This window comes from Macaca thibetana, chromosome 1, assembly GCF_024542745.1.
Source record: "Macaca thibetana thibetana isolate TM-01 chromosome 1, ASM2454274v1, whole genome shotgun sequence".
In the NCBI taxonomy this organism is placed as follows: domain Eukaryota; kingdom Metazoa; phylum Chordata; class Mammalia; order Primates; family Cercopithecidae; genus Macaca; species Macaca thibetana.
In genome coordinates, this window is record NC_065578.1 from 180,129,443 (window position 1) to 180,384,255 (window position 254,813).

Genomic DNA, 254,813 nt, shown 5'->3' on the forward strand with positions numbered 1-254,813 from the left:
ATGAATAACACAGACCCTGATCTTTGGGGGTGGAAGCAAAGAGGGAGGGAAAGATTAGTGGCACCTGAACTATAAAGATGTGTCCAAGGGCCATTCTAGAAGACAGAGCAAAGGTGGGAGAAGTGATGGACACAAGAAGGACTGGCCAATTCCAACACAGGAGGTGATACCTTGACCTTAGGCTTTACTGTACTGGGCAGAGGAGAGGACATTCAAGGCAGAGAGAGAAGTTAAGGCAAGGACATGAAGGTGTTGTAACTTTTGAAATGCTGATGTTTCTAATACTTGAATTCCTAGTCAGGGCTTTTTGGCTTTTCATTGGATTTAAAGAAAAATAATTCTCTTTATGCATTTGATTTCTATTATTTAGAATTCATTCACTAATGTAGAACAAATATAGTCATTCTAGGAGACTCGATACAAATATAAGGCACTATAGTTGATCATAGTTCCCCAGTGGAGCCTTGGACAGATAACTTCCTAAAACGCTTCGTATTTTTTACTCTACTTATTATTAATTTAAACCTGCTTAGCGTGAACAGACAAAATTATCTGCCATTTACAATTCTCGTTTCTGTTTTCATAATCTACGTGCCTGGAGAGATCTGATCTTTCCTCGGGCCTGTCCTTCCTTACATTATGAATGTATCCACCTGCTTTCCCACCTCCTCACCTTCCTGGGTACCTGGGGTCTTCTTCAGACATTCCATTTTGAGCTTAATGCAGGTGGAGCTGATGAGTTCAGGTGTATTAAGGGGCTAGGACATTTACTTATTTATGGAGTAAACCTCTGGGGATATTCTGAATCAGATTATGCTAGTAGCAACTTTCGAGAAACTGCTGTCCTGAAAATGATGGAATAGGAGCAAAATTTTAAAATCTCACTCATCACTCTGACAGTAATGATAAAGGACATACAGCTGCATCTGAATTAGTCCTACAAATGAGGGAAAACGGTCCTCAATAAAGGTTAGAAACAGGGCATGTAAGAAAGCTATAATAGTACTAGTAATTAGTGCCCTCTAAAGCTTTCTCCGAGGAAGTCTAATGAGAGGAGTCCAGGTTCTTCTTTACAGGTATCACAGTTATAACAATTCCTAAGATTGGGAAGGTGGCATGGAATCCACGGGGACCCAGGGCAATAAACGGGACATCAAAGAGTAAAGGGAAGGCGTTTGCAGACCCAAAGCCTTCCTGCTGTCTCTGTAACTCCCAAAGTCCTCACCTGGTCTCAGGTCCCTTCAGATGGGTCCACCCTCCAGAAAGAGTGAGGTGAAATTACCCGATTCTAGTAAAATTACCTGATTCTAGCCTGTTAGTTTAGCACATTACTTTTTATTACATCATAGGTTTTTCTCATCATCTAAAGAAACTACCTTAAGCTAGACACGTGTGTATTGAGAGACAGAAAGACAACTTTTAACATACATCTGCTAATTTAGGAAGTCCAACAAATTTAAAAAGTTTTTTGGGTTTTTTTTTTTTTTTTTTTTTTTTTTTGAGACAGAGTCTTGCTTTGCTGCCTTAGTTGAAGTGCAGTGGCACAATCTCAGCTCACTGCACTCCCCCTTCTGGGTTCAAGCTATTCTCCTGCCTCAGCCTCCTGAGTAGCTGAGATTACAGGTATGCACCACCATGCTCAGTTAATTTTTGTATTTTTAGTAGAGACTGGGTTTTACCATGTTGGTCAGGCTGGTCTTGAGCTCCTAACCTTAAGTGATCCACCCACCTCAGCCTCCTAAAGTGTTGGGATTACAGGTGTGAGCCACTGTGCCAGGCTGTCAGTTGTTATTGAGTATTGAGGCTACACCAGGGTTCCAGTAAACTACAGCCCACAGGTGCATGGCCTGCAAAGCCTAAAACATTTACTACCTAGCTCTTTACAGAAAAAGTTCAACTCCCAGACTACACTGCAGCATCCCAACTTGAGAGAGGCATATATATATGTGTGTGTGTGTATATATATACACACACGTACATACATACATATACTATATGTATACTGAATTGTTACCAAGAAAATAAGTCACCCAAAGAAGATATTATGTATGGCTTTTCATTCATTGTATCTTTTAAAACATCTTATGTCCCCAGTACCACACTCAGGCCACACCAAATATAAAGGGTTACAAATATTCAGATTTTATTATAAATAAAATACTGTTTTTCTTAAAACATAAAAAATGCCAAGTGTTGCATTTTATTAACCACCCTGGAGAGCAAGGCTGTAGAGATTAAGGCAAACAGCTAAAGTGAAGGCACATATAAAAGGTCCACAGTTGGAATTCAAAGGAAAAAATTCAGGGAAAAACAGCAGTATAACAATCCCTGTGTCACCCAGCATTCTGCAGCAGCCATCCTGTCAATTACATTACATAAACTACAGATAACTGGAGCTAGACAATAAAATAATGGCTGTGTTGCAGGAGTGTAATTAAGGTATCATCTTGTAAAGAACCTTTTATTTTAAAAATAAAATTCTGTTTAAAAAATATACCACACAGGTGGAGAAGAAAATAACAAAAAGTAAGTTAAAAGGAAACCAAACCAAACCAAACCACTCCATTGTTGCCTGAGACTTGCTGGAGTGAACTTCACCCAAACTAGCTTGGCAGTCAATCTTCAGTCCTTTTCTGCAAACTTGACCAAATGTATATGTTAGGATGTACCCACTTAATGACATGAACTAGCCAGGAAATGATGTGAAAACTTGGCAAGAGCATGCCACATCTCCTGCCATTGTAAAAGAGGCCTGGGAGAAGCAGCAGAGTGAAAGCTCAGGAATGTATCAGGTCAAAACACTTGTGGTAAACTCTGGTATATCCCACGCAGATGGAAACAGGAAGTGGGATCATCAAGAACTAAGTTACACCACCTCTCCCAGTCTACCCATCAGTAGCATTGTTCCTGATGCCCTAAAAGTGCTCAAAATGCGCTCTCTTATAAAATTGACCCATCCAGCTCCAATAATTGCCAGAAAGGGCATTTCTCCCTCATTCCTGGCTAGTCCCACTATGGCGTCAAAGATCCTCTTCAGCAAACTTTCCTAATCCTACCATAGCTTGTCAACCTGGCATTCCTGCTCTGGAACATTGTAAAACCATCGTGCTGCAGGTTAGGATCATCAGGACTGCAATGGAAGAGGACCCAAGTTACCTCTTTACAGTGGTTGGGTGTGGAGGAAAGCAATGATATTAATTTTAGAGAATGGAGATGCTGCAAACACAAGGCAGAGAGCAAAGTAGTGGGAACAAGTACAATCCAAAGAATTCTAGATGGAAGGGAAGGAGGTATTCAGATACACTGTGCCAGTGAAGAGGAAAAATTGAGCAAAGTGAACAGAGAGTGCCATTCTAGAAATAGGACCAAGTATATTTACATAAATTCCTTATTCTATAATCATGATAAACAAAACACAAAACATTCACACAAAAATATAAATTTGAAATAATTAATAGCACCAGTGTGTCAGATAATAGTTTCTTTCCCCCCACCCCGCCCCTGCTACGCAAAGTACAAAGTTGCATAGTGTTAAAGGCTATATATGAATCTCAAAGGCGGGTTGGTAGGAGGAAGGGGGTGTGTGGCAGGGAATTGTCACACTGTGGTCTTAAAACCACAGAGTTGAGGATCAAAAGTTGAGAAGCCCACTAGGAAACTCCACGTAAGGGTCTTCCCTCTACCTTAGAGGGAAGGTTTAGAGTGGATTTAAATCACAAAGTGCAGGAACTCAATAGCATTGGCAGCTGTGTGAAATACTGAGTGCAAGTATTTGCCACCAGGATTTGGCAAACAATGTTTTTTGAGGGATTCTGGAAGATGGAAACATCAGAAGAAAACTGGAGCTAAGGGTCAAATGTCTCATCTCTCTCCAACAGAAGAACAAATGGATACACGGGATTCTGACAGTACAAGCTGCCATCTAAGTTTTATCCCTTTGCCAGAAAAGACTAGGACGAGGAGGCTTGCTTTTCTTCTGCTTTGTCAAGACCTTAGGGATTAACTGTTCTCTGCCAGATACTTAACACTAGTTCCAAGACTATCTATAAAAAAGCTGTAAGAATTAGTTTGATTTTGAAAACAAAACTTTAGTGGTTATCATATCCCTATTTCTTCTGTGTAAGTTCCGTTTATAAGAATATTAAAAGGTGTCTTTTGGTCTATTGGTGAGTGCAAGCTGCCCATCCAGATTTAAATTATCAGCTGCCCAAAGATCTGAAAAAAGTTCATCTTCCTAGTCAATTATTAATATACTAGAAAAATCTTCTTCAGCCATGTTCACCTGGAGACTTTTATAAATAATTGCATCCTGACCCATGGATGGCTCAGTGTCCTACACTCAAAATAGCTAAAAGCACTGATGGATGGCTACCGACATTCTAAATGACCAATACCTTTGGCACAGGATGTTTATTTCCTTTTGCTTAGAAGGAAGAGGGGCAGGAGATGCAGATGCATTTTCTTTATCCATGGACTGGATATACTGGCCATCACAATGCTACTGTTAGTAGCCAAACTTTTCCTTCATAGAAACGAGTACTGAGACTGAGGAGGTTCTGCTGGTATCGATGAGACAGGGGAGGGCTACTTGCTCTGCCCCAGCATACACGGGCTCACACGATGTGCTTATGCCACTGTACAGTAATGTAGGATGCCACGTCCTCACGCAAATCAGAAGGGAAAGTGTGGGTAAGGTAGCAACGTGAGTGGAAGAGAGACTCTATTAGATAAAACCCTTTGTTCCCGATTCAGGATGTTTAATTTGCTTCTCTTTAAACTTTGTGACTTTTCCTGGTTCAAAAGGACAGTGATGGACAGCAGCAGAGGAGTGGGGTCTGAAAAATGTAATCTTTGTGTTAAGGCACTCTGTGGCCTCACAACTGCCCCCCTGTCAGAGGGATGCTGCCTTCCAGCCCTAATGACGCTAGGGCTTTTCAATGGACGGGGTGTTGAAGCAGCCAGATGGTAAGGTCTTCCTGATGTCTTCCAGATTGCGAATGTCCTTCATGATCTCCTCGATATCCCGATTATAGTCCATGATGGCAGCCTCCTGCTTCTTGGCTTCATTCTCCAGGTCAGACACTTTCCTATCAAGATCGCTGACCTTCATTTCATCTTTGGCTTTGTTTAGGGTGCCTTCAATCTCGTTTAGCTTATTCAGGTCCACTGTGTCAAGCTGCCCTGGAGGTCAGAAAGTACACAGAAGAGAACAGACACCTTCAGGAAGAATGATCCCTTCACAAGTACCTCCACTAGTCTCTAGGCCCAGCAGCTGCCACTCTGCACAGGCAGCCCTGCAAATGTAACTTGCAGATTGCTGATGTCACACAATGGTATAAAATATGCAAACCAAGTACAAACGCTGACCTAACCCAGCAGGGATAGGTCTGAGCATATAATTAATATCAAGCTGGGTGTTTTTTTCTGAGACAATGTCTTTTGCAGAATGTTTCCTAAATGCACAGCTACCATGTTCTAGACCTTAAGCTTCACTTGTGGTTTTGAGGGTCATCTGATAACATTTAATACCTTTTCCAGGTGTATACATGTAAGCTATGTGTCATTTTAGTGCCAGCAAAGATATACAAATCTCTAAGACCACTAATCCCTCAGCTCTTAGAGATTCCAGGGAAGATGGGTTAGTTTTAGAAGCTCACTTTCTGCTTTCAGGAGTTAGACACTATTAGGAGCCTTCCTATGGAAAATGGCCAGGAGTAAAACGCTGAAATAATTTCAGTCGGTCTTCACTTTAAGCTTAGCAAGAAAAAGAGGTTCTTTGGAAAGAAATGAAACGTTTCCATAACAAACAAAAGCAGACACAATGGACAGCATTTCATGCATACTTGATTAAAGTCTCACAAAACCATTTTACATCAGTGATTCTCAGATGTTAAATAATTTGCCCAAGTTTGCACAGCTTATAGGCAACAAAGCAAATATACTAACCTGAGTCAGACTAATGTTAAAAGTCTACCTGTTCCGCAAAAAGCTTTCTCTTCTAGCTTACTTTCATTTTATATCCATCTGTTGGTACATAACTTATTCTTGACATTTGAGACCAATAAAAAATACCCCCGTAGCCCCCCACCAAAACAAAATGCACCAGGCTTTAAATGCTAGCAAATTAAAATATAATGCCTTGCTACAAAGAGTCCTGGCTGGAGTGCTGACACTTTATAACGGAGTCCGGTGACAAAAGTGCATCTGTCCCAAAATGAAGCCTGCTCCCTATCACCCTACCAAACGGGATTAAAAGAAGGTTTCCGTAGGCATAGATTTCCTTGAAAAATCAAGGTTTTTCTCTCTTTTGGCATGAAAGCTTTCCCCTCATCAGACTGTCCTTACTTAGCAAATGAAGAGAATTCCAGGCAGTAAAGTCATGACCAGTTTTAAGTGTTCTTTTTCATTTTTTAAATTGAGACAGGGTTTCGCTCTGTTGTCCAGGGGGGAGCGCAACAGCTCACTATCACCTCAAACTCAAGTGACGCACCTGCTTCAGTCTCCTGAGTATCTAGGACTACAGGCGCATAGCACCACACCCAGCTAATTTTTAAAATATTTTGAAGAGACGAGGTGAGATCTCCACCGCTATATTGCCTAGGCTGGTCTCAAACTCCTGGCCTCAAGCTATCCTCTTTCCATGGCTTCTTAAAGTACTGGGATTACCAGTGTGAGCCATCACACCCAGCCTGTGTTCTTTTATTCTACTATTGAAATTCTTTACTTTAAATCCCTTAAAGATACTGCCAGCAAGATGAGTTAAGAAAAATCACTCTTTAGTTATACAATGATACTGGACCATAAATACCACCCTAGCTGGCAATATATCTTCAAAATACAAAAAGAAACTCCTCAGACCACAATGTTCTATTTAGGGCAAGGTCCACAGAAGGCACCTAGTAAGTGCTTGTCACATTAACACGGCCTAAAGTCATGATTCAGGTCACAATGTAAAGCTGACAAATCGTCAGTATGGTAAAGCAGCAAGTTGCTCTTAAAGACCCTACTGTGTAAGACAAACACTGATTTTATAAGGCTTTCAAAAATAAGCAAGAGCAAAAGGAAATATTAATAATTAACGACTTAAAAGGGATTCATGTAAACCTGTATCATCTGCTTTTGAGTCAACTGTACTGTATCACATCCCAAGAACAGTACAAAAGATTCAGAGACTGACAAAAATGACTCTATAGCTACGTACCCAGCTGTTCCAAGAGGTCATTAATAATGCTGAGGAGGCTAGTAACAGAGTTCTTGGCTTTTCTGGCATTGATCTCGGCTTCTTGAGCAGCCTGTGAAGCCTGTAAGGGAAAAATGAGGCAAAAAGTCCTGACTGTATGTTTTCATCTTCTTTAAATCTTTTTTCCCAATGACCCAACAAATTTAAATTTGCGGATTTTCTTCCCTTTTCTAACTTAGGAAATTGAAATCTCTCACTGCCTTTTTTCTTTTTTTTCCCGGTGGGGCTGCTGCATATCTTCATATTGAGGATGTTATTATTTCTACTTCATCAAAGTTATGAGTAGGCAGTCAGGATGCCTACACTCACTAACTCACTATATTTGTATTTCAAAAATTATCTCCTTTTCTCACGTTCTCACTCAATAATATACGGAGGTATATTCATAGTAAAACCTATTAAGCAGAAAGAAGTTATTTTTTAAGGATGATTACAGAAACTATGTTTCAGAACCAAAACATGTCCTTTGGGACACTCTTAGGGACTTATTAGAAATGTCCTATTCTTTGAAAATTTTCACAGTTAAGTAAAGCTCTTCTGTAAACTCCCCTTCCACATGCAATGACCCAGCCACAATACCCCTGACACACATACTTGTTTATTGGGGCAATATAATTTACATTTTAAAAACCAAACAAAGGTAAATACACTTGGGAAATTCCATGAAACCTGAACAAATAACTGTGCATGAGTCACAGGAAACAGCAATGGAAGAGGAAGTATCTAAGTATCGGAAAACAGATGTTCTCACAAATAAATCTAGTTGAGATTTAAGTGAGTGGCTTTGAGCCTCTTACCAAATAATTGCTTTTCCTAGTTTTGGGTCAGGACAACGCAAACATTTTGGGATCAAAACAATGTGAAGATTTAAAAAAGAACAAGAAAACAAGACAAAAAAACCTTCAAAAATAAATGATTAATCTCTGTCCAAATGGCAGCTGTCCTTATTGAGCATCCACAAACTTGTCTGCGAGTATAAAACGAGGGAGAAAGGACCCTGCCAGGGCCGGCCAAGAGCGATGTCCCTGCATTTAACCTGTGGTCTCCAGCCTCCTCTTTCAAAAGAATGAAGCTATACACCTTCATTCTTCTGGTTAAAAAATACATTACAGACTCAAATAATACTGGCCAAATGTTGGCCTTTCAGAATTGACAGAAATACAAATGAGATAGTACATGTGAGGGTGGTTTGTTTCCTTAGAAGTTATTTACCAAAAATAATAAAAAATCTTCTTTCACCCTTTGACCTAAACCAAAATCCTTTTTTGAAGCTCCTAAAGAATATACTGTTTTCTTTTTTCAATGTTTTAAATCTAATGTTTCTATAACCATATTAAAAATGAAATCCATATATGCTCAACATATGTGAGAAATATCTATTTTTTTAACTTTATATTAATTTTTTTTTTTTTTTTTTTTTTGAGATGGAGTCTTCCTCTGTGGCCCAGGCTGGAGTGCAGTGGAGTGATCTTGGCTCATCACAACCTCCACCTCCCAAGTTCAAACGATTCTCCTGCCTCAGCCTCCTACGTAGCTGGGATTACAGGCGCCTACCACCATGCCCACCATGTTGGCCAGGCTGGTCTCGAACTCCTGACCACAGGAGATCTGCCCACCTCGGCCTCCCAAAGTGCTGGGATTACAGGAGTGAGCCACTGCACCCAGACACCTTTATGGGAATTTTTACTTGAGCCACACCATGACAGAGAAAATAAGGATAATCCAAACCAACACCCACCCCCCACCCCCACCTACAAAAAGCATAATAAAATCAGGTGTTTGCACAGGGAGAGTTTCTTTTATCACTTCCCTAGAGTCTTCACTGAGATTAACAGGCTTTGTACTTCTTTTTTCCATCCCAAGGTGAAAATGACCCACACTGAGGGACTCTGTTTTTTGGCAGCAGTGAACAAAGGCCTCTTCCTTGCCACTGAAAGCGAGCAAGTAAACAAGTTCATGTATGTCATTACCATGATTGCTACACCCAACTGGAAAAAGAATATTCCTACTGTAACTCCATTAAAGTCGTTTCAAATCAAAATATAGCATAGAACAGAAAAATGGACCTTAGTTCTTCCTTGGGCCATCCATTAACAAGTCAATTTTGTTATAAACGGTACCTTGCATACACATTACCACAAAAGGTGAAAAATTAAACTAGATGTAAGTTTCATATGTTTTGGTTGGGTGGTGGACAATGCCATCTTCAAAAATTTCTTATATACAAGAAACCTGTCTTTGTCTCTAAGGAGCAAGGTGCTGGGAGAACAAGAATAGGAGAAAAATTAACTTTTCGCTGCATTCCTTTTTTATTAACATTTATGAATTACCCATTGAAAAATATAAATACATACTTTTTAATGTCCTAAAACGTCAAACGTGTAAAACGATGTTTTACTTTTAACTGAGTAACTTTGGGACATGACAATTGTGCAACAAAAATACCTGGCAGAAGATCCAAATTCTTTGTCTTCTATGTAAGCTACTAACCCAATTCTTGACGAGACAACGTGATGAAAAACAGAAGTCAATATAAAAAAGATCCTTCTTAACAAGTGGGGGATCTTTATTATTAAACACTGTTCACTTTCTGCCAAGGAACAAATATACCAAAACCTCTTACCATCCCTGCCATCATCATGTCCTGGTCAGCGTCATCTTGTTTTCGCTTTAGCTCTTTTTCTGCTTCCTGTAGTTGCTTCAACATATTGTTCACCTCATTATCCAGATCTGTAACTTCTGCAAAAGTTCTTTCAGCTTCTGCCTTAGTGCTGGTGGCATTCTAGGCACAAAAGCAAATTGCAATTTTTTTGAAAAAGCTTTCCTTTTTCTCAAGTATGCTCCCATTCCTTTTATAATTTGTAAAATGACTCAAAAATATAATCCGGAAACAATAATATATTGATTTATACTATCTCATGACTTACATTATCAATTTGGGTTATAAATAATAGTAAAAAAAAAAATTACTACCCACATGATAACATTTTGTATTTTATCTAGCACTTTCATTTGTATCCTCTTCTTTAATCCTGGAAACTTCTTTTCTATTATTGCCATTTTTAGCTGGGGTCACACAGATAGCAAATAATAAACATTTAATGGCATACACTTTCTACAACATTATATTGATTAGATGCTTTCACTGAGATAAAATTTAAATTCAAAGCTAGCTTGGTTTCTTCTTGGCAGTTCATCATAATGTACAAAAAGACCACAATCCTAAAATATGAGTATTTTATAAAAGCCAACTGTTCTAAGGAAACTAAGAGGTTTCTGAGATTCTTAAGTACCTAATTCTAAAATTGCTCCAATCTCTCTTTTAAACAAAACAGACTGACCTTGAAATAAGAGAAAGCCAGACTAAAAAACATTATTCTTTAAGATGAATCCTAGCAGTGGCAGGTATGGGAAGTCTCTCCTAGGAGTAGCTTACATATGGCGATATGCTTGAAAGGGGGACTTGAAAGTTGTATTGATAAGGCACACTACATAGTATTGAAATAAATACCTGTCTGAGTCAAAGAAGAATGTTTATTTAGAAAAAGTCTGATTCTTTGTGGGAATGGTCTCTACAGACATCTGAAGCCAGACCTCACACTGAGACACAGCAGAAATTTTAGAGTAAAGCACCCTTTTACTGATTCCCCCTCCTCAATCAATGTGGATACCTACTCTCACACCTAGTCAAAAGAAAAAAAAAAAAAAAGACAAATATGGTTTAAGACAATTTTACTGAAGTTCAGGGAAAATGTCTGCAAGGGCTCTGAGGGTCTGGAAAGAAACTGGAAGGTGACTAGAGAAAGGTATGGGCAGGGACTCTTGGAGAAGAGGAAACGCACACCTTTTGGACAGCGCTCGCGATCCTCTCCGCCTCATGGGCCTTGTTCTTGGCCTCTGTGGCGTCCGCCGCAGCGTTGCCCAGGGCCTGCTGGGCTTCCCTGGTCTTTTCATTGGCTTCAATGATGGTCTGGTTGATGGCAGGAATCTTCCTTAGCGCCTCCTCTGCGGCCGTCTTGTTATCGTTCACGCGCCTATCAAAATCTGAAACGAGTTCAAGGACACATTTGAGCTAAACTCCCAACAAGTAAAAAGGGGGCCTTTCAGGGAGTTCCAACTGAATTTTGTTTTTGAACAATGGAAGTCAGGGTACAAAATGGAAGACAGCATGGGCTGAAGTTTTAGAAATTACACATCTCTACAGAAAAGGTCCCCCAGGTAGTGTTACAGAAATGTTCCCCATTTCTGGAACTACAATTCTTACTTGAACAATGTGCTTTAAAATGCAGAGTGCTGAACATCCCATTACCACTACCTCAACCATTATTAAAAGCAGTGGCAATTTATTTAGTGTTTACTGTGTGTCAGGTACTGAGTTAAGAGTTTTGTGTCTTTGACATAAAATAGGCTGTATGATTTTTATAAGAAAATTGAGGATTAAAGAAGTTAGATGACCTGTGGTGCAGGGTGCAAGGTTTTGAACCAAGACCCCCTGACACCAGAGCCCATACTTTGAAATACTATTTTTTTTTTTTTTTTTGGAGAGACAAGGTTTCACTCTGTCACCCTGGCTGGAGTGCAGGGGCACAATCACTGCTTACTGCAGCCTTGACCTCCTGGGCTCAAGGGATCCTCCCACCTCAGCCTCCCAAGTAGCTAGGACTACGGGTGTGTGTCAGCATGCCTGGCTAATTTAAAAAAAAAAAACATTGTAGAGATAGGGTCTCACTATATTCCCCAGTGAGAAACTGGTCTTGAACTCCTGGCCTCCAGGGATCCTCCCTCCCAAAGTGTTGGGATTACAGGCCACCGTGCCTGGCCCATACATTCAACTAGTATCCTGTAAAGCATCCTGTAAAGCTTCTCTATTTATAGAACCTATGACTATTTTATCAGACATGAATTCACAGTTGCTCAGTGAATTGGTCACATTTCTCTTCTGTCTGGGGTGAAGAAAAAAAAAACCAACAAAGCATCAGATGCCACTGGCAGAGAAAATGAAAGATAATCTCCATTTACCTATGTAAGTTCTCTTTTTTTATTTTTTTTGAGATGGAGTCTCACTCTGTCACCCAGGCCGGAGTGCAGTGGCTGGATCTCAGTTCACTGCAAGCTCCGCCTCCCGGGTTTACGCCATTCTCCTGTCTCAGCCTCCCGAGTAGCTGGGACTACAGGCGCCCGCCACCTTGCCCGGCTGGTTTTTTGTATTTTTAGTAGAGACGGGGTTTCACCGTGTTAGCCAGGATGGTCTCGATCTCCTGACCTCATGATCCGCCCATCTCGGCCTCCCAAAGTGCTGGGATTACAGGCTTGAGCCACCATGCCTGGCCTGTAAGTTCTCTAAATAGGCATCTTGATTATGTGAGTTTGCCTAATAAGAAAATATCTTAAAAAAAAAAAAAATCCATACTGAAGTATGCAGGGATAAAATGACATGAGTTCTGGGATTTCTCTTTGAAATGCTTTAGCATAAAAAAAGTAGGGAGCTGGGGATGAAGTAATAAATATGGTAAAAGTCGTAATTAAAAAAAAAAAATCACTCTAGTGGTAGAAGCATTTGCCCCTGTTATCTCAGCCTTTTCTACCTTTCAGATTGTTGAGAATGTCATTAGCTTCTTGTAAGGTATCACGTCCCTTCTTTGCAGCCTCTTCGGCGAGGGCCTTGGCAGCATCAGCTCGGGCTAGGAGTTGGTCTGCGGTCTGCAAACACATGGCAGATGAGAGGATGAACCCTCAAAGCAAATCCCTTCTGTCTCCTGGACAGACAAGGCTCTCCAGAGGTGCCACCCTGAGACTTGCCAGCATACAACATGTTAGGGTGCTCTCTCAGCACTATGGTCTGCTGTCTGCATCAGAGAGACAAGATCACCACACACCCATTTGGACTGTTCAAATGTTGCCTCAAGAAATGAAGCGACCTGCAAATCAAACCAACCTGCTGTTCAGTCTTTCCTTTCTCCAGAAGGTTCTTGACTTCAAGTTCCTTCCCTCTCATGTCTTCTCTGAGGTCCTCATAATCTTTCAACTTCTGGTCAATCAGACGTTCCAGATTCTCAGCTTCCATCTTTATGTTATTTGCTTCATTCTGTGAAAATCAAGTAAGATCACTACACTTTGGATAAAACATTTAAACTAATGAAAAGGTAGGCTTAGGAACTCTGTAACTCCTAATACTCAATTGATATGTTTAAAAGAACTGCACAGATCAAGATTTTATGGGCTTTCTTTTTTTAAAATGAGATATATTTCAGACTCACTGAAATTCACAGCATCCACATACAGTTTGATGAGTTTTGACAAACGTATTTCTGCATAACCAACACCCCAATCAAGATACAGATTTCCATCACCCAAGAAGCTCCCTTTTCTCCCTTTCCACCTGATCTCTACTCCATCTTTCCAACACTGTGCCTGCCATTGTTCTGATTTTTATCATCATAGACTAATTCTGCCTCTTTTCTAATTCTAAATATACGGAATCAGACAATCTGTACATGTCTGAAGAGACCTAAACCTTTATGATAAAAATCAAGTCAACACCTCAGATATAAGAAGTGAAACTTAGTAAATCTCAAGCTTAATGCAAAAAATACACCATTTATACAGAGCTTGGAGTGAGGATCCATGATTAGAGTACAGATATTAAATAAAATCCTACCAATTCCAAAATATTTTACCTGCCCCACAACGTCCTGCTACAGTCCTTTAATTAAACCATTCTCTCTTATTTCTCTCTAGGTCTCTACTAGACAGAGCCTGGGAGTAAATGTCTACATGTACTCTGTTTTAACCAATTCAAATGTATTATAATTTGGATTTGTACTAAAGACTTAGGAGTGATTGTTCATATCATTAAAGTAGTCTTTGCTATTTAATGTTTACAATCACAGGATTCTTTACCTTGACAAGTTTTTGTTTTTGTTTTTTTAAGAGATGGGGTCTCACTATGTTGACCAGGCTGGTCTTGAACTCCTGGCCTCAAGCGATCCTCTCACCCCACCTCAGCCTCCCAGGGTTGGCATTACAGGCGTGAGCCACCATATCTGGCTACCTTGGTAAGTTCTATTAGCGTATGTGAAATAGACTCAACTTTAGCAGCGAGTCAGTGGGAGGACAGAGGGAGGTGCAGAGCAGTCGGCCTTCACATAGACTTGGGGGAGAGACAGGGTGGGGCTGTGCGTACAGGCTGCCCCCATACCTCCAGTGTCTCAGAGTCCAAAGGGCTCAGCTGAGCCACGCTGGCATAGATCTCAACAGCTTTGTCACCGGCCCTTTTGGCCTCCTCATGTACTCGGGCAGCTTGTTTTTCCAGATCTTGTGAGATGTTCTTCGCTTGTTCATACCTAAGACACAAATAATGTGATTTAATGACAACTTAGCTGCTTTTAGCATCTTAATGTTAACCAGATTAACATGATCATGTGATAATATGCCCAAAACCTCAAAGGAAATGCTACATTAAAATGCTTGCATTTTAATAACATTTTGCATATTTACATTTTCTCTTATCATTTCTATTTATAATGTATGGCTTGGCGGGTGCGGTGGCTCACACCTGTAATCCCAGCATTTTCAGAGGCCAAGGTGGGCGGATCACCTGAGGTCAGGAGTTTGAGACCAGCCTGGCCAACATGGTGAAACCCTGTCTCTACTAAAAATACAAAAATTAGCCTGGCGTGGTGGCAGGTGCCTATAATTCCAGCTACCCGGGAGGCCGAGGCAGGAGAATCACTTGAACCCGCGAGGCAGAGGTTGTAGTGAGCCGAGATCACGCCACTGCACTCCAGCCTGGGGGACAAGGGCGAGACTTGGTCTCAAAAACAAAACAAAACAAAACAAAACAAAAAAAACAAAACAAAAGAAAAAGAAAAATTTTTCTATAATGTATGGCTTACCATATATTTTCTTATTTCAGACACCCTTTAAAGATTTGTAGTTCAATTATGTTTCCTCTACTTACTCTATTATATTTTTTTCTCTTCTTCATTTGTGCAGAATTTTAAGTATCATGGCTCATCTTGTTACTATTCTCTGTAGTTATAACAGTAATTGAATTAAACCAAATCTCTGTGGCTCCACATGCCCTTCTCTACTTACTGTGCCATTTCAAAAGCATGATTAACAAAGGAAATCTTACTGCATGAATGCATGCCCTGAATCCACCAGCATTTAATTTTTCATTGAATTAGTGTTACTTACCAGAACATCTGAAGGGGTGTAAACCACTTTTAAATTATACTCACTTCCTATTAAGCTCTTCAATCTCAAATGCTGTTTGATTTTCTCCTGCCAATGTCCTCAAAAGCAGGTTGTATGCCTCAGTTGATGTATCATTGGCTGTCTTTGCCACTCGAACAATGTCATCAGCTTCCTGTTTATGACTATACAGATAAAACAAAAAATAAGCCATGAAACAACCATCTGATAGGGAAATAAGTAAAATTTAGGTAATGCTTACTTTATTATTACTATTTTTTGAAATGGAGTCTCACTCTGTCACTCAGGCTGGAGTGCAGTGGCGCAATCTTGGCTTATTGCAACCTCCGCCTCCCAGTTCAAGCAATTCTCCTGCCTCAGCCTCTTGAGTAGCTGGTATTACATGCGTACGCCACCATGCCCAGCTAATGTGTCTTTAGTAGAAATGGGATTCGCCATGTTGGCCGGGCTGGTCTCGAACTCCTGACTTTAGGTGATTCACCTGCCTCGGCCTCCCAAAGTGCTGGGATTACAGGCATGAGCCACTGCGCCCAGACTACTTTATTATATGTACATATACTAACATGGGCAAGAATTCTACAAATATTGGAAAACCTCATTCATTTGGAATTTTGCGATCATTTCAGTGGGGCTGAATTTATGAATAGCCTTCTAAAACTGAGATGAGAATATTTTCCAAAAAATTATTGGTATAAATTTATGAGAGAAAATGTTTATAATTATAATTCTTCAGAAAAACTATTTTTAAATTTAATTGAGAGTAATGTATATATAAAACTGCGTATGCCAGCAAGACATCATTTATCTAATCATAAACAAATCCCACGCCTAATCTTTATTAACAATCTGCTAGTTTCACTCAGTTACTACAGTCTTAAATAAGTTAAAAATCTAAAAATGTTATGGTTTTGAGATATATAAATATGAACTGTCTTCAAGCCACTGTATTCTAATATTCAAAGTGTGAATATTCTAATGTAAAACTAAAAGGAAGAAAAGAGTATACACAGCCGATAACATCTTAGAAAAGAGAGCAAACCTTGCAGAAGTGGGTTATGTGGAAAGCGTTTATGGGTTATGGAATAAGACAACACACACACACACACCATAATGGAAGCCACAACTTAACCATTAAACAGAGGTCCAGAAGTTACCGTTCAGCAAGCTTTCGAGCCTCTTCCGCCAAAAGAGTCATGTTGTTTGGGTCCCCTGTAGATTCTGGCTGAGTGACTGACTGCACAGGAAATAAAGCACTTATTCTCAAAAGACTGAATTATTTCAATTTAATAAAGCAAGAATCAAAACTAAATTTTTGTTAGAGGGCAAAAAGAACGCCTCTTCCTTTTTTTTTTTTTTTTTGAGATGGAGTTTTACTCTCGTTGCCGAGGCAGAAGTGCAACGGTACAATCTCAGTTCACCGCAACCTCTGCCTCCTGGGTTCAAGTGGTTCTCCTGCCTCAGCCTTCCAAGTAGCTGGGATTACAGGCATGCGCCACCATGACCAGCTAATTTTGTACTTTTAGTAGAGATGGGGTTTCTCCATGTTGGTCAAGCTGGTCTCGAACTCTCGACCTCAGGTGATCTACCCGCCTCGGCCTCCCAAAGTGTTGGGATTACAGGCGTGAGCCACCGCGCCTGGCCCCAAGAATGCCTCTTCTTATTTTCAGGGATCTTTATTTAATATCACCACCCTCGATTGCAGATTCTTTCTATTTTCAGTAAAGGATAAAGGAAGATTAAACTGCCTAGTACCATAGAAGGAACAAAGCTAGAGAAATAACCCAGATGTCCCTTGGTTTTTATCCAGTTTGTAATAACTGTTTCATGCCAACTATGAGCAATGTGGCTTTCTTGCTCTATAATTAGGGACAAAGAGAAAGATGCATGGAGTCAATTTAGTTGAAGAAGCACTCCACTGCCAGTAACAGACTTGCTACAAATCCCAAGGGCCTCCCCCATCCCCACCTCAGACGTTTGCAATCACTTACCACATTGGCAGCAGCTACTTTTGCTTTTTCAAGTTCTCTGGACGCGATTTCAATCAACCTCTCTGTGTTCTCTACATGGGCACGTGCTTGTTCAGCCAAGTTTCCAGTCTCTTCAATGGTATTCCGGATATTTTGTAAACGGCTAATTTGGCTGGACAGACTGTTATTCACTCTCTGTAGGCGATCCATCAAATTCTGGTCAACATCTAAAATGGTTTGCAGAAGAAAGTCTGTAAATTATCTGAAGAGGATCGTATCATCTCACATGAAATCTGAGGCCCTATGTATCTTTACTCTTCAAACATAGCAGCTTTCTGCCAGGTTTCTGCAAAGCCCCTGGCATAGCTGGACAGCCTTTACCATGCCCAGTAGGTCCTTCTCTGTATACTCATCACACTTCTCCAACCGTGTGCCCATCTGCCCACTTGACTATGAACTCTTTCTTACTCATCACTATATCGCTGGTCTTATGCAGTGGATGGCAAAGAGAAGACACCCAAGGAATGTTTGATGAAGGCAAGAATGACTGACTTTAATACCAGCACGTGCAATTTAGTCATAAATATACAACGTTGTTAAAAATGCTGCCAGCCCTAAAAGCCAAACATTTTTCAAAACCCAGAAAAAAACTAGGTTTAAAACATATGTTGAAGTATGACAAATTAAACTCATTTTGCATTTTAAACTAAATAGACTCTTCTGCCACCCCCATGCCCCAGCATATCAGTGTAATTTCTTTCAAACTGATCTCTGTTTTTGAATAGTTCTTAAAATTATTCTTTATTAATATGCTCATTCAACTTAAATCTCATACGCAGGTCCTAACAAATCAAAAGATAAAATATAACCCTGTTATTATTAAAACTTTCATGTATCATGAGGTTTTATTAATATATAAAAACCATTAAGTAAATTGACCAATTCATATTTCAGCATCATGCTCAGTGTTGGGGTCTAAATTTTCTAAGGAATGTAAAAAATAAAATAAAAAAAGATGAGAAGTCAAAGGTAAGACCAACAAAGATGAATACAGGTTTGGAAAAAACTAAACTGAAGCAGGGCTACCAAATGCATGTACAGAGGTGATATTCTATAAACTCTTGCCTAACTGTGTATGGTGGTCCTGCTTGGAGGGTTACTCAATTATTTGATAATGTAAAAATTTTTTGGCTGGGCGCAGCGGCTCATGCCTGTAATCCCAGCACTTTGGGAGGCCGAGGTGGGCAAATCACGAGGTCAGGAGATCAAGACCATCCTGGCGGCCGGGCGCGGTGGCTCACACCTGTAATCCCAGCGCTTTGGGAGGCCGAGGCGGGCGGATCACAAGGTCAGGAGATCGAGACCACGGTGAAACCCCGTCTCTACTAAAAATACAAAAAATTAGCCGGGCGCGGTTGTGGGCGCCTGTAGTCCCAGCTACTCGGGAGGCTGAGGCAGGAGAATGGCGTGAACCCGGGAGGCGGAGCTTGCAGTGAGCCGAGATCGCGCCACTGCACTCCAGCCTGGGCGACAGAGCGAGATTCCGTCTCAAAAAAAAAAAAAAAAAAAAAAAAAAAAAAGACCATCCTGGCTAACACGGCGAACCGCCATCTCTACTCAAAATACAAAAAATTACCCAGGCACGGTGGGCATGTGCCTGTAGTCCCAGGTACTTGGGAGGCTGAGGCAGGAGAACCACTTGAACCCAGGAGGTGGAGGTTGCAATGAGCCAAGATCAGGCCACTGCACTCCAGCCTCGGTGACAGTGACTCTGGCTCAAAAAAAAAAAAAAAAAAAGCAGCTTATGAAAACGCATGCCTTTCATGATTTTTAAAACTATTTTAAGACACCCTGTAATAGAACAGATTCAAAAAATGCTTGAAATTTCAATATCAAATAGTTTTTTATCTGTTGGAAAATCACCCTAGTTACTATATCTTAAAGCAGTAAGTTTGTCAGGTTGTTTTTGAATTAGTGTTTAAAAAATGAAATAATTTATAATCTACAAGTAGTTTAAATATTGAGAAAGAATTTTATAAAACCATACTAATTAACCTTGCTTTAGGAGCCACATCTAAAGATTGGTCCACCTCACTGAAGTCACGCACTGTTCAATCATGCATACCTTTGACATCCTGGGCCTCACGAAGGAGGTCCATAACTTCCCTCTCTGCTTCCTTTAGTCTATCCTCGAAGGCTTGATCCGTCACCATCTCATCCCCAGTTCCAAGGTTTGCTATGAGACTCTCTAATTCCTGGAGCTTCACTCGATGATCAGCAACCTAAACACACAGAAGAAAGAAAAGGGAAAGGTAGGACACACAAGTATTCCTGAAGAACTCAATCACACTTCCTGCAAGAATCATGGGCACTCCATGAATATGTAGTTCTATCCACTCCATGGATGTCTACTTCTGAAGAGAAGACATGGCTAGTTTTTCTTTATTTTTCTAGCTTCAAAAGAAAACCTTCAGAGTCATTCCTTTGACTTTAAAGACTGCATGCTGATGATTCTTCAGCTCTGACCTCTCCCTTAAGTGTCAGATTACCTTCGTGACATCTCCACTCAGCTCTCTGATAGGTATCTCAAACTTAACATCCAAAATTATACCTCTTACCTCTATTCTCCCTGATGAATTCTCCACCTCAGTAAATAAGGCCTCCAGCTACCTTAAGCAAAAAACTCAAGACACATCCTTATTCTTCTCTTTCCCTATCCTGTCCCCAAACACGCATATTTATCCAATCCAATTGAGGCTTCCCATTAAGCCCCATTCCTAACCATCATTGTTCACACAGCAGTCAAAAGCGCTCCTCTTAAAATATAATCTGGATTTCCTAGATTTTAAGAGTTTCTTCAATGCATCCTTATTGGATTTGGGATCAAATCTAAACTCCTTACTATGGTCATCACAGTCCCATATAATCTGTCCCGACCAACCTCTCCAGTCTTATCACAGACCACACTCTCCGCACTTAGCAGGCTCCAGCCACTCTCCAGCTCCCAGGCCTCTGAATACCAGGTTCCTTCTGCCTGGAACAAACCTACCATTACTTTTCACTTGGCTCATTCCTTCGTATCCATAAGATCTCACCTTAGATGAATTCTGTAGAGAGGCCTTATATAAAGTAGCTTCCCCCAGTTATTCTCCTTTTGTATTCTTCCTGGCACTTATCTCAGTGTTTGTTTTGTTTATTTATTTATTTTTTATTATTTGCCTCCCAACTGGAACATAAGTCTTTAAGAATAGGGACCACATCTATCTTGTTCACCACTTTTTCTATAAAGATTAGTGCACAGTAAGTTTCCACTCAATGTCTGCTGGAAGAATAAATGAATGCACTATTGACAGCTTACCTTATCCTTTACCAAACGGTAACAAGCTGGACATTCCTGGCAGCCAGGCCAAGACCGATTGTAGAAATAGTTTTCTTCACACTGGTCACAGCGATTTCCCACAAAGCCTTCTCTGCATTCACAGCGACCATCGTCTTTGCACTGAAGTGAAAGAGACCCCTCGGGATGACAGTCACAGGCTGCAGAATAAGGAGAAAATAATACATAATTAGCAAAAGAAGGAAGTGTATATCTCTTATTTCAGACTGGCAACAATAAGCTGACTATACTACTGTTATAATTTTCTGAAAAACAGGACTATTTATGAGATATTAAATGGCTAAGTCTGTTTAGCAGAGAAAACGGACAGTTTTTAAAGTCAAAATGAGCTTTAAAGGAAAACGTGCAACCTTTGGGACACACTTCAGGTTACTTAGTAATTAGAGAAGTTATGAAAGTCCCAGTGCTCTTTTCATGCACTTCAAGAATTCATCTTTACCTTCAATTCTCCACTGTTTAATATTTCTCTAAGGAACTAGAAAACCCAAATGCTAATGCTTCTTTTGCATTATCTTATAGTTTGTTTATTCACTGTGTTCTCTGAACTGAGTCAATTACTTATGCTACATTCCACAGGAGAAATGAAGGAATTCAGAAAGCAAAAGCCAATCTGTTCTGAGGCCCAATTCCAGGCAAGTGTTTACGCCAAAGAGAAGCAGATGTTTATACGTAATCATACCAAAAGGGCCCCAAGGGTGGGAAGCAACTAAAGCCAGTAAGTCAACAAACACATCGTGAACACAATCCTCCACTATTTCATTATCTGCACTAAGAATGCAATCAATAAAGAAGTTTCGTTAACCACAGTGGGAAAGCTCAGTAATCAAAGGAAGACTTCCTTGGAAAAAATAAAAGATTGGAAAAAGGAAGAATCAGAAATGTTATAAAAGAAAACATACAAAGAAACCAGAGAAGGCTTTGATCTGCAGAGTTTTAGAAATGGATAATATTCATCAAATAAAGCATCTACGATGACTTAGGTACAGCCCTGACTATGAGCCAAGTGGCTAGACGGAGGGTGTCAAAGTCTTTTCTGGCCTTAAGACACTAACTGGAATTAGGGGAGGCTTAGAGTTGTATGCCACCAACACCCCTTACGTTTGCAGCCTTCAGGTCCAAACCCAAAGTGGTTGACCTCACAGCGCTCACAGTGCTGACCGGTGATGCCAGGCTGGCACTCACACTGGCCGGTGCGGATGTCACACTGCCCATTGGTGGAGCCCAAGGCATGGCAGTCACACCTGAAAATGAACACAGGACATTTCTCAGGCAAAAAAAAAAAAAGACTTTAAGCAAAACCTTTTTTTTTTTTTTTTTAGTATAGCACTGATCTTGTATCAGAAAACTGAATGGTAAGCGTTACTAAGATGGAATGTTAAGGGTTATTAAGCCCCTAAGGTTCAAGTAATTTTCATGAGTGGTATTCAGAACTTCTTTTCCTAACTTAACTGCTACCAGTGTTCTCCAACCTGGGACTGTATGGACACTAAGTAACAACTCTGAAAACAGAAGCTCCCAGGCTGCAACCCTGGAGAGTCTGATTCTAAGTGCCTCAGAAACGACCTGGCAATTTGTACTTTTAAAAGGTTGTTCAGGTGATTCTGGCACAGCTGGGGCCACTGTGCTCCACTCCTTTCTTTCAATAGCTTTATTACAATTCTCCAGCATTGCCCCTGAAGGATGCGTTGCCTACATTAGGCACTCCAGGAATTTCTGAACAGTCAACTATTAAACGTAACTTATAAAAATTCATTTTTTATAACAGAAAAAGCAAAGATTACTTCCACCAAAGGCACCTATGTCTCACCTCTCACAGCCTTGCCCACTCTGCAGGTTGTAGAATCCAGGGTCGCAAGCACCACAGTCCCGGCCAGTCACATGAGGCAAACATTCACATTGCCCCGTCACGGGGTTACAGTTGCTCTGCTGCTTCACTGTCCCATACGGATTGCAACTGCAGGCTAAGGCAGGAAGACAGAGACAGCAAAAGACACAAATCACCTGAGAGAAATACTAAAATATAAATAATCCAAAGAGGTTCTTTAGACTTGTGTTGCCAGGTTGGTAGCTGCTGGTCACATGTGGCTACTGAGCACTTGAAATGTGGCTGGCTGGTCTGAATTGAGATGTGCTATAAATGTGAGATACGCAATGGATTTTCAAGGTTTAGCCTGAGAAAGAATATATATTTCATTAATAATTTTTATTGATTACAATAAGAAATAATATGTTAGATATATTAAATAAAATACATTAGTATTCATTTCACCTGTTTCTTTTTACGGGACCACAGGTGTCAGACGCCATGACTGTCCTTTTTATACTTTTTTAATGTGGTGACTAGAAAATTCTAAATGACAAAAGCAGTTCACAATGTACTTCTATTGGACTAAACAACTATACGTATTTTAAGAGACACATAAGAATTGTCACAATAAAGGGACATTTAACTGTGACAGAATCTGGTTAAAGGCTGATTACCTTTGCATTTGTCTGCTGGATTGGGAGCCAGGGGATTTCCAAAAAATCCGTCTTTGCACCGGTCACAATAGAAGCCAGCAGTATTATAGATGCACTTCAGGCATTCTCCTGTCAAGCGATTGCAATTTCCAACTGCGTTGGGATCAATGTTGTCATTGCACTGGCACAGGCGGCAAAGTCTCACAGGGCCGTTTCTACCTAGGGGGTCTCCAAAGTAGCCATCATCACATAGCTCACATCTCTTACCTGGGGATGAGACAATCTGATGTTATGAGAAAGAAAAGCCTTAGACGTTTTTGGTGCTAGATTACCACTGGCTACAGGTAGTCCAGAGTAATCATCACATGAGAGAAGACATGGTGCAACAAAGGGCAAAGGACCTGGGCTGCAGCCCTGGCATGGGGCCAGATCATCAGAGTGACCTTGAGCACATCTCTATTTCCTCACTAGAAAGGAAGCACCTGGTCTGCCTACTTCACTTCAACTGTTGTGACAATCAACCCAAACCATCTATTAAAAGTGCTCTGTAAATGAGTTAAGCCCAAGGTTTATAAACCTCTCCAGTCTCAAAGGATAGTACATTCGTATATGTTGTTTTGGCAGATGATATTAAAAGAGGTGAAGTGCCACTCTTGACACCATAGGTTTCCCACACAACAGGGTGAGCAGAACCATTCTCTTAAAATGTAACAGGCATGTGCTAATCCTTGTTAATCAGTATCAATTGGTACAAAATCAGGGTATGTTAGAAGAGAACTTAGAAATCATCAGTTGCTGCCTGCTTGTGTTAAATATTATAGATCAAGGAAGAGACAGGATAAGTACTTTGCCTGCAACCAAAGAACTGACAGGTAGAGAGGGAGAGCTAGAATCCAGGGCTCTTTCCACTGTCCTAAATTCACCACTCCTCATCCTTCCTTTTCCACTTACCTACCATGATTAGTTCAAGTTGGGCTCATGATATCTTTGTAATCAGTAGGGCCTGAATTAGCCTAAAATTTCTGGTGAATCCGAGGTTTATTAATTCATTCAACAAGTATTTTCTGAGCTCTACTACATAACAGCCAGCACTGTTCTAGGTCATTAGGATGATGTGAACAAGGTGGATAAGGTCTCTGCTCTCATGAAGCTTATGCAGCGGTTGGTGAAGACCAATACATAGACACACAGATAAACAAGATTATTTCAGATAGGGATACGCATAAAAAATTTAAACAAAATAGAGCAACATGATGGGGTGAAGGTGAGGGCTACTTTATACTGGTGGGTGGGGAAAAATTCTGTAAGAAGAAGACGTTGGGATAGCAATGGAAAGACAGAGAAGAGACCAGCCAGGATATTATCCAAGGGAAGAAAGTTTCAGACAAAACAAGATAAGCCATGGAAGCAGTTCAAACCCATGTAGGAGCATGGAGGTCAGAGTAAGTAAGGGATTTGGTTTTAGTGTATTAAGAAGCTACTGGAGGGTTTAAAAGTGGTATAATGTGAGGTACATTTTTAAAGGACCATTTTGGCTTCCATGTGGAGATTGGATCCACTGTAGGGGAGCAGGTGAAGCAGGGAGAACAATTAGGCAATCCCAGGTGAGAGATAATAGGTTTGAACCAGGGTAGTGACAGTGGAAGTGGTGAAAAGTGGTCAGATCTGAGATAAAATCAGTAAGATTTGCTGACTGTTTCTAGGACTTGAAAGGAAGATGAATCAAGTATAAGCCCTGAGGTTTCAGCTTGAGCAACTAGGCTAATGGCAGCATATTTACTAAGATGAACAAGATTGGAGGAGAAACAAAGGGTTGAAGAAAAGGGAGGAAATCAAATATTTAACTTGGATTTGTTTAAATTTGAATTCCTTAGGCTATGTGAATCAAGATCACAGCAGAAAATGGCTGATACAATCAAATCAGCACGGAGTGTAGGGAAACTGCGAGGAGAGTGTAGCACTTGAGATAGGCTCCATACCCTGGGCCCTCAGGTGGTAGGTGGAACAGCTAGCAGAACCTAAAGGTGAAAAGAGCTGTTTGGACAAGGTCTGCCAGGAGCTGAGAACTTTGATTTGAGGTCATCAATCCAGAGAACCCCATAGAGAAGGAGCCATGGGATAAATACTCTGTCCTCACCCTCTTCCTTCTCTGTGAGCTCCCGTATGTGCTTCCTGCTGTCTGAATGCAGATGGAGCCTGGCATTTGATGCAGTGCATGCAGTTCTCAGTCAGGGTGGAGAAAGGTGAACAGGGATGTGGAAAGGCAAGCGGAAGGCTTCTAGCCCACCACCCAAGTGGAAATGGCAAGTAGGTAGCTCAGGAGAGGTGTCAGGGCTGGAAATACAAACTTAGCTATCATATAGAAAGGCTTTTGAAGCCTAAAGACGAGATTTGATCACCTAAAGGGGAGATGGTAGATCAAGGTGACATGAAAGCCCTTGGTTGAGAGACGGAGACAATGAGGGGATACCCAAAAGAGAGATGGAAGGAAACAAGGAGAGTGAGCCTCAGTTTCCTATTAGGAAAACCATAACCACTGAAACTGAACCAAACACAAAGATCCAAAACAACCCCGAAGCCCCTTTCCCCGAGGTCTTTTTATAGAATGGAACACTGAAAGCAGACAGAGCGAGCAGACTTACCAGTGGTGCCAGTAGGACAGTTGGTGCACACCACCTCTCTTGTCTTGGGGACAACAGCACAACTTGAGCCTCCGGGACACGGACAGGGCTGGCAATCAGAGGAGGTTCCTGCAGTTGAATCTCCATAGTACCCATCACTGCACTTCTCACAGTGCGGGCCAGCCGTATTGTCTCTGCAGTTACAAACACCTATTCGGAGGGCAGGTGTGAGAAAACAGGCAAGTGAGTACAAGTATGTAAGACAATGAGCACTTTCTACCCAACTGCTAAAGAGAAGTTAGGTCTAAGAGCTGCCAAAGATCATCTCACCTGTCTCAGGATCACAGGTCTCGCTGTGTCCATTGCAGGTGCAAAGCACACATGGACTGTATGGTCCAAGACTAGGAGTTTCTCTTCTGTAACCTGAAAGGCACATCTCACAAAACTGCCCTCCATATCCCACAGGACAGGTGCAGGACTCCACCCAAGTTGCAGGGACTCCAGGCCCAGGACGAGCACTTGCCAGGGTGACATCATCCAAATATCCAGCACCTGTGTATGGTGAGGAAAAGAAAATCACCAAACTGGCTTGTTTTCCACACCTTGTGTAACCTCAGTAACACTAAAAAGTAACTAGACCCCAACTTCCAGAGAAAATCAGCCATTAGCTTAACTGGGCTCTGATACACTAAACAAGATATCCACATCTATCCCCTGGAGAAGAGAATTAGAAAACAGCATTTAGAAAAATCATGTGGTACGGAGTGCTAAGTATCTGGAGTAGTGGTATAGCAAACTTTTATTTTATTTATTAATTTGTTCATTTATTTATTTATTTATTGAGATGGAGTTTCACTCCGTCTCCCAGGCTGGAGTGCAGTGGTGTGATCTTGGCTCACTGCAACCTCCGTCTCCTGGGTTCAAGCAATTCTCCTGTCTCAGCCTCTTGAGTAGCTGGGATTACAGGCGCGTGCCACCATGCCCGGCTAATTTTTGTATTTTTTTTTTTTTTTTTTTTAAGTAGAGATGGGGTTTCACCATGTTGGCCAGGCTGGTCTCGAACTCCTGACCTTAGGTGATCAGCCTACTTCGGCCTCCCAAAGTGCTGGGATTACAGGCGTGAGCCACTATGCCCGGCCCAAACTTTTACATTTTTTAAAACACACACACGTACCCTTAGATTTGCTGAATTTTATAGTCCCCACCTATGTGAAAAATGAAAAGCATTAGACAATCATTTGAAGTGAGAAGAGATATGAGCAAGAGTGTGGGGGAAAAAAGAGTTTACATCTATAGCCATTAAGCAGTGTTTTCATTCTTTTGCTACAAAAGCAGGCACTAACTACAGAATTCAAGGATAAGACAGACGGGAAAGCACCTGTCAACAGGTAATACTCAGGTTATATAATTCCTGTCCTCTGTAAAACAGCCAAAAAACCCCCAAAAAACAAAAAACAAAAACTCTCAAGTAAAGTTCTAATACTCAGGGTTACTTCTTACAAGTATACAACAAAGCCCAATGCTTTTCCATTTCTATAAGAAACCAGAGGAAACCTTATATTGCATTAGACCAATGGTTCATCCAATCCAGTGGTGCCCCTGTTACAAGCATCAGCAGGAACATTTTATCAGAGAGGTAGAGGCCTCAGTAACATCATCATATTTCCCTGTAATCTCCATTCTACTCTTGGGTTTTGCAGTCTTACGCTTAAAGCGTATTTTTCATGTTATGAAATAGCACTTGCTGTTTATAAAATTCATTTGAAAATTGACCACCTAAGGCTGAAGGACACCTCCATTACTACCCTAAACGTACTACTTTAGTATGTTTACAGGTTTCTCTTGCCTAGTTAGGTCATGAGATATGACTTTATGGTTTACTGTGCTTCCAATTCTAAACATTGTTAAATCTCCCCATTCTAAAAATACTCTTTCATCGATCTTGTCCCTACTCCCAAATTATAGCCCATGTCTTTTCCTCATAGCCAAACTTCTTAACAGAACATTCTGTATTTTACTTCAACTTCGAATTACTTTTTAAAGCACTGTGATCTTTCAGTTTCATACCCTCCCCCCACTGATTGATTGATTGATTGATTGAGACAGATTCACTCTGTAAACTCAGGCTGGTATGCAATGACATGATCACAGCTCACTGAGGGCTCAACCTTTTGGGCTCACGCATCCCCCTGCCCTCAGCCTCCGAAGTAGCTAGGACCACAGGTGTGTGCCACCATGCCCAGCTAAGTTTTTTGATTTATAGAGACAGAATCTTGCTATGTTGCCCAAGCTGGTCTTGAACACCTAGCCTCAAGCAATCTTCCTGCCTCAGCCTCCCAAAGTGCTGGAATGACAGGCGTGAGCCACCACACCTGGACAGTTTTAATACTTCCTAAAAACAAAAACTCAGCAATGATTAAGGGATCACCCAATCCAAAACCCAATGATGCTAGCTTCCTAAACTTGTTAATTGTTTCTCTTTCTTAAAATTCTTTTTCTCCCTTGGGTCTTATTTATTTAATTTTTTTGAGACAGGGTCACACTCCATTGGCCAGGCTACAGTGCAGTGGCACAATTACTGCTCACTGCAGCCTTGACCTCCTGAGCGCACATGATCCTCTCACCTCAGCCTCCTGAGAAGCTGGTACTACAGGCGTGCACCACCATACTCTGCTAATTTTTTGTATTTTTTAGTAGAGATGGGGTTTCGCCATGTTGCCCCTGGGTCTTGGAGCATGGACCTTAACTGTTTCCAGGATTCCATCCTTCTTTCCCATCTATATTTTCTGTCATATTTCCAAGTTTAAAAATTATTGCCCATATGTTGACAACCTTCTAAATCTGGATCTCTAGTCCTAATCTCTAAGCCCCAGATTCATATTTCTAACTACTTATAAGCCATTTTTATCTGGATATTCACGCAGGCTTCTCAAAAATCAACACATCTAAGCTGCAGATGCCTCTCCCAATACCACATCATCACTAACTCCACCTCCCCAAATAGCTGCACCTTGCCAGAGAAAAAGGTCCTTGTTTAAAACATTTTTTTAGGAAAAAAATTTTGGCCAGGTGCGGGGGCTCATGCCTGTAATCCCAGCACTTTTGGAGGTCGAGGTGGGGGAATTACCTGAGGTCAGGAGTTTGAGACCAGCCTGGCTAACATGGTGAAACCCCATCTCTACTAAAAATACAAAAAATTAGCTGGGTGTGGTGGGGCATGCCTGTAATCCCAGCTACTTGGGAGGCTGAGCAGGAGAATCGCTTGAACCGGGAGGCGGAGGTTGCAGTGAGCCAAGATCATGCTATTGCACCCCAGCCTGGGTGACAGAGCAAGACTCTGTCTCAAAAAAAAAAAAAATTTTAAGTCTTAAATTCTTTTTCACCTAAAATTATAACAAAATCATTCAATAATTTATGACTTTTAATAATTTAACCAATGGCTCAAATTATAAATTATAATTACACAACAGTAAATAAAAAGAAATGAAGATGAGGCAACTTGAGCCAGTAGAATTATAATTAGAATTTTTTTTTTTTTTTCTGAGAGATTCTCATTTTGTCGCCCAGGCTGGAATGCAGTGGCATGAGCTCAGCTCACTGCAACACTGCCTCCCGGGTTTCAGCAATTCCCATCCCTCAGTCACCCAAGTAGCTGGGATTACAGGCTTTCGCCACCTCACCCGGCTAATTTTTGCATTTTTAATAGAGATAGGGTTTCACCATGTTGCCCAGGCTGGTCTCAAACTCCTGGCCTCAAGTTATCTGCTCGTCTCAGCCTCCCAAAGTGCTGGGATTACAGGTGTAAGTAACTGTGTCTGGCCTATAATTAGGTTTTCTAGAAAATCTATTCATATACAATGTAACCTCAATTGACCTACTGATCAATTGAGTAATCAATTAGTGAATAATACTATTTACTAATTTTACCAAATTTTTTCCAGGTCCTTGAAAGCAGTTAAAAAACGCATTGTTCTTATATATAATTCATGTATAATGTGGTTGTTATACACTTCTCAGCGTTATATATTAGGAAAGAGAAACTTTTGCATTATCACGAATCTTTCTACCCGATCATCTTTTTAAACAACTCTCCTAAATTATATCATAACTTACTTCTCTCACTGTATGTCCCACGGATCTTGATAGAGGTCAAGTTGTTTAGGAGCTTCTGAAATTCAAAAGGGGTAAGAGCAGGCCTCCAAGGGTAATCTGTTGCTTCATGGAGCCTGGAGAGAAAGAAAGGGCCACATTAACCTCTGTAAGGATAATTCTGGATGTTGGGGAAACATTTCTTATTCATTTATGCCAACAACAACGCAATGCTCTGGCAATCAAATCAAATAAAAAATGAGACTATTGATTTGTTAGTACAATTGGAAAAGATAAAGGTAAACAAAGGAAGGCTCCCTTTTACAAAATCACCACAATAACCCAGAAGGTTTTCTTTAAAATATATCTAGAGGCCAGTTAAACTTAAATAAAGACACCACTTTCACAATGCTAGTCAAGTCTCATTTTACAAAGAAGGCTATCTTACCTGAAGACATACTTCACAGTGGTCTCACTTGGATAGGAATTGCCCTGAGCGATCAAGGGCACAGATACTCTTAAGCCAGCTCCCTCAAGCACAAGGTCTTCTGCAGAGAGGCGAGTATCTCGCCTGTCCACTCGAAAGGAGAAGGAGAGGTTCTGACCATAACTCAACACCTGCTTGCCCAAGAACTTTGCTGGAATGCAGACACAATGGTGGGCAAGAATGTGAGACTGAGATTAAACAGAGGCACACAGCAAGTCAGACTGCTTTCTAGCCTTACTTACCAGGAGCAATGAAGTACCTAGGAAAGTAGCTGTCTGAGATCACGGCAATATCTTGCCTCTCAGAGGACCATTCCAGAGATGCTTCAGAGCCATCTCTCTGTTCCACACGCCACCCATCCTCATCTGCAGGTAGAGAAGGAAAACACAAGCACTTTACACTGTAAACATCCTGAATTCAGGTCTTCTATGTACCATAAAAATGTGTAAGACCACACCTTGTATACAGAAAGGCATCAATAAACCTTTTTAAATAAATGGATCCTACAACAGTACCTATATATGCTATACCACTCAAACTATATTTTACTTTATTACTATTTACATAACATTTGCAATCACTATTCATTGAGATAAATTCTAAAGCCAAAAGTACATTTTCATTAAATTAAAAGGCCAAACTATAAAAACTATGCATGCTAAATAATACAAAGTGTTGCCAACCATCAAAAAGCCCTCAAAGAGTTACTGATTTTATGTTTAAAAATATTTTAAGTGTAGTCTCACAGCTCTAACAGGTTGGGGGATGAGGTCTAAATTACCAATCTGAAAGGAAGAGGAGATAGAATAAACACTGTAGCCAACAGCATTTGTACAGACAGAAGAATGCCCAAAGCAGAAGCAGGGTGTGCAACCCCTAGGATTAGATGATTCCAGATTAAAAAATCCAGGTTTGCATCTGAAAAAGATTAAGACACACTCGGTTACTTTTTTTTACTTGAACTATGGTAACAGAGAAAACACAATGCAGCCAGAGAAAGAATGCACTACCTTTCACAATTGAAGCCTTCGACATTGTCTTTGCAAACACATCTTCCTGTTTCAACATTACATTCATCTATGCTGCCAGAGGGATCACAAGAGCATGGCCTATTCAATGAAAAATGGATAAAACAATCAGAGAAGAGAGAAAAATTCTATTCTTAAAGCCAACCCTTTCTTTCTCTGAGACAGTTTTTTTTTTTTTTGAGACAGAGTCTCACACTGTCGCCCAGGCTGGAGTGCAGTGGCGCCATCTCAGCTCACTGCAACCTCCACCTCCAGGATTCAAGCGAATCTCCTACCTCAGCCTCCTGAGTAGCTGGGACTACAGGTGCACGCCACCACACCCAGCTAATTTTTGTATTTTAAGTAGAGACAGGGTTTCACAATGTTGGCCAGGATGGTCTCGATCTCTTGACCTCGTGATCCGCCCACCTCGGCTTCCCAAAGTGCTGGGATTACAGGCGTGAGCCACTGGCGCCCAGCCAACAGATTTTTTTTTTTAAAAGAAATACACATAGAACAAAATGGATCCTAAAGCCTTTTTTTTTTTTTTTTTGAGACAGAATCTCGCCCTGTCACCCAGACTGGAATGCAGTGGCGAGATCTCAGTTCACTGCAAGCTCAGCCTCCCAGGTTCATGCCATTCTCCTGCCTCAGCCTCCTGAGTAGCTGGGACTATAGGCACCTGCCACTATGCCCAGCTAATTTTTTTTGTATTTTTAGTAGAGACGGGGTTTCACCATGATCTCGATCTCCTGTCCTTGTGATCCGCCCGCCTCGGCCTCCCAAAGTGCTGGGATTACAGGAGTGAGCCTAAAGTCATTTTTATATTGATTTCAGTCTAAGATAGTCATCCCATTAAAACTCTGCTTACTCTCTGTACAAGCCAAACCCCTGTGGCTCACCATTACAGCTAGTCCTCAGTCTTGCTGACAATTATTATGGGAAAAATATTTACCATGCTGCCAATAAGCCACAAGATCTATTAATATGTGTTGACTACATATAGATTCTGCCCTCTTCTTCTGGCTTTGAAAATATTTTACCTGCATCCTGCCTCAGTGAGAGAATGGAATCCAGGCTGGCAACGGTCACATTTGTCCCCCATTACTCCTGGCTTACAGCTGCATCTGCCGTAACTATCACACTGTGTGCTTAGAGAGCCTAAAATGTAAAGTGCCTATTGTCAAACAAAAATTCGGCCAGATACGTAAGTAAAATCAATGTGTTAAAGAAAGATAACTGGTAATTAAAAGCAATGCCTGAGAACCAGTATGCAATCTCCTGATGGTCACAAAGAGAATAAAAACCAAATTTTAAATCAGAACTTTCTCAAAATCATGCCCCTTTAAGCCACGGGATTTTAAGTTTCTAGACACATGCTAAAATGAATTCACTCATCAATGTTGAAAATCACTTTGTACCCAATGAAACACTACACACAAGACCAGTTACTTCTCTGTGGGCGATCAAAGTCCCTTAAGGCCCATGTCTAGAATTTAAGTATTTATAGGGCTAAATTACAAAAATAAAGGTCAAACTCTTGAAGAAATGGGCTAGACTAAGAAAGCTGTGCATCTCTGTACACACACCAACATGCTAAGAATAGTTTAGCACTCTAAGGAGATTAGACTAAACAAAATCATTAACAAGGAAGAACTCACAAAGCAGTTAACCTTTTACAGTCAAAGTTCAAATTGTCTCTACGATCCTGTTGGTAATTATTTACAGAACCATTACTCAGACCACCACCCCCCTCTTACACACCAGAAACTCATCTGAAAGTTCAACTTGGTTAAAAAAGGTGGAGGTGTGGGGTACAGACAGATCTTGACTCATTTCTGTGTTACAATATTGTACACACTTCCACACTTAGTTGTGCAAATGCCTTGGAAACAAAGCTTTCCTTTCTGGGGGTCCACGGAACTATCATTTTGTCTTTCAAACCATCTTCCTGTCACTTACCCACAGGACTACAGTGGCATGGAGAGCAGGCTTCATTGTTTCCAAGGCGGAAGAAGTTCTCCCGGCACCTCTCACAGTGGGCGCCATCTGTGTTATCCTGGCAGTTGGTACAGTGACCCCCATGGCCAGTAGAACGATAGAGTTCAGGGTCGAAGTAGCATTCCTGGGATCGACCATTGCAGTCACAGGCTGTCAGTCAAAACACATGAGTTACATCAGATCTGGGTACCTTTAAGAACAGCATTTTAAGACTTAAAACCAAACATAATTTCCCACATCTCTGAGACAGACAGACGGTGGTAGACTAAGAATGACTACCAGATGCACTGTTTATCAACAACAAGAAGGCCAGGTGCAGTGGCTCATGCCTATAATCCCAGCACTTTGGAAGGCTGACGCAGGCAGATCACCTGAGGTAAGGAGTTCAAGACCAGCCTGACCAACATGGTGAAACCCTGTCTCTACTAAAAATACAAAAAATTAACCAGGTGTGGTAGCAGGTGCCTGTAATCCCAGCTACTCGGGAGGCTGAGGCAAGATAATCGCTTGAGCCCGAGAGGCGGAGGTTGCAGTGAGCTGAGATCACGCCACTGGGCAGCAGGCTGGGCGACAAGAGCTAAAACTCTGTCTCAAAAACAAACAAAAAACCACCACCAACAAAACCCAACAGTATGTCAATAAAGGGTATACATAGCCAGAAGATAAAGAAATGTTCCTCCCTCTAAAAAATAGCACCATCATAAATTACAAGGAATTCCCATACTTAGAAAAGAAACTGCCTCCAGGTAATTGTTCATATACAAGTAAAAGTCAAATCAAATTACAATTCTCCTGAATCTTTAGCCTTTATTCTAGAATCAGCTCCAAAAACAAGGTGGCATTTTATATGCAGGCTTCAATTTACCTTAACTTTTTAGGCCTCAGATGAGTCAAATACATTAAAACACTAACTTCCAAAGTGCCAGATTATTTATATATCTAGACTGGGGTAACTTGAGACACATGGGTTAAAATTAGTGCCACGACAGATGAAAGCAGAATTAAAAAGAAATCTAGATCCTCCAGAAACATCCATGTACAGGGAAGCCTCAACTCCAAATGGGTGATCTGTTAAGTAGCTATATTCCCTGCAGGGCACAACCATATTTTAAGACCAAGTATCTGTAGTCACAGAAATTCCTTACTATATTTACAATAAAAAGATTTTTTTCTGAGTTATTGATTCTTCCCTAAATGTAGACAGTATCTTGAAATTATAAAATAAGTAACTTAAATAAAATATAAAATAACAGAAATAAAAAGAAGTTTTATTTGGTTTCAAATCGAACAGGATATTGTTGTTTTAAAAAAATATTTGAATATATCTTTTTTTGTATACATTTTTCTTTTCTTAATGTAGACTTCTTCCAACCAAAATCATGAACACATTTTGATTTGTTTTTTGGAGACAGGGTCTCACTCTGGAGTGCAGTGGTGTCACCATAACTCATTGCAGCCTCAAATTCCTGAGCTCAAGTGATCCTCCTCCTGCCTTAGCCTCCCAAGTAGCTGGGACTGCAGATGTGTGCCACTATACTCAGCTAATTTTTAAAAAATTTTTTGTAGAGACAAGGTCTTGCTATGTTGCTCAGGCTGGTCCCAAACTCCCAGGCTCAACTGATCCTCCTGCCTCATCCTGCCGTGTAGCTGGGAGTACAGGCACATGCCACCATGCCTAGCTAATTATTTTATTTTATTTTTTATTTTTGCAGAGACAGGGTTTCACTGTATTGCCTAGGTTGGTCCCGAATGAGTCTCCCACCTTGGTCTCCCAAAGTGCTGGGACTGCAAGTGTGAGTCACCATACCCAGCCCCTTTTGTTCTTTTTCTCTCTTCCTTATGATCAGTTATTTATAGCACAGTAATATAATTGTAAACTTCTTTAGAAACTTGAGTTATTGCCACCAAAAAATCTGAGTTTTGTTAAGTTAGTTTTAAAGGGCCCTTTTCCTTCTTCATTAGCTATTTCTCTTCCCTCAAGACGCCCTAGTTTATCCCTCAATCCACCAAGCCCAGCCCACCTAAAGATCTGATGTTGTGAGACGGTGAAGCGGAATAACACCCCTGTCCACGCCGTCCCAACCCACAGCTAAAGCAAATGCCATGGCTCCCTCCTTGAGAGAAGGTAGTTCTCTTCCCTAACCCTAGCATCCTGACAATAATGCAGTATTGTCACGACATCCAGAAATGTCACTCTTTGAAGTGTCACAGTGCTGAGGGGACTAACGAGAAAAGCAAATTGACTTAGTTCGTCATCAAAGTCCTTTAGCTACAGTACTCAGTTCATTTGCTAGAGGTGAAATGGCAATGTTTGCTTTTTTAAGTAACTTCCTGGATAGACTCAAAATACAACATTATTAAGCAGAATGCTTTTCAAGCACACATCCATTTATTTAAATGCCACATCTTAGGAGTATTTCATTCTTGTACCAGCCTTTATTGTATAGCTTCCAACACTGAATATTACAGTTCAGTAATAGAATTAAAGAAGCTCAAGCAAGTGCTTACAAATGTTAGAGGAGGCTGTAAATTTTACTTGCAAATCTTAGGATTTGTTGAAAAGACTCGGCAGCTCATTGGAAATAGTCATGAGTTAAGATAGTGGTCCCTTCTCGGGGTTTCTGCAAATAATTTTTTTGTTTGTTTTTGTTTTTTGAAATGGAGTCTCGCTCTGTTGCCCAGGCTGGAGTGCAGTGGTGCAATCTTGGCTCACTGCAACCTCCGCCTCCCGAGTTCAAGCAATTCTCCTGCCTCAGCTTCCCAAGTGAGTAGCTGTGATTACAGGCATGTGCCACCACACCTGGCTAATTTTTGTATTTTTAGTAGAGGCAGGGTTTCACCATGTTAGCCAGGCTGGTCTCGAACTCCTGACCTCAGGTGATCCAACCCCATCGGCCTCCCAAAGTGCAAAGATTACAGGCGTGAGCCACCATTCCCAGTCTCTGCCAATAATTTCTGCAAGTTAAGAGTATCTTCTTTCTTATTCTCTTTATTCTTAAAAGAACATGATAAAGAATATTTGTAAGGACATAAGAAAATTATCGCAGCTTTAAAATCATGATTAAAAGGTTCCCTTCTCCTGAGATTTCTTTCTCTATCTGTTCAGAATAAACCACAATATTGTGAAGGGATAAACAATGTTTTAAGTTTTTTCATTTTACCTTTTTCTAGGAATACTAGGACCTATTCTTCTTCCCAAAGTTACCCACCTCTCCATCGGAGGAGTGGGAAAATTCTCCCTGTTGTACTCTTTAGTGAGATAAAGAAAAAAATAGTTTTGAGAAATAATCTTGTACAGCCAGGCGCAGTGGCTCCCACCTGTAATCCCAGCACTTTAGGAGGCTGAGGCAGGTGGATCACCTGAGTGAGGTCAGGAGTTCGAGACCAGCCTGGCCAACATGGTGAAACCCTGTCTTACTAAAAACACAAAAATTAACTGGGCATGGTGGCACGCACCTGTAATCCCAGCTACTTGGGATGCTGTGGCAGGACAATCGCTTGAACCTGGGAGGCGGAGGTTGTAGTGAGTTGAGATCACTCACTCCAGCCTAGGTGACAGAGTGAGACTCAGTATCAAAAAAATAATAATAATAAAATAATCTTGGAATGGCCATCTTAGCCTAGAATTCATTGTATTTGATACATGTTAATTACCTTGGCTGCCTGAGCATTCATAAAAATAATACTATTTTAAAGGGGAACAAAGAAGACTAGAGAAACCATATTCTGGAGTAGAGTACATTGGCCCAGTATTTGCATCTAAATAAACTTCTAAACCTTGCAGATGCTCCTCCAACTCTGGGACGTGTGTTCATGAAGGAAACACAAAACCCTCAGTTTGCCTTTACAGTGAATTGCCCTCATCTATGACTTTCCTCTGACTTGAATACTACTCAAATTACAGAAAAAGCATGGCCTTTCAGAGCTTTCCTTTGAAGGAGGAATAAAAGGAAGTCACCCATTCCTCCTTCCACCCTTGGAAGTCCTCAAGACAATCGACAGACTGACGCCATGGGGCACTCACGCAGGCATTCACTGGCACTTTCTGCAGTTGCCCTCCTCCATGGCCGGTCATTGAAGAAAGGAAGACACTTTTCACAGTCTACTCCATATGTGTTATGTTTGCAGTTACACACCAGCTTATCAAATTCGTTCTTCATACACTCGCTTGCGTGTCCATTACATTTACATCTGGGGAGAGAAGAGACGCTCCAAAAAATTGAATGGCTGCAAAGTCCCAGACATGCACACAGAAAAACTATGTACCCAAAGAAGTAAGTTTTACCATTCAAAAGCGTAAACTGAGGAACTGAGCAGGATTAACTAATGGCTGTCTGAATTTTCAAGGATGAAAAAAAATTAAACAAGGTAGCTTTACTTAACAGGGGTAGGGATTAACCAGACATGAAAAGAAAGTCCCTAACAATTTCTGAGGATATCTGAGGATCAATTCCTGAAGTCAAACCTGTGTATCAAGAGGCAGCAGAATGTAGTGGTTCAGAAAAGCATGGACTCTGAGGCCAGGCTGCCTGGGTTTGAAACCCTTCCCCATCACTTACCAGTGTAACTTAGCCTCTGTGCCTCGCCTGTAAAACAGGGATGATGATAATGCCTATTTCATAAGGTTAATGGGAAGATCAAGGAGTGCTTTATTTATGTGCTAAGGATTGCACAACCACAAAATAAGTCGATGAACATCAGCAATTATTCGCCATAATGATTTTAAAGTATTCCAACCTAAAGGTGGTGAGACACATTAGATACCTCATCCCCATATGGATGTCTGGTAGTCAGACTAATATCCCCTGAGGTTGTTTGGAGCAAGAATCCCTGAAGATCCCCTAGATGCAAGTATGATAACAAACTAAGGACTCATGGAAATTCCCATCAATACTAATGTGCACCGTGGAGTAGTAATGTTTCCCTCACTTGCTTCCTTAATGACAGCAATCGGTCTCATAGCTTCAACTACCATTCACTGATACACTAAAACATTTCAGGATCATTGACAGTGTGGCAGGACGAGTCCCAAACTTAGATCTCCAGCTTTCATCTTCTCTCAAGCTCTTATCCTTCACTGCTGCACAAACTTTGATGTCCCCCATGACCTGAAATTTTACATATGTATAACCAAACTCATCAGTGTAGCTCATCTTTATTTTGTTAATAGTACCAACCATTCTCCTGATCACTAAACCTTAAAATTAAAAAAGCACCTTTGACTGAAGTCCTGGTTCAAATAAAATGCATCTATATGTTCCTTTCCATTCTGTTGCCACCAGCTTAATGTCATGTATTTGTTGCCTAACCCAGCATCATAACATGAATATAAATTCCCTCAATTGTACACTACTTTTACCCTGTTTGCACATTAATCCTCCTGGCCCACTGTTTTCTTATCAGAGTCTTACTCCAAATATTCTGCCTGATTTCTCATTGGGTACAGTTCCCATCAACTTACACTAAGCACCAATCCCATACAGGAAACAATGTAAGCAAAAGTAAGTTTTCTGCTCTTGGGATCTCACGGTCTAACACAGGGGAGGTAAGTCCAAGATTCTTCATCTGCTATTTAAGGTCTCTGGCCACCAAACTATCTTTCTGGTTTACAACTCTACAGATTCATAAGAGATTTTCCTTCAGTTAAATGGGTTTATACTCTCCCATCTCTAAACTTCTGCTTATGACATGTCCATTCTCTTGCATCCAACCAAGGCATCCTCCCCTTCCTTATCCAAAGCTTTCAAGACCCAGCTCAAATGCCATCTGCTTCTCTAGCCCGGCAGTTTTGAATCATTCTTGATATGTGGCATCTATTCTACTGCTGCTTTATCTATTTTTAAAAAACAGGTGACCACCAGTATTTCAGTTTTCACATATTCATACATCTCCTACCCTGTTCATTTGTAAGATCCAAGAAGGTCAGGACTTCTCAGTAGGATAAGGTGAGTCTTACCCTTCCTCAAGTGCTTCACAGTGCCTTTGTACTTAAATTATCAATAAGAATTCACTAAGTGTGTGGACTTGACAAGGTTTTGGAAAACCTACATGCTTAGTTTCCAGAACGAGATCTGACAGTGAAAATATCCTAGGCTGCTGTCTGTCTTTCTAGCTAAGCATTATCACACAGGAAGGACTGTCGCTCCTATTCTTGGTAGAGAAAACATCTAACAACAGTATTAACACGGTTGTAAACAAGTTGCTAGATTCACCTCTACGAAAAGCTCCAAACACTTTCAAGACTAATTTAATAGTTTACTTACCTGCCACCCACAGCAAAATCAGAGATCGCATAATAATAGGACTTGAGAACTTTGGGATCGTTAAACACTTCATCTCCAAAAGTGTTCAGGCGATTAAGAGTTACTCTGATGTCAGTGGCAGTTACCCATTCCTGTCAGGAAGCAAAAATAGAAACACAAAAGAGAAGTGGAGGGACTGAAAATGATATAAACATGACAAAATGTTCTCAATCACTAACTTATCATTTAGCTTACGCCCTCTTCCAGCACTCAATCTATTATAATACTCAACGACTTCTTTAATTTTCTAATATTTTTCTCCTTCTTGACTCTTCCCTTCTTTGATTTGTTACTGTACTACTCAGAGTCTCAAAACACAAGGATAATAACAAATTTCTTTGCAAGGCTGCTGAGAGGCTTAAAATATAATGTGCAGCATACATTAGGGACTCAATACACATGCCCCTTCCCTCCATCCTGCATCCGCACCCCAAATACAGTCAGGGATACCAACTCAGAGCTCATGGAGCACCACACCTGGATCAGAGATGCTGGTCATTGCCTGCCCCTGCCCATGTTATAGCATCTATTCCTCCCTGCCAACCCAAACCACTACTGACAGATCTGAGGGAGATGCCCAAGTACCTGCTAATAAATCATTACATAGGCTTGAACCAATAGGATGTTGTCTGTGTTTGTCTTGACCCTCCCCACAATATCACCTTCTCTCTGAGGCCTTCCCTGGCCACCTTATCTAACATTGCTACCCCTCCCCAACTTCCTATTTCCCACTCTTACTTTATTTACATTGTCTTTTTTCACAAACACCCTACCCTTCCCACCACACTGTAAGTAGTACCATGAGGGCAGGAAACTTCTGTTTTGTCCACTGCAATTTCCCTAGCATGCAGGAGGTATGCAAACTATTATTTGCTACGTGAATGAATGAATTTGAAGAAACCACAACTTATCAAGTTGGTAGGTATACCATAATGGCAGAGGACAAGAATGGGGGCTGTAGAGTTTTTCCCTAGGTTTTATGAGATCTAAGCCCTTACACTGAGCTAATTTTAGGCAGATATTTACATGTGTGGTAGAAGGCTATGCTAATGATCCCAGTGAATAATGTCTGCTAGGGTCCACACCCAGTGCAGTCTCTTTCTATGCTGACTCTAGGCTTGGGTGTGTGACTGGTTTCAGCCGCGGGTACATCAACAAATGTGACATAAGCAGAGGCTTGATAAGTACTTGTGCACAGGGACTCACCCTCCCAGATCACTTCCACTGTGGTATAAATCCTGGTCTAGCCTCCTGATAATAGAAGACCACAGGGAGACAGAGACCTAGGCCCCAGCTGACCTGTCAGGCGAAGTGACCCAGGCTAACACAGAATCATGAGAAATGATAAATCACAGTTATCTAAAACCATTAGGTTTTGGGGTGGTGTATTACATATAACCACGCAAAGATAGCATTTCCATTTTAAGTCCTTCCTAGGGACTGCACAACAAAATCACCTTTGGAGACGTAACAAGCAAGTGCAGAGGTGCAGACATCTATGTTTTCAGAAAGCTCCAGGTGAGTCTGGGAGGCACAGCCTTGATTTGGAACCACTGCCTTAAGCCACACCAAATACCTGGCATACAGAACAACATGGAGAGCTCATAAAAGCTAATCTCCACAAAGCCTTCAAGTATAATTAGAAAGGAGAAGAGACGATGATTTCACCATATCCAAACTTGGAACTCCAATAACAACTCCTACTCACAGCCACAACGGTAGGAATATTTTAGTCGTCTGTAATGTAAATAGCTAAACATATCTCTGTGTTTAGTGCTTATTATATCTTCTACAGGCTTCAACCTTATCACAGCTCTCTTTGAATAACAGCTTCTCAAAAAGCTAAGCCATTTTTCTTCCTAATGGGCATCTTTAAAGAACAGACCCTGGAGCTAGACCCTGCAGGTTCTGAATCCCAGTTCTGCCACTTAAACTGTGTGATTTGAGGCAAGTTACGTCCTTTCTGGGCCTCTGATTCCTCACCCGTAAAATGGAGACAATAAAAGTATCTACCTTACAGAGTTACTGTGAGGGTTAACTGAGGTAGAAAATCAAAAGGTTTAGAACAGTGCTTGTCACATTATAGTACGCTACAGTAAGTGCTTCAATAAACGTAAATTATTATCATAAATCGATACATGCTTAGTAATACTTATAATAGGGTGAAACCAAGAAGGGTCTCCTTCCCCATCTGGGAGATTACAGCTTCTGCAGGGAGGTTCAGGGAACAATGAAGAGAGGGAGAGAGGTGGGAGTTCCCTCTCATTGTCAGATCAGCTAAAAGTCAAATTAGCTCAACTTCTTTGGCAACTGGATATCAGAGACAGAGCTCTTACATCCAGAGACACATGTTACTCCATAATGAAACAGACTGACCACGTCTATGCAGATGCCCATAGCAATTTTTTTTTAATGCCAGGTCATAACCCATAGCATTTTTACCACACATAGTCTCATCACCTCTTATAGTTTCACGAGTTTCTATGGCATAAAGAGCAACAAACATCACAATTCCTACAGTTGGGGAAATGGCTCAAGACAGGCAGAGCAGGTGTACAGTTAGCAAAGGTGCCAGAAAACCACAGTTACAACTTTGTATTACTGCATTTTCCTATTGACTACACTGTTCTTTCTATTGTTGCCTCATCAGGACAGGAAAATGCAATAATTTGCTGTAGGAAAGAAAGAAGTCTGGCAAATGCTTGCTAACTGATCAACTTAAAGAGTATTTGTAAGGTCACCTCTCCACTGGGCATTCAGTCTTCTGCTTTTTCTTTTCTTTCTTCTTTTTTTTTTTTTTTGAGATGGAGTCTCACTCTGTTGCCCAGGCTGGAGTGCAGTGGCATGATCTCTGCTCACTGCAACCTCTACCTCCCGGGTTCAAGTGATTCTCCTACCTCAGCCTCCAGGGTAGCTGGGATTACAGGAACCTACCACCATGCCTGGCTAACTTTTTTTTTGTATTTTTAGTAGAGAGAGGGTTTCACCATGTTGGTCAGGTAGGTTTTGAACGCCTGACCTCAAGTGATCCACCTGCCTCGGCCTCCCAAAGTGCTGGGATTACAGGCATGAGCCACTGTGCCTGGCCCTGCTTTTTCATCTGTCAAAATCAGCTATCCTCTCCGCCATTTATTTTGAACACAACTTATCTTCATCGCAAGAAACACTTTTTTGCAAGGCCTTGGCAAGAACACTCATTGCTCACTATAACCTCAGAGTTTACCAACAGCTTTCACATTCATGCTCTCCCAGCAACTTACAGAAACACAATGGAAGGGGGGAAACTAGACCTACAGAAAAATACATTCTTATCTTTTGTCACTGTCCAAAACCATACAATTAGAAAGAGAGTCCCTGAACATAATAATGGAGAGAAAGAATAAGAAGATCCAAATTAGAAACCCTAGAAAAATGGGGTATTTCCCACTGAGAAATCACAACAGCTTTTCACATAATGTACACAGCATTTGAAAACCCATGATCAGACTATCTTGTTGCAGTCAACTGATATAGGCTATCCCCATGTGGCTGTTGACTTCAGCCATATGCAGCAGCATCTCCAATTCTGTGTTCAAGTACTGAATACAGCATGAGGCTCATCAGCTTTTCCATCATCAAATAGCCGGGACATATGAAAAGTTCGCAGAAATCTGAGCAACACAGAAGAATTCCATATTATGGTGTATGAGGAATATGCATGTAGAATTCATGAGGACAAATAAATCCTTCTCAAACAGAGAAATGTTTCTATCACAGTGTTTAAGTACAATGCTATGGGTACCTAAATTAATATCCTGTTACTAACATCCATCCTTTTAGGTGATGAGGAGTTTCTTTAATGATAGGCAGTGGTGCCAGACAAACCTAATCAAGATTTTCCTGTGTAAAAATGTGTAAATATCTTGCTTCAACTGTTTCCCTTTGCTAATTTTAAAAAATACTTTTTATTTTGTCAAATCAAAAAATAGGTAAGAAAAAATTCAAGAAATCTGGGTAATTAGGTCAAATGTTCTCTTCAAAAGGTCAGAAGGAAAATGTTTCCACCTCAGATAGAGACTACCGTTAAAATTGTTTGACTTTTTAAAAAATGTGTAAAGTTTACATCCTAGAATAGACCTGCAAGTGCATACGAACAAACATCAACCAGGCAGCAGGAACAAAACTACTTTCCTTTACTTATTAATAGTACACAGAGAGCAGAATCAAGCTCTCTGTCTGTGTTGCTCAAGTATTCTACTCTGACCTGGTACCTCAGAAGTGGGACCACAGGCCCCGCTACAATAATCTTCCCGCACCTCACGTTATAGAACTAGCTGGCTTCAGGCCAACCTGTGAGAACTTACCTGCAGCACAGGGCTATTGTCAAAGTTATAGGCACTTGGCCTTCCTTCCAGGGTAGAAAAGGCCACGTTGCCCCCAGTGAGGGGAGAAATGTCACTGAATTCATCAGTACACAAGGCCTGCTGCTCGTCCCCTCCTGTCCTGATGAAGCCGCGGTTTGCCTTGGAGTAGGTGTTCTCGCAGGAACCACTGTAGTACTGGTAAGGAATCCAGGGCCCATCTTCCCGCGTGCGTTTGTAAATGGCAAAGCTCTCTGGGCGGCTGGTGTGGAACTTGAGACGCACATAGGTGATGTCAAAAGCTTTTCCTGTGGGACAAACACATCGAAGGTCGTCAGTCATATGTATGAAGCAAAGAAATGCCCTATATTCCCAGCTTAGTTTGGAACTTGACAAAGGATACAAATCACCTTGTACACATTAAACCAAGAAGACAGGCTATTCTAAAACAGAAAACTACATATTTTCCCACAAAATGACAAATGGCAGTTGGGTCCATAAATTGGCTCATAAAAGGCCTGTCGTGAGGTGCGTTGTGGAAATTTTGTGTGCAATGAAAACTGGTGGCATATGTTAGTACTGTACTTATACTATTAATTAAAACTAAAATTGAATTAAAAGCACATTTATTCTTAATGCTGGTACTTCAGTAATAGCTTAATTAAAAGATACAAAAGCAAATATATGCTGACTTTCTAAATGGGTCTCCAGACCCTTTAAGACTTTAAAAAAACCTTATTCTCTATTAACTGTAATGTTACTCTTGATGCAGGAAGAATATCATCAGCACTATTCTTCTACTTATCTACCAGGTTAAGATACAGACATTTGAAGAAGGGAGGACAGTGTTTGAGAGACATAGCAGGGAGTAGAATAAGAAAGAAGAATAAAAAATTCCTTCAGTAGATGAACAATGAAATGGGGGAAAAAAAGAGAAAGGTAGAAAGGAGGTCTAAAGAGGTTGTTTGAATATGTTCAAAAGAGAATATATGAGAAATGAGCTCTGAGCAGTGAGGAAAAGACAGCAGTCACTGGGGCAGACAGTTCACTGCAAAAGCCAGAGTGTGGTCTTATGGTCAGGATGGCTTGGTTGCCAGCCAGTGTGTCTTCACATGGGTAAAAGAAACAAACACCATTCATTCACACATTGGGTCCTGCTATCTCTAACAATATCTATACTTTGCTACTTCTATGTTATAGTGAAGATCCCAGTTTGGTCAACAAGAACTTGTTAGGCACAAATCTATGCTCAGCTCTATGCTATATACATCAGGGAACGGAATGTGTTAGACACAGGGATCCTTGTACTCGAGGAGCTTACAGTTTTTTCCTCCCTAAGCCAATTCAAGAACCATCCTAACCCTCTCCTACAAAACCCACAGAACAGCAGCTTCTGTGCTCTCAGAAGTGTTGAGGAGAGACTTCTGCCACTTTCAGTTCCTCATACCCACTAGTCCCTGAGAGACAAGGAGCGATTCCTCACGTGTGGCCTGGACCCCGCTATGTCTCTCTCTGGCTGCTGACTGGAGTCCCCCTCTCTCCTCTCCTGCACTCAGTGCAATACAGTGCGGCTCTGCCTCTGTGTGGGGTGGGGCCTGCTGCTATCCTGTGGCTGGATCTGGGACTAAGTGGGTGTGGTCAATTCAGGGAGGAAAAGAGCAGAAAGCCTATGCAAGCTATGTGCCCAGGCCACATTCTTCAACTGAGCGTTCTCTATAATAATACTGACAGGAAGAGCCATATCTGACTATTTCTCAACTGGCCCAGATCTTAGAGGAGGCTGGATTAACTGTCCCCCACATACATGAAACATACTTGCGCACACCTTAGCTTCAACACAAAGCCATGTGGCATGACAGAAAGAACACAGGACTGGGCATTTTGAGACCTGAGTTCAGATCCTGCCTCCCTCCTTCACTAACCATATGATTTCTGCTCTGCCATTTTCTCTTTGTAAAAATGACGACAATCCCTGTCCCCACCTACTTCAAGAGTTGCTGGAAGGTCAAACTAAGATCTACACATACTTGACTAATTGTAAAATTCGATACAAATATAAGGCATTATCACAATAGGGTTTATAAAGAACATTCCTGAACTGGGATTCTGAATATGTTCACAAAAAAGGACCTGACTATTCCTGATACAATTACCAAAGGATATTATACAAACATGAATATTCTATCTAGGATGCAGTGCATTTTGCCTAGACAGAGGTCACACAAAATACAGTTTACACACTTCCTGTTAAAAGAATGCAAGTTTTACCTGTATCTCTTTATTCCGTCAAAAATGTCAAGACATCACCTTTGAATGAGGGCGAGGTTATAGTACAGTATCTGTGGCATTCCAGAGACTCACTATCTAAGACATTCCAGAATGGTTAAAGTAATTTTACTCATGAGTAAGTGGCCTGGATTGTTCAAAGGCTCACTCACTAGTCTATAGATCACAGATTATCCTTGCTTCTCTATTTTCTCTCTTTCTGATATCTCATTGTTCTTTAGCAACCCAATGGCAACTGACTGGGCCAAAGGAGAGAAGGTAAAATCAATCAAGTCATCCTGTGTTCCAATCAACATCTATACTACAAAGCCACACTCTGAAAGAACCAGGCATATGTCTCTTGCTGCAGGCATAGACGCACAGCCACAAGTAGCAAAATGTCCAGAAAGCAATTATGCTAGCATTAAACTCTGATGCAGTCTACTTTGCAGGTGCTGGCCTGGCCTTGCTGGCAATTAGCTTCATTTGCAGGGCTACCTTTCTCATGACAACCTACAGCCACATCTGGAAATGAGGGAGCTCTGTGGCAGTCTGTATGGAGGCTCACACACCTCCAGGACAAGAGAGCCATGTGCACTGTCCTCAGAGTTGCATCAACCCAACAGCGCATACAGACAGCTGCAATTTACACATCATCATGAGATGATTCCATGACAGGGGAAGTGCATCATGTTTGGAAAGCATGGAGAAGATCATCTAACCCAGATTTACAAGTTCAAGAAATGCTTCCTAGAGGAAGAGGCATCTAAATCCAAGACGTGAGGAATGCTTAGAATGAGCTAAGCAAACAGGGACCCATCGTCCAGGCACATGAAATGGCATGTATGAAAGCCCAGAAAACACAGAGGAGTGATCACTGGAGGAATTAGAGTTGTCTAGGGTAGCTAGAACTAGAAAGTGGCTGGAGATGAGGCAAACAAGAAGCAGAGCACGCCAGGCTACGGTCATGTTTAAGGAGCAACTTTACCTTAAAGGTAATGGCCAGCCACTGAAGGCATTAAACCAGAAAATACATGATCAGGTTTGATTTTTAGAAAGATTAGTGTGGAGATTAGGTTGGAAGGGACAGGAACGAAGATGGGGAGGTCAAGATGTGGCAGTAATCCAGGGAAGATGACAGAGGCTGAAAAATGGGAACAGAGGAATGGAGAGAAATGAATGGACCTGAGTGAGGTGTAGGAAGCCGTTTTCAACGGTAACTTAGTAACTGATGCACTACAAGGCGATAGGGAGCTGCTTTTGAAGGCCTCCTCACTTGTCACTGTCAGTACCCTGTTTCACTGTCAAAGTTGCTTTTTCCCATTCCATGAGGTGGAAGCATTAAGAATAACATTCAGTTTTCTAGTTTAAAATGAATCAAGTGGAGGGTAGTACTATTCACTGAATAGAGAACAGAGAAGAGTGGGCAGGACTGGAGGCAGGCGCAGGGGCAGGTTGGGAAGATGAATTCAGTTTCAGATACACTAGTTTGGGGATGCCTACAGGCCATGTAGATGAGGAAATGTCTGTAGGGAGCTGGATGTGAGCAGTTTGACAGGTCAAGAGAGATATCTGAGTTAGAAACAGAGACTTGGGACTCACTAGTATGTAGATGGACACCGGAGACTTGAGTACAGTTGAAGCCCATGGAGTAAGTGTGTTGCGTGAAAGCTGACTTCTGAGACCAACCTAAGGTGCACAAACGTTCACAGCACACACAGAGGAAGATGACAGAGGAGGCTATGAAGGGCCAGCCAGAGGGAAGAAGGCAAGTAAAAGAATAAAAATGTCACAGAAGCCAAGGAAAGACAGTTTCAAGGAGGGAGAAATCAACGGGGTTCAAATATGCTAGTAGTGTCAAGTAAGATACTAAGAAGTATCTATCAGCTTCAAGCCACAGAGGTCACAGTTGCACCAAAAGCAGTTCCAGGGACAGGATTGTAGTGGTTGGAATTGAGAATGGGCCGGGCGTGGTGGCTAACGCCTGTAATCCCAGCACTTTGCAAGGTCGAGGCAGGCGGATCACTTGAAGTCAGGAGTTCAAGACTAGCCTGGCCAAGATGGTGAAACCCCATCTCTACTAAAAATTCAAAAAATTAGCCGGGCATGGTGGTGTGCACCTATAATCCCAGCTACTCAGGAGGATGAGGTGGGAGAATCGCTGGAACCCAGGAGGCGGAGGTTGCAGTGAGCCGAGATCATGACACTGCACTCCAGCCTAGGGAGGCAGAGGTTGCAGTGAGCTGAGATCACGACATTGCACTCCAGCCTAGGCAACAGAGCGAGACTCCTTTTCAAAAAAAAAAAAAGGAATTATTCAGAATGGACAGCAGGCAGACACAGTGAGTGTAGTTAATCTACCATGTGGTCCGGCTAAAGAAGAGGAGAAGGAGGGGAAGATGATATTTGGAAGGGTTACAGGGCCAAGGAAAGACTTATCTTTTTTTCTTTCTTGTTTTCTGATAGTAGAGATGAACGTGTATTAAACACTGTTGTACTTGAGTCAGCAGAGAGGGAAAGGTGAAAAACAAGCTGGAAAACAAGAACGGGATTCCATGTTTGTTGGGAGACTGGTTCTCTACAGAAAGAAACCTGCCTCTTTGCTCTCTGTCTGGGTACATATGCAAAGTGACTTTGCAGGTTTTAAGGGACAGAAGTTGAAATTCGAGTTCTACCAATGACTTTTTTCTGTGTAGCGAAAATTCAAGGATACCTGCTAATGACTGGCGGCAAAGTCAGGGAGTAACGTTGGGTGGGGAATATTTGAACGGAGTGTAGCCTGTAAAGTCATATCCCCTCCATAAACAAAAAACTCAAGGGCAGATGTTTAGAATGAAGCACACAAAATTAACCAATACTTCCTGCTCTGGGTCCTACAGTTCATGCTGGCTGAGGGAATGAGAGGAGGGGAACAGGCCGCATCAACAATGAGAATCCAGCCTTTGTTCATGTAGGACCAAGCCAAGAAATTCTGCTTAATAGCCACTGTGAAGTCCAGCAAATATAGCTGACTAGAAAAAAGAAGGCTTACTGGGCAGAGACCAGGTGGCTAAAAAGACAGCAGAAGGCCATGCCTTTGTAGAACATCTCTGTGGAAGTGTGATCTCCACTGCAGCATTCAGCATCCCCACTGCCAATATAACAGAAAAACAACAAGACAAGGGGACTAAAGTTGCTTCAAGGAATTTGGAATCCAGTCTGGATAAATAAGAAGGCAAATACAGAAAATGGAATAGAGGGGTCAAAGTGCGAGGTATGTGTGTTATCTGGAATTAACTACAACCAGAACTGGAACACTAAGGAGCTTCTTATTCTGTTAAATAACTCCACTGGAGGGTTACCATGTCGTCTCTCTCACCATACTTTCCTACTCTGTCCATCCTACTCATTTCACAATTGACAAAGTAAGAAGATTCAGTTAACAGGTAGATGAATAGAAAACAGGACCAGATCTTCTAATTTCCAGTCCGATGACACTACTAAATTATCATCACACTGTGGGAGCAAGTCAAAGTAGACAGTATGGCTTTAAGGTAAAGTAGCCAAGCCAAACAATTAAGGAAAACAGTAAGTGCATTTCTGGATGTATTCCAGCAACTATTCAACCAGAACATCTTCCACCCCTCACCCCATGTTCACGCACATGAAGACTAACCATGGATGTACACACCACCAAGAAAATGTTTAGCTTCTGAGTGTTCTACTGCCCCTCTTCCTCCCCCTGCCATATCCCTTCCATAAACAAAAAACTCAAGGGCAGATGTTTAGAATGAAGCACACAAAATTAACCAGTACTTCCTGCTCTGGGTCCTACAGTTCATGCTGGCTGAGGGAATGAGAGGAGGGGAACAGGCCGCATCAACAATGAGAATCCAGCCTTTGTTCATGTAGGACCAAGCCAAGGAATTCTGCTTAAGCCTCCTACGTGGTGAAGTATTTCTAATCTCTCAGAATAGGGGAGAAACTCTTCTTGTCTTAGAATTGGATTGAAGCACTGACTGCTGGGGAACATAAATGCTTCTCTGTTATGTGCTACTCAGAAAAATTCCATAAGGATCTTGTGAAATAACCTCCTTTAGAGTTTAGTAATGAATGACAATGGCCATATAGAATTTCACAAAATTGCAAAATGCCCTTCCACAGCTTGAATTAGAAAAAGAAAACTAGTTCATTCTAAAGTATCAAATTAGGAGTCACTGGTTCACCACTGGCTCTTATGTGCTAACTCTCTGGAAGTCAGAAAAGGAATGCTCTCCTTGAAGCCAGACTTGATTTTAGGAATATAAAACTAATAAAGTTGTAGCACAAAGTCAATTAGAGATGGGGTGTGTTTAGGCTACTAAATGGGATTCTCCAAACAGTTAACACAAACAGTAGTCACAGAAAGCAACTATTTGAAAATGTTTTCAATTTTGTTAGCATAACTGCTGGCTGAAACAAGAGTTCCCAGGCAACACATCCAGCTGCACACCAGCTGTTATTGTTCCACCTCAGCGGATGGATTGCACAAACAGAGTCTCACCGATTAAGACGACCCAAGGCCAAGTTAATACTGACTGTGGGATCCTCAAGCAGACACAGGCAGGCGATCGGAAAGCCCTACAGAACAACTAAGCACAGAAGGAATCTACTGAGATGATCTGGTACAGTGCGGTCACTCTAGTTGCTGTAACACTCACTCCTCATTATTGCCTGTTGAAGGGCTAGTTTCTATTGGCTAAAACTTATCTTTAAAATGGTTTGTTTTTAAAAACTTATTATCCTGTTCCTTTCCCCTAAATTTCTGTACTCCCTTTTCATTGCCTCCCCCTTGCCAATCAGTCAAATGCCAACAGTGCAAGAGGACAATCCCTTAGAAAGTATATTTAGATCAGCACAACTTAAAAATGCAGACAAGTAAACTTTACAGCTTTGTATAAAATAGTAATTCCTAACTAAATTTATGACAACAAATGCAATGGAACTTACAATTTGAGAAAGCATCCCTTTCAAATGAATGAACAAAGGGCTTCAATAATCATGTTTTCTGAGTACAGGCAATAAGCACTTCCTATCACACTTCGGTCATTGTTAAGAACCGAAAGACACACTAAGACGAGCAGAGATAGAATATGGAAAGTCTCAATTCTATGTTGCCACAGTGAAATATAACAAAGCAGGTGGGTAAAAGAGAGATATTTTAGAATTTCTCAAAGCTAACAGAATTCTGTATCAAAAGCTATTTATAAAAATAATGGAATGATTATCACCATGGAGCTAAGAGGAAAACAAAAGTTTTGAAATAGACGGTATGATTTTGGAGAAGATAAACCCATAATCTCTATGGAAATTAGATTTTTCCATGAAGTATCAAAATTAAAGTTTAAGCCAAAAAAGACACTTCTCTTTCCCTATCACCCTCAAAATACTACTTGGTGCTATGGTTAAATAAGATCACAGCACTAATCTAATGTAGAAGTTCTCAAAAATAAAAGCTTTCTGCTTGCATTACCTAATTGCAATGTCCCAAAATGCCATATACACTTCAGTAAACTGAAGGGCCAAAATTGACTAATCATGGTAATTAAAATGTGATCATAAAACAGCCATTACATGCATACAGAGAGAATTCTTAACTGAACACTAGAATGTCAAACACCCTTGGAGAGTAATTTCAAATAAGTGCAAATCACTGTTAGAGGGTACAAACACTTTCCACTATCAAAACATATGATAAATTCATCCTGATCTGCATATCTTTGGCATTTTATTTGACATACTCACCAAAAAAGATAAGATTCCCAAGTGAAATTTTAAGCCAAGAACTGGGGAATATGCCTTATTAACCCAAACCCCATGCTTCCAAGACTCAATACCAGACCTAATTCATGGTGGTAGACCACAGGCATGAATAAGTCCTGCAGCTGGGCTAAAGGAACAAGGCCAGCATTCACCCCCACTCATGCAAGCTGAGGCAAAAAATCCATTCACTCTGCTGAACAAAGTTCCCACTACAGGGATTTGACTGACATAAGATTTAATAGAGTCACAAAGAAGGCAACTAAGTTAATTATAACACTAAATAAATAAAAAGACAATTAAATATAAGCTACATAAGCCATATTTTAGAAATGTATAATTGTTAAGATATGAAAAAGACACCATAATTTTATGGGAAGCTATTTCTTGTTCTGTGATATTCATATACTATTGAAAGCTGGCTATAGTTTGGCTTTTATCTATAACAGAAGGGTGAAAAATATTTTTTTTTTAAAAAAAGAGAAAACCATCTAATTAAAAAAACAAGATTCTAATACCTAGAATCTAGGTATTAGATTCTAGGTATAGTAATAGACTAAGGTCAACTCCAATAATCCCACAAAGTCACAAAAAGTTGACCAAAGTTTACTTTTTTTATTCAACAACTATCTGCTAAGTGAAGTTAATAAGTCCACTGTGATGTGCTATTTAAAATACTTCAATCTGGCCAGGCGCGGTGGCTCACGCCTGTAGTCCCAGCACTTTGGAAGGCCAAGGTGGAAGATCACCTTAGTTCAGGAGTTCGAGACCAGCCTCATCAACATGGTGAAACCCCATCTCTACTAAAAATATATAAATTAGCTGAGTGTGGTGGCGGATGCCTGTACTCCCAGCTACTCAGGAGGCTGAGGCAGGAGAATCACTTGAACCCAGGAGGCAGAGGTTGCAGTGAGCTGAAATCACACCACTGCACTCCAGCTTGGGTGACAGAGCAAGGCTCTGTCTCAAAAAACAAACAAACAAACAAAAAACTCTAATCCTTCATTTTGCTAGAGTGCCTTTTATTCTTTAGTTTCATTCCTAATAAACTCGGTCCCTAATTCCCCTAGATCATGTACTATTTGCATCTGTCCTCAAAAGAGGAAATAATTACAAATTACAAATACCATAAGATATCTTACATACTAAAATGGCTTTCTCAGTTTTCACAACTGCTTATTAATTTCTTACCACAACCAGCCATTAGATCAAGGTTAATAGCTATGACTGGTCTTGATAATTACTCAAGTTCAAATTCTTCCATTCATTCAACAAACATTTACTGAAAACCTACTACGTGCCAGTCCCTGTTCTAGGCACTGGGGCTTAGCAGAGAATAAGACAAGGTCTCAACGTTGTAGAACTTATAGTGAAGTAGGGAGCATGCCTGGGAAAGGGATAGATTTTAAAATAAAAATGAAAATTCTGTGTGTCAGACGACGGTGAAAAACGAAGCGGGAATAGAAAGTTTGTGGAGAGCCTATTTAATTCAGCATTATCAGAGATGGTCTCATGACATGGATAAGGTGATACCTGAGCAGAGCCCTGAAGAAGTGAAACAGTGCAACATCTCGGGGAAGAGCATTCCAGGAACAGCAAGTGCAATACCCTGAGGCAGGCACATGCTGGCAAGTTCCAGGGAGTGCTGAGGAGGCCAGTGCGGCTGAAGCAGCAGTGAGTAGGGTGGAAAGGTATTAGGAGATGAGGTGAGAGAAGCTGAGAGGGGGAGGGGATGCCAACATGGAGGGCTTTGTAGGTCACTGTAAGACTTGGTTTCTACTCTGAATGAGATGAAAACCCACTGGAGAATTTTATACAAAGGAGTAACAGGCTCTAACTAGTATTTCAAAAGGATGACTCTGGTTGCTGTACTTACCAAAGACTACAGAGGGGATGACAGAGAAACAAGAAGATGAGTTAGAGGAGTTTTGCAACAATCCAGCTAACAAATAATGGTATTTTGGACATATTTTGAGGGTGGAACAAACCAGTTTTAGTGATGGACTGGATGTGGCATGAAAGCTTTGCCTTATACAATTGGAATGATGAAGCAGTCATGGAGGGATGGAGAGTAAGAAACTGGGAGTTCAATTTCAGATATAGTAAGTTGAAGATGCCCATGAAACCTCTAAGTGAAAATATCAATTCAGCAGTTAGGATATACAAGTCTGGAGTTCAGGAAGAGGCCGCAGCAGGAGAGAGAAATCTGGAAGTCATCAGCATACAGTTAGTATTCAAAGCCATGGGATTAGAGGAAAACAACTAGGGAAGGGATATAGATAGATAAGAGGTACACAGACTGGGTCTCGGGACATACCAACTTTTAGCAATGGGGGAAATGGGCAGCAAAGGAGACCGGAGAGAAATAGCCACTGAAGTAGAAAGAATACCAAAAGAGTAGAATTCCAGAAGCCAAATTTTAAAAAGCTTCTTTTAAAAAGAAGAAGAGAGTGATCAACTGAACTTTGTCATACACTCCTGAAATGCTAAGAAAGATGACAACTGAGCACTGGCTACTGGATTTGGCAACCTGGAGGTCTGACCTTGAGTGTTTTGTTAGAATTGACAGGAATGAAAGCCGAGAGAATACTGGGTACAAGGGAAGGGGGCACTGGAAACAGGTAATAAAAACAATTTTCCAAGTAATTTTTCTTATTTATTTTCTGTTAGAGACAGAGGAGAGCCCTAAATTGCCCAGGCTGGACTGCAATGGTACTATCATAGCTCACTGCAACCTTGAACTCCTGGCCTCAAGCAATCCTCCCACCTGGGCCTCCCAAGGTGCTAGGATTATAGGCGTGAACCACTGCACCCAGCCCACTAAGTAATTTTTCTATAAAGAAATGAGGTGGTAGCTGGAGAGGGAAAGGGGTGATCAAGAACAAATTGCTTTTTAAGATGGGAAGACATCATGTATTGTGTTGATGGGAAGGATCCAGTGGGGCAGCTGGGTTTCTACTCAACAGTGAGGACTTTCTCTGGTGGCATCACTGGACTGGAGTGGGTCCAAGAGAGTCCCTTTCATCCACAAAGACGTTCTCTAAAAAAGCCTTCCCAAAGATTTCCTAAACAGAAAAGGCATAATATATATTTTCAGGATCACTATAAGTATCCGGACTAAAAAGAGTTACCTGTACCCAAACAGTTCAAAACCCACAGGCGCTCTAGAAGGTCCCTTTCCATTAGAGCCAGCTCACGTCTATGTCTTCCTGTTACCTGGCCCACAGTAAGGTCCCAGACTGGCTACCAGAATCACCCACAGAGCTTTTGAAAATGCATATTGTTGAGCCTCATCTCCACAAGTTCCATTTTGGAAGGTTTTGGGTGAGGTCCCAAGGTTTTGGGTGAGGTCCCAAACTCTTGTGTGTTTTTTTCTCTTTTTAAACTTTATGGTCTGTGACACAGCCCTTAGGAGATCCCCAGAACATGTGCCCCCAGACTCGGTATTGTTATAAAGACAATTTTTATGTATAATTACAGTTGAGAAATACTTCCCTACTATAAACTCTTCTCCATCCTGGTTCTCATTCTTTAAAGAATCGGGTAACAAAAGGCTTCTGTGGAATGAACTTAAGTTCTTCTGATTTTCATGTCAGACATTTCAAGGTGCAATTTATTCCATGCATCAACTGTAGGCATGCATAGGCAGTAAACCGGAAAAGCAGCAGTCTTCTTTAAGACACACACAGATGTTAAAGTCAACAGGGATACTCACTCCACATCCAAGTCTGGGGGTGACTGCACAAACTGAGCCCAAACTCCCCAACATTTTCCTCCATGCCAATTTCCTCTATCATTCAACATGCATTCACAAGGCCCTAAATCCTAGGCAAGTAGAAATACACACTTGATTTTTAGAAAACCTATCTACTGCTGGGGATTTCACAGTGGTATCCTTTACAGGCAGGCATTGGTCAAGATTCCTTGTAAACCAAATCCCCCACCCTCTCTGGTGTCCACCCTTCCTTCCTATAATAAAATGATACAGGACCACCAGGATTCTCAATGGTAAGGGACACAGCTGAAAGCAAAGAGTTAACTTCTGCTTCAGTACACTCAAAAAGATAAGAAAACACTTTTTCTTCTTTGTCTAGAAGCCTAGACTTGTTTAATCCCAGTCTGTGTCGGGTAATGTCGGCGTTTTCAGGGAGGGTGTTACATTCTGTTGGCTACAGACTAGCATAGAAATATTTATTTTTCAGAGAAGAAATTTTAGGTATTTAAAAAATATATATTAAAAGGGGGGCTTAAGTACAAAGCGCCAGATGTTCATATAGTAATTAGAGAGGGAAGGGAAGAAGAAAGAGGAAGGAGTGGGGGGGGGAGGGAAAAGAAGAAGGAGAGAATGGGGAAAGAGTAAGATTGAAGAATTATAAAAACACTGTAAAAGTCCAGACTTGATATTCTGGATTTTAAATGATCTCACGACATGCACAACTATCTATAGGGCGTGCTTTCTTTTCACTTTAGAAACTCCTTGGGTCACTGATCCAACCTCCTTCCAGACTCAAGCCTTAGGACACACTTTAAGTAGCTTAGAATCCAAGACAGAGGCTGGCAAACCACAGCTGGCAGATTAAATCTAGCCCACCACCTATTTTTGTAAACAACGCTTTACACTGTTTATCGCTGCTTTTCTGGCTACAAGGGCAGGGGTGGGCAATTGTGGAGACCCTGCATGGTCAGCAAAGCCTAAAATATTTACTAAGTGGCCTTTTACAGAAAAAGTTTGGTGATTCCTGATCTAAGAAATGAAAGAATACAAAAACGAAGATTTCTACTAAAACCTCTTCTTCTGCAGGGCATACTGTTTTAAAATTTGGTCCAAGGAAGTTTAAATTTTTCCTCTACTCTCACGAAAAAAAAGCAGAAGGAAGTCCATTCAGAAATGTTATAAGATTTAATTCAATTACATTTGATACCCCTAGAATTACCTATGATTTCACAGAAAGAAGCACTTTCTTTTCTTAATAAGCAAAAAGATTAGCAGGTAGGGGAGGGGATGGAGATTTGATGCATTTCAAAAAATAAAATCTGTAATAATATCCTTTAGCTCTTATACAGCTCACAAAAATGAACCAGTGAAGCAGAAAGACAAGGAAAACAACACTCTTGGAACAAGTGACACCATTTTTCCAGCGGTGCCCCCTCCCATACCCACCCTCCCCCCACCAGGCAGAGGCTTAATAAGCAGCAGTTGCAGTGAAGGGGGGGAAACTGATTACTCAAGTCAAACAGTAAACGTAACTGGGACAGCAGGAAAAATGACATGTTGAAAACCGCAAATAAAGTGGAAAATGTAAGTAGATCTCATTTAGATATCTACAAGAATCTCCATCCCTTGTCCTCTGGGTAGGAATTCAGTCCTTCGCACAAGGCCTCCTTGTACTTCTGCTCTTCTGAGCGGATGGACAATTTACATCACGAAAGTACCCTGCCAGCTGGCACTCTCTCTACAAGTGACTGATTGTGAGCAGATGCCTTCGTAAGTATAAACGAATACACCCCCTTCTTCATTTTTCATTCATCTACCCTCTTTGCAAAGGAATAAGAATGTACACTCTACACACTCTCCCGTAGAAACCAAAGTTAGTATTCTTCATATCCCTTTCTCTCTCATGGGCTGTGCTTGAACATGCTATTGTGTTCCTGATTAAATTATATCTTCTACAAAGTAGCTAAAATGTATGTAATTCCCCTGGACTACATGTAAATAATCTTGTACTCCTAGATGCATCTGCTTATTTTTTCTAATGACTGTTAAGAAACAAAATTACAACAAATTTAAAGGTCTTAATTGGCTTTTGTGATTCCAGAATTGAGCAACATCTTACTCTATAAAATAGAATGAGTATTCCAATGAGCTGAGCAGAGGAATTGGTTTTATAGACAAAAAACGTCTGAGAAAAGCAGAAACAGAACAAAAAGCAGGTTGACTGTTTCAAAAGTTACTTTCCTTTTAGGGTTAAACAGAGGAGACGTCTTATTATGACCAGGTAAACTGGGCCCCTTCTAACTGGTTTTCGTGAATCTGAAACAATTGGTTGTTTCAGAATTCAGGTTAATTATGTGGTACCTGAATTCTGTACCAGCATGAGCAACTCCATTCTAGTTTAGTCTGGTCTGCTGGGGCCTAGTGCAAGAGGCTAGTCTAAAACAATGGGCCCCCATAAACTTTATTTAATATGACTTAGATTAAAAACTATGTCCTAGAATAGTCTCAATTTAGAACATTTGATAATCTGCCACAACAAAGAATCATAACTTTCAATCAGAAGTCAGTCTAAATTATTGGTGTATTTAGTGTTATACATTAAATAGTCTTTTTTTAAAAAGCTTCTTTCTAGTTAAATCACCTTCCCCTTAAAGCACATTTTCATTCCAGAAACTTCTTTAAATTTATCTTTAATTGGAAAGTAGTAAAGAATTTGGCAGATAAATATCAGAATGTCCCTTTCCAATGAGGAAAAACTTATTGCAATCACGCTTGAAACTGTTTTATAAATTATGTAGATAGCATATTCAGTGAAGGTGTCTTGAGGGTAAGGAGATCACACGACAAATTATTTACATAGCATATTTCAGGTAGGTCAGTCAGGTTCCCAGCACTTCAAAAACATGGGCCCTTTAATCTGCTTTTCCCTTTACATTGAGAGCAAACATTAAACAGTGATATCAGAAGAAATGTTCTTCAATCCAGTCTTTGCCATATTTCAAACAGACAGCACTGCAGTTCTCCTCCATGGGAGTATTTCACATGCACCCACAATGGGACTTGTTCTACCTTTCTATTTACATTCTGGAGAACAGCCAAAGTCCTTTCTGGCTCTCTTTGATCTGATGCCAGAGACTTAGTATCCAACACCTACCTAGAAGAAATTCCCTTAGGAGTTCCATGACTAAAGAGGAGTTAGGAAGAAGATAGAAAGTATTCTATAAACCCACCCTGTATCATTATCACTCCCCAGCTTAAGAATCTGTGCAGCTCACCTGATCTAATGCACACTCCTCAGGCATGTTATCACAAGGCACCCATAAGTCTGGACAATTGTGCTTCATTTTCTATCTCCAAACCATATCCTACAGTTCTCTAGTGTAAACTAAAACCTCTGTTCCAGTCTTGCCAACTTTATTATCCATATGCCACATCTCACCCCTAAGCCATTCTCTAGTCTTGACTCCTTCCAAGCCCTATCCATCTTTCCAGGTTTGGTTCAAGTTCCACCATATCCATCCATGCCACTATCAACTTGTATTATCATCTTACTTTTCTGAACACATAGCACTTACTGTAATTCACTACTTGAGTATTTATTCTTTCATATCTCTTTGCCACAACAAGTTTAACTTATTCAAAAGCAAGGAATATATACTTTTGGGTATATTCTATAATAGTGCTTTTCAAGCTTTTCTAACCATGACACAAATAAAAAAGACACTTTACATTGCAATCTTGAACTCACACATACATATACAATTGAAACTCAAGTTTGATAAAATAATGCAATACTATACATGATGCAATCTGATATTCTAGTTTTCATTCCATTTGATCGAATATGCTGGTTATAGTTCACTAAATTGATTTTATGACATTAGGGAGCTGTGACCCACAATTTGAAAAACACTGCAATTCCTAGGGCACTGTGCTTGTCAAAAAACAAGTGCTCAACAAATATTTATTTACAGTAGACTGACTCATCTACCAAACAAAACAGGCTAGAATTCTAAAACAAGACAATATTTTCTGGATATTGACGTAGAGCTTATGACGATGCCTTTCAAGGCCTTCTTCCATATTTTAAAAACAGACCAACATTAAAAGAAAATCTTTGTACATGGCAGCCTTTAACAAGATCAAAGAAAACAGGTCGGGCATGGTGGCTCATGCCTGTAATCCCAACACTTTAGGAGGCGGATCACCTGAGGTCAGGAGTTCGAGACCAGCCTGACCAACATAGAGAAACCACATCTCTACTAAAAGTACAAAATTAGCTGGGCATGGTGAGGCATGCCTGTAATCCCAGATACTTGGGAGTCTGAGACAGGAAAATTGTTTGAACCCGGGAGGTGGAGGTTGTGGTGAGCCAAGATCACACCATTGCACTCCAGGCTGGGCAACAAGAGCAAAATTCCGTCTCAGAAAAAAAAAAGAAAGAAAGAAAAGAAAAGAAATGCCCTTTTCCTAAAGCTAAGTAGCAAAAATTTCATTAATCAACATGGCATCCCCAAGAGGGAAAGAAGCCTCTAGCCCTCTAAGGGATCTTAGAGGAACTTAGGAACGGATCCCCTAAGTTCCTTTTAGCAGCTCTGGCTTTCCAGAAGAACTCCTTCAGCCATGAGCATGTGATAAGCTTTCATGGTAGTAGCAAGATTTCCTCTCTGTGAGATAGACGGACTGAGGCCCAGTGCGTGGGGATAGATTTCTACTAAAAAGAAGACATTTGGATAATTACTGTTTGATGCTCATGACACTTTTTTCATGGTATTATCAGTACCTGGAATTATCCTCTTTATTTTCTGCATGTTTTATTCATGTCACACACATACACACACAAGAACGCAAGATTTTGAGGGCCAGGACTCATCCCCTGCTATCTTTTTATTTTGAGGTATGTTTTTGTTGTTGCCTTTTATAGGGAGAGAATTGTCTGACTTTTAAAATAAGCAGCAACCCAGTAGAAGAAAGAGAGTGAACCTAGGTGAGTCTGACTTGTTGTTTGGTTAATACAGTCAATGATTCACTCAATTTACAAACATACCCTGAAACTTACTGTGTGCCAGGCAACAGGCTGAGTACTGAAGATACATAGATAAAATAAGGGTGAGTCCCTGACTTAAAGGAATTCCATATGACAGATGAGATAAGATACAAATAATTAAGATACACAGTGAGATAAGTACTGTACTAGGGAGTAAGGGACAACCATACCTCAATTTTCTAAGTGTAAAATAAAGAGTTTATACAAGATGAACTTTAATGTACACATCTAGCTCCAAAGAGCTTGACTCTACAATCTTATCTGTTAGATTTCTGAAAATATCTCTATTACTAGATCTTTTCAATACTTTCCTTTCTCATAGTAATGTTCTACAGAAATGTTAAAATGCCACAGCAACTGATTTTACAACGATGAAGGACATCAGAGACATGAAATATCAGCTGATTTCCAATCAAGTTCAGACTTAAGCAATTTTCTGACCCTGTACGATGCTTTTGCCAATATTCTGTACTAAGTCGAGTCCTATAAGCCCAGCTGCAGGTAAGTTTATGTTAAAATAATTTGCAATGAGTAACAGAAGGTAAGGTTCTATTTTAAAGGCTAAAAATTTTCTAATGATGGGGTTCTCAAATAATTGTCTCCATCTTTGGATGAAAAAAGATAACTCTTGATTTCTATGTCTACAAAAGATGAAGCAGTGCAATCTGCGGGCTCCAAACAAATAATCCAACATCTCTATCCACATCTAGCCACAAGGGACAAGTGACATGTAATGTTTTAGAATAAATTCTTCAGTAGCAAGAAAGGATGAATTCTCTCCTCTTGCTTCTATCACTTGAAAAGGTAAACGTCTGAATCCCTTTGAAAATTAGCCCAATTTACAAAACAGTGGAACTAAACTGAACTCCCACCACTACTTGGCTCGTTCATTCTCCCACAAGTTTGGAGCAAAGACCCCATTGACTTATGCATGTAGGCGGATTAGAATCGCAATGCAGCCATATAGCACACTGCTGCACAGTGATTCTGCACTGTTAAGTCAAGGCAGCCTTCACTAGATTTGTCTCCTGACTTTCCTTCTTTCCAAAAAATATAATTTCAAGTCTACTATACAGTATAATTGTGTAATGTAGGAGAAATAAGGCCTGTATATACATTTATTTATTTATTTATTAATGGATATAGGCATTCCTGTTTTTATTGTCTGCTTATACTTAGTGCCCTTCAAGGGCTCCCCTAAAAGACCTAAGTGGACACAAATGTATCCTAAGGATCAAGCACTCCAAGTTCTTAAATGTCCAGTGATAAGTGAAAAAGAAAAATATTAGTGTGAAAAATAAAAGGCATATAAGAAGGAGAAAAATAGCTAAGTGGTAGAAAACAAGAGTAAAAGAATGGTATGAGGCTAAAGCAATTATCACCGATTTTCCACACCTTTAGAATTTATAAAGCATATTTATAAACTTTCCAAGTGGCACTTACTTTCTAATTTAATTTTCAAGCAGTACTAAATGCCTACAGCAATGGAGCCTATAAGGACAAATGCATTCCCCCTGCCCTCAAAAAGAATACAGCCGGGCATGCTGGCTCATGCCTGCAATCCTAGCATTTTGGGAGGCCAAGGTGGGCAGATCGCCTGACCCCAAGTGTTCGAGACAAGCCTGGGCAACTATGGTAAAATCCCATCTCTACAGAAAAAAAAAAAAAAAAACACAAAAATTAGCCAAGCATGGTGGTGTGCACCTGTGGTCCTAGCTACTCAGGTGGCTAAGGTGGGAGGATCCCTTGAGCCTGGGAGGTCAAGGCTGCAGTAAGTCATGTTCATACTAATGCACTCCAGTCTAGGTGATACAGCAAGACCCTGATGCAAAAAACAAAACAAAACAAAAACAAACAAACAAAAAAACAGGGACAATTCAGTGAAACCACCAATCAGAGAGCAACACAGAGCAGGGTGTGCTAAGCCTTAGGAAAGGCACAAACAGTAAAATCTAAGCCCAAATAGATGATTTCATAAACTTTTTTTTTTTTTTTTGAGACAGAGTCTCACTCTGTTGCCCAGGCTGGAGTGCACTGGCGTGATCTCAGCTCACTGCAGCCTCCCACCTCCTGGGTTCAAGCAATTCTCGTGCCTCAGTCTCCCGAGTAGCTGGGATTACAGGCGTGTGCCACCACACCCAGCAAATTTTTGTAGTTTTAGTAGAGATGGGGTTTCACCATGTTGGCCAGGCTGATCTCGAACTCCTGACCTCGTGGTCCTCCTGCCTCAGCCTCCCAAAGTGCTGGGATTACAGGTGTGAGCCACTGTGCCCGACCAAATTTACATTTCTTCTTCTGAATAAGTAATAAAATATGAATGGATGGTTTTGACACAATGGACCAATAAAATATACACCCTCAACCACATTTTCTTTCAGAGTTTCTCCTGAAGTTTTCATAAATGAATTTTAAGAATATTCACATTGAGTAAAATGCCTGTTATTGTCACTCTTAATGTCACAATAAAAAAAGGATGCATCGTAAGGAACCCACAGAGAACTTAAATGAATACATGTACAGATAGGGACACAGGCTAGTTCTAAATACCATATATGCCTAGTATAATGAAAGAATTTCTTCTCTAAGTTCTCCTCTCAGAAAAGGGAGAACTGTCTTATCTTCTAGTTCTTACAGAGCTTCCCAAGTACTTCACTTTACACCACCAATTACTGTGGGAAAATCAAATTAGCTTAATATGACTTCAAATAATACAAGTGTCAGAAGCTTATTTGGGATATGTAATGTAAAGTATTTTGTTTCGTTTTCTTTTGCTTTTTTTTAAGAGAAAAGGAAATTAACCCAGATTTATGTAGTCATTCTTAGTAGGTATGGCTTTAAAATTAAAAGTGCTGAATATTGTAAATAATATGCTTTTTAAAGACAGGAGAGTGCGTAGTTATATTGTAAAGATCCCACATATAAACTAATGAGAGAAAGGGGGCAAAAAACTATCCTAACGTTATGTAAATCAGTATGCACGGCTTGAGATAAAACTTCTAGTGACAGCAATCTTACACAAATTTAAAAAGTACTGCATCACAATGTATTCATGAAAATGAATACAGTATGATCTGGGAAATTATGCTGATGACTAAAAAGTGACTTCAATAACTACTGATATCAAATATGTATGGAAAAAAACTAGAATAAAATTGTCCTGTAAAATGTAAGAATGTGGAAAACAATCCCAATTCTGTATATATGTGATTTAAAACATGTAAATGAATATTTTAAATAGACGTCCAATTATTTCACTTATATTAACATTTTTAAACCTTCAAGTTGGCAAAAACCTTTTTAAAAATCTTCTAAAAGGAAAAATGATAAATAGCCTAATATTTTATACATACTTACATAGTAAATTTCATGTCGTGATTCAAAAGAAACAAGATGGTAGCCCAAATGGGATTCTGTGTGAGAATGACCTACATTTAACTGAGCAGTACCTATACCAAAGTTTCAGTCTCAGGACATACCAGTGTACATCAGGTAGCATATGGGCAGCTGGCTGGCAGCTCGTCCAGGTGTGATTCTTACTGTTTCTGGACATTAGCTACAATTCACCCAGATGGAAGGATAGCTTGCTTGAGATGCTTCCATCTGCTTGCCATTTTACTCTCACTTTACAAAAGAAAACTCAACTTTAAAATTGAGATCTACCTTTAAAGGCAGATAGATCATCATCAACACTAATCCTGTGGAATGAAAGAGCATTTGTATATGGCAATAATAGGGAATCTACCTTTGATGGTAACAGAATAATGTAAAAGAAAGCCCAATACTTCTCTTCGTTCTCTGTCTTGCACCAATTCAAAAAGTTATTGATCTTTCTTCACTTCTTCCAAGTTCTCCCACCAGAACAAGTCACAGTTAAGGCCAAAAATGTTGAAAGATGCAGTATCACAGACAGCAGAAGCATGAGCATTTCACTAACTTCACACAAGCTATGTTTTCTGAGGCCAGAGAACTCTTGTGCCACCATATCACCACATTACAAATGATATTATCCACATCAAGGTTCAGGCTGGCAGAACCTCACGGGAAACTACCCTGACCTTAAAGAGCAATGTCCAAAGTCACAGTTCTAACTTGGACTCCCAGCACTGGGATATGGTTGCCATATGGTTGACACTAATCCTAATAAACCCCCAATTAAGACATCTTTACAGGCCTAGTTACATGTCTAAAATGACAGAGATACTTTCATCATCAGTACTAATATAATGAAGGCACATTAGTGCATAATCATATTAACAATGTAACTCCACAGTGTAACTCCATTTCCAGCAGTGATTCTAAAATGTAAGACACAGTTTCTGGATGAGCTATGGTAATTTGGAGATGGGAAAACATTGGGAAATCCTTGCCCTTCAACTCCTGCCTGCACACACACCTATCACCAGTCACCTCCTTTACCATAATGACATTTCCACAAGGAAATCATCAAAAGTACATTTAACATCACAATCTCTTTAGGATTCAAAAGCATTACTCCTCTCATTCATCGCTGGTGGGAATGCAAAATGGTACAGCTACTTTGGAAGACAGTTTGGCAGTTTCTTACAAAAGTAAATATACTCTTAGCATACAATTGATGAATGCTCTGATAAATGTATGGTGATTTACTCTTGAATTTGCTCAGCTGAGTTGAAAATGTATGTTCACACAAAAATATGTACAGATGTATCTATAGAAATTTTATTCACAATTGACAAAACTTGGAAGCAATCAATATGTCCTTCAGTAATTGAATGGATACACTGTGGTACATGCATACAATGGAATATTATTCACTGATAAAAAGAATGAGCTATCAAGCCACAAAAAGATACAGAGGAAACTTATATTCATATAAGTAAATGAGGCCGGGCGCGGTGGCTCAAGCCTGTAATCCCAGCACTTTGGGAGGCCGAGACGGGCGGATCACGAGGTCAGGAGATCGAGACCATCCTGGCTAACACGGTGAAACCCCGTCTCTATTAAGAAATACAAAAAACTAGCCGGGCGAGGTAAATGAAAGAAGCCAATCTGAAAAGGCTACATACTCTATGACTCCAATTATATGACATTCTGAGAAAGCAGACAGTAAAAGGGTTCTGTGATTGCCTGGAGGTAGGGGAGGAGAGAAAGATGAAAGGCAGAGCAGAGGACTGTCAGGGCAGTGAAACTACTTTGAATGATACTGTAACAGCACGTCATGAAACATTTGTCCAAATCCTTAGAATGCACAACACCAAGAGTGAGCCTAAACTATGGACTTTAGGGGATTATGATACGTTAATGTTTCATTGATTATAACAATCATGCCATTCTGATAGGAAAAGTTGACAATCGCAGAGGCTATGTGTGTGGTGATCTAGGAAGAAAATATGTGGGATTTCTGCACTTTTGACTTAATTTTTCTGTGAACCTAAAAATGCTCTAAAGATGGATGGATGGATGTATTTATTTTTGAGGCGGAATCTCACTCTGTTGCCCAGGCTGGAGTGTAGTGGCGCAATTTCAGCTCACTGTAGCTGGGACCACAGGTGTGCACACCACGCCCAGCTAATTTTTGCATTTTCAGGAGAGATGGGGTTTCACCACATTGGCCAAGCTGGTCTCGAATTCCTGACCTCAAGTGATGCGTCTGCCTCGGCCTCCCAAAGTGCTGGATTACAGGTGTGAGCCACTACACCTGGCCATAAAGTTACTAAATTTCATTTAAAACACTTGTTTTAGAAGCCAAATGAACTGTGTTATAGCCTTTCGAAGGCAGTTTACATTCAAAAGTATTAAAATCTGAGAACAGGTTGGGCACAGTGGCTCACACCTGTAATCCCAGCACTTTGGGAGGCCGATGCGGGCAGATCATGTGGTCAAGAGTTCAAGACCAGCCTGGCCAAGATAGTGAAACCCCATCTCTATCAAAAATATAAAAATTAGGTGGGTGTGGTGGCAGGCACCTGTAGTCCCAGCTACTCAGGAGGCTGAGGCAGGAGAATCACTTGAAACCAGAAGATGGAAGTTGCAGTGAGCCGAGATCGCACCAGTGCACTCAACCCTGGGCAACAAGAGTGAAACTCCGTCTCAAAATAAATAAATAAACAAAATACATTTTAAAAATATCTGAGAACATTAGTACTGCCAAAAAGTTGTCCTAAGGCCAGCTATCAGGTCCAAATCAGCAAAGCCAAGGATTGTGTTGGAAAAAAAACTAAAAACTAAAACCTTACCACACAGTCTAACAACATTAAGTTTCCTATTTAACACAGGATTTAAAATACTGGCATCAAACTATAATGGTTGAGATTTAACCAGCTACTGAGGATGGAAGAAATAAACAGGAAGAAACAAAACTTCTGATCCCCAGCAGGTCTGACTCAACTCAGTGACCAATAAGTGGAGCTGGGGTTATTATCAACCATCCTAAGCCCCAAGGCTGCAGCTGAGGAGATAAAAGATCTAACAGAGAATCCTTAGCTTCCAGAGAAAGGGAGGTGACAACAGTGGGGCTGATCCACTGAAGACTCCAGGTATACCCACTACTTCACCCTGCCCCACCCCATCCTGTCCCTTCAGAAGTTGCAGCTAAAACTAGTGTCCACATCTCCAAGTTTTGCACATGTATATTTCATCAGTGATCAGCTATATGGATGTAGATAATCAATGATGAAGGACACAGCCTAGAAACTGTGATAACTTAAATAGCACCTGTGGAAAAAATAGCTAGTACAATTTTAAAAAAGCAAAAAAAAATTTTTTTATTTTGAGACAGAGTCTCTGTCGCCCAGGCTGGAGTGCAATGGCATAATCTCTTCTCACTGCAACCTCCGCTTCCCAGGTTCAAGCAATTCACCTGCCTCAGCCTCCGGAGTAGCTGGGATTACACACGTGCTAATTTTTTGTATTTTTAGTAGAGATGGGGTTTCACCATGTTGGCCAGCCTAGTCTCAAACTCCTGACCTCAGGTGATCCACCCACCTCAGTCCCACAAAGTACTGGGATTACAGGCATGAGCCACCATGCCCATCCAAAAAAAAAAAAAAAACCTTTTTAACATTGTCATGGATGGCATTATTATTACTCAATGAGATCTGGAGTATCACTGTAAAATGACTACAGTAATAAAAACATTTATGTTTCTTTTTGGCAGAATTCTGTGTAATCTAATAATGCTGGTTAGTTATTTCAAGTAAAATCACCTGATCTACAGCTTTTCAAATTCAGAATTTTTATCAGTCCATTAAATGCTGATTAGGTTCCAGGGAACTGACTTGTGATAACCAAACTGATTTAAATACCATAAACAATCATATGTAAAAATTTCAACGAAAGCTATTTTTGTTAAAACAGTGGGAATAGATATCTGCACAGGACAAGTCCTCACAGAAGACCAGATTAGAGGGCTGGGCATGTGCAGGGCTCAACCTGTAATCCCAGCTACTTGGGAGGCTGAGGAAGGTGAATTGCCTCCCAGCACTTTGGGAGGCCAAGGCAGGCAGATCACTTGAGGTCAGAAGTTCAAGACCAGCCTAGCCAACATGGTGAAACCCTGCCTCTACTAAAAATACAAAAATTAGCTGGGTGTGGTGGCATATGCCTGTAGTCCAACCTACTTGGGAGGCTGAGGCAGGAGAATCGCTTGAACCTGGGAGATGGAGGATGCAGTGAGCTGAGATCACACCACTGCACTCCAGCCTGGGTGACAGAGTTAGACTCCATCTCAAAGACAAACAAACAAACAAACAAAAACAACAGATTAGAGATCAGAAAGTTGCTTGATAAGCAGAGAAATGGAACAAATGAAAGCTGAACACTCTTAGGCAACAGTTCTATCGAATTATGGCAAACTGCCCTTCTGTAGCAATGGTTCTGTCTAAAAATAATGTCTAGTTGTCTAAAATTAGAGCACTCTCTCTCCCAGAGAGCAGGACAGAGATTAAAATTTTCACTCTTCAATCCTCCTTGTTTCCAATATATTTTTTTTTTAAGATGGAGTTTTGCTCTTGTTGCCCAGGCTGGAGTACAAAGGCATGATCTCGGCTCACTGCAACCTCCACCTCCCAGGTTCAAGCAATTCTCCTGCCTCAGCCTCCCGAGTAGCTGGGATTACAGGCATGCACCACCATGGCCAGCTAATTTCTTTGTATTTTTAGTAGAGACAGGGTTTCTCCATGTTGGTCAGGCTGGTCTTGAACTCCTGACCTCAGGAGATCCGCCCACCTCGGCCTCCCAAATTGCTGGGATTACAGGCGTGAGCCACCATGCCTGGACTCAATATTCTTTATATGATAATAAAGCTCCTACTATTACAATTTCTTACATGAATTACATGTCATGATTCCTTTAATCTCACAGCGTTGCCTTTAAACAACAACATAAGAATGAGTTTAAATTACTCCATCTATTTTTTTTTTTTTTTTTCCTGAGACAGACTCTCACTCTGTAGCCCAGGCTGGAGTGCAGTGGCGTGATCTCTGCTCACTGCAAGTTCCGCCTCCCGGGTTCACGCCATTCTCCTGCCTCAGCCTCCCGAGTAGCTGGGACTACAGGCGCCCGCCACCATGCCTGGCTAATTTTTCTGTATTTTTAGTAGAGACAGGGTTTCACCGTGTTAGCCAGAATGGTCTCAATCTCCTGACCTCATGATCCGCCTGCCTTGGCCTCCCAAAGTGCTGGGATTACTGGCGTGAGCCACCGCCCCCGGCCAACTCCATCTATTAAAGGTTTAGTTCCTGCCCTTAGCTCAAGATTTTGGGATATGAGAATCCTATCTTATTAATTGAACTTTGGGCCTTAAGCACATTTAAAAAAGCAATTAACATTCCAATGTGGTAAGTATCTTTCCAGTTAACACCTTATCTCCAGATGCAGAAAACAATAGGATACATAACTAGTCAAGAATACCAAATGTAATAAAATTCTTGTTGGGAGTAATCTCTCTGAACCAAAATCTTTTGTAAGTACACTAAAATGCAAACACACAAACATACACACAAGCAAACAAAAAGCAAAACACAACTTTTAAGGGATAAGAAAAATATGTCAGGGTTGAATAAATTTAAGAGACAACTTATTGCCCCAAACACATGAGAGAGAAAACTGGTAAGAGCTAGTCATCGGTTTTATAACAGCACAATTCACAACTGCAAAATCGTGGAACCAACCCAAATGCCCATCAATCAAGGAGTTGATAAAGAAACTGTGGTGTGTATATGTATATATGATGGCCATAAAACTACTACTCAGCCATAAAAAAGAACAGATTAATGGCATTTGCAGTGACCTGAATGAGACTGAAGACTCTTACTCTAAGTGAAGTAACTCAGAAATGGAAAACCAAACATCGTATGTTCTTACTGATATGTGGCTATGAGGATGCAAAGGCATAAGAATGATACAATGGACTCTGGGGACTTGATGGGAAGGGTGGGAGGGGGGCAAGGGACAAAAGATTACACATAGGGTGCAGTGTATAATGCTCGGGTACACCAAAATCTGACAAATCACCACGAAAGAACTTATGTAACTAAACACCACCTGTACCCCAATAACCTACGGAAAAAACAAACATTTGTTTAGAAAAAGAGCTAGTCATCAGAAGCAACAGCACTGAGAACAAACAACAGGGAAGAGGATACAGGGAAAGGCATTCCTGCAAATAGCCAGCATTGTCTGCTATCATTTAGCCTTCCCTCTCCAAAATGACTAACAGGATTACCTCTGGGATCACAATGTAAAATGAAAATGCTATATAATTATTCTGCCGAGTACTTCAAAGGAATCACTTCCCTAAGACTTTCACCAAGAATACATGCTTTTCAAAAAAAAAAAAAAAAAAAGGAGAAATGCAGGGGCAAGTTAAGTTTGAGATTGTTTTCCTTTTAGGTCCTTTCTTCTGTTTTCTCTAAATTCGACAAAAGCAACCCACACTGTTTTCCAAAGTATCTCTTGATTACATCAGTTACCAAAATGAACTCATAAAACGCAATCTTGGCTACTTCAAGAGACTGCAGTGAAAAGTCACTAGGTAACAATTAAAATCAAGAGGTCCTTCCTTAAGTACCTGGGAATAAAGTTATACTATTTTTCTGTGTTTAAGTATTTAGGACACGGTATTAGATGGTAAGGGGAGACACAGTGGGGTCTCTAAGAGATTTTTCTTCTGTATGTGTACAAATGTTTTGAGTGCCAGTGATTTTCTATACAAATGTATATCTGAGCTTCAATAACCAATGGTCAAACCTACCACATTAGAAAGTATACCCACATGATGGACTGGCAACAGATGGTAGAAAAGAAGGAAAGCAACTGGCAGACTGACTTTGTCTTGATGGGGGATTTGATGAATTCAATACGGTCTGGGTACACTGTCTCTTCCTAAAGGGCTACCAAGGTAGGATATGCTGACGTGAGGGGGAAGAACTAGGGAAGAGAAAAAGGAGGCTAGCCCCTCCTGCCTTCTCACCCAGCAGCTTGGTTCCACTGCTCCCCTGGGCTGATGGACAAAGATGGTTAAGAAGGATGAACAAACAGTCATGGAAAACATCGAAGGAGCAAAGTACAACTACTGAGGTGCTTTCCCTCATGTTTCTCATTTTTCATCAAACATCCCACTGCAGCACTCTTTTGTTCCTTACTGCTAACAAAAATGACAAATCTCAATTAGACAAAACGTCTTTTTTTCCTACTCAGGGATAAAGGAGAACGAAAGTAAGCTGAAAGCATGAATATAAAATGTGCCCAACAATCACAAAAAAGCTTGGAAAGCACACAAACTTCCAAAGGGTGATGGGATTCTTCATTTCCATCCTTCTTTACTGCTGAGGCATAGTTACAGGTTTACTGTGGGAAAGGAATTGCTAAAGAAATAAAAAGTTCTCTCTGTATCCACAGCTATAAGATCTGGTAAAATACAGAATGAGGTTTTATGAGCCACTGCTTATGACAGCTGCAGAAGCATTTAGAGAAATTGATCAGACAACATAATGTCAAATCTACTGATTTCATATGTCCCAGAGTGCCAAGACATTAAGAAACTGTTACTGTAATAGCTCTTATTCTTCCTCTTCACAAAGGAGGTAACTGAAAGTCACAAACCAAACATTTCAAATATCCAGAACTCAAGGATCTGTTTGAAAGGAAATGAAGTTTTAAAAATTCTCCCAGAATATGAGAGTTGTGCTCCATCAAATGCTTGTGGCTACTCATTCCAATCACTGTACTATACAAACTAACACAATACTTGAAATGGGCTAACTCTAGAAAGTGTAAGTTCCCTGTTTCTGGGAGAAGTGGGGAGTCTGGATCATCAGTATTCAAAATGAGTAAACAAGAGGTCCCTTGAGATGTGTGAGAAAATATTAAAAACACTATATTTAGTTTTGCCACATCCTTCTAAGCTATTTTCTATCCTTGTAATATATATGTTACTATACCATATATGTGTATTATTTATAAGTATAAATCAATATACAGGCATTACAGGAGTATGCCAAGACATATTTTACTACTAGCATGCTTAATCAAAGTTTAGAGACCACAGGACTGACAGCCACTCAGAACCCGTGCTTGTAAAGAGACTAAAAACATCAGATAGGCCGGATGCGGTGACTCATTCCTGTATTCCCAACATTTTGGGAGGCCAAGGTGGGTGGACTGCTTGAGTCCAGGACTTTGAGAACGGCCTGGGCAACGTGGCAAAAAACCGTCTTTGTAAAAATTAGCCAAGTGTGGTGGCGCACACCAGCAGTCTCAGCTGCTTGGGGCTGAGGTGGGAGAATCACGTGAGCCTGGAGAGGTTCAGGCTGCAGTGGGCTGTGATCATACTACTACACTCCAGCCTGGGTGACAGAGTAACACCCTGTCTCAAAAAAAAAAAAAAAAAAAAAAAAAAAAAGCCCACATCAGACAGAACTCTGAGGTAACCTGAGAGTTCATTTTCTTTTTCATTCTTGCTCAAATGTATCTATAATTTTAATAATCTATCTTGGAAAATACTTTCCGTTAGACAAGAAAAACATAAGCAGTGGGCAAATCTTGTTTCAGTATAATTCTTTTAGTCTTCAGTGGGATTGAGGTTGTGTTTGAACTTGGCAGGAAATAAAAACTAAGTGAGATGAAGGCCAATATATACACCCAAGGTAGATAAATGGAAGAGGTTTTAGTTACGTCTGTTCAATTACCTAGTATTCAGGTAAAGTTTCATATTTCTTTTTTGCAGCACTAAATAAAAAATTTCCAAGATTTTAAAAACAGACTCCAGTAATTCACAGTAAGGCTGGGGATTAAAGGTATAAAACCAACAGATCAGAATGAAAAAGATAACCTTTTCTAACTCCTAAAATGTCAAAAATCTCCCATAATAGAATAAAGGGAAAAGGTGTTCTATATCTAGCTCTTCCTTCAATAAGTACTTAGCCTCCTCTTCCTTTATAAAACCTGCAACTCAGCTCAATATTACTGTACAATTAAGTTCCTACAGAAAATGTCTTCTCTTCCCCAGGTCTTTACGGACTGCAGTCTTTCACATGCTGATAGTGCCAGCTTTAGACCAGGACCCTGTCAAGAGTGGCAGAACACTCAGTAAACCACTACTAAGTAAGTGGCTTTACTGCCTCTGTCTTCTATTCATCTCCAAGGGTAAACCACACACTGTATGGTAAACTTTTATGATGTATTTTTGAAATAACAGCACTTGTTTTACACATGAACATGTCACTCTTACATTCCAAATACTCAGCCTTTCCTGAGTTATAGGTCCCTAAAACTCAAGAGAATAAAAACTGCTATTAAATTCACTGCTTTTCTGTATAAAAATACTCTTTATGAACAGAAACTTGTGACTCCTTGGTGGCACTAACCTGTCAGTTTATAAAAGATACATATGACTAATGTTGGTATGTATTCCATTTGAATAATTGCATAATTTCATTTTTTTAGAACAGAAAAACAATGAATATTTTCCATTTCACTTTATGAAGCTAGTATAACTTTGATACCAAATCATCTAAGGGAAAAAGGAGTAATAAAAATCATGGGTCAACATGTATAAACGCTGCAAATTAAACCCAGCAATGGATTTTTTTAGTTCCAGAATTACAAGGTTGTTTTCTCACCTATGTAATCTATGCCACTTTTTTGTCGTTTCCAGTAGCCTGATCTTCAAACTTGTCCTTTTTTCCTTTAAGCATATTAAACACAGCTGTAATTTCTACACCTGAAATCTGGGTATCTGCTTCTCTTGTCTATTATTTTGCTAGGTTTTCTTTCACTTATAGCCCTGTTTTTTAATGTGCCTGGTCATCTTTGACTATGTGCTGGACACTGTATTTTAGAAGAGACATACATATATATATGAGTACTTTGAGGCCCACTATCTTGCTCTAAAAGAATGTTCAATTGCTTATACCAGACACCTGGGAGTAACACCAAACTGGCTTGACCTTAACACAAGTTCAAGGCTTGAATGCCTGCTGGGTTACCTAGGTGATAAGAAGCTGGCTCCAACTCTACTCACAGAATGGTGTATTTCTGTTTTCCCTTTACCCAGATGATAAAAGCTTTTTAGAGAACAAGCCGAAAGGTTTGGGAGGGTTATCAGACCACCTATCTTTGAAAGGCCCTGAACTCTGACTCTGTCTCCCTATACGGCTGCCAAAATCTTTGTTTTTATAGCTATTTTTTTTTCAAATTGGAAAAGGCATTCAAGGCTTACTTCTGTTGTTCCTAACTTCTCCTAGGTTTATATCCAGAAATCCCTACCTATTTTGTTAGCTTTCTGAGATTTTTTTCTTGTCCCACAGAAAGACCATTCTAAAAAACCTAGATGAGTATCACCAGAGGCAAAACTAAATCCTCTCTAGCAACATATAAAAGTAAATTTAAAAAGCAAAACTTCAGTCTTAATGCTACTAAAACACCAAGCAATGATGGTGCAATGATGTCCAGTTGACTCTGCCCTTTAATCCAGCAGTCCGCAACCTTTTTGGCACCAGGAACCGGTTTCAGGATGATTCAAGCACATTACATTTATTGTGCACTTTATTTCTATTATTATTACATTGTAATATATAATGAAATAATTATACAACTCACCATAATGTAGAATCAGTGGAAGCCCTGAGCTTGTTTTCCTGCAACTAGACGGTCCCATCTGGGGGTGATGGAAGACAGTGATAGATCATCAGGCATTAGATTCTCATAAGAAGCACACAATCTAGATCCCTTGCATGCACAGTTCACAACAGGGTTCATGCTCCTATGAGAATCTAATGCTGCAGCTGACCTGACACGAGGCAGAGCTCAGGCCATAAGGCAAGCAATGGGGAGCAGATATAAATACAAATAAAGCTTCGCTCACTTGCCCGCTGCTCCCCTCCTGCTGTGCAGCCCAGTTCCTAACAGGGCCACAGACTGGTACCTGTTCACGGCCCAGGGGTTGGGGACCCCTGTTTTAATCTACAATACCCAAAAGACATTCATTAATCACACCACCCCAATAGTCTCTCACAGCTCCCAGTAATAGCAATGTGGAAAAAGTCTCTTCCACCATTTCCCAGCTTCAATTGAGGCATTCATTCTAGAAGTGACCACACCCATAAATAAGGGTCTTTGCAAATACAATGTTGAAAATCTGAGGAAAGAAGGTTCTCTATGAAACTGGCCTCTAAGGAAGCAGACAGATACATAAGTCAGCTAGGACCCTTGGAGTTTAAGATATTCAAAATGCTGTCTGCAGACCCTGCAAGGACACTTGAATTAAATGTCCCCATGCCTCATGGTCTTTGGAATGTGTTGTAACAAGATTTCATCCATACTCAGAAGCTCACTAAGGTCACATTATCACAAACAGTGCTTCCAAATAGCAGACTTAAAAGAATTCAGAAAGTCAAACTACCTATGTGCTATTATTTGTTCTTAGCTCCAAACCAAACAGTTCCCTTAACTTTCAAAAGGTAACTTTTAAAATATGTTTCACAAGGCATAAAAATGCCCCATGTTCACCCAGACATATGAACCATGACTAGGAGCAATTAGCTTCTACTCTAAATACAATTGTCACTGCTCGTGGTACTTGTATTTCTATAACATAACACTGCATTAGAGAATACAGAACCATTGTTCCAGGATTTGACATCTGCGAGCCTCTGGTCTCAACATTTTCGTCAACTGGACAGAATACAACCTTGTTTCCCATGTGTTTTACCTGAATAAAGCTTACCCATCACACGCACCTTCTCCCTAAAGCGCACACCTTCTTGTGTTTGGGAACTTAAGAGGGTACTTCAGCACTATGCTTGAGGGTCATGTTAGGCAGTGAAATCACCAATAAAAAGGACAGAAATGGGGAAAATCTGGCACTAAATAGGCTGAGAAAGTGATCCTTATTTACAGTAGGGCGGCTGAAACAAGAAGGCAGAACATTACCTCCTTTCACTTCAGCTGAGAATGTGTTTCAGGGACTCACATTTTTCACTGCTCTGTAGATGTCCCCAAATGACCACAAAACTACCATAAAGATTGATTTCTGTGGTTTCAAAGCTTAGCAAGTAGGCAAACATGCAAATATCAAACCTGCAAATAATGACGCCGGAATGTAGAGTCACACATGAACCTCAAAGAGCTGTAGACTTGTCTTCCCAGGGCCCAGAAAAACAAAGACGGTACTATACTTGCTATTATTCTGAATTACAGCTGTACCTGGACGCGGCTTCAATTTTCAAGTGAGAAACTCCACAGGGTAATAGCTACAGAACACAGTGTCAAGTATTTTCCTCCACCCACGTGTAGACAAAACATCCATACAGGCACAATCCCAAGTTACTCATTATCTTCCTTTCTGCATCAATCACCAATTTCCTAAGTTGTCAACACACACACAAACACACACATACACACCAACTTTCATACAGAGAGATGCTTCCTGGATCAGTCTTTAATGGGACTCAAAAAAAAAAAAAAAAAAAAAAAAAAAAACCCAGCTTCCTGACATATAAAACATGATTTCCTAAACAGCAATCTTTAAAAGTACTGTTACTTTGTATAGCGACACAGCAGGTGGCAGGCTGTGATGAAACAGGAAATGAGAACAAATGTCTCCCACACACTCTTGCAGACCACCACAGGGAATATATCAGTACACAATCCTTCATATTTATCATCCAACCAACCATCGTCTGTAGGATTTCTCTTCTTTGAACTCACCCCTACCCACTGCTCAGTTACCCTTACCACCTGTCCAACAATTCTTTCCATATTAACAGAAGAAATTTGCTGAGGTTGACATTACAAGGGGAACTGAAAACTCCCACTTAAGATTTTGAGGAAGACCCCACTGAATTCAAGCAGGAAAAAAAAAATCCCTAAAGTTTATTTTCTCCTTAAGCCCCAAATAAAAAATATGAGTAAAGTTTTCCTAATTATTAACTAGATACAGCATTTATTCCATTTCTAGTTATAAAAATCTAATAGGAGCTTTTATCTCACCACCCTAGATATTAAATATAAATGGTGGTATACCTTTCAAATCCATGGCCCAGATGGCAAAGGAAGAACACACAGACATTACCATCACCCACAAAACTGGAAGTATCCCAGGAACATCTGGGCATCCACAAGGCATCCCAGTCATCCAACCTCTGTGACAGGCCAGAGAGATGCCTAGAGAGCCAGGACAGCAGAAGAGGCTCAGCTCTGAACCCCCAACAGAAGCACTAGTTGTTCCCTGTTTCTTTTAAAATCACAGCTATTCTAAAGGTGGAAGGAATAGAAGAGTTCCCAAGCCTAACTACCTTGTTCATAGGTGAGGAAACAGGCCCAGAGACTAAGCAATTTGCAAATATAACTAGTGAATCACAGATTGAACTTTATGACTAGGTATTTACCTTATAAAGGGGCTATGGAAGGATGATTTACTAGGCAATTATGGCCAAGTCTAAGAATCTCTTACCTAATTCCACATACATGCTACAATCTAGCCCATTCATTCATCTGTTCACTCACTCAATCTTTGAATAATCATTTATGAAGAGACTGTGTGCCTGGCACTGTGCCATCTCAAACTACTTAAAATTACTCAACCGGGCCATTCTCTTTTCAGGCTCAGTGCCTTTGTCCACACTATCTACCTGGAAGGCCCTCCCTATCTCTTTCAACTCCCACTCCTACTTCAATGATGGTCCACTGGTGCTGGCTACCTGGAGAAACATTCTAAAAACAGGCTCCTCAGAAAGCAGCACAAGATCAGCAAAGAGACCTGCCAGGGCCAGGGAGGCGCAAGGAGCACCCAGCTCTCCCCTCAGATGCAGCCAATGCTCCCTCCTGCTGTTACCACACAACTGTGACATACCAGATGGTCTACGTTGTATTTCTGTAAGTTGGGGGACTGACTGCGTTATATTTCTAACTCCCAAAACAATCTGGTTGGACGCTACAAGAAAGAGGCATTCTCTGACACACTGGACACCCACACCTCTCTTCAGGCTTTCTGTTTAACATATCTTTCTCTCCCACTCCAAATCCCACTGAAACAACAGAACAAACAGTATAATATACACCTCCAACTAGACAGCAATCTCCTTGAGGATAATGACTTAACTTTTACCTTTCCTGGATCTCCCAGTGCACAGACATAGGACATTACATTTTTTAATAATTAGGTTTTACATATATTGATGAATAGCTAATCATCTGTCTAGGTTTTACATATATTGATGAACAGCTACTCATCTGTCTAACTTTGAACATGCCCTAGCACAACAGTGATAATGAAACTGCCTATTTATTGTTCCCAGACATACACAAGGCTGTTCTGAAAATATGGCAAGAAACAAGTTAAAATGCTTATATGCCATATAAAAGGACCCAGAGTCCTGACAATGAACCTAAAACCATTCACTGAGTTCAGATGTTGTAATACACAATATAGTGGGTACAGTAGAGAGTCTGTAATATGAAGGTACATATTGAATTTTAAAACGTATACTCCAGGCAGAATTCAATAGTGGAAAACTGTCTTCCACAAACCAGTTCCTGGTGCCAAAAAGGTTGGGGACGACTGATATAAAGTATATACATGTGTCACTTTTCTTTCTTTCTTTTTTTTTTTTTTTTTTTTTTTTGAGATGGAGTCTCGCTCTGTCACCAGGCTGGAGTGCAGTGGTGCAATCTTGGCTCACTGCAACCTCCGCCTCCCGGGTTCAAGCAATTCTTCTGCCTCAGCCTCCCAAGTAGCTGGGACTACAGGCGCGTGCCATCACGCCCAGCTAATTTTTGGTATTTTTAGTAGAGATGGGGTTTCACCGTGTTAGCCAGGATGGTCTCAATCTCCTGATCTCGTGGATCCGCCTGCCTCAGCCTTCCAAAGTGCTGGGATTACAGGCATGAGCCACTGCGCCTGGCCCATGTGTCATTTTTCTAAAAACCTAAAAAAGTCACGAATTGTGAAACATGTCTTGCCTTGAGTACTGGATATGCGACTGGAGACCTGCAATAATTTAATATCTACTTCATAGAGTTCTTGTGAGGAAAATGAGCATAAAATAGTAGTACAGTGCTTACACATAGTAGGTCCTCATTAGCAGTCAGTGGCTGCTGCTAACTTTCTTAACTAACTTGAAGAACATTAATATCCCTAAATCTTTCTGGTTTTGATTTCTTCTTCATGCTCACCTAAATAATTAGTAATTTGCTTAGCACAACAAATGAGTACTAGCTTACTGTTTCTTACCTTAGACTGTAATACCCTAAGTGCTTGAAAATAATTAGCTTACATTTCAGCATTGAGATTGTGTGTATTCTCTACACACACACACACACACACACACACACACAACAATACAAAATGGATAACCCATTAACATGTTACATCATCTCAGGCAATAAGGTTGTAACAAAGGCCTTTTTAAAAAAAAAGAATTCCATTTTCAATTTGGTACTAAGAAACTCAGTATCACCAGATCCTTTTGATCTAGCCTCAGTAGGTTACTTACTAGGAAACAGGCCCTAAGCTCAACTCCCATTATGCTATCGGAAGCTCAGGTTAATGGACTCCAATCCACTTATTTTCTGGGAGATTTATCCGAAGCTAACGGCTATAAATGGTTAAGTCTCTTTTCACCATTCATTTTACTACAGAAGCACCCATGTGAAGCCCTCTAATAACAGATTTTCCAAAGTCCTTTCTGCTATCATGATACTCCCAATACCACAAATATTAAGGTCAATACTGACAAGCTAAAAATAAAAAAAAATTTTAAATATATTGACAAGTGGCCGGAAGCAGTGGCTCACGCCTGTAATCCCAGCACTTTGGGAGGCCAAGGCAGGTGGATCACGAGGTCAGGAGTTTGAGACCAGCCTGACCAATATAGTAAAACTCCGTCTCTACTAAAACTACAAAAAAAATTAGCTGGGTGTGGTGGCATGCACCTGTAGTCCCAGCTACTCAGGAGGCTGAGGCAGGAGAATTACTTGAACCTGGGAGGCAGAGGTTGCGGTGAGCTGAGATCGTGCCACTGCACTCCAGCCTGGGTGACAGAGCGAGACCCCATCTCTCAAAAAATAAAATAAAATAAAACAAAATAAAATAAAATAAAATATATTTTATATATAGAGAGAGAGAGAAAGAGAGAGAGAGAAGTACAGAACAGCCAATAGGAAACTACTGCCAACAAAGAAATGCAAAAAATACAATTTGCAGTTGTGTGGTCAACTTTAGGAGACACACTCATCATTTTATTAAATTAAAATGAGTGCTTTAAAAATGCTATGACAAAAAAAGAATTCCAAACAAAACTGAAAAATCATACAGATGAAAGATTTTTTTAATTTCTGAAAAAAACCCAGAGCTACTCAATAAATCAATAATTAGACAAAATCCTAGATTTAAAATCTGTAAGAATATGACTACTTTAAAGCTTTTCTAGAAAATACTGTTCCATTTTAACAAATGCTGGTATCAAAACAATAAATTAAGCTTATAATGCACTCTTAGAAAGTACTTAACTGTAACACATAACTTCAGAAAAGTTATATATCAATGACTAAAACACAATAAGCCAAACTTATTGGCCCCAGCTCTGGGGCAGATGCTTTTTTTTTTTTTTTTTTTTTTTTTTTTTAATTATACTTTTAAGTTCTGGGATACATGTGCAGAATGTGCAGGTTTGTTACATAAGTATACAGTATGTCATGGAGTTTTGCTGCACCCATCAACCCATCAACCTGTCATCTACATTAGGTATTTCTCCTAATGCTATCCCTCCCCTAGTCCCCCACCCCCTGAAAGGTCCCGGTGTGTGAAGTTCCCCTCCCTGTGTCCGTGTGTTCTCATTGTTCAGCTCCCACTTATAAGTGAGAACATGCAGTGTTTGGTTTTCTGTTCCTGTGTTAGTTTGCTGAGAATGATGGTTTCCAGCTTCATCCATGTCCCTGCAAAGGACATGAGCTCATCCTTTTTTATGGCTGCATAGTATTCCATGGTGTTTATATGCCATATTTCCTTTATCCAGTCTATCACTGATGGGCATTTGGGTTGGTTCCAAGTCTTTGCTATTGTGAACAGTGCTGCAATAAACCTATGTGTACATGTGTCTTTATAGTAGAATGATTTATAATCCTTTGGCTATATACCCAGTAATGGTACTGCTGAGTCAAATGATATTTCTGGTTCTAGATCCTTGAGGAATCACCACACTGTCTTCCTCAATGGTGGAACTAATTTACACTCCTACCAACAGCGTAAAAGCATTCCTATTTCTCCACATCCTCTCCAGCATGGCAGATGCTTTTCAGGATACCTCAGTTAACCTTTGTCCAACCCTCTGATGGCATAATGTCAACTGTCTCTTTTATTTGTTCAATTACAATATTCTTACAAAAAAGAACCCTAAAATTGAGAATGCCAGATTTTGATCCAATTTTTCCCATAAATGATAGAAAGTACAGTACACTTGGTAAAAGGATATAGTTTAAAAGATATAAAGGGAAATAAAAAACTTCGTAATATAAACCTAAGCTTATAATAATAATCACTATGATAATAATGAGTTATCATGTATTAAATGCCACTATATGCCAGTCACTTCAGTGGGAGTTTTGCAAGCATTCTCTCGCTTATTAAAGTAGCTTGATAAAGTAATATCTTATTTTATTAACATGGAAATTGAGACTCAAGTTCAAGAAACCTGACCAAAGTCACACAAATTGTAAATGGTATAGCTGGAATTTATTTGAACCCAAATTACCCAATTGCAAATCACTGGCTCTTTCAATACTATTTGCCTCTCAAAGTAAACAACACCTTTTCATTCTTCTCAGAGCTCCAGACTTCCAAAGACATAGTCACACTGAATCAAACTTAATTTTAAAATATTAATGTTTCAAAAATTATAATTAAAAATATCACGTAACAATTAATCTCATGTGTCATCTTGGCTAGGCTATGGTATCCAGCTGCTTGATCAAACACCAGTCTAACCATTGCTTTTAAAGGATTTTTAGATGGGATTAACCTATTTAAATCAGTAGGCTCTGAGTAAAACAAATCCATAATATGAGTGGGCCTCATCCAATGTGTCAAAGGTCTTAATAGCAGACTTAAGTTCCAGAAGAAGGAATTCTGCTTCCAAACTGCAACCTAGAAATTCTGGTTGAGTTTCCAGCTTTTGGACTCAAGATTGCAACATCAATTCTTACCCAAATTTGCAGACTGCTGGCCTGCCCCACAAATTTTGGACTTCCAGCCCCTACACTCATATAAGTCAATTACTTAAATCTCTTTCGATATATATACACAGTCTCTGTCTCCCTCGCTATACATACAGTCATGCACGGCATAACAATGTTTCAAAGACAAGCCACATATAAGATGGTGTTCCCATAAATTATAGTACCATATTTTTACTGTACCTTTTCCTATCTTTTGGTATGTTCAGATACACAAATACAACAGATCCTTAAGTAGTGCCATTTCGTTCAACATTGTTTCAACACTGTTCAGTTATAATGCTGATAAGAAAAAAAAAAAATCATTTCCCAGCCAGGGCCACTGTCTTGGTGGAGTTTGCACATTCTCCCCATGTGCACATCTCAAAGATGTGCATGTCAGGTTAACTGGCATGTCTAGATGATTCCAGTCTGAGTGAGTGTGGGTGTGTGTGTGAGTGCACCCTCCAGTGGAATGGCATCCTAGCAAAATTGGTTCCTGAACTGCTGGGATAGGCTCCAGCCACATATGACCCTAAACTAGAATAAGTTAGAAAATTAATACAAATTATTGTAAACTACAAATTCATTGAACATATAGTAATCATATAAATGCATCACAATGAAAGAACGATACAGTCCAAAAGTACGTGGTGACCTGCCACATTTGTTACTTTGTTTTGGTTTTTTGGTTTGTTTTTTAATTATATGGTAACAGAAGGTGCCCCTTACAATTTTTACTTTACAAACTTTATTCCTTGATTTAACCCACCACCACTACGGCCACTGTTACTCACTGATTCACCAAAAATTGGGTAAATATTGTCTTACTTGTTTTTATTAACCTTTTAAAACTGTACATGTAACTCATGCTTATTTCAAAGTTTAGTTTTAGAAGTGTTTGTGTTTGGTTATATTTTTGTGACCAGAAGCATGCCACAGGAACTTAACTCCTGTTTATATCAGTTAGCCTATGGTAAAATGGGTTTCCCCACAATGTCATTTCAAGTAGCAGTTACCAAAAGCCTATTGAAGACACTAAGTAAGGACTTACTATACCTACCAATGTGTTACAATGGCCTCCAGTATTCAATACAGTCACATGCTATTTATAGCCTAGGACCAACAGGCCATCCCATATAGCCTAGGTATGCAGTAGGCCCATACCATCGAAGTTTGTCTAAGTCCACCCTATGACATTCACACGACAAGATCACCTAATGATGCATTTCTCAGAACATACTCCATTGTTAAGTAATGCATGACTGTATATATACATATATAAAAGCACTTACATCATTACTGCCTTGTACCATGCTCCAATGCCAGCGAAAGCCTAAACACACCTGCTTGGATGGTACCTGCACTTGGCCATAGTTTAAGAGTCAATTCTACAATAATAAAGCTTACCTACTTTGCTTCACAATACCTAATACAGATTTCAAATTTCAGGTCTTACTGTCTCTTTTATACTTAAAGCCTGACAATAAAAATTTAAGTAATTTGTCATTCAAAGTAAATTACCACAACACAGAATGAACTATGTGAGAAGTAAACAGTATCCAGAGGCAATGGAGGGATCTGTATCAAGTATGATGGATGAGCAAGGTATTACATTAATAAAATTAAGAGCATTATCTCATATTACTATCCGGGGAAGATTTCAAGCAAGAGCACCCTCCGTATTTGATGAGTTCATCCGATGTATAAATTTGACTAAACTCTTTATAATGATTCAAATGGAATTGATGAGACAGATGTGTCTCTATCTTCCTTGTGTTTGTGTTTGTTTCTGCAGAAAAAATACATGGAAGATTTATAAGACATTACAGTGTACTATTTAAAGCAATGACAGGGAAGACCAGGAGAATAGCATGGCCCCTACAAAAGCAACTGCTGACACATGTTCTAGTGGTCAATTACAAACATCAGATGTCAGCATCTTCCAAGCAGTAACAGACAATGCCATTTAAGCTGTCAATTTCACTAAGGCACCTTGGAAGTTCTCACTTCCAGGGTATGTATACCCAATACAACTCCAACTTCCAACTTATTTTCATTTCCTTTGTGGCAATGTGCAGATCTGAGTTTTTCTAATGAGGTGTTTCTAAAATAAATGACTTTGGTTGATAAATTATGTTAATTACTTAGCTCTGAAATAAAATGCATATGCACAAACTTGCCTATCTTGCTGAACAAGCTCCAATCTTACTACACTCAGGACTGCAGAAAAGTGTTCATTTAGACTCAACATGTAAAACAAAAGAAATTTGACTATTCTGGAACTTTGAGTAAAAAGCTGACAGCCTTTTTTGACTGTTTAAAGTAACATCTTAAAATATTACAAGGTACATTCAAAAACGGTTTTTCTGCCAAACAATGAATTTAATATTGGATGTGGAGGCATTCACGAACTCCCTTCCTGCCCTCGAAATGTACTGAACTGATAATTACTGTGGATGTCACTAAATATGATTAGTAATACTACTTTATTTTTATTTTTTTAAGACTGAGTCTTGCTCTATCCGCCCAGGCTGGAGTGCAGTGGTGTGATCTTGACTCACTGCAACTCTGCCTCCTGGGTTCAAGCAATTCTTGAGCCTCATCTGCCCAAGTAGCTCGGATTACAGGCATGCACCACCAAGCCCAGCTAATTTTTTTGTATTTTTAGTAGAGATGGGGTTTCACCATGTTGCCCAGGCAGGTCTTGAACTCCTGGCCTCAAATGATCTGCCAACCTCAGCCTCCCAAAGTGCTACAATTACAGGCGTGAGCCACTGCACCCGGCCAGTAATAAAACCTTTTTATTTTTTTTGACAGAGTCTCGCTCTGTCACCCAGGCTGGAGTGTAGTGGTACAATTTCAGCTCACTCCACCTTCTGGGTTCAAGCGATTCTCATGCCTCAGTCTCCCGAGTACCTGGGACTACAGGCATGCCCCACCACACCCAGCTAATTTTTATGTTTTTAGTAGAGATGGGGTTTTGCCATCTTGGCCAGGTGGTCTTAAACTCCTGACCTCAGGTGATCCACGCACCTCAGCTAATACAACTTTAAAACAAAATTTCCAAAAGGCCGGGCGCGGTGGCTCAAGCCTGTAATCCCAGCACTTTGGGAGGCCGAGGCGGGCGGATCACGAGGTCAGGGGTCGAGACCATCTTGGCTTGGCGAACACAGTGAAACCCCGTCTCTACTAAAAAAAAAAAAAAAAAACCACAAAAAATTAGCCGGGCGTGGTGGCGGGCGCCCGTAGTCCCAGCTACTCGGAGGCTGAGGCAGGAGAATGGCGTGAACCTGGGAGGCAGAGCGTGCAGTGAGCCGAGATCGCGCCACTGCACTCCAGCCTGGGCCACAGAGCGAGACTCTGTCTCAAAAAAATAAAAATTAAAAAATAAATAAATAAATAAATAAATAAAACAAAATTTCCTTCTATTTCTCAAGTTTTCTGCATCCATATAATCAAACGCTGCCCTGAAACTACAAGACAAAGTATTCAAAAAGCTATATTAAAGTTCCACATTGTAATTTTTAATCATGTTCTGACAAGAAAACAATAGTATTGATGCAGCAAAAAAAGCCATTAGAATCTTCGTATCTTTGAAACTTTGAATTTTTGCAAACAAAATATATAGAAATAAATTATAAGATGAAACCAAGTGAAGATTGAAACATAGCTTTCCACCTTAAATTTAATGTACCAAATACAATAAATGTATATAACCGAACACTATTCTTACCTGTTTTATATATTGGGAGTCTGATTTCATAGGATAAAGGACTCTAAGAAGATCTGAGAACTGCTGTATGCGAATGTGCAGAGTCAACTGGCACTATAGTCAGAAAAAGACACAGGCTTCCTTCTCTGCCATGTCCCAGTGATGTACAGTAAGAAATTAATTGCCCAAAGCCTTAATTTCCTTACTAGATTATTAATATTTACTTTACCAGGTGTTATGAGCATTCAATACAAATGATGTCTGTGAAGCCCAAGACTGGGACAGAATAGGCACTCATTAGTTATTCCCTTCTTACATGGCCTTATATGTGTGCATTTACCTCAATATTAAATGAAAATGAGATAGAATGTATCAACTAGATCATTTATATTTCAACATACAAATTCACAGAGCAAAACTGATTTCTGATTAGAATTCCTTTTGACGTTTTTCATAATCTATGATCAAAAGAACTTATAGGAATATCTCAAAGTAACATAAAACTTAAAAGATACAGGAATTTTTTAAAAAAGAAAAAAAGATGTAGGTGTTGTTTTCCAATAAGCACTATGAACAACAACCATAACAAAATGTCAGGAAACCATGTTATAATGAGACTACAGGAACATCTTGCAAATGCCAAAGAGAACTGACAAATTATTTCCCAACTTTCCTTTTGGACTCACAGCCCAATATAGATGAGCCTAGGGGAAGAAAAAAAAAAAATCTAAAGACAAAAATTAAAACTGAAAGAACTGTTCCTTTGACAAATAAGTTCAGGATTTAGGCAGAGTTTTCAGACACTAATAACCCAAGACTAAAATGGAAAGGACTTTATTTTTGAAGGGAACCTTGGCACACCAAAATGTGAGAAATCTAAAAGTTAACTGGTTTGCCAGAGTTTCGCGGTTTGCTGTTTTCAGTGTCTCTCCTTTTGCCTTTCTGATTGACATCACCCTAGTCCCACCCCTCATTAACTCACATCTGGATTGCTACAATAACTTAACCTAGTACCATTAGACTAATTTTCCTGCAACTCTACTATCTAACCATGTCACTTCCAACAAAAAAAACTAAAATGGCTACCTTTCCTACCACATCTCAATTGGTCTGCTTCATATTCAAAGCCTTCCATGAAGTGATCATATCTTCCTATCTCTATTTTACACAAATCTACTTCTCAACACAATATTTTCTCAAACTGTCTCATTCCTGCCATCACAATAACACTAATTTTGCATCCATATTTTGCTCATACTGTTATATCAACTTAAGATAACTTCTCTATTTCTGCTTTTCACCCATTCATTCGGTCATATAAGCATCTAATAAGTGCCTACTGTGTGTTTGGCATCACCCTACTGCTAAGAATACAAAGATGATTAAGAGCTAGCTCTTGTCCCCAGGGAATGTAATAATTATGAGTCGGACATGTAAACAAATCGTTAGGACACAGTGTAGTAACCACTGTAATATTGTGTACAGGGTACTATGGAAACATAATAGGCACAGTGAATCACTGCAAGAGAAAGTAAGACATGAGGAGAGCCTGGTCCAAGAGACTTCACAGTAGAAATAAAGTTTGAATTGAGTCTTGAAGGATGGCAAATGCAGGACAGAGGGACAGGATAAAGGGGTAATTGTGTTTTTTATCTTTTTTGAGATGGGGTCTTGCTATGTAGCCCAGGCTGGCCTTGAACTCCTGGGCTCAAGCAATCCTCCTGCTTCAGCCTTCTGAGTAGTTGCAACTATTGGTGCGTGCCACACTACTTAAGATGAAAATGAAAATGCATGTTATGTTCCAGGAACTGCCAGAGTACAGCACAAGTGGAATGCAAGGAGCAAGTGGGAAAGGCACATTCACAAGGACTTAAGTCTAGTTACATGATGAGGGGCCAAGGGTGATTTCTAAGCAGAAAGTGAGTGACACGATCAGATGTGAGGTTTCTAAAGACTTGCTTTGAAAGGACTCTCCTTTCAAAATCAACAGAGCCCTCCCTACTATCACAATCCTCATGTTTCCTTCCTTGCTCCCCTTCCCACTTTAGGTACCAGAACAAAAACATCTGCCATCATGGAACATGTGATGTCCCCCACACAGTGCCAGACACTTCTGACATGTCATCTCATTTAATCCTTACAACTTCTCTATAATCAAGGAACCTACCGTCAGAGAAATTAAATTTCTTACTCTAATGCACGTAGTTTCTAAGTGGTAAATGGAATCCAAACCTAACTAACTTCAGATTCTGTGGTCTCCTACAAACATGCCACACACGATCCCAGCCTGAACTGCACTCTCCTCATCCTCTCACTATTTCACATTTGTGTCCCCTCTGTTTTACCTATCTTATAATTTGCTCCCAGATCCAGTTCAATGTCCTGAGTAAGGCCACAAATTAGCTGTGGACTTACACTGAGCAAGTCACTTACCTTGGCTAGTTTCTTCATTGAAATTAGGTGGCCACTCAGATCATTTCCATTATCTCCTGCCACACAATCTGAGTTAGTTATTTTTATTGTTGGGCCGGAGTTTTGCTCTTGTTGCCCCTACTGGAGTGCAATGGTGTGATCTTGGTTTACTGCAACCTCCACCTCCCGGGTTCAAGCAATTCTCCTGCCTTGGTCTCCCAAGTAGCTGGATTACAGAGTTATTAATACAAACCACAAATGCTGGTATATAACAGGGCAAGTGGGCTTATCCAGTCTGGGATGCCAAGTTCCACCATGATGTAATGCATCGGTAATTTATTAATAGCCCATCCATCAATATGTATTCAGAACATCTCTCAAACCAGGAAGCTGAGCCTGAGTTAACAATATCATCAACAATGAAGCCTCTCCCTTATCTCTGAGTAGGTTTCTTATATTGCTAATACAGCCTCCTCAAAGCATGGATATTCTGCCTGCGAAGACCTGAGCTAGAGGCTACTTCACTACCAGATGAGTCTAAGAAAACACACACGCACTAGGCTGCAGGGAACACAATAGAAGCAGCTGCCTATGACTAATAAAAACAGAGCCTGTCATATCACAGTCATCTTGCAAGAAAATCTTCTGTGAGACATTTTTTCCTGAAGGGACGAAATTTTACATGTTACAAAACAGAACAATATATAGATATTACCTTCCTTGAAAAGCCCTTGCTGCTTTGATTGCAGCTGACAGGCCTTTCCTTTAAAATACATGTAAACATGTAGGTAGCTTTTTGTGAGTTTTTTTCTCCCCCATTAATCACCTTCTTTCATGCTACAGGGAAACCAAGTAGGTGGGCAAAAATTCCTGGATGTTTTTGGGAAGGTACTCAGAACACCCACACCCACAGACAGAAGAAATATTTCAAGTCTACATAAACAGTCTTAGGAGATAATTTGGGTAACAAGAAACATTAGCGTAAGACAAAATATTTACGTATTGAGACATAAGAAGACATTACAGAAAAATGGGAGCCGTGTATAAGAACTAAAAAACTTAAACCTGAATCCTTTAAGATGTGTTTTCTAATGATTCATTCAAACACCGGACTCTCAAATTACCAAATCTATCATTCTTCATTTCAGTGAGTATTTGCTGGAGACAGAAAACAATATGAATCTCTATTATCAAATAACTATCTAGAAGAAACAAAATCAGACTTAAATATACACCTGCCAAGCAAATTGAAATAACCATAGACGAGTTTTTATCACAAAAAGCAATGGTTTCAAGAAGCAGACACATACAAAGATGTACAAAATGCAAAGCACCGTAAAATTTAGTCACCTTCAATATCTTTGTTACAGGTATGAAACATAACTGACCAAAAATTAGCATCCACTCAACTACACAGTCAGCAGGCTTAAGATAAAATCCTTAAATTGCCTCTAAGCACACTTCCAAGAATTTACGACATTTAGAACAGAAATGAAGTAGCCAATAGAGACGAACTTTTAGAAAACTACATCATAGACAAAAAATAAGTATGAGAGAACCTCTTTTTAGAAGGATCAAATATACTCAATGACATAAACTGATGGTTTATTTTTAAAAAGCGATGAAGTCTGCTATTATCTGTCAAACAAGAGCAAATCCTTCTAAAGAGGACTTCCAATTGTGATTCAATTCGTTATGTACTGAACTGCACATAAAAATATATAATAAGTTTAGTTAGAGCACATAATATTTATGTAAGAAGGAAAAAAAGAACATCCTCAATAGAGATTAAATGAGGGTGATATACATACCATGTATTTTCAACTTCCCAACCCTTCAGGCTTAGGCTACAGTTTGACAGCTGTCAAAAAAAAAAAGTATGACAGAGTCTTGCTCTGTCACCCAGGTTGGAGTGCAGTGGTGTGATCTTGGCTCACAGAAACCTCCCTGGGCTCAAGCAATTGTCCTGCCTCAGCCTCCTGAGTAGCTGGGATTACAGGCGCCCACCATCAAGCCCGGCTAATTTTTGTATTTTCAGTGGAGACGGGGTTTCACCATGTTGGCCACGCGGGTCTCAAACTTCTGACCTCAGGTGATCCACCCACCTCGGGCTCCCAAAATGCTGGGATTACAGGTGTAAGCCACGGCACCCAGCCAGCTGTCAAATTTTTAAAATAAATTTCTATATGGTTTGGGATAGTCAGGAAGTTTTCAGAGAGACAGGCAACCTGGTGAAACGAGAGACTGGCCTGCCTCATGAAATCTGCTTACCCATCAAAGATAGCAAAGGGAGTGGTAAGGAATGAGGGTTGGCCAAATAAAGTCCCTCGCCACATCCAGAAGGCTGTGAAACAGACATCACTGTGCCTCTGAAATACAAACAAATATACCTTCCACTACCAAATACCTTTCCTTGGAGAGGGTACAGGAGAGAACAAGGTAAGAACACCAATCTGTGTTTCTCTGAATCTGTTTCCTCTTAGTTCTTGTGGGGAAACACCACTTTGGAAAGCTTAAGAACCTCAATACGGATTGCGTTTTCCTTATCCTTACAGCTTTTTAACAGCCCAAGTAGGCTGTGAACTCCCTGAAAGCGCATACGCTTTTATGAAGCTCACAGTCCTCAAAGCTTTGCATAGAGGAGATGCTTAGTAAATGTATGCTTATTAATTCACGTGTTACAATTTTAAAGAAAATAGAATTACACATATAGTATACCTACCAACTAAAGTAAAATAAGGCATACAGCTTCGTAGCACAGTACAAACCCAGAAGCAGCTCTCTGTCCCATGAAGTACAAGTCTGCATACATAATCTCCTATTTCCAGGTTTTGATGCTTATTCTGGTGTTTGTTGTTTTACAGGCTCAAAAACAGAGATGGTATATAGTGTGGTGGAGAGAGCCCTAGTCTAGAAGTGCAAAACCTGATCTTAGGCAACTGCTATCTCCCTGGACCTCAGCTTCCTCACCTGTATAATGAGGGTGGTCGACTAAATGACTTCCAAGGTCTACAAGATCCTTTTATGCCGCCTCATTGACTAGTAAAGTGCCAAACAGGTATTACTGGAGAAATTCAGGACAGATCAATGAGTTGGTGGTTGCGGGGGTAGGGGGGAGGGTGAAGAACTCTTCAAGGATGAAGATGGCTCAGGTCAGGCCTTGAAAGACAAAAACACACCAGATTTGGCAAGGTCATACAGGGAAGAAACAGAAACCGGGAGCAAGAGGAGCCCGCATACGGCAAGCATCAAGTATCAGAGAAAAGGAAAAGGAAGCAGAGGATGGATCGACCATGGGGTGGGTGCTGCACTGGCTGCTCTATGTTCACCATTCTGTTTAATCTTTACAATCCCATAAGGGAAACACTATGGCTCATTTTTAATACCTGAGGAAATTATGGAACTTTATATCCAAGGAGGCCTGACACATGGCAGCAGGCAGCTGAAGCACGGCTGGCCTGACATCCATCTGCCTCCACAGCCCATGCTCTAACCACTGCACCACACTGCCCTTTCAGCAGCACTGGGCAGCAGCAGAAGGGACTTGGCCAGTTCTACTCCATCTTTACTAAAGAAAGAGGACTGAAATATAAAAATATAAAAATGCTACTTGATTCTTATTCCATAGACAAGAGACTTTTTAATGCAACAGTAACTGTATATAATCTCTCTCTTCCAAAAAGTGTCCCCAGCTAGACCCTCAATTTTATTAAGCTCATGAAAAATAATCATCAATTGTATGCTTGATTTGCACCAAACACCACATAAACACTATTATTGCCTTTATTTCTTTTTTATTTTTATTTATTTATTTATTTATTTTTGAGACGGACTCTCCCTCTGTTGCCCAGGCTGGAGTGCAGTGGCATGATCTCAGCTCACTGCAATCTCTGCCCCCCAGGTTCAAGCGATTATCCTGCCTCAGCCTCCCGAGTAGCTGCAACTACAGGTGCACGCCATCATGCCCAGCTCATTTTTTTATTTTTAGTAGAGACAGGGTTTCACCATGTTGGCCAGGATGGTCTCAATCTCTTGACCTTGTGATCTGCCCACCTTGGCCTCCCAAAATGCTGGGATTACAGGCATGAGCCACTGCACCTGGCCTAATGCCTTTATTTCATTTAATCCTCACATCAATCCTATAAAGTAGGTATTTTTTTTACATGTAATAGCGTATAATTTTACCCAATTTTTTTTTTTTTTTGAGACGGAGTCTCACTCTGTCGCCCAGGCTGGAGTGCAGTGGCAACGATCTCAGCTCACTGCAAGCTCCGCCTCCCGGGTTTACGCCATTCTCCTGCCTCAGCCTCCTGAGTAGCTGGGACTACAGGCGCCCGCCACTGCGCCCAGCTAGTTTTTTGTATTTTTTAGTAGAGATGGGGTTTCACCATGTTAGCCAGGATGGTCTCGATCTCCTGACCTCGTGATCCACCCGTCTCGGCCTCCCAAAGTGCAGGGATTACAGGCTTGAGCCACTGCATCCGGTCAATTTTACCCTATTTTTTTACAAACAAGAAAATTGAGCCTTCAAGAGGCTGAATAAGTCACCCTAAGCAGATGTCAAGTTCATAGCTGAGTCAATCCCTAGTAAGTGGTTATAAACATCTATTGCCACATTTCACACACTAGGAAGAGAATGATAAAGAAAGGATGCATCCAGACATGATGGCTCATACCTGTAATCCCAGCACTTTGGGAGGCCAAGGCAGGTGGATCACCTGAGGTCAAGAGTTCCAGACCGCCTGGCCAGCATGGTGGAATCCCATCTCTACTAAAAATACAAAAAATTAGTTGGGCGTGGTGGCAGGCACCTGTAATCCCAGTTACTTGGGAGGCTGAGGCAGGAGAATCGCTTGAACCTGGGAGGTGGAGGTTGCAGTGAGCCAAGATTGCGCCACTGCACTCCAGCCTAGGCAACAAGAGCGAAACACCATCTCAAAAAAAAAAAAAAAAAAAAAAGATGCACAAAGTTCTCACTAATCAAAGGAATAAGATGGCAGACGGAAAGGCAACACAGTAGAGCACCAAGAACAAGGAATCCTGATACCATGAGGAACCACTGGCCTCCTGGCCTGCTCCTCTTCAGTAGAAGAAGGGGTCGGGTGGGAAAAGCCTCTAAGGCTCTAAGGTGGCTGTGGTCTTAGAAGTCTATGAATAATCAATGGCTTCCCTCTTAATCAGGGCCAAATGCTCCACACTGAGTTTTGTAGTCTCCAAGCCAGGAACAGTGTCTAGCATGAACTAAACACTAAAGAAATAAAATGTTCTGTTTTTCACCTAAGTAAACTTTAGGCTAAGAGAAGTGACCTTACAATATATGGGGTGGGTTAATCTTGAAACCCTAAGCAATTGGTTCATTAAAATGTCAAAGACCTTACTACCCCTGGTTTCTTCTCAATATAACAGAATATCAGTATCCTAGGGGTTGTGTTATAGCATCATTGCCATTAGAATACTGGAAATGACCCCTAAATTTAAGAAAGAGGAACAAGTGGTACCAGTCCCCAAAAGTTAACATTACAACCACATTGTATAGAAGGCATTTTATTCTGAGGCAGAGAACAGCCTCTATAATCAGACCCTAGAGTGCACAGCCTGACTCCTCACAAATAACTATGTGGCCTCTATGCCTCGGCTTCCTCCTCTGTAAACTGGGAGAGTGCTCCATCCGCACTGGGTTGTGCTGAGGATTAAAATAATCTAAGAAAAGCACTCAATACCATGCCTAGCACATAGTAGTTACTCAATAAATGTTAGCTATTAAGTGCTGATATTAATGATGCTAGTCTTACAAATGCACCTGAAAATCAATGACTTTGAAATGAAATTGGAGGCAGCAGAACTATTTAGAACAACAAACCAACCCACCTCAATAGGCAGTACTGTTTGTTGAGAGAACATTCTGCAAAACACTAGTGATGATGCTTAGAAAATAAAAAGCAACATTTGAGCAAAGACTCTAGATTTCACCTACCTTAACACTTTTTCCCAATAATAAAACCTATCTTTGGCCAGGAGCAGTGGCTCACATCTGTAATCCTGGCACTTTGGGAGGCTGAGGCGGGTGGACTGCCTGAGCTCAGGAGTTTAAGACCATCCTGGGCAACATGGTAAAACCCCCGTCTCTACTAAAATACAAAAAATTAGCTGGGCGTGGTGGTGTGCGCCTGTAATCCCAGCTACTCAGGAGGTTGAAGCACAAGAATTGTTTGAACCCAGGAGATGGAGGTTGCAATGAGCCAAGTCCGTGCCACTGCACTCCAGCCTGGGCGATAGAGCAAGACTCTGTCAAAACAAAACAAAACAAAAAAACCCTGATCTTTCATTATGAATGTTTTGTATTATACAAGATTGTGCAAGAAAACGGGGGAAGCTGAAGTGATGGTTACTCTTGGATACACAGTGCAAAGCACCTTGAGTTGCAATCAGGGGCTGTGTGTTTTGACAGGTAACAAAAGGAATGATTTTTTATCCGACGAACAAGCAGAAACCAATGAAAGGAATGATTTTTTATAAGAGAAAAATAAGCAGAAACCAAGAATAATCACAGCTTGTTTTCCTACTGTTACATTTACAGCTCTCCTGGAGAATACCCTGAAGATGGGTCCCTGCACCTGTCTTCCCTTCATTAGACACACAAGGATACTGACCAGAAGAGAGTCTGCTCTGTCAGACACAAGATCCCTGTGATAACTTGGTTTGAAATTTCTGCCAGGCTTCAGTTAGAACGCAGAAATGCATAGCCTCGGGATACTTCTGGCTCCTCTCCCATTGCTCTCTAGTTAAAGCCAAAGAAAAGTGTAACTTCCGCTGGGTGTCCACAGGTTCTTCTAAGCAACCATTCCAGGAAGGAAAAAAGGCTGATTCCCCTTGGGGAAGAGCAGCGTAGGCACTCCAACTCAATAACCCCAGAGACTCAGTAAGTGTTCCAGTTACCTACTGCTGCACAACAAGCTATTCCAAAGCTCAGTAGCTTAAAACAACTACCATTTTTATCTCATGATTTTGAGAGTCAAGACTCTGGGAAGGGTTCAGCTGGGTGATTTGTGTACTCCACACGGTATTGCCTAAAGTCACACCAGAATCAGACTGACTGGTACTCAGCTGGCAGGTGGGCTGATCATGCCTGTTGCCTTGATGGGGATGGAGGAAAGGCTGGACACAGCTAGGAATGCTCACCAGAAATGCCTGCTCATGTCCTCTCAAATATGGTGGTCTCAGGATAGTTGAACTTCTTTCTACAAGGCAGCTCAGGATCCAAAAGGCAGGTGGAAGCTGCCCATCTTCTCAAAGGCTAAGCCTAGAACTGCCATATCATCACATATACTATCCCATATTGGTTAAAGCAGTTACAGCCCAGTCCACACACAAAAGGAGGGGTGTCAAAGCATTTGGGGTCATCTTTAATCCATCATAACAATCAAAATCAGAGTTGCATCCTAGATAGCCGTGATTTATTAACTACTGAATATTGAAAAGTAAACACCTCAGATTAAAAAAAATATTTGAAAGGAGAAGAGGAAAGGTAATTCTCAGAGCAACAGATATTCTCATAACCTACTAACTACTAACTCAGAGTTTAAGACTGAAACATCTAAAGGCCTTAAAAATATCCATGTCTTTTAATTCAGTAATTTTTTTTTTTTTTTTTTTTTTGAGATGGAGTTTCACTCCTGTTGCCCAGGCTGGAGTGTAATGGCACGATCTCAGCTCACTGCAACCTCTGCCTCCCAGGTTCAAGCAATTCTCCTGCCTCAGCCTCCCAGGTACCTGAGATTACAGGCATGTACCACCAGGCCCGGCTAATTCTGTATTTTTAGTAGAGATGGGGTTTCACCATGTTGGTCAGGCTGGTCTCGAACTCCTGACCTCATGTGATCCACCAGTCTCAGCCTCCTAAAGTGCTGGGATTACAGGTGTGAACCACCGAGTCTGGCCCAGTGATTCTATCTTTAAGAATCTGAGACAACAAGCAGAAACAATGATAAAGTGAGGTAAATATATCAAAGAACTACTATGACAGTCACAATGTAGAAGTAATTTCTAATAAGAGATAGGGTTAAATAGAGACAAAAGTATCTTTCAAAAGATGACTAAACAACATAACAAAGCTCACACGGAGAGTGAACAAGTAATAAAACTCTACACAGTATAACCAACATCAACTTTGAAATCTGACTGATAAAAGTCAACTGGCAGATAACACTACCTTGAGTGGGAACTACATCTTTAGCACATAAGATTCTAAGTGTATTATGCAAGGAGACTGAATTTGAAAAAAATAATGCATGGAAACACATGTCAAATGGTATCTACTACAGATTTGATTTACTATTGATGCTGCCCAAACTGTTCCTATGATATCCAGTTAAAAAATAAAGACACAATTGACACAAAGGAAGAAGATCCAGAATGCCTTTTTTTGGTTTTGTTTCAGTTTGGTGAGAATGGGAGAGTATGGTATTTAAGGAGATAAGAAAACAGACACTTTTGGCTTGGTGCAGTGGCTCACGCCTGTAATCCCAGCACTCTGGGAGGCTGAGGCAGGTGGATCACTTGGGGTCAGGAGTTTCAGGCCAGCCTGGCCAACATGGTGAAACCCCGTGCCTACTAAAATTACAAAAATTAGCTGGGCATGGTGGCACATGCCTGTAATCCCAGCTACATGGGAGGCTGAGGCAGGAGAATTGCTTGAACCCAGGAAGCGGAGGTTGCAGTGAGCTGAGATCACACCGCTACACTTCAGCCTGGGCGACAGAGCTAAACTCCGTCTCAAAAAAAAAAAAAAAAAATTAAATTTCAAACTGGAGAAAATAGTTACAAGAAAATAAATCAAGAATATGGTACTGACACAACCTTTTTAGATAAACTTAAAAAATTAGATTTCTTTTACCACAATTAATTTTTTAAAAAGGCTTCTGCCACAAATTATTCTAATACTGTAATTACAATCAGACCAGTATTAAAGCCTTACCATTTCTATATGTCTTCTCTACACCCGGGGATGCTATAGATGGCATTTTACCAAGAAAAATATTAAGATGATACTGCTGAGACCCATTTAAAGAGCAGTTGTATACAACAAATATGAAGATTTAGTAAGAAAACTTGGAAAATTTGCTCCAAATTTAGTTTCTTCTATAAGAGTGGGAAAATAGACTAGAAATATCAGCAAACATTTCTGGAGTACACATGAGATGCAAAGAACTATATTAATAACAAAAACAGGAAGAAATTTAAGATGTAGTCCCTGCCATCATATCTCCAGTTGCTGAGACAATATATATACCAAAATGTTAATAGCAGGTAACAACTTGGCTAAGAATCTGAATAGGAGGAAGTGATACCTGGTATTTTCGAGAGGGCTTTGGCTTCCTGTGTACAAGAGAGTGGAGGGGAGAGAGAATACAGGGGCAGGAGACTATTTAAAAGACTACATGTGTGAGGATGAGGTGCTGTAAAGATTTTCAAGCCCAACAGACACTCATGCCCCCAATCCTATAACGAATATTTTGTAATGCTTCTCCTTTACCATCCCAAAATAAAACCCATTATATATAATCTACAAGATATATAACTTACAAGTGGGGTAGGTGGCGTATGTGTGTGTAGCTCTAACTATAACATAAAGCAGAAGTTAAAAGGAAATACACGCCTTTTAATAGGTAATAGCTCAGGGATTACTATACTAGAATGCATAACAAAGCTATCAGACATTTGTACTTATTTAAAACAAGTTCATACTTTTAAAAACAGAATTGGATGTCATTCTGTACAAGGCATACAGGAAATGAAAGGGCAGAGGTATAAGTGGACACTGCAATAAAAAATCAGTGTTGGGAAACGTAGCACCAGCAGATTTACCTGTATGTTTTAAGATGAAGAGGACATTTTAACTGAGTAGGTGTAACAGGTCAGAACATATTACAGACTGTCAGAGAGAAGACAACATGAGGAACAATGACGTATTTCTGCCAACTTTATCAGCATGTTTCCTTGTAAAATGTTCACTTACTCTTAGTGATTTCATTGTTCCATAAGAAGAAACAGGGTAGACACAGTAATAGCTATTTACGTTTAGGAAAAGATGGTTGAAAGCAAATTTCAAAATTTCAGCTACTATCAACACTTACTTATATTTGATATTTTAGGAAAAAAGAGGCTAAGAATATACAAATTTGTACACAGATTCACTCTGATTGCTAGAAAAGCAGACTGATTTACATGTGTTGTATGGGCAACTTGAATACCATGAGAGGCAGTGTTGGCAAGATGGGGCCTTCCTAATTGGTGAACTAACTCTTGGTAAGCTAAAAACTATATTTATTTACATGGTGGTTGTACTCATGGGAAATTACATATAATAAAGTTATGCAAAAAAACTATATGTAAAGACAAAGTTGTGTTCTAGGCTCAGATGTTTATAATCAGGTTTTCTAATAGCACAAATGCGCAGTGAGAAATCGAAAAGTTAGGCAGGATTTGGGCAGTTCTTTGTTGTATGGGACTGTCTCCCATCCCCTCCAATTCCCCACAACCCCCTCCTGTCCACTAAATATCCCTATGGGGACAGTACCACACTCAATTGAGAATACTTCTGTAGTGTTTACAGAGAAATTACACATGGGCCTATCTATCCCCAAAACTTAAAAGGCTCATATCTATCACATTTTACAAGACAACATTTTAACAAGGTCCCACACATTCAACACTCTTTGTTCCAAGTTTTTTAAATGCAATCCTTTCTCAGATTATAAATAAAGTTTCAGAGGGTGTTAGACAGTTTTAAAGAGAAGGAGAAAAAAGAGCTTAAAATACATGATCCACAGAATTGATATAAAAATATAAAGACTGACTTAAAATATCTCAGAAGCTTGAGAAACTTAATCACACTCTGTAATCGAGTGATTTAGTTACGAAGAACAAAACAAAACCCAAGTGCCTCTATCAATGCTTCCTCGAGTTACCACTGGTTCAGTTTGCTTTGTTTTTTAAGGAAATACATGTATCAATCAAATCTCCAGTGAATTTTATGAATAGAAATGTTTCCATTTTCCAAATTACCACTTATTGCATCAAACAGTATGAACAGCAACTAATTTGGTAGTTAATTTTACCAAAGAGGTGAATAATATCTGTATACTACCTAATTTGATATTTTAGAGCTATTTTAATTCACTGAAACCTGTACCCAAAACATTTCTTAAAATGGTCTTACAGCAAAACAAGTTAAAAACTAAGCTGAAAGAAATTGTTAGTATCATACCTCTTTACAAAAAAAGTGAAGTAGCTTACAGAAATAAATATTATGCAACAGAATTAAAAATGGCCTCCACAATTATAAAAGAGATAAACTTTAAGACATATCTCACTTATCAAATTAGCAGAGCTTTGTAAAGGCATAATATTTAAGGGGAATTTTTTTAATGTATTTTGTATATTGTTCTAATCAACAAAGAAAAAAGTAAAAGAGTTAAGGCTTGGCAAGGAAAAACAAAATTGTCATTATTACAGATGATGACTATCTACATATAAACCCAATAGAAGGTAAAGACAAATTTATTAGAATAAAACAATTAAGCAAGTGGTTATAAGGTCAATATACAAAAAAAAGTTTTATTTTTATATACCAGTGACAAAAGAGTTAGAAAGTGTAATTCAGAAAAAATTATAATAGCAACAAAAAATAAAACATATTTAGGAATAAATCCATCAGGAAAAGAGCAAGGCTCATGAGGAGAAAACTATTAAACATCATTGGAGTTAAATAGAGAAGATATAAATTACACCATGTTCATGGAGAAAAAAAATCAATAATAAAGATGTTGATTCAATCCAAATGGATATACAAAGTTAATGCAACTTCAATCAAGATGCAAACAGCTTACTGAGGAACTTGACAACCTGATTCTAAATTTTACATGGACAAGCAGAGGCCTAAACATAGCTAAGATATTTCTAAAATAGAAGAATAAGTTGGAAAGGAAATTGTCCTCGCAGATAAAGACAATGCACATGAATCAACTCCAGATAAACTTAAACGTAGAAAAGCAAAACTTTAGAAGATCCTTAAAAGAAAATATAAGGAAAGATTTCTTACATAAGACGCAAAAGGGCTAACTAACGGAAAAAGTACCCACAAATGTGATCACATTAAAATTAAGACATTTTGTTCAAAAGATACCATACAAAAAATGTAAAAGACAAATTACACACCGGACACACTGAAAGATAAGGAAAACACATAACTGACAAAGGATTAGTATAAAGAATATATGAAGAATTCTACAAATCAATAGAGGAAAGAAAACATGATGAGACATTTTGCGGAGAGGAAATATGAAAGACCAATAAATACATGAAAAGATACTCTCCTTTATAAATTAAACCACTAAGATACAATTTTATACCACCAAATGATCAAAATTTGAGAATTCTCACAATACCCAATGTGGATCAATAGGCCTATTAACACTGCTAGGTAAGCAACTAAACTAGCACACTCTGGGAAACAACTTGCATTATTTTGTAACATTGAAAAACTCACGTATGATGACCCAGCAACCCAGGTAGAGAGAATCTCACACACAGGCATCAGGAGACATGTGTGAGAACGCCCACAGAAGCATTCTATTCGTAAAACAACAACAACAAATCCATCAGCAGGATAATCAAAAGCTTAGGTGTAGTATAATCTTAACTAGACAGGAATGCAAATGAATGAACTACAGCTACACTTCAAAAATATACTGAACTCTTCTCAATTGGCAAGTTGGCAATTTACCACATATAGAATACCACTTTTACTAAGCTCAAAAACAAACAATACATTGTTTAGGAATTATAAAACTATTTTCTTTTGAAAGCAAAAGACTAAAACATAAAATCCATGGTAGTAGATACCTGGGGTGAGGAAAATTGGAAGAAATGTCCCCAGAGTTACTAATCTACTTCATATGGAAGCTTTTATTTCTACTCCCTATTTATATGCACTAAAACAGAATACTTGGCTGCATAAACAATTATCTATTTTACCTTGTATTGACTTGTAAGTACAAAACAGTAATTCATACTAATCAACAACTGGCCATATATATTTAAAAAAAAAAACCTACTGAGAAGATTCTACTCGCTACTGGTAAGCACTTGGTAATTACTAGCCTAGGTGACAACAGAATTTCCTCTCTGAGAAATAATCCCTGGGTTCACTGGAAATCAGTATTAAGAATTTACAAGCGAAGCATTATATTTTAATAACCTTCAAATGACAAGAAGGCTTTAGTGGATCTTTATTTTTCTTAAAGCATTTAGACATCAATTTCATGACACTTTACAGTTAATATAACAGAAACGTTTAAAAGTATCACTGTGAGAAACTCTGCTACCCTAAAACAAGAAAGGTATTTAACTTGGCACTGTAGATCCTGGAAAGGAAGACGACGCTTCTTAAAAAGAAACAGTTTTGTGGCTAGTTTCAGTTATTTTCCAGTTCTTAAAGGAAAGTTAAACAGAACAGACAGACAGGTCTTCTATTACTACCGTCCACAAAAGGGGGATGTCTTAAATCTTGAGAAAATAGCTCCGTGGACTTTCGCCAATGATTAGTGAACACAGCTCTTCCAAACACCCTTCCAAAGCCATGGTCCAGAAATATTTTTTTAATTTAGTCCTATGCTTCTCTGTCAGTTTAGAGTTGAGTCTTCTGATTCATCAAAAGAGACAAAGAATATTTAAATGCCTATCGTTTTACGAGTCAAGTACCCAGCTCTAAGTTACTGACCTAATGGTTTAAAACATGGTTCCCATGCTGGGCGCATATGAAAATAAATAAATAAACATAAAAAAGATTCCCAAAGAAGATGGTATGCTCAAGTGACCAATGAGTGATACAGTAAGCACTGCTGTGTCACACTTCTAAGATGTGGGGAAGAAGGCATTTTTCTTCCAAAAGAAACTAGAACAATAAAGCCCAGAGGACAACATGATGTATTTTGAGCAAAGGACTCTGCGCGAATGAAGAGAATGAGTTTGACTTTAAAAAAATAAAAAAGAAAGATGTCAATTCAAGGAGATTGTAATCTTTTAGAAAGCAAAAACCAAGCTGACAGAACACAACAGGCAAAAGCAATCATTTATAACCATTTACACAGTCATCCTCAAAATTGAGTGATTAAAGATTCCTAGACACTGATTTATTAAGGATTAAAAAAAAAAACTGGACAGTAAGAAAGTTGTGATAAGCAGGTAGGTAAACAGACAAAGAGCAGACAAGAAGGACACAGATATCACCAAAAGCATCTGCTTCTGAAAACAAGAAAAACAGAATAACTTCCAATTCAAAATGTATCTCAAACGAAATGGCTTTAACATAGCCAGGTTTCTAACAAAACTATGCATGGTAGTAATGTCATTAAAAATGACACTCCCTTTTTTAAATGATTTTTAAAAGGCAATGCCTTTTTACAAAAAAGAAACAAGCGACAACAAAATTGAACTCATGTCCCTAGAGGAATAGAAATACTTTTCTAATAGGTCACTTTTTATCAGAATTCAACCCTATTTGTTTTCTTCTTTTAAACATTTATGTAATGCCCTATTTGTAGTTCTAAATATTGTTACCATAATTTAATAACCCATTCAATCAAATTCTTAGAACATGTCAAACTTCACTCTTTCAATGAAATGAAATTTCCTATTAAACTTTATCTGCTTAATTAGATAACTAATTTACCAGATGCCTACTGTTCACATTTTTATATAGTCTTCAGTAGTTTTATCACTATCTGTAAAAGTGATATAACTTATATAATCAAATGTGATGTGAGTCCATAATCCTTCACCTGTGATTCTCAATTCAAAAAGCCCTAAACAGCAGAAGATTTTCATAACGTGTGACAACAAAACATGACCTAGTGTGAGGCTATGTGATAGCCTTTCATCAGCCTATTTCGTATGAATACGTTTTACTGCAGATATATTCAACTGCTTGGAGAGGGGGGTACTGCTGAGGGTGTTATGTAACATACACCCATCTTCCTATATCTACTAGATCATAAGCACCCCACTCGAAGTTGGACACCTAATTAATGGTTAAAACATGATTCCCGCCTTCAGTGAACTTGCACTGAAGAAAAAGGTAAACAGACATTTAAGATTCCACAACAAAACTGTATATGTTCAAGCCACAAAAAGCACTGATTTATCACTTCTGGAACTCTCATTCCTAAAAGACATCTGGATTTTAAAACAGCTCTGATTGGTCTGTCACAGCGGAAGGTAAACACGACCAGCATCGTCAAGTGAATTGAGACAATGCCCATGTGGGATGTGCTCCTCCGAGGCAGATCCACATGGAGTCCATCAGTGTAAGTACACAATTCCAAGAAGGGACAGTGGGATCTCAGTGCCAGGAGAGGGCTGGGGGTGTGAAAATGGAAAAGGTCAAAGAATAAACCAATTCTGCAAAGTGAGGGAGTGAAGGTTGTGCACCCAGAAGAGGAGAATGAGCACACATCCTTTCTTCAGAGGCTCTTTTTCCTGAAAAGCTAAAGTTGTGAGGATCCACAGTGAGCGTGGTCACTATTTTTCTATATCCACTCCCTAAAACTGCCAGCCACAGAATGGGAACCTCTGAAGACTCTCCAGAAAGACCAAAACTTGGGAGAAACCCAATTCTTCAGCACAGGAGTTGGCATGGCAGAGCTGTCTGCCAAAAATCTGTTCTCTCCCCACCAACCCATCCATCACTGTAAGAGATCTGTGGCCAGGCACAAGACCACCCAGCTAGACCCCATTTCCCAGCCTCTACTGTGTTTATGAAGTGGTCAAGTGACTAAGCTCTCTCTCGTGGCAGACAATACACTTTCAGGTATTACGGCACTTTTGGGAGGTAAGATTTTCAAGTGTTAAGATTTAGGTACACACTCCTCAATATCTTCCCAATTGGAAAGCACAGGGGTCTATCACCCAGCCTCAACCAGGCATGTAGAATGATATCCTAAAGGATCCCAGATGATTTCCAGGAAACACTCATGAGTCCCAGAATGTCAGTGTGGAGAACTACTCTGCTGTCCTGAACCACTGACCTCAGAACTACCACCTGAAGGAGAAACAAACTCCAATGATTTAAAACTGGGTTTTTATTTACTTTATTACTTTATACTGGAGCTCTCTGATACAGGGACTTACTCTTCATCTAACAATGCTGGCGAGGAAACTACACCATGTACTAGCCATCCTATTCTGACTGACCAATTTTAAAAACCCTATCTACAAGGCAAATTCCATCATGGGAAAACCTAAACAAAATTGCTGTTTCTTGTACTCATCTGCATTCTATGGCCATACCCTCAAAGAAATAGAAATTCACTCATTCAACAAACTTTTTTGAGCCCCTACTACCATATAAAAGGTATTATGCTGTACACACATTAGGGGCATAAAAGTCAGTGGGGGTGGCGGTGGGGGAAGTCAATGAAATCCTCCCTAGGTCAGGTCCCTTGTACTGCATGCTTTTTTTTACCCAGAACTTAAGCTCTAGGTCTTCTCTGCCCTGTCTCCAGTACTATGCAGTACCTTTTGCATAACAGGTGCTTAATAAATATTTGTAAATGAATGAATTAAGAAATCTATGAATTCGTCTCATCTTTGATGAACTCAGCTAATGGGGGAAAAAGAAAACGATACAATATAGCACCCCTCACATCCTAGGTTTGCAATATGCTTACTGGATTTTAGAAGTGAGTGGAAGTATAAACATCAAATGACATGAAGGCAAGTGCTATGGAGGGAACAGAGGAATTGGAAATTAGCAAAATCTTCTTGGAGGAGTTGAAATTTGTCAGGAGTTTTAAAGATGATTAGGAAGCAGCCAAAGGAAAAAACAGAAAAGTAAAGAGTCAAGAAAAAAATGTAGTAGTACCCACGCGGTGGGAGCATGTTTTACTATGAACAGTTTACCATGACTGAAATTAAAGGCAGGGGAATAAGATGCACAGAAGTTGTGCTCCTTTGAATACTATCACTTCCATTAATTAAGCCGGACACAGTACTCTTTCCTTTAGCATTTGCATCACCCCGCTTGCTTAATATAAATTGCTATGAACCCAGAGCTCCCCCTTCTTTGACTTCCAGATTTAATTTTCATTGTTAAATCTAAAATCAGGATTTATTTGACTATTTCTGGCAAGTCCTTTATCACATAAACAAGGAATCCCAAGGTCATAAGGAATCTTAACAGTCACCAGATAAACGTCCTGGGAAGCATTTATTTTGATCTGCTATAGTCATATCTCCTTTGCAGGCACATGGAATTTCTATCCTTCTCTCACGGCACTTTATGTTTTGTCTCAGAGTATATTTGTTGATACACACATTCTTACTCTCCCACTGGACTACATGCTCTTTAAGTGCAACCTACATTCTTCTTTATCTCATATTCCTCCAGTGCTCAATCATCAAAAGCTCTGCATAAAATCATCTTTTAATCCAATTCTGTCAGCTCTAGCAGCCTCTGTCAAGTCCCACCTATGTGCTCACCCCTGGATACAGCCTCAGGGTTACCTTCAGTCAAGATGAGCTGCTCCAGCCTTTCTCCTGAAACCCAGTCAAGCCACAGGCAGAACCTCTCTCCTCTTTTTCACACTAATGATGCCACATTATATCCTTTTTTCCCACCACTTCTATTTTATGGATTAGGATTTAATACCCTGATTTTTTTAAAATGGAACAAGTTCCAAATAAACAAACCATCTTGTTTGTAAGCTATGGAATATCTGTACTTCAGAAATTATCAGATTTCCCGACAGATGTTTGAAGCCTAGAATCATCAATAGCCTTTCCTGTCCCATCTTTTGTTCCTCTGACAAAGTTACTGTGCTTCCTTGAGACTTCCTGTTTGAATAACCACACACTTGGGTGTTCAAACTCCCATGTGTCCATTATTCACCATAAAAGGGACCTGAGGAAGTAACCAGGCAGTTGAACACAAAACGATGTATGAACAAAAACAGCTGTGTGTTAGCGGGAGGCACAAAAAGACAGCAGGGATCCAGGCAATGCTGTGAATTTCAAACACAAGGTCTCTTCAGTCAGGCATGGTTAAAAGGCTGCTGACTCAGAGCATCAGTTGCCCATTTCATAATTGAAAACCACTAGAGATGTGAAGAAGTCCGTGTCTAGTTACATTCAGAGTCTCACCCCCAATACCACCCTCACCAACAGTCTCCCTTGAGGGAACAAAGCAGCCTCTCCTCTCACAGAAATGTCAATACCAACTCAAAGGTTTTCACCGAAAATTTAATGCCTATTCTATTTCCCAATCCAAAAAGCAGATCCCTACCTTTCCCCAGGGATTCTAAAAGGAAAAACAGAGGAAAGCACAGATGGAGACAGACACACAACAACACATGACAGACAGCACAGAAAACAAATCTGTACTACAAACATCTGGGAAGTATGTTAATTCCAGAATCAGTGTCCATCTTGAAATGGCCTGTATTCACCATAGACGCCTGTGCCAGGACGTAAGAGCTCTAAAGTGGACATATGTTTTAAACCTGATTAGAATGGCTACAAAACTGAATGATCCTGAAGTCTACCCAGGAGTCGATGCTATTTCAGCGCATGTGGCAAAAACACTGAAAACAGTAATAATCCAGCAAAAGCCTCTAAAGCAATCCTGACAATAAACAAATTTTATTACAGCTGCATTACAGATGTTCCCGCAAATGCTCATAATTTGTAGAATTCTAAGAATTTATAGTCTCCAATAGATTTTCTATCCCATGAACTTGTCTAAAATACCACAAATTCAAAACTATGTATGGACTGCTCTGAAAGTTAATCCAAGACACTGAAGGCCACTGATCATGACCCTTTACCCAAGAAGGGGCAATCACATGACCAAAGCAATTCAAGTACACAATTGCTCTTTTGGTTTCTAGCCCTCCCCCAACCTCACCACAATCTTTACCCTTAGTCCCTTGTTTATTCCCACCTCCAAAAGAACACAATTTCAATGAAAATTCTGGCATGCTCAACTCTATCAGATCACGATCCAGAATTTTTTTAGAAAAAATTCTTTAGGCCGGGCGCGGTGGCTCACGCCTGTAATCCCAGCACTTTGGGAGGCCGAGACGGGCGGATCACGAGGTCAGGAGATCGAGACCATCCTGGCTAACACGGTGAAACCCCGTCTCTACTAAAAAATACAAAAAACTAGCCGGGCGAGGTGGCGGGCGCCTATAGTCCCAGCTACTCGGGAGGCTGAGGCAGGAGAATGGCGTGAACCCGGGAGGCGGAGCTTGCAGTGAGCTGAGATCCGGCCACCGCACTCCAGCCTGGGTGACACAGCGAGACTCCGTCTCAAAAAAAAAAAAAAAGAAAAAAGAAAAAATTCTTTAAACTTAGTGGCATCAAAACAGATGACGTCACCAGCACCATCAAAATAGGGGTATGCCTCTAATTGGGATTTGTGATGCCAGGGCAGGAAAATATCACTTCCCAGTCCCTGCCAGTGAAAACTCAAAAAAAGCTATTCAGCTCATTTCATCATGCTGTCACTACCCCGCTTCTAAAAACTGCAAAACTTTTTCCTTGGAAATCATTGGGATCCCTTCACTCTCTCTGGAGAAAGTTGATGGAAAAGCCCTGAGAAAACGTTTATGTATTTATATTTTACCAACTGACCAAAAACAAAACAAAATAAAAAACAACGGAGACAAGGGAGGACATTGAGGACATTCTAAACCCAACACTCAGCCCTCTGGTGTAGCACAGGGTGCCACCCACTCTCCCTATAAGAAAGGAAACTGAGCAAGAGCATTTAAAAATCATCTGTGGGCCAGGCGCGGTGGCTCACGCCTGTAATCCCAGCACTTTGGGAGGCCGAGGCGGGTAGATCACAAGGTCAGGAGATCGAGACCACGGTGAAACCCCGTCTCTACTAAAAATACAAAAAAATTAGCTGGACGTGTTGGCGGGCGCCTGTAGTCCCAGCTACTTGGGAGGCTGAGGCAGGAGAATGGCGTGAACCTGGGAGGCGGAGCTTGCAGTGAGCCCAGATCGCGCCACTGCACTCCAGTCTGCGCAACAGAGCAAGACTCCGTCTCAAAAAAAAAAAAAAATTCATCTGTGGGCCAGGAGCGGCAGCTCAGGCCTGTAATCTCAGGACTTTAGGTGGGTGGATCACCTGAGGTCAGGAGTTCTACACCAGCCTGGCCAACATGGTAAAACTCCATCTTTACTAAAAATACAAAAATTAGCCACGCATGGGGGCCCACGGCTGCAGTCCCAGCTACTCAGGAGGCTAAGGCAGGACAATTGCTTGAACCCAGGAGAAAGAAGTTGCAGTGAGCTGAGATCACACCACTGCACTACAGCCTGGGCAACAGAGCAAGATTGTCTCAAAAAAAAAAAAAAAAAAGTACATACAATGTATACTAAACAGGCCTGTAAAGAAAGCAGAAAAGGCAGGGCAGTGATTCAGTAATACTTAGTATATTTAATCAGCCAACTCAAACCTGTAAAGTTCTACTATAGTAAGAAGAGTTCTGACTTTTTTAAAAAAGGGGATGGGGCATGAGGGAGAAAAAACAATCGTAGAATTTTAAGTTCTAGAAGTAGAGGGAGAGTGTGGTGGGAGAGCAAAAGAAAACACATTGTAAATACATGTCCTAATGGGAACTATGATCCCTTTCTTCAAAAATAAAACCAAAAAAAGTTAAGGTATCTAAGAGTCCTCTGACTGAACCTTAGCCCAGCAACACTCTGGGGAAACTAAAGAGAAAAGGAGGGAGGCAGAAAGAGAGAGGGGAAGATGGAAAGAGAGACTTACAGATCTGCAAATTCACATATACAGACATCAAAGTGAATGGTATCACTTCTGAATCTGAATAATGTTAATACTGACAAAGAAAGCTCCTGGGACTACAGTAGCTATCTATCCATCAATTAACAAAAGGTGGGTTAGACCTATTCAGTTAGCAAACTTTAACAACAAAACATACCATGTAAGGGTTAGAATTTACTTGGAGCAGAGAGAGAAAGAACTAGAATGTGAAGATAGACCAGGCAGCCTTATCTTTAATAATGTCAGATAAAGTAAGCAAGTGAACTAAACTCAGCAATTCTCAACAACCAGAAAGAAGTCATGGATAAGGCAGAAAGGAGATAAGATGGTGGCATTCCCTGTATAAATGAAAGCACTGACCATCCCTGAGGAAATGGGATAGGGTACACTTTTCCTGTCAGACACTGATAAAATCCAGGACCTCACTCTGAAATTCAATAAATTCCTTAGAAATTCCTAGAACCATTAACAACTGAATATCATGCAACTAGTTCAAGTACCCAAAACCTACAAGTCTTCCATTGAAAACAATCCTTTGGGCCAGGTGCGGCGGCTCACGCCTGTAATCCCAGCACTTTGGGAGGCCAAGGTAGATGGATCACCTGAGGTCAGGAGTTCGAGGCTAGCCTGACCAACATGCTGAAACCCCATCTCTACTAAAAATACAAAAATTAGCCAGGCGTGGTGGTGGGCGCCTGTAATTCCAGCTACTCAGGAGGCTGAGACAGAAGAATTGCTTGAACCCAGGAGGTGGAGGTTGCAGTAAGCCAAGATCGTGCCACTGCATTCCAGCCTGGGTGACAAGAGTGAAACACCATCTAAAAAACAAAAAACAAAAAAAAAAGAAAAAAAGAAAAAAGAAAACAATCCTTTGTTCTTCACAAATAAGAGTAATGTCTTTCTCACAGAGGATCCAGTTGAAAGAATTCATTCGGTTGCGCGCGGTGGCTGACGTCTGTAATCCCAGCACTTTGGGAGGCCGAGGCGGGCAATCACTTGAGGTCGGGAGCCTGGCCAACATGGTGAACTCCCATCTCTATTAAAAATACAAATATTAGCTGGGTGTGGTAGCACATGCCTGTAATTGCAGCTACTCAGGAGGCTGAGGCAGGAGAATCGCTTGAACCCAGGAGGCAGAGGTAGCAGCGCACCAAGATCACGCCATTGCACTCCAGCCTGGCAACAGAATAAAACTCTGTATCAAAAAAAAAAAAAAAAAGGCAAGGTGTGGTGGCTCACGCCGGTAATCCCAGCACTTTGGGAGGCCAAGGCGGGTAGATCACCTGGTCAGGAGTTCGAGACCAGCCTGGCTAACATGGCGAAACCCCATCTCTACTAAAAAATCCAAAAATCAGCTGGGCACAGTGGTAAGTACCTGTAATCCCAGCTACTCAGGAGGCTGAGGCAGAAGAATCACTTGAACCTGGGAGGCAGAGGTTGCAGTGAGCCGAGATTGCGCCACTGCACTCTAGCCTGGGACACATAGCAAGACCCCGTCTCAAAAAAAAAAAAAAGAATTCATTCAAGCGCAAAGAGTGAGGGCAGTTGTCCAGGAAACACTGACACTAAAGAATGGTGCTCAGCACTCCGCAGTGTTGGGAAAGGTGAGGATCATTTATATGGGCAAAAATAGGGGAGTAGAACAGAATTACAACATTTTCTATATAAAGCTAACATACAGATACAAGATTTGATTGGTTACTATTATACTCTAAGGGAGTTGCTTAACATTCCATTGTAAAGCAATAACAATCACAGGGGTCTCTACCTCTAGCTTCACTTAGTCTAGGTTTGAATAAAGAATAGGGTATCTGGTTATACGTAACGTCTCAACACAAAGGTCCCTAAGCAACTGTCACGCACCAGAGAAGAAAAACAGCTACGCTATGTGACTCAGTTTCCAGGGCCTAACTTTTCCCTTTGGCATAATAAATTCAGAAGGTGTAGAAATTTTCTTTTCACAAGTAGAGCATATTTTTTTCTATCAATAGACACCGACAAAATCCAGGACCTCATTCTCAAATTCAATAAACTCCTTAGAAATTTCTAGAAGCATTAACAGCTAAATATCATACAACTAGTACATGTGCCCAAAACCTAAAATTCTTCCACTGAAAACAATCCTCAGCTGGGCATGGTGGCTTACACCTGTAATCCCAGCACTTTGGAAGGCCGAGGCAGGAGAACTGTTTGAGGCCAGGAGTTCGGGTCCAGTCTGGGCAACACAGAGAGACCTCATCTCTACAAAAAAATAAAATTAGCTAGGCATGGTGGTATATGCCTGTAGTCCTAGCTACTCAGGAGGCTGAGGTAGGAGGTTTGCTTGAGCCCAGGTGTTTGAGGCTGCAATGAAATGCGATCGTGCCACTGCACCCCAACCTGGATGACAGAGCAAGACCCTGTCTAAATAAAAAAATATGTATTTTTAATTAAAAAAAAATCCTCTGTTCTTCAAGAATAAGTGTAAAGCCCTTTTAACAGGAGCAATCTAAATCCAGAGATCCTCAAGCAGTGGTCTATCAGAGAAACAATGCTTAGTTCTTTAGCACTCTCATTTCACTTCTCAATTTGAGGTCTTCCTAAAATTCACTTTCACTTACAGCAGGTCTGACCTAACATGGCAGAGTGGCAAAAGCAAAATCTATGTATCAAAGCAGGTCTGGATTTCAACCTATGCAACCTCAGAAAAGTCACTAGTCATACAATTATTCCCCAGGGGTCAACAATAGTTCTCAAGTCTGAAGAATTCAAAGAGGTAACCAGCAGGCACTTGACAAAAGGTAATTCACTTTCTTCTGTCACCCCGCTTTCAAGTTCTTCTTCTCCCCAGAATCCATCTGGCACATCCTCATTGCTCCATGAATGGCAAATAATGCCTTCACCATTATCTAACTACTTTTAGATCTTTATTCAAACAACTCTACCTTCCTGGAAAAACTCTACACTCATGTCTATTACTTTTCTTCAACATCCAGGAAGCTTTCCTGGCTGACATCAATCCCTACTCTTCAAAATGCTCCGCAGGTATTCTCCCAACAATTTAAAAAGTTTCAACTGCGCTGGGCGCGGTGGCTCACTCCTGTAATCCCAGCACTTTGGGAGGCGGAGGCAGGCAGATCACGAGGTCAGGAGTTCGAGACCAGTCTGACCAATATGATGAAACCCCGACTCTACTAAAAATACAAAAATTAGCTGGGCATGGTGTCATGTGCCTATAGAGTCCCAGCTACTCAGGAGGCTGAGGCAGGAGAATCACTTGAACCCGGGAGACGGAGGTTGCAGTGAGCTGAGATTATGCCACTGTACTCCAGCCTGGGCAACAGAGCAAGATTCCATCTCAGGAAAAAAGTTTCAACTGAATTATTTTGCCTACAGGTCAATGTTTCTGTCTGATCTCCTCAAATACATTACAAATAAAAGTATCTTTAGGATATAAAAAGCACCTTCAATATCTATCATAACTCACACACCCCATACTACAATGTCTATGAGTGAACCATTTCCCCCCCAGCAGTCTTATTTACATAAGTCCTTCGTCCACTAATTAGAATCAAAATGCAATAAAGCTCATCTCATTTTAAGCAGGTAGATCTTTTCAGATCATTGGAAATATTTCATAGCTTTGTAAGTTTCTCCGGCCAGGCACAGTGGCTCACGCCTGTAATCCCAGCACTTTGGGAGACCGAGACCAGCCTGGCTAACATGGTGAAACCCGATCTCTACAAAAAAAAAAAAATACAAAAAACCTAGCCGGGCATGGTGGTGTGTGCCTGTAATCCCAGCTACTCGGGAGGCTGAGACAGGAGAATCGCTTGAACCTGGGAGGTGGAGGCTGCAGTGAGCCAAGATCATGCCACTGCACTCCAGCCTGGGCAAAAGACTGAGACTGTCTCAAAAATAAATAAATAAATAAATAAATAAATAAATAAATAAATAAGTTTCTCCAAGAAAGCCACATAATTCAAACTTCAGACTTTTTATTTCTAAAAGGCTCAATAAGAGAAAGCCATTACCTAGACCATGTTTAAATGAATGAAGATGGGGTCTTCCCATATTTAAGTGGTATGTGGAACATTTATGTTTCACCACGGAAATTAAATAGCAAGTTACATAAGCACCAGACGTTGTGACCAAAGCATATGCCACGGAAAGACATTCTTAAAGAATTCTCTAAACCTGCAGCAAAACCCACAGACTTATCATCTTACCACATCAAACGATGAAGCATCAACCAAAACCACTACCTGCTTAAAGTGAGGTGAGAACAGAGGACCGCTCTTCCCCAGGTTTCCCATGCTGCACTGCCTGAGGCGTCTATCAAGCATGATCGTATGAGAGGGCTCTGCAGGTACTTCAATGAAAATGGGCTCATAACTCAATTAAAACCAGCTAGTTCACTGATGTGATCACTCAACAACTATCTGTCAATGCCTATTAATGCCAGCAACTTTTGGTAGAGGGGAGAAAGACAGTAAGAGAAATATATTTTAGATGATGAAGCATCACATGGTGTTCTCTCCTATTCTAAGCCAAAAATCATACCAAAAAAAAAAAAAATCAATTATATTATATTGTACTACAATTGGCTGAGAGTTTCTTAATTAACTTTTTTATCTGAGGAATAATTTACATATAATGAAGGATACAAATATTAAATGTATAGCTCTGAAATTTTACATATGTAAAATTTATTCTTGAGCTCCACCCAGCTCAAGAATAGAACACAAAATCAGAACTCTAAAGAAGATGGGAAAAAAAGAGACTGGTCATTAACCAGGTCTCTGAAAACAGACAGGTACCTGTATAGTCACTGCCACAATCATTCTGGTTAGCAGAAACTTTCATACATACACAGTACTGTGATTTATCATCATGAAACAAAATTTACTGAGTCCTTAACTCTACACAAGACCACATACCAAATTCAAGAAAAGGAAAAAGAGGCCAGGCATGGTGACTCATACCTCTATTCCCAGCCCTGTGGGAGGCCAAGGCAAGAGGATCACTTGCACCTAGGAGGTCAAGGCTGCAGTGAGTTCTGATTGCACCACTGCACTTCCAGCTTGGGCAACAGAGTGAGACTTTGTCTCTTTAAATAAAAAAAAAAAGCAAGCAATGTGAAGAAGACTGATTCTGAATTAATATCTCCTCCAACTTTCAAAACAAAAAGATAAAATAACAAAAATCTAAAAATAAAACAATCCAACGTTGGCCTCAATATAAGAGGAAGCGGCCACACGCGGTTGGAAACAAAGAGTAAAAGAAGGGAACTGAGGAAATGTAACTCCTAAAGTTCAAAAGAACTAAGGTAAATCCCCTTATTCATTTCCCAGCCTTACCATAAGGTTCTTCTCCCACAAGAGATCTGAGGGTGCCATTGTCTAAGAAAGAGTGAAGTCTGCTTTATTCTATTTCATGAATATGTAGCTGTACCAGGCTGACTGGGCCCACTTATTTCAGGCTGGCCCCTAGAAGAGCACACGCATAGAAAAGCAGACACACTTAATTAGTGCCACCCTAGTCTGGTGCAGTACTCTAAAATCTCAGGAATGTTTCTATAAATGGGTTTTCTGGTAACCCCTATTAGCAAGCTGTCAGTTTTAGACCCAAATGAGCAAACACCTAACTTTATCATGTCACAAGAAAGGGGATGCTTGCAAATTCCAGCAGGGCCCTGTTACACAAGTGGTTTGTTGTTTTTTTTTTTTTTAATCTTTTTTTTCTTATTTTTAAATTATTTTATTTTACTCTATTCTTCTCCACAGGGCAAGTTCTATCTTAAGTCTTATAGCAAGCAACCAAGGCAAAGTAATAAAATCAGCACAAAATCATCTTGAAACTATACACTTTCAAGCTGACAACTTAAAAGAAACATTAATCCCATATTTTTAAAAACCTCAGAAATTTTCAGCAGTAAAAATAAACAAACAGCTCTGCTCTAAACTTTAACACCTTTCCCTAAAACCCAAACAGAACAGTGGTAGAGCTGTCAATAAAGTCCAGCAGGAAAAATGAACAAGTAAAGAAGCAGGGCCGGGTATGGTGGCTCAGGCCTGTACTCCCAGCACTTTGGGAAGCCGAGATGCGCAGATCACCTGAGGTCGGGAGTTCCAAACCAGCCTGACCAACATGGTAAAACCCCCTCTCTACTAAAAATACAAAATTAGCTGGGTGTGGTGGCACATGCCTGTAATCCCAGCTATTCAGGAGGCTGAGGCAGGAGAATCTCTTGAACCTGGGAGGCGGAGGTTGCAGTGAGCCAAGATCATGCCACTGCACTCCAGCCTGGGCGACAAGAGAGAAACTCTGTCAAAAAAAAAAAAAAAAAAAAGAAGCAACTGTTGCTGCTGCCTATTAACTCTAGATGAATATGTGGTTACTGCTCAACAGCCTAACCACTTTAATGTGGAATACACTGGGCTATACCATACTCTACATTTACAGTTCTTCACTATCCTAAAGAGACAGTATGCCTATCTTCTAAATCTACTCATGATGACTTCACTAAACTTAAAAGGATGCTATATACAACAAGCAAATAAGATACTTCACTGTAACCTCTCCCCTCAACTGCTTAATAATTCCGTTTAAGAATCTATTTCAACAATGTACATGTGAATATACATATTTTATTTAATTTTTGAGATAGCGTCTATGTCGTCCAGGCTCGGGTGTAGTGGGTATTCAACAGGCGCAATCATGGTGTACTACAGCCTCAAACTTCTTAGCTCAAGTGATCCCTCTGCCTCAGCCTCCCAAGTAGCTGAAACTATAGAATATATATATATGCTTTAAATAAAATTTGCTTATGTCCATTTTTAAAGGAAAAAAATACAAATTAACATTTCAGAAATACATATTCACATGTGAGAATTCATGAGTTTTCTCCTAAGATTTATCTAGGCTGACTTCAAGTCACATAACAGTCTAATTTTTACCCAAAAAAGGACAATCATAGGCCTTTCCAATTCCATACCAGTTCCATACCTTAGTACTTTTTGAAAAAATTTACAGAAATAAAACCACATACTACATTTAACATTAGCTATTACAGTTACATATATCTTATAAAATGGAGAGATGGCACTGATAAAAAATAAACACAAGCTCAAAAGTTTTGCTTTGAAGAATTTAAATTAATGTTCAATGTTCTGGGAGTTTTATAATTCAGGCATTCATTTATTCACTCACTGTACATATATTTTTATGAACACTATGCCAGACAAGGGTCACTGGAGACAGAATGCCTCCAGCCTCCACCCAAATAGTGAAGCGAATCCTCTCTGTGCTTGCATCTGTCACTTGGGACTTACTATATAACATGAAAGTACTGCTCCAGAACAGAGGTCAACAAACCTGTGCTATGACAGCCAGATAGTAAATACTTCAGCCTTTGTGGGCTGGGACATATGGAGTCTGTCACTATTACTCAACTCTGCCTTTGCTGTGCAAAAACAGCCACAGACAATGCTTTGCTACATGAGCTAAACTGTGCTCCAACAAAAATGTATGGATAACCAAAATTTGAATTTCATGAAATTTTCACATGTCACAAAATATTATTCTTCTGATTTTTTCTAACCAATTAAAAATGTACAAACCATTCTTAGTTCACAGTCCATACAAAAATAGGTGGCAGGCCTGGACTGGACTTGGCTAAGAAGGCCATCATTTGCCTACCCCCAAATAGAGACACATGGGCCTCTGCATCTACACCTCATCTAAGAATGAGGTCAGGGCAATGATCCCCTGAATCACTACACATCCAGGAATTTGCATTGGTGCTAATACATAACAAAAAATTAACCAATACTAGTCATCTTTAACTGAACTAAAAGATTACTAAACCCCTGACTCGTCCTTCAAAAACTTCATGGTTTAAAGGTGGAAACAGACAAGTAAAGAAACAGATAATCCTGTGTGATAGGGACTGTGATAAATACCCACAGGATGGTGTGAGTGGGAGACCTAATCCAAGCCAGGGAGTAGGGTAGAAAGGGGAGAGAGAGAGAGAGAGAAACGGGGGAAGGAGTCCTAAAGGATATTAACACCTGGGAGAAGTGTTCCAAACCAAAGAACAGCCCTGTGAGCACACGAAGCGACAAAAGGGTCCAGATCTTAAAGTACCCTGTACACCATGCCAAGGAGTTTGGACTTCATCCTAAAATCTTGAGGAACCACTGCAGAATTTTTAGCTGCAAAATTGTATAATCAGATTTGCATTTTAGAACCATCACTCAATCCAAAGGATGGCTGCCCAAATATAAAGGGCAAAGCTGGAGGTAGAAAGCCCACCAGTTTATTAGGAGGCTGTGGCAACAATCCAGGTGAAATGCAATGGGAACTTACAGTAAAGCAGGGACAAAGAGGATGGAAAGATAAGCATTCAAGACACATAGTGCCTAGATATAGAAGGTAAAAGTAGAGTCTTGGACAGATTATAGTAAGGATTGGTGGGAAAGAAAGGAGTGAAGTTACAGCTACCCAGAACTGACCCACCTCACAGCAGTGGATCCTAACTGTTTCCCAGGGTAGTCTTTACTCATGAAGCCTGTCAAGCATGGTTCTTTCAGGAGAGACTTGGGCAACATAAGTTGACAGCCTCAGGGTTAGACAGCAGTGTAGTTCATTAACATAGGGAATACCAAAAGAGCTTTGAGTTGGGTGAGACAACAAGGAGTGAATTTAGTTTTGAATATGGTCTCTGGACATCCCAAATTGACCAGAACCAACAAGTTTTCAGATATGGAAAAAGAGGTGACTAGAAATACAACTTTAGAATTTAAAAATTTACAAATGAAGTTGCAAATAAAGCCTTGAGACCAACATGAGTTCATCTACAAAGCGTGAACAGCATGAAAAGACAGGAATCTAGGAACATAAATAAAAAGGAGTAAGGCCAGGCGCAGTGGCTCACGCTTGTAATCCCTGCACTTTGGGAGGCCCAGGCGGGCGCATCACGAGGTCAGGAGATCGAGAGCATCCTGGCTAACACGGTGAAATCCAGTGTCTACTAAAACTACAAAAAATTAGCCGCGCATGGTGGTGGCGGATGCCTGTAGTCCCAGCTACTCGGGAGGCTGAGGCAGGAGAATGGCATGAACCCGGGAGGCGAAGCTTGCAGTGAGCCAAGATGGGGCCACTGCACTCCAGCCTGGGCGACAGAGCAAGACTCATCTAACAAAAAAATAAATAAATAAAAATAAAAAATAAAACAAAAATAAAAAGGAGTAGGCAGGAGAAAAAACAAGGAAAACCAAAGGAGTATGGTATCTCTGAACCAGGGTATACATGAAATTTTTAAAGTGGCTTAGGATAAAGTAGACATTCTTCTGACAGACTCGTTAGAGAAGCTGCAAGCTGCAAGAACGAATACAATCAACTAAGTAGTCAAAGACTTATCTCCCCCATGACTTTTGGCAAATCACAACCCTAAGCATCTTTGCCTTCATCGCATTGTGAGAAATCTCATCAGTGATAAATTGGAGGCCTTATAAGCTGTAAAATGTAAAATACAGACATCCTTGATTTATTATTGTAATGTCATTATGAGTGTATAAATTCCTAATAGAGTATAATCTTCTGAAGACAGGACCCTCAATCTTCTACATCTTTCTATCAGGTACAGTGGTATATACTTCAAGAGTATTTTTTAAAACGTTTGCAGAATATCTGCCAATAACATGAGAAAGTATGCACAGGAGGAAGGAGTGCATAGCAAAAGACACACCCAATTTTTAAAAATTATTTAGAATTGAAATAGTCAAAACTTGATTCCTCCCACATATGTGACCAATGACAAATGGAAGAGGTGAGCTCAGGATGCCTTATAGCTCCAACTTCTCACCTAATGTGTAAATTCTTTTTTGAATGCCCTTAGAATGCAGAAGGAATTTGGAGAAAAAGCAGTGAACTAGAGAACAGGAAAACAGCCAACAGCAACTTTATAAATCTGTGTTCAACAACTGCTGGCCATTAAGGAAGAGCTCCTTAACTCCTCAAGTTGAAACCTGCAAAATGTAAATCAGGCCTTTGTGAGACAAACTAAAATAGTGTCCCCTCAGGGTGCACAAATACCACAGTGAAGTCACCACAGTGAGCTATTCCCTGACACAGTGAGAACCCACCTTGCAAAGGTTTTTCCTGGAGGGAGAAATTGCCATTTGTTCCATGTTAAATACATACACACTCAGCAGAGGACCAAAGAGAATAAATGGCAATAGCCTATATATCAATTATTCTAATTTACACACACACAAAAAGATATTCAGATACAGATTTAAAAGCTTCATTTAATCACTACTGGTTCCTACAGTTTACGAGGAGCTTGGAAACTAATCTGGTCTCAGTGTTAATTTTAGGAGTTCCATAAACTTTGATTGGGTTGGTTTTATAAGCACTCTTTTCCTTAATCTAACTGTTTTTAGAAAAAGGAAAAGCTACCTTTCTCAAGATTAGGATCCTGTCTGCCAAGTTTCCATCCACAATGATTATCAAATTAATTAAAGGGGCTGTTTAATAAAAGGCAAATCCTCAGCTACAATCATAGTATCAACTACCCCACTAGTACGGATAAAAACTTACTATAAGACATAAAAGCCAAACTTTTTAACAGCAATTGAATAATCCATCCAGAAGTTGACGGCGAAACAAAAAAGACTTCTTTTTAGAAAAGGGTGGCTGGTTGAGATTTCTCCCCATAACAAGCAGAAAGTGCAATTCTGGTTCCCATAGCAACTTTAACTCTTTTTATCCGAGGACACACTACACCCTGCACCCTGGATTACTGTGTATGGTGCTTTTAAGCTTTTAAGATGGCCGTTTTCAAAATCAACACTGATTTTCCTGGCTTTTGTATAGCAAATGATGATACAGGTACAATAATCAGATTTGTATTTGCCATCTGTTAAAATACGCCTCAGCCTCCCAAAAAGTACCAGTTACAATGATCCTATAATTTGATATATACACATGTATGCACGAAAAATTTCTAGAGGGTCATATTAATGTAAGAAATTCTGAATGGTGGTCTCTAGGGCATGGAGCTTAGCAGGTAGTGATAAAGAGACTCACTTGTCACTATACTTACTGTTTGAATTTACAATGTCATGTTTCATTTTTATAATTTAAAAAAGTCAGTGCCCAAACACTTACATAACTACTTACATTTCTTATGTACGATTTGACTGCTTATTTTAAAGTTTACTGTACTGAAAGTTCAACATCAAAAGGAAGGCTAGAAAAGTGCTCTTTCACACTACTCATTTCTAGTTTCACATGCTCTGTAAGGGCGAAGCACAATATGCATCACTTGCTTAAGGGTATGTGAAATTTGAACTGGAAGGGAGATTTAATAGATGCACAAAACAGTCATGGTACTTTAATTCATGGGAAATAATCAGTTAGCTACAGCCCATGGAGTAACTGGAGTTGGGGAGTGAATATGCTGAACATCAAAACACACAGTGACATATAACACCTTGCATACTTGTCATAAATTGTTGATCAAAACATACATGTATACATATAATCTTATCATTAAAGACGAGGTGGGGGGGGAGAGAAAGAGAAACCTCAACCTCACTACACACAAACCTTTCCCCCTTCCCACCTCCTCCACGACACATGACTTCTTCCAGGATGTCATTTCTGATCCAAGAACAAGTGTAAGTCAAGTATCCGTGTCAAGTTAGCTTAAACTAAAAAGTACGTATTTTTACAGTTAATCACAATACTTGTAAGAAAATACTTTTAACTTACAAAGTTTTAAACTCAGTTTTATGAATTTCATTTAGCAACAATATTACCAAAAGTTGAGGGAAATTTCAGCAAAACCAAGTCCAAGCATGAAACATTTTATAGTAAAAAGTGATGTTAGAGGCAAACTCTAAGATCTCTTTTGACCTTTTAATCAACCATGACCCAAAGTTAACATACCTGCCTCCCAGTGGGAGCAATCTAACTTAACTGATACCAGCTTACTCTACCACATTATCTTTGCAACAGGGTAGTAATCACTGAGTAATCTATCTACCTCTGAAATCACCTTAAACGACCTTTAGCTACACAGTGCCTACAAGAGAAAATTCAGAGAGCCAAGAGCCCCACCTTTATGTAAATAAGAGACTGTTGTTCAGTAATTGTCGATTGAATTTCAGGCATCTGAGATTTGAGACATCAGGCAACGCCTTTTCTTTGAAAATTTTAAAATCTGAAAATGAACAAAATAAGACTTCAAGGGTATTCAAACTTGAACACAGAAACTTTAACAAGTCAAAAGTTAAACAAAAATACTTAGATACAAATTTCAAAAATAATTTTGACCAATTTAAAAAATATAACAGGAGAAAAAAAAGAGCAATCCCACACATCTTAGGAAACCCTCGGTCACTAGCTATGTCTTTAGAAAGGCACCTTTAAAAAACTGAACTCAGTGCACTTTACTTCTTCAATCCCTGAAAAACAGATACCTCATAGTATCATTTTATGAAATTATTTTCAGAATGTTTCATTTGTTTAATGACTCAACTGCAAATAAGATGTTAAATAATTCTGCTTTTCTGACACTTATTCCACACACAATAATTTAATCCCACTTTTCAAAGTACTTTTTGTAAGTCAAATTCTTTCTCTGGAATCCTGATACTTAAATAAAGTTTAGTGTACCGGAGAGCAGCAAAACCATGATCAAAAGAACCATTTGCCAACAACATGTTCCTTTCCAACACCCCCAAGGGATATTAGCCTCACAGAATTACCCTCCCTTGACAGAAGAATGGCTTGGGGCAGTCTGTTCTCTCTGGAAGTTCGTTAGTACCAGCTACTGGTAATAATCAAGCCTTCCAAGGTAATGGGGAGTGAAGCGCTCAGTCAAACGTCAGTTTCTCACACATTGGTTCCTCGGTTAAACACAATAATGAAACTTTCTGCCTATTTACATATCTCAATAGATGAGGAAAAACTTACCTAGATCGAACATTATTTTTGGTACTTCCAGATACACATGTCCATCCTCATCCACTGCCCTGCCATGAAGTTTTCTATACATCCCTTCCCTGATTTCTGAAAGATCACTTATACGTGTTTCTACACTTGCTTTGAATGAAAGCAAAAGGGAAGACAGTAAAGGAGAGCCTTTTTACCCAGGGACAAGGCTGTGCCCAGCAATTACAGTGAGTGCACTTCCTTTTGTTTATTCTGCACCAGGATTAGCAGTCAAATCGCTCTGTGGCTTTTAAGGCTGAGCAGCTATAAAGAACAATAACTTCAAAAGTGAATTTATGTTTTAATTCCACATAGGCAATATAGGCAGCGAAGGCATTTGCTCCTCTCAAATTCCCCCTTAACAGAACAATCACCCTCAGCCCTGGAGGGACATCTAAACATTTTAAAGACGAAAATGTTTAAGGCAGACCTTCTTGTTTCTGATCCAAGTATGCGCTGTGACGGCCTTGCTAGCAAAGAGAAAAGTGGGGATGGGAGTTTCTGATTAACGCTTCAGAAAAAAAAAAAAAAAAAGGTGGAGGGGAGGAACCACAATCCTAACAGCCGAAATGCAGAATAATCAGAGAGCCAGAATCCCGTTAAGTCAGAAAGAACAGGAAAGCAGAGAGACTCGTGCGGAACATTCTGGCCCTCACGGGATGTTAAAAGCTAGATCTATTTCAGAAGTTGGAGAAAGGAGTTTCTGTGTGGCCCATGCCGGGGAACAGAGAGCCAACACGCGGCTGTCTGGGTCCGTGAGGCCGGCTACGGGGACGGAGCCGGTCCGGGAGCTGGGCTGCTGGCGAGCAGTAGCAGGGGACGGGGCTGTCACCGCTTACCCAGGTGCAGCGTGAGGTTGATGGAGCTGGGGTACTGCACCCCGGCCAGCATGGTCTGGCTTTGCCACCAGGTGGTGTCGGCCTGGTTGTTGTAGTCGGTCAGGAAGGCTGCCCCGTGCTGCAGGTGGGGCTGCCCGGCGTCGCACAGGTGACAGGACTTGGTGACCCCGGTCACCCCGGTCTGCACACAGTACTCCTCGGGCGGAGTCCCACACGTGTTGGTAGCCACCACGGTCACGTTGAAGGCGGCGTTGACGAACTCGGGCATGCAGCGCTGCGGCCGCCCGCCCTCGTCCGTGCACTCGTCCATGGCTGCCTGGGCACAGCCCGCCGCGGCGGCCGCCAGCACGACCAACACGGGCCAGAGCCGCCCCCGGCGCCGCAGGGCCGGCGCGGCCCGCTGGCTCCCCCTCATCCCGCCGCCCGCACGCTGGGCCACGGCGAAGGCAAGGGCACCGGCGCGTTCCTCTAGCCTAGCGGCGTTCCCCGGAGGCCGCTTCGCTGCTTGAGCCTGGGGGCCCAGGGGCCTGACTCCCGGGCTGGCGGTGGCGGCGACTCGCGCCGGAGAGACTGACGGGCGGGCGCCCCTAGCGAGGACCGCGCTGCTCGCCGACCGCGGCCCCCGCGCGCCGCCTCCGCGCTTCCCTAACCTACCCCGCGAAGCAGCCTGCACTCCGCGCCGACCCCCGACTTCCGAGCGCGTGCCCGAGTGCGCGCCCCCGGGGAGGAAGGAGCAGGGGGTGGGATCGGCAGGGTCGGGTGGGGTCTGGGAGAGGAGAAAGCCCAACCCGGTCTCCTCTCAGCAACTCCCGCGGTCCCTGGGGCAACTCCCTGGCCCTGCGCGCCCCATGGACTGCGCGTCCGTCCCGGCAACTCCAGGCGGCGGCGGGGGCGGCGGCGTCTCGTGCTCGGGCCCGCTGCGCGCGACCGGGGGGAGGGGCGCGCGGGGTGGGCGGGGAGCCGGGGAGGGGGTTGGGGGAGGGGAGGGGAGGGGAGGGGAGGAGAGGGCGGCAGGATGGTGCATGCCGGGAGGGAAGGGCGGCCTCGCAGACCCGGCTCCCCGCGCGGGAGTCGCCGGGGTCCTCGGCCTCCGCGGCCTGGGAGACTCTGGGTTGCGGGAGGAGGCGGGGGAGGGCGCCTTAGAGGGGCGACGCCGGGTCAGGAGGTCGCTCGGGGTCGTCCCTGGCGCCTCGCGCCCATTTGGGCTGCGGCAGGAGGGTCCCCGCCCAGCCAGGTGTCGGTCCCACCCGGGAGCGCCCGCTGCTGCCCGGGGTCCCGCGCCAGCCCCTCCCGAACAGAAGTCCGGGGCGTCCATGGGGCCGACACTGTCCCTGGAGAATCAGAAGGGCCCGCAGCAGCCAGATGAGTTTTGTGAAGCGATTTCCTGCCGCTGAATTAAAGTGTAACCAGTCGTTTTACCGGGGCAAGGAAGGAAGTGAAAAGGCTGGGAATGGAATGACATTTTTCCCTTGGGTACGCACGACCCACTGCGAAATTCTTCCGCTGTGTTGTTTGTGTCCCTCGGCTTGCCTTTAAAAGACTCGAAATTATGTGGATTCTGACATCCTCCTTTTCGGGCCTGCTGAGTCACGGAATATTCTCAGTGCCAGAATGACTCAGTTCACAGAAACTGAGCCAGAAGATCATGAGTTTTAGTCCCTGAGCAGAACCTGGGCGCTTACCCAGGGCTGATACGGCAAGCAGAGACCAGGGCAAGGAGGCAGCAGCTTGAAACCCTTGGCGTCCCCAAGCAGAGAGGAAGGATGCACATAGTGGATGACACGGATTTGTTTTGTTCTAGCTTTTGAGGAACTTGATGATAAGGTGTGGATAATAAGTACACGGCAAAAACAGAACAACAACAAAAAAAAAAACCACATGCATAGTTTCGGACCCAGTTGTCCCATTAAGATAGGGATAATGGGAATCTGAAACAAGGAAATAAGCATATGTTAGGTGACTCTGGATAGTTAGGGTCAGTGTTAGACGCAGACTGCTAGTTAGGAAAACCTTAAGGATAATGTTCTGGTCGGATGAAGAAGGGAGGGGAATCTAGGGACGTATTACACGACTGAGCTTACTTAGCAAGTATGTTCATCACTTCCGTTTATTTGATGAGATGGGTGGAGATTATGGATGGCTAAAGGTGCTTCATTCTTGGCACCTTCTCTTTGGGAGAACTAAGTTGTGGGGGCTATAATAATTTTTTAATCCTTTCATACATGAGTTGAAGCAAAATAAATACGTTCATTTACACCTAGAGGGGATTATGTGCTCTCTCAGTCCTTCGTTGTACTTGAGAACAAACGTGGGCATATAGAACAAAAATAAGGATGTTAGTTGTAAATAAAGCTACAGATTTGTAATAAACGTGTCTGTATTTTAATAAACATGTTAATGAATTTGCGTTATTATACATTTTTAGTACTTTGTTATATAGTGGCCAAAGAGTGGGTCTGTTTCCAACAATCAAAATAAAGGCAAGGAGACCCCCAAAGGCTGTGAAATCAACATAAATGGGTTTCTTTGTCATTGCTGCCTTTTGAGTCCTAATGTCCAAGATTAACATCAAGATATTACTTATGCGAATTTTCCGTAATTTAATTACCAGAGCCTATCTGATATTTGTAAAGCACATATAGAGACCTTGAATTAATCCCTCAATTCTCTTGCTTATAGAAATGTGTTACAGTGACAAACATCTGTTTTGAAAAGAGGTAAAGTGTAACCAGCCAGTGGGCTTGGTGATAAAAATTCTGCTCCGTTATTTGGATCTTGATTCAAACAAATCAATGGTTAAAACAGAATTTTTAAGACAATTTGAGAAATTTGAACACTAATTAGATGTTTGATGATATCAACGAATTATTTTAGCCACCTGGAGATGCCAGTCTACTAAATATACTTAGTATTTAAAGAAAAAAAAAGTGAAAGTGTGTAAAATTTTCTTTTACTGCAGGTTACCCTATTTTTCAAAAAACTCCAGAGCCTTTTGAATGCATGTTCTTAAGTGCTTAGAAATTTCATTATCAGCCGGGCGCGGTGGCTCACGCCTGTAATTCCAGCACTTTGGGAAGCCAAGGCGGAGGATTGCTTGAGTTCAAGACCAGCCCAGCCAAGATAGTGAAACCCTGACTCTACTAAAATTACAAAAATTAGCCGGGCCGGCCGGGGTCGTTGGCTCACGCCTGTAATCCCAGCACTTTGGAAGGCTGAGGCAGGTGGATCACTTGAGGTCAGGAGTTCCAGACCAGCCTAGCCAACGTGGTGAAACCCCAACTCTACTAAAAAATACAAAAATTAGTTAGGTGTGGTGGCGCGCGCCTGTAATCCCAGCTACTCAGGCAGCTGAGGCAGGACAATCGCTTGAACTGGGGAGGGCGGAGGTTGCAGTGAGCCAAGATCACGCCACTGCACTCCAGCCTGAGCGACAGAGGAAGACTCTGTCTCAAAGAAAAAAAAAAAATCATCCCGGCGTTGTGTCGCATGCCTGTAATCCCAGCTACTCGGGAAACTGAGACAGTAGAATTACCTGAATCCAGGAGGCGGAAGTTACAATGAGCGAAATTGTACCACTGCACTCCAGCCTGGGTGAGGCTCTGTCTCAAGAAAGAGAAGAGAAGAGGGGAGGGGAGGGGAGAGAAGAGGGGAGGGGAGGGGAGAGAAGAGGGGAGGGGAGGGGAGGGGAGGGGAGGGAGGGAGGGGGAGGGGAGGAGAGGAGGAAGGGGGGAGGGGAGGGAAGGGGATTATCTGAAAGAGAGAGGAAGAAAGAAAGAAAAAAAGGAAGAAAAGAAGGAAAGAAAACAGAGAGAAAGAAAAGAAAGAAGAAAGAAAAAGAAAAGAAAAGAGAGAATGGAGGGAGGGAGAGGGGAGAGGGAGGGGGTGGGGAGTTTCATTATCCACCAGACATGGTACTTAGACGAAAAATGTTTTATTCAGGTCCCTCAAAAGATAATCTTAGTGCCCAATTATCAGTGTCTATGCAGCAATGAAGGCAGGATGAGGAAATGAAATTGTTTATTGTTTATTGTACAGGCAAGAGAGCTCCAATTAAAGAAAAAAAAATGTGAAACTCCAGAGAAAAGAGATTTATCCCTTCATAATCTATAAATTCAAGGAAGGATGCTGATTGGCTCGACTTCGGTCACCTGGCATACCCCCAAAGCTAGGTAAATAGAATACCATGTGTGTGGTGGTTGGCAGCCCACCAGAAAACCATGGAATGTGGGAAAAGCAGTCGAAAGGAAAGCTTGCTGTTGCCAGAAGAGGGCAGGTTACAAGGCAGGAAAAACAACCGATGTCTACTACAGCAGGATTTAGAATGTGTGATATAATTAGAAAAATAATTTAAAAGTTTGCACTGACCTTTCCATTGCAACTTTGTCATTTTTTATCTTTTTATAATTACCAATGCGTTTATTTTTTCAGTCCTTATTCTTTCTGACCTCATTTCCTTGTATTCTTCCCAAGCCTAAGCCTCACTATACTATATGCTTTATCTTTTTATATTTAGAAATGCAACCTAAACATAATAATTATTAATAATGATTGACAGTATTAGCCTATATTTACATTCTATGTTACACTTTTCAAAATTACACGGAAGTGAAGAATGTTATCACCTATGTGGAGCTGAAGAAATTAAGGCTCAAAGAGATTAAGTAACCTCTGTAGACAAGTAGGAGGAAAGTCAGGCCGGGAACCTGCTCTTTCTGGCTCCCTGACCAATGCTGTTTCCTTTTCGGTTATGTAAAGGTCATGATAGGAAAGAGGATAAGGGAAGAGCGTTCTCACATTCCCAAAGTTTTTAGGTTATCAAATAAGAATTTAAAATTAGGTAAAAATTAATGTGATACTGGAAGAGAATGACAATATCCCTCTTCAAAGTTACAATGACTACACATGATGCTTTGTGTTAGGTTTATAGATCCTGCCTAGGTCCTTGGTACAAATCCAAGCAAAACAAGATAAGGTATCTTTTGTGGCGAGCTCAGGTAAAGACAGGATTCCTCTTGTATGAGGTAAAACCCTTCCTCCCCACTCAGGCCCATGCACCCAATTCTTCTTCTTCTTTTTTTTTTTTTTTTTACAGAATTGCCCAAACTCCTTTGTTTTGAAAAAAAATTTACTTTTCTAATAATAATCACACATATTTATGGAGTACCTAATGATGTTTTGATACATACAGTGTATATTCATCAAATGAGGGTGACTTGCATATATGTCACCTCAAACATTTATCTTTTTTTTTTTTTAAGTCACCCACCCTGGAGTGCAATGGTGCAAACACAGCTCACTGCAGCCTCCAACTCCAGGGCTCAAGTGGTCATCCCACCTCAGCCTCCTGAGTAGCTGGTACCACAGGCATGGGCCACCATGCCCGACTAATTTTTTTTTAATTTTAGTGAAGATGTGGTCTCACCTTGCTGCCCAGGCTAATCTTGAACTTCTGGGTTCAAGCGATCCTCCCACCTTGGCCTCCCGAAGGGCTGGAATTACAGGTGTGAGCCATCATGCCCAGTCATCATTTCTTTGTGTTAAGAACATTCAATATCCTCTCCTCTAGCTATTTAAAAATATATAATAAATTATTTTTAACTATAGTCAGCCTATAGTGCTATATGGAAAACTGGAATTTATTTCTCCTAACTAGCTGTAATTTTATATAATTTAACCAATCTGCATCTATCCCCCATCCCAACTACTTTTCCCAGTCTCTAGTAACCACTATTCTGCTCTCTACTTCTACAAGATTAACTTTTTTAGCTTCAACATATGAGTGAGAACATGCGGCATTTGTCTTTCTATTCCTGGCTTATTTCACTTAACATAATGTCCTCCAGGCTCATCCATGTTGCTATGAATGACAGAATTTCACTCTTTTTAATGGTTGAATAGTATTCCATTGTGTGTGACTGTGTGTGTATACCACATTTCCTTTATTCAGTCATCTGTTGATGGACAGGTGGGTAGATTCCATATCTTAGCTGTTGTGAGTAATGTTGCAGTAAACTTAGGGAACAGATATATCTTCGGTGTACTGATTTCCTTTCTTTGAATATATATCCAGTAGTGGGATTGCCGGATTATACGACAGTTCTATTTGTAGTTCTTTGAAGAACCTCAATACTGTTCTTCATAGTGACTGTACTTATTTACACTCTCACCAGCAGTGTATAAGGGTTCCCCTGTTTTTACCCATGCGTCCAATGCAAACTATGTTTATCTCGTGATACTAGTTTTGAAAGAGAGACAAAAGGACACATCCCTAATTCATAATATTTAAACCAGAATTTTATTTATAACAATATACAAATACAATAAAAAAGGAAGTATTTCCAAAAATGAGTAGCAAAGACCAACCTCACCCCACTCAAAATTTTCCCATGAAGAAAAGAGAGAACTTCACATCTCAAAAATCTTGTTATTCTGCTAACCAAATGCGAACTGTATCTCACTATAAAGAACAGAGATAAATACTCTTTTATGTGTAGATAACATGGTTTTATCATGGGAACTCAGAATTTCCTTAATAAGTTGTTGACCCTGACAGGGTTAACTGATTACTCTTAGAAAGAAAGGGTAATTTTTTTTTTTTTTTTTTTTTTGAGATGTAGTCTCACTCTGTCTCCCAGGCTGCAGTGCAGTGGCGTGATCTTGGCTCACTGCAACCTCTGCTGCCCAGGTTCAAGCAATTCACCTGCCTCAGCCTCCCGAGTAGCTGGGATTACAGGCACCTGCCACCACGCCCGGCTAATTTTTGTAGTTTTTAGTAGTCGGGGTTTCACCTTCTTGGCCAGGCTGGTCTTGAATTCCTGACCTCGTGACCCACCCCCACTCAGCTTCCCAAAGTGTTGGGACTACAGGAGTAAGCCACCGCGCCCGACCAGGTAATTTTTTTAAAACCAAAGCTATTATTATTGGTAGTTTCCCCCAGAATTTAATTGTCTTATATTAAATAGTTTATCACCTCATTCCATTATGTTGGTATATATTGCAACAGATTTTTTTGGAGGGTGTGCCTGGAAGTTATATTGTGCAAAATTAGAAGTTCACAGCTCTTTGAGTAATATTCTTTTTTGGGCTGTGGTGGAATGTTGTAACACCAGCTTTTAAAAAAATTTCCAGCTGAAATTATTATGGTCCAGGCACAGAACTTAACGGCCTCCATCTCTAGTTTATATCTGTATTTGAACAAATGTTAATTACTTTTTCTTCCCACCCAAATTGTGTTTATTGTAATGACCAAATTAAAGCAAGATTTTAAAACATTTCCCCCATCATTCTATGCACTAAAATGGCTTTTTCATTTATCAGAACTCTCTCTCCTAGTTCATATCTTTCTTTTGTTGTAATAGACATCTTTTATTGAAATTCAGCGTAGATATAGAAAAGTACATAAAATCCAAGGGTATAGTTTGAAAGTCAGATGAGAGAATCACAAAGTGTATGCTCCTGTGATCACTACCCAGGTCTAAAAATGAAATATTACCCTAACCCCAAAGCCCTGTCCTGTCCCTGGCCAGTCAGTATCCCCCACTTCTCCTCAAATGTAACTTCAGTTCTTGCTTATGTCACTGCAGATTAGTTTTGCTTGCTTTTGAATGCTATTTAAATGAAATCACATTGTATGTTGTGTGGGAATGGCTTGTTTTGGTCAATATTAGGTTTTGACGTGTCAATTGATGTATGTGCAAAAATTCCTTATTTTTCCTTGTTGTATGCTATTCTATTGTATAAATACACTACAATTTATTTATTCATTTAACTGTTGTTGGACATTTCAGTAGTTTCCAGTTTGAAACTATTCCGAAGGATGTTACTATGTTTTTATCATCTTACTTGTTTTTTGCAGACACATTTTTTTACACACACACACTTTTGGTGGGTATATACATAGGAGTGGAATTGTTGGGTCATAGGGGTAGGCATATATTCAAATTTGGTAGGCAATACCAAACTGTTTTCCAAATTGGTTGTACCAATGTTCGCTCCAATCAGCTGCATACAAGAGTTGCTGTTTCACCACATCCTCAACCATACTTGGTATTTTCGAGTGTTTTAAATTGTAGCTATTCTCGGCTAATATTATTTTGATATTGGCACTGAACTTGAGGTACTCTAACTCCCATTTATATACGTATTTGCGCAAAATATAAATTATGTGTATTATTGGATCGTACTTTATAATTGGTGGGTTTAATTTCTAATTCCTTGATTACTAATTCAACTGGCCTCCTTTTCATATATTTATTAACCATTTGGGTATCTTCTTTTGTGCCACTTTATGTTTTTGCTAATTACTCTATTGAGTTGTCTTTCTCTTTCTTACTGATTTGTAGGGATTCTTTACCTATTTTGGATATAGTCTCCTTTCCTTGTGCTATGTGTTGCAAATGTCTTCTTTGTGGTTTGCCTTTTCCCTCTTCAATAGTGTTTCTCCTTTTGAAATTTTTATTATGAAAAAATTCAAGCATAAGCAAAAGTGTTGGTGGGAATGTAAATTAGTTAAATCTCCATAGAACATATTATGGAGATTTCTCAAAGAATTAAAAATAAAACTACCATGCAACCCAGCAATCCCACTACTGGGTATCTACCCGAAGGAAAATAAATAGTTGTATCAAAAAGACATCTGCACTAGTATGTTTATCACAGCACTAATTATGATAGTAAAGGCATGAAATCAACCTAAGTATCCATTAACAGTGGATTGGATAAAGAAAATATGGTGTGTATGCACTATGAAATACTATACAACCATAAAAAAAAGAACAAAATCATGTCCTCTGCAGCAACGTGGATGCAGCTAGAGGCCATTATCCTAGTGAATTAATGCAGAAACAGAAAATCAAATACCACACGTACTCACTTATAAGTGGGAACTAAACAATGGATGTCATATTCTAACCTCTTGAGATGAAATCCTAGATAATGAATTTCAGCCATTTTTTCCTAACACATGCTAAAGAATATAGATTTCCCTCTAAACAGCACTTTAGCTGCATCTCATTACTTTTTTTTTTTTTTGAGACAGAGTCTCCCTCTGTCCTCCAGGGTAGAGTGCAGTGGCACGATCTCAGCTCACTGCAACCTCCACCTCCCAGGTTCAAGCGATTCTCATGCCTCAGCCTCCTGAGTAGCTGGGATTATAGGTGCGTGCCACCATGCGCGGCTAATTTTTTGTATTTTTAGTAGAGACAAGGTCTCACCATGTTGGCCAGGCTGGTCTCAAACTCTTGGCCTCAAAGTCATCTGCCCACCTCAGCCTCCCAAGGTGCTGGGATTACAGGCATGAGCCACCGCATCCGGCCACATCTCATGACTTTTGATGTGGCTTATTATTTGTTATTATTCAGTTCAAAACATTTTCTAATTTTGGTTGCAATTTCTATTTTAACCCATAGGTTACTTATATGTGTTGCTTAATTTCCAAACATTAGGAGATTTTCTAGTTCCAAACATTAGGAGATTTTCTAGTTGTCTTTCTTAGTGTACGGTCTGTTATTACTATGTATTGTTATTTAAAAGTAAGTAACTGGGAACTTGACTTTCTTCCTTGCATCAATCATGGAGTCTGTCCTAGCTGTGCTTTAAAGAGATGAGAAGAAAGACTCAGTGGTTTGAACAAATTGGAAAAGGAGGGCTGGCACCAGAACCTATCTGACGCACTACTCTGAGCAGCTACTACAGAAGTAGCAATGGTCTTTCAGCAGCAAAAAAGAATAATCAGAATCAATGCCTTGAAATTGAGTAACAACCCCTGGGTTCCCCAACTTACCATGATATGGGGACCTAAGAAAGGAAGACATTCTTATAATAAGCAAGATAGATATTTGGAGTCATATTACTACTAAAAATATGTGACCTTAAGTTATTCTCCAAGCTAGTGAACAGGAAATAACATTTTTCATTTGATAGCATACTTATCATTTCACACTGTGTTTGATATTTAGGAGACATATATATAATTTAGTCTCTCTAATGTGAAAATAATACCCATAGCTAATATTCACTCACCACTTACTATATGTTGGGCACTCTTCTATGCCTTTTGCCTCTATTATTTTAGTTAGTCCTTGTATTTGTTATTTTCCCGATTTTCAGATGAAGATTTTAAGTAGCTTCTCCAAGGTCATTCAGCTGCTGGTAAAGACTGGATTCAAACTGGGGATGTCTGACATTAGAGTCAATGTGCTTACCCCTTATGTACAACAATAACAAATACTTATTTGGAGTTTGTAGCAATGACATTTTAAGTGCTCAGTATATGTTAACTTATTTAATCATTGCAATAATCCTATGAGATATATAGTTTTACTATCATTCCATTTTATAGGTGAGAAAACACCTAGGTTTTTTATAGGTGAAGAAGATTCAGTAACTTACTCAGGATTATACTGCTAATAGGTGGCGGAGCTGAGATTCAGACACGGGCAGTCTGGTTACAGTCTCTGTCTTCACCATTACATAATACTGCCTCTCAAATTATATTGACTTATCAAAGACATAGCAAGGGTCAAACATTGGCTTATGTGTATGTTGTCATACTATCAGTCACAAATTAACATTCACCTAGGTTTGATATTTATGTCCGAAATAACAAAACATTTATCTTTGAATGGATGTTTTGCTAATAAATAATATCTTCATAAAGTTGTTTTGAATTTTTTAAATGTAAAAACATAATTTATAGGCATAATAGAAATAATCTACAAACAATAATGTTGATAAATAACCATTACACAAAAATACATGTATTCTCAGTTTGTATACTGCTGCAAAAAGGAATCACTGTTGTAGATAAGATCAGCTCAGGGAAATAAAAGTTCAATTTACTTTAATTTATGCACACAGATTATTTCTTCCATGGCTGCAATCTGAATTATTAAAGTTAAAACTTAAACTTTAATGTTAAACCACTCGAGGACTTCATAAATATGCTGGAGAGACAAGGTTTATTCAATGTTAGTTCCACAGGAAGGGAAAAAGGGTCCATTTTTATCCAAGTCCAGAGACAGGATGGCCATACTCAAGTAAGCTTACTGGCAGCAAAGCCAAAGAATCCTCTCCCCATACATCACATTTTAAAAACTGTTCAGCAAATTATACAGTCCTTCAATTGTAATGGAAAGTGGCTCGCGCCTGTAATCCTAGCATTTTGGGAGGCCGAATTGGGTGGATCACATGAGTCGAGGAGTTCGAGACCAGCCTGGGCAACATGGCAAGACCCAGTCTCTACTAAAAATACAAAAAAAAAAAAAAAAGTTGGGCATAGTGGCGCATGCCTGTAGTCTCAGCTACTCAGAAGACTGAGGTGGGAGGATTGCTTGGGAGGCAGAGGTTGCAGTGAGCCAAAATTATGCCACTGCACTCCAACCTGGGCAACAGTGTGAGACCCTGTCTCAAAAAATTTCTTTTTTAGTTTTTAAAGATTTTTTTAAATGTTAGTGTGCCAGGTATAGGACTTTAAATCCTTTATCCGATCTTTTTTTTTTTTTTTAACTGCAGTAATGATAATTTCCTACTAACCTTTCATCTCTTGTCTTTGGTGTATGTTCACTATATCCATTTGTTATCCACATAGGATATGCTTTTCCAAAGCAAGGATTACTACTGATTCAAACTGATTTTATGGAAAGGTCATTCCAGGAAGTAATTTGACATCAGAGAACTCACTGAATACAAGAATGACATTTTCATTCAAAGAGCTGGATGACTTTTTGGATGTCCAGTTTATACGAGCATCCACAGAATTTTTCAGGCATAAGCATCCACAGAATTTTTCAGACATAAAGCACCCTTGTCTTATTTTTAATAGCATCTGAACATTTGTGCTAATGGAAGCATTGATCGCTTATTCTGGAATGAGTTGTGGAAAAGGACAACCTGAATAGAAAAGAATTCTTTGACATCATTGCAGCTTTAGCAAAGAAAATAATCCAGCCTATAATGCAGGAATTCAATATAATCACTACATAAGGCAAGTAAACAAAAAATATTTCACAGGTTTTGAAACTTTAAGCAGAAAAATAAAATGATCACCCTCAAAGAATTCTTCTTAGTGTTTCACAAAATAAACAGCCCATGAATATTGAGCAAGATCAAAGCAATTGCTAAATTTGGGGACATGAAAATCAGCACAATATTTTTAAAAGTAACTCCGTGAATGGCGTGAACCCGGGAGGCGGAGCTTGCAGTGAGCCGAGATGGCGCCACTGCGCTCCAGCCTGGGCGACAGAGCAAGACTCCGTTTCAAAAAAAAAAAGTAACTCCTTGACCGGGAGCTCACGCCTGTAATCCCAGCAGTTTGGGAGGCTGAGGCAGGCAGATCACTTGGGGCCAGGAGTTTGAGATCAGCCTGGTCAACATGGTGAAACCCCTTCTCTACCAAAAATACAAACGTTAGCTGGGCGTGGTGGTTCATGCCTGTAATCGCAGCTACTCACTCAGGAGGCTGAGGTAGGAGAATCGCTTGGACCGGGGAGGCAGAGGTTGCAGTGAGCCGAGATTGTGCCACTGCACTCCAGCCTGGGTGACAGAGTGAGATTCTGTCTCAAAAAACAAATAAATAGATAAAAGTAACTCCCTGGAAATTGGCACCATGGCAATAACCAACAGCCAGAAGGGCTTCAAGAAAAAAAAAAAAAAGAACTTTAAATTATTGTTACAGACTGAGTGTTTCTGTCCCCTCCAAAATTCATACATCAAAGCCCCAACTCCTAATGTGATGGTATTTGAACCCGGGAGGCAGAGGTTACAGTGAGGCAAGATCATGCCACTGCACTCCAGACTGGGCAACAAAGCAAGACTCTATCTCAATTAAAAAAAAAAAAAAAAAGACCGGCGCGGTGGCTCACGCCTGTAATCTCAGCACTTTGGGAGGCCGAGGCAGGCGGATCACGAGACCAGGAGTTCAAGACCAGCCTTATCAACATAGTGAAACCCCATCTCTACTAAAAAATACAAAAATTAGTTGGGCATGGCGGCGTGCGGCTGTAATCCCAGCTTCTCAGGAGGCTGAGGCAGGATAATCGCTTGAACCTGGGAGACGGAGGTTGCAGTGAGCCGAGATTATGCCACTGCACTTCAGCCTGGGCAAAAAAAAAAAAAAAAAAAAAAAATGAATCTTGGGATAGAGCCCAACAAAATTAAGACAATGAACACCAAGGATCTTGCACCTCTGACTCAAGTCTTAGAAGCCTCCCCAAAGTTCATTTCTCCCTCGAGGCAAAGCCAGGATCCATTCCAGTATCTGTCTGTTGACGTTTCACCCATCCAGTTTTCACTCTTACACCCTAACCCTTGCCAATCCTTCAATAAATTAAGCGGTCTCTAAATGCAGAACGCCATGCTAAGTACCTGGAGGTTACAAGTATGAGGAGAGGCAAGAGTTTCAAAACAAATAGGGATCATGGTTTCAATTGAAGGGGAATCTATAATTTAGTCTAGAAGATAGAGTATATAAGTGTAAAAATTATTCAAGCACATTTACAAAATAACAAAAGCTTAAGTCATATTATATAACTCAAATGTATAAAGTGGGTATGAATTAATATGCAAAGAGCTTCCACCCCCAGTGAATGAGTGAATAAATTAGCCATGAATTAGAATTTTAAAGGTTGCAAGGATTGTGGGATAGCGTAAAAGAAAGAAAAGAGTGTTGCAAGTAAAAATATATGCTGATAAAATATTTCAGAATGTATGGAAAAATTCATACCTGCTTGAAGATATGTGGTTGCTTATCTATTCAATAAATTCCTATTGACTATATACTATTTTCCCAGTATTCGTTCATTCATTCAACAAATACTTATTTTCCTGTTTTGTATCAGAAGCTGGAAAAATAGCAGTGAATAGGCAAGACAGGGCTATGCTATGCCCTGAACACACTTGAAATTTAATGAGAAGGACAAACATTTAAATAAACAATTATAATAAAATAAGATGGTGTATGACATAAGAAATACAGCCACTACTGAAAATTATTGAAAGGAATACTAAATACTAAACAACTGGGAATTATTTAAGCGTGGAAGTAATATGATTATATTTGTAAATTTTAAAAAACATTTCTCTTATTGCAAAAGAAAACTGAATCACAAAGAAGTAATAGAAGAGAGCTATTTAGACAGCTGGTCAGCAAAAGAAACAATCATCAGATTAAACAGACAACCTGCAGAATGAGAAAACATTTGCAAACTGTGCAACTAACAAAGGACTAATATCCAGAATCTACAAGGAACTCAAACAAATCAACAATAAAAAAACAAATAATCCCATCAAAAATTGGGCAAATGACATGAATAGACACTTCTCAAAAGAAGATGTATAAATGGTCAACAAACATATGAAAAAGTGATTAACACTGCTAATCATCAGATAAATGCAAATTAAAACCACAATGAGATACCACCTTACCCCAGCCAGAATGATCATTATTAAAAAATTTAAAAACTGGCCAGGCATGGTGGCTCACACCTGTAATCCCAGAACTTTGGGAGGCCAAGGCGGGTGGATCACCTGAGGTCAGGAGTTTGAGACCAGCCTGGCCAACATGGTGAAACCCCGTCTCTACTAAGAATACAAAAATTAGCTGGATGTGGTGGCATGCGCCTGTAATCTCAGCTACTCAGGAGGCTGAGGCAGGAGAATCTCTTGGTTGCAGTGCACTGAGATCACACCATTGCACTTCAGCCTGGGCTACAGAGTGGCATTCCATCTCAAAAAAAAAAAAAAAAGTTAAAAAGCAATAAATGTTGACATGGGTGTGATGAAAAGGGAATGCTTATACACTGCTAGTGGGAATGTAAATTAGTACAACCTCCATGGAAAACAGTATGGAGATTTCTTAAAGAACTAAAAGTAGATCTACCATTCAATCCAGCAATTCCAATCCTGGGTATCTACCCAAAGGAAAAGAAGTCACATCGAAAAGACACCTGCACACGTATGTTTATCGCAGCACAATTCACAATTGCAAAGATATGGAACCAACCTAATTGCCCATCAACCAATTAGTGGATAAATAAAATGTGGTATATACACACCATGGAATACTACTCAGCCATAAAAAGGAACACAATTACATCTTTTGCAACGAATTGGATGGAGCTGGAGGCCATTATTCGAAGTGAAGTAACTTAGGAGTGGAAAACCAAATACTGCATGTTCTCACTTATAAATAGGAGCTAAGCTATGGGTACCCAAAGGCATACAGAGTGGTATAATGGACTTTGAAGACTCAGAAGGGGAGTGGGTGGGAGTGGAAAGAGGGATTAAAAAAAAAAACTACATATTGGGTTTAATGTACACTACTTGAGTGACGGGTGCACTAAAATCTCAGACTTCACCCCTATACAATTCATCTGTGTCACCAAAAACCACTTATACTCCAAAAACTATTGAAGTTAATATACACATGTTTACCTAATAATGTTACATATGTATATATAAAATGAAAGCTTATATATGTGCATGTGTATACATATATATGCCTCTATGTGTGTGTGTATATATGTGTGTGTGTATATATAAAGAAAGCTAGTGGCTACCACTTCAGTAAGAGGTAGAAAGTGATGAATAAGAGAATGGAGAAACATGGCAAACTTAATATACACTTGGGAGGTAGAATAAGAACCTCCAAGGTATTTTCTGGCTTTAGAAGCTTGAAAAGACACAAGAAAGATACTTCTATATTCTGGATTGAATGACTGACTGGGTAAGTGATGATGCCATTTACTGAGATAAGAAACACTGGTAGGAGAACAGGTTTGGAAATTAAGTTTGAAGATGCAAAGTCCAGTTTTCAAGTTCAATTTTGTTTATAATACTGTGTTAGATGCTAAATAAGGTATAGTGCCTGACTTTGAGGGTTAATAGTACAGAATAATATCCATTATTATAGTTTTGTAAAATAAAAGGCTAAATAGAGATATGTAGGATGTTGAGTTAGGCTGGTTAGGGGAGTTTACACTGTGGTAGTGAAACCCCAAAGCTCAATGACTTAACCAACAAAAGTTTATTTCTTGCTTACATGAAATCTAATGCAGGATCAGAGGACTTCCCAGAGCAGCTCCAAACATGTGGTCTGTTTAGGCCATTTCCATCTTGTGGTTTTACCATCCCGTCATAAGACCTTTACAGTTGCCAAGAGAAGAGAGAGTTGGGGGGTCATGCACCAACTCTTAGGTGTTTTGGACCAGAAGTGGCGCATCTCACTTCCACTCACAGCCCTTTGACCAGAAGAAGTCACATGGCCTTACCTCACTGGAAAGGAGCTGGGAAATGTGTAGCATCAAGAGACTCTATTCAATGAGGAGCAAGAATCTCTGCCACAAATATGAAATGGGAGTGGTTAATTATTTGAGGACATCTTTCAGAGAGAGGCCACATTTGTGCTGGGAGTTAAAGGAAGCCTTAGGACTGACCATGTAATGAAGACAGAGGAAGGACGGCAAGTTAAAGGAACATTACATACAAAAACACTGAAACATGTAAGAGCTGGATATGCTGAAGATATCTGGGGAATGCTGAGAAGAAACTGACAGAGTAGAGGTTTTCAGGGAAGTAGAAGAAAACAGGCGATTATACAGATTAGAGAGGGCACAGATATGCTCAGGAGGTTGTATTCTGATCTGTAGATGAGGGTGAGCCATTGGTGGTTTTTAGGTAAATAAATAACTTTATCAGGGGCAGTAAAACCATCTTGGAGATGGTGGAGAGGCTCAACCTTTAGAAGAGGCAATGGAGGTTATAACAGATGTATTATACATGTAGATATAGTAGATATATAAGTAGATATAATAAATATATCTACTTAGATGACAGAATGGGCATATGAGTAAAACTAAAACCAGTGGCATATGAGGGTGAGGGAGAAGGAGCTGTGGAGAATGAATTTGAGGTTTCTAGCTTGGTCAGTTCAATGGATGTTGAAGCCATTAACAAAAGTAGGGAAAACAGTCACCGGAACAGACTGAAGAGTAAAAATAACTCTTTCTGCGGCTAGAAATTCAAGCCTTTTGGATCATCCTTTGTTGAAGTTTGTTTACCAAAAACGAATTTATAACTATGTTGTAATAATATTTTTCTTTAAAAAAAAAATCCTTGTCTACGGAAACACTGGAAGAGTAGACTTTGTGATTAGCTAAAAACACCTCCCTTGTTTGAGTCTTAGCCCAGTTTCTCTTGCCTACTGGATCCGATGTGCTCGGAGCATGGAAGCATCTGGAACCACCACATTTCCTCATTCAAGCCAAAACAAGTTAACTCATCTGTGGCTTATCTAATATCCGCCCTGTAGATCTCATGGGAGGATATAGCCCTTATTACTAAAATAATGTGCAGAAAACAAAAATAGTATAAAAAGAAGTTTCTGAACATAATCTTTGGAGTTGATTTTCAAAATAACTTACATAAAGTTAACATAAATTAATGTTTTGTGTTTAAGTGTTGCTTGGTTTTGACAAAGTATCTTTGCCATATTTTTTGATATTCTTATGTGCATTAATTTAACTTTGGGGAAATCTTTTTTTTTTTTTTTTTTGTAATAAGAAAAAAAACCTCCTAGATTCTGTTTTTTCCCCTACTGACTAACTTGTGGTAAGCCACACGACCTTTTGACAATTAAGCCGTTGATTGTGAAACGTGGATAATAATGTTTAACTCTCTTACCAGAATAGTATTGGGACTTACTCAATCAGAGGCTCTAAAATACTATAGTGCCCCTAGGTACAATGTATTCATAGATACTAATTATGAATAATTACTGTCACTTCTTTGAATATAATAATTTATTGAGTCTTTATGTTGAGTGGTCCTCTATTATATACTAGGGACTAAAGATAAAAGGAGAAATAATATATAGTTCCTATCTTTAAGAAATTCTCAATTGTAGTAGAAAAGAGAAGCAGTAAGATCAAAAGGTGAATATACAGAAGTACAATTCCATGAATCATCAAGAGAATCACTAGGGAAAAAAAAAAAGTGAAAGAGAGAAAGAAAAAAATAAACAGAAAGTTTACCTGAGCTAGCTGTTCTAAAAAACTTTAAGACTCTTGGTTGACTCTTTTCATGACTGATAAGTTATAGTAATTTCCACAGCTTTCCCTTGATGGCAAGTTGTTTGAGGCAAGGCATGTTTTTCAACTTAATATCTTATTTATCACAAGGAAGTACTTAAGAGAGTTGGTCTTGGATCCAGACAGCCTGTATTTAATTACTGGTATGTGACCTTGAGCAAGCTTCTTAGTCACTATTAATGCCTCCATTCCTTCCTTTGTAAAATGGGAATACAGGTAATAACAGCAATACCTCATAGAGTGATTGAGGACTAACCAAGTTGTATATGCAAAGTACTTAAAAGTAATTTCTCTTATTAAGCATTCAGTGTTAGCTATTATTATATATTATTATCTGCCACACGTGTTAGCACAGTGGTTTTTGTTTTGTTTTGTTTTCTTGAGATACCGTCTGGCTCACTGCAGCCTCGACTTCCTGGACTGAAGCAATCTTTCCCTACCTAAGCCTCCCGAGTAGCTAGGACCACAGGGGTGCATCACCACACTTAGCTAATTTTTTAAATTTTGTGTAGAGACAGCTCTCACTATATTGCCCAGGCTGGTCTTGATCTCCTGGGCTCAAGCCATCCTCCTGCTTCAGCCTCCCCAAGTGCTGGGATTAGATGTTCCACCCCACTCCCTTCTGTAAGCCACGGTGAACCACCATGTCCAGTCCTCAGCACAGTGTTCTTCACATCGTAGATATATTCTCTTTGAATTACATTAGCAGGCATTTAGGCATGACCCAGATTTAGATATCAGGTCTACTCAAATGTCACTGTTATGGACAATGACAGACAGAAAGTCTGGAAAGTTTTCATCTCAGAGAGAAATGAGGAAAGAGATAAAAATTAAGGGTGGACTATGAAACAATTCTGCAGAACAAGGAGAAAGGAACAGTTTCCTTCCTTCCTTCCTTCCTTCCTTCCTTCCTTCCTTCCTTCCTTCCTTCCTTCCTTCCTTCCTTCCTTTCTTTCTTTCTTTCTTTCTTTCGAGGTGGAGTCTCACTCTGTCGCCAGGCTGGAGTGCAGTGGTGTGATCTCAGCTCACTGCAACCTCCGCCTCCTGGGTTCAAGTGATTCTCCTGCCTCAACCTCTCAAGTTGCTGGGACTATAGGCGCATGCCACTACGCCCAACTAATTTTTGTATTTTTAGTAGAGACAGGGTTTCACCATGTTAGCCAGGATGGTCTCAGTCTCCTGACCTCATGATCTGCCTGCCTCGGCCTCCCAAAGTGCTGGGATTACAGGCGTGAGCCACCGTGCCCAGCCAGGAACAGTATTTTTAAAATGCCATGTGAGCAGGGACATTGCCAGGCTTATTGCCTCCCACACTGAGCTAATGTCCAGCACATAGTAGATTCTGGACATTAGCTAAACATTTGTGGACTGACAATCCAAAAGAAGAGAGTGAGATGGAACATACTTCTGAAAGTCATCTACAGCATTATCAGAATAAAATTCTTTTTTTTTTTTTTGGCCTTCATAAAATGCCAGAAGACATATCCTCTATGAAATAGTATCAGAAAACAATAGTGAAAAACGGATGAGATACTGGCAGTCCAAGCACCCAGTGACAAAACACTTAAATTACCACCTGTGATTACTTTGAAGGAAGTGTCCATTGAAGGCAAGGCTTTAGGAGACATCATGTCTGCTGCAATTGATCTTAAGTGAGGGCACAACCAGTCAAAAACTGTCAGGTGGGCTGGCTTTTTCTAAGTGCTAATTTTATCATCCAAACCCTGGTGAATATGTGTGACAATGGATTCTAAGGGTGTTAGATCAGGAGGCAGGCACGTAATTTTAGACTGGCTGAATTTCTCTATTGGCATGTGTCTATGAGAAATTCTGGAATCAGTGAGGTAACTCAAGCAGCTGAGAATAGTTCTAATTGTCGGCTGGGGTTTAACAGTGTCCTAAAGCTGAGTTAAGTTGAGATAAGAAAAATTCCTTGGTATTCTATGAAACAGTGATTCTCAACCCTATGGACTTAGTGCCCCCTTTTATGATAATTTTTTATAACACATCTTTTATTATTCTCAAATTAAATTCATAGTTCATATGACCTACCTATACATTTGTTTAAATCAACATTAATATTCTAACTATGACATAGAGAAGAAATAAAAGGAAAGTATTAGTATTTCTACATGTGAATTCTTAGGCACAACTCTACTAGAAGACACAATAAAGTAGCCATGTGTTTGCATATATATGTGGAATCACCTATGACTACAACAACTCCATATGCAGACTTACACAGATGTGTTGTTTGGAAGATAAAATTTTGCAGGCAGTATTGCAGTCAGTGATGTGATTTTTCCAAAATGATGAAACAACTCTTGATAAAGTTTTAAACAAAATATAACAAAATATAGTAATAGCTGTATGCATATAATTCTTGTATTACAGAAAATTTAGTATGTATTAAAACCTCCCCAAAATGCTTTTCTGTTTATATATTAAATGGTGTTAGGTTCTAGGTTCAGATCATTATACAGGTTTTTCACATAGAGTCATATCTGGGAGAACACTGAATGTTATGCAGGATGCAGGACAATTCTTTGTTGAGTCTGTCCCTTGAATTGGTATATGGAGTCTGATTTAAGACACACCAATAGTCATGACCCCTCACCATAATACTGTTTCAAATCTAGAGCTCCTATCTTTTCCCAAAAAGAGCCTGCGTTACTTATTGAGACAACTGTGCACTGGGGGAGGAGAAATAACTTTCAGGTATTAGTGGACACTGGCAGCTCTGAGCTGCCATGAATCCCTGAGATCCCAGAACATTACTATTATTAGTGGAATTTAACTTATAGGGGTCAGGGCATAAATAGAGTTGATCTTAAGTCCATCTCACAAGGGGTCTTGACACTTAAAAAACCCATCCTATGGTTACTCCCCTTATTCCAGAGTGTAGAATTGGGATAGTATACTCAGCAGCTGATAGAATTCTAGCGTTAGGCCGGGCGCGGTGGCTCAAGCCTGTAATCCCAGCACTTTGGGAGGCCGAAACGGGCGGATCACAAGGTCAGGAGATTGAGACCATCCTGGCTAACACAGCAAAACCCCGTCTCTACTAAAAACACAAAAAATTAGCCGGGCGAGGTGGCGGCGCCTGTGGTCCCAGCTACTCGGGAGGCTGAGGCAGGAGAATGGCGGGAACCCGGGAGGCGGAGCTTGCAGTGAGCTGAGATCTGGCCACTGCACTCCAGCCTGGGCGACAGAGCGAGACTCCGTCTCAAAAAAAAAAAAAAAAAAAAAAAAAAATTCTAACGTTAACACCCTAATTCAAGTAGTAAGTGTTATTATGGTAGAAAGGGTCCAGTAGAAGGTCTCTCACAATCAAAACAGCAAACCAAAAGCAATGCTGCATTCCTGGAAGAATCATAGAAATTAGTGTTTGAAAGAGCTTAAAATACTTAAAACAAATGAAAGTAGTAATCCCCATCTTATCTTCATTGAACTTGACATTGACTTTTGCTAAAGACAAATAGGTCTTGGCATTACAAGCTTAAGCAGGAAGAGTTGACAATTGTAGCTATGACCTCTTCACCGGATCAAATCAACAAAATATCACATATTGTATATAGTTATTGATCTTATAAATGCCCTTTTTCTCTACCTATAAGCTGAGAACACTAGAAATAGCCTACTTTCACTAACGAGGACAGCAGTACACTTTCACTATCTTGGTGTGCAGGTGTCCTGTGTGCCAAAGAGTAGTAGATATGTCTCATAAAAGTGCACAGTCCTGTCACCTCAGTAAAGTTTCTGGGATTCTAATTATTTGAGTCACATCAGGATATTCCCTCCAAAAGGAAAGATATCTTGATGCACCTTGCAACTCTACTTTGAGAAACACACAATACTTGGTGGGATTGTTTCATTTGGAGTTAACATGTGCCATAATTGGGTGTACTGCTCTGGCCTCTTTACCAAGTAACTGATAATGCCATTCATGTTTAGTAAGGCTTAGCGTGAGAGAAGCTGTCAGCTGGTCCCGGCTGCAATGAAAGTACCTGGTCCTTGAGTCCCAGAGGATACAATGGTGGTTGAGGTATTCATGGTGAATTTGGAATGCTGCTTAGAAATCTGGGGCAGCTCTAAACAAGACAATCACATCAAAGCCCCTTTGGATTTTATCACAAAGACATTCTCTCCTCAATCTTCACCTGATAAAGACTATTCACATGGCCATAGGACACTAAATGATTAATCAGCCTGATTGCTCATCACAAACAGGGTGCTTCTTCTCTAATCCACTGTAGGGTAAAGTTGGGAATGACCTGTGCTTCATCATCCAGTGAAAGCAAAAACTGGGAATTTCATCTGAAGTAGGCCCTTAAAGCACAGTGGCTCATTCTTCCAATGCATCAGTTCATGCTGTACACTGGCTCCTCTCCCTTAATCCATGTATATGACTTCATGATCCAGTATCATCGGTTAATTGACAAGGAAAAATTCATGCCTGATTTACAGATGATTTTGGAATATATACTGGTGCTGGCAAGAAGTAGGCTGCTATGGAATTAGACCTCTGCCCAGAAGTGGCCCTGAAAGACAGTTCCCTTTCTAGTAAGAGGAACTTCAAGCAGCAATGTGGTTATCTGCTTTGCCTGGAATGATAGAAGATCAAAGGCAAAAATAAACAATGATTTATGAGGCAGGCATGGTAGCTCACTCCTGTAATTCCATCACTCTGGGAGGCTGAGGCAGGTGGATAGCTTGAGCCCAGGAATCTAAGAACAGCCTGGGCAACATGGTGAAACTGCTTCTCTCCAAATAATACAAAAATTAGCTAGGCATGTTGGCACACACCCATAGTCCCAGCTACTCAGGAGGTGAGGTAGGAGGATCCCTTGAGCCTGGGAAGTGGAGGTTGCAGGTAGCTGAGATCATGCCACTGCACTCCGGCCTAGGTGACAGAGCAAGACTCTGTGTCACAAAACAAATAGGCTGGGAGCGGTGGCCCACACCTGTAATCCCAGCACTTTGGGAGGCCGAGGTGGGTGGATCACCTGAGGTCAGGAGTTCGAGACCAGCCTGACCAACATAGTGAAACCCCGTCTCTACTAAAAACACAAAATTAGCCAGGCATGGTGGCACATGCCTGTAACCTCAGCTACTTAGGAGGCTAAGGCAGGAGAATCACTTGAGCCCAGGAGACGGAGATTGCAGTGAGCCGAGATCATGCCATTGCACTCCAGCTGGGCAATAAGAGCAAAACTCCATCTCAAAACAAACAAAGAAACAAAAAATCCCCCCAAACAACAACAACAACAACAACAGAACAACAACAATGATTTACGGGCACTATCCAATGGTCAGGGACTTGGGAATAATGCTCATTGGAAGAATCAGTAACAAGGAGATTTGGGTAAACTATATATATGAGCTTCTCAGACTAGATTCAGAATGTGAGGTCTTTATGTCACATTTGAATGAGCTCCCAACTCTCTACCCTACCCTACAGAGAAATAATTAGGTGAACAAGTAGACCTGCATAATGAATGTCAGTCAACTTTTTTCTCCAGCCTTCTAATGTTTAATGGACACAAGTACAAACAAGCTATGATGGTAATAATGGAGATTATGTATGAGCTCAGCAAAATGGACTTCCCTTTATCAAAGTTGATTTCATGATTGCTACTGCAAAGTACTTGTACAAAATAGGTTATAAATTAGTCTGAAAATACAGTGGCTTAACCAAAGCAAAAGTAATAGGAATGAAGTGTGATTCTCTTACATATAAAAATGCCAGTAGAATAAGGAACTTAAATCAACAAGCAAAAAACAAATAACCCAATTAAAAAGTGGACAAAAGACATGAACAGGTACTTCTCAAAAGAAGACATACAAGCACCCAACAAACCTATGAAAAAATGCTGAACATCACTAATCATCAGAGAAATGCACGTCAAAACCACAGTGAGATACCATCTCACACCAGTCAGAATGACTATTATGAAAAAGTCAAAAAATAACAGATGCTAGTGAGGCTGCAGAGAAAAGGGAAGGCTCATACACTCTTGGTGGGAATGTAAATTAGTTCAGCCACTGTGGAAAGCAGTTTGGAGATTTCTCAAAGAACTTAGAACTACCATTTGACCCAACAATCCTGTTACTGGGTATATACTCAAAGGCAAATAAATCATTCCACCAAAAAAGACACTGGGGACTGCTAGAGGTTGGGCAGGGGCTGAAAAACTACCTATGGAACTATGTTCATTACCTGGATGATGGGATCATTCATACCCCAAACCTCACCAACAGGCAATCAAATCATGTAACAAACCTGCACATGTATCCCCTAAATCTAAAATAAAAGTTGAAATTATTCTAAAAATTAAAATTAAATTAAAATCCCCGTAGGTAATACAGGCTTTAGAGTTTTGGGGATCCTGATTTGTTCCGACTTGCTTTTCTGTCATTTTCAAAATGCGATTTTCGTTTTGTGGTTGATGGCAGCTACTGTAGCTCCCATAATTGAGTCCACAGTTTAGCTGGATAAAGTCAAGAAATTAGCATGGGAGCCCACTACTTCCCCTTAAGGGCATGAACTGGAGATTATGCATCCTATTTCCTAGAATTTTAATCTGTGAGGTCAAACTGCGAATGAGGCTGGGAAATGTCGTTTTTATTTTGGGCAACCAAGTGGGCAGCTAAAAAACTCTACTATTGTGTAACAAAGAAAGAATATAGTGAGAACAACTCATGCACCAATGCTCAGTGCCACAGAACTCAGCACTGAGACCTTGAAATGCGGCACACTCAGGGGTCTAACAACACTTCCCACTATGGTGAAGGCAAAAGCAAGCATTTATTCTGAATATGGATTTCTCTTTACTACTTACCACGTTTCTGCCAGCAGTACTACCTATGGGTTTACTGAATATCTTAATCCCCAACATAGTTTTTCACACAACATTGCTTCTGTCCAAATAATTCATTTTACAGCAAAAGAAGCAAGAGTGATCTGATACCACTGAGATATACTTATCTCACCACGTATTCATTTTCCTAAAGCAGCTGAACTTACAGAATATAGAATGGACTGCCTAAGATTTGATTATCTCTGGCCGGGTGCAGTGGCTCACACCTGTAATCCCAACACTTTGGGAGGCCACGGCTGGCAAATCACCTGAGGTCAGGAGTTTGAGACCAGCCTGGCCAACATGGTAAAACCCTGTCTCTACTCACAATGCAAAAATTAGCCAGGAGTGGTGGTGTGTGCCTGTAATCCCAGCTACTCGGGAGGCTGAGGCAGGAGAATCGCTTGATCCCAGGAGGTGGAGTTTGCAGTGAGCCAAGATAGAGTCATTGCACTCCAGCCTGGGCAACAGAGCAAGACTGCTTCAAAAAAAAGAATCCATAGGGAGCCAGAAAACAGGGGAACAGGGATCCACCCCAGGAGAATCATGCAGTAATGCCTTATTTTAACAGCTATGCACGAGGCCTACAGGGCAATCAGTTGAGATGGGAGTAAGAGGATGGTGGATGCCATAATCTGAATGTTTGTATTCTTCAAAATTCATATGTTCAGCCTGGGCAACATGGTGAAACCCCGTCTCTGCCAAAAATGGAAAAATATTAGCTGGGCATGGTGGCGTGTGCCTGTGGCCCCAGCTACTCGAGAGACTGAGGTGGGAGGATCACTTGGGCCCGGGAGGCGGAGGTTGCAGTGGGCTAAGATCGCGCCACTGCACTCCAGCCTGGGAGACGGAGCCAGACCCTGTCTCAAAACAACAATATAAAACTTCTTTGTCTTTGGAATTTACAAATTTTATTAGCATGTGTTCAAGTATACATATCTTTTTCAGTGCCTGACTACATATCTATTTATAAACTTCTTTTTGTTGTTTATTTTTACTTCTCTTCCTTTTTTGCCTTCTGCAACTCATTTTTTAATTACTTTCATCTATATTTCATGTTTTAACATTTTTTCTTTTTTTTTGAGATGGAGTCTCACTCTGTCGTCCAGGCTGGAGTGCAGTAACGTATGTAATCTTGGCTCTTTGCAACCTCCACCTCCCAGGTTCAAGTGATTCTCCTGCCTCAGCCTTCTGAGTAGCTGGGATTACAGCGTGTGTCACCACACCTGGCTAATTTTTCTATTTTTTTTTTTTTTTTTTAGTAGAGATGGGGTTTTGCCACTTTAGCCAGGCTGGTTTCAAATTCCTGACCTCGGGTGATCCCCTACCTCGGCCTCCGAAAGTGCTGGGATTACAGGCACGAGCCACCACGCCCGGCCTAACCTTTTCCTAATAATTTTCATCAGCCTGTTTGTTCTCCATTATGGGAAAACTGACCAAGACCTAATTTACACATTTAATTTTTCATAATTTGGTACTCATTCAATTGCAGTCTATTTTAACTGGGTTTGTTTGAAATGTATCTCTTGGGCCGGGCGTGGTGGCTCACGCCTGTAATCCCAACAATTTGGGAGGCCGAGGTGGGTGGATCACCTGAGGTCAGGAGTTGGAGACCAGCCTGACCTACATGGTGAAATCCCATCCCTACTAAATATAAAAAATTAGCCGGAAGTGGTGGTGCGTGTCTGTAATCCCAGTTACTTGGGAGACTGAGGCAGGAGAATCGCATGAACCCGGGAGGCGGAGGTTGCAGTGAGACAAGATTGTGCCATTGCACTCCAGACTGGGCAACCAGAGTGAAACTCCATCTCTAAATAAATAAATAAGAAATGTATTTCTCTTTCAAAAAATTCTCAGATTGTTTCCTTTGAGCAGGAGTGGAGCCTGTGGTAGATTTCTATCTCCCTGGAGCAAGTCTTCAAGCAGGCTTCCTCTTTGTTGAGTGGTTTTGAGAGCAAGGCCAGGCATGTCTTTCCCTGGGGGCAGACCTGTGAAGAAGCTTCTTCCAAGGTGGGAGGCTAATGTTGTGGACCAGCCAGTTCTCATAGCAAGCAAAATGATATGAGTCAAAGCTATCCTCCCTACTATCCCTACAGAAAATGGGGAAAGGTATACTGCTGACAGGTTGGCCTTTCTTTCTCATGTTAGCGCAGGGAAGAGTCCTTGAGTCTTGAGATATCGAGGTGAGATGATCTTTATTTTCTAGAGTAAGTCAAAACTTATCCATTTTATATTTGCCTAGGCTGTGTCTGTAGGGGGTTGGATAGGGAGGTGATCAAATCCTCACGCTTACGTTACCATCTTGGCTTCATCCAAGGAAGAATCTGCCCCTGTCGCATGGTGTTAAGTAGAAAAGTGAAAAAAGAGGATGTGCAATTAGAAAAACAGTAACTATAATTTATTTTTACTTTTTCTGTTGAAGTATTTCATATATACTATAAGGTACACAAAAGCTTAAATATATGGCCTGATGAATTTTTTTTTAATTTTTTTTTTTGAGACGGAGTCTCGCTCTGTCCCCCTGGCTGGAGTGCAGTGGCTCGATCTCGGCTCACTGCAAGCTCCGCCTCCCGGGTTCACGCCATTCTCCTGCCTCAGCCTCCCGAGTAGCTGGGACTACAGGCGGCCGCCACCTCGCCCGGCTAGTTTGTTTTTTTTTTTTTCTGTATTTTTTAGTAGAGACGGGGTTTCACCGTGTTAGCCAGGATGGTCTCGATCTCCTGACCTCGTGATCCGCCCGTCTCGGCCTCCCAAAGTGCTGGGATTACAGGCTTGAGCCACCGCGCCCGGCCTGATTAATTTTTTACAAAGCGAACATGCCTGTGTAACCACCATCCAGGTGAAGAGAACTTTAAGAGTCCTGGCTGTTTCCTATGGCTCTGGAAATCCAGCCATCAGACTGAAAGAATCTTGGGCTGGACTCCTGAATGATGACACTCCATGTAAGGGAAGAGGGTGGAACACAGGGAGGAGCAGAGAGGAGCCAGACAGTGAGTGAAGACTTCTTGGAACTTCTAGCTCAGCTTCGTGCTAAACGCAGCCGAGTGAGTGACCAAACCTTTGCTACATGGAGCACAAAAACTGCTCAGCTGAGTCCCACTTGAATACCTAACCTACAGAATTATAAGAGGTGTATTCTTTTTCTTTGTATACATCGTTTTATTCTGATACCATCTGAAACTCAGAGAAAAGTTGCAAATCCAGTACAAAGAAATTGTCTTTGTATCATTTGAGAGTCAAGTTGCTAACTTGCCCCACAACTTGGAATATTTTATGAATTCATAACCACAGTACAACTGTCGAAATCAGAAAATTAACACTTAAAATCTCCTTTACAGACAATGGATGCCACACAGAATTACCTGTTAAATTTACTTGTGACATCTCCTTAGACTCCTTCAGTACCAAACAATTCCTCAGTCTTTCTTGACCTCCCAGACCTTGATATTTTTGAGAATTACTAGCAAGTTATTTTGTAGAATGTTCTTCAATTTGGATTTGTCTGAGGGATCCTCATGAGTTCAGGTATTGAATCCTTGTCAGGAAGTAATGCTCTGTTCTTCCTGTATCATCCTATCAGAGGGCAGAGAACTTAGATTTTTTCCATTTAACTCTGATTACTTGATTAACATGTTGTCTGCCAGGTTTCTCCACTTTACAGTTACTCTTTTTCCCTTTATAATTAATAAGTATTTGTAAAGTGGTACTTTGAAACTATATAAAGTTTCACCAAAATTCAGTCTATTAGTTTATGTTCCAAGCAGTCTGTTTTCTTATTAAAACAGACCCCCTTTGGGGCCAATGGAAACTTCCTTCAGATTGGCTTCTGTGTCCCTTTGACATGTCTCCATCATTTTTTAAGTAATTTCTTTCTCAGTGGCACAATAAAATGTTCCAGGGTCATCTGTACCCTCCCTATACCACCCTGGAATCAGCCATTTTTATAAGGAGTTCTGATTATTTTTAGTGGAGAATAGTATTTAGGAGCCAACTTCTGGACACTTGGTGTACTCATTATACTGGGGAATTGCCATTCCAGGTCAGAATTGTGAAATGCATATATGTTATGTCTACATTTACTTTTATACACACTGAAATCCAGGGATTCACACTTGTATCTCTAACTGCAATCCAACACAAAATGTGCATTCCACTTTTCTTCCTTCGCATATCTGTAACTCTCTTCTCTGACAATGAGGAATCTGGCAGCCATCCATCATCATTAATATATTTTGTTGTTTGATTGATCTTCTGTTATGTAACCATCCTTTCACTGCCACTGCTGCATGTTTAGCTTGTTTAAGTGATAGCAATAAGGCCTGTATAGCAGAAGTGAGGGGAGCAAGAAGGAAGGTGGTATAAGATGAAATCAGCATTATATTTTCAACCTGAGGAAGCTGATTGGAAAAAAAAAAGATAAAAGCATTATATCACTAGTATCCTAACAGTAAATCTTTGTTCTGATTCCAGAATGAAACAAAAATAGCTATCATATAAATGTCAGTTAAATTTAAATTAAATGAAGGCTGATTTTATACATGGACTTTGTCTTCATACGTATGCTTTTTTTTTCTGGTATTTTGTCTTTTGAACTACTTTTGTCTTATTCATCTTTGTATGCTTCATAATACACAGCTGGTATGCCATACATTTTTAATTATTTAATTCAAATTTAAATTTTTAATTTAAAAACATAATAAATTTAAATTTGTTTGTAAAAGCACAGCCAAATAGTTTTATTTTCTAAATAGATATTGACTGAATTTTTCATAAAGGAAATAATGATTTGCAATATTTCAGAGGAAATGAGATTATTTTTATATATCTTAAGATTTTCTTTTTTAAGCAGTCTATTGTTTTAAATATGTAGCTTAGACTCTTAAAAATAACATTTCCTTCCCCTAATTATCAATGTATTTATTTTTTCCTATTTGGCAAACATTGATCTGAAGCTTCCAAAGTTTACAATAGAACTGAAATCAACCCACACCATTCCCAAGAATTAAAATTAACATGGACTTTACTGCATTCATTGTTTTGAGTCTCTTTTCAGAACTATGTAATATCTTTTTCTAGAGTATAACAATAGGGTCTAGTCAGAAAATGGAAACCCCTTCAAGACTTATAAACCAAGAGACTTAAATATGAGAAACTGATTCCATAGGTGATGGAGGAACTGAGAAGCTGCACTATCCCAGGGGGTAGTGTGGCCACCAAGATATTAGCAGGGGCAATGCAGTGGGGAGCTCTTCCCAGAGTGTAGAGGCCAGAGTGCAACAGGGAACTAGCACCACAATTGGGACTGCCCAGTGAGTGCTAGGACCCCGGAGGGAAGGAATGTCCAGTAAGAGCTGCAGCCACGGAGGAGGCACAGTGACTGCTGGAGATATCACCTGAAGCACCCTTTTTCCTACCTTCCAGTCTTTTGCCACTGCCTCCCATTTGGATGAACCTAAGCAGTTAGTAAGAAATCCTGGGAAACACAATTCTCTGTGATGCAGAACAGAGTAGGGCAATAGAGAGAAAGAGATGAGAACAAATGGCAAATGTGGCACATTGAGGTATCGTGTTCCTTAGCTTTCCATACCCCTTGTATGATTAATTTTCATGTCTGACATAGGGCATCCTCATGGCTTTTGAATCCTCCCATCTACATCAAAATTATAAGGGTGTAGGGTGAGGAAGAAAATGCTAACATCTGTTTCTATTTCAAATGCCAGTCATGTGACATAGGTTACATGGCCTTATCCCTATAGACAAATTATGAAGTAAGGAGCCCTGCAACAGATGGATAAACCTCAGTATTTTTATGTTGGAATGAGGGAAGGTAAAGAACCCTTTTGTAGCCTGCCACTTGAACCAGATTTTTCAAAATGGAGATAAGTCATTTTCTACCAGAGAAATACCACATGTGGTAGCAGTCCTAGGATTTAAAACTCAGAGTCAGTTCCTGGATAAATAAAGCAGCAATATCTTCTCTCATTCTAAGAATTTTATTTAGTTTCATTCAGTCTTTTCTCTGTTCCTAATCCTTACAGCATTCTCAATATTGAAATTAAAAGTAGTCCTTTCTCTCAAAGTATGGGAGATTCATGAACTATGACCTTCTTTGCAAATAATATTTTATAAAATATGCTAATTTTGGGAAATTTGGAAGTATCAAAAAAGCCCAAAGAAAATAAAATAAATAGTAATTCCTCCATTGTCAGTCACTATTAACATGTTGAGGTGCAACCTTCTAATTTCTTTTTTTTTTTTTGACATGGCCACTTATTTTAATAACAATGCATATACCATGATATCACCATGGAATGTAAATTCAGGATAGACAAGAGAATTTCACAAGTGCAATGGCATTCTGTAGTATACAAAAGTTTGTGTATAATGTCAGGTCAAGCTAGCCTGCTCATAAATCATTAATCAATTCTATTATAAGTAATTTATTTAGTTTAATGTTTACAATTCTTATGGAAAGAATAAACGACACACACATTTTTAAAGTTTCTTCATTTACCTTTGCTTGAGTGCTTAAAATACATGCTTCTATTTCAAGATGACATTTAAAAAGTATTCTAATATAACAGCAGCAAAAATATAATTCTGCAATTACAAAAGAACTAAACTAGAATTCGTAAATTATTCTTATGCTTACAATTGTGATTCTTTAATAAATACTACGACTATGCAGCTCTATTGTAAGCTTTCTAGATTTGGTTTAAAAACACACACATATATATATACTTTCAGTTGTGGGAGGCTTTACAAGTTATATTCCACGCACTTTTTTGACAGAGTTCTAAGGCAGAAGCCAGTCCACACGACAGGCAGAAAAAAGTTAAATTAACTGGGGCAAATAAGACTCATATAACATCCAAAATATGCGAGCTTCTGCAGCAAACTGGGAGTACTTCAGGGTTGGTCTGCTATCCTCTTTAGAACTAATTTCATCTAAACAGTTTAAGAAGCTGGACATTTCAACGCCACCAAGTGGATTTAGGTGACACGTTTCTTTTGTGTTAACTTGACTCCCCCAAATGACTTCGTTAGTAAACCAGTGATTACTAGTAATTCAGTCACAGGCAAATCAAGCCTAAAGAAAGGAAGCCGATATTCAAAATACCATGTTATCATCATCTGAACCTACTCAAATAGTTTATTTTCAACATTAATATGTAACTTCGATAATGAGACGTTTAACTGAAGCGAGCTCCTCCAACAAGATCAAGACAGTATCTCTTCTTCTAAAGCTTAGGTTTTGCCCACAATTCCCAATACATGGAATAACCCATACCAACAGTCATTGATCCTACAACAAAGCCTTGGGCTGCCACACGCATGTGGTTCAGATGAAGGGACATTTTATTATTTCCCCTGCTCTTCAGTCTGTATAATCCATATGCAACGATTGCTACAAAACCTGCCATTACAATACAGACAAATGGTGCCTCTCTAGCTTTTCAAGTAAGTTTGGATGCCTGATCATCATATGAAGAAAGGGAAACATCTGTTTCTGTTGACATAGTGATAGCTCGAAAAATCTCCCTAGAGTGAGAAAACCCCTCACAAGCCCATTTTTTTTATATTCATAGATTATATATATATATATTTATATTTTTTTTTTTTTTGAGACGGAGTCTTGCTCTGTTGCCCAGGCTGGAGTGCAGTGGCCGGATCTCAGCTCACTGCAAGCTCCGCCTCCCGGGTTTACGCCATTCTCCTGCCTCAGCTTCCCGAGTAGCTGGGACTACAGGCGCCCGCCACCTCGCCCGGCTAGTTTTTTTGTATTTTTAGTAGAGACGGGGTTTCACCATGTTAGCCAGGATGGTCTCGATCTCCTGACCTTGTGATCCGCCCGTCTCGGCCTCCCAAAGTGCTGGGATTACAGGCTTGAGCCACCGCGCCCGGCCAGATTATATTTTTTAAAAAGTTTCAGGCAATCTCTTACATACTCTTTTGTCACCACCAATTTCTATTTCCTAACAGATTAAAAAGATCAATAACTTAAAAAAAATTTTTTTTTTGAGACAGAGTCTCTTTCTGTCACCCAGGCTGGAGTGCGGTGGCGTGATCTCAGCTCACTGCAACCTCCGCCTCCCGGGTTCAGGTGATCATGCCTCAGCCTCCCGAGTAGCTGAGATTACAGGCGTGTGCCCACCTCCTGGCTAATTTTTGTATTTTTAGTTGAGTTGGGGTTTCATCATGTTGGTCATGCTGGTCTCGAACTCCTGACCTCAAATGACCCACTGCCTTGGCCTCCCAAAGTGCTGGAATTATAGCAGTGAGCCACCATGCCCCACCAATAACTTTTTTATGTGATAAAATGCTTTCCTACCTCATGGGGCAGCAGAAGGTAGACATTATCATCCAGGTAAAAGATCATATTTAAATTAATCTGTCAATATATTGTGACTCAAATATTCGGTGGATATATGCTGCCAAGGAGATTTTTCCCTTAGCTTTAGAATGGTCTCTTAGATTTAGAATCGGCCTTTAAAAGTAAAGGAAATCCATCTCTTACTAGCTTTTTAATATATGGGATTCTAAGTGCCTATCCACTTGTCTGGATGTCTGCTCACCAGTTCTGTATTGGACTGACAGCAACTTCGGAGCATTGTGCTAAGGTAGCCCAGTTCCCAGTACAATGCCTAGAATAAATTAAGGGTTCAATAAATATTTACTGGCCTGGCGCAGTGGCTCACACCTATAATCCCAGTACTTTGGGAGGCTGAAGTGGGTGGATTGCTTGAGGTCAGGAGTTCAAGACCAGCCTGGCCAACATGGTGAAACCCCACCTCTACTAAAATACAAAATTAGCCGGGCAAGGTGGTGGGTGCCTGTAATTCCAGCTACTAGGGAGGCTGAGGTAGGAGAATTGCTTGAACCCAGGAGGCGGAGGTTGCAGTGAGCCAAGATCATGCCACTGCACTTCAGCCTGCGTGACAGAGTGAGACTCTGTCTCAAAAATAAAAAATATAAATAAATAAATAAATAAATATTTACTGAAGGAATGAATAAAGCATTTCACTGATGTCACTGGTAGAAAGCAAATCAACCAACGATTGAGTTCTTACAATGCACCTGGTATTACACTAGATAATGGGGATAGAAGTAGGAATGAGGAACAAAAGAATTATAATTAGAGTACAATCCAATTGGTAAGAGAAAATATATGCAGATACAAAGTAAATAAAAATAATTAGGTAATTCATTCAGTTGACTCTAGTAAGTTAAATTTTCTATTACGTTCAACAAGCATTTATAAAATTCCAAGTTCTAATAATGTCTTTTCTTAGTTTTTCACTTAGCCTACATGTTATTACATTTGTATTTATTCATTTAAAAATGTATGTTCCACCTTCCAAAAACTTGGATTAACTGGTGTGATTTGTTCATTGAGTATAAGTCATGGCACATAAAACTCATTTCTTTTTTTCATAGCATTGCTAAGTTGATATGATTATAGGAAAGCTATAGACATAATAGTTTTTTTCTCCAAGGACTTTGGCACAGAAAATATTCTTGTGAATAAGATGGTTGAAAAATAGGAATGACAACAAATTTTAGGCAGTTTTAAATCTAGTTGTAGAATGTGCCCAAACATGTGATTAATGGTTGAGGAGCGAGCTTGGAAAAGTCTCTCATCAACTTCCACAGGAATCTATTCAAGGCACTTTAATATTCAACAATCTTTATAAATGTCCCTAAGATTTTGGAGGAATGTTTGCCACTTTTAAGATGACACAAAGTTTATAGGGATGATAAAAACCTAGTTTTAAAGTGATTTCAATAGACTGAGATATTAAGCTAAATTTTTAAAAAAGAAATTTAATAGTTCTAAATATAAAGTCCCACATATATGTCTAAAAATAACTCACCATCATAGCCAGGGGAAGGCCTGGCTTGATAGAGACTAGGTTAAAAAAAAAAAAAGAAAGCTAGTAATATTCAGCCAGTTTTACTTGTTTGTTTGTTTGTTTTAAATAAAAGAGAATGCAACAGCCACACTACTATTTTTTAAAGAATGCATTAGAAAAGAGGGAAAATAATTTGTTCTCTGTTGTTTTAGAAGCTAATAGTAGGACTAAGAAATTTATGAGAAAATAAGTGGGTTTATTGTTGTTATTGTTGAATGTAATAAGACATTACTATAATTATAGCCATCCCAAAATGGAATGGACTGGCTTGAGTATAACTACTTGTCCTTCCTGAAAATATTTAAGCAGAAGTTGTATGACCGTTTATTGGAGAGACTAAAAATTTCAACTGTACCTTGTAGAAATTGGATTGGCTAACATATTTAACTATTAAGCATCAATAAAGCTTGGAGCAGTGGTTTATGCCTGTAATCCCAGCTACTCAGGAGGCTGAGGTGGGAGAATAGCTTGAGGCCAGGAGTTTGAGGCCGCAGTGAGCTGTAGGATTGTACCATTGTACTCCAAGTTGGGTAACAAAGTGAGAACCTGTCTGTTAAGAAAACAAAAAGGATAATTAAATAAAGTTTTATCTTACATATGGTAATGTATTGCTTGGTCAAGCAAACTGATTTAAAGAGAAAGTTTTCAATGCTATAAAACCTTGCAGGACCAAGATCTGTGAGAAGGAGAAAGGCCCTTTTTAGGATTGCTTTTTCCCTTGATGTGCCTGTCACTTCTGAAAGTGGAAGCAGCAGCCAAAGGGTGCAATGCTTAGCAGAGTTTTCAATATTTCATGGTACAAGAAAGACAAAAATTGGAATCCCAGGCCCAAGAAGGAGGAGGAGAAGTCCAGTAAACACTAGGCTTTTGAATGAGACCTGACAGGCTCTATTCTAGAAGTAAAGGTAGATCAGAAAGAGACCAGACCTCACAAAGGCTGAAGCCAAACACTGAATAAACTTAAATCCTAAATGAATTAAACTGATCTTCCCTAGCTTTCCTGTTTGTCAGGAGCAGAAGGAGATCACCTGTGGAAAAAGATAATGTCATCCAGAGCCTCAAAATTAATTTTTTGCATAATTTTTAATACACAATTTCTGACACAGAACAATAAATAGCCAGACATACAAACCAAGAGAAGTGAGCTGTCATTTGAGGCTGCAATTTTCCGTATTCAACTGCTTTTTTGTTGTTGTTGTTTTCTTTTTTTTTTGGAGACGGAGTTTTGCTCTTGTTGACTAGGCTGGAGTGCAGTGGTGCAATCTCGGCTCACCGCAACCTCTGCCTCCTAGGTTCAAGCAATTCTCCTGCCTCAGCCTCCCCAGTAGCTGGGATTACAGGCATGTGCCACCATGCCCAGCTAATGTTTCTCTATTTTTAGTAAAGACGGATTTCTCCATGTTGGTCAGGCTGGTCTCAAACTCCTGACCTCAGGTGATCCGCCCGCGTTGGCCTCCCAAAGTGCTGGGATTACAGGCGTGAGCCACTGCACCCGGACTCAACTGCTGATATTAAAACCAAAATAGGAACTAAAAGTCTGCCCAAAATAACAGATAAAAACAATAGAAAGAAAATCTCAGATGGAGAAATTTGGCAAAGAACTAAAAATAAATATAAAGAATCAAATGGGAAATTCTAGAACTGAAAAAACCTGAAATTAAGAATTCAAAGGATGGATTTAACAACAGAATACGTAAGTGCAGACAGAATTAGTGAACTGAAATACAGGTCAGAGAAAAGAGACAGATTGAAGATGGAGAGAATAAAAGAGGGAGAATACCAAAACGAGCATAAAAAACAAATGAGACTCACTAAAAATGTCTAACCTACATATAAGTGGAGATGCAGATAGAGAAGAGAGAGAAAACGGGCAGATGTAATACTTAAAGAGATAATAGCCAAGGATTTTCCAAAACCAATAAAAAAAAAATTGAGCCCTGTACAGGTTGAAGAAATATTGAGACTCTTAAACAAGATAAATACAAGAAAATCACACCTAAGCACATCACAGTATAACTGCTGAATCTCAAACACAAAGGGAAAAACCATACGAAAGAAGTCAAATAAACCCAGATACCTGCAGTAGAGCACCAATGTGACTGACTACTCACTCACAACAGAAACGATGAAAGCCATAAAACAATGAATCATATCTTCAAAATGATGGTGGGAAAACCTGCCAACCTAGACTTCCACATCCAGTAAAAATATACTTTAAAATAAATATTAAAGCCAGGCACAGTTGCTCACACCTATAATCTCAGCACTTTGGGAGGCCAAAGTGTGAGGATCACTTGAGTCCAGGAGTTTAAGATCAGCTTGGGCAACACAGCAAGACCTCATCTCTACAAAAACTAATCAACCAACCAACCAACCAAACAAACAAACAAACACTAAATAAAAACTTTTTTTCAAATACAAAAAAGCAAGAAACCAGCAGACGACACTAAAGGATGTTCTTGGTATAGAAGAAAAATGACCTAAGATAGAAACTTTAAAATGAGAGAACAAATATAAGAATGGAAAGGGTAAATATTTCAAAAAATATAAATCAATATTGACTATATGAAATAATCATAATGCCTTGAAAGGTTTAAAAATATATCTAAATTGCCCAGGTGCGGTGGCTCACGCCTGTAATCCCAACACTTTGGGAGGCTGAGACGGGTGGATCATGAGATCAGAAGTTCAAGACCAGCCCGGTCAAGATGCCGAAACCCCATCTTTACTAAAAACACAAAAATTAGCCAGGCGTGGTGGCATGCACCTGTAATCCCAGCTACTCGGGAGGCTGAGACAGGAGAATTGCTGAACCCGGGTGGCAGAGGTTGCAGTGAGCCGAGATCACGCCACTGCACTCCAGCCTGGGTGACGGAGCAAGACTCTGTCTCAAAAAATAAAATCAAAAATAAAAATGTATCTAAATTAAATTACATGATGATAGCAGCACATAGGGCAGTAAGAGGGAAAATGGAGACCAAGTGTTCTAAGGTCCTTTCACTGTTTAGGAAGAAGTAAAAGTGATAATTGGAATTAGACTTAAAAAGGTCAATAGTGACTCATCATCACTAATCATTGGAGAAATTCAAATCAAAATCACAATGAGCTACCCCTTTACATCCATTAGAAAGACTATTATTAAAACAAAGACAAAAACCAGAAAATAACAACTGTTGGTGAAGATGTGGAGAAATTGAAATCCTATGTAAAATATACATAACATAAAATTTACTGTTTGAACCTTTTTTTTTTTTTTTTTTTTTGAGATGGAATCTTGCTCTGTTGCCCAGGCTGGAGTGCAGTGGTGCTATCTCGGCTCACTGGAACATCCACCTCCTGGGTTCAAAGCAATTTCCCTGCTTCAGCCTCCCTAGTAGTTGGGATTACAGGTGCCTGCCAGCACGCCCAGTTAGTTTTTGTATTTTAGTAGAGATGGGGTTTCACCATGTTGGCCAGTCTGGTCTCCTCAAGAAATTCACTTGCCTCTGCCTCCCAAAGTGCTGGGATTACAGGTGTGAGCCACCGCACCCAGCCTGAACCATTTTTAAATGAACAACTCAGTGACATCGAGTACCTTTACATTATTGTGCAACCATCACCACCACCTGTTTCTGGAATTTTTCATCTTTTAAATTCGAAACTCTGTGCCAGTTAAACTATAACTCTCCATCCCCACTCCCCGCTATTCTTTATCAATCACCATTCTTTGTTCTGTGTCCGTGAATTTAAATTGGAAATATAAAATGGTGCAGCCACTATGGAAAACAGTATGGAGGCTCCTAAAAAAATCAAACATAGAATTACCATATGATTCAATAATTCCACTTCTGGGTGTATACCCCCAAGAATTAAAAACAGACATCTCAAAAAGTTAATTATACACCCATGTTCATAGCAGCATTATTCACATGAGCCAAAAGGTGGAAGCCACCTAAATTTTCATTAACAGATAAATGGTTCAGCAAAATGTCTATATATACAATGGAATATTATTCAGCCACAAGAAAGGATATTCTGACACATGCCACAACATGGATAAAACTTGAAGACATTGTGTTAAATGAAATAAGCCGGCCGGGTGCGGTGGCTCAAGCCTGTAATCCTAGCACTTTGGGAGGCCGAGACGGGCGGATCACGAGGTCAGGAGATCGAGACCATCCTGGCTAACACGGTGAAACCCCGTCTCTACTAAAAAATACAAAAAACTAGCCGGGCGACGTGGCGGGCGCCTGTAGTCCCAGCTGCTCGGGAGGCTGAGGCAGGAGAATGGCCTAAACCCAGGAGGCGGAGCTTGCAGTGAGCTGAGATCCGGCCACTGCACTCCAGCCTGGGCGGCAGAGCGAGACTCCGTCTCAAAAAAAAAAAAAAAAAAAGAAATAAGCCAGCCACAAAAGAGTATATGCTGTGTGCTTCCACTTAATATGAGGCAACTGGAGTAGTCAAATTCATGCAGACAGAACAAACAATAGTGGCTGTAAGGGGATAAGGGACTGGGGATAGAGAATTATGGTTTAACTGGTACAGAGTTTCAGATTGAGAAGATGAAAAATTCCGAAGGTAGATAGTGATGATGGTTGTACAATAATGTGAATGTACTTGATGTTACTGAACTGTTCATTTAAGAATGATCTAAACTGGCAAATTTTGTTATGTGTATTTTATGCCTTTATTTTTTTAGGAAAGTCAACAATGTATATTGGAATCTGGAGTGCAACTGCTAGAAGAATAGTAAAAGAATGTATAACAAGCAAGCTATTAGAGGTGAAAAATCAAATAGAAAATAATGCCTTTTTACCTGTCTATGTATAATGCAATAAAAAGTTATTAATAAAAATGTATTCAGGTGAAAAATATACTGAAAATGTTCACTAAAATAATAGCAAAAATTGTGTGTTAGCACCTTAAGATTGTATGAGGTGTGTTAACCTCAGTTTTCTAAATTCTCTATACTATGGCTATTGGCTCATAATATACTGCTTTGTCATAAAACCGCCTCTATAATATAAAAAATTATGCTTAAAAAAGTGATTTATTGTTTCAAGTAGCTATCAGATCTGAGCTGTTTGTGAAACAATTATTAAAAGAACCACTAATAGATGTCATAGGTTCTATCAACTTAGAAATCTTTCAACACAGAACATTTCTGGTTTTCCTAACCATAGTTTGGCATATGCGTCACTATATCAAGTTGTACTTAGGCGTTTTAGATAAAAAGTAGGCAACTTATCTGGATAATTTACTCACAATATGTTCACTTTCTGCAAAAGCTTAACCAATATCTGATCAGTACTTGGATGAAACTTAAGTCTATGTAGCAACACATTAGCTACAAAAGGACAAGTTCTTGTTTTGTCTAATATAAATTCTCTGTTAGTTTTCAGTTGCAGCACAAAAAAATGTTCAGTTTGTTCTAGAACAAATTATTCTCTGTAAAAAGGAAACAGAAAATGAGCCGGGCGCAGTGGCTCATGCCTGTAATCCCAGCACTTTGGGAAGCCAAAGCAGACAGATCACTTGAGGTCGGGAGTTTGAGACTAGCCTGGGGCCAACATGACGAAATCCCGTCTCTACTAAAAATACAAAAATTAGCCGGGTATGGTGGTGTGTGCCTGTAATTCCAGCTACTAAGGAGTCTGAGGCATGAGAATAGCTTGAACCCGGTAGGCAGAGGTTGTAGTGAAACGAGATCGCATCACTGCACTCCAGCCTGGGTGACCCAGTGAGGCTCTGTCTCAAAAAAAAAAAAAAAAAAAAAAAAAAAAAAAGACTGAAAGCGACAATGAGCCATTATAGATTAAAGCATAGCATTTTGTGGCCTTTTTATTCTCTCGTCAATCTTTCAAAAAAATTTTTTTCACCTGTAATCCCAGCACTTTAGGAGGCCAAGGTGGGCGGATCACGAGGTCAGAAGTTCGAGACCAAGCTGGACAACATGGAGAAACCCTGTCTCTACTAAAAATACAAAAAATTAGCCAGACGTGGTGGCAGGTGCCTGTAATCCCAGCTACTCTGGAGGCTGAGGCAGGAGAATCACTTGAACCCAGGAGGCTGACGTTGCAGTGAGCTGAGACTGTGCCACAGCATTCCAGCCTGGGTAACAGAGTGAAACTTTGTCAGAAAAAAAAATATTTTTAACTTATGGGCACATAGTAGGTGTATATATTTGTGGGGTACATGAGATGTTTCGATACAGGCATGCAGTGTGAAATAATCACATCATGGAGAACAGGGGTTCCATCCCCTCAAACATTTATCCTTTGTGTTACAAACAATCCAATTACACTCTTTCAGTTATTTGCAAATATGTGGTTAAATTATTATTAACTATGGTCACCCTGTTGAACAATCAAGTAGTATGTCTTATTCATTCTATTTTTTTGTATTAATTTCTCTCCTCAATCTAATTCCTTACTCTTCTAATAATATGTTTTGATTTCACTTAAAAAGGCAAAGTCTTCTTTTACTTGCCCAATCCAACAAAAGGATTGCTTGTAACACAAAGCTGTATAAATTATTGGGGGAAGATGATATCTACTCAATAAATGATCTTGGGACAACTGGGCGATTAATATATTTTTAAAAACTACTAGATCTCTACAGCAAATCTTACACAAAAATCAGTTTCAGATGGGATTAAAGATTTCAGTATGAAAGGTAAAATCCTTTTCTTTTGTTTTTTGAGACGGAGTCTTATTGTGTTGTCCAGGCTGGAGTGCAGTGGTGTGATCTCGGCTCACTGTAACCTCTGCCTCCCAGGTTCCAGTGATTCTCCTGCCTCAGCCTTGTGAGTGCTGGGATTACAGGCGCATGCCACCACCCCTGGCTAATTTTTATATTTTTAGTAGAGACAGGGTTTCACCATGTTGGTCAGGCTGGTCTCGAACTCCTGACCTCATGATCTGCCCGCCTCGGCCTCCCAAAGTGCTGGGATTATAGGCGTGAGCCACCATGCCCAGCCAAAAGGTAAAATCTTAAAACATTTAGAAGAAAATATAGAAGGAAATCTTTATGACCTTGAAAAGATCAGGTTTTCTTAAGACATAAACACCATAAATCACAAAGAAAAACACTGATAAATTTGACTATATAAAAATTAAAGGCAGAGTGCAATGGCTCACATCTATAATCTCAGCACTTTGGGAGGTTGAGATGGGCAGATTGCTTGAGTTCAAGAGTTGGAGACCAGCCTGGAAACATGGCAAAACCCCAACTCTACAAAAAATACAAAAATTAGCCAGGGGTGGTGTCATGTGCTTGTAGTCCCAGCTACTAGGGAGGCTAAGGTGGGAGAATGGCTTAAGCCCAGGAAGCAGAGGTTGCAGTGAACCGAGATCATGTGCACTCCAGCCTAGGCAACAGAGCCAGACCCTGGCTCAGAAAAAAAAAAAAAAATTAAAAACATCTATATGACAAAAGATAGCATAAACAAGTTAAAATACAAATGACAACCTCAGAGAAGATATATGCAACATATGTGACTAATAAAAAATTAGTACCCAAAATATTTCAAAACAAACCACCCAGTAGAAAATTAGGCAGAATACATGAGCAGCCAACTCATGAAAATGAAATTAAATGGTCAATAAGAAAGATGATCAGCCTCACTAGTATAGTCATGTGCTCCATAACAATGTTTTGGTCAACAATGGACCACATATATGACAGTGGTCTCACAAGATTATAATGGAGCTGAAAAATCCCCATTGTCTAGTGACATTGTAGTTATCCTGACATAGCCATGGAAATGTCGTAGCACAATGCATTACTCACATGGGTGTGGTGATGCTTGTGGAAACACACCTACTGTGCTGCCAGTCCTCTAATGATGCTAGTGGAAACCCACCTACTGTACATGCAATGATGTACAGTACATAATACTTGATAATGATAATAAATAACCATATTATTGGCATACATACTTATGATGCTTTGGATCATTATTTTACAGTGTACTTCTTCTACTTATTAAAATAAAAAGCTAACTGTAAAACAGCCTCAGGCTGGTCCTAGGTATTCCAGAAGAAGGCATTGTTATCATAGGAGATAACAGCTCCATGCATGTTGTTACTCCTAAAGACCTTCCAGGGGCAAGATATGAAGGTGGAAGGCAGAGATACTGAGGATCCTGACTGTGTAGGCCTCAGCTAATGTGTAAGTTTGTGCCTTAGTTTTTCACCAAAAAAGCTTAAAGCAATTAAGATAGTTTATAGAATAAGGACATAGGGAAAGAAAATACTTTTGGACAGATGTACAACATGTTTGTGTTTTAAGCTAAGTGTTATTGTAAAGAGTCAAAAATTTTAAAAGTAACAAAGTTACAGCAAGCCAAGGTTAATTTATTATTAAAGAAAAAAATTTTAAATAAACTTAGAGTAGCCTAAGTATCCAGTGTTGATAAAGTCTACAGTGCTGTACAGTAATGTCCTAGGCCTTCACATTCACTCACCACTCACTCCCTGACTCACACAGAACAACTTCCAGTCCTGCAAGCTGTATTCATGGTAAGTGCCCTATACAGGTGTACCGGTTTTTAATATTTTATACTGTACTTTTAGTGTACCTTTTCTGTGTTAAGATATGTTTAGATACATAAATACTTAACATTGTGTCACAGTTGCTCACAGTATTCAGTACAGCAGCATGCTACACAGGTTTGTAGCCTATGAGCACAAGGCTATACCATATAACCTAGGTGTGTAGTAGGCTATGACATCTATGTTTGTGTAAGTATATTCTGTGATGTTCACACAACTACAAAATTGCCTAAAAATGAGTTTCTCAAAATGTATCCCCGTTGTTAATTAACACATGACTGTAATTAGGGAAATGGAAATTAAAGCAATAACAAATGAACACTCTCCAAGTTGGATTGGCCAAGGAAACTTTCACTTAATACTGTTTTCGATCTACTCTGAAGTCCAAAAATCTGTAGTTGTTTCTTTCCCTTTATCTTATTTATTTATTTATTTATTTATTTATTTATTTATTTTGAGACCAAGTCTCGCTCTGTCGTCCAGGCTGGAGTGCAATGGCAAGATCTCGGCTCACTGCAACCTCTGCCTCCCAGGTTCAAGCAATTCTCATGCCTCAGCCTCCCAAGTAGCTGGGATTACAGGTGCTCACCACCACGCCTGGCTAATTTTTGTATTTTTAGTAGAGACAGGACTTTACCATGCTGGCCAGGCTGGTCTCAAACTCCTGACCTCAAGTGATCTGCCCGCCTCAGCCTCCCAAAGTGCTGGGATTACAGGCACGAGCCACCATGCTCGGCCCTCTTTATCTTTTATATTATATGTGTGGATTTATGACTTTAAAGTTCATACATGTATGTACGTATTTTCTCTCATTCTAGTTTATTTGGGAAGAAGCAGCTGTAAAAGTACCTTTAATCTGCTATTTTAACTAATTAAATAATTACACTAATTTAGCAAAGTAATTTATTCATGAGTAGGTTTTACCCTTAAATAAAACTAATTTTAAACGTAAAATTTATCTTTAACATAACCACAATACACCTATCACCTATTAAAATATTTAATAATTTCTTAATATCAGTATCATAATATCACAGTTAGTATTCGAATTTCCAATTGTCTCATATATTTATTAGAAAATTTTAGTAGTTAGTACAAATCAGAATCTAAATAAAGTTTACATATTGGGAGTGGTTGAGATATCTTTTAAGTATCTTTGAAGCTATTGCTTTCCCCTCATCTCTGATTTTTCTTTTGCTAGTTTGTAGTGTTTTTATTGCGGTTATTGAAAAAACAGAGCTCTTTGTCTTTTAGAATTTTCCACAATATGGATTTCATAGAATGAATGCATCCCTGTGGTATAGGTGAGATTTCCTCCATCCTCTCTATTTTCTATAAACTGGTAGTTGGATCTAGAAGACGGATCAGATTCAGGTTCAGTTTCTTTTGGCTAGACATCACAGTTGGTTTGTGCTCTTCCATCAGGAGGCACACAATGTCTGTTTCTCTTTTGTGATGTTAGCAGCAGTTGATGAGAATTAAATCCATTATTTTATTACAAATTGAAAAATGGTTATATTTTCTCAGTTCTTCTTCATTTATTATCTGGAATACTATAAAGAGAAACTTCTTTCACTTACTGTTTGAATAACCAACAGTAATAGTTTGTATTTTAAAAAGCAGGATATGCACATTTTATGTGTTTTTCAATCCATTGGGGTAAATATCCTTAATGATAATCAAGCATTTCCATCTTTGCCAGTGGGAACTACTTCAAGTTGGCTTCTGTGTTCTTTTGATACCGCTCTAGCCATTCCCCAAAGACAAGATTTTCTAGCTTTGTCTTGTATATTCCCAATCCCTTTTTCTTAAAATCAGCCCCTTTGCAGAGAGTTCTTGTTTCTTTCGGTAAAAAATGGTATTTGGAGACCACGGGTAGGATACTAGCAATGCTTATTGTTACCGAGTCGGTCAATATATTTAGACCTATTCAGGAGACAGCGCTAAGTAGCTATTTTTAATGAAATATTTTATATACACCAAAATGCATGTGTAACACAGACAGAGTTTAATCTTTGAGTATTCCCATACCCAGGTAATAGCCTTTTTCAGTTTTGCTTATCATTCCCTTACTTATTACGTATGCTTAAACAATGTGCTATTTTTCATTTTTTGAACTTTGTATAAATGGAATCATACTACAGATATACTCTGTGACTTTTTATTTTGTTTGTTGTGTTTTTTGTCAACATACTTGCCCAAGTTAAAGCACTCATTCCACACTATAAATATATCATAATCTATTTAATCTATTCTCCTAAAGATACAAATTTGGGTCATTTCCAGTTTCTTGTTCCAGTGAACAAAGCAATTATGAATTTTTTTGTGTACGGTTCTCTTGGTGCACATGTGCACAAGTTTCTTATTTGCTATAATTTAGGGGTGAAATTTCTGGGGTATAAGGTCAATCTAGCTTTTGTTCCTTCAACAACACAGAAACACCTTTGTCAAGGTTACCAAAGGCCTCTATAGTGCCAGATGAGCAATGTTCCCTTCTCACTAATATTCAATGCAGTTTTTCTCTCCTTGGTTCACATTCCACTACAGTGGTTCTCAGGCACCACACCTCTGACACAGCTCCCATTCTAAAGGCAGCTAGCTTCTCCTCGCTATATTTTACCAACTCTCCTAATCCTCTCTATCCTACCTCTTAAAATCAGAGCTCCTTGAAAGTACTTCCTGAGTGCTTTCTTTTCTCAACTTTATCCACACATTCTCTAGGAGAACGCATCATTACCACAACTTCAAATACCATTTGTTTGTTTCAGACCCTAATTCTATTGACCCTCAGCTTTCTTCTCTGAACTCCATTTGTGTAATTAACTGCTCAGATGACTCAGAGTCATCTCAAACTTAACATGTTTAAAATGGAATTTAAAATTTTTCACCATACATCCAGTGCTAACTCTAGTCTCCTGACAAACAGCACTATCAAACTCTCAGCTACTAAAGCCAGTAGCCTGGGACTAACTCTTGATGCCTTCCTTTCCTTCACCACTATCCAGTCAATTCCTCACTGTGTCCTGTTGGCTTTACCTCTAAAATATATCCTGAATCTGAACGTCTCTCCACTTCGACTGCCACCAACATAACTCGAGCTATTATCTTTCACCTGAGCTTTGACAATGATATCGTAACAGATCCTTCCACTTTTATTTTGTTATCCTTAAATCCAATCTTTCTATAGTGACTAAAATGAAGTTTCCATTTATCAATCAAGCTCTCCCGTAAAGATTTCTGGCTGTGCACAGTGGCTCACGCCTGTAATCCTAACACTTTGGGAGGCCAAGGCAGGTAGATCACCTGAGGTGAGGAGTTCGAGACCAGCGTGGCCAATGTGACGAAACCCCATCTCTATTAAAAATTTAAAAATTAGCTGGGCATGATGGTGGGCGCCTGTAATCCCAGCTACTGGGAAGGCTGAGGCAGTAGAATCGCTTGAACCCAGGGGGCGGAGGTTGCATTGAGCCGAGATCGCACCACTTCACTCCAGCCTCAGTGAAAGAAGGAGACTCCGTCTCAACAATATAAATAAATAAATAAATAAATAAAAAATAGCCGGGCGCGGTGGCTCACGCCTGTAATCCCAGCACTTTGGGAGGCCGAGGCGGACGGATCACAAGGTCAGGAGATCGAGACCACGGTGAAACCCCGTCTCTACTAAAAATACAAAAATTTAGCCGGGCGCGGTGGCGGGCGCCTGTAGTCCCAGCTACACGGGAGGCTGAGGCAGGAGAATGGCGTGAACCCGGGAGGCGGAGCTTGCAGTGAGCCGAGATCGCGCCACTGCACTCCAGCCTGGGCGACAGAGCGAGACTCCGTCTCAAAAAAAAAAAAATAAATAAATAAAAAAAAAATAAATAATAAAATAAAAATTTAAAAAGGCTTCCAAAAGTTTCCCAGACTCTTATCGATGCTTTTGCAAAAGTCCATTCATTGGCGAAGAAATAAATTTAGTGGATATTGATTAGTATTTTAAAATGAATAGAAAATATCATAGGCATTACACATTGTAAGGGTAAGATTTTCTATGTAAACATTTTGTTTTATTTGAGTACTGGGTGAGACATAAAATATATTTCCTACTATGAGCCATGGTCAAACATGTTTGAGAAAAGCTGCTCTACACGATCTGTCCCCATCTGCCTCTCTAACCTCACTTCGTGCCACCCTTCCCAGGGTCTGACGCCATGGCTGTACAGGGCTACTGTCAGTCCTTCCATAACATGGCAAGACCTTTGCCTTGTAGGGCCTTTGCACTTGCACTGCCTCTGCCTACAATGTTCCTCCTGCCAGGGTCCCCACGAATGGCCCCTTTTCATCTTTCAGGTCTCAATTAAAAGTTCCCAACCCAGAGAGAACTTCTCTGACCACCCTATTTATTTAGTTCCCTTCTGTTATTTTCTGTCTCAGCAAATTTTTGTTTCCTTCAAAACACTAATCACATTTGTAAAAATGTATTTGAAAAAGTTGTTTACAGTCTGCCTCCTCCATTAGAACATAAACCCCATTGAAGCAGAAGCCTTGTCAGTCTTTTCGCTGCGTTTACCCAGCATTTTGAAAACTTAATCCCATTTTGGTTACTAAAACTTGACACTGGTAAGTAAGACCCACATCACATTCAGAGATGTGCCAGAGTCGATAATTGATTATTATTAATCGACCTTGGCAGGAGATGTGTTTTGTGGTAATAGAGGTGAATTTCCTTAATAAATTCCTGTCTGGTTCAATTTACCTTGTTACGTTGCTTCCTTAATTAGAGGATGTTTGATGGTGGCTTCCGAAATGCCATTAATGCCTTGTTTAAAATTCCATCTAAGTTCTTAGCCTGGGCGCACAGCATTGATCAAAAGTTCAGTCTTGAGGAAATGAAGCAATTCCTTTTTCTTGGCTTGGAGGCCACCTGAACAGCCACCAACGGTCTCTTTGTTCGGTTGGGTAGGTCCAGCTTTATGAATGAATAGCCCCTTCACTAACAAACAATAGCAGAGGTCTGGGCCACTAACTAGTTGAGAAATGTTAATCTCCTTTCAGGTAATTATTTCCAGAAGTGTAGCAACTATTAGAATGTTTAGATTCCTACTGTTTGATAGAAATTTAACAAACAAATTTGAAATGCTTGATAAACCTTTTAAAGGTTTTACTTTCTGCCACAAACTTTAATGTCAAAAAATCATGGTTTCATATTGAAATTCTAAAAGTTATAAACATTTTTATGAACTTATTATGAAGTTATAATTTAGAATCTAAGAGCCCGATTTTATTTTATAAGTTTAATTTACTTTGAACCCTTAAACATGGGAGACTGATTCATTGATCAAATGTGTAGTTTACTGTTTTAATGCCTGTACCTCTCCAACTGAAGTAATACATAAAACTTAGAAGGAGGGACTGCTGTGACCTTAAATGTTTACTTCAAGAAGTTAAACATCAGACTTTGAGTAGTCTATTTCCAACAGCCTACTGACAAAGGCAACCCTTTTCCACGTCTTCTTAAAAACCACCAGCTAGTTACTGTAATTATAAGCTATCCTGTAACTTCACGGCAAAAAATTTAAAAATATTTAAAAAAAAGCATGCCTTGCCCCAATGTCGTTAGAAACCACAGAGTCCTTAAAAACCAAAAATAAACTTCAGAATGAGAAAAATAACTTTTAACCTTTATCTTTTTTCCGAAACTACAGTTGCGAGTTAAGTAAACTGAGACTCCTCTTCACACCTTCTTGTGAACTGTAACATTTCATACTGAGTAAGAGCGCATTGGAAATGAACCATGATGAATTTAGCCCATATCTGAAAAATACCACAGCCCTTCTCCATTGTTTGACTGTATTTACTTTCTTGTTAGAAGGAACTTCCAAGGGGCAGTGATCCTCCCTATTTGTCTTAGGCTCTGCACCTTTGTTTATAGGGCACTGCTGTGTATGGGAGGACTTAGGTTGAATTCTGAATGCTGCAAAGATAAGTGATAGGTTTATCTAAAATATGCCATTTGAGACACTGTTCGTATCTTACAGTGTCTTGAATTTATCCCAGCACATTTTAAGGCAAGATTTGTAAGCAGACTGATTTAATGTTTAAAACCCCTAAGACCTCAGATTTAAAAAAGAAGAACAAAAACCCCCAATAGCTTGTCATTTTTAACTTAATCTTGCTATCATTTAGATATCAAACTCTTGTTTGGGATGGGGCTCTTCATTCCTCTGCTGTAACTGTCAGTTTTCAGTTAAAGGCCTGAACTCTTTGGGTGCCTTCAGTTTCTCTGGTGATAAGCAAAATACATTTGTTGAGCTAATCTGGCTTCCAAAACTGATGTAGGACAGTATTCCCTCTCTCATGAGTTACACAGTGTTTCATATTATATCACAGTGACATTAGGCAGAGGTAGCCTCCAAGAACAGATTTCCTAATTGGCAATATTTAAGTTTGACATTTCCATTTGCATTATCTAATTACACAATTTAATTTTCAAAATTACATAAGCAAATAAAATATAAGTGAAAAGAAAGAAAAGTGTTTCTTTGAGAACTAAGCTGAATGCCTTGGAACCACTTGATTGATTAAATCACTTAAACTTTTCTAGTTTTCAAATTAGATGTGGGTGACACAATATTAAAAATAACTGACATAAAAAAGTCTCAGAACAAAACGCCTCAAGCATAATGGAGTAGCCACCTCCTGGCTACAAGAGTTAATGCTATAGGCATCAGGTAGCTCAGATAGGTGAAGGTTGTTAAGAAAGTACACTTTAGTGTTGACTTAAGCCATTTTTATGATCTTCCTGTTGAAAAGCATATTATGGACCAGGAGCACTGACTCATGCCTGTAATCTCAGCACTTTGGGAGGCCCAGGCAGATGGATCACCTGAAGTCAGGAGTTCAAGACCAGCCTGGCCAACTTGGTGAAACCCTATCTCTACTAAAAATACAAAAATTAGCCAGGTATGGTGGCACACACATGTAGTTCCAGCTACTCAGGAGGCTGAGGCACAAGAATCACTTGAGCCTGGGAGGCCAAGGTTGCAGTGAGCGGATATTGTGCCACTGCACTCCAGCCTGTGCAACAGAGCGAGATTCCGTCTCAAAAAAAAAAAAAAAAAAAAAAAAAAAGTATAAAGTATACCATGAATGTGAAAAAGTGAGCCAAAGAAATGCAGTTGAACAAATGAAGAGAGGCTGATAAATAACTTAACAATAACAATGAAAGCAGCAACAAAACATTCCAAAGAAAATGCCCTTTCATTTATGATTATAAACAACTCAATTTGCATTTTTAGTTACAAGCAAGAGAAACTGACTCTGGATATTTAAGCAGTTTATTAACATAAGTTTATTTAAAAGATATTGGGTTAAAGCAGGTGAATTTCAGGGTATGTAAACTACTTCTCAATAAAGCTGTTACAGAAAAAAAGGATACTGGGTAGCTAACAGAAGAGTGGGAGGACTGGTTTGAGGCTACATTTCCAGGAATAACACTGAAGGCCGTGGTGCAGAACTGGCTGATGAGGAACCTGCTGCTGCCGCCTCTGTCCTCCCCACACTGAGGGGCACACCATTGGTCCTGCTGCCTAGGACTGACTTTACAGTGCCCCGTACTGCTGCCGAGCACCAAAGCTATCTCCTGGGTGAGAACCTTTCTGAAATAAAATCTCATATGCTTATGTTCTAGCTACAAAGGACCCCAGGGAACTGAGTTTTCTGGGTTTGTATCTTGGGGAAGCAGAATTCCTAAGGCCAGCGATTTCCTAAAAATAGCAAGAGTGATCAAAGATGCTGGGCAGCCTAAAAACATAAGAAATATCTATATCAACAGCTTACAATTGTCGGTGGATGTATGTATGTTCAGCCAAATTCTCCTAATCCAGGACTATTGATACCAGAGCTCTAGAATTCTACATCCAGTGTGTGGCTCATCAAATCTCTGATTTCTTCAAAAGAATACAATAAGATCGGTGGTGACTGTATATACAGTCAGCCCTCTGTATCTGCAAAGGATTCAACCAACCAGATGGAAACCTGCAGATAGAGTATGGAGTGCGTCAGGACTATACTACACAATTTTGTATAAGGGGCTTGAGCATCCACAGTTTTTGGTACCTGCTGGGGTCCTAGAACAAATCCTCCCACAGATACAGAGGGCCGACTGGGTTTCTCCTAGTGGTTAAGGGCATGATCTATGGAAGCAGATCTTCTGGATTCAAAACCCAGTTTTGCTCCTTATTAGCTGTGTAACCTTGGGCATATTTACGTAATCTGTTTCTTGAACTGTAAACTGGGGATAATAATGGTAACCTGCATTGCATGTTTTAAATGAGTCAATATATGCAGAGCTTTTAAAACAGTGCTTGACTGAATCAGAGTGAGCTATTATCATGGGTAATGAATAAGTACTACAACCAAATGGGAACGTACTGAGCCTATGAACTATAGAATATGTGCAAAGCACGTAGACGGAGGCTCAGAGATGAACGAGGTGTGACCCTTGCACTAGATGCATTGGAAAGAAAATGTGAAAGATAAACACATAAACTGTGATACAAGACAGATGGTGATAAGTGTATGATATTGGTACACACAAAATATTATGTAACTATTAAGGATGGTGAGATTCTTTTCTGCAAGCACCTTGTGAGACATTTTGGAGTCTGTCAGGTTTTAACTATGTCTTAAATAAAGAGTGCAAGTTTGATGGGCAGATATTGCAGAGAGGAAGGGAAAGACGGCATTCCAAACAGTAATAGAGCAGTTTAAAAAAAAGCCCAGAGGTAAGAAATGATATGAAAGGAGTCACAGGTGTTTGCACGGGATAAGGAAAGGTTAGTAGGATACAAGGCTAGAAAAGGCAACATGGACTAAATTGTGGAGTGCTTTAAGTGCTACTTTGGGGAGAGGCACCTGATGATGAATGTAATGAAATCTTAATTGTTTTGTGCCTGGGGAGCTTCAACCCATCCCAAATCATTCTATCCCAGGCAGTTCCATTTTTTTTCTAGTCCATAGTTACCCTCCATTTCTAAGATCTTTGGAAAGATTAACTTTTCAAGTTGGCAAGATGCAATGAATTACATTTATAAGACAAATTGGAATCTACTTTGAACTGACCTTTACTGGAGTTTTAAAATTCCCCATAACTATATTCTTCCCTGAGCTGCCTAAAGGTGATTGTTATTATCTCAACAGGCAAAAGCCAGTTAAAACTATTCAGTGATTCAAGTTTTTCAGCATTTATGAGGCAAAGATATGACCACTTTTCTCATTCACCTCTCTACAAGCACATTTTTTCCCCTCTTACTCACCCTCTCTAAGATCAAAGAGAATGGTATGGAGAAATCATGTTTAAGTCGTGCAGTTCCTTATCTAAAATGAAGCTAGTTTCCCCTTTCCTTCGTGTTTGGTATGTTCCCAGCAGGAACAAATCCACAGAAAAAGATGGGTGAGTGGCTCTCTTGAACAGCGCCTGTTCACTTATGTTCCCTTGGGTCTTAAATCCCTGGTCCAGGCTAGGTCTGGCCAGAGTCCCTGGTCAGTCCAAAGCTCTAGCATCTCTCATCCAGCAGTAATTCCTTCATGTGGCGAGCCTTCCAAACCTGCAACCAATGAGTTGATCTATGAAACATGTTCACCAGCCAAACACATTTATGGCTTAGACTTTGAAAACATGAAATGAATCTAAGTTACAGAGTACTCCAAAAGAAATAGGATTTGCAATTCTTAGTGATAGGGAACATACTCTTTTTAAAAACTCAGTGCGACTGTGCATAAAAGTCCATGCTCTGTAAATTTGGGTCTATGACTCAAAACCAAATAGGGGTCAGTCACCATGGCTTACACCTGTAATCCCAGCACTTTGGGAGGCTGAGGTGGACAGATCACTTAAGGCTGAGAGTTCGAGACCAGCCTGGCCAACATGGTGAAACCCCGTCTCTACTAAAAATACAAAAATTAGCCAGGTGTTGTGTGTGTGCCTGTAATCCCAGCTACTTGGGAGACTGAGTCATTAGCATTGCTTGAACCCAGAAGGCGGAGGTTGTAGTGAGCCGAGATTGCACCACTGCCTTCTACCCTGGACAACAGAGTGAGACTCTTTCTCAAAAAAACAAAACAACAAAAAAACCCAGCAAAATGGGAAACTCACTTGTTCTACCAAATACCTGATTGCTTTACTAGTACATACAACATAAACTATTAGCGTTGGTTTGTTTGTTTGAGATGGAGTCTTGCTCTGTCTCCCAGGCTGGAGTGCAGTAGCACAATCTCGGCTCACTGCAACATCTGCATCCTGAGTTCAAGCGATTCTCTTGCCTCAACCACCAGAGTAGCTGGGATTACGGGAGCCGGCCACCATGCCCAGCTAATTTTTGTATTTTTAATAGAGATCTCTTTAATAGAGAATAGGTTTGAACATGTTGACCAGACTGATCTCAAACTCTTGACCTCAAGTGATCCACCTGCCTTGTCCTCCCAAAGTGCTGGGATTACAGACGTGAGCCACGGTGCCTGGCCAAAAACTTAAAAAAAAATAACTGACCAGGCTTGGTGTCTCATGCCTGTAATCCCAGCTACTTGGGAGTCTGAGGCATGAGAATTGCTTGAACCCAGAAGGCAGAGGTTGCAGTGAGCTGAGATTGCACCACTGCCTTCTAGCCTGGACAGTGGAATGAGACTCTTTCTTAAACAAAAGAACAAAACAAACGACAAAAACACCAAAATGGGAAACTCACTTGTTCTACCAAATACCTGATTGCTTCATTACAACATTAACTCTTAGGTTTTTTGGTTTTGTTTTTTGGGACAGAATCTTTCTCTGTCGCCCAGGCTGGAGTGCAGTGGTGCAATCTTGGCTCACTGCAACATCTGCCTCTCAGGTTCAAGCGATTCTCCTGCCTCAGTTTCCCAAGTAGCTAGGATTACAGGCGCGCACCACCATGCCTGGCTAATTTTTGTATTTTTTTATTTAAAAAAAAAAAACAAAAAAACCTGTCTGGGCATGGTGGCTCAGACCTGCAATCCCAGCACTTTGGGAGGACAAGATGGGCAGATCACCTGAGGTTAGGAGTTTGAGGCCAGTCTGGCCAACATGGTCAAACCCGTCTCTACTAAAAATACAAAAGTTAGCTGGGCATGGTTGCCAGTGCCTATAGTCTCAGCTACTCGGGAGGCTGAGGCAGGACAATCACTTGAACCCCGCAGGTGGATGTTGCAGTGAGCCAAGATCGGGCCACTGCACTCCAGCCTGGGCGACAGACTGAGACTTTGTCTCAAAAAAAAAAAAGCTTGGGTATTTATTGGCCCACATAACTGAGGAGTCCAGAGGTTGTTCCAAGCTTCAGGCATAGTTGGATCAGAAGTATGGCTTTTCTTCTTTCTGCCATTATTTATGCCATCTGCTGTCTTTGTACTCAGGCTGGCTTCCATCATGGTTACAAGAGGACTCTCAGCAATAGGACTACTTGTTGGAAAATAATCTTATGATTTCATTGTAGGTTTAATAAATTGTTTTACTTTCCTTCAAAATCTAGTACACACTGCATTACACAAAAGCAGGGTCTTTGACAATGGTTCTTCAAAGTATCAAAGTGCTGACTCATCAGCTTTCTGGTAATGGGCAAGGGGTAAGGGTTAAGGTATCATGGGTGCTGTGGATGTCCTCATTGTCCAATCCTATATGGTCTCTTCAAGCTGGATAGCTCTGCTTGTCATATGTCAGGGCAGCGCCCAGACCTTAGCTTAATTGGGAGCTCTGGCACACGGGGCTAAGCCTTCTTTTGTTGCCAGAGTTCCTCCTCCATTGTTAGTTATCTTTAAGGGATTTGGAAAATAAAGCAAAGGATACAACAAAATATTGAGACTGATTTCCGTGGGCATTGAGCAAGCCCAAAACACATTGCGAAAAGAAAAACATTTTAGTGTATCATTTTCTATTCATTATATTTTAATATGCAGGATTGTTCCATTTTTAGTTCAATTGTTAGGTAGATGAGTTAATTTGTGTAATTGCTGAAACAATACTGAAGACATTTTCTCTAAGGTATAGCCTGTATTTCTTTGGTGTATGGGTGCATATGCATGTGCAGACTGTATGTATGGTGGGGAGGTAGGTTGTCAGGGAAGTGAGAATTTGATTCCGCTTCTGAGCTAAGTGGCAGGTAACATAAACTGAGCACAATTATGCGCCAACCACAGTTTTAAGCTCTTTATATACATTATCTCGCTTAATTCTCCTAACTACCAGATAATGTATGTTCCATTATTATTCCCATTCACAGATAGAGAAACCAAAGTTCGAAAAGGCAAACAAGTTTCTCAAGGTTGCATAGCTAGAAAGCAGTTGAGCTGGGATCTGCGTCCATACAGTCTGTCTCCAAAGCCTGAGGACTAAACCATTAGCCTGGACTGGCTTCCATAGCTCTTTCCCCCAAAGTGTACTGCCTGATGTTCCTTAGTAATATGACAAAAGATGTCTCACAGCTCCAGAAGTGCCCTCTGAAAAGCCTTTTCTTTGGAAATTCCATAGATTTATGGTTCAGCATCAAAAACAGAAGAACTTGTCCAAGCCTTTCCTTTTCAGGGAAACATTTCCTTTTTCCTGGTATAATGACCCTCTTCTCTTTTCATATAGTTCAACAGGTTTCAAAACTTACACAAGGAGCTACTATTTGATTCTTTAAAATATATTTTTCTCATTATGAAGGAAATACATGCCAATTGAAAACTTCTTAAAGAAAGAAAACATAGAAATACATAAAGAACTACATAAAAATCTCCTAAAACTCCAGAGATAACTGTTAACATTTTTGTGCATTTTCATTTAGGACATACAGCTTCATACTGTGTTTTTTCCTATGTGGTTATGTGGTGAATATTTTCCCATAATTCTTGAGGGCAACAACTGTGTGTATCTTGAGCAATGTTATATTTCCAGGGCCTAGCACAGTACCTGGCATATAACAATTAGCACCTGATTAGTAATATCTAATTATTTTATTATTTATTTATTTATTTTTATTTTTTATTTTTTGAAATGGAGTCTAGCTCTGTCGCCCAGACTGGAGTGCAGTGGTGCAATCTCGGCTCACTGCAAGCTCTGCCTCCTGGGTTCATGCCATTCTCCTGCCTCAGCCTCCTGGGTGGCTGGGACTACAGGTGCCACCACCATGCCTGGCTAATTTTTTGTATTTTTTTTAGTAGAGACGGGGTTTCGCCATTCACAGGATGGTCTTGATCTCCTGACCTTGTGATCCACCCTTCTCGGCCTCCCAAAGTGCTGGGATTACAGGAATGAGCCACCACGCCGGGCTAATTATTTTATTTAATAAATATTTGTTAAATGAATGAGTGACATATGTTCCTCTAAAACATTTTAAAAGGCCACATAACTATGAATCTATGAAATAACATGTAGCTGTCAAATCACATTAAGATAGTGCATAACTCATTTTTAGACGTTTCTCCAGCCTGAAAGGCAAAGTAGTAACACAGAAAGAGCTCTGGGGCAGGAGTCAGGCAGGCAGGCAGCCTGTAGCTTAGAACAGCCGTTATAGGCGTAACAATACAGGCTCCATTTTACTTCCTAACACTGCAGTATCTTTATTACTACTATCAAGGAGTTGACTGAACTGTTTGCTAAGATTCCCTTTGATGTTTACACTATGTCTTTATTTTATTTTATTTTATTTTATTTTATTTTATTTTATTTTATTTGAGACAGGGTCTCACTCTGTCACCCAGGCTGAAGTGCAGTGGTGCAGTCATGACTCACTGCTGCCTTGACCTCCAGGGCTCAACTATCCTCCTACTTCAGCCTCCCGAGCAGCTGGGACTACAGGCGCTCACCGCCACACCTGGCTAATTTTTTTTGTATTTGTAGAGACGGAGTTTCACCGTGTTGCCCAGGCTGGTCTCAAACTCTTGAGCTCAAGCGATCCGCCCACCTAGGCCTCCCAAAGTGCTGGAACTATGGGCGTGAGCCACTGCATCCAGCCCAAGTGTGTCCTTTTTCAGTCTTTGAAAGAGTGTTCCTGTTTTTTAAAAGATGCAGAAGTAGTATGTAAATATATTTTACTTTAAAACTTTTAATACAGAATTACATAGGGTAAAATATGAAATTGAAATTCCTCTTTTACAACCACCCGCTTCCCAATACCACTCTCCTCAAAGACTACAACTGGTACAGTTTGGTGTCTATATGTTCTTCCATCCTTTTTCTATGCTTGAATATATGTCCAAATACAAATGTGTAATTGAAAAGAAACACAAACGGAATCATATGATATGTATTATTCTGAGAATTGCTTCTCTCCCTCCCCTTCTCTACAATATGCCTTTGGGGCCTTTTCCGAGTCAGGGCCCCTAGATTGACTTCATTTTGACAATATGAATATATCATTGGTTATTTAACGATTCCACTAGTGCTAGACATGGGTTGTTTCCAGTTTTACACCACTATAAACAATGCTACAATAAATATCCTTGTATTGCATAGCATAGTGATTAAGAGCAGGGGTGTTGGGATCAGACTCCCTGCATTCGAATCCTGGCTCCACCTCTCCACAGCTGTTACTTAACCTGTCCCTGCCTCAGCTTCCTCGTCAATAAAATGGGGATTGCCAGGATGTTTTTAGAGATAAATTAGTCAACGTATGTAAAGTTCTTGAACGGCACATAGCCCATAGTAAGTGCTAAATGCTATTATCATTATTATGAAAACTATTATAAATAAAATTTTTGTGTGCATGTGCAGCATTTCTGGGGAACTTATATCTAGAGATGGAATTGCTGGGTTGAAGTTATGCACACTTAAAATTTTGAAAGTTTTTTTTTTTTTTCTTTTTTTTTTTTTTTTACCAAAATGCCTTCCAATAAGATTTTAACTGTTTCTATTTCTATCAACAGTGATTGAGAGTGTCTGTTGTCTTCCGCCCTTGATACCCCAGTTATCATATATTTTAAATGTCTGCTCCCTTATTAGATATTTATACACTTTTCAAATTGTAAGCTAATTAGCTGATGTTATTCTTCGTGTCTTTTCCTATCAAAATTGAAACCTAAGACTTCTGATGGTTAAGACAAGTTTGGGCCATTGGCTTTCCACCAGGGTAACTTTAGTCGGAAGTTTTACGTTGTGTCTTGTCCATACCCATTACTGCCTCTCCTTAGTGGAGTTCATGTGCCCTTAAACGTGTATGGTGATTCTTTTCTGTGTGATATATGTAAAATGAAATTAAAATCATTGTTTACCTCCCAAAGAGCTGAAAACAAAAGCAGAACACAAAACAAGTACCAGGGGGTTAGTACACACTATGAAATGTTGAAGATTTAGCAGAACATCACATCTGAGGTGAAAGAAATGTTATATGTTACGGAAATGTGTCTGAGCTTGCCCTTTAGCAAAATGCTGTGCTGTTGTCTTCTGAGTCAGGACTTAAGCTACGCCTGGTTGAAGGAATGCTTCAGGCTCCACCCAGCCCTTTGGGATTGGGGGCCCTTCAATAGCCCGAAAGCTCTCTAGTGCTCTCCTCTGGTCAAAATAAGGAGGTACAGGCTTCAAAGAACTGTGTTTCTTACTGCCATTCAGAATATTTGTTTACAAACTGTTTTGTTTGTTTGTTTGTTTTTAGGGTTTTTTCCTTGTGATTTACAAAGTTAATGCCAAAGAGTTGAGGAGGAAAAAAAATGCGTGTTCTACGAGGGAAAAATTATTTGTGAATAAATCACCAAATGAAGTGTTCGTTAATACTTATTTTTTCAATTGAGGAAAGCTAAAGGAAAAAGAAATACAACTGCCTTTCACAGCATCCCAGTGTGCACCTCCAAAATAATATAAACCAAATCTCCACCACACAAAACTTCCAAAATACCTAAATCCCCAGGGTACTCATTTAGTGTTTTCTGACTGATGTGAGCCTTTAAATTCTTACATAGGGAAATATGAAAATAATGTGTTAGTATTAAAGACTTCCTAAAACTGTGTTATTACTAACTTATCTGTGTTCTTTATATCTGAACTGTATCCTGGAAATGACTTTGTGATGGAAAAAACTTTCCTTATTTTGCAGCTGTCAAAGTCCAAGATTTTCCTTTTGACCTCCTTCAGATCTTTACTCAAATGTCATCTTACGGGTGAGATCTTCCCTCTGTGCCTGGTACAAAAATTATATCCCGGGACTACTCTCCAAAATTTCCTCATCCCTGCTCTGCCTTATCCATCTCCATATTTTTATCATTCTCCATAGCACCTATCATATAATGTACCATAGATTTTACTTCTAAAAACTGAGATATAATTCACATACCATATGGTTCACCCATTTAAGCATACAATTCAATGGTTTCTGTTCTCAGAGTTGGGAAGTCATCATCACAATCAATTATAGTACATTCTCATCACCCCAGAAAGAAATCCTGGGCCCATTAGCAGTCAGCTCCCATTTCTTTTCAAACTCTGCCCGTCTTCCCTGGCACCCCCCACCCCCAGCCCTAGGCAACCACTAATGTACTTTCTGTCTCTCTTGATTTGCCTATTCTGGACATTTTATATAAATGGAATCATATGTTATATGGGTTTTTGTGACCTCATCTTCTGTCATTTAGCATGCTTTCAAGGTTCATCCATGTTGTAGTATGTATCAGCAGTACTTTATTCCTTTTTAAATAGCCAAATAGTATTCTATTGTATGGCTATACCACATTTTATTTATCTGTTTATCAGTTGATTGACATTTAAGTTCTTTCTACTTTTTGGCTATTATAAATAATTCTGCTATGGACATGAATGTACAAGTTTTGGAGTAGATATGTGTTTTTATTTTCTTGATAATTTTACTTAAAAAAAATCATGTTTATTATCTGTCTTCAGCACCAGCACCAAATACCATACCAGCACAGAATAGGTGCTCAATACATATCTGTAAAATAAATGAGCTGTTCTCTCTACTCTGCAGAATCTCAAGCCTGTTGCCAGTGAGATCCTTCAGTTCCTTTTAATTTTGGTCCCAACATTTTACCTACAGCCAGTTTAAAAGTCCTTACTAGAATAAAGGGGAGGTGAGTCCTCCAGGTCACTGCTGTCTCTTCAATACACCCCCCACCCATTCCAGAGCTGCTTACATTACACTCCAGCTCCTGTTATGCCTCTGCTCTTATATCAAGTAGATCTGCTTTGCTCTCAACTCCAAATCCCTACTCCAGATAATAATGAAATGTCACGGAAACTCTGAGTCTGGGTGGATCTCTGAAATGTCAGTGACTCTGATCTATTTTGTTTTATTGAGAGCCAGCTATTATTACTTATTAGTGCTTAACTTTTTCTTTCTGAAAGAAAAAAGATCTCAAAGGGTTATACGCTCAGAGACTGCAGGGTTGCAGTCCCAGAGACTACTTTCTGCTTCACAGTGAACCAGGAAGAATATAAGTTTTGATAAGAAATTTTTTTGGTAGAAAATAGTGACTTCTAATTTTAAAATAAGCATGTATAACTTGGATCATTCGTATGTGGAAACAGCTTGTGGATTTAACCCAGAGCTCTCCCAGACAGCCCAACCCATAGATAATAACAGCATACAAATATTCACATTGATTCATAGAATTTAGCGCACATCTGTTGAGAACCTGTGATGTGACAGCCCTGTGCTAAGTAAACTCTCCAGTGGACATAAAGATGAACAGAACCTGATCCTGGCATCAAGGAGGTCACAACCTGAGGGTGAGAGAAGGACAGATACATATTTCAGCCCAAATATTGGGGGAAAAATTGTACCCCTATAGTTGTACAGTTCTTTAAACTTTCACTAGTTAGATGTCAAGCATTGTGTTAAGTACTGGGGATGAAAACTAATATGAATGTCATTGGGCTAGCACATGAAGTGTTTCCAGTGCATAATATGGGGCAGAAAGTACTCTGAGAACGTGAAAGAGGGAAGGGTTGATTTTGACTAGAGCCACGTATCAGAACCTGACCTAGAAACATTTTGGTAGGTGGAGAGGAGCAGGAAGGGCATTCCAAGTGAAGAAAACAGCATGAACAAGCCAGGACAATGGCTACTGGTCAGATCCTTGGGAACAAGAGACAAAGAAAGATGCCCAGGACCTTAAAATTCTCAAGTCAGTTCTGTCATAGCCACATATTCCATTCAAGGTCTTTGTGAGAGCAAGACAAGACCAGGAGTTTTTGGCCACAAAACCTAATGTGGAAACTAGCCCTTGTATGCAGAAACCAAAGACCCTCCTTGTTGCTCCTAGTGCCCAACAAGCCCAGCAGCACCCTCCTCTTTCTACCCAGGCCCCCACTTGAACATTAGGCTCGTGTACCACACTGCTTCAAAGGCACAGAAGAGCCAACTCAAGGAAAAGCCTTCAAGAAAAGAGGGGAAATGAGTTTTTCCCCAAGATTATAGAGCAAAGCTGGCATCATTCAGCACATAAGGCCTTGCTAGTTAAGTCACTAATCAAATATGATAATTGCTTTTAACTGCTATGAGAAAGCATAGACTGATTTGACATTGATGGGGTGCTTATCAGGTGTCAGGCATTGTCCTGTATGTTAAGTATATATCATCTCATTACCATAACACTGTTATTATGTAAGTCCTATTTTATAGACAAGGAAATCAAGGCCTTAGAGAGGAGAAACTTCCAGTTATATCATAGTCAAGACATTGAATTCAGGCAAGTTGGCCAGAGTTCATGCTTTTGATCATTTATTTTACAATATAACTTCAATAAAATTAGATTTTGTAGAGAGAGCGAGCACTGGAGGGAAAGGAAGTTCAGTCATGAGTCCAATGAGACCCATTATGCAGACATTCAAACTTTTCAAGTTCTTTGCATATCTCCATTCTTAAGTCACTTGAGTCCCAATCTAAGTAATAGGTTGACTAACACTGTGCAGTCTAGTGCAGTTGCCTAATTTTCCATCAATACCCACAGCTAAGATGGACTGTCTTCCGGAAAATGGTCTCAAGTGCTGGAACTAATCCTGCTCCTAAGCCAATAGGTCAGCTAAGTCAACATCAAATCCACTTTGGAGAGTTCTATGCTATCTTATATCCCAGGTGTGATAACTGAATGTAGTGGATGCTGTGGGATGCTGCCCCCATCTCCATTTTAGGATCACGACATTCACTCTCCCAACTGCTGGGAGTGTTGGCTGATGAAGACTCACACGTGAGTCCCTCTCTGGGCATTCATTTCAGCTAAAGGGAGCTGCCACAATCAAGTTTATGTCTCCTCTCTACAGGCAGTCCATATCCAATGACTGGCAGATGTAAAGATACAAAGCCCACTCCCTTGCCTTAATGTAGGACAGTTTTGAAGGGCCATCCCAGTTCAGAGCTTCCAGTAGGAATTGCTGAAGACTCTGTTACAAATGATTTACAGTTCAATAACTCTGGCCATTTCTGCTTCCCTCATTCCCTTACAGGTGTCATTCTCAAAAGCATTCCCCTGTATTCTCTTTCTGAAAATCATTGCTTCAGAGTCTGCTTCCCAGGAAACCCAGTTTAAGAGTTAGTGGAAGATAGACTATAAGATGATATTTTGGTGCTGGCCCACCCGCCAGGCAGCTGTCAATAAGGACTCTGTCTTTGATAGTTTAAATACTGATAGCTCCTAGTGTGCTATGCAGGTGCAATTGCCAAAATCTTTTAGTCAGCAAAAGGGAAGGGAATGCACTGCTGGTGTACTGTTTTCAGGAGTCTGAGAGGTTTTGTGGAAGTAGTGATTATAAAGACAGTGTAATCAAATGGCTCTTTCTGGGTAATATTGACTTTTTGGCAAAAGAGAAAGGAAGGCTGAGGCAATTAATCATGAATTTAAGGTGAACTGTGGAAGCTAGAGGGCCTCTACTGCAACACACAAAAATGACTTTCATTTCTTGCTGAGGGGGAGGAAAAAAAAGAGTTCCAGGTTTTTATGAGGGTAATAGAGTTGTAGAGAAGGTTGAGTTCTTAGCCTGAGCAGGAATGACACACCAAAATCAGGTTCTGATTGGGAAGGAGTAAGATGCTGAGATGTTACAGGAAGATCTTGGTTGATGCACTTGAAAATATTGAATCCTCGGATTCCCCTGTACCCTCTGGGCTCATATCTCCTCATAAAAGGGTAGAGTCTCCTGTACCTGAAGATGATGCATAGGCTTCTGCTTCTGAAGATGATAGCCACCACTTTGAGGATCTACTCCTGGCCACTAATCCAATAAATAGGGTTAAGACACAACATAACTGGCTGGGGAACTGCTAAAGTGGCTAAGGGAGAAAAATAACTATACCCTGAAGGAGCTAGTCAATATATTCTGGCAGGAGCTGGGATAATTTATATGGGAATGAATGCTGAGGGTGCTGGAGCAGGGGTGGGACATAAAATTGAATAAGGGTAAGTTTATCAGTAAGGCTAGAATTCAACTTCTTAACATAATATATGTGACTCTTTGTAATATGGCTTATGCATATCTCTACAGCCTGAGTTTTTGTCCCAAATTGTCCTCTCTACTCCTGTTATATTCAGCTACCTAGACCAAGTTCTTTTACCCCTGAATAAAGCCACTAACTACTCTCTCTGCTTAGAATATTTACCTTACTCCATCCCCGCATTCTGTCCCTGCTTTAGGTGCCTACAGTTTCCTTCTCTTTCATAACTCAGCCAACCTGGGAATTTTATCTGCTAACAGAAGTAGAAATTAATTACATTCTTTTTGGGAAACAGTTTGGCAATAATGAGAACATTAAAATGTTTCTACATCTTGACTCAGTAATCCCACTTTCCCCTAGAGGAATATCTGAAATATAAGCAAAAGCTTATGCACTAAGATATTCAAAATGGCATATTTGATGCTATAGAAATTAATGTAGCCCAAATGCTTGAAAATATAAGGTTATACAAATTATATTTATACCAAGAAATTACACGGCACTCTTGAAAATTATGTTTAAGTAATTTTTAATGATATGAAAATCCTTATCTAAATAGAAAAACAAACTATAAAATTTAATATGATCTAAACTTTGTAATAATGTTATAGAAAAAAAATACTGAAAGAAAATATACCAAAATCTAGTAGTAGCTATTGCTGAGCATTGGAATTACAGCTCATTTAAGTTTTCTTCTTTCTTATCCTTTCCTGTATTGTCCAAATTGGCTCAGGGTAGAGGCATTGCTTTCATAATTAGTATAAAGTAGGTCGTCAGCAAAGCCTGAGTCCTGTCTCTTGCTCTCCTCTGCAGACAGCATGAGCTTCACCACTCGCTCCACCTCCACCAACTACCAGTCCCTGGGTTCTGTCTAAGCACCCAGCTATGGCCCCCTGCCAGTCAGCAGCACAGACAGCATCTATGCAGACGTCTGGGGCTCTGGTTCCCAAACCTCCGTGTCCCGCTCCACCAGCTTCCAGGGTGGCATGGGGTCGGGGTCCTGGCCGCAGGGATGGCTGGGGGTCTGGCAGGAATGGGAGGCATCCAGAACGAAAAGGAGCCCATGCAAAGCCTGAACCACCGCCTGGCCTTCTACCTGGACAGAGTGAGGAGCCTGGAGACCGAGAACCAGAAACTGGAGAGCAAAATCCAGGAGCACCTGGAGAAGAAGGGACCCAGGTCAGAGACTGGAGCCATTACTTCAAGACCATTAAGGACCTGAGGGCTCAGATCTTCGCAAATACTGTGGACAATGCCCGCATTGTTCTGCAGATCAACAGTGCTCATCTTGCTGCTGATGACTTTAGAGTCAAGTATGAGACAGAGCTGGCCATGCACAGGCTGTGGAGAGTGACATCCAGGGGCTCTGGAAGGCCATTGATGACACCAGTGTCATTTGGCTGCAGCTGGAGACAGAGATCGAGGCCCTCAACGAGGAGCTGCTTTTCATGAAGAAGAACCATGAAGAGGAAGTAAAAGGCCTACAAACCCAGACTGTCAGCTCTGGGTTGATCTTGGAGGTAGACGCCCCCAAATCTCAGGACCTTGCCAAGATCATGGCAGACATCTGGGCCCAATATGATAAGCTGGCTTGGAAGAACCGAGAGGAGCTGGACAAGTAGTGGTCTCAGTAGATTAAGGAGAGCACCACAGTGGTTACCACTCAATCCACCCAGGTTGGAGTTGCTGAGATGACGATCACAGAGCTGAGACGTATAGTCCAGTCCTTGGAGATCAACCTGGACTCCATGAGAAATCTGAAGGCCAGCTTAGAGAACAGCCTGAGGGAGGCAGAGGCCCACTATGCCCTGCAGATGGAGCAGCTCAATGGGATCCTGCTGCACTTGGAGTCAGAGCTAGCACAGACCCGGGTAGAGGGACAGTGCCAGGCCCAGGAGTACAAGGCCCTGCTGAACATCAAAGTCAAGCTGGAGGCTGAGATCACCACCTGCCACGGCCTGCTAGAAGATGGTGAGGACTTCAATCTTGGCGATACCCTGGACAGCAGCAACTCCATGCAAACCATTCAAAAGACCACCACCTGCTGGATAGTGGATGGCAAAGTGGTGTCTGGAGACCAATGACACCAAAGTTCTGAGACATTAAGCCAACAGAAGCAGGATACTCTTTGGGGAGCAGGAGGCTAATAGAAAGTTCAGAGGTTTAAAAAAAAAGCTATAAAAGTTATTTTAGATTTCTTGCTTCTGCTCCAGCCATGTAAGATGTGCCTGCTTCCTCTTTTCCTTCTGCCATGATTGAAAGTTTTCTGAGGCTTCCCCAGAAGCCAAGCAGATGCCAGCATTATGCTTCCTGTACTGCCTATAAAACTGATGGTTCTAGGAAAGATGTTATAGACAAATGAGAATGATGCCATCCCTCAAAATGTTATAAGGACATTTGGTTAGGGACTATCTGGACAAGTAGAATGGATGGATACTGGCTGGATGAAGGAAGAACATTCTGGAATTTAGGGCTAAGAGTTGAAGGCATTGAAAAAAGAGACTTGGTACTTGAACCCTCATCCTGCCTGACATCTTATCCTGCAAACTTCAAGAAGTTGACTACACCATGAGAGTCAAGCCAAATTTGGGAAGTGAGAAAGAGACAAGGCTTTTCTCTCAAGAAGAGGGACAGGGGCTGTGCATGCTTCACTTTTCAGGAACACGTGGAAGAGTGGGAAAAACTCTTCCACCCCTTTCTTCTCATATAGCACAGAGTAGTTTGATGGTGACAAAAGAGAGGAATCAGCCTGGGCACAGTGGCTCACTCCTGCAATCCCAGCACTTTGGGAGGCCGAGGTGGGTGGATCACTTGAGTTCAGGAGTTGGAGACCAGCCTGGGCAACAGGGTGAAACCCTGTATCTACTAAAAGTACAATAATTACCCAGACATGATGGTGCATCCCTATGGTCCCAGTTACTCGGGTGGCTGAGGCACGAGAATCACTTGAACTGGGGAGGTGGAGATTGCAGTGAGCCAAGATCACACCACTGTACTCCAGCCTGGGTGACAGAGCAAGATTCTGTCTTGGAAAAAAAAAAGAGAGAGAGAGGGATCCCTTTCTACTATTGCGCTTTCATCACTCTAATTGTTGCTATTGTTATTCATCTCCCAAGAGTATATGGGAAATCTACTTCTCACTCAGTCCATCCTCTTGTACCTGCAGGGAGACTCTCCAACGTTGCTCACTGTTTTGAATTAGCACATTTCTTTGCAGTCCCCCGTATCCACTAGGATACATTCCAAGGCCCCAGTGGATGCCGGAAACCGTGCATAGTACCATACCCTATATATGCACCAATTACTTTTTTCTTCTTAACAATTTCACAAATAGAACATCTGTTCTTACCGTAGATCTTCACAACCTTAGTAGAGAATTTTTTCTTTTTTTTTTCTTTTTTTTCTTTTTTGGAGACAGAGTCTCGTTCTGTCTCTCAGGCTGGAGTACAGTGGCGTGATATCAGCTCACTGCAACCTCTGTCTCCTGGGTTTGAGTGATTCTCCTGCCTAAGCCTCCCAAGTAGCTGGGACTACAGGTGCCTGCCACCACTCCTGGCTAATTTTTGTATTTTTAGTAGAGATGGCATTTCACCATATTGGCCAGGCTGGTGTTGAACTCCTGACCTTGTGATCCACCTGCCTTGGCCTCCCAAAGTGTTGGGATTACAGGCATGAGTCACCGTGCCCAACCCTTATTAAGTCTTTAAGTGGGAAGCTTTTCTTTTCACTTTTATTTTATTTTATTGAAACATTATAACTGATCATTGAAGAAGATAGTGTTATCATTCCATTCTGACAAAACCAATTAACTTATCCAAGCATGTGCATGCTGTACACAGAAGAGCCAAGGTTAAAAAGTCCCTATTTTTACTTATTTTTTTTTAGATTCAGCAGATACATGTGCAGGTTTCTTATATGAGTATATTGTGTAATGCTGAAGCTTGCACTTTTAATGATCCAGTCGCCCAACTAGTGAGCATAGTATCAAATACATAGTTTTTCAAGTCTTGCCCCCCTCCTTCCCTCCTCCTTTTTGGAGTCCCCAGTGACTGTTGTTCCCTTCTTTGTGTTCATGTGTACCCAATGTTTAGCTCCCACTTATAAGTGAGAACATGTGGTATTTGATTTTCTGTTTCTGTGTTAATTTGCTTAGGATATTGGCCTCCACCTCCATCCATGTGGTTGCAAAAATCTTGTGCCTTTTAATGGCTGTATAGTATTCCATGATGTATATGTACCACATTTTCCTAATCCTATGCACTACTGTTGGGCACCTGGGTTGATTCCATGTCTTTGCTATTATGAAGTGCTCCAATGAACATATAAGTGCATGTGTCTTTTTGGTAGACTTACTTATTTTCCTTTGGCTATATACCCAGGAATGGGATTACTGGGCTGAATGGTAATTCTATTTGTAGTTCTTCGAAAAATCTCCAAACTGCTTTCCACAGTGGCTGAACTAATTTACACTCCCACCAACAGTGTGTAAACCTTCTTCTTTGCTCCACAATCTCACCAGCATCTATTAATTTCTGACTTTTTAGTAATAGCTATTCTGACTGGTGTGAGATGGTATCTCATTGTGAAATTCCCTATATTTTTATGATTCTCAGGCAGTATCATGGGTCTGTATACTGACCCATGCCCTGGGCATGACTTCCACATTGCAGAATTGACAAGTTGACCCAGAAATGCATTTCGGGCTGAGCAGACAATTATCAGAGGAGCTGGCTAGACCACAGCTATGGTCAGATGTGTCATAGGGACCATGGCCTTTCTGTAGGCTCATGGTCAGATCAGAGGTGGAGAGGAGATGTGAACCTTCTTGTGAAAAAAGTCAAAGTGAAAGCTGCCCCGTGGTGATAGGTGCTGGGCCTCACCCACCAGATCCTGTGCATCTCCTGGCCTGCTGGGCTCAGTCTCCACCCCGCTGCTTGGCACTCGCCTGGCAGAATCTGAGTGACGCCTTCTACACTCCCTGCCCTGCTCTGCCACTGGCTGTGTCTGAGTCAGAGGATCAGTACTCAGCAGCAGACTCTCCCAAAACCCATCATCTGGGCTGAACCCAGTTTCATGATTCCAAAGGCAAAGCCGGTGACCATCTGTCACCAGGGAAATTCTGGGGCTGTTGAATACCAGCTGTGCTTTGAAGCAAGCCTTTCTGCCATGGAGAGACCAAAACCCCCTGAACGGATTAACAAAGTTGAATTCCACATCCTGGTCACGACCTCCTGCACGGCAGGGCTATACAGCTGTTTCTATCTGACTGGGAGCTCTGGTCAGGGGCCAGTGACTCCCTGGATCTGGTGGTAACAGGAGGGAAGATCCAGTCGCGTATAGCGCAGATATGGGAATCTCCAGGTGGAGTTCCCCGTGGGCCCTGTGACCACAGCCCACAGAGGGACATACCGGTGTTTTGGTTCCTATAACAACCATGTGTGGTCTTTCCCCAGTGAACCGGTGAAGCTCCTGGTCACAGGGGACATTGAGAACACCCAGACCCCACCTCTTCTGGCTCTTGGGACACCTACCTTTTAACCACACAGACGGGACTCCAGAAAGACTGTGCCCTCTGAGACCACACTGCCCAGAATCTCCTTCAGATGGGCCCAGCTTTCCTTGTCCTGGTGACTCTGGTGTGACTCCTGGTTGAAGGCTGGCTCAGCAGGAAGAGGACTAGAGGGCGAGTCAACAGAGCTTCCACTTGGGAATACAGGAGAAGGTTGAGAACACAAAGACCTCTTGAAGAATGACCAAGAAACGCAGTGGCCATGGGTGGAACTGAAAGCTGATCTTAAGCCTGGACGGTGGGAGCTCTGTGTTGGACCCAGGGAGAAGGGAGTCATTGCAGGAAAAAGGGACAATGGCATTCCATTTGTCAAAGCATCCTGGAGAAGAAAGGAGGTCGGAGAAACAAGCTAAATTTCTTTGGGAGGCAAAAAACAAGAAAAAAAAGTTGTTTTCAAAACTCAACTTAAGTATCCCTTCTTCGGAGAAGAAAGGTCCTTTTCTCCTATATATATTTTATATATATATATTTTTCATGTATATATACATAAATTATGTATAAATAAATATATGTTTATTTATGTACATATACATTAATAAAAGCATGGTTCTTACCAAACACAATCATCTACTGACCCACCTGTATCTTTCATTAGGATTATGAGGGCAGGGATTTGGTCTTTTACCTCTGTGACTGTGGCATCTATGAATTGTGTGGCATGTAACAGATTTCTAACAAATATTTGCTTTTTGGAGGAAAAGGGAGCTGTTGCTGTTTTTAAACTTTGGACCAGGACAGGGGGTCTTTATTATACAGAACCTAAGAATTAAAAAACCCATAATTTATCAAAACAAACTTTTTTGAAGAAACACTAGAGTAAAACTTTTTCGTGTGTGTGTGAGTGAAATATGCAGAGTTAGTATCGTTATAAACAAAGTCCAGGACTCAACGAAAGGAATAAAGTAAGAACAGAGTGGAAACATGAGGCATGTTGTAATTATTCCCTAAACTACAGTAACATGATATTAATATTTTCCTCAAAATAAACTCAGAATTTAACATAGTGTTCTTCCAGACGAGTGTGAAGGCAGGCAGGTGTTTTCCCAGTGCTGTTCTCCTTGGGAGCTGTCAGCTTCAGTGCACTATTTCACAGCTAGACTGTAAACAAACGTTAATTCCAATTGGCTCAATATACATTCAACAGTAAAATACCAGAAGTGAGTGGTCTCTGTTGTTCTCCAAAATGTGGGATCTTGAACAGACTTTTATCGTGAAAATGTTCATAGTTTGCACGTATCACTCCCAGCTGGAAGTTGTTGTCCAGTTTAACAGTTACATAATATAATCTTTTATGTGAGAAATTTGAATAGCACAACAGAGACAAGAAAACAGACTAACTTCTTGGTATTACCACATCTTGGCGACAAGTGAGAGTCCTGTTTAAAATGTAAAGGAAATCTTATTTGGTGAATCCTGTAATAGGTGGGGGCTGAGAGGGAAATCTAGGTTGCTGGATTTGTCACTAGGGTGTCCTCTACTAATAACCAGAGAGTTCCAGTTAGTGTCACCTCCCAGTATGAAAATAAATTTTCTTTCAGGCTTCGTTTGTGCAATTACACGTGTGTGGAGTGGCAGGTGGCGCCTTTTTTTAGGTCCTGATGACCTGGAGGGTGACTCGTAATCACCCTGAAACGTATGAGGACCCTAAGGAAACCTCCCCTGGGGGAGAGAAAGGGCTGGGGTTAGAGCCAGTGCGTTGGGGCTCGACTGGCACCTTCTGGTGTGAGCGGCACCTGTTGGGGGTTCCACACGGAGCCGCAGCCAACAGTGCCCGGGCCCCCCACCCCTGTTCTGAGCCCAGGCACTCCGCTCTGAGCAGCGCGCCCCCAGCACCCTGACCGCCTCCGCAGGACCCCGCGCTCTACCCCCAGGCCCCGCGCCCCCTAGCCCTGGGCCGCGCCCCACATCCCTCCCCGAGCCGCAACACCCCACCGGACCGGACTCCCTCGAGCCGCCGCTCGTTGCGGGCCTGAAGCGCAGCGCACCTACTGGCCAGAGCTGCCGAGGGCGGGAAAAGTGGCCAACGGCTGCGCAGGCCCTCGGGCTGCTGAGGAGATGGCGTCGATGGCGTCGGCCTCCAGGGCCTCCGTGCCCGCGGACTCATTCCGCACCACCAGCCCGGGCAGGCGAGGCGAGAAGGCTGCCTCCGCTGTCCCCGGGGACACGGCGGCCGCGACCACCCTGAAGGGCACCGCGATCCCAGTGCGGTCGGTGGTGGCCTCCCCTCGCCAGGTGAAGGGCAAAGCGGGCCGGGAGGCGGCCAGGCTGCGGCTCCAGCGCCTGCCCGCGGCTCAGGCCGAGGACCCGGGAGAGGCGGCCGAGGAGGAGGAGGAGGAGCCCCTGCCGTCAGTGCCTGAGGATGAAGAGGAGGCGCAGCCCCTGCCCCCAGTCTGCCTGTCCCGTATGAGGGGGATGTGGCGGGACGAGAAGGTGTCGCTGTATTGCGACCAAGTGCTGCAGGACTGTAAGGTGAGCGGATCCAGGACAGGAAGACGACGGTCAGAAGCTCGCCGGGGCCTGGGGGCAGGCATCTGGGGCTTCCCTCGGAGGCGGATGGGGGTCCACAGGGCACAGCGAAAACCTGCGTTTCAAAAAATTAAATGGAGTCAACCTGTGTAGAAAGTTCACCTTGTTAGAGGTGCCCGCGTCGTGCCCTAGAGGAGTTAAGGTTCGAGTTTCCGACAAAATTCGTCAGTTAACGGGACAGCCCTGAGAGAATTTTCTGAGAGCTCCTAAAAAATGAAGCTATATTGGCCTTATCATTGCACAGGCATGAATCTTGGTACCTTTATTTAACAGTTTATGCCCAAACATGAGCAAGATCACTTAGCCTTGACTTTTACACTAGAATGCTAGAAATTAAGAGTACTTCCCACTCAGCAGTCCACGAGGTGGCATGATATATATATATATGTGTGTGTGTGTGTATATATATGTGTGTATATATGTGTATATGTGTGTGTGTATATGTGTGTGTGTGTGTATATATATATATATTATTTTTTTTTTTTTTTTGAGACGGAGTTTCATTCTTGTTGCCCAGGTTGGAGTGCAGTGGCGCAATCTCGGCTCACCGCAACCTCTGCCTCCCGGGTCGGGTGCAAGCAATTCTCCTGCCACAGCCTCCCGAGTAGCTGGGATTACAGGCACGCGCCACCACGCCCGGCTAATTTTGTATTTTTTTTTAAGTACAGACGGGGTTTCTCCAGTTGGTCAGGCTAGACTCGAACTCCCGACCCCAGGTGATCCGCCCACCTCGGCCTCCCAAAGTGTTGGGATTATAGGCGTGAGCCACCGTGCCTGGTGGCATGATTTTTTTAATATAGAAAATACGTATCTGATAAAACGGAATAGAGCAAATATTTCGTGTTTCTAACCTAGTCTTTTAAGTTGTAGCAGAAGAATTTGTGTACCTGCATATTCATTGCGGTGATATTTATAAAAAGTTGAAAATTAAGACTAAACAATAACTAGCTGTCTTATCTATGAATTATTCCAGTGAATAGATCTCTTTTAAGTTTAATTTTTTGTTGGTCATGTTTTCCACTAGATGTGGTTTCAGTTAAAATCTGTAACTTTCCAGGTCGTTCATTATTTAAGGCTATATTGGTTCCATTTGAAAATAGAAATCAATAAAAAAAAAACAGGTAAAAATCTATAATTTCATATATTTATACATAGATACATTTTTTTCTCTTATTAGGCAGAAGATGCTGATGAAGTTATGGGTAAATACCTATCAGAAAAATTAAAGTTGAAAGACAAATGGCTTGGAGTCTGGAAGACTAATCCCAACGTATTCTTTGTGAAATATGAAGAAGCTTCTATCCCTTTTGTTGGTATACTGGTTGAGGTAAATAAATTTTATTTGATCTTTGTTCTTTTTGAATCAGTTTTTTTCAAAGACTAAAATATGACTATTATTTGGAGATTGATACACAAGAGTTGACACATTTTACTTCTGTTTTAAGTCTCTGAGAAAATAGTGTAAAAAGAAGGTAAGGGGAATATTAGTGCCTATAAACCATTATTATTAAATGGAATCTAGTAGTATCAGACAATATTTATTAGCCTAGTTTTTGCTCAAATAATGTAAAAATAACAAAAGTGCATTTCTTATAAAATTAGTAATTTAGTCTTTAACAAACTTGGGACTTCTTTTTCTGTCTTTTTCCTTTAATCTTCATTTATCTGAATTATGAAGTTTACTTCAGATGAGGAAAGAAAACGAATGGATCAGAAAACTATTGGCAAAATTTGAAATTTTTTTCCTTTGAAAAGTACCCTTTTTCGGGAGACTGAGGCAGGAGAATGGTGTGAACCCAGGAGGCGGAGCTTGCAGTGAGCCCAGATTGTGCAGCCTGGGCGACAGAGCAAGACTCCGTCTCAGAAAAAAAAAAAAAAAAAGAAAAGAAAAGTACCCTTTTAGTATAATATCTTCCAAGCCTTTATCTGATAAGATTTTTCTTTTCTTTTCTTTTTTTTTTTTTTGAGACGGAGTCTCGCTCTGTCACCCAGGCTGGAGCGCAGTGGCACGATCTCGGCTCACTGCAAGCTCCGCCTCCCGGGTTCAGGCCATTCTCCCACCTCAGCCTCCCGAGTAGCTGGGACTACAGGCGCCCGCCACCTCGCCCGGCTAGTTTTTTGTATTTTTAATAGAGACGGGATTTCACTGTGTTAGCCAGGATGGTCTCGATCTCCTGACCTCGTGATCCGCCCGTCTCGGCCTCCCAAAGTGCTGGGATTACAGGCGTGAGCCACCGCGGCCGGCCCTTTTTTTTTTTTTTCTTTTGAAACAGAGTCTCGCCCTGTCTCCCAGGCTGGAGTGCAGTGGTGTGATCTCGGCTCACTGCAACCTCCGCCTCCCGGGTTCAAGCGATTCTCCTGCCCCAGCCAACTGAACAGCTGGGATTACAGGCACATGCCACCACACCCAGCTAATTTTTTGTATCTTTGGTAGAGATGGGGTTTCACCACCATGGCCAGGCTGGTCTTGAACTTCTGACCTTGTGATCTTTAGTAGAGAAGGGGTTTCACCATGTTGGCCAGGCTGGTCTCGAACTCCTGACCTCGTGATCTGCCTGACTCAGCCTCCCAAAGTGCTGGGATTACAGGCATGAGGCACTGCGCCCAGCCCTAATAAGATTTTTCTTTGTTAGGCCTGTAGGGTAAACATTGTGGCATGTTTGATTCTGTTAAAGGTCAATTATCCTTATATAGAAATTAATATTTATAATCACAAATGGTACCCTTGCCCCAGATAGATAATTTAAATCTGTATTTTTGGATACAAGAAAAACTTATGTAACTCATTATGTTATACACTACTTGAAAACAATTTTAAAATATATGTTCTATGGAAAAGTCAGTGTCAGTTTTACAGATAAAGAATGGCATCTGGGTGTGGTGGCTCATGCCTGTAGTCCCAGCACTTTGGGAGGCCAAGGCAGGTGAATCACTTGAGGTCAGGAGTTTGAGACCAGCCTGAGCACCATGGTGAAACCCCCCCATCTCTACCAAAGAAAACAGGCACACACCTGTGGTCCCAGCTACCCAGGAGGCTGAGGTGGGAGGATCACTTGAGCCTGGGAGGCAGAGGTTGTAGTGAGCCTGGGGGACATAATGAGACCCCATCTCAAAAAAAAAAAAAAAAAAAAAAGAATACCATATTTTCAGTCATAGAGATTACAAAGGAATGTAAAAGATTCTTGGGATTAATTTTTCAATAAGACTCTATTAGTTAATTTTTCATTAATACTCTGTTTCTTTTTTTTTTTTTTTGAGACTGAGTGTGGCTCTGTCGCCCAGGCTGGAGTGCAGTGGCCGGATCTCAGCTCACTGCAAGCTCCGCCTCCCGGGTTTACGCCATTCTCCTGCCTCAGCCTCCGGAGTAGCTGGGACCACAGGCGCCCGCCACCTCGCCCGGCTAGTTTTTTGTATTTTTTAGTAGAGACGGGGTTTCACCGTGTTAGCCAGGATGGTCTCGATCTCCTGACCTTGTAATCCGCCCGTCTCGGCCTCCCAAAGTGCTGGGATTACAGGCTTGGGCCACCGCGCCCGGCTAATACACTGTTTCTTTTCCTTTTACTTTTTTTTTTTTTTTTTAAAGATAAAGTCTCACTCTGTTGCCCAGGCTGGAGTGCAGTGGTGCCATCTCAGCTCACTGCAACCTCTTCCTCTTGGTTCCAAGCAATCTTCCCACCTCAGCCTCCTGAGTAGCTATGACTGCAGGTGTGCACCACTGCACCTGGCTAATTTTTGTATTTTTAGTAAAAACGAGATTTCACTATGTTGGCCAGGCTGGTCTTGAACTCCTGACCTCAAGTGATCCACCCACCTCAGTCTCCCAAAGTGCTGGGATTACAGGCATAGCCACCATGCCCAGCCAGTAGTACTCTGTTTTTTAGAGGTTTGCTCATCTTCAGACTTTGAGTAGTTTTACCTAGATCTTTCACAACTTCTCTGGATTTTTTTTCATCTGGATAAAAATGGTTTTCATCTGGCTTTGTGTTTTTTTGTTTGTTTGTTTGTTTTAGCAGTATAAGTTTGTGGGGTTTTTTTCAATCAGGTTTTATGTGGAAGCTTAACATTAAAGCAGAACATTTCTGATTGAAATAGATGATGGTGTCTTAGCATCTCTCTCAATACCTCATGATAGCCCCTACACTCCATAAAACTTTTCAAGATCTCTAAAGTTCCATGGAAACTCAGTGGATTAGGTTACCTGTAAGTTCTATCAATTTCTAAGGTTTTACCTGCAATACAGTGATTATTTAATCTGTCTCTGCCTTGCTTGAGAATCTGTGAGGGTCTATTAATGTCATCTAAATGTTAGGAAGACAAGATGAAACATGAGAACAGAGGTAAAAGAAGAGCAGTATATTGGCAGATTCTAATTCTTTTGTGGCAGAAAAACAAGGGAGAGCAACTCTTGGGACATCTTAAAATAGTGCTGCACGATTAATATTGTTGTTTTATCTGACTCTCCTTCTTTAGTCTTACTTCAGTTGAAGTATTAATAATGCTATATAATGCTCTTTGTTCTGATTTCACAATAATTTATTCCTATGGACCCCCAATCGCTTTTTCTTTAGATGCTATATTAGTTTTCTATTGCTGCCACAGCAAATTACCACACTCAGTGGCTCAAACAATACAAATTTATTATCTTACAACTCTGTAGGTCAGAAGTCTGACATGGGCCTAACTGAGCTAAAATCAAGGTATATGCAAGGCTGCATACCTTTATGGAGGCTGTGTGGGAGAATCTGTTTCCTGGCCTTTTTTAACCTCTAGAAGCAGCCTGCATTCTGTGGCTTGTGGCCCTCTTCCTCCATCTTCAATGTCCTTCTCACATTGCATCTTTCTGGTTCACTGCAGGCTAAAGAGGCAGTCCCCTTTTAACAGACTCGTGATTAGAATGGGCCCAACTGGGTAATCCAAGATGACCTCCACATCTCAATGTCTTTAGTTGTAATCACTTCTGTGAAGTCCATTTTGCCATGTAAGGTAACTAACATATTCACAGATTTCCAAGGATTAGGGCATAGATGTCTTTGGGGGCCATTATTCTGCCTAACATGAATTCATAACAATAACCAACCAACAAATAAAAAACTTAGAAACATAGTGTTGACTCCTGAACAGTGCAGGACCCTGCACAGTCAAAAATCCGTATATAACTTTTGACTTCCCAAATACTTAACTAATATCCTACTGTTGACTGGAAGCCTTCCTGATATCATACACAGTTGATTCACACATATTTTGTATGTCATAAATTTGATAAACACTATATTCTTACAATAAAGTAAGCTAAAGAAAAGAAAATGTTATTAAGAAAATTGTAAAGGCAGGGCACAGGGGTCCATGCCTGTAGTCCCAGCATTTTGGGAGCTCAAGGCAGGATGATCGCTTGAAGTCAGGACTTTGAGACCAACCTGGGCAACATAGCAAGACCTCATCTCTACTAAAAATTTTAACATGAGCTGGGTGGTGGTGCACACGTATAGTCCTATCTGCATGGGAGGCTGAGGCAAGAGGATCACTTGAGCCCAGAAATTTGAGAGCAAGACCCTGTCTCATAAAAGAAAAATCATAAGAAAGAGAAAAATGTATTTACTATTCATTATATAGAAATAGATCATCATAAAGATCTTCATTTCTGTTGTCTTCATGCTGAATAGGCTGTGAAGGAGGAAGAGGAAGAAGAGGAGTTGGTCCTGCTGTTGCTAGAGTAGCAGAGGCAGAAGAAAATACGCATATAAGTGGACCAATCCAGTTGGAACATGTGTTGTTCAGGGGTCAACTGTACTTGATTGGAAGGAAATCTAGCATATCCTTAATTTTGGTTATAAAATGGTCCAGAAATTAAGAAATTTTTTTTAAATTTATTTATTATTATTATACTTTAAGTTGTAGGGTACATGTGCATAACGTGCAGGTTTGTTACATATGTATACTTGTGCCATGTTGGTGTGCTGCACCCATCAACTCGTCATTTACATCAGGTATAACTTTTGCACAAAGCAGTTTGGCAAAATATATCAAGAACTTTAAACTAGCACTTTATTTCTGGAAATTTCTTCTATGAAAATCAGAAATGTGGAGAAACATTGTTTCTTGGCCTTTTGCCTAAGATCCAAGTGTAGAAATGCAGAAAAGGATTTAGGTGTTAAGGTGATCATGGTGATTTTTTTTTTTTTTTTTGAGTCTGAGTCTCGCTGTGTCACAGTGGCACGATCTCGGCTCAATGCAGTCTCCAACTCCCGGGTTCAAGTGATTCTCCTGCCTCAGCCTCCCAAGTAGCTGGGATTATAGGCATGAGCCACCACACCTGGCTAATTTTTGTATTTTTAGTAGAGATGAGGTTTCACCATGTTGGCCAGGCTGGTCTCAAACTCTCGACCTCACGTGATCCACCCGCCTCAGCCTCCCAAAGTGTTGAAATTACAGGCGTGAGCCACCGCGCCCAGCCACCTGGGCTTTTCTTTGCATCATATATTCTAGATGGGGTACTAGAAGAGCTAACAACCTGGAAACATCAACATGTGTAAAACAGCAACAACAAAAAGCAGAATGAAGACAGGAAAATTATTGTACTTGAAGATAGAAAAATAGAAATTATCAAATCTTAACACCATAAAGAAAATAGATTTAAAAGGACAGAACCTCAGGGACATGTTGGACTATAACAAAAGACCTAGCATTCATGTCTTCAGAGTTCCAGAAGGAGAGAAGAAAGAGGGAGGGCTAAAAAATATTCAAAGAATGGCAGAAATTTACCAAATTTGGCAAAAGATATAAACCTACAAATTTAAGAAGCCAACTTGAGAAGCATGGTTAAGGGTGGGAGTACTCCCACTGGGAAGAAGGGAATTGCATTAAAATTTACTGGTACTGAATGTTGGGATCCTCTATCTTCTACCCTCCAACTGTGCTTCTAGAACACAGGCAACTAAGGCATATCCCTCCAGGAATAAGTTTTGAAATATTTTTGTATGATCATGTGTTAAAAAAAGAAAAGACTTAATGATACTGACTGACCACAGAAAGAGACTGGGTGGATCAACCAGTGAAGAGGAGATGAGGAGGAGAAGAAAGGAAGAGAGAAGAGAGATGGGGGAAGAGGTCGATGGCAAGAACAGAAGAAAGCAAATTGTCAAATTGTAAAAGTTTCTCAGAACCAAAGGACATACATTTGTAGACTGAAAGGGCCCACTTAGTGTCCAGCACATAGTGAAGTTTGGGAATACTGGGGCCAAAGAGAAGGTTCAGTAAGATTCCGGAGAGAAAAAAGATAGGTTTATATAAAGAATCAAGAGGTAGAATGGCATCAGACATCAGATCTTTACTTTTTTGTTTTGTTTTGTTTTTGAGAAGGAGTCTCACTCTGTCTCCCAGGCTGGAGTGCAGTGGCACAATCTCTGCTCACTGCGAGCTCCACCTCCTGGGTTCACGCCATTCTCCTCCCTCAGTGTCCCGGACTACAGGCGCCTGCCACAATGCCTGGCTAATTTTTTGTATTTTTAGTAGAGACGGGGTTTCACCGTGTTAACCAGGATGGTCTCGATCTCCTGACCTCGTGATCCTCCCACCTCAGCCTCCCAAAGTGCTGGGATTACAGGTGTGAGGCACTGCACCCAGCTTTTTTTTTCTTTTTAATACGGAGTCTTACTCTGTTGCCCAGGCTGGAGTGCAGTGGTGCAGTCTTGGCTCACTGCAACCTCCACTTCCTGGGCTCAAGCAATCCTCATGCCTCAGCCATGTGCCACCATACCCAGCTAATTTTGTATTTTTGGTAGAGACGGGGTTTCACTATGTTTACCAGGCTGGTCTGGAACTCCCGGCCTCAAGACATCCTCCCGCCTCGGCCTCCCAAAGTGCTGGGATTACAGATGTGAGCCACCTCACCCAGTCCAGACTTTTTGAAAGTAATTCTTAGTTTTAAAAAGCTATGAAAATATATTTTCAAAAGTTTTAGCTAAAGTGATATCCTACCGTATAATTTTATGCCTGGTCACACTATAAGTGAAGAGTAGAAAAAAGACATTTTCAAATATGTGAGGTCTCAAAAGTTATGTCCAATGCACCATTTCTTAGGAAGTTAATGGATGTCATCTACAATCAAGAAATATGAAGACATCAGATTCAAAATGTAGAGATGCCACAACATAAGAGAAAAACAAAGAGAATTCCTGGGATGATGGCAAAGTGATAACAGCTATGTACATAGCAGGCCTAGAGAGCCAGTTCAGATTAGAACTGGTCAGAGAACTCTGGAAGAGTGCTTTAAATAAAATGAAACCAGTATTTTATTTTGAACACAATCTATTGGCTTTGAACATATTGAAGAGAGATTTTTACAACTTAAGGAATTTGGGGCTAAATTAATGAAAGCCATGTAGAAAATGAGCAAATGGCTGGGTGCAGTGGCTCACACCTGTAATCCCAGCACTTTGGGGAGGCCAAGGTGGGCGGATTGCCTGAGGTCGGGAGTTTGAGACCAGCCTGGCTAACATGGTGAAACCCCATTTCTACTAAAAATTCAAAAATCAGCCGGATGTGGTGGCGCACGCCTGTAGCTCCAGATACATGGGAGGCTGAGGCAGGAGAATCACTTGAACCCAGGAGGCAGAGGAGTTGCAGTGAGCCCGAGATCACACCACTGCACTCTAGCCTGGGTGACAAAGCAAGACTCCGTCTCAAAAAAAAAAAAAAAAAAAGAAAGAAAGAAAGAAAAGAAAATGAGCAAATGAAAAGCAATACAATTATTGACTGCTGGGAAAACAACATTTTTTGCAGGAAAGAAAAATCAGCTCACACCATATGGCTCACCTGTGAATCACATTTTTCAAACATATTAAGATAAATGCTGAATACTTAAGATATAACCACACTGGTGAATGAAAGGCCAGAAAAGAGTGGTTGTGTATTACGGAAATGAGGGAAAATAAAGAGACAACTGAATTCTTATCTTTCAGAGTTAGAAGTCAATATCCAATACCAAAAACTGGAAACAAAACTTTAAGTAGCAATATGAGCATATTATTTAAATATAAAGATATAAATGTCAAAAAATAATCAACTAAAAGAGTTAAAAATGGTTGCCTCTGAGGAGCAAGAATTAGAGGGTGATAGAAGACTGTCAAGGAATTATATTTTTTTTTTTTTTTTTTTTTTTTTTTTTTTTTTTTTTTTGAGACGGAGTCTCGCTCTGTCGCCCAGGCTGGAGTGCAGTGGCCGGATCTCAGCTCACTGCAAGCTCCGCCTCCCGGGTTTACGCCATTCTCCTGCCTCAGCCTCCCGAGTAGCTGGGACTACAGGCGCCTGCCACCTCGCCCGGCTAGTTTTTTTGTATTTTTTAGTAGAGACGGGGTTTCACCGTGTTAGCCAGGATGGTCTCGATCTCCTGACCTCGTGATCCGCCCGTCTCGGCCTCCCAAAGTGCTGGGATTACAGGCTTGAGCCACCGCGCCCGGCTCTTTTTTTTTTTTTTGAGATGAAGTATCATCTATGGCCATACCACCCTGAAGGCACCCAATCTCGTTTGATCTCGGAAGCTAAGCAGGGTTGGGCCTGGTTAGTACTTGGATGGGAGATGGAGTCTCACTCTGTTGCCCAGGCTGGAGTGCAATAGCGCGATCTTGGCTCACTGCAACCTCCGCCTCGTGGGTTCCAGTGATTCTCCTATTTTAGCCTTCTGGATAGCTGGGACTATAGGCTCATGCCACCATGCCCAGCTAATTTTGTATTTTTAGTAGAGACGGGGTTTCACCATCTTGGCCAGGTTGGTCTCAGACTCCTGACCTCAGGTGATCTGCCTGCCTCAGCCACCCGAAGTGCTGAGATTACAGGCGTTAGCCACTCTGCCTGGCCTCTTTTATTTCTTTATTTATTTGAGAAGGAGTCTTGCTCTGTTGCCCAGGCTGCAGTGCAGTGGTGTGATCTCGGCTTACTGCAACCTCTGCCTCCCAGGTTCAAGTGATTCTCCTGCCTCAGCCTCCTGAGTAGCTGGCATTACAGGCATGCACCACCATGCCTGGCTAATTTTTGTATTTTTTAGTTAAGATGGGGTTTCACCACGTTGGCCAGGCTGGTCTTGAACTCCTGACATCAGGTGATCCACCCACCTCAGCCTCCCCAAGTGCTGGGATTACAGGCGTGAGCCACCGCGCCCAGCCTGAATTCTATTTTTCATAACAAACCTGGTACAGCTATTTGATTCTAAACCGTATGCATGTATAATACTGAAAAAAAATCAAAACTAGGCCAGGCCAGGTGCAGTGGCTCACGCCTGTAATCCCAGCACTTTGGGAGGACGAGTCGGGTGGATCACCTTGAGGTCGGGATTTTGAGAGCAGCCTGGCCAATATGGTGAAACTCCATCTCTACTAAAAATACAATTAGCCAGGCTGTGGTGGCACATGCCTGTAATCCCAGCTACTTGGGAGGCTGAGGCTGGAGAATCACTTGAACCCGGGAGGCAGAGGTTGCAGTGAGTTGAGATTGAGCCACTGCACTCCAGCTAGGGCAACAGAGTGAGACCCTGTCTCAAAAAAACCAAAAAAAAAAAAAAAAAAAAAAAACCACACTAGGCCAGGCATGGTGGCTCATTCCTGTAATCCTAGCACTGTGAGAGGCTGAGGCAGCAAGGTCACTGGAGGCCAGGAGTTCAAGACCAGCCTAGGCAGCGTAGTGAGACCCTGTCTGTAACAAAAAAAAAAAAAAAAGAAAAGAAAAAAAAAAATCGAGTGTGGTGGCACAGGTAGTCCTAACTAATTGGGAGGCTGAGTGGAGAGGATTGCTTGAGCCCAGGAGTTCGAGGCTGCAGTGAGCTATGATCGTGCCAATGTACTTTAGCTTAGGCAACAGAGTAAAACCCTGTTTCTTAAAAAAAAAAAAAAGAGAGAGAGAACTAAAATATTAAAATATAAAGCTCAGTATCATATTTCATAATGATTCTTTGGAAATATATTTTTGTCTTGTCACAAATATGGATTGCAGATCATTTATTATCTTCAGACACCCAGTTTTAAATTGTTATTCTATTTTCTAAGTTTTCTTCTGTCCAATAACTGCTTTGAAGAATAGAATTTATATTTAATTAATTATAAACTTTGTATTTCAAAGTTTGGTTAGTGATTTGAAAATATTTCCTGTATTTAAATGATTATTGTTTTAGGTCCTGATGATGTAACACTTGCTGATACTTAAAATATTTTTTTGACATAACTCTACCAAAAAATAGAGAATTTCATTGGCTGTACTTGAAAATTTTCAGAACAGATTTTGGAAGTGTTTGTGTTAACACTAATTTTGTGCCAACATTTTGAAATTTGTATTAATATATAATTTATTAAATTTTTTAAAAACTATCAACTTTGGTTCTGAAGCACTGATTTTCAGACAAGTACAGGGAAGTATCACCATACTATGGTGAAATAAGATGAATAAACAATATAGCATGTTGTTCATGAAGCTAAATCAACTTAAGAATTTTACTCTTGGTGGCTCTCAGCAGCTCGGGAGGCAGGAGGAGTGGCAGCGGCCAGGCAGCCCAGTTTCGCGAAGGCTCTGGGCGCCCCCCAGCCCGCAGGCACCCGGCACGCGCCCTCCCTGCTGCCAGGATGCCCAAGAGGATGGTCAGCTCCGCCGAAGGGGCCGCCAAAGAAGAGCCCAAGAGGAGATCGGCGCGGTTGTCTGCTAAACCTCCTGCAAAAGTGGAAGTGAAGCCGAAAAGGCAGCAGCGAAGGATAAATCTTCAGACAAAAACGTGCAATCAAAATGGAAAAGGGGAGCAAAGGGAAACAGGCCGAAGTGGCTAACCAAGAAACTAAAGAAGATTTACCTGCAGAAAACGGGGAAACGAAAACTGAGGAGAGTCCAGCCTCTCATGAAGCAGGAGAGAAAGAAGCCCAAGTCTGATTAATACCATACACATGTCTTACCAGTGGTCCCTGTCTCCCATCTTGTGCAATCCAGAGGCATATTTTTATCAACTATTTTGTAAATGCCAATTTTTTAGTAGCTCTAGAAACATTTTTAAGAAGGAGGGAATCCCACCTCATCCCACTTTTTAAGTGTAAATGCTTTTTTTTAAGAGGTGGAATCATTTACTTGTTGTTTATTTTTTGGTACAACCGGAAAGTAGTGTGGGATATTGAATTATGGGAGACTTTGACTGTCTCGTGTGTCAGCTTAACATTCCATAGGTGGGAGGTTAGTTTTTATATCCTATAATACGAAGTATATTAAATGGCAATATGGAGTCAGTCCTGCATTTATTGTCTTCAATATTTTTAATTATTTCTAGTCCCATGTTGTTTAGTAGAATTTTTTCCTAAAGAAAACCACTCTTTGATCATGGCTCTGCCTGTCAGAATTGTGTGCACTCTCTAACATCTTTGGTTGTTAGTCCTGTTTTCCTAATAACTTTGTTACTGTGCTGTGAAAGTTTACAAATTTGAATATGTAGTGTAGGTGCTATTCAGTTGTGAACTGGTGGCCCGTATGTAACAGCTGACCAACATGTGAAGATACTGGTACTTGATAGCCTCTTAAGGAAAATTTGCTTCCAAATTTTAAGCTGGAAAGTCACTGGAATAACTTTTAAAAAGAATTACAATAAGTGGCTTTTTAGATTTTCATTAGGTATGTTAAGAATTGTGTACAAATTGAAATGTCTGTACTGATCCTCGACCAATAAAATCTCAATTTTGAAAAAAAAAAAAAAGAATTTTACTCTTTATGTCCTTTCTGCTTTTTTTTTTTTTTAAATGTTTGAATAGCCATTCTTCCACCAATGGTGTAATACAGATAGCAGGGCTTTTTTTTTAGCATCCTCTTTATTTGTTTGGTATTTTATTTGTTTTTTTGTTATTATCATTGTCATTTTTATTATTTTGATACTTTATTCAGTGCTTACTATGTGCTAGATGCCCATTGGAAGCTTATAATTATGATTTATTATATTTAACATGCTTTTATGGCAAAATGGTTCAAACATTTTTCGATAATATTAGCTGGGCACAGTGGCATGTTCCTGTAGTCCCAGGTCCTCAGGAGGCTGAGGTAAGAGGATGGCTTGAGCTGAGGACTTCGAGGATGAGTGTGCAATGATTACACCTGTGAATAGCCACTGCATGCTAGCCTGAGCAACACAGTAAGACCCTGCCATATATATATATATATATATACACATACACACTATTTTATGAAATCTCAAAGTCTGGCAACTCAATCTTAGAAACAAATAATGTAGGAGATACAGAATTCCTTTCATGAAACTGCAAAAAATGTGTTTAAGAAGTAGGGTTTGAAAAACTATTGATAGTATATTTAATATTGATCTATAATTCTATATGTTGATTGTTGAAGAAGTCATAAACTTAAAAGAAGAAACTTTATAATGAGTTCATATATGAGAAAGAAATCCTGTGGTTTACTGGTATTTGTAACTACATCTCTTATGACATTTATCTTAGGTAACTTGTGAACCATACCAAGACTCATCATCTCGTTTCAAAGTTACTGTTTCTGTTGCTGAGCCCTTTTCTTCCAACATTGCAAATATTCCAAGAGATTTGGTTGATGAAATTTTGGAGGAACTGGAACACAGTGTGCCTCTTTTGGAAGTGTATCCTGTTGAGGGACAAGATACTGATATACATGATATTGCTTTGGCCTTGGAAGTTGTCAGGTATTAGGGCCTTTACTTTTGAAAGTTAAATTTATCATATCCAAAAGTTAATGTGAAAGTTTTGCTCATATAATTACTTTATAAGCATTTACTGATTTAATTTTCATTCACTACTGCTGGATTAAATTTGTCCATTTTAAATTAACATATTGTATTTGTAATTTTTAGTAAAAACATTTTCTTGCAGAAACATTATATATGGGTAATGAAAAGTTTGCAATTTTTTAATCTTAAATTTTATAAAAATAAAATTCAAAAGAATTCTTGAAATAAGTAACATTAACTTCTATTCATATTTAAGCATCTTAAATTTATTAACATTCATTTCTCAAATTTAAAGGCATTACAAATACTAGATATCATCATTCACATTATGATTACTTCTTATAAGTTGATACAATTTGAGGGAAGCTATCCACAAACAAAATACGGAATATTTTTTTGGCATGTTTTTGTTTTTCTAATGTTTTCCTCCCATACACATTTGGTAGTATCTTACATATTATTTATTTTTTGAGCAAATGATAGCCAAAATCTATAAAATTTAGAAACGGAATTTTACAGTCCCACTCATTATCTCATTTACCATAACCTAAAATAGAATGCAAGTCATCTAATTTTTAAAGTTTTACCTTTTATTTTAGTTGACTCAAAGGTCATTTTAAAATATTTTGCTTAAGAATTAAGATTGAGGTAGAGAATTCTGACATCAGAATATCTGTTTAGCTCTAAATCAGTAGTGGCTCTTTTTGATTATTGTCATCTTAATTTGGTTTATCGTAGGTTTTTTTATGACTTTCTTTGGAGAGACTGGGATGATGAAGAAAGTTGTGAGAATTATACTGCACTTATTGAAGAAAGAATTAATTTGTAAGTATAGTTTATAAACTTATGCCACACATTAGAAAAAATAAACATTGTAATTATGTTGATAATTTTCAGGTGGTGTGATATACAGGATGGAACAATACCTGGTCCTATTGCACAACGTTTTAAAAAAACTTTGGAGAAATATAAAAACAAACGTGTCGAACTCATTGAGTATCAGAGCAATATTAAAGAAGATCCATCTGCAGCAGAGGCTGTTGAATGCTGGAAAAAATACTATGAGATAGTCATGCTCTGTGGATTATTGAAAATGTGGGAAGATTTACGCCTCCGGTAATAATTTGCTGTATTTCAAATAGAAGCAAAATTTACATGGTTATTTTATCATAGCACTTATTTTGTGGTATATGTTCTGATTAAAGTGAAGTATAAAATTAGATGTCTAATTTATGAGGTAAGCACAAGGTACAACTATCAGTATTGGAAAATTATGTTTGTATTAGCTGAATTCACTAAAATCATTGTTTTTTTGACCAAAAGAACTCATTTTAATCCATTTCCTTCCTTATCTTTCATTTTAACTCTTTTGATTTTGGCCAAAGCATAAGAAAGGAAGAGGTAGACCTCCTCTATATATAATATGTGAACCAAATAAGATAAGTGGATTATAGCTAAAAGAGTAGCAAGACATAGACAGAGTCTGTCTACGAACAGTTTTTAAAAGAAGCATAAAGACAGGCTGGACATGGTGGCTCACACCTGTAATCCCAGCACTTTGGGAGGACAAGGTAGGAGGATCACTTGAGGCCAAGAGTTTGAGACCAGCCTTGGGCAGCATATTGAGGTCCCATCTTTACAATAAACAAACAGATTTTTAAAATTTAGCTAGAAATGTGGTGGCATGTGCCTGTAGTCTCAACTACTTGGGAGGCTGAGGCAGGAGGATCACTTGAGCCAAAGAGTTTGAGGCTGCAGTAAGCATTGATCATGCTACTGCATTCCAGCCTGGGCAACAGAGGAAGACCCTGTCTCTTTGTTGTTGTTGTTGTTGTTGTTGTTTGACCCTGTCTCTTAAAAGAAAAAAATAAAAGAAGCAGCAGCAGCACAGGCCTGGTGTGGTGGCTCACGCCTGTAATCCCAGCACTGGGAGGCCGAGGTGGGAGGATCACCTGAGGTCAGGAGTTTGAGACCAGCCTCAACATGGAAAACCCCGTCGCTACTAAAAATACAAAATTAGCCGGGCGTGGTGGTGCATGCCTGTAATCCCAGTTACTTGGGAGGCTGAGGCAGGAGAATTGCTTGAACCTGGGAGGCGGAGGTTGCGGTGAGCCGAGATCTCACCATTGAACTGCAGCCTGGGCAACAAGAGCGAAACTCCGTCACAAAAAAAAAAAAAAAAAAAGAAAAAGAAGAAGAAAAAGCACAAAGACAAGATGAGGGACAAAAACAAGGAAACTAGAGGAATTTGAAGCTTCTGACACTTACAGCTATAGTACACATTAAATACAGCCTGGCCAGATTGATATAAAACCTCACACTAAAGGCCTTTTAACCTGTTCTGTTACCTGACTTGTCATGTTTGGCTTTCAACAGAAATTATAAAGCATGCTAAAAGACAAGAAAAAACCAGTTCAGAGAAACAAAGCAAGTATCACAAAGAGACTCAGGTATGATTTTGGAATTCATCAGTCAGAGAATTTAAAATTCATCAATAACTGGGATATGTGATCTATTATTGCGGGAAGAAAGAATTAATGAGTTTAAAGATTCGTCAAATAGAAACTTCCCAAACTGAAATGCAAAGAAAAAAGAATGAAAGAAACTGAAGAGAACATTCAAGAACTGTGGGACAGTTTCAAAAGGTGTTAACATATTTGTAACTGAAATACCAGAAGAAGAAGAAAAAGAGCAAATGGATCAGAAGAAATACTTGAATTAATAATGATGAGAATTTTCCAAAATTAAATACAGACACAAAACCACAGATCCACAAAGCTCAGAGAACACCAAACAGGATAAATATCAAAGAATCAACACCTAGGCATATCATATTTAAACTGCATAAAGCTACAAATAAAGAAAAAATATATTGAAGGAAGCCAAAGGAAATAACCCACATTACCTACTATAGTGAACAAGAATTTCTCAGAAGGAACTATGAAAATAAGATGAGAGTGGAGAGAAATATTCAAAATGTTGAAAGAACCACCAAACTAGAATTTTGTACCTAGTGAAATTATTCTTCAAATGTGAGCAAGAAATACTTGCTCAGACAAAACAAAACAAACAAAACTGAGAGTTTATCATTAGTAGGCCAGTTCTGCAAGAAAGGTTAAAGGAAGTTCTTCAGGGAGAAGAAAAATGACAAAAACTCATGTCTGCATATAGTAAGGAACAATGTGGGAAAAGGAATAAAGGTAAAATAAATTATTTTATTATTATTTTATTTATTTATTTTTCTGAGACAGGGTCTTGCCCTGTCACCCAGGCTTGAGTGCATTGACGTGATCATGGCTCACTGCAGCCTTGACTTCCCAGGCTCAAGTGATCCTCTCATTTCAGTCTCCTGAGTAGCTGGAATCACAGGTGTGTGCCACCATGCCTGGCTAATTTTTTTATTTTTATTTTTGTGGAGACAGGGTCTCACTATATTGCCCTGGCTGATTTCAAACTCCTGGACTCAAGTGATCCTCCCACCTCGACCTCCAAAGTGCTGAGATTACGGGTGTGAGCCACTGTGTCCAGCCTCTATTTTTCTTATTGTTGATTGATCTAAAAGATAGCTATTTAACATAATAGTAGTAATGATTCATTAGGTAATTAAAGCTTATGGATTACTGAAATAAATGAAACAATATCACAGAAGATGGGAGGATAGAATTGGAATACTCTGTTATATGGTATCTTCATGACATGTGAAGTAGTTTAGTGTTATTTGAAAGTGGACATAAATTAGTTAAGAACATATGTTGCAATCTCTCGGGCAAATATTATTATTATTATTTTTTTTAAAAAAGGAAGTATAATTGATTTAAGAGAGTAGACACAATGGAACAAAATAAAATGCTAAATTAAAGCTAGAAGAGGCAGGGCTGGGTGTGGTGGCTCATACCTGTAATCCAGCATTTTAGGAGGCCAAGGTGGGCGGATCACCTGAGGTCAGGAGTCCAGACCACCCTGACCAACATGGCGAAACCCCATCTCTACTAAAAATACAAAAATTAGCCAGGTGTGGCGGTGCATGCCTGTAATCCCAGCTACTCAGGAGGCTGAGGCACGAAAATCATTTGAACCTGTGAGGTGGAGGTTGCAGTGAGCTGGAATGCCACTGCACTCCAGCCTGGGTGACAGAATAAGACTGTGTCTCCAAAAACAAAAACAAAAACAAAAACAAACAAAACAAAACAAAACAAAAAACCCAAAAAGCAACCAAAACACTAGAAGAGGCAGAAAAGGAGGGAAAAAGGAAACAAAGGACAGGTGCAACCTGTGTATTAATAGAAACCAGCTACAATATAGTAAATGTTAATTATGTCAAAATAACTTTAAATGTAAATAATCTAAATAAAAAAAAGCAGAGATTATGAAAATGGATTTAAGAAAACAATACCCAACTATATGTGATCTGTAAGAAACCCACTTTATAAAGATTCAGATATGTTCAAAGTAAAGGGATGGAGAAAGATATTTCATGCTCATGCTAATTAATAAAAAGCTGGTGTGGCTATATTAATTTCAGATGAAGCAGCTTTAAGAACTAGGACAATTATCAGGGATAAAAAGGGACATTTCATGATGATAAAGGGTTTGGTTCTCCAGGAAGATTAACAATTTCTTACCACTCCTATTCACCTTCATACTAGAAGTTCTAAATAATGCAATAAGATGAGAAAAAGAAACAAAAGGTCTGAAGACTGGAAAAGAAGAAATAAAACTATATTTGCAGATGACATAATTGTCTATGTAGAAAATCCCAAAGAATCAAAAAGGAACAAAACTCCTGAAACCGATAAATGATTATAGCAAGTTTACAGGAAGCAAGGTTAATATTCAAAAATCAACTGCTTTTTTATAAACCAGCAATGAACAATTTATTTTAAATTTTAGAAATTATTGACAATAGAACCAAACATGTGAAATACTTAGGTATATACCTAACAAAATATAGGACCTATAATGCAGAAAGCTACAATACACTTATGACAATAAATGGAGAGATATCTTATGTTCTTGGATTGGAAAACCCAATATTTAAAAAATGTCAGTTCTTCCCAACTTCATCTGTAGATCCAGTGCAATCCCAGTAAACTTCATAGCAAAATATTTTGTAGAGATTGACAAACTTTCTAAAACTCATGTGGAAAGGCAGGAAACCTAGAATAGCCAAAAAGTTGAAGGACTACTACTACTTGATTTTAAGACTTACTATGAAGCTGTAGTAATCAAAAGAGTATGGTATAGGTGAAAGAATAGATTAATGGAAGAGACATATAGATCAGTGGAAAGAAATAGAGTCCATAAATAGAGTCCTTATATAGTCCAGATTAGAGAGTCCATAGGATCCACACATAGAGTAGACTGACTTGACAAAGGGCGAAAGAAATGTAATAGAGAAAGGATATTCTCTTCAACAAATGGTGCTGGAATAATTGAATATCTATATCCAAAAACGTGAACCTAGATACAGACCTTTCACAAAAATTAACTCAAAGTGGTCCATAAACCTAAACATAAAACTCAAAACTGTAAGACTTGTAGGAAATTATAGATACTCTTGTGTTTGGCAGTGGGTTTTTAGATGCCACAACAATACTGTATGTTCTGTGAGAGAAAAAAGTCATAAGTTGGACTTTGTTAAAATTGAAAACTGCTCTGAAAAATACACTATTAAGAATGAAAAAACTAGCCACAGATTAGGAGAAAATATTTGCAAAATATATGTCTGATAGACTTGTATCTAAAATATACAAAGAGCTCATAAAACTCAAACATAACAAACAACCCAATTAAAAATGGGCAAAGATCTGAATAGACACCTTACCGAAGAAGATACACAGACAGCAAAAAAGCATATAAAGAGATGCTCAACCTCGTTTGTCATTAGTAAATTGCAAATTAAAACAGCAGTGAGATGCCATTACATACCTATTAGAAATGGCTAAATAAAAAAAAAAAAAAGCTGATAATATTAATTGCTACTGAGAATGTTGAGCAAAGGAACTCTCATTCTTTGCTGGTTAGAATGCAAAATGGTACTGCCTCTTTAGAGCACTGTTTGGCAGTTTCTTACAAAGCAAAACATAGTTTAACCATAGGACTCAGCAGTTGCAGTCCTACTTGGTATTTACCCAATTAATTTGAAAACTTACATCCACATAAAAACCTACACTGAAATAAAAAGTATTACAAAGGAATAGTATAAATAACTCAACCCAACAAATTAGATAACCTAGAATAAATGAGCAGATGCCTAGTAAGACACAATCTACCAAAAATGATTCAAGCAGAAACATAAATTCTGACTGGCTCTATAACAAGTTAAGTAGATTGAATTAGCAAATAAAAAACTATTCACAAAGGAAAGTCAAGGACTAGATGTCTTCACTGGTGAATTGTGACACACGTTTAAAGAAGAATCAACACTAATTCTTCAAAAACTCTTCCAGAAAATAAAAGGTAACAATTTCCCAACTCATTCTGTGAGACAATATATTACTCTGAATCCAAAAGCAAAGACATCACAAGAAAAGAAAACCTAGACGAATATCACTAATGAATTTAGATACAAAATCCTCAACAAAATACTAACAAATGGAGTCCGGCAACATATAAAAAGATCAGACACTATGACCAAGGTGAGATTTATCCCAGGAATCCAATGTTGTTTTAAAATATGAAAAATCTATCAGTATAATACATAATATTAATAGAATGAAAAAACAAGACACAGAGTCATCTCAATAGACACAGAAAAATCATTTGACAAATTAACACCCTGTCATGATAAACACTCTAAAAAAAACTTGGAATAGAAGGAATTTTCCTCAACCTGTTTAAGGCTGTCTATGAAAAACTCACAGCTAGAGTCATCATTTTTTATGGTGAAAGAATAGATCTTTCTCCCCCTACAGTCAGGAGCATGATAAGGGTATTTACTCTTGCCACTTTTATTCAAATTGTACTGGAGGTTCTAGCCAGAGCAATTAGACAAGAAAAAGAAATAAAAAGCATACAGAATGGAGAGGAAGAAGTAAAATTATCTCTATTCACAGATGGCACAGTCTTGTATATAGAAAATCCTATAATGAAATACTACCCAGCAATATAAAGAAGTAAATTGCTGGCCGGGCGAGGTGGCTCATGCCTGTAATCCCAGCACTTTGGGAGGCCGAGGCGGGCAGATCACAAAGTCAGGAGGTGGAGACAAACCTGACCAACATGGTGAAACTCCATCTCTACTAAAAATACAAAAATTAGCCAGGCGTGGTGGCGTGTGCCTGTAATCCCAGCTACTCAGGAGGCTGAGGCAGGAGAATTGCTCGAACCTGGGAGGCAGAGGTTGCAATGAGCTGAGATCATGCCACTGCACTCCAGCCTGGGTGACAGAACAAGACTCTGTTTCAAAAAAAAAAAAAAAAAAAAGTAAATTGCTAACACACACAATAACAGTAACATGGATGGATCTCTAAAATAGGTTGAGTGAAAAAAGCAGACACAAAAGAATGCATAGTATATTATTCCACTTTAAAATTCCATTGAGAGGCCAAGCATGATGGCTCACGCCTGTAATCCTAGCACTTTGGGAGGCTGAAGTGGGCAGATCACCTGAGGTCAAGTGTTCAAGACCAGCCTGGCCAATATGGCAAAACCCCATCTCTACTAAAAATACAAAAATTAGCAAGGCATGGTGGTGCAGGTCTGTTGTCTCAGCTACTTGGGAGGCTGAGGCAAGAGAATCATTTGAACCCGGGAGGCAGAGGTTGCAGTGAGCTGAGATCGTGCCACCACACTCCAGCCTTGGCAACAGAGCGAGACTCCAACTCAAAAATAAATAAATAAATAAACAATAAAATTCCATTAAAAATTCCTAGAAAGGTATGGAACAACAGTAATTCTCACTTATTGCTGGTGGGAATGCAAACTAGTATAGTCACTTTGGAAGACAGTTTAGAAGTTCCTTACGAAACTAAAGATGCTCTTATCATATGATCCAGCAATCATGTTCCTTGATAATTACCCACATGAGTTGGAAACTTACGTTCACACAAAAACCTGCCCATGGTTGTTTATAGCAGCTTTATTCATAATTGCCAAAACTTGGAAGCAACCAAAATGTCCTTCAGCAGGTGAATATATAAATTGTGGTACACCCAGACAATGCAATGTTATTCAGCACTAAAAAGAAAAGACCTGTGAAGCCATGACAAGACATGGAAGAAACTTAAATGCATATTACTAAGTGAAAGAAACCAATCTGAAAAGGCTACATACTGTATGACTCCAACTGTATGACATGCTGGAAAGACAAAATTGTGGAGGCAGAAAAAAAAAAAAATCAGTGGTTCCCAAGTATTAATGGAGAGGCAGAGCATAGAGAATTCTTAGGGCATTGAAACTCTTCTGTATTATACTATAATGGCGGCTACATGTCATTATACATTTGTCCAAACTCCTATAATGGACAACACCAAGAGTCAACTCTGATGTAAACTATGGACTTTGGGTGACAATGATGTGTTAATATAGGTTCACTGCTTGTAACGAGTGTACCACTCTGGTGCCAGATATTGATAGTGGGGCAGGTTGTGTGTGCGGGGGCGAACAAGGGATACACAGGAACTCTCTTCCTTTTGCTCAACTTTGCTGAAAATCTGAAACTGCTCTGAAAAATAAAGCATATTAAGAAAAATTCAGTTTTCCTTTCAGGTGGAACCGCCATCTTCCAGTAATTCGCCAAAATGACGAACACAAAGGGAAAGGGGAGAGGCACCCGATATATGTTTTCTAGGCCTTTTAGAAAACATGGAATTGTTCCTTTGGCCAAGTATATGTGAATCTATAAGAAAGGTGATATTGTAGACATCAAGGGAATGGGTACTGTTCAAAAAGGAATGCCACACAAGTGTTACCATGGCAAAACTGGAAGAGTCTACAATGTTACCCAGCATGCTGTTGGCACTGCTGTAAACAAACAAGTTAAGGGCAAGATTCTTGCCAAGATAATTAATGTGTGTATTGAGCACATTAAGCACTCTAAGAGCCGAGATAGCTTCCTGAAACACGTGAAGAAAAATGATCAGAAAAAGAAAGAAGCCAAAGAGAAAGGTACCTGGGTTCAACTGAAGAGCCAGCCTGCTCCACCCAGAGAAGCACACTTTGTGAGAACCAGTGGGAAGGAGCCTGAGCTGCTGGAACCTATTCCCTATGAATTCATGGCATAATAGGTATTAAAAACAAAATAAAAGACCTCTGGGTTGAAAAAAAAATTCAAAGAAAGGGAAATACATAATGACAGAAAGCAGACCAGTGTTTGCTCAGGACTGCAAAGATGCATGAGGACACTTATCAGTGTGATGGAAATTTTTAATGTCTTTATTACTGTGATTGAGTTAAAAGCATATGTGCATTTGTGAAATCTCATGGAATAGTTCACTTAAAATGAATACCTTTTATGTAAATTATACCTTAATAAATTTGATTAAAAAATACCTATCTATACCTTTGATTTTAAAACTAGGATAGCATGATAAACTACTGTGGTTTCCTGAATGTTTAGGATGCCTTACTTTTGGAGCAGCTAATTAACTGGTAAATAGCAAAAAAAAAAAAAAAAAAAAAAAAAAAAATGTATGAATGGATCGCTGTTTCTCAAGATCAAGACCACTTGCTTAAATAGATATAAAAATGTTGAGTGGGTTTGATTTTGAAATGTTTAATGAAACTTTTGGAGGATACTGCTAATATGTTTAAATTCAGTTTTTAATAACTTACATAGAAAATTATTAGAAAGTTTCCTGAAATCATAAGTTTTACAAAAATATATAATAACTGAGATACAGTTCAAAAATATTGTACTGGCCAGGTTCATGCCTGTAATCCTAGCACTTGGGGAGGCCAAGGTGGGAGGATTGCTTGAGGCCAGGAATTCAAGACCAGCTTGGGCAATGTAATGAGACCCTGCCTCTTAAAAAAAAAAAAAAAAAAAAAAAAAAAAAAGCCAGGTAAGGTTGCACATACCTGTAGTCCTAGCTACTTGGGAAGCTGAGGTGGGAGGATTGCTTGAGCCCAGGAGGTCAAGGCTGCAGTAAGCCATAATTGCACCACTGCACTCCAGGGCAAGACCCTGTCTTTAGTTAAAAAAAAAAAAAAAGAAAGAAAAAAATATATATATACATACATACACTAAAGCCACATCCTGTTAGCATAAAGCAACAAAGCAACAATCAAAGTGCTGCAGAGAATGCAAAAGATTATACTAAAGAGATTACTGGTAAATCCATGTCTATTGGAAAAAGAGTGTCCCTTTTGGCTGACAGTAATGATAAAAGCCAACAGTTATACTAAAACTTTTTCTCTGACTTTCTGTTGGAGACACTTAAATGATAAAGACAGGAAACAGGAAACATAAAGAAAAGCAGGAAGAAGAGAAGGAACTAATTAGAAGTGCTGAATAGCAAACAATATAAAAACAACTAAGAGAGAAGCTGGAATAGTTCTGCTGGGAGGACAACAGCCAACTATTTTATGCAGATAATATCCTTTGAAAAAAAATGATATGCTAATTGAGCATAATATCTAAAATTAGCCATATTCGAAAACATTTTAACATTTTGATGCCTCACTGTGACAGGCATAACCCATCTTTGTGTGAGTCTACAACTCAATGGATTATGAAAGTACAACCAGGAAATTTTTCTACTGTATTGGAAGGTTGAGGTAGCTGAGGCAATGGTTGTAGTGGGTTGCATGCAGATTTCCAGGCACTGTCAATTAAAATGAAAATATTTTAGAGTTTAAGGATTGAAACATGCAGTTATCTAAAAGATCTGAATCATTACCTTGCTCTCATGTTGCTCATTGCCCTCAAGGAACTTATAATTAATGAAAACTATTTCTCAAAGATGCTTAGTACCAAGTTTTTATTTACTGAATAAGGACAAGGTCAGTCTTTTTCATGTTAATTTAATTACAACTAAATATTTTCAACTATAGAGTTCATGGACCTTTCTTTCCAAGAATTCTGAGGCGTAGGAAAGGAAAAAGAGAATTTGGAAAAACTATAACACATATTGTAGCAAAAGTGATGACTACTGAAATGGTAAGAAATAAACTATTCTTATTTGTTATTTAAGTATTAGCTGTGTATAATCGGAAAAGAAGCTCCCTGAGGGTGGAGTCCTTGTCTAATCATTAATGCCTTATTTTCTCAACTACCTCCAGCTCAGTTATTGCCATATCATAGATACTGAATAAAAAAATGGTGACAACTATTTACTGAGTACTTGTTGTCAGGTACTATGTTAGTTGCTATGGTGAAGATGAGACATAAACGTGAGAAAGACTGCATTTAGGGGACATAAAATGTTGATCCAGACCCACAGTCTTCCTTCTTCACACATTTGAAAATTTCAAGCATGGTGGAAATATGGACACAAGTATATAAGCAGTTATAATTATAACACAGAATGATAAATGCTATGATAAGGGTATGTACAGAGTACATGTAGGATGGGTACATAAGACAGAATTAGGAGTCTAGAAATGCTGGATAAAAGAAATAACTCAGCTGAATTGTGAAGGATAAATATAAATTTATCCAGCTCAAGAACAAACAAATGTTCTAAGACAAAGAACAAATATTTTCATTTCACTTGACCTCTCAGTAGCATTTCAAAGCTCTCTCATTGAAATAATCTCTTTCCTTGTTTTATGTTAGTATACTTTCCTGGTTTTCATTCTCTCTAGTTACTTTTATTCTCATGTCCTCTAAGTGCTTGGTACTTGTCTTTTTTATGCATTCTATTATCCCAAAGTGATTTAGCTAATCTTCCCCCATAACTTCACTTATATATATAGGTACTTTTCCAGAATGTATTTGCATAGCCCAAAGTTTTGTTCTCTAAGCTCCAAACCTATGTGTCCAACTGCCTATTGCTTATTACCACTTAATTGCCTCACCAGTACATCAATTAATTGTCTGCAATTAATTTCATAATCTTATCCCATTGACTTGCTTTTATTCTGGAGTTCTTTGTTTCAATAAATGGTACCATCATCTACTTGACTGCTAATAACAATTTTCTGGGAGTTATCTTCCTCATATTTCTCCTCACTTTCATACACACTCACTTTTTTCCTTCACTCACCCTACATCCTGGGATAAGCTGTGTTTCCTCTGCCTGCTGAGCCACTGTTCATCCTTCAGGTCTTGATTTAAATATTTCCACAGGAAAAGGCCTTCTCAACCTTTCATAATACATTAGAATGCTGTATACAATTATAGTACCTGGTATTTTTCCTTATTGGCACTTTCCTTTATCATGACTACATTTAATACTTTTGTGGCTATCTATTGAATGTCTGTCTCTTTCACTAGTATGTGAGCTTCTTGAGAGCAAAGAGTATTTACCACTCATCCAGTCACCTAGCATGATGCTTAGTACATGGTAGGTGCCCAGCAATTTTTGGTGAATCAATAAATTAGTGTATGTGACAAGAGAGATTAGTACATAAAAGGAACTGAAAGAAGGTCACCAAGGCTGGTGGTTAACATCTAAGAGAGTGATGAAAGATAAAGCTGGCATAGTAGACAGTCTTATCTGCTATTCTACCAATTTGTATTCTTTTCAATAAAATTTAATTTTCCTTTTAATTACTTATTGAAGCATATTATTCAATCATGTTGATTATTCTCCAACATCTTTATAAATACCCTTTAAAACATCTTTTTAAAAAGGTATAAATCTTGCTTTTATCCTCAGTTTTATTTTATCATTTTTATTTTTGCTTCTCCTTTTCACTTTTTAATAGGTCCTGGCTTTATTCACTTTCTTATATGACAGAATTTCTATGATTTTTTTTTTTCTCATTGCTTTGCAATCCTGTTTTCGTTTGTGAAGTTATACCTGAACTTTGGAGGCCAGAATAATGAGAGGGAGAATACTGTGAGGAGAAGGTATCATCAGCTTCCACTTTACTTCGATCTTGGATTTTAGATTTACTTTTGAGGTTCATGAAATATTATAGTTTGATAGTAGTATAGCTGTACATACAACCTTTAACAATTTCCTCATCTTTGAAGATGCTTGACTGAGAATTCTTGCTCTATACCCACCCCTTAGACGCAGTTTATTCATGCCCATCATCTTATGTTGGTGATCTTTATAAGCAGTGCAGTGGAAAGGCATGGACTTTGTAGTCAGATACCCAGTGTTCAAATGCCCTATCTGAGACCACTTAATAAGTAATCTTAGGCAAAGTGCATAACCTCTAAGCCTCAATTTCCTTACTTGTAGAATGCTTTAAAAAGAGAGAGATAAAAAATATAGATATACTGTGCCAGTTAAGAGCATGGGCATTAAAGCCAAATTGCCTGGATTCCTGGTTTTGCCACTTTAGTTAGGTGATTTTCAACAAATTATTTAACCCATCTATACTTTAGTTTCTCATATGTAAAGTTGTGATAATAATCCTATGTTCCATATTTATAAGTTGTTGTAAAGATTAAATGTTTACATTTGTAATATGCTCAGAATAATGCTCAGCACATAGTAAGTGCTCAATAAATGTTTACCTCGTTTCAGTTTCTGAACTAAAGTTAAACATCAGTCATTCTCCTAGATCTAGGAGAAACAGTGGTATCCCCATTGTGTATCATAGGCCTCTACCCTCTTGTTGATCACAGACTGTTCCTTCTTTCAATCTGGAGACAGTATAGTGTGATGTTGGAGAACATAGACTTTAAGATCATAAAAACCTGGATTTGGTTTACAGTTTTGCTTCTTAATATTTCTATGAGATTAAACAAATTACATCGTTTCTTTTATTTCCTCATCTGTGAAAGAGAGTAAGTCTGTCCCATAAAGTGTTAGGCTTAAGTGAAATATTTTTTATAAATCTTTTAGCAAAATGTCTAGCACATAAATAAATGTCAACTGATATTATTATTACTATTTTGCAGTTCATATCCCAATAATATAGCCATCATTTTTGCCAGATTTTTCCTGTAGTGCTACAAAAGGTGATAACCATGTCTGAAAATATGCGAAGTACAAAGAAGAATTTCATCAGTTTTCTTCCATCTGTACTACTGATTCTGTTGCCACCTGCCTCCTCAGAGACAGTGTGTTCTCAGTTATTCTTTATTTTTTTGTATCTTTTTTCCTTTCTGAAAAAACTTGAGGTGAAATTTATGTAGCAAAGTTAACTGTTTTAAAGTGACATTCAGTGACATTTAGTAGAGTTACAATGCTATGTACATGTGTCTGGTTCCCAACCATTTTCGTTACCCAAAACCAGAACCCCATACCTCCATTTCCCCTTTCCCCCAGCTCCTGACAATCAACAATCTGCTATCTCTGTAGATTTATGATTCTGGATATTTCATATAAATGGAATCATAAAATATCCAACCTTTATGTCTGGCTTTTATTGTAGCATTTATCAGTACTTCATTCATTTTTCTGGCTGAATAATATACTATTGTATGTATATACAACAATCTGCTTATACATTCATCAGTTGGTGGATATCTGAGTTGTTTCTGCCTTTTGACTATTGGGGAAAAGGGGCTGTGAACATCTGCGTACAAGAGTTTGTCTGACTACCTGTTTTCCATTCTTTAGGGTATATACCTAAGACGAGAATTACTGAGTCATAGGTGCAACTTTATGAGGAATTGCCAGACTGTTTTTCACAGGGGCTGAAACATTTCACATTGTCATCTGCAAAGTATTAGGGTTCCAATTTCTCCAGTCCTCAACAACACTTTTATCTTTTTTTGTTGTTTTTTATTTATTTTTTCTCTCTTTTATTTTTAAAATTACAGTCATCCTAGTGAGTGTGAAGTATTTCATTGTAGTTTTGATTTTCATTTATCTAATGACTAATGATGTTGAAGATGTCAAACATATTTCCATGGACTTGTTGGTCATTTGCATATCTTCCTTGGAGAAACGTCTATTAAATTCATATACCCATTGTGTAATTGAGTTGTTTGTCTTCTTGTTATTGACTATAAGAGTTCTTTGTATATTCTGAATATTAGACTCTTATTAGATATATGCTTTGCAGATTTTTACCCCCCATTCCTTAGACTTTTTCACTCCCTTTTGTGCTCTTTACTGCCACTTAGGGGATACTAGGAGCATTGCCTGTATCCGTGATCACTGTCATTGCTGTTAACTTTATTCACTATTTCGTAGGTGATCCCTCTTCCTCCCCCTCCTTCTTTCTTTCTTCCCTTCTTCCTTTCCTTTCTTTCCTTCCCTTCCTCCCCTTTCTCCTCTTTCTTTCTTTTTCTTTCTTTCTTTTCCTTCCTTCTCTCTCTCTCCCTTTCCTTCCTTCCTTCCTTCTCTCTCCCCTTCCTTCCTTCCTTTCTTCCTTCCTTCCTTCCTTCCTTCCTTCCTTCCTTCCTTCCTTCCTTCCTTCCTTCCTTCCTTCCTTCTCTCTGCCTTTCCTTCCTTCCTCCCTTTCTCTCTCTCTTTCTTACTCTTTCTTTTCTTTTCTTTCTTTCCTTCCTTTCTTTCTCTCCTTTCTTTCCTAGTTGGATGGGAATAGCACTGAATCTGTACATTGCTTTGGGCAGCATGGTCATTTTAACAACATTTACTCTTTTGGCGGGGCGCTGTGGCTCACGCCTGTAATCCCAGCACTTTGGAAGGCCGAGGCGGGAGGATGACGAGGTCAGGAGATCGAGACCATCCTGGCGAACATGACGGTGAAACCCCGTCTCTACTAAAAATACAAAAAAATTAGCCTCGCGTTGTGGTGGGCGCCTGTAGTCCCAGCTACTCGGGAGGCTGAGGCAGGAGAATGGCTTGAACCCGGGAGGCGGAGCTTGCCATAAGCCGAGATCGTGCCACTGCACTCCAGCCTGGGCCACAGAGCGAGACTCCCGTTTAAAAAAAAAAAAAATCCAGTATTGGTTCTTCTTATTCTTGAGCATGGAATGTTTTTCCATTTGTTTGTGCTGTCTCTTATTTCTTTCAACAGCATTTTGTAGTTTTACAATTCTTGTTGTAGAGCTTTTTCACTTCCCTTGTTAGCTGTTTTACTAGGTATTTTATTTTGTGTGTGTGTGGCTATTGTGAATGGAATTGTGTTCTTGATTTGGTACTTCAGTTTGGACATTGTTGGTGTATAGAAATGCTATGGATTTTTGTACATTGATTTTTGTATCCTGAAACTTTGCTAAAGTTGTTTATCAGATCTAGAAGCTTTTGGGTAGAGGCTATGGGGTTTTCTAGGTATAAAATAATATAGTCTCTAAAGAGATAATTTGACTTCCCCTCTTCCTATTTGGATGCCTTTTATTTCTGTCTTTTGCCTGATTGCTCTGGCTAGGACTTCCAGTACTGTGTTGAATAGAAGTGGTAAGAGTGGGTATTGTTGTCTTGCTGTTTTTCAAGAGAAATGCTTCCAGCTTTTGTCCATTCAGTATGATGTTGGCTGTGGGTTTGTCATAGATGGCTCTTATTATCTTGAGGTATATTCCTTCAGTGCCTAGCTTGTTGAGAGTTTTTAAGATGAATAGATGTTGAATTTTATAGAAAGCCTTTTGAGCATCTGTTGAGATGATCATGTGGTTTTTGTTTTTAGTTCTGTTTATGTGCTGAATCACATTTATTGATTTTTGTATGTTAAACCAACCTTGCATACCAGGAATAAAGCTAACGTTATCATGGTGGATTAGCTTTTTGATTAATGGCCACTTAGGACATTGATGTGCCACTAGATTCAGTTTGTTAATGTTCTGTTGAGGATTTTTGCATCTGTGTTCATTAGGGATATCAGCTTGAAGTTTACTTTTTTTTTTATGCGTCTGCCAGGTTTTGGTATCAGGATCATGCTGGCCTCAAATAATGAGTTAGGGAGGAGTCCTTCCTCCTCAATGTTTTGGAATAGTTTCAGTAGGATTGGTAGCAACTCTTATAAGTCTGGTAGAATTCAGCTGTAAATTTGTCTTGTTCAGAACTTTTTCTGATTGGTAGGTAGGCTCTTTATTACTAATCTAGTTTTGGAATTCATTATTAGTCTGTTTAGAGTTTCAGTTTCTTCCTGGTCCAATCTTGGGAGATTGTATGTTTGCAGCAATTCATCCATTTCCTTTAGGTTTTCTAGCTTTTGTGCATAGAGATGTTTGTAATAGTCTGTGAGGGTTTTTTTTGTATTTCTGCAGTGTCAGTAGTAATGTCCTTTTTGTTGTTTCTGGTTGTGTTTATTTGAATATTCTCTCAGTCTAACTAGCAGTCTATTTTATTTATTCTTTCAAAAAACAACTTTTGGTTTTGTTGATCTTTTGTATGGTTTTTCACATCTCAGATTCATTCAGTTCAACTCTAATTTTGGTTATTTTTCTTCTTCTAGTTTTGGGATTGGTTTACTCTTATTTTTCTAGTTCCTCCAGGTGTGATGTTAGGTTGTCAGTTTGAGATCTTTCTAACCTTTTGATGTGAGTGATTAGCAGAATAAACTTTCCTCTTTTTTTTTTTTTTGAGACGGAGTCTCGCTCTGTTGCCCAGGCTGGAGTGCAGTGGCATGATCTTGGCTCACCGTAAGCTCTGCCTCCCGGGTTCATGCCATTCTCCCACCTCAGCCTCCCAAGTAGCTGGAACTACAGGCGCCCGCCACCACGTCCAGCTAAGTTTTTCTATTTTTAGTAGAGACAGGGTTTCACCGTGTTCACCAGGATGATCTCGATCTCCTGACTTCGTGATACGCCCGCCTCGGCCTTCCAAAGTGCTGGGATTAGAGGCTTGAGCCACCGTGCCGGGCCTTAAAATTTCCTATTAACACTATTTTAGCTGTGTCTCAGAGTTTCTGGTATGTTATATCCTTGTTCTCATTAGTTTCAAAGAATTTTTTGATTTTTTGATTTCTGCATTAATTTCAGTGTTTACCCAAAAGTCATTCAGGAGCAGATTGCTTAATTTCCAAGCAATTGTATGGTTTTGAGAGGTCTTCTTTAGTATTTATTTATTTATTTATTTATTTATTTTTGATGGAGTCTTGCTCTGTCACCCAGGTTGGAGTGCAGTGGCGTCATCTTGGCTCATTGCAACCTCCACCTTCCAGATTCAAGCGATTCTCCTGTCTTTGCCTCCTGAGTAGCTAGGATTACAGGCGTTCACCACCATGCCTGGCTAATTTTTTGTATTTTTAGCAGAGATGGGGTTTTACCATGTTGGTCAGGCTGGTCTCAAACTCCTGACCTCAGGTGATCTGACCTCAGATGATCTGACCTCAGGTGATCTGTAGGTGTCTGTTAGGTCCATTTGGTCAAGTGTCGAGTTCAGGTCTCAAACATCTTTCTTAATTTTCTGCCTCAATTATCTGTCTAATACTGTCAGTGGGGTGTTGAAGTCTTGCACCATTATTGTGTGGTCTTCTAAGTCTCTTCACAGATTTCTAAGAACTTGTTTTATGAATCTGGATGCTCCAGTGTTGGGATTATATATATATTTAAGTTAGTTAAGTCTTCTTGTTGAATCAAACCCTTTATCATTATGTAATGCCATTCTTTGTCTTTTTAAAATCATTCTTGGTTTAGAGTCTATTTTCTCTGAAATTAAAATAGTAACCCCTGCTTTTTTTGGTTTTCCGTTTGCTTGGTAGATTTTTCTCCATCTTTTTGCTTTGAGCCTATGGGTGTCATTGCACGTGAAATGGATTTCTTTTTTTTGGAACTGAGTCTTGCTCTGTCACCTAGGCTTGAGTGCAGTGGCACGATCTCATCTCATTGCAATCTCTGCCTCCTGGGTTCAAGTGATTCTCCTGCCTCAGCCTCCCATGTAGCTGGGATCACAGGCACGTTGCCTGGCTAATTATTGTGTTTTTAGTAGAGATGGCGTTTTGCCATGTTGGCCAGGCTGGTCTCGAATTCCTGACCTCAGGTGATCCACCCACCTCGGCCTCCCAAAGTGCTGGGATTACAGGCATGAGCCACCATGCCCAGACTGAAATGAGACTCATATAACATCATATAGTTGGATTATTTTTCTTTATCCTTTCTACCAGTCTTTTTAAATTGGTGATCTTAATCCATTTACATTTAAAATGATTACTGATAAGGAAGGACTTACTTCTGCCATTGGCTACTGTTTTTCCTACATGTAATATCTTTTTTTTTTGTTATGCAGTGCTTTCAGGACCGTCTTCTTTTGTGTTTTATTAAGAATTTTTTTTAGTGTACCATTTTGATTTACTCCACATTTCCTTTTGTGTGTATTTCTTAGTTATATTCTTGGTGATTATCAAGGGAATTATAATTCACATCCTACATTTATAATGATTGAGTTTGAATTGATACCAACTTTGCTTTAATAGCATACAGCTCCATCCCTCCCTTTATGTTGTTATTATTACAAATTACATCTTTATACCTTGTTTCCCCATTAGCATGGATTTGTAAGTATTGTTTTAGTCATTGGTATCCTAGATTATATAGGAAACAAAAAGAGGAGTCACAAACCAAAAATACAGTAATACTGCCTTTATATTTACCCTTGATTTTACCTTTACCGGAATTTTTTATTTCTTTATATGGCTTTGAGTTACTTCTGTTGTTTATTTCATTTCAGTCTGAAGGACTCCTTTAGCATTTCTTTTAGGATAGGCCCAACTTTTGTTTATCTAGAAACGTCAATTTCTTCTTCATTTTGAAAAGATAGTTTTTCTAGATGTAGAATTTTTGGCTGTTTATCTTTCAGCACTTTAAAATCCCACTGCTTTCTGGCTTCCATGGTTTCTGATGAGAAATCAGCCTTAATCTTATTAAGGATCTCTTATACTTAATGTGTTGCTTCCCTCTTGCTGCTTCTAAGATTCTCTCTTTATCTTTGGATTGTTTTTATCATTATTATTTTTTGAGATGGAGTTTTGCTCTTGTTGCCCAGGCTGGAGTGCAATGGCATGATCTCAGCTCACTGCAACCTCTGCCTCCCGGGTTCAAGTGATTCTCCTACCTCAACCTCCCCAGTAGTTGGTATCATAGGCATGTGGCACCACATCTGGTTAATTTTTGTATTTTTAGTAGAGAGGGGGTTTCGCCGTGTTGGCCAAGCTGGTCTGGAACTCCTGACCTCAGGTGATCTGCCGCCTTGGCCTCCCAAAGTGCTGGTATTACAAGTGTGAGCCACCCATACCCCTGCCTATCTTTGGATTTTAATTGTTTGATTGTAATGTATGTTAATATGTGTTTCTTTGTGTTTATCCTACTTAAAGTCCATTACACTTCTTGGATATGTAGATTCATGTCTTTAATGAAATTTGGGATGTTTTCAGCTGTTATGTTTTCAAATATTTTTTCTGCCTTTGTTAGGAAAACACTCAAACCATATTTTCCTTCTGTTTTCACAACAAAACAAGAATTATCAACACAGAAGACTTCTGTGACCCCAAAATATGTGGGGCTTTCTCCCTGCCAGCAAGTAATCAGTTCTCCAGCAGACCCCAACTGGGTGTGCTACAATTCTATTTCAACATATCTACCAGTAGACAGTGTCACACTCTACAGGTTGGAGATTCAGCCTCCAAAACTGCCCCTGTCCCTCAGATACCAGTCACAAGTCTAGGCCTCCAGAACTTCTGACTGACTGGCTTCAAGTTGGGGTTCTCACAACTCCCGTTTTTTTAGGTTTAATTAATTTGCTACAGCAGTGCACAGAACTCAGAGAAACATTTATGTTTACCAGTTAATTTACTTACTTACTTAATTAATTTTTTGAAATGGAGTCTTGCTATGTCACCCAGGCTGGAAATGCAGTGGCATGATCTTGGCTCACTGTAACCTCTACCTCCCAGGTTCAAGCAGTTCTCCTGCCTCAGCCTTCTGAGTAGCTGGGATAACAGAAGCACACTACTACACCCAGCTAATTTTTGTATTTTTAGTAGAGATGGGGTTTCACCATATTGGTCAGTCCGGTCTTGAACTCCTGACCCTGTGATCCGCCCGCCTCAGCCTCCCAAAGTGCTGGGATTACAGGTGTGAGCCACCATGCCCGGCCTATGTTTACCAGTTTATTATAAAGGATATTACAGTCAAGCACAGTGGCTCACGCCTGTAATCCCAGCACTTTGGGAGACTGAGGCAGGCAGATCACTTGAGGTCAGGAGTTTGAGACCAGCCTGGCCAACATGGCAAAAACCCATCTCTACTAAATATACAAAATTTAGCTGGGCGTGGTGGCGCACACCTGTAATCTCAGCTACTTGGGAGGCTGAGGCAGGAGAATCACTTGAACCCGGGAGGCAGAGGTTGCAGTGAGCCGAGATTGCACCACTACACTCCAGCCTGGGTGACAGAGTAAGACTCCGTCTCAAAAAAAAAAAAAAAAAAAAAAAATTCGATATTACAAAGGATAGAGATGAAAAGATGTGTAGGGGAAAGTATCAGGGAAAGGTGCACAGAGCTCCCGTGCCCTCCTCCAGGTATGTCATCCTCCAGGAAATGTTATGTGGTCAGCTTTCTGAAGGCTCTCTGAACCCAGTCCTCTTGGGTTTCTTTGGACAACTGTGTTAAAACGTGATTGGCCTCTAGGTATGGGGTGGAACCTAGTTTATTTATTTATATTTTGTCTCTTTTTTTTCTTTTTTGTGGATAACAGGGTCTTGCTATATTGCCCAAGCAGGTCTCAAACTCCTGGGCTCAAGCTATACTCCCACCTCTGCCTCCCTAAGAGCTGGGATTACAGGCGCGAGCCACCATACCTGGCGGAACCTGGTTTGGAATGAGGGTCTTATGACCCGCAATCAGAAAAGCACAAGAATATTAGAGTCCTGCCCTGGGGCAGGTGAAAGGAGAGCAAGAGAAGGTTAGAGAGATTCTGTTTCCTGAGGCCTGCTCCTGAGGCCTAAAGCGCCCAACATTATAACAAAAAACTGTAATAAGGACTATGGAAGTTATGAGTCACGAGCTGTGAATGAAAACCCATATATACATACAAAGTAACACCATACCCTTTTCTCTCTTTCCTCTTCTTCTGACACTTCCTAGTAAGTATATTTATATGCTTCATGGTATCCCACAGGTCCCTTTGATGCTGTTCATTTTTTTCCATACTTCTTTTCCTTCTGGTCCTCAGGCTGGATAATTTCTATTGTGCTTTCATCAAGATTGCTGATTATTTTTTCTGCTTGCTCAAATCTGCTGTTGAACCCCTCTAGTGAATTTTTTCACTTCAGCTATTACACTTTTCAACTACAGAATTTCTATTCTGTTTATATTTTTATCGATATTCTTTATTTGTTCAGACATTGTTCTCCTGGTTGCTTCTAGTTCTTGATTGTTTCCTTTAGCTCTTTGTGCACATTTAAAACGGTTGAGTTTAAGTCTTTGTCTAGTAAGTCCAAAGTTCCTCTGGGATAGTTTCTGTTAATTTATTTTTCCTGTGAATGGGCCACAGTATCTTATTTTTTTGTATGCCTTGCAATTTTTTTGTGAAAACTGGACTTTTTGGATATTATAATATGGTAACTCTGGAAACTGGATTCTACCCCTCCTCAGGGTTTGTTTCGGTTGTTGAAGACTGCAGCTGTATGTTTGTTTAATGACTTTTCTAAACTACTTCTGTGAAGGCTGTATTTCTTTTTTGTGTGACACTTGAAGTCTTCGTTGTTATCTCAGTAGATAGTGAGTAATCTAACAGAGATTTCCTTAAATGGCTCAGCTAAAAAGAAAAAAACAAGGTCAGGTGCAGTGGCTCACACCTGTAATCCCAGCACTTCGGGAGGCTGAGACAGGCGGGTCACTTGAGGCCACGAGTTTGAGACTAGCCTGGCTAACATGGTGAAACCCCACCTCTACTAAAAATACAGAAATTAGCTGGGCGTAGTGGTGCACACCTGTAATTACAGCTACTTGGGAGGCTGAGGCAGGAAAATCGCTTGAACCCGGGAGGCAGAGGTTGCAGTGAGCCAAGATCGTGCCACTGCACTCCAGTCTGGGTGACAGAGCCAGACTCCGTCTCAAAAAAAAATAAAAATAAAAAAATTGATAAATAAATAGAAAAAAACAAAAACAAAAACTCTCCCAGTGTTTGCAGATTGTCTCTGAGCTGAGACACTCCTTCAAAGCTAAGCCAGGCTGCCTAAAACTTTGTATTAGCTTTTGCTTCCTGTTTGCACAAGGCCCAAAGAGCAGCCAAAGGTGCAAGCCTAGGTTCTTCTCAGATATCTTCTGAGCATACGTCTAGCCCTGCAGTGCATGTGCATTTCACTACTGATTTCTTAGTGTATGGGAAGCCCTGATTCCTTTCAAGCCCTTATTCCTCCAAAAATCTTTCTCCTCAGCCTCTCCTTTGAGGAATTTTGCTTGTCTCTTTCTGTGTTCTTTGCACTGGGCATCTTTGGGGCAAAGGGAAAGCCACTCTAGCCTGAGGGGTGAAAAAAAGATTATCCTCTTTGCCAGTCCATCAGAGAACTACCAGATAGGTCAGAATATACAACCATAGTATTTTGAGAACAAGGCCTGTATTGCACCCTACCACCTGGTGGCCTGTTGGCACCAGCAAGCTACACCAGGAATGTGGGCTGCCATTTCCATTGCTGCTGCAGAGCAGGGGATTGGGGATGGTAGGTGAGTAAGCAAAAACAATGCCACAACACTTGTTTACTGAATTTTAGCAGCCACTACATTAAGTATTTCCTTTGTTGTGATGTTTGATTTAGGTTCTAGAGCTCCCAAAAGTTGATTCCATAGTTTTTGCCAACTTATGTTTGCTTCAGTGGAAGAGCCATTACTTCACCATTTCTGTGCTGTCATCTCTTCCTTGTGTCTTTAACCTCTCCTCTCTACTCTCTCCTTCCTGAATACAGTGAGTTATGTTCAATTCTGTTCTGTTTTAAATAGCAAAACAATATCTACCCTAAACGCCACATCTCTGTTTCTTACCTTGCAGAGAAAAACTACTTGAAATATTTATCTGCATTTATTTCTATTTCTTTCATATTTATTCCTCTACTCACTGTGATCTGGCTTCTGTCTCCAGAATATCACTGAAAATGCTGTTGTGGTAATGTAGAATCTCCCTCTGGCCAATTGCAGTAGGTATGACTCAGAGATTACCATCTTGTTAATCTTTGAGCAGCATTTGACACTACCAATTACATTTGTCCCTCGGTATACACAGGGATTAGTCCGAGGACACTTGGCATGTATCCAAATCCGTGTGTATTCAAGTCGTGCTGTCAGCCCTGCAGAACCCACATATACAAAAACGTCAAAGTCTGCTCTCCATATACTCAGATTTTCATACTGCAAATGCTGTATTTTGATCCATGTTTGGTTGAAAAAAATCTGTGTATAAATGGGTCTATGCAGTTCAAACCCATGTTGTTCAAGGGTCGACTGTACTTCCTCCTTTCATCACATCCTAGTCTCCTGATTTTCTTACTACCTCTTTGCCTACTTCTCAGTATTCTTTGTGAGATCTTGCGTTTCTGCCAGTTTGTTAAATATTCCTCAGCGTTCTGTTCTAGGTTGCTATCTTTCCCTCTTTACACATTCTTGTAGCTAATTTCATCCATTCTTGTGCTCAAATTATCATATAAGTAAATAAATCTATGACCTTATGTCTAGTCAGGTCCTATATTCTAGACCCTTATATCCATAGTCTGCTGGATACTTCTATCGAGTGACTCCACTGGCACTTCAAATTTATTGGCACCAAAATTAAACTCATTGTCTTCCTCTATCATACTTTTTTCTCTCTCCTGTATTTCTTATTTCAGTGAATAAAAAAAAATATGAGTGAGGAGGGTTTCAGAGTTCTTACAAATTATTTATTTACAGAGGTAGTCTTGTGCTATCTGCCTCCAATGTATGTAATACCTGCACAAATGAATTTGTGGGTTGCTGATTTAGTAAGGCTTATAGGAACTTTACATATATCTGAAAAAAGTGTTCACTCTCACTTATCAAATAAATGGAAATGAAAATGAGGTGGGAAGAGTTTTGTCCATTAAAATGGCAAATATTTTACACATTTAAAAAAAATCCCATGTTGTTTTGTTTATAACAAAACGAGCATTCTTAACCCAAGTTTTAATTGATTAAGCTCTTCTGGAGAGGAATTTGGCAAAGTATATCCAAGAGTCTTAAAATGTTTATACCTTTTGATTCAGCAATTTCCCGTCTAGTAATGTTTCCTAAAGAAATAACTAGATACATATATATAAAGATCTGTTGTAGTATTTTCATAATGTTGAAAACTCATAAACCATCTAAGTAAGAGTGAGAAATTCATAACATAAGTGGTAATATATCTGTTTGATACATTAGTATGTAATTGTTAAAAATTAGGCTTTGATGTGCTATTCATAATAGCAAAGACAGGGAATCAACCAAGGTGCCCATTGATGGTGGATTGAATAATGAAAATGTGGTACATATACACCGTGGAATGGAATACTATGCAGCCATAAGAAGAATGAAATAATGTCCTTTGCAGTGGCGTGAATGCACCTGGAGGCCATTATCCTAAGTGAATTAATGCAGGAACAGAAAACCAAATACTACATGTTGTCACTTACAAGCAGGAGCTAAACATTGAGCACACATGGACACAAACATGAGAACAAGAGACACTGCTAACTACTGGTGCTGAAGGAAGAAGGGAGGGGATGTCTGTTGAAAAACTACCTATTGGGTACTATGCTCAATACCTGGGTGCAATAAACGAACATAGTAAATCCTGCACATGCACCCCTGTGTCTAAAATAAGTTGAAATTATAATCATTAAAAAAAAGTAGTCTTTGAAAAATTATTTAAAGACATGGGGATGGTGATACAGTATAATGATAAAATCAGAATTCAAAAGTATATACAATCTATGGTAGCATTGATTAGCATATGAATAAATGAATATATGCATGGAAAATATACTGGAAGGAAATATCTATATAAATGAAGGTTTTCTTTAAGAATTTACAAGTTAATTTTTCAACTTTTGTTATGCTTTCTTTTCCATGTTTTTATAACAAGTACCACTTTTATAATAATAAAAAAAAAAAAAGGCTGGGTGCGGTGGCTCACGCCCATAATCCCAGCACTTTGGGAGACCAAGGTGAGTGGATCACTTGAGATCAGGAGTTCGAGACTGGCCTGGCCAACATGCTGAAACCTCGTCTCTACTAAAAATACAAAAATTAGCTGGGTGCGGTGGCATACATCTATAGTCCCAGCTACTCGGGAGGCTGAGGCAGGAGAATCACTTGAACCCGGGAGGTTGCAGTGAGCCAAGATTGTGCCACTGCACTCCAGCCTGAGCGACAGAGCAAGACTCCATCTAAAAAAAATAATAGTAAGAAGAAGAAAGATATGTGCATGATAATGACATTCTCATTGGAATCAAAGAATAATAGGCATTTTTTCAGAATATATTTCCAAATTTTATATTTGGATTTATTATTTATTTATTTACTTTTTTTTTTTTTTTTTTTTTTTGAGACAGTTTCACTCTTGCTGCCCAGGCTGGAGTGCAATGGCACCATCTCTGCTTACTGCAAACTCCGCTTCCTGGGTTCAAGTGTTTCTCCTGCCTCAACGTCCCGAGTAGCTAGGATTATAGGCATGTGCCACCAAGCCTGGCTAATTTTTGTATTTTTAGTAGAGACGGGGTTTCACCATGTTGGTCAGGCTGGTCTTGAACTCCTGACCTCCAGTGATCCACCTGCCTTGGCTTCCCAAAGTGCTGGGATTACAGGTGTGAGCCACTGTGCCCCGCCTGGATTTCTATTTTATATTAAAAGTCCTTCACATTGCTGGGCATGGTGGCTCACACCTGTAATCCCAGCACTTTGGGAGGCTGAGGTGGGCGATCGCTTGACCTCAGGAGTTTGAGACCAGCCTGGGCAATATAGCGAAACCCCACCTCCACAAAAAATACAAAAATTACCCAGGCGTGGCCATGTATGCCTGTAGTCCCAGCTACTCAGGAGGCTGAGGTGGGAGCATCACTTGAACCTGGGAGGTTTAGGCTGCATGAGCCATGATTGTGCCACTGCACTCCAGCTTGGGCAACAGAATGAGACCCTGTCTCAAAATAAATAAATAAAGCCCTTCAGTCTTCACGACACTAATAATGAAGTTATCTCCTCTTTTCTACTCCCAATGCGAATTTTAGAATCTTTGATATGTATAATTTTGTTTATTTGGGGGCTGGGCATGGTGGCTCACACCTGTAATCCCAGCACTTTGGGAGGCCGAGGCAGGTGGATCACCTGAGGTCAGGAGTTCAAGACCAGCCTGGCTAACATGGCGAAACCCTGTCTCTACTAAAAATACAAAGATTAGCCAGGTGTGGTGGCAGACGCCTGTAACTCCAACTACTCGGGAGGCTGCAGTGGGAGAATTGGTTGAACCTGGGAGGCAGAGGTTGCAGTGAGCTGAGATCGCGCCATTGCACACTAGCCTGGGTGACAAGAGTGAAATTCCGTCTCAAAAAAAAAAAAAAAAGAATTTTGTTCATTTACTAAAATTGGAGGGTCATTTTGAGTTAAAGAAAACAAAATGATGCATAGGGAAGAGCATGAAATCTGGTGTCATATTGAACTATATCTAAAGCTTGGCATCACTACTAATTTTGACAATTCATTTAATCTTGCCAAGCTTCAATTTCCTTAACCTTATAGCAGGTATAATAATACTTACATCGCCGGGCGCGGTGGCTCATGCCTGCAATCCCAGCAGTTTAGGAGGCTGAGGTGGGCAGATTACCTGAGGTCAGGAGTTCAAGAGCAGCCTGGCCAACGTGGAGAAACCCCATCTCTACTAAAAATACAAAAAGTTAGCCAGATGCAGTGACAGGCGCCTGTAATCCCAGCTACTCAGGAGGCTGAGGCAGGAGAATCACTTGAACCCGGGAGGCAGGGGTTGCAGTGAGCCGAGATCGCACCATTGTCCTCCAGCCTAGGCGACAGAGTGAAACTCCATCTCAAAATAATAATAATAATATGTCAAGGAACTGTTGCAAGGCTTAAGGAGGTAATATGTAAAGTTCAAAATATGGCACATAGTTAATACCCAGTGTTTAATAGTTATAAAATGATGAATGATTGTAAAGAAAAATTTCATTTCAACATTAATCAATGAACTGATAGTTTGAGCATTTAATACTTGCTAATCTTTAATAAATGATAAGTCTTTTGGGAAAAGCACTTGTCCAGTAAGTAACTGATTAAAATGACATGTTTAAGTTTAACCCATTATTGAAAGTGCAAGTGTTTTATTTCTTTTTAGATAAAGGATTTGTCTTCAGACACACTTCTCCAACAGCATGATGATTTGGATTTGGCTTTGGATAATTGTTATAGTGGAGATACAGTAATAATTTTTCCAGGAGAATATCAAGCTGCAAATCTTGCTTTGTTGACAGATGACATCATTATAAAGGGTTAGCAGGGCATCATTTGTAGTTTTTTTACAGCAATGTATACTGGACAAATTGTGTATTCTAAACATGTTTAATGGAATCATTAGAAATTACAATAGAATTTATATTTTACAAAAATCCTTTATATTCCTTTTACAATTAAGACATGTTCATCATATTTTCTATTAGCTCCATTTATATTTTTTACCAAAACCACTTTTTTCTTATCTATCTTTACTGCTTTTCATATCACTTTACTAAGAAAACCCAGATGTAATGCTATATTAAAATATGCTCATCATTTTCTCAAAAAGGCCAATATCACATGCTAACTCACCAAAACAGAAGTAGAAAAGTAGAATTTACTAAATTTCTTTTAGGTCCTGAACATATTTAGAAACTTTCTCTCTTTTTGACTTTGAAGTAAGAGTATTCTCATTTTCTAACCAACAACAACAGCAAAAACAAAAGAAGGACATCCCAGCACTTTGGGAGGCTGAGGCAGGTGGATTGCTAGAGCCCTGGAGTTTGAGACCAGCCTAGGCAACATAGTGAAACCCCATCTCTACAAAAAAATTCAAAAGTTAGCTGGATGTGGTGGCACACACCTGTAGTCCCAGTTACTTGGGAGGCTGAGGTGGGACAATCACGTGAGCCCAGGTTGCAATGAGCCATGATCAAGCCACTGCACTCCAGCCTGGGCAAAAGAGCAAGACTGTCTCAAAAAAGAAAAAGATTACACTATAGTTATGTATCTACTATATTATTTGTTAAAAATATGTGAAGCTGGGCACTGTGCTATGCACCTGTAGTCCCAACTTACTCAGGAGGTGAGGCAGGAGGATCACTTGAGCCCAGGAGTTCGAGACTAGCCTGGGCAACATAGCGAGACCCGTCTCTAAAAATGCACACACACACATACACACACATGCACACACTGAAAAACTTTAGTAACAGCAGTATTGTTGAATGACTAAAAGGCCTCAAAATGGGAGATTACTGATTTAATGTATTTTTATCCCTATGAATCAGGAGTTGGAAAGAGAGAGGAAATTATGATTACTTCTGAACCTTCTCGTGACAGTTTTGTGGTGTCCAAAGCTGACAATGTGAAACTAATGCATCTATCTCTGATACAACAAGGGACGGTTGATGGTATCGTGGTGGTGGAGTCTGGTCACATGACTCTAGAAAACTGCATATTAAAATGTGAAGGAACAGGAGTGTGTGTTCTTACAGGGGCTACTTTGACAATTACAGACAGTGAAATAACTGGTGCCCAGGTATTTCATTCTTTAAAAAGTATGGCTTTATATGACTATAGATAACAGCTTTGAGTGATCTTAATATACAAATAAAGGGTAGCAATTTTTTCATCTTTTAGTGGAATTCTAATTAAACTTAGTAACTGGTAGACATCAACAAAATGAGTACTAGAGTGTCATAGTACGTTTAGGAAAAATGAAATGCTAGGTCCAAAGTAAAGAATATTTAGCTTTGTTTTATAAGTGGGACTTTTTAAAATCTGGAAAACAGTGGCTATAACATAAATCACGAGTCAATCATTTGATAGTTTATCTTTAAAGAAATAAGACATGTAAGTTATCAGATGTTGCTGTTAGATGATGTGATTAGTTCTGACAGCTTCTTAATAATCAGGACATAAAAAACTTGAGGCCAAGTACAGTGGCTCACTCCTGTAATCCCAGCACTTTGGGAGCTGAGGCGGGAGGATCACTTGAGCCCGAGTTTGAGACCAGCCTGGGCAACACAGAAAGACCTTGTCTTTAACAATAAATAAATAAATAATTATAAATTAAGAGCTTGAGTCTTTAGATAACAATCACAAAGATCATTGAAGGACTGGAGTATTGAATGAGAAAAAGGATTAAAGGAAGTAGAAAAATAAGAGCACCTTTTTAAAGAACTTTTTAAATTTCCACTAAAATGAGGAAATATACTTTAGTGGCATTACATGGGATTTACAGTAGATATAAATTTTCATAACTATTGAAACAATTGCTTTAAAAGGTTTTGGACTCCTTTCTAGAGAATCATTTGGGTGGAAGAATAAGGTAATGGATTATATGACCTCAACCTTCTAAGTCTAATGATTCTCTAACATATTTAAATTTTCAATATTTTTAAATATTATCTTTACAATTAACAGTTGCATGTATGATCATGTATTTTCATGTAACTCAATGTTTATATTGGTAATACAGAATTAGAATTTTCAAATCTAAAGAAGATTTTGGAGAGAGATTTGTGTATCTACTTTGTAGATAGTTTTATTTGCTTTTAATTTACAGGGTGCTGGTGTTGAACTGTATCCTGGAAGCACAGCCATTCTGGAAAGAAATGAAATTCATCACTGTAATAACCTCAGAACCAGTGACAGTTCAAAAAGCACCTTAGGTGGAGTTAATATGAAGGTATTATCTTATTTCTTGATGTAGCATTGTTATGAGAATTGTAAGTAATTATAAGTAATAAAATACCAGTTTTAGTCTTAAAAGGTAGTACAAGTAATAAAATATGGTTAAATAATGGCTGATGGGAAATAAGTTTAGCCTTACCTAATTTAATAATTTGTACTTAAACTCTTTGCAAATAACTCTGATCATGAGAAATGGGATAGATTTTTCTCTTAAAGACATTTTAGAGTTTTCTTTGATCAGATCTGTAATACATTTTTTATTTCAAATTACAAAGTAAAGCAAATTAAGAATAATAATATATTAAGAAGCATTTGAAGTCTTACTTTCAAAGTTGTGTTAAATGATTTAAGCTAACCAATTAAAACATTAACAGCAATAATTTCTAGGTGAATTGTCTTCCATCCTTTCTGCTTCTATAAATCCTGTCTTTCTAAGTCCCTCTCTAGGCTTGTAAATGAACTTTTATGTTAATGAAGTTTTTTCTAGAACATTCTAACTCTTTGTTTTATGAACGTACATTTTGTCTCCTCAAATAGATTATAAATTATCTAAGGGCAGGAATTGTATTATATATTACTAGTAGCCTCCCACTCCCTGTATGATTCTGGACCCTAAGTCAGATAATTGGTTGAAAATAAGGTACAAGGCCAGGCACGGTGGCTCATGCCTGTAATCCCAGCACTTTGGGAGGCCGAGGCGGGCAGATCACGAGGTCAAGAGATCGAGACTATCCTGGCTAACATAGTGAAATCCCATCTCTACTAAAAATACAAAAAAAAAATAACCATCCGTGTTGGCACATGCCTGTAGTCCCAGCTATTCGGGAGGCTGAGGCAGGAGAATCACTTGAACTCGGGAGGCAGAGGTTGCAGTGAGCCCTGAACGCACCACTGCACTGCAGCCTAGGCGACAGATCGAGACTGTCTCAAAAAAAAAAATAAAAGAGAAAAGAAGGTACAAATGGTAAATGGGAGCAGTTTTAAAATCTTTGATTTATCTTAAAACATTTTTTCTGTTCTTAAATATTTTTCAATTTTTCAGTGGTCCTTGAATGTTAGCATGCATCAGAATCATTCTTGCAGAGGTCCACTCTGCTTTCTGATTCAGCAGGTCTAGGGTAAAGCCAGAGAATTTGTTTTAGTAAGTTCCTAGGTGATGCTGGTACTGCTGGTTGAACTCACACTTTAAGAATCATATTCCTGATACTCAAAGGGTGAGCCATGGACCAGCAGCATTGGTATCACCTGGTAGTTTGTTAGAAGTGGAGAATTTTGAGCCTCATGCCAGACCAATTGAACAAAATGTGGTCTTTAACAAGCTCCCAAATGATATATATGTAACGTTAAAATTTGATAAGCATGGTTTATAAAATCTGATAAGATCTGGCCTCTGCTTTCTCCAACTTATAATCTCCTTCCAATCTTCCTCTTATACATTATATTCGAGCCACACTGGCTTTGTTTGTGCTCCCAGAAATTATTAACTTTGTTCTGGCTGTTACCTTCACCTGAAGCACTCTTTGTTTGTTTGTTTGTTTGTTTATTTGTTTGAGATGAATTTTCGCTCTTGTTGCCCAGGCTGGAGTGCAATGGTGCGATCTCGGCTCACCGCAACGTCTGCCTCCCAGGTTCAAGCGATTTTCCTGCCTCAGCTTCCTATGTAACTGGGATTACAGGCATGTGCCACCACGCCCAGCTAATTTTGTATTTTTAATAGAGACGGGGTTTCTCCATGTTGGTCAGGCTGGTCTCGAACTACTGACCTCAGGTGATTTGCCTGCCTCTGCCTCCCAAAGTGCTGGGATTACAGGGGTGAGCCACCACACCTGACCTGAAGCACTCTTTCTATAGACTTTCTTATTACTATCTGAATGTGATTGTCCCTCTTCAAAGAAGGCTTTAATGTAAAGAACACTCAAGTGGTAACCTCTCCCCACCCAGTCATGCTACCCCATTACCTTATTTTCTCCAAATCACATATTATTTGAAATTATTTATTTTCATGTTTATTATGTTATGAGAGGTTGGCTCCACGGGTTGTATCCCCATACAGAATTAGTTGTTTTTATCAATAACTGATAAAAGTAAATTGAAAACTTCATTTAATATTTTCTTACACTTATTTTTTTTCTTTTTCTTTTTGTGGAAAATGGGGTCTTGCTATATTGCCCAGGCAGGTCTTGAACTCCTGGGCTCCAGCTATCTTTCTGCCTCTGCCTCCTTAAGAGCTGGGATTACAGGGCATGAGCCACCACACCTGGCTCATTTAATATTTTCTTATTGGCTGGGTGTGGTGGCTCACACATGTAATTCCAGCACTTTGGGAGGCCAAGGCGGATGGATCATGAGGTCAGGAGCTCGAGACCAGCCTGGCCACAATATTGAAACCCTGTCTCTACTGAAAATACAAAAATTAGCCAGGTGTGGTGGCACGCACCTGTAGTCCCAGCTACTTGAGAGGCTAAGGCAGGAGAATCACTTGAACCAGGAGGCAGAGGTTGCAGTGAACAGAGGTTGCTCAAAAATAAATTTTTTTTTTTTTTTTGAGACAGAGTCTCACTCTGTTGCCCAGGCTGGAGTGCAGTGGTGTGATCTCGGCTTACTGCAACCTCCGCCTCTTGGGTTCAAACAATTCTCAGCCTCAGCCTCCTGATTAGCTGAGATTGCAGGCGCCCACCACCACGCCCGGCTAATTTTTTTGTATTTTCAGTAGAGACGGGGTTTCAACATCTTGGCCAGATTGGTATTGAACTCCTGACCTTGTGATCCGCCCACCTCAGCCTCCCTAAGTGCTGGGATTACAGGCATGAGTCACCGCGCCTGGCCAAAAAAATTCTTATTAAATATTTTTGTAGTTAATATTACGTTAGTTGGTGTCATGAAAATAGCACTTAACACTTGTTCAAAATTGAGAGTCTTGGTTGCTTTAAAAAATCTGTTAATCCAAGAATAAAGTCTAAGCTAATTTTTATATGTTCATTACTTCATTTTTTAAATAAAATTATTGAAAAACTAATTTCCTCAAATAATTTAATAGGTTCTTCCAGCACCCAAATTGAAGATGACAAATAATCATATTTATAGCAACAAAGGCTATGGAGTAAGCATTCTTCAACCAACGGAACAGTTTTTTATTGTAACAGAAGAAGCTCTCAACAAAAGGGCTGCTTCAGGAGATAAAAAAGATGATAAAATGCTCTTCAAAGTAATGCAAAACCTGAATCTGGAAATGAATAATAATAAGATAGAAGCAAACGTCAAGGGGGATATCAGAATAGTCACAAGTTAAAATATCTGAATTGATGTTAAAGTTTTATATTTCACAAATTGGTTTAATAAATGATTCTCATATCCCACTGAAATGGTAGTTTCAATTCAAAGCTTAATTAAAAAATATTTAAATATCATAATGCTTTCATTGAATGATTCATTTTAACATATTTTTAAAATAATAGCTTTATTAAGATATACTTCACATGCCATAAGATTCACACAATACAAAGTGTACAATTCAATGATATTAGTATATTTTTAGTATATGGTACAGTCATCACTATTTAATCCAGAAACAAATACGGTTTTAAATACTGTTTTCTAATACTCTTCCAATAAAAAGTATTAGGTGTTCTATATAGATAAAAGACAAAATTTAATTTATAGCTAATTCCCAGTAACCAGAATAAGACAATATGTCATACATTAAAATAGGATTGTTTCTTTAAACTCATTCTTGTAGGTATACATTTTAGAAGAAAAAAGTGAAAAAAAGAAAAAATAGGATAGATTCAACAGCAAAAAACAAGGAAATCCAAAATAAGAGAGGTAAACAATACGGAAATGTATTTCTCCCTCATAGTCAAGAAGCACAGAGGTACTCAGTATAGGGCTAAGAGATGTTCCTTGTGGGAACTCATCGTAGGGCTGGGAGGTAGGTATGTAGGTAGATAGGTGTTTTGCGTTGTCAGAAATTCAGGTTTCTTCTATATTGTTTCACGATTATAAGATTACCATGAAAAACCACCATACGATCCAAGACAGCAATTGGTAATCAAGCTTTCATGTCTGGTTTTCAGCCAAGCAGAAGGGAAAGAACCTTTCTTCAAAGTTGCACACATTATTTTGACTTTCATGCTTCTACCTAAAATGTAATTACATGGCTACACTTAGCTGCAAATGAGAAATATAATCTTTACATTGGTTGGTCATGTGGCCTCTAAAATAGAGAGTTGATTTTCTAAGAAACAATGAATGGTCTTTTTCCCAAAGCAGAGCTTATGTTGACTTAAGAATACAAAAAGAAATAAGCACTCAGGCTTAAATACTTAAACTTTCGACTTTTACTTCATGTTATCTGTAACCTAACAAAGGTTATGCTGAATTGCCGTACACAATCATCTTTTGAGGCTGAGAGTTGATCGTGTGTGTGTGTGTGTGTGTGTGTGTGTGTGTGAGATGGAGTCTTGCTCTGTTGCCCAGGCTGGAGTGCAGTGGTGCGATCTCGGCTTCCTGCAAGCTCCCCGTCCCAGGTTCACACCATTCTCCAGCCTCAGCCTCCCGAGTAGCTGGGACTACAGGTGCCCGCCACCACCACTCCCGGCTAATTTTTTTGTATTTTTAGTAGAGACAGGGTCTCTCCGTGTTAGCCAGGATGGTCTCGATCTCCTGACTTCATGATCCACCCGCCTCAGCCTCCCAAAGTGCTGGGATTACAGGCGTGAGCCACCGCGCCCGGCTGATCATTTATTTTTAAAAGGGCATGATTGTTCTTCAGTGTTTCATTAAATAGCACTTTTTTAAAAGAGGAAAACCTATAGGCAGTTCCATAGATTTTGTTTATACATAGTCTGTGTACACAAAGACTTGTTAATATAATTCCAGGATTGTCCTTGGGGGCCTTAACAAGAAACATCTTTCTATAATGAATGTAGTGAGTGTTAATGGTGGAGATTTGCCTTTTCCATCCCCTTCCCCCACCTTTCTCAGTTTTTGGCTTCAGAAAGAGTAGGTGATGGGCAAAGTAATATCTTTGAAGGTGTACAATAAAAGCAGTAGCCTTGTGTGAACAAACTTCTTACTCTGGCCATCTACCTCCCTTCTGTTGCTGTCACTGGTTTCTAACCAATTTGTCTTTTCCCAGGCCAACTACAGAATATAGTGATGCTGTTTTTTTTTTTTTCCTTTCATGATTCTAAAACATACATAAAGCATTTTTAAGATTTTCTAAGAATTTTGATGTTTCATAAAATTATTTTTTTTCCTCTTCTACCTTTCCTCCCGTACCTTTCCCCCCATACCTTATAAATGAAAGACTGAATTTATATATCGTATTAGTTTTCCACTGCAGTCATAATAAGTTACCATAAACTTAGTGGCTTAACACAGATTTATAATCTTACAGTTCTGTAGGTCAAAAATCTGGCATGGGTCTCACTTGGCCAAAATCAAGGTGTTGACAGGCCTGCATTCCTTTTTGGATGCTCTAGGGAAGGATCTGTTTCCTTGTTTGTTTGGGTTGTTGATAGAATTCAGTCCCTTGTAGTTGTAGGATTCAGATCCCTGTTTCCTTGATGGTTGACAGCTGAGTTTCTGGTGGCTTATTGCATTCCTTGGCTCATGGCCTCCACCCATTTTCAAAGCCAGCAACAGTGGATCAAGTGTCTCTCCTCTGAGTCTCTTCTCTATTCTTATGTCTCATCTCCCTGACTCCTTCTTCTGCCTCCCTCTTCCACTTTTAAGGACTCATGTGATTAGATTGACCCTGCCTCGATGATCCAGGATAATCTCACATCTCAAGATTCTTAACTTTATATATATAATTATATATATAATTATATATATTTATATATGTTAAAAGTTAAGAATCATATATAAGAACTATATATGATTATATACTAGACAATATAATATATAAAATATATAATTAAATATATAAATAATATATAGTATAATATATACTTATTAAATATTTAAATATGTACCTATTCTTATTCTTATTTAAATATGTATATATTCTTATTATATATTATATATATTTAAATACATATATTTAAAAAATTAAGATTCTTGGCCTGGCACGGTGGCTCACACCTGTAATCCCAGCACTTTGGGAGCCGAGGCAGGTGGATCACCTGAGGTCAGGAGTTCAAGACCAGCCTGGCCAACATGGTGAAACCCCGTCTCTACTAAAAATACAAAAATTAACTGGGTATGGTGGCGTGTGCCTGTAGTCCCAGATACTTGGGAGGCTGAGGCAGGAGAATCGCTTGAACCTGGGAGATGGAGATTGCAGTGAGGCAAGATCGCACCATTGTACTCCAGCCTGGCAACAGAGCGAGACTCCGTCTCAAAAAAAAAAAATCTTGAGATGTGAGATTATTTATTATATAATAGAGAGATATAATGTACACATAATGTATTATATTAATACAAAAATGTAAAACTGTAAAATGATGTATTTAGTGGTTATTTTTTACATATCAGCATGAAAAATGTTTCACTGTTATGCCTGTTAAGATGAGAAACATTAAACATTTGATTATATAGCCAACTGCTTTGTTACCTTTATCTTAAATTTATTTCTAGGTATGAAAGAAATATGGAATTTCAAAGTGTGAAAATTCCTAAAAGTGCTTCCATTTAAGATAAATCCTAGGGTGACCAATTCATCCCAGTTTGCCCAGGACTTTCCCAGTTTTAGCGCTTCTTCTGTCTTAGAAAAATAGATAGTCCTGGGCCAGTTGAGACATTTGGCAACTCTAGTCAGTTCCCAGGAAGAAAAGATTCTTTTTACATCTTTTTGTTATGTCTTAGATTTATTTTTTTACTCTTTAATTTTGTGTATACATAGTAGGTGTATATATTTATGAGGTACATGAGATAATTTGATACAGCATGCAATGAGTAATAACCACATCACAGTAAATGGGGCACCCATCACCTCAAGCATTTATTCTTGCTTTTTGTTACAAACAATCCAATTATACACTTTTAGTTATCTTTTTAAAAAATTTTATTTCAATCATTTTTGGGAAGCAGGTGGTGTTTGTTTACATGAATAAGTTCTTTAGTTGTGATTTCTGAGATTTTGGTGCACCCAACACCTGAGCAGTGTACATTGCACCCAATGTGTAGTCTTTTATCCCTCACCCCTTCCCATCCTTCCCCCGAGTCCCCAAAGTCCACTATATCATTCTTACACCTTTGTGTCCTCATAGCTTAGCTCCCATTCATAAGTGAGAACATACAATATTTGGTTTTTCCATTCCTGAGTTACTTTATAAGAATAATGGTCTCCAACTCCATCCAGGTTGCTGCAAATGCAATTATTTCATTCCTTTTTATGACTGAGTAGTATTCCATAGTATATATATACTACATTTTCTTTATCCACTTGGTTGATGGGCATTTAGGCTGGTCCTGTATTTTTGCAGTTGTGAATTGTGCTGTGATAATCATGCATGTGCAAGTGTCTTTTACATTTAATGATTTCTTTTCCTCTGGGGAGCTACCCAGTAGTGGGATTGCTGAATCAAATGGTAGATCTACTTTTAGTTAAGGAATCTCCATACTGTTTTCCATAGTAGTTGTACTAGTTTACATTCCCACCAGCAGTGTAAAAGTGTTCCCTTTTCACCACATCCATGCAAACATCTATTGTGTTTTGAGTGTTAAATTATGGCCATTCATGCAGGAGTAAGGTGGTATCTCACTGTGGTCTTAATTTGCATTTCCCTGATAATTAGTGATGTTGAGCATTTTTCATATGTTTCTCGGCCATTTATATATCTTTTTAATTTTAAAACTTTTATTATTTTATTATTTTCTGTTTTTGAGATGGAGTCTTGCTCTATTGCCTGGGCTAGAGGGCAGTGGCACGATCTCGGCTCACTGCAACCTCCACCTCCCAGGTTCAAGCCATTCTCCTGCCTCAGCCCCCTGAGTAGCTGGGATTATAGGTGCGCAACCACCACACCCAGCTAGTTTTTGTATTTTTAGTAGAGATGGGGTTTCATCATGTTGGCCAGGCTGGTCTTGAACTCCTGACCTCAGGCGATCCACCCACCTCAGCCTCCCAAAGTGCTGGGATTACAGGCATGAGCCACTGCACCCAGCCTGTATAACTTCTTTTGAGAATTGTCTATTCATGTCCTTAGCCCACTTTTTGATGAGATTTTTTTCTTGCTGATTTGAGTTCCTTGTAGATTCTGGATATTAGACCTAGTTTGCAAATATTTTCTCCCCGTCTGTGGATTGTCTGTTTACTATGCTGATTATTTCTTTTGCTGTGCAGAAGTTTTTTAGTTTAATTAGGTCCCATCTGTTTTTGTTTTTGTTGCATTTGCTTTTGGTTTCTTGGTCATGAACTCTTTGCCTAAGCCAATGTCTAGAAGAGTTTTTCCGATGTTATCTTTTAGAATTTTTATGGTCTCAGGTCTTAGATTTAAGCCTTTGATCTGTCTCGAGTTGATTTTTATATAAGGTAAGAGATGAGGATCCAGTTTCATTCTTCTACATGTGGCTGCTGATTATCCCAGCACCATTTGTTGAATGCAGTGTCCTTTCCCCATTTTATGTTTTTGTTTGCTTTGTCAAAGATCAGTTAGTTGTAAATATTTGGCTTTATTTCTGGGTTCTCTATTCTGTTCCATTGATCTACATGCCTTTTTTTTTTTTTATAACAGTACCATGCTGTTTTGGTAACTGTAGCCTTGTTGTATAGTTTGAGTCAGGTAATATGATGCCTCTAGATTTGTTCTTTTCACTTAGTCTTGCTTTGGCTCTGTGGGCTCTTTTTTGGTTCCATATGAATTTTAGGATTGTTTTTTCTAGTTCTGTGAGGAATGATGATAGTATTTTGATGGGAATTGCATTAAATCTGTAGATTGCTTTTGGCAGTATGGTCATTTTCACAATATTAATTCTACCCATCCATGAGCATGGGATATGTTTCTATTTGTTTCTGTCATCGATGATTTCTTTCAGCAGTGTTTGGTAGTCTTCCTTGCAGAGATCTTTCACCTCCTTGGTTAGGTATATTCCTAAGTATTTTATTTTTGCAGCTGTTGTAAAAGTGATTGAGTTCTTGATTTGAGTCTCAGCTGAGTTGTTCTTGGTTTATAGCAGTGCTACTGATTTGCATACATTGATTTTCTATCTTGAAACTTTACTGAGTTCATTTTTCAGATCTAGGAGCTTTTAGGATGAGTCTTACTGCATACCTAGGGTTTTCTAGGATGTGATCATATCACTGACAGGGACAGTTTGACTTCCTCTCCACTGACTCAGATGCCCTTTCTCTTGTCTGATGCTCTGGCTAGGACACTTTTAGTTTTCTTTAAATGTACAGTAAATTATTGTTGCCTGTAGTTGCCCTGTTGTGCTACCAAATTCTAAATCTTATTCATTCAATCTAACAATATTTGTGTACCCATTAACCATCCCCACTTTCCTAGCACCCACCACTACCTTTGCCGGCCTTTGGTAACCATTACTTTATCTCCATGAGTTCAGCTGTTTTAATTTCTCTATTCTGATCCATGAGTCTATGTGCCTGTTTTTATGCAACTATTGTTACAGTGGGTAGCTAGTTGGGTATGAGTGGGGCAGAAGAGAGCTTCGCCCCATTCCCCGCCCCCCCAACCCCCAGCGATACACCAGGAGTGTCAGGCAACCATCAGGTGATGGTCAAGTGGTTAACTGTCTCTCTAAACTAATAATTGGTCATAGCCAGTGCCAAGAAAAGGCAGTCTCTTCTAATAAATAGAAAACACCTGAAACTGGTGATCAGCTGCTTCCTGATAAGAGCTCAGGAGTTTGGCAAGTGGGGAGAAGTAACATAAAACCCCAGAAGTATGCCAATGTATAAAACCCCAAGTCAAAAGGTCAAGCCACGCACTTGCCTCCTGAGTCACCTACTTGGCCCTCTTCCAAGTGTACTTTCCTTCCCTTTATTCCTGTTATAAAACTTTATTTTTTGGGAGATGGAGTCTCACTCTTGTCACCCAGGCTGGAGTGCAATGGCATGATCTTGGCTCTCTGCAACCTCCACTTCCTGGGTTCAAGCGATTCTCCTGCCTCAGCCTCCTGAGTAGCTGGGACTACAAGTGCCCTCCACCACGTCTGGCCAAATTTTTCTTTTCTTTTCTTTTTTTTTTTTTTTGAGACAGAGTTTCACTCTTGTTGCCCAGGCTGGAGTGCAATGGTGCAATCCTGGCTCACCGCAACCTCTGCCTCCTCGGTTCAAGTGATTCTCCTGCCTCAACATTTCTGAGTAGCTGTAATTACAGGCGTGCACCACCACGCCCCACTAATTTTGTATTTTTAGTAGAGACGGGGTTTCTCCATGTTGGTCAGGCTGGTCTCGAACTCCCAACCTCAGGTGATCCACCCACCTCGGCCTCCCAAAGTGTTGGGATTTACAGGTGTGAGCCACTGCACCCAGCCTTAATTTTTGTATTTTTAGTAGAGACCGAGTTTCATCACATTGGCCAGGCTGGTCTCAAATTCCTGACCTCAGGTGATCCACCTGTTTGAGCCTCCCAAAGTGTTGGGATTATAGGCATGAGCCACCACGCCTGGCCCTTGTTATAAGACTTCTTAATAAAACTTTCACTCTTGCTCTAAAACTTGCCTCAGTCTCTCCTTCTGCCTTATGCCCCTCAAATTTTTCCTCTGAGGAGGCAAGAAATGAGGTTGTTGCAGACTCATATGAATTCACTGCCAGTAACATACTTTGGTGTTGCGTGACTCAGATATGTTCTGCTGCTAACAGTACCATGTTGTTTTGGTTCCTGTAGTTCTGCAGTATAATTTGAAGTCAGGTAATGTGATTTCTCCAGTTTTGTTCTTTATGCTCAGGATGGCTTTGGCTATTCTGGGTCTTTTGTGGTTCCATTTAAAGTTTAGAATTATTTTTGCTGTTTCTGTGAAGAATGTCATTGGTATTTTGATAGAGAACGCATTGAATCTGTAAATTGCTTTGGGTACTGTGGACGTTTTAACAATACCGATTCTTCCAATCAAAGAACAGGAATATTTTTCCATTTATTGGTGTCCTCTTCAATTTCTTGCATCGGCGTTTTATAGTTTTTATTGTAGAGATCATTCATGTCTTTGGTGAAATTTATTCGTATTTTATTTGTAGCTATTGTAAATTGACTTTCTTGATTTCTTTTTCAGATTGTTTGTTGCTGGCATAGAAATGCTATTAATTTTTGTATGTTGGTTTGTATCTTGCAACTTTACCGAATTTATCTATTCCAGTAGTTTTTCTGCCGGATTCTTGAGGTTTTTCCAAACATAAGACCATATCATCTGCAAACAAGGATAATTTGACTTTTTCCTTTCCAATTTGGATGCCCTTTATTTCTTTCTCGTCTGATTGCTCTAGTTAGGACTTCCAGTTATGTTGAATAACAATGGTGAAAATGGCATCCTTGTCTTGTTCTAGATCTTAAAGGAAAGTCATTTCCCATTCAGTATGATACTCTAGCTGTGGGTCTGTCATATATGGATTTTATTGTATTGAGGTATGTCCTTCTATACCCAGTTTTTTGAGTGTTTTATTTAAATCATGAAGGGATGGTTGGATTTTAACAAATGTTTTTCAGCATCAATTGAAATTATGATTTTTATCCTTCATTCTGTTGATATGATGCGTCTCATTGGTTGATTTGCATATGTTGAACCATTTTTCAGATGAAGGAAGGAGTCTTTCTAGAAGCCGCAAGCTGTGCTTGGTTTTGGGGGAGGGGTGACGTAAACACTCCGTTGGCTGCCCCAGCTGGTGTCTCACTAGTTTGTGTGTACCTGAAATGAACTGGCTGAGAGCCCAGCACACCACCACGACTTGTCCAGTAATTGCAGTCCTTGTGGCCTAGACTGCCTTTCATTTAGGAACCCAAAGCACTTAAGCCTACAGTGGCAGGGCATGTCAGAAGTCAGGTTCCAACCTCTGGGAAGGACAATTCATCTCTGGCTATAAATATCTAGGTATCAATATACCTAGCCATCTCTGGCTAGGTATAAATGTTTCCTCCAAGGGCATGGGCTAAATTCTTCTTTGCACCGTGATAAAGTAGCACTCAGTTCCAACGCAATGTCTCACATTGTTCCCCCACTGCCAGGCACACAGATTCTGTCTGTGCCATGTGGCCGCTGCCAGGGCAGAGAAAGGGTGATGTAGGCAAGTCAAGACTGTCTTTCCTACCTTCTTCCGTGCCTCTTTCCTCAATATACCTCTTTCCAGGTACTGTGATCGCTCACCTGATTTTTGGTTCTTACAAAGGTGTTTTGTGTGGATCGTTTTCAGTTTGGTGTTCTTGCGGGGAGAAGGTCACTGGAGGTTTCTATTAAGCCATCTTGCTCCACCTCTCCTCATATCTTTTCTTAAAAGCTAAATTATCACTAAAATAGTCTCAGAAATTCAGGTAACCTTGGTTAACTTTGAGATTCAATATTACATTTTCCCCACATGGTCCAGAAATATTTTATACATGTGATAGGACAGTCTGCAAATATGAGTTATACAAATACAACTTTAAAAAACTTCCCTTTTTGTCTTCTAGACAGTAATTCAAGTCTAAGTCTTTCTGGCAAATACAGTAGAATTCAGGAGCTGTTTTCCCAGTCAAAACCAAAATTCGTATCAGTTCCAATAAAATTAGAAATTCCATTTTTGGTTTTCTTTACTATCCTCCTGTCCCAATTCTGTTTCCAGATTCAGAGAGAGGGAAATTGGAATTCAAATACATGCTTGGCTAAAGTTGATGTCTTCTTTCTTGTTGTTTGGGCTGACCCCTAAGTTGGCACAACTATTCATATTGTGATCTGTTCCTATGGCATAGGTGACGTTCAGAGGGTCTGGAGTGTAGCTCCACAGCATAGAAGATCCCATCAAATTGTAGCTGCTTGCTTGAGGACACTGTACCTACACCTTCTGTTAACACAGAGAGGTCTGCAGCTTGGCTTCCTCAAACTGGCACATCAGCTTTTTCTTCCAGATAACTTTCAAGCTGCCAACCACGGACTAAACAGGTGCAATTCAGGCCACTCTCTTTCCTGTCTGAACTTCTGGAAGGGCAGACTCAGTTGTCACTGCCAGCTCTACTACCGCAAACTCCAGTAGATATGTGCTGTGAGAGAAGGGGTGGTAAGCAGAAACCTTTCTACATATTTTTTCCTCGAACTCTCTCCCATCTCCTGAAAGGGAACGGTGTGTATTCAAGCTCTCATTTTGGAAGAACTTTCAGTCATTGCACACCTGCTGTGACATTCTTTAACTATTGTCTTTGTTCTAAGCAGAATGTAGAGATGACTAAGAAAGGAAATGAAGGCTGGGTGTGGTGGCTCATGCCTGTAATCCCAGCACTTTGGGAGGCCAAGGCGGGTGAATTGTCTGAGGTCCAGAGTTCAAGACCAGCCTGGGCAGGTGAAAACCCGTTTCTACAAAACATAAAAAAAATTAGCTGGGTGTGGTGGTGGCAGGTGCCTGTGGTCCCAGTTACCCACTGCTTAGGAGGCTGAGGTGGGAAGATCGCTTGAGCCTGGGAGGTAGAGGTTGCAAGTGAGCTGAGATTGCGCCACTGCACTCCAGCCTGGGTGACCCTGCCTCAAAACAGAAATTCAACAGTAGTTGATGTCTGAAGGTATTAATATACCACAAAATACTCTATGTAGCCTTCTGCTCTTTTAAGTCTCATCTAAAAAAAGGCATGATTTCTAGACTTTATAATGGATTCTTTGACAAGTGAAGTGGATTCCCACTTACAGCTATCACAAGTACAAATGGCACTTAACCTCCCATGTAAGCAACTAGTGAAACAGCTGCTTTCAGACATTAGGCAACAGGCAATGCAGAACTGTGATCCCCCAATAAGGAAAACAATGAGACAAGTCCATGACTATGTGGAAGCACTTTCTGGGTCACCGCGGAGGGAGAAAGTACCAAGCAGAGCACTGCAGTTATGAGACAAACGAGTTTGGGGAGGACAGCTGAAATGTGTGGGGCACACACAGCAGGGAGCTACATATGAAGCTCCTTAGGTCTTCAGCTGAATATGAAAAGATTAGAACTATGCCTTAGTGCTTTTTTTCAACCTTTAGAGAATGCACTGACAACTTTTGGCCATTTTTCAATTTCACATTTCTAATTGAATTTGTTGGAGGGATGAGTACCATTCAAATGAACCATTATTGATTTTATACTAAGGGAGGAGACCATTCCTCATATCATCTTATGCCCAATTTCTGCCTCCAAAGAAAGAAGTAAAAACTAAAAGGCAGAAATGAAATCCACAGGCAGACAGCCTGGCGCCACACCCTGGGCCTAGTAGTTAAAAGACTGACCCCTGACCTAATTGGTTATCTATAGATTACAGACATTGTATAGAAACGCACTGTGAAAATCCCTATCCTGTTTTCTTCTGATCTAATAACCAGTGCATGCAGCCCCCACCTGCTTGCTCAATCAATCATGACCCCCTCACACGCACCCCTAGAGTTGTGAGCCCTTAAAAGGGACAGGAATTGCTCACTCGGGGAGCTCGACTCTTGAGACAGGAGTCTTGCTGATGCCCTGGCTGAAAAAACCCCTTCCTTAAACCCCTTCTTTCTTTAACTTGGTGTCAGAGGAGTTTTGTCTGCGGCTCGTCCTGCTACTATACCTTTTATGGGAGTTTTCACATCGTGCAAAGGGAGAGAAAGCATGATCCATCGATGGTGCTAGTTCAGTATGGCTAGCTACAGCTGTACAGCAGAAATGAAGGTAGAGCTGGAGTCAGGGGCTAAGAAGGGAGTTTAGCCTCTACCCTGCCGGCAGTAAGAACCATTGGTTTAAGTCAGGAGAGAGGGTATGAAATCAGATTCGTTTGGGAATGTTTACTCTAGCTGTAGTGGAGATTAGATTGAGGCAGGCCTGTAGGCAGGATCAGTTAAGTGGTTGCTGTAGCACTGTATGTCCAAACTAAG

At 40.0% G+C, this 254,813-nt stretch overlaps 2 protein-coding genes and 5 pseudogenes across 4 annotated transcripts; 5 read left to right on the forward strand and 2 right to left on the reverse strand.

The window, feature by feature from the left end:
• Positions 1-2,119: 2,119 nt before the first annotated feature.
• On the reverse strand, positions 2,120-124,287 carry LAMC1 (laminin subunit gamma 1). 2 transcript variants are annotated; one of them, XM_050783347.1, is made up of 28 exons: positions 123,425-124,287; positions 44,132-44,436; positions 39,750-39,880; positions 37,511-37,677; positions 33,448-33,636; positions 32,529-32,646; positions 31,489-31,587; positions 31,260-31,396; positions 30,721-30,843; positions 30,440-30,629; positions 30,016-30,128; positions 26,233-26,454; positions 25,924-26,112; positions 23,303-23,548; positions 22,629-22,782; positions 21,920-22,062; positions 20,783-20,961; positions 19,550-19,706; positions 17,446-17,651; positions 16,612-16,691; positions 15,484-15,621; positions 14,439-14,583; positions 13,176-13,325; positions 12,826-12,940; positions 11,085-11,284; positions 9,864-10,022; positions 7,202-7,301; positions 2,120-5,181 (listed from the first exon to the last, which is right to left on the reverse strand). In XM_050783347.1, exons 1-28 carry the CDS (start codon positions 123,837-123,839, stop codon positions 4,925-4,927), a joined length of 4,827 nt encoding a protein of 1,608 aa, XP_050639304.1. In that variant the 5' UTR covers positions 123,840-124,287; the 3' UTR covers positions 2,120-4,924. The 2 variants fall into 2 exon arrangements, with proteins under 2 accessions (XP_050639304.1, XP_050639310.1); XM_050783353.1 differs by lacking the exon at positions 123,425-124,287 and adding an exon at positions 121,710-123,354.
• Positions 124,288-155,608: 31,321 nt separating this feature from the next.
• Positions 155,609-155,887, reverse strand: LOC126956214 (HIG1 domain family member 1A, mitochondrial-like; annotated as a pseudogene).
• Positions 155,888-188,023: 32,136 nt separating this feature from the next.
• LOC126959966 (keratin, type I cytoskeletal 18-like) lies at positions 188,024-189,323 on the forward strand (annotated as a pseudogene).
• Positions 189,324-192,176: 2,853 nt separating this feature from the next.
• On the forward strand, positions 192,177-192,970 carry LOC126956276 (natural cytotoxicity triggering receptor 1-like; annotated as a pseudogene).
• A 1,616-nt stretch (positions 192,971-194,586) lies between these two features.
• SHCBP1L (SHC binding and spindle associated 1 like) lies at positions 194,587-243,253 on the forward strand. 2 transcript variants are annotated; one of them, XM_050766277.1, is made up of 10 exons: positions 194,587-195,255; positions 196,490-196,639; positions 208,773-208,987; positions 209,771-209,857; positions 209,930-210,148; positions 220,028-220,133; positions 237,274-237,427; positions 238,439-238,689; positions 239,719-239,841; positions 242,884-243,253. In XM_050766277.1, exons 1-10 carry the CDS (start codon positions 194,842-194,844, stop codon positions 243,133-243,135), a joined length of 1,971 nt encoding a protein of 656 aa, XP_050622234.1. In that variant the 5' UTR covers positions 194,587-194,841; the 3' UTR covers positions 243,136-243,253. The 2 variants fall into 2 exon arrangements, with proteins under 2 accessions (XP_050622234.1, XP_050622244.1); XM_050766287.1 differs by lacking the exon at positions 209,930-210,148 and having other exon boundaries at positions 194,717-195,255.
• LOC126940623 (non-histone chromosomal protein HMG-14-like) lies at positions 206,916-207,259 on the forward strand (annotated as a pseudogene).
• Positions 212,389-218,438, forward strand: LOC126940604 (60S ribosomal protein L21-like; annotated as a pseudogene).
• Positions 243,254-254,813: the final 11,560 nt, after the last annotated feature.

What these genes read in the sequence shown, in the direction of transcription:
- LAMC1 (XM_050783347.1), bottom strand. Translation starts at nt 123,839, where the DNA reads ATGAGGGGGAGCCAGCGGGCCGCGCCGGCCCTGCGGCGCCGGGGGCGG. An exon ending in ACTGTGAAGTATGTCTTCAG is followed by an intron (nt 30,129 to 30,439) that starts GTAAGATAGCCT and finishes CTTTCTCTCCAG; the next exon opens with GCTCCATGAAGCAACAGATT. An exon ending in TGGGACATACAGTGAGAGAA is followed by an intron (nt 26,455 to 30,015) that starts GTAAGTTATGAT and finishes CACCATACACAG; the next exon opens with GTGCTGGATATTTGGATGAT.
- SHCBP1L (XM_050766277.1), top strand. Translation starts at nt 194,842, where the DNA reads ATGGCGTCGATGGCGTCGGCCTCCAGGGCCTCCGTGCCCGCGGACTCA. An exon ending in AAGTGCTGCAGGACTGTAAG is followed by an intron (nt 195,256 to 196,489) that starts GTGAGCGGATCC and finishes TTCTCTTATTAG; the next exon opens with GCAGAAGATGCTGATGAAGT. An exon ending in TGGGAAGATTTACGCCTCCG is followed by an intron (nt 210,149 to 220,027) that starts GTAATAATTTGC and finishes TTTCAACTATAG; the next exon opens with AGTTCATGGACCTTTCTTTC.